The sequence below is a fragment of the Strix uralensis genome, chromosome 18 (assembly GCF_047716275.1).
Source record: "Strix uralensis isolate ZFMK-TIS-50842 chromosome 18, bStrUra1, whole genome shotgun sequence".
Lineage (NCBI taxonomy): Eukaryota > Metazoa > Chordata > Aves > Strigiformes > Strigidae > Strix > Strix uralensis.
This window is the reverse complement of record NC_133989.1, coordinates 11,111,193-11,347,369: the sequence shown is the minus strand read 5'-3', so window position 1 is coordinate 11,347,369 and position 236,177 is coordinate 11,111,193. Positions and strand designations below refer to the sequence as shown.

The 236,177-nt window shown below is 49.4% G+C and overlaps 8 protein-coding genes and 1 long non-coding RNA gene across 14 annotated transcripts; 4 read left to right on the top strand and 5 right to left on the bottom strand.

Moving 5' to 3' along the window:
• Positions 1-42,552: 42,552 nt before the first annotated feature.
• On the top strand, positions 42,553-102,680 carry RIMS4 (regulating synaptic membrane exocytosis 4). The gene is made up of 6 exons (XM_074888102.1): positions 42,553-42,849; positions 78,398-78,539; positions 91,197-91,309; positions 91,963-92,064; positions 92,323-92,462; positions 94,384-102,680. Exons 1-6 carry the CDS (start codon positions 42,753-42,755, stop codon positions 94,600-94,602), a joined length of 813 nt encoding a protein of 270 aa, XP_074744203.1. The 5' UTR covers positions 42,553-42,752; the 3' UTR covers positions 94,603-102,680.
• A 2,760-nt stretch (positions 102,681-105,440) lies between these two features.
• Positions 105,441-111,389, bottom strand: KCNK15 (potassium two pore domain channel subfamily K member 15). The gene is made up of 2 exons (XM_074888203.1): positions 111,075-111,389; positions 105,441-107,778 (listed from the first exon to the last, which is right to left on the bottom strand). Exons 1-2 carry the CDS (start codon positions 111,355-111,357, stop codon positions 106,865-106,867), a joined length of 1,197 nt encoding a protein of 398 aa, XP_074744304.1. The 5' UTR covers positions 111,358-111,389; the 3' UTR covers positions 105,441-106,864.
• Positions 111,390-123,504: 12,115 nt separating this feature from the next.
• LOC141951662 (P2Y purinoceptor 1-like) lies at positions 123,505-126,196 on the bottom strand. Of its 2 annotated transcripts, none has more exons than XR_012631422.1 (2): positions 124,603-126,196; positions 123,505-123,776 (listed from the first exon to the last, which is right to left on the bottom strand). XR_012631422.1 is itself a non-coding variant. In XM_074888202.1 (2 exons), the coding sequence occupies exon 1, from the start codon at positions 125,872-125,874 to the stop codon at positions 124,834-124,836; it is 1,041 nt and encodes a 346-aa protein (XP_074744303.1). In that variant the 5' UTR covers positions 125,875-126,196; the 3' UTR covers positions 123,505-124,741; position 124,833. The 2 variants fall into 2 exon arrangements, 1 of the variants encoding a protein (XP_074744303.1); XM_074888202.1 differs by having other exon boundaries at positions 123,505-124,741; positions 124,833-126,196.
• A 4,050-nt stretch (positions 126,197-130,246) lies between these two features.
• Positions 130,247-136,061, bottom strand: CCN5 (cellular communication network factor 5). Of its 2 annotated transcripts, XM_074888245.1 has the most exons (5): positions 135,778-136,061; positions 133,165-133,381; positions 132,292-132,543; positions 131,891-132,084; positions 130,247-131,349 (listed from the first exon to the last, which is right to left on the bottom strand). In XM_074888245.1, the coding sequence occupies exons 1-5, from the start codon at positions 135,835-135,837 to the stop codon at positions 131,326-131,328; spliced, it is 747 nt and encodes a 248-aa protein (XP_074744346.1). In that variant the 5' UTR covers positions 135,838-136,061; the 3' UTR covers positions 130,247-131,325. The 2 variants fall into 2 exon arrangements, with proteins under 2 accessions (XP_074744346.1, XP_074744345.1); XM_074888244.1 differs by lacking the exon at positions 130,247-131,349 and having other exon boundaries at positions 131,827-132,084.
• Positions 136,062-157,604: 21,543 nt separating this feature from the next.
• Positions 157,605-180,039, top strand: ADA (adenosine deaminase). 2 transcript variants are annotated; one of them, XM_074888471.1, is made up of 11 exons: positions 157,605-157,659; positions 165,478-165,539; positions 168,802-168,924; positions 169,074-169,217; positions 170,066-170,181; positions 172,505-172,629; positions 175,067-175,138; positions 175,418-175,519; positions 176,287-176,354; positions 176,837-176,966; positions 178,233-180,039. In XM_074888471.1, exons 1-11 carry the CDS (start codon positions 157,618-157,620, stop codon positions 178,332-178,334), a joined length of 1,086 nt encoding a protein of 361 aa, XP_074744572.1. In that variant the 5' UTR covers positions 157,605-157,617; the 3' UTR covers positions 178,335-180,039. The 2 variants fall into 2 exon arrangements, with proteins under 2 accessions (XP_074744572.1, XP_074744574.1); XM_074888473.1 differs by lacking the exon at positions 157,605-157,659 and adding an exon at positions 158,047-158,113.
• Positions 180,040-181,850: 1,811 nt separating this feature from the next.
• Positions 181,851-199,397, bottom strand: PKIG (cAMP-dependent protein kinase inhibitor gamma). 2 transcript variants are annotated; one of them, XM_074888501.1, is made up of 4 exons: positions 199,242-199,397; positions 193,774-193,841; positions 183,935-184,110; positions 181,851-182,783 (listed from the first exon to the last, which is right to left on the bottom strand). In XM_074888501.1, exons 3-4 carry the CDS (start codon positions 184,083-184,085, stop codon positions 182,704-182,706), a joined length of 231 nt encoding a protein of 76 aa, XP_074744602.1. In that variant the 5' UTR covers positions 184,086-184,110; positions 193,774-193,841; positions 199,242-199,397; the 3' UTR covers positions 181,851-182,703. The 2 variants fall into 2 exon arrangements, with proteins under 2 accessions (XP_074744602.1, XP_074744601.1); XM_074888500.1 differs by lacking the exons at positions 193,774-193,841; positions 199,242-199,397 and adding an exon at positions 188,212-188,324.
• LOC141951807 (uncharacterized) lies at positions 189,265-196,940 on the top strand. The gene is made up of 3 exons (XR_012631454.1): positions 189,265-189,582; positions 193,761-193,865; positions 196,042-196,940. It is a non-coding gene; the product is annotated as an uncharacterized LOC141951807 (long non-coding RNA).
• A 16,039-nt stretch (positions 199,398-215,436) lies between the features above and the next one.
• SERINC3 (serine incorporator 3) lies at positions 215,437-224,717 on the top strand. The gene is made up of 10 exons (XM_074888734.1): positions 215,437-215,546; positions 216,074-216,235; positions 216,707-216,900; positions 218,460-218,539; positions 219,952-220,089; positions 220,877-221,046; positions 221,771-221,861; positions 222,239-222,416; positions 222,841-223,068; positions 223,797-224,717. Exons 1-10 carry the CDS (start codon positions 215,508-215,510, stop codon positions 223,933-223,935), a joined length of 1,419 nt encoding a protein of 472 aa, XP_074744835.1. The 5' UTR covers positions 215,437-215,507; the 3' UTR covers positions 223,936-224,717.
• Positions 224,718-225,095: 378 nt separating this feature from the next.
• Positions 225,096-234,304, bottom strand: TTPAL (alpha tocopherol transfer protein like). 2 transcript variants are annotated; one of them, XM_074888735.1, is made up of 5 exons: positions 234,237-234,304; positions 232,404-232,856; positions 231,494-231,687; positions 229,637-229,747; positions 225,096-228,899 (listed from the first exon to the last, which is right to left on the bottom strand). In XM_074888735.1, exons 2-5 carry the CDS (start codon positions 232,840-232,842, stop codon positions 228,624-228,626), a joined length of 1,020 nt encoding a protein of 339 aa, XP_074744836.1. In that variant the 5' UTR covers positions 232,843-232,856; positions 234,237-234,304; the 3' UTR covers positions 225,096-228,623. The 2 variants fall into 2 exon arrangements, with proteins under 2 accessions (XP_074744836.1, XP_074744837.1); XM_074888736.1 differs by having other exon boundaries at positions 234,207-234,288.
• Positions 234,305-236,177: the final 1,873 nt, after the last annotated feature.

The window sequence follows — 236,177 nt, the reverse complement described above, 5'->3', positions numbered from 1 at the left end:
ACAGCTGTGATGAAGTTAAAACTAGAATTAGGTTAGTTAGAATTAAACTTACAACCAAACTGGGATCAGGGATAAACATCTTGCATAGGCTAGAATTAATATTGGCATTATTATTAGCTTTAATTAAAGCGACATTTAAAGCAAAGAGCAGCAGGTTTTCCTGATGGTCCCTGCCAGCTAAATGCTAGACTAAATAATACTTTGTTTGGGCATCTTTCAGTTCTTCCTTCTGTCCAAGGAATGCAAGTGGTTTAGTACAGCTTTTCTATTAAATGCAGTTTGGACTGAAGTCAAATGGCTATTTTAATTTGAAGGTGTTTAAAGGTCTGAAGGTGACTTTAGGGAACACAGTTGAGAGCATAATGGCAAAGCAGCAAAGCAACTTTTAAGAAGTAACTGCGGCAGCATGAAAATATAAATGACCTAAATAGTATAAAATAGTATGATGGGAAATATGGGCAGAACAAATGTCTTGGATGGGATAGGAATTCAGCTCCAGGAATGCAATTTTGGCAGTAGTGTCCCAAACAGTGAATGCTATTTCTGGGGAAATGCACTGAACTCTGGGTCATGAATTAAACTCAGGTAATTTATGTTCAGCTCGTAAATAGTGTCAGTGCAAAAAACAAGCATAAATGGAACAGAATATATTGCTGTAAATTTTGTAGCTTTTGAGACCTGTAGAGTTGTCGTATACATCTGATGCCAGGTAATGCCTAAGGAAAGTTCAAGCCAAGGAACACATAGCAAGCCCTTCAAAGCTGCCAACTCAACGACCTTAAGGAAATCCAGTTTCAAAGCAGCATGTTAAGAGAGGTTTGAAGAGGTAACTTCCCAAACCCTGATCTTCATTTATTAGCTGTTTCTGACAAGCACTAAAGAAAGGCAAATGTCTTGGTATTTTGAAATTACATGGCAAGCATTCATTTCATAGGAAACTCTGATCTTTAGGAAATACCAATACTATTCCATTTCCTGATTTCTCATTCTTTTTCTCTCATGGTATTTATTACCAGTCTGCTGTACAGATCTTCCAAGCCAGTGTCAGCTCCAAGGCTTGGCTGCCTGGGGCTCGCAGAGCTCCAGCTTCTTCACAACCAGCTATTTCCAGGTGCCTTTGAAGTGTGATTTCTGCTAGAAAAGTACCTATGGAAGAAATACACCTCTGTGTTGTAATCAGAGTTAGGTCTGTTAAGATTTTGGTAATGTTTCCACCCTCAGTGGGAGCAGGTTCTTCATGGGGAGATGCAGCCAAAGGAGAAACCTCCATTTGGCAGAAGGATGGATCCTTTTGGGGTTTGGTGAGTTCAACTTAGACAAATCTGGGCCCCTTATGACAAATACGGGCAAAACCTCTCCCTAATACACGGAGTGGTAGAGCTCCTTCTTTGGTATAAAGCCTAGGGGAGCTGAGCATGATGTTTTCTCTGAGTGTCTCTGGGGAAAGGCAGCTTCTCTCACAGCAATATGTATCTGTTTCAGGCCACACTTCAAAGTCCAGCCTGGGTTTTTGGTGTTTGCTTTGCTCTTTTTAAATAGGAACTATCTGAAGGCTTAAAAATCTGCAGTTTAAAGAACTATACAAGATGTCTAGAGCTCTGAAGAGTTTCTTTATAATTAGAATAAATACATGAAATATTTAGCCTTCATCCTGTGCAAACCCTGACTTTCAAAAAAGAATTTACAGCATAGGATGGAGTTTTACCTGCTCCTAAATAGGACAACAATTTCTCTCCTTCCATTTCTGCCCTAAATCTCAAATTCTGGTGTGCTATGAATCAGTTGCAGAAGAGGAGATGACCGTTCCTACGCCTCCCTGCACAAATGACTCTCAAAAACTTCACTTTTCTCAGGGAAGTCAGGGTGAGAGCTCTGAAGTAGCACATCTCCAACTGGATTTCTGTTCTTTATTCTGGTTTGTTGTTCAAGGTGTCTTTTTCTTAATAAGCACCTACCACTAGACCATTAATAGTTTAACAGTCCACAGCTTCCAAGGAAATGTCTACCAGCAGTCAGAGCTGAAAAATAATTTAGAGGATGGCATAAGCCTGATAAAAGGATTAATAAGTCACAGCACTGAGAGCTGTAAGTTCAGTTTTGCCTGACACAGGCACTAAGGATTATTTCATATATTCAGTGCTCCTAATTGCTTTTTCTCCCCAGAAGTTTCACGTGCAGCTCTGGGACAGGCTTTCTAGAGCTTTCCCAAACAAACTGAACTAGATTTCTTCCTAATTTATATTTAAACTCTGGTCCTTACATCAGACTCTTGTATTTGAGGTATACTGATTGGGCTGATAAACACAGAGTGTATGGGGGTGACACCTTCTCTCACTTCTGTCATGGCAAAAGTAGAATATTTTTGCCGAATAAAACTGTGCACAGTTCCAACCTAGCTCTGCTATTCCACTTTTCTTGGAATTGTTCCATTTGTTTTTCTGAAAATGAAAGTCTGTTTTTACTCCTGCCACCTGCTATTTCCATATGAAAAAGCTGTTTTGTTATAATGAAGGTACCATTTCTCCCAAGGGCGAACTAAGGACATTTCATCACACTGATCTTCCTGAAATTTCAGTAATGAAATTCAGTATGTTACTAGATTTGGTCTACTTTTTCACAAAGCTGTAAAGCCTTTCAAGGAAATCTCAAGTTCTGTCTGTGGGTATTTACAAAACAAAATGTCATCTCTCTGCCGAACTGTAAGACAGTCTGATCTGGCAAAACAAAAAAGAGAATCCAAAACCAAGAATCACTTCAGCTTTGAGGCTTATCTAGTGACAAGCATTGGGGAACCAGGGTATGATCTCCAAGCACAGCCCATATTTTTGTCCCAGGCACAAGTGAAGAACACTGTGACAAAAAAGTTTCCTCATGGTGACCTCTTGATGGTGGACAGTTGAGGTGACTTGAGGTTTGTCTTCTGTGCAAGTCAGCTCTTTGCAGATTCACTTGTGCTTTTTAATAAACAATTTAAACTGCCCTTTGACTCCAGGAGAAACTCTCCAAATGAGTCATCTTTGACATTCACCTTTTAATGAACCCTTTAACATCACGAGCACTGTCCTCCCAACAGTGTGGGTTAATCCCACTTTCCAGGAGGATAGCAAGAAAAATGTCAGTGGGCTGATCATGGTCCACCTGAGTTTCCTCAGCAGGATTCCTAGGCAAGAATCAGGGAAAATTGATCTTCTTCTTAGCATTTGTATGGATGGAAAAAAAAAAATCCATCAGACAGCGGACGCTGGAGAACACAGGACATCCAGGAGTTTCATACGCCGTTAGTTTGACATTGCAGGCCTGGATGCACTGCAGGAGGTACCCAGCTGGCTGCCCAAAGGCTTCGGCACAGGTAAGGGCACGTGGGTCTGCTTTGGGTCACCTGCTGGACTTTTGGCTGTGCCTCAGGTCACCTTTTCAGAGCAGTGCAGACACAAACATGAAATCAGAAAAGATTGCCACAGTTACATAGCTCCTTTCAGCGCTGTATCATTTCTCCTGGTAGCCTGGCATTCCCCTGGGCTGAGATATATGCTTTCCTTTGCCCAGGGTTAATAGGTATCATTAGGGATGAAAATGAATAGTCTGCATTGAAGGCTGAAGAGAAGACACAGCTGAATTTTTGCTTAAATTCCCAGAAAGTTGCCAACTGTCACCCGATCTCTGGCCAGGATGCTACAGCTGATCTGAGACTATCCAGGTTCAGAAAAACACAGCTAGGAGTCTTGCTTTTTTTTTTTGACTCCTTTAGGTTCTTGCCTAAGGTAAATCCTTCAGGAATAAGGATTGGGGCCCATAACAGCCTGAGGCTTTCTTGAAAATCCCACCTGAGACTTCCCTATTCATATTAAAGATCTGCCTGATTCTGCAAAACATGTTTATTTCAGGCCTGATTCATTTATTGAATACTCACAGATCAGCCAAAGGCCAGGACAGCATGTGTCCTGGGAATGTGTTAATGCATTTACCCTTGGATTGCCACAACATTATCTAATTATCTATGTTAATGCAAGCTGCTTAGGAACACAAAACCCCTTAATAAAGAAAACTGTGGTAAAGAAACACTGAAATGAAAATAGCAGAAGATGGCTCCCCAAGCTGGGTGAGTTTGAGATGCAAAGGGATAACAAAACCATCCTAAACACATACCTAAATGGTTTTCAAACATAAATGTATCGAGGAGTGAAGTCATCTGTAGTTGTAGCCCCAGGAACTGAGACAGAGTGTGTCTTTTTGTTTTAAATCAGGTTTTTGCTAGATTTCTTGCAGGAAGCCTTGCAAAACTGCTGTGAGCCCTCAAACTGCAAGTGTTACCAGCCACTCCACGTCCCAGAGCTGTGCTCAAACCTGCAACTCATCCACTGCAGACAGAGGAGAGGCAAACTCAGTGGGGCAGGAGAGAGAATAGCTTTTAGCAGAATAACTGGTTTGGCTGGAAAACACAGATGAGCTTCTGAGCACATATGCCCTTCTTTAGGCCTTGTGGTATTGTAGCTGTGATGGTGTGAGGAAATAAGGAATCTGGACAGATGGATCTGAAGAAGAGCTTCTACATCTCAAAGCTGGTCTTGCTTCATTTATTATTAATATACCTTAAACCAGAATACAGCAACAGTACTCTACAACAGGAAAACAAAGTGATACAGGAAAGCCAAATTTCATCATTAATAAGCACCTCAGAATAACATTATGGAAGAGTAGGAAGACAAGTATTTCTGCTCTTGCCAGGCTGGTGTAACCACGTGATCTGCGTGTGGTGGGTCATACAAAGGTTCAATGTCAAGTTGCTTTTCTTCTCCTGTTCCTCATTTGTGGTTTAGTGGCTTTGCTCAGCAAGTTGCAATGATGCAAGTTTCTGTACACACATACACTGTTCTGTGCCCACTGTTTCTCCCTTCATTTAATTGCTTTGCCATAATGTTCAGAAGGTTTTGTGATCCTGCAGGCAACTCAGGAGAAAGTTGTGAACAGCTCACTAAGGGGAAAGAAACAGAAAATGGCTCAAGCATGGCTTGTGATCCTTCCACACAAAAATGTTTTTGAAACCTCCTCTACATCTCCCATTCTTGGCTAGCTCTTCTCGTCTGAAAAATCTTTATGATGATCGACCATATCTCTGCTTGTATGAAGCTCTCTCCTATGCTGGAGTATTGTATTAGGGCTCCCATATTTCTCGTCTCCATTTTTTTCCTGCACATGGGCTATGCCATTGCATGATACATCTGACACAACCCAAGCAAAATGGCTTTGATCGACATGCACCGTGCGTCAGTACTGAGCGAGCACAGCACCTCCTTCCTTTTCGGGGTTCTGCCAGACAGGCTGCACGTGTACCCTGGGGCTGCTCTGATTGCACCTCTAACACATGATTGGGATTTTGGGATGCTCAGAAACACTGGGAAAAAAGCCTCAAAAGCCCACTGCTCCATTTCCTGCTCTGAGTACACTCCTACACATAAACACTGATTTTTTTTCCGATTATTAGGGAAACCAAGAAGGCTGTGGTTCTGTGACATACCCAAACCTGCCTCATTCCTGGATCTTCTGGACTCAGTTGCCACTCAGTTGTTATTTCTTCTCTGTCAGAGCAGTAATTCAATAACACATACCAGGAACCAGCCAACATGTCCAATAAGGGAACAGAAGCAATCTAATGTGATTCATGATCAGTCACAACTAAGCAACAAAGCTAATTTTTTGGCATTCATTCCTGGGATTAAGGATTCAAGAAAAAATTATATTCTTGATTAGATTCGAAGAAAGTAGAGGAGTCTGAAACCTACTCACAGGCAGAAAGGAAGGCAAATGAATCCAGGACATCATTTTCTATAAGTGGCCCACTGCACTGCCGGACAAGGAAGGAAAAAAGGTTGTGTCCTAGCACCGTGGCCGTCCCAGTAGCCTGGGATCCTGAGACCCTCTGGGCCCTGCTCACCCCCGGGGGAGGTGGGAGGAGGAGCAGAGCCGAAACTGCAGCCTCCAGCCCCTAACATTTAAGGCACACACTCTGTCTCTGTTTTGTGGTTAAACATTGCTGGGTGAAAAAGCCTTCCCTGGCTTGGCAGAGTGCTGCTCACAGTCATGTCAGTACCACGAGCAGGGGACGCTGGCGGGGAAGCACATCGAAACAGTGATGTGGGACAGGCTGCCAGACCGGGGGGAAGCGTGGCTGGCAGCGAGCACCCCAGCAAGGTCCTATAGCCCCAGCTTGAAGGCGCCAAGATGTGTCCAGAGCCGTGCTGAGGACAAGACAGGGCTGTGAGAGATACCCGGGGCCAGAAGCACCTCCGAGGATCAGAGAAGGTGCTGACCCACCCTGCAAAGCTGGGACAACCACTCGCTTCTGCCACCCTGCTGCTTGCCAGCCTGCGAGCCCTGCCCCAGGGCCAGCTGGGTTTTCCTCCCCACCAAGAGCAGCAGGAAGGTGCTGCCGCTGGGAGTATCTTTCGCTCCCCTTCCACAGGGACCCCGGGGCTGAGATCAGCTGGCAGTGCTCCCCCCTCCACCTCTGCAGTGAACGCACTCGCTGGACTTTACTCCCCCCACCCCAAGAACCGTCAACCGGTGTGAGTCACTGTGGCCACATCCCAGGGCGAGAGATGCTGGGGGAGCTGGGGCAAGCGGGGAGGGAGGGGGAGCTTCCAGTAGCAAAATGACAGCGGAGATGGAGGACTGCAGCACAAGGGGGTGACCCACACCAGAGCACCTCGAGAGGAATGTATCCCGTGGGGAGGACTCACAGCACAGAGAGTTCCTGGAGGACTGTCTCCCGTGAGAGGGACGCCTCGAGGAGCAGGGCAGTGCTTCCCGCCCCGGGAGGAGAGAGCGGCGGACTGACTGAAAATGCCCATTGCCTTCCCCCTGCCGTGCCACTGGGACGAGGACACAGAGATATCAGGAACAAAACTGAGCCTGGGAAGAAGGGAGGGCAGGGGGGAGGTGTTTTCAAGCTGTGGTAATGCTTCTCACTGCCCCACTCTGTCTGTCACGTGTTGGTTTTGTTAGTGTTTGAATTAAAGTGATGGTGTTTTCTTTTCTTCCTCTAACGGGTCCGTCTTTTGCCCATGACCATAACGGGCGAGCCACCCCTCTCTGTCCTTCTCTCGATTCTTGAGCCTTTTGACTGATTTTCTCCTTCCCAGCGCTGCAGGGAAGAGGCGAGCGAAGGGCTGCGTGGCGCTCAGTTGCTGCGTGGCGCTCAGTTGCCCTCTGGGCTCAAAGCACGAGAGCTGGCTGGCAGCAGGGTGGCAGAAAGAGCAGGACTGCCTGCGAGGGAGTGGGGTTTCCCTTGGGGATGAGAAGCAGAAACAGCCCCAGCTTAGTCCTGCAGCCATCCTGGGCTGGGAGCGCTCAGGGACCACCTTCGGGCAGCAGAGCTGGGCTGGGGGATGGACCCACGGCCGGGCTGAGGCCCCGCCATGCAACCGCTCAGGGACGGGTGCTGGGGCAAGTGGGTACAAGGGATCTGCTCGTGACGCAGCTCTGCAGACTCCTTGAAGGACCACTGATGGCGGCAGGACTGCGCCCAACGCACTGTTCAGTCAGTTCTGTGTTTCGGCCATTCACTTCTATATTTCAGCACAGAAGTGTGTCTAATTCATCTCGAGGGCTAACGTAAAAATTCCCCCATGTACCCCGTGAAGTTGCAGCCCCTTAAGGTGTTCTCACCCCCCCTGCACAGCTGGCACTGCAGCTCTGATGTGATTAGAACCGTGGGATGTCACGGCCCGTGTACCAGCTGTGGGTTCCGGTGCCTGGCAACGGGCACAGACCAAGCAACCCTCTGCCCTGCCAGCAGCCCCTCTGCCCTGCTCCCAGCCCAGACCTTGACCCCTGATACCCACTCCTCACAGGCACAACCCCAGCCCTTATCCCCTGCTCCCAGCGCCTCATCCCCGCCCGGGTGCTGCCATCTCGGTGGCACCTGAAGAAAAAGAAAACACCTGTGCTGCCAGAGCTGCGGGCGTGCTCCAGAGAGGTGGGCACCCTGCCACTGCCCGGGCAGGCTGGAGCAGGCAGTGCGGGGATGGTGCGGGGTGGGGACCCCCCTCTGGGGAGCTCGGGGGGGCTGGGAGCTTGGCTCATGCTCTGCAGCCAACACTGCAAGGCCCCGGGCTGGGAGAAGCCCTTCTGGGCTGCTCATTCCCTGCTGAAATCGAGCATCCCTGCCTGGGGGGACACATCCTCGGGGGAGTCCAGAGCTTGTGCCGGAGGGATGCTCACCAGGCCCAGCTGGACTCTGCCCGGAGCCTGAGCCGGTGCCTCCTCTGCCCCTTTCCAGGTTACACCATGAGAGCTGAGCCCTGCCCGCAGAGCAGCACAGACGCGAAGAGCTGCCTGCACAGGGTAAGGAGCTTCTGGGCGCCGAGAGAGGCGTGGGGACAAGGTCTGCACATTGTGGGGCCTGGGTCTGTGCCCGGCACCCCACGGGGCAGGGAGCAGGGCTGCTCATCCCTGTCCTCTCTTCTGCTCCCGCAGATTGTCAAGCCCTCGCCGCTTCCCAAGCTGCTGAAGCAGCAGAAGCACAAGGTCCACCGGCTGCAGGTCCTGATCCATCTGGACCGGTGGGTGCCAGTGGCCAAGGAGCCACCCAGCCTCCAGCCAGCTCCTGCTGGGGACCTGCCCAGCGCCCCAGCGCCCCACGGCTCTCCCTGGGCAGTGAGAGGGGGCAGGGGTGCCGAGCCCCCTGTCCCACAGCTGCGCTTGGCTGGCCGGGGCACCACCAATGGACTTTTCTGCTTGGCTTTTGACTTAGGGTGTGGAACCTTGTGCTTGAGGCTGCGGGAACACCAGCCAGCAGCAGGGAAGCGGCGGAGGAGATGGAAGTGGAAGAGCAGGGGGAGGAAGCGATGGAGGTGGAAGAGGAGATGGATAGAGAGGTGGAAATGGAGATCGACCCTCCAGTGGCAGCACAGGCACGTGCTCCCCATTCCCTGTCCGCAGTGAGGGTGGGCTGCCTGCTGCCGGGCTGGGGCTGGGGCTGGGGCTGTGGCTGGGGCTGGGGCTGCAACTGCTGTGGGTGGGCCCCGCTGCAGGGACATGGTGCTCGGTCCCCTCCTCCTGGTGGCACAACTGCCACCGCCACGCTGCCCTGAGCACCCGTCTGCTTTGGGAAGTGAGGGATTCCTTAGGGCCAGGCAGCCCAAGTCTAACCCTAAGCCCAGCCGGGGCTTAGCGCTGGTGGCAGAGTCCTGCTCTCCCCAGCGTGTCCCAGGGCTGTGGCAAATACCATGACCATCAGCAGTCTACCTGAATTGACCGTGCCGCTTCCTTTTCTTGCAGGGCACATGGACACGCTGGCGGGGCTGAAAGAAATCTGTATATAAGTTATGTCGTTTGTTTTGTTCGCTGTTGTTTTGTAAATAGATTTCGTTATGTTTTTCACGCTGTTGGGACTGAAGGAAAGATGTATATATGTTATGTAGTTTATTTTGTTAGCTGTTGTTTTGTAAATAGATTTCTTTATATTTTTCAGCCCCAGGCTCTCTTTGCGTTTGCTTTGGGTACAGGCGGCGTTGGCAGGGTTGTGCTTTCCACTTGCTCTGCGTTCCCGGGGCTGGAGGCGGCTGGGGGTGCTGGCACGGCCGCCCCGGGGGCAGGGGGTACCTGTGCACAGAGCGGGTCCCACTGACGGTGCTCACGGCACTGGGCACCAGCGGGGTTCATGGGCTGCCACTTGCCTCCTCCAAAGCATTCCTGCCAGGAGGTACAAAAATGGCAGGAGCCAAGTCTGGGTGGGATAGGAGAAGGTTACTGAAGTCCTGCGATCTCTTGCTTGCTTCCCCTTGACTAGCTCGGCTACGAAGCGGGCTGAGATAGAAAGGGGTGTCTAAAGGGCTTTTGGAGGCAGGAGGGTTGCACAGGGGCATCTGCTCTCTGTGCTGGTGTCAATTTTTGTCAGCAGTTCCTGAGGATGAATGGGAGAGGATTAATCAGAAGAATAAGAGAGAACATCATGAAGAAACCATTAGTCCGCTCCCATTCAATGCTTCCCTTGGTAGGAAAATTCATACTGTCCTTCTCCTTTTCCTTCTACCTTAGTTACAACTCAGTGACTCTGGGTTACATTTTTCAGGTTAGTCATTTAATCAAGCCCGTGAGATAAATCACTGCCCAGTGAGGGAAATGAACTCAGCAACATTTATAACAGTGTGGGGTCTCATGAAATCTTAATTTAATGACCTTTGAGTCTTTGAGTAAGAATCAAGGCAAATCTACAGTACTGTCAGGGGCCCAGATCCTGTCCCACCTGGGAAATGGACTCAATCAAATCCTGTCGTTTGCATCTCTGTTCTGAGCCTGTACTGCAAATGGGCCCACGTCTCAAACGGTCCTCTCCTTTAGTCTAATGAAAGTGCACAGAGAGCTCATTTTTGCAGCCAAAGCTACAGGCAGAGGGATAAACTCTTTTTCCCAGGGTGCAGGCATTGCTGGTGAAAGAGCTGTCAGTAGTCAGGACTGCCAGGCATGGCTTTTAGCTGGATGCTGTATTAACATCTAAAAGCAGGCAGGGAGAGGAGCAGGACAGGCTGCAGTCTTGCTCTTCTGCAGCTTGTCTGTGACCGTAGGAGCCACAAAACAGGACCTGCTGTGGGATTAGGAACCACATTCATCTGACAAATCTGTCATTTTGCACCTTGGTCCTGGGGAGGACTCATGGCAGGCAGGAAGGCAGCCGAGCCTCTATCTATGCATGACATGACAGCCCCCTCACAGTGCCTGGGAACCTTCTGTGGACATGTATAGCCCTGTGGTTAACAGCATTAACACAAGCAGTAATTGTAATAGATCAGGATAGTGCCCTGCAAAGCACACCCCAAAAGCCCAGCAATGACAAGTTGACACTGCAGCTGCACACATTTTATAACCAGAAGGTAGTGAGACAAAGCACAGTGTGGGTTCTTGAGCAGGTAGGCTCAGCCTGGCCAGGCTGTTGCACTCTTCTAGTCTTCAGAGGACTGGTGTAATTATCCTAATACATTCCTTTGATGCTTCTTTATATGGCCATACCTCTGTGATCTTCTCTGCACGTATATCTAAACAATGGAATAAATCAGAAGATACACTGAAGAAACTGTGATGCCACCATTCCCATGATCATCATTATTTGTCATATCCATCATCAGTTATGGCTTGATTGTGCTGGGCTTTATCCAAAAACATGGGAATAAGGTATTCCTTGCCAGAGGGAACACACAGTGCAGTTCAGGGTGTGATGCAGCAGATGGGAGTGGTCCAGACTGGCAGGGGACCATCGCTCCCTGTTTGGTTGTGTGGCTTTTGCTGTGGTGGCAGCTTTCTCTAGTCCTGGACAGAAGGCAGCCCCACCGACCAACGAGCCTCTTGCTTGCGAGGAAGCAAAGATAAAGTGTTTGATGCCAGCTCTGCCCAGTGACAGGGAGAGAAGCGCTCCTCAGAAGTGGAGAGCTGGCTTTGTCAGAAAGCTGAACTCCTGGGTGGTGGGACACGGCTGTCAGGAAGCCTGGCCAAATGTCTCAGAGAGCTTGTGATGTGTCACTGCCTCGCCATCACACGCACACCATCTGCCACCAGCCGTCCCCAAGTACAGCCTGAACATGGAGCTGCTCTGCAAAGCAAGGCTGCAAATTAGCTCAATGAGAAGGAGGCCAGTAACAAACGCCACCCCACGCAGGGGTACTGAGTGCGGTCTGTGAAATGTGGCAGGCAAACTGCACAGCATCCTGCAAGTGCTGGGCCCTGAGCATCACCCATAGTTGAAGCCAAAGGCTGCTCTGTCTGCCTGGCACGCTGCACGCAGCGTTCACACAACTGTCGTATCTGTGGGGCAAAATGGCTTCATCTTCTGTGGCTTTCTCACTGCCAAAGGTTTGAAGAAACCTCCAAAAAGAGAGGAGACAGGCAGGCCTGTGCTCTGTCTCACGGTAACATGATTAACTCCATGCTGCATTGATGCAGTGGAGTATGTGCATGTGTAACCCCTCACACCTTGGTTAGGTTGACCAGGTTTGGAGCACAACCCTCCCGCTAGCAAGGGGTCTATCAAACTGCCGATTCCTCTGCTGACCTCGCTCATCTTCTGCAGCCCAGACACTGGCCGCCCCATGAGACTGAGTCTGCCTTCCATCCACAACATGGCCAGGAAATACACGCTGGTTCCTCCCACGGGTGCACAAGAAAACTTGGAATTGCTGTTTGTTTTCTATAGGGCCAGTCTCCCACACATGGTCTATTGCCTTCTTTACTGCCCAGTACAACTCTGTTTTAAGAGGAAATAGTTACTGATGAACACTAAGGGTGTCACAGATTTTACTCTCCCCACCCTCTCCCAATTTTCTTGCTGTTGGAGACAGCCATCTGCTCTGCATGCCCCGGGGCTCAGCCCTTGGGATAATAATATCTCCAAGCAGTCCTGAGCAGAGGGAAGCTGTGAGCCAGCAGAGTCTGCAAGCACCAGGATGAGGAAGCCTCATGGGAACCAAGTGAGAAAAAAGCAGGCCCAGCCTAACCATCCTCTTGGAGCACTCCCATCACTTGGGAAGCTGAGACCAGCAGCAGAGAGAAGCTGCTCTAGGTTATCACTGCTGCACGTGGAGCAGACCTGCGCCAGGCGTCCTTCTTGATTCCCAGGCTGCTTGGCACCTGTCTACCACCCACCTCAAGATCAGAGACTTCACAAAAAATAGAATGCCAATCTTATGAAATGCTTACTAGTGACTTCCTTCCCAGGAAGGAAAATGTGGACTTACAATGCAGCTCTTATTCTCTAGAGTTTTACAGTAATCAGCTGCAGCCTGACAGCAACTGTGACAACTTCAGCAAAGCCCAGAGCCATGCTGCAGTCAGCAGAAACTGGACAGAGGAGCTGGCAGCTGTAGGATTGCTCTTTGCCTGACCCTCTGCAAACTGGGACTCAAGTGCACCTACATGAGGCTGATAACATACTGCATTGCTTTGTGTGCACACTGCAGAGCAGAAGGCATTGAGCCCCAGGACTTCTTATCAAGAGGCTGGAATGTCCAGTCCAGTCTGGCCAGCAAAATCGATTCCTTCCTGTCTGAGGGCAGGGTGAGCTTAACAGGGTCTACAACTGTCAGGCAGCACAGGTAAAGGTGGTTTCTTGCAGCTCAGGGTTGAGTTCCACCATCCAAAGCTTTTCCTCCTCCACCCTCAGGAAACAGGACTGTGCTCCATTTTTTCTCTAAGAACTTCTTTCTCCCTGCAGTGCTGCAAGCCTTTACCTAATGAGACATCCCCGCTCTAGAAACTCCGAAGAAGAAAGCAAATTGTTGCCAACTTTCTGCAAGGTTCCTTTACAGGGAGTCCAATAAAGCACAAGAATAGATCTGATCTGCTTGAAAGTAGGACTTTTTCCTCCCCAGAGCTGGTTCTTATTGCTGTGGAGCCAGCTGCACCATGGTGATCCACCCGCGCCCCTGGTGGAAACAAGCCCAGAGGCAGGTGGAGGATCCCCAGCTCTGGCTCAGCAGTGGCCTGCTACAGCAGAGCTCCTGGAGTGCAGGCAAAGAGCTCAAGTGTTACTGTCCTGTTCTTGATGTCCTGATGGGTTTTAAAGCAGGGCAAACATATATTAACTCTGTTTCTCTTACCCTCCTGCCAGCTATGTGCTGTAAGTGTTGGAGATTGCTTCTGTAAACAGTTAACCTAAACAGAAAGGAAAGTCTATAGCAAACAAGAAGAGGTAACACGGTGTGAGCCACAAACAACCTTTTAAAGAGGGACCTGGGAGGCTGGTAGCTTTCTCAGCAAATAATCCAGGCTGCATGGGGTCCTACTGAGGTGGGGCTGGGGATAGTGCTGCAGCTCCACACCTGTACAGGGCACTGTGTCTGGCCCAGGCAGTCCTACAGCCCACCTGGGCTCCCTGGGGCAGGCATCTACTTAATCCCATGTTTACAAAATGCTCACTTAGTGCTGGAGCTGGACACACTGGGGTGACTGCCTTTGCCAGGGAAATATGCTCGCTCAGGGTGACAGGCTGCCCGCAGCACTGCACAGGCGTGTAGGACAGGAAATCAAGGAGAACAAATATCCTGTTCAAATACCAGAGGACAGCATGTAATTACCTGAGCTGGGAGCCAGCCAGGACTCCAGGAGTAATAATGTTGCAAGAGCAAAAGAGCTGAAAAGCAGGAGGGAGGGAGGGAAGGATGGGGGAGGTGGGTACCGAAGAATCAGGTGCAGAATTTGACTCTTTTTTAGGAATGAGATAACACAGCATCTCTGCGCTGTGCCCCTCGCTAGGGCTTTGATCCAGCATGGATGGAGAGATGTGGTTCCCAGAATGCCTTCTGCACCCTGTCTTCCCCAGCCACTCTCCTGCCCTGAGGAGCTGGGCATCTGTCCAAGCGATGCTGCAGCCCCAGTGCTCCTTGTACCATCCCTCGCAGCCCCTCCTGCTGGAGTCCACAGCAGCTCTGCTGGCCTCTTTGCACTGGGCCATTTTATACCCTGTGCCAGTCCCAAGGTAAGTTTTTGCAGCCACACCTGGCTGCTGCTGGAATGGCATGTAAGGACTTGAGACCAAAGCAGCCCCAGAACCTGGTGAGGAAGGTGTAGATGGCTTGGAGCACTGGACCACAAAATACATCAGGGACAGAGCAGGGAGTTGTAGCCTTCAGCTGGTGGTAAGACCACACTGTCACAGCAGCAGCGTCAGGAAAACAGTGCCAAGGGCAGAGACTAACCCAAAGGAGTTTCAGCCTCACATCTCTAGCCTTCCTCAGAGCTGGATGAAACCTGCTGAATTCAGACTTCTGACACTTCAGGGCTGTCAGGAACCAGGCCAGGCTGTGCTCTTTAACTCAATAGCTGGCAGCTGTGGGCTTGATGCTGGGCTGATGTGTGCATCAGGAAAATGGCACTGCATGTCTCTAAACCAGGATGAAAACCTTCATGCTTTGTGAGGGAGGCAGAGCTGGAGTCGCTCACTCTGCAGAGACTGTTCCCACCACCCATAGATGCTTTTCCAAAGAGTTCTCTCTGCTTGGTGCTGCCAGACATGATCTACAACCCCCTTGGCCCAGTGAAGCCGACAGCTCTGGTTGAGACACGGGAGCAGAACCGCAGCCAGGGGAGGAACCAGTGCCTGGGGCGGTGTTCTGGTTTGAATGAGTGGTGGAGTTTTTTGGCAGCAGGGGAGGGGGCTACAGTGGTGGCCCCCTGTGAGAAGCTTCTTGAAAGTTCCCTGGGCTCCAAGTGGGACCCACCTCTGGCCGAGGCCAAGGCAATGAGCGATGGTGGCTGTGCCTCTGCGATAACCTCTTTCAGAAGGGCAACCTGAGAGGGGGTGGGGATTTGTGAGGCGGGGTTAGGAGAAGAACACCTCTGCCAACAGGCAGGTCAGTGGAGGGAAGGAAGAGGAAGGGGGGGGTGCACCAGAGCAGAGAGCCCCCCTGGATCCCGTGGTGAGAGGACAGGGCCGCCCCGCTGCCACCCAGGGGGGTCCCTGCAGCAGCAGAGATCCGTCTGCGGCCTGTGGAGGAGCCCCGGGACCCTGTGGGAAGAAGCAGCCCCGCCCCCGCGGTTCAGCACTGGCAGGACTGCAGCACCAGGGGTGACCCACGTCCCTGCATCTCCAGAAGAATGTATCCCGTGGGGAGGACTCACGGCGCAGAGAGTTCCTGGAGGACTGTCTCCCGTGAGAGGGACGCCTCGGGGAGCAGGGCAGTGCTTCCCGCCCCAGGAGGAGAGAGCGGCGCCCCGGCTGAGAACCCCCCGTTCCCTGCCCCCCCGCAGGCCGCTGGGCAGAGGAGTGTTGCAGAGGCTCTCCAATACACAAACAACAGCCAAAAGTTAAAAATGTGTTATCAGCACAATTAACTAGCACCCCGCAAACATTCAACAGCTTGTTGATTCCAGCGTCCGTGAGAGGAGAACAAAACCATCACCACTGCCTCGGGTTTGACGACAGCCCAAACCGCTCTGTCACTCCCCTAACAAATGAGGGCTCCCAACCTCGAGGAACTTCTCAGGGCAGCGTCCCGACCCACAGGAACCCCAAGGAGTTTCCCTGGGCGGCGTCCCGGCCCAAGGGGAGAGTCCTTGACGGCAGCGTGCTGCTCCGGGGGGGACTAGCTCAAAATGGCTGCCCCGGGGACTCCATTTACGCCCAGGCCGGATCTGATCTCTGGTCCATACCGGCTCCTGTGGGCCCAGGGCCCCAGGTACCATCAAGCCCTGAGAACAAGGGTGCAGGGAAAGGAAATCAATAGCCGCTACATTTCAGCAGCCAAGAAGCCCGATTTTCATCAGGCGGGTGCACCTGCCACGAGGAGGTAGAGACATCAGGAACAAAACTGGGCCCGGGAAGAAGGGAGGGCAGGGGGGAGGTGTTTTCGAGCTGTGGTAACGCTTCTCACTGTCCCACTCTGTCTGTCACGTGTTGGTTTTGTTAGTGTTTGAATTAAAGTGATGGTTTTGTCTTTTCTTCCCCTAAGGGATCTGTCTTTTGCCCATGACCGTAACAGGCGAGCCACCACTCTCTGTCCTTCTCTCGATTCTTGAGCCTTTTGATTGATTTTTTCCTTCCCAGCGCTGCAGGGAAGAGGCGAGCGAAGGGCTGCGTGGCGCTCAGTTGCTGCGTGGCGCTCAGTTGCCCTCTGGGCTCAAAGCACGAGAGCTGGCTGGCAGCAGGGTGGCAGAAAGAGCAGGACTGCCTGCGAGGGAGTGGGGTTTCCCTTGGGGATGAGAAGCAGAAACAGCCCCAGCTTAGTCCTGCAGCCATCCTGGGCTGGGAGCGCTCAGGGGCCACCTTCGGGCAGCAGAGCTGGGCTGGGGGATGGACCCACGGCCGGGCTGAGGCCCCGCCATGCAACCGCTCAGGGACGGGTGCTGGGGCAAGTGGGTACAAGGGATCTGCTCGTGACGCAGCTCTGCAGACTCCTTGAAGAACCACTGATGGCGGCAGGACTGCGCCCAACGCACTGTTCAGTCAGTTCTGTGTTTCGGCCATTCACTTCTATATTTCAGCACAGAAGTGTGTCTAATTCATCTCGAGGGCTAACGTAAAAATTCCCCCGTGTTCCCTGTGAAGTTGCAGCCCCTTAAGGTGTTGTCACCCCCCTGCACAGCTGGCACTGCAGCTCTGATGTGATTAGAACCGTGGGATGTCACGGCCCGTGTACCAGCTGTGGGTTCCGGTGCCTGGCAACGGGCACAGACCAAGCAACCCTCTGCCCTGCCAGCAGCCCCTCTGCCCTGCTCCCAGCCCAGACCTTGACCCCTGATACCCACTCCTCACAGGCACAACCCCAGCCCTTATCCCCTGCTCCCAGCGCCTCATCCCCGCCCGGGTGCTGCCATCTCGGTGGCACCTGAAGAAAAAGAAAACACCTGTGCTGCCAGAGCTGCGGGCGTGCTCCAGAGAGGTGGGCACCCTGCCACTGCCCGGGCAGGCTGGAGCAGGCAGTGCGGGGATGGTGCGGGGTGGGGACCCCCCTCTGGGGAGCTCGGGGGGCTGGGAGCTTGGCTCGCACTCTGCAGCCAACCCTGCAAGGCCCCGGGCTGGGAGAAGCCCTTCTGGGCCGCTCATGCCCTGCTGAAATCGAGCATCCCTGCCTGGGGGGACACATCCTCGGGGGAGTCCAGAGCTTGTGCCGGAGGGATGCTCACCAGGCCCAGCTGGGCTCTGCCCGGAGCCTGAGCCGGTGCCTCCTCTGCCCCTTTCCAGGCTACATCATGAGAGCTGAGCCCTGCCCGCAGAGCAGCACAGACGCGAAGAGCTGCCTGCACAGGGTAAGGAGCTTCTGGGCGCCGAGAGAGGCGTGGGGACGGGGTCTGTGCGTGGTGGGGCCGGGGTCTGTGCCCAGCACCCCACGGGGCAGGGAGCAGGGCCACTCACCCCTGTCCTCTTTCCTCCCACAGATCGTCAAGCCCTTGCCGCTTCCCAAGCTGCTGAAGCAGCAGAAGCACAAGGTCCACCACCTGCAGGTCCTGATCCATCTGGACCGGTGGGTGCCAGTGGCCAAGGAGCCACCCAGCCTCCAGCCAGCTCCTGCTGGGGACCTGCCCAGTGCCCCATCGCCCCACGGCTCTCCCTGGGCAGTGAGAGGGGGCAGGGGTGCCGAGCCCCCTGTCCCACAGCTGCGCTTGGCTGGCCGGGGCACCACCAATGGACTTTTCTGCTTGGCTTTTGACTTAGGGTGTGGAACCTTGTGCTGGATGCTGCAGGAACACCAGACAGCAGCAGGGAAGCGGCAGAGGAGATGGAAGTGGAAGAGCAGGGGGAGGAAGCAATGGAGGTGGAAGAGGAGATGGATAGAGAGGTGGAAATGGAGATTGACCCTCCAGTGGCAGCACAGGCACGTGCTCCCCATTCCCTGTCCGCAGTGAGGGTGGGCTGCCTGCTGCCAGGCTGGGGCTGTGGCTGTGGCTGGGGCTGGGGCTGCAACTGCTGTGGGTGGACCCTGCTGCAGGGACATGGTGCTCGGTCCCCTCCTCCTGGTGGCAGAACTGCCACCGCCACGCTGCCCTGAGCACCCGTCTGCTTTGGGAAGTGAGGGATTCCTTAGGGCCATCAACCCAAGTCTAACCTTAAGCCCAGCCAGGGCTTAGCGCTGGTGGCAGAGTCCTGCTCTCCCCAGCGTGTCCCAGGGCTGTGGCAAATACCATGACCATCAGCAGTCTACCTGAATTGACCGTGCCGCTTCCTTTTCTTGCAGGGCACATGGACACGCTGGCGGGGCTGAAAGAAATCTGTATATAAGTTATGTAGTTTGTTTTGTTAGCTGTTGTTTTGTAAATAGATTTCGTTATGTTTTTCACGCTGTTGGGACTGAAGGAAAGATGTATATATGTTATGTAGTTTATTTTGTTAGCTGTTGTTTTGTAAATAGATTTCTTTACATTTTTCAGTCCCAGGCTCTCTTTGCGTTTGCTTTGGGTACAGGCGGCGTTGGCAGGGTTGTGCTTTCCACTTGCTCTGGGTTCCCGGGGCTGGAGGCGGCTGGGGGTGCTGGCACGGCCGCCCCGGGGGCAGGGGGTACCTGTGCACAGAGCGGGTCCCACTGACGGCGCTCACGGCACTGGGCACCAGCGGGGTTCATGGGCTGCCACTTGCCTCCTCCAAAGCATTCCTGCCAGGAGGTACAAAAAATGGCAGGAGCCAAGTCTGGGTGGGATAGGAGAAGGTTACTGAAGTCCTGCGATCTCTTGCTTGCTTCCCCTTGACTAGCTCGGCTACGAAGCGGGCTGAGATAGAAAGGGGTGTCTAAAGGGCTTTTGGAGGCAGGAGGGTTGCACGGGGGCATCTGCTCTCTGTTCTGGTGCAGAGTGGGTGGTGTCCAGTAGGAAAATGCCATCAGGGAGGGAGGGACGCTGCTGCGTGCAGCAAGTGCGCCCGCACACGCACAGGGGGTGTCTGAGTTCAACCCCCCCGAGCTTCTTTAGCTCACGCTTCACCCAGGCCGTGCTCGCCGCGTGCTGACGGCAGCACACCGTGTCCTTCCCTCGGCAGCCGTCGGTGCGCGCTGGGCGCGGGGTCTCGCAGGGGCTCACCCCGTGGCGTGACGTGCCCAGCTGGAGCACGTGGCAGCGCAGCCATGTCCGACCGCCTTCCTGCATCCAGAGGCCAGACAGGGCTGAATTCCGCCCCCATGGCCGCATCCATGCTGGAGGACACGGGCAGTGCTCGGGTCGGCTCGCCGGCTGCTCGTGGGCCAACGCCAGAACAAAGGAGATGGTCCTCGACCCCCGGAGCTGGCCCTGTGCCCTGGCCCCTGTGCAGCTGGGAGCCACTCGGTGCATCCGCACGGCCGTCAAGATGAGGCGGTGGGGAGTGGGGGGCGGGCTGGCAGGTCCCCTCTGCCCACCCTGGTGTCCTGGGCTGTCCCCTGCCCCCTTCCCTGGGCCCGGCCAGGCACAGGGGGGTGCCCGAAGCTGCCCCCTCGGGACTGCAGGGCTGGGTGCTGGGCTCACGAGGGGGAAGCCCACTCCCAGCTGAGCCTGGGGCTGTTTCACCCTCCCAGGCTGATCCCTGAAGGGGAAATGCAGATGGGAACTGCTCAGCAGTGGGAACCTGTGACCAAGCAGTGACCAGGCACGGAAGGCAAGAGGGCAGGGCCGCCCCGCTGCCACCCAGGGGGGTCCCTGCAGCAGCAGAGATCCGTCTGCGGCCTGTGGGCGTACCACACCAGGATGGGTGACTGTGCCCAAAGAAGGACACGACCCCGTGGGAAGAAGACCCCGCTGCTGTAATTAGGCATTGGGAGGGTTGCAACACGCCGGGCTGACACCCACACCCGTGGGAGTGACTCATGTTGGAGCTGGTTTGTGGAGGTCTGTCTGGAACAGGGGAGGAATGCCAGAAATTCCCACCACCCCGAGGTGGAAGAAGCAGCAGGAGTGACTGCACCCCCATTCCCTTCCCCGTGTGCAACCTCTGGAGAGGAGGTAGAGATATCGGGAGCAACGCTGAGCCCGGGAAGAAGGGAAGGGTGGGGGAAGGTGTTTTCAAGATGTAGTAATCCTTCTCATGGTCCTACTCTCTTTGTTATGTGTTGTTCTTAGTGTCTGTATTCAATTTTATGTTCTTTTTTTCTTCCCCTAATGAGTCTGCCTTTTCCCTGTGCCTGAAAGGATTAGATCATCCCTCCTTGTCCTTATCTCAAGTTCCCAGGTTTTTTGCTTCCCTTCTTGTCAGCTCTTGGGGGGGAAGCGGGGAGTGAGGGGCTCAGTTTCCGTCTAAGCTCAAGCCACAAGAGGTGGGCAGGTGCCCAGCTGGCATCAGGGGATGTGTGTTAGGATCCAGGCACCGACCCTCAGCCCTGAACTTCTGTTTCTCCCTTGGGATCTCACAGCTGGTGTTGAACTGATTCAAAGACCAACCTGGTCTTGGGACCCGCGTTTCGGTGTCCCCTGGGATGCTGGGATTTGCGGTTCCCTCTGCAGAGAAGAGAGCAGCCGTCACTGTCTCCTCCTTCCCATCCGTATCTCTGTGTATCCCATCACACTTTTCAAGAACAATTTTTCTCCTTAACCACCAGCCCCAAGTTTCAAAGTTAATTGGGGCTGGTGAGGTATAAATAGATGCTGGACCAGATGGAAACTCTGTCGTGATTTATAGCTAGCTGAGCCATCACATGTTCCACTTGTACTCTGAGCAAAGGCACTATTAATTATGACACTGCCCAGGCAGATCACATGGGAGGTTACAACAATGATATTCAAGCTGAGGACTTAAATATCACTGGACTGTGACATTTTGCTGAGTGAGCGAGGTGCAGAGAAGACCTGCCTGTTGCAGCAGCACAGTTTTCAGGGTGTTTCTCCAACAAGCCCCGGGGAAGCAGGTGTTCTGGAGAGCTTTGGATGGACAAAACCAACAGCTGGTCCTTTGCAGTGACTGGTCCTTTGCAGCATCCTGATTTTATCCAGGCAAAGTGCAATAAAGTCAAGGGATTTTTCCTCCGTGCTGAGGCTGTGTTTTCTCACTGTTCCCCAGCAGCTGCTTTGAGAAGAGCCCACGTTACAGACACCCTCTTGCTGATGCAGACAAAACCTCCTGCTCCAAACAGGGAATTAGGATTTAGCTTCACCCACAAGGCTTCTCTTACAGTAATTTCCCATCCCTGTGCCTCTGCCTGGGGCCCCAGCAATGCGCTTCTGGATCCTGAAACAGTCCTCAGAGGAAGGAAAATGCTCCTGTATGAGACCCCAGGAAAGGTAGGACTGGGATAAAGTAGCAGGAGATGAAGGAGACTGAGCCCTGATTGCGGCCGGCCTCTCCTGCCAGCTACCCTCGCTGCCCAAGGCAAACTAAGCCCTGGGAACGGAGCACTGCGTGTTCCTGTCCTGAGGAAGCCCATAAAAACAAGGTGGTGTGAGCATCCCACCCCACAAGCCCTTTACCCTTCACTCCACAGCTCCAGCTGGACATGGACCATCATCCTGCCAGCCTGGAGCACGTGTCACCCCAAGGGGCTGCAGTCCAGGCTGACGAGAGCAGGGGAGAGGGACGGCTGCTTCCAGGGGGGGATATAAGGATCAAAGGACTTGCTGGAGGTCATCTGGGAGAGCCTGGCACTGCACCAGGTCTCCTGAGTTTCAGGCCTCTTTTCATCACTGCCTGTTTCTCCTTGTAGCCCACACTTATCAGTTATCCATTGTGAATTGGGATTTTGCTAATTACTGGAAGAAAATGAAGCCCAGGGCGAGGAGGGTGACTATTCCTACCTTTCCCCAAGCCCTTTCTGCCTGAAGAACAGATTCCCCATCGTTTATGAAGCAGTCAGTTCAAGAACAGTTTGCAGACGTCCTGATTTTTCTGGGACCTGCTGCTCAGTGGTAAAATGAGAACACGAGCCACAGCCTCCTCTCTCTTTTTGAAAGCATTGACCTCTCGCAGTCCCCACACTGTGTAGCTTTCAAAATACATACAAGTGTCACACAGTACTGTCAGGTACGAAGAAATCTTTACAAAAGCTTCCCCAGGAACCCTTCGCATCACAAACTGAATAAGATGTGCAATTACAGAGCCATGATTTAAGAACTTAAAACCCAGCTAAGCTCGATAGAAGGTATCAGACTTACAAACAATATGTAGGGAGAATTTAATCTTGCAGGGACTGCAGTTATTTGAGGGGAGAGATTGTGTTTGGGATTAAGAGCCAAATTACTGCACAAGTTTTTATTAAATATTTATATTTTCAGTCATACCTTATTATGACTGTTTTGGGACAGGAGCTCGGTTTATGATGGGCATAAATCCCGAAAAATAGTTTGGATTCTCTGAAACAGGCAAAACATGAATAAAATGGATTTGGACTTTATTTGGTCTGCTGACTACTTAAAGCTCACACATGAGCATTTCATTAAGGCATGCAATTTTCCAGAAAGCACCAAAAGGAGACAAAAAGTATCTATTTCCCTAGTATTCCTAAAAACCTAAAGAAGCCCTGAGCACATACACACACCTCTCACTGGGAACCCTCCCTTTCTGCCTGCACTCACGCTGGGAAGCGCATGCCTGAGCATCTCTGTTTTGAACTGATCTCAGTATTAACGCACTGCAGAAACATTCACTTGGGGAAGCCACCTCCTCGTTATCTCGGAGCTCAAGGGACCAAAGCCCAGCTCCTGCTGTAGGATGGTGGCTGGGCATTAATGTGCTTTGCAGGGCTCTGCCTGTGCCCAGATGGCTGCAGCCCTGGCTGGACACGTGCGGTGGCTTTGTGGCAGCGGGAGAGGTGGGGAGCAGGGGGCTGGGGGGCTGCCGGGGCTCACGCCTGTGGCTGGGTCCGCAGGTATCTGTCTTCCACCTGACAAATTAATCCAAACACACCGACGCCATGTCGTGGTGTACAATGGACATATCTGTGCAAGACAAATGTTTGATTTAGAGTTAGCGTCATTGCTGTAGCAGAGAGGGCAGGAGCTGGGACAAACACTTTTCTCCATTGATATCTCAGATGTAGGTGACTTTATGCAGCTGGCAGCCAACTCTGGGACCAGGAGCTGAGCTCAGAGCGGAATGGAGCTGGTTGTCCCCAGCAATAGTGTGGCATCCCTCTCCTGCTGTGTGACAGGTCATGTCATGTTACCAGTGTCCCTGGCTTGATGCAGGCAGTGCTGGCCCCTGTGTCCCTGTGCAACAGCTCCCTGCAGCTTGTCGTTAGTGCCAGTCACCCGGGTGTGAGTGCTCACCTTGCTGGATGATGTTTAATAAACCTGTTCATGTCTCTGCACCTCTGTACGTGGGGTGACAAATGCAAAGTACTTTGAGATCTTCTGTGGGAAATAACTCACTCCTGTCACCAGACGTGAGCATGTGAGCATCATTTTATCTACCAAGAATGAAGGTCTATGCCGGGTGAACATGGATATAGATCGCACGTCATTGAACAAGCCACAGAGGCCAGGAGTTGGGAGAACGAAGAAGCAGTCTGGGACAGGGAGCAAAATACTAAGCCCACTCTAGGGTGTTTGCAGGTCAGATCCATGGCATCAGAAACACTTCAGCCTCAGCTGCAAAGAAACGCATTTGCTGCCGTTCAGGCTCCCTGCCAGTCTAGTTGCCGGCCGAGGAGCAAAGCTGCTCCAGAGCTCGGGTGGTGGCTGGTGCCTGGAGCAGTGGGGGGACAGAGCTGTGTCTGTGCCTGAGCCATGTCACCTCCCCATGAGCACGGCTCCTGTGCAGGCTGCTGAGACTCTGCTGGGGCTGGCCACTGTCACGGCTGACACGGTGGCAGGAGAAATGATCTGTTCCCTGTCACCTCTTGCTGCTGTGCTGCTGGCTCACCCACTGCTCTTTAAGAGGTCATTCTCCCCAGCTCTGTTCACTGCTTTGACCTTTCCAGCCCAGCACAATTGCTTTATTTCTGCTGGAATTCACATGGTTTCCTAAATTGGGTCAATCTGAGCAATTCCAGCTTGTGCCAGGTCCCAAAAACCTTTTCGTCTTTTCACTTCCCATCGGGAAAGGCCGAGGGAAAGCCGGGGAAGCCTGACGTGACATGGGTACCAGGGAGCTGCACCTGCTAAGAGCATCACGGGCACCGTGGACACACCGTTATTCAAGGAGTGCTGTGATAACATATTGCTGTGAAAGTGCCCTCCTCGTCCTGCTTGTCACTGTGCCTGTGGTCACCTGTCGCTGCAGACTGATCCAGGCAAAGTCCCATTTCTGTCAAACAGCTTCGCCAATGCTGGCTGCTACTCCCGGGCCAGCTGGGCTCGCCTGCAGCGTCCTCCCAGGGCCAGCACCATCCTCCCTGCCCACCACCCCCTGCTCTGCCCAGGCAGCAGGAAGGCAATGGGCAGGGAAATATTCAGCTAATTCAGGGCTGGCTTCTTATTAGAGAGAAGCCTGATTCTCTCGGCAGCACAAGCACTTCTAATTTATGATGAGAGGGAAGTAATTTGATGTTTTCTGGTGGCCACACTCTTCTGTCAGTCTTAACTTAACCCCCGTTGTGTGGAGCACTGTCTCTGCATGGAGGGAGCTGCCGGATGAGGCTCCCCATCGGGAAATGGCCCCGCCGAGGCTGCAGCCAGGCTCTCCACCAGGACACGGCAGGCTCGGTGCTAGCTCCCACTTTCCCAGTGCTGTTTTCCCAGCACTGCAATACGACCTCTGCAGGGATGCAGCACCAGACCACCCTGTGCACCTCTCTAACACCCCCTGCTCCCCATGTCTTCCTGGGAGGGAGAACTGGCTGTGCACCCTGCTGTGCCCTCTGGGCTTTGCACCCAACTCCTGCTACAGGACACGTCTTGCACAAGCCCCAGTCACCAGCAGACAAGGAAGAGTGAGGGCCCTTCCCTCCAGCACCTTTTCCAGGCAGCACCATCCCCGCCGCAGGGCTGCTTCCCCCTCCCTGAGCCACTAGCTCCTTCCCCAGTGACCCTGGTTCACTCCCACTGCGGTTGCTGCCGTTCTGGGTGATTAATTCAGTGTGAGTAATTTTGGAGCAGATGATCTCATTCACGTGGTTCCTGCTATTTCTCTGGCAGAGCGGAGGGAAGGGGGAGAGAGGGAAGGAGAGGAGAGGAGGGGAGAGGAGAGGAACATGATGTCCATGAGAGCCGTCCCTCTGTGCATGCTCACGAAGCTCAGCACCAGCCTGCAGACCACTTAGTGCTACAGGCAGAACAGAAGGAAATTTGCTGGCAAATTGGTTTCTCTCAATAGAGGGCAATTTAATCATTTAGGCTGATAAGGGCTCAATTATGGCTTTGCAGCAAGGCCAGCATTTGGGGCAGCAAGCGGCTGCCGTGGCCAAGGAGCAGCCTTGCTTGCTGGGCTCCTGGGGGGCTGGGAAAGGCCCCCGATGTGGGATGAGGCACTGGATGACTGGGCCATTGAGGATGGACACACTCTGCCCCTGACAGGGATCAGGGAGGCTTTGTGAGGGGCTGCAGGGACCCACTGCTGCCCCTCCTCCCCCTTTGCCAGTGGGAAACCCCAGTGGATTCAGCACCCTCCAACTGCCTGCTAAGAGAGTCGGAGACATTAAAAAAAAACTGTGGGCCTGTGTTTGGAGGGATGGGACCTGCACGGAGGTGACTGCCCCATTGTGGGTCCCTGGGTGATGGGACAGCCATCAGCCAGCAGAGTGAGGGAAGCAGTGCTGCCCTGTCCCAGGCTGCACCGCAAGGAAACTAGAGCGAACCCTATGAAATGGGATGAGATTAACAAAGCAGCTGAATTATTCTAAGCTAATAAAGTACCCAGTCCAGATGGCTCTCACTATGAATACTATTAAAGAGAAAAACTCAGGGTAAATTAGGAGATTTGAGGCTAACACTTTTATTCATGTGGAGAACATGCTCTGTGGGGCGGGGAGCAGTCCCCTGCTCCCTGGCTGCCTCCAGGGCAGAGATTTAGTGCTTCCTTGCAGCCCTGGAGAGAGGAGTATGTACTCCTTCTCACCCAATTTCTGCTGTCTTTCCCTCGGAAACCCATGCTGGCCACTCTTGTTGCCTCCTGACAGCACCAGGTTTGGAGCCATGGAGGTACTTTCCTGCCACATGCGTGGCCCATGCAAACCCCAGCTGCTTGGAATCCATTTGCAGAATTGTTTCCCATCCCCAAGAGTGGTCTGAGCCCCCAGACACCCCCGTGCTCTCTGAGGGGAGCCCACACTAAGACACTTTACTAAGGGAGCAGGCAACATGAGTTTGCTGCTGAATTTTGGTGCCTGAAAAAAGCCATAAGCAGCAATGAGACCTGCTCTGTGTTTGCCTTGCAAAGGGCTGAGCTGAAGCCCCAGACACGGAGGGGCTCAGCGGGAGGCTGTATTTCAGGGCTAGCTGCAAACAGCAGTGTGCCAAGTACTATTTATCCCTCCCTTGTCCTGGGAAATGGATGCCAGAGGCAATAAGTGAGATATTGCTGCAGAGCTGGGGTAGATGCAGCCCCGAGCTGTGCTGGAGAGAGTGCGGCAGTTCAAAGTGCCTGGGACATCCGTGCCGTGCAGAGAACAGTGACAGCTCATGACATGGGTTTGACACCAGCCAGAGCAGTTCAGGGCAGGGAAGCAAAGCAGACAGGACCCAGTGGGTGCTTAGAGGCACAGAAGTTCCTGCCCACTGTGATGTTTGGCTGAGGACGGACTTTTAAAACACATCGTTATTCCAACAGGGAGAGGGAGAAACTATGGCAGGGAGAAAAGAGCTGATTTTGCTCTGTCCGCAGTGACTGGGGCAATAGATGGCTGGTGTGTTTAGTTTCTGAATTACCCTGATGAAATGTATAAGCTTGTTATTTGTTTTATTTAATGCAAGGAAGCTGTCAGAATACCAGAAAGTGGAGGGGGAGGGAGCAAAGAGGGGAGATGGAGACACTTGGAATTGAAGCATCCTATTAATATCTCCATTGTCGTATGAAAGGTCATTATTGAAACAAAATAAAATGAGCAAGGAGGGAAACAGGAGAACCAAATCCCTCTCTGCCTCCTGTCACCCGCGCTGCCACCAGGACACCTTCCAAGCAGTGCTGAAGCCCTGCTGCCCCTTGTCCCATGCCTTTTTCTGCTGTCTTTGACCTGCCCGGGGGAGCCATGCTCCCATCGGTGCTAGACAGAGTGGGAGGGTTTCAGGGAAGATGAGAGCTGGCGTCTCACCACACTGACACGAGGCTGCTCAAAACTGCACCCATGTGCTGACATCCAGAGTAGCATCTCCTGCCTTTGCCCCAGAAGCTCACCTGAACACAGACTTGCACCTCCAGTGCTGTGGTGAGCAGCAAGGCTTAGCATCTGCTGCAGATCTGCTGGAGGCATTGAAACCCCAGCCCTGCAGTGATGGGGCTGCAACAGGCAGTAAAACCTCACTTGGTTTACTTATCTAATTTTTTCTGCTCTTTTGGAGGTTAACATGACCAGTGTGTGTTCCCAGCCCTGCGCTGAAGCTGTGCTTGCCCAGGAATTGATTTGCCACGCTTGAGATGGAAGAAAACAAAGATTAAATTTAAGCTATTTGTTCAGCATCTCAGTTACGCAATTGGACATTGTAGATTAGGGAAGGTGACCTCCTGTAGCACAGGGGGGATTTACTGACATGTTCAAGCAAATATTACACTTCCTGGGATCCAGGATGGAGGAGAAAAGGGTACCAGCCTGGCTGCGCTCCCTGTGCAGATGCCTAAACCCTGGTGATCTCTGTCTTCCCCCAGAGCCTCACACTGCAGGATCCAGGATCTCCAAAGCAGGGGCCAGACTTGATTCCTCCAGTGAAGAGGAAAGGGAGAAAAGGAAAGAAGTATGAATGGTAGGGGAAGGGGGAATGAGCCTTTGCAGGACCTTGGCTAAGCATGACCAGCCCCAGGAGGTGGAGGGTTTTGTTCTGGTCACCATCTCCCACACTCCTGGCTCCTGAGAACTTTGTGGTGTTGGCAGAGCCAAGGCTTTGGGCTCTTGCTTGAGGCAGGGAGGCTCGCCAGGGCCAGGGCTAGTCCCGAGGGCTGTGGCAATGGGCAGGGGGCAGGCAGAGGAAGGACACAACACTAGAGACCATGGGAAGGTTCATTCGCTCAGGAGGTCATTAATGGACCAGCAATTTAAAATTTAAATCTATGTGCCTAAAACAGAATAGAAGGGAAAGAAGTCAGTCAAGGACTGGTGCTTACATTGCAAACTGTCACTGTCTCTGTTTGTGAAAAAGCTTTTGACTGACAGCAAAGTTTGTCAGAGGCATCTGACGTCAGATCTCTGCGCATCGAGGTGTCAGAATGACAGCTTGCCAATGGCAACAGCAGCATCAGCCGCCTCTGGGTAGCTCCAAGCTCTCCTCCTCCTCCTTGCCAGGGTTTCAGAGCAGATGAGAACAGACGAGCAGGCTTCCCCAGCACCGACCTGCCCACTGCCCAAGAACCCCTGGGTGGAGGAGGAAAGGACAGGTGCTTTCATGTTTACTGGATGCCACATGGCTATGGAGCTGTTGTACCCTCGTGATGGAGACATCCTGACACAGGCAGGGCAATGTGCCCAGAGCCACCTCCCTCTCCCAGCACCTTCCAGGCACAATGCAAACCCCTTGCACTCCTTCAAACTGGGGATTTTTCCCAACAAAGTGCTCCACAGTCCCTTCTCTGGCTTCAGAAAATTCATGAATGTGCTAAGTGCCAGACTCAACGCTAATCACCTCCTGGGCCTTCCCTCTCTCCTTGCCAGCTTCTGTATCACTGACATGACCTGGATGAAGCAAGGGCTCTGCCTGAGGCAAACCAGGCAAATCAGCAGGAGACTAAACCAGGTATTGCATGCTTTGCCACTGAAACAATATAGTAGCTCTGGCAGTGGCAAGGCCAGGGCAGAGTTGAAGACAGAGGAGGAGGCTGGGGCAAAGGCAGCACGAATGGCTCATGTTTGCTCTCTTGATGTGAGATCTTGCAAATGGTAATGATTCGCCAGGAGAGCATCTGTTCCTCAGGCAGGGGCTGTACCACTGCAGGCATCCTCCAGAGGCATCGCTGGGCCTTTATGCAAATAAATAAATCAATAAAAGCTGTGGCTACAGTGAGGGATTTGGCTGTCTGTGCTTGGAAACACCTGAGCCGTCCAGGATAATCGCCCTGTGGCCATGGATGGATGGGTTTTCTGAGCCCCGAGACACCTGCTTGCCTCTGAAGTGGTTTAGTCCATCTGTTTAATGCTGTGTTATCTGGGAAATTGTTTCTCTGCTTTGGCTTTAAATGATGAATTTTTGCCTGAAAGATTATCCTTTGTTTATCTCTCTTTGTTCCAGTGACCCCCTTTGCTGCCTCTCCTCTCACCTCCGCTTGGGTGCTGCAGGAGCGAGGGCAGAGGGAGCAGGAGCTGTAATCATTCCCAGCCCTGACTATCAGATCGTTGATCTTTCCTCCAAGCCATCCAGTCCCCAGCTGAAACCCTGCCTCAGTCCAGCTCACAGCTTCTCCAGAACACAGAGCAGGGTCTGGCACTCCAGAGACTAGAAAGGAGCATGAGAAATACATACTAGCTGAAATGAGAAAGGTGGGGAGGAGAAGGACCACCCTCCACGTCTCATCCCCTCCCTCACTTCACCTTCTGCCTCTAATCTCCACTTCCATGGAGAGAGCTTGGGGCTGCTCCCTGTGCTTGCACAGGAAGGCCTGTGTGTGCTTGGGGAAAGGGATGTGGAGGCACCACCCTCCTGCTGAGGGCCAGAGGGACATCCTGGGATAGACAGACAGACGGATGCTCCACCTCGGCTTGGCTTGGGCTGACTCCAGTGGGACTGAGCCAGGCTTTCGGCACGCTTGGCTGCTGCTGGCTGGGTGCTGGGTGAGAAGAGCTGGGCTTGGGACTGGCTGCCAGACACTACGTGGATGGTCCCCAATTCATTCCAGCACCCCGAGCCCCAGCACTACAGGCACCTGAATGCCCCCAGGGTGACGCCACCTCTGTGGCCCTGCTCAGATGATTCCCTCTGTTTTCTGTGTCCAACAGAATGGTCTCTAGAGGAGGAATTTGCTAGCTTGATTTGCAGTTTAGATAATTTCCCTTAGAAAAAAATCTTGGGCCATAACTCTCTTAGGAGGGCCAAATATCTTCTCTCTGAAATTTGGCATGGCTTGCTGCTGTGTCAATGCAGGTGTGAAACTGTTAAACATCCTAAGTCAGCTGGGTCTCTGACCCTAAATCAATAGCAGCAGCAACCTCAAGTCCCGAAACCACCTGTGAGAAGCTCCGATTTCATTTGGGTGTTTCTGAGAACTGGAGCCCAAATTTCTCTCCATTCCCTGATGACATGGACCAACCACTTGGGAACCTGGTTTTCATGCAAATGAATTTGCAGACGAAACAGAGCTTTTACAAAAACGAGTTGAATCTCACTGAGGAAGCTTTGTAGTATGAGCCCAGCTCAGCACAAGAGCCAGAATAAAGCAACGAGGTGACAGGAAGGATTAATCTGTAATTTGGTTAGAGCTGGGGTGGGAAATCTGCAGAAGGTCACAGTGACACTAAACAAGTGTCTTATATTAAACCCAGCTCAAGTTTTCATGTCTCAGTAAAAGAGCTGGAGCATCTATAACTAGTAGCAGGTTATTTTTGGCATCCCAACCTATTTTGTAGCTCCCAGGAGGACAAAACCGCTTCTCTTTGACTTTGCAAAGCCTGGATTTCTTTTTGTGTCTACAGGATGCTGGGATCTGCATTTAAATTCTTCTGCCACTGCTTGTCTTAACAAAAACTCACAGGTCCAGGCAATTACTGTTCTTGCTTGCTTTGCACAGAGGAAAGAGCCTGCAACCTATATGAGGGCTGAGTTGTTCAAGCTGCTGTTCAAAATAACAACGCAAAAGGGTGTCACAGCCCTAAAAAGCCTAAATTCTCAGCAGACAGGGCGGTCTGAGGGGTCTCTCTAATTGCCTTCTTACAGGTCACTGGGCCACATTTGCTTGAGGTCACTTGGAAAGCCAGTAGCAGAGGCTGGTACTGGAGCCAGGCCATCAGTGGTTTGCATTGAGCCATCATAAGACAGGTTTCCATGACTCTCCCTCTTCCTTAGCATGTCCCTTCCCGAGCTCCGGATGCACCCACACCGTGTTCCCACACTTCCTAAGGCTGTTTGTCAGATGGGTGCCAGATCTCCAGTTCTGCAACGCACTGTGTGACATCTGGTCTGCCTTCCCTCCTGCTTCTCCCAAATGAAGATAGCCAGAAAAATATTTAAGCCAGCATACACGGATCCACCAAAATCAAAGTACTTCACAAAATTGACGGCATTTCACTGGAATTTTGTTTTGAAATGAAACAAACAAACAAAAAGTTCTGGCAGCATCAAAACATCTTGTTTCAGCGTTTTCAGGAGAAAGAAAACCTTCCTGTTCTATTCTGAAAAGGCTTTTCACTGCTGAGATTGTTTCAGAAAATAGCTAAATCAAGCAGAAAGCAAATTAAAAAATCAAAGTCTTTTGGAGATGGATCCAATTTCCAGATTTTTCTCTGACTGGCAGCCAAGGGGGGCAGTGCCACTCTGGGCATCCCAGCCAGTACAGCGCTGGTACAGCACTGCTCTCCTCTGGGTCCCTGTGTGTGCATGGCGGGGACAGCAGAGAGCAGGGAGGTAGCCCAGGGCTAGCTAAAACCTGGGGAAAACAGGCAAAATCAGGGAAAGGAGCGACCTCCAGAATAAAGTTGTGCACCAAAGAAGGACAAAGAGGACTCAAGATGTGACAAGAGCAGATGTCTTAGAGGTGTTCAGACAACCCCTGCCTCTGTCTCCTGCATGAGGCCATCGCATCAATGCTCATAACACCCACGGCACGTACCCGGGGACAGGAGTGCTCCCGCACTGCCCATGCCAGGGCCCCATCCCAGCAAGGTGGGGACAACAGAGCTGAGTCCTGTAACACCCTGCAGCTCCCCCAGCAGCCGAGCAATGGGAGCAAACCCCAGGGGGCTGGAGTACAGCTCACAGGGTGCACAGGTTTCTGCTGCAAAGTCATTGCAGGAGAGTTTTCAGGGAATTCAGGGCTCTGTGCTTAAGCCCGGTCTTCAATTACCCAAACATCTGATCTCTTCATATGTCAGTATTTCACATTTCCTTCAAACACTTGGATGTATAAGGCCACTCTGACTCTCGCTGGTGTTATGGAGAGTGGCCTTGTTAGGGAGTAGAGCCCCTGGCACAGAGAAGCTGGGCAGGTGCCCGCAGAGCCATCAGCTGGGGACTGAGGGAAGTGTGTACGGGGGGAGCACCTCCTCCAGAGTCTGTCCAGGGCTCCAGCATTGAGTGATTTTGCCTTGAAAAGCAAAAATAAGCAACTACTCCAATAAGTGAGCTGCCCCAGAGCAGCAATGCATCTGCTGGAGAAAGCTCTTCTGTGCTCAAGCTAAAACTGGAGCAGTCAGGGGTGCAGGGGTGTTGCATGAGAACCAGCGCGCAGTCAATGCACCCGCCCTGGGAAACATGAGATTTCCTGGGGTCGAGTGGCATGGTACAACTCTGTCAGAGCTGACACATACGATCAGGACACATGCAAGTTTAATTAGGTACTTTGTTAATGAAAAAATGAAAGTAGATTCAAGCCACTGGATCCCCACAGTGAGCTGGTACAAATGCTGAGAAGCATGTCACCAGTCCACTAAGATCGTGGGCAGATGCTGCTGGATAAACAGAATTCCTGCCTCCTTTAGTGATGTGAAGTTTAGACAGGCAGGAGGGAGAGAAACAGACACGGTGTTTACAAAACTAAAAAAACCCCCTAAACCCGAACCTCCAGGATGGGGATTGTACTGTCCACCCAGTCCACAAGGGATCCAAAGGACAGCCGGTACAATACGTGCTGATGCATAATCAGCGGTGAATACCTCCTTCCACTATTTCTACGTCCCCCACAGTTTTATTGAAATAAACTAAAAGCAATTCTTGGACCTTGTAAGACAAGGTAGTTATCTCTACAGCCAGCCAGCAGCAGATTTATTGGTCTCTAAGATGCATTCAAACTATATTTTCTTTCATATGACAAGTGGCCTATTTTATTAAAGCAGTTTTTCAGCAGTCCTGAATCACTCCTGCAACTCCATTTTGTCAAAAGCGAACTGAAGATGTTTTCCACTTGTCATGGTTTAACCCCAGCCAGCACCCAAGCACCACAAAGCCACTTGCTCACTCCTCCCTCCTCCCAGTGGGATGGGGAGCAGAATTGAAAAAAATGTAAAATTTGTGGGTTGAGATAAGAATGGTTAGTCAAGAGTCAAGAAAATTGAAGACAGTACCTTTGTGAATTGGGGAACATCAAGCCTTTAATGGTAAGTATTGAAGTAAAAGAAGGGCAGGTTTTCAGGCAATAATGATAAACACTTTAATAGTTGAACTTGAAAGTGAGGGAGTCTTTTTGGCAGCAAAAGAAAAAAAATATGGTAAACTGTTTTTACAGTACTTTCACTGAGTATTTGAATGAGTGGGCCTAATATTTTGAAGATTGGAAGCAATTTGGATGAACTTGAAGAATTCTTGGCAAAAAATGTGAAACCCAGACTGAATTGCATAGGAATGTTGACAACGATGCCCTCAAAAAGACTGACAAAGGTGATTGATTTGATGAGTTTGCAAATGCAAAAAAAAAAAAAAAGCTGAAATTAAATGTGAAAAGGGGAATAAAAATAAGACTGGAGAGATAAGAAATGGAGTGATATATTCAAGTACTTGGTGTGAAATACAGTCTCCATAAAAACATGGAAACATTATCTGGGTTTTTACTGGTACTACCAGAACCAATGTATCTTTACAGACAGATGATAAGAAATATAATAGCTCTGAGACTACTACAGCAATCAATGTCAAAATATATTTCCAAGATATGCTCATAGTGAATTTTACCATATGCTTCCTTAATTTTAAACTTTCAGAAGATACACATTCTTCCCAGTACAAAATCCCTTACATTTCCTCCTAAAGTCTTCTATACTTAGAGAATTAAGGGAGGAGTTACAACACTTGAAAGAGCAGACTGTTGATGGCATAGATAGGTAAGGTATTTTGAAAGGTAGAGCACATTATTTTTGGTTTTAGGGCCAGTTATGTCAGAAGACAGAAGAGAGTTGTGAAGCTGAATGTGAGCTTGCTGGTGAAGACTACAGCAGGTTATTGAGCTCTCTGTTTATTTTCAAGTTGACGCAATGTTTTAGGGTATTATGATAAAACTTCTGTTATCACTTGGTTGATCATAACTGGTCTTGCCTTCAGTTTGTAGTTACACAGTTTGAGTCACAGCTTCAAATTATTTGTCTCGTATAGTCTTCTACAAACAATCTGTTAGGGGTTTCTTATGTAACATTATTCCTCTCGAGTTCAGCAAAAAATGCTGCATCGTGAAAAATGTGCATAATGTATAACAAATTCAGCCCCTTTGGTAACTGCAGACAAGTGAATCTTTCTTTCATTTTGGAACATGGTTAGAGCAGCCTGAAGGAAGGAGGGAGAGAAATAGCAAGTCAAAACAAGAAAAAGGGTAAAAGCAGCCTTTGTGACAGTACCATAAAAATACAAACGCATTTTACCAAACTGTTGCTGGCTTTAGAGATGAAAAAAAAAGCATTTTTCCTTTTCCCCATTGGCTTCTAGGGTCTTGCCCCACACTGTGGGACACAAAAGCCATTTTTGGCTGAGACTAGCCTCAGCACAGGCGCAGGCACAAGATGGCAACACATCTGCCTCAAGTGCTTGCAGTGATTTCTCCGTCCAAGATGCAGCTTTGCTGTAGCCGCTATGTTGCATCACCCCTCATTCTATAAACCTGTCAATGTCTACCCAAGTCCAGAGCAAACCCATTTGCTACAAGTTTTACAAGTCCTAAAGCCCATCTGTAGGAAGCCACTCAAAGAATTTTTTCTGTCCTTTTCTTATTACAGACTCAGAAGACTCATTTTAAAAAGATATTTCACAAGCCTGTTGCCTCCCAGGCTGACAGCATGTGTGCAAAGCGGACGCTAGTCTGAAAGCCACCGACTTCGGCAGCATCGATGACCCCGATGCGCCACTCCTGCAGAGGGAGGAGAGATGCTGAGATGAGGCATGCTGCAGTGAGGAACATTTTGTCCATATGATTGTATGTTCTGGCAACTACAGGACCCAAATCCTAACATTAAATCTGAATTAAATTACCATTCACTGAGCTGCTGAGAGGTATCTGTTCTACGGGAGGGTTTATGCCACAGACTGCAGGAAAACCCAAACAAAATCAGCTCCCAGTTAGCTCGAGCGCCAGCAGCACGCCAGTTGCTGCAAGTACAGTGCTCACATGCTGTTATTTGCTGGGTTTCTTGCCCTCCTGATGAGGGGCTGAGCTAGCCAAGCCCTGCAAAGCTGGCTTGGTGCCTTGGGGCTGCCCAGGGCATGGGGTGGTCCCCGTGACGGGACGCTTCCCGGGGGTGGCTGGGAGGTGTTCTGCACTGCGGGCTGCTGAACTCCCACATGTGGAGCAGCTCACGAACACAACACTAATCTAGCTAAAAAGCTAGATTCACATTTTCAAACTCAGAAGCTAATACCGGAAAGATGTCTATTTTCTGTATTCCTTCCAGGAAATGGTCTAGTTGCACAGGTTGCAGAACTTCCCAGTCTTGGCACTGAATATTGATGTTACAACAGTATTAAACATTTACTCTCCTTTCACACACACAAACATATGCCTGTGTGTGTGCACAGGGGAATCGGGTGGAGGCACAGTCCTTTTAATGTCACTGAGAGAAGTAAGCCTGAATCTTTCTAAGCATGACCTGGGATGAGTGCCATACTATTGCTATGTAATTTGGCTGGATAGTTCTGAGCCATCTCAATTCTCCAGCCATCATCACTTTGCCTGGTTATCATTCATACATTTCTATATGCTAGTTTGCTTGGAAGAAAGAGGTTGGAAATTTACAGCCAGAGTGGATGAGTCTATATTTTTGGAATTGGAGCTAAATTACCCACCAGTTGAAGCATTATTGTGTTTTACAATAATTGCTGATTAAAATTCAAATGCACTAAATTCCACCTGTCATTCCCAGCATCGCCTCCGCTTGTGACAATGCCAACGCCATGAGCGGGTATGAATGAAAGGACTGAAGGAAGTAGTTTGTTTGCACGATTCCATGCTTTCATTCTGCTACAACCTGCTAACCCCCCTCTCCCAAACCCTCAAGATATTTTCCATAAAATGTCTGCTCTACAGGATGCTTTGTAGACTGAAGATGCTGTGGTTCAGGTTTTCAAAAGCAGACTCTTCATTTGCACACCCATGCAGGACAGACACCCACCTGCCCGACCTGCAGCCCTCCATTATTTGTGGCTAGTCAACCTGCTGCTTTAATACACAGATGCTTCTGACTATTGATCGAGTTTCCAGGTGGGCTTTTCTCTTATGAAGTTTTTTAGAGGAGCTCCTACTTAATGTCTCACTTTTGCTCCTGGCCATAGGTTGTGCCCCAAGTCCATTTCTCTAGCTCTCTTGAACTTGCCTGTGGCTGCAAAACTTCTTTTGACTGGTTAAACCCCCCAGTCCTTTCCTTCTCCTCTTGTGCCTTCTCCAGTTCAGCATTTTTGGCCTCCTTCTTGCTTTTGCTCTTCCATTCTCTTTCCCAGGTCTCTCAAGCTTTTCCTCACTGTGCCTAGCACTTCCCAGCCTAGAGAGCTGGGGAATACCACAGTCCCTGGGGAGGTGGTATGTTTATGATAAATCCAGGAAATGGATAAGCAAGTACCTGTTCTTAACAGCATTTTCTACATTCAGGTGTTTCCTCTTCCCTTTTTATTGTGGCTGAATATTGCAACAGACAACATGTGTCTGCAAATCACCACTACCCTGCACTTCATCAGTCTGGGTCCACATTTTAGTCATCAGAGAAGAATCAGCCTGATTAAACATCCATTTACCCATTCTGGCTATCTGAACCAAAAAACCCCAACCAAAACCCCAACATTTGGGAAGGCACAGTGGAGCAGAAGATGGTCTGCTGAGTTATACCCCATGGCAGTGCCCAACCCATTCCCAAACTCCTGTTTCCAGGGGTTGGAATCCACTGAATGGGCTGCACCTGTCCAGATTTAGCAGACAACAGCAGTAAAAACAGAGCATGGCATGTGCTGTGTGACCTCGAGTTCTCTTAACCCTCGGGAAAAAGCTGGCTAGACAAATGTGAGAAGAAGCAAGGCTAGCAAGGGACCCAAGGCTGACAGCTCAGCATCTCATTACTCATCCTCTCAGCCCTGTCTCACTTGTGGTTTAGCACCTTTGTGGGCTTGTTTTTGATAGCTAAAGAGGGAGAGAGATGTGACTCTAAAACAACAGGATTATTAGGAGAGAAGGGTGGAAGAACAGCAAGACTGAAAACAAATCTGCTTCTAGATGGGGTCTCAGGTTTAAATAAGTGCAGTATATTTTGAACTACACTAGGCACACAGCGTAGCGTCCTGGCTAGCTCTTTAGGTCAGTACTTGCCATGCCAGAGCAGGGCATACATGTGGATGGGCTACGAACAAACCAGAGAACTCCTGGCTTGCCTGGATCCCAGCCAGCAAAGGATGCTGTAAAAGCCTGCCTGGCTTACAACGCTATCTTGCTAAGGTTAGAATATTGCTTGTATTAGTGAAAAGCAGAAGCTAGTCTTGAGATTAAGGTGGGAAATCTGCATTCATCTCCTGGCTCCAACAGAGACTTTCTTTATGTGGTCTTGGGCAAGCCAAGTAGAACTCCCATGTTTCGTACCCTGAACTTGTATAAGAAAAATGATACTGCTTTCTGTTCTTCGTCTTGACTACTTAGACAGTGAGCACCTGGGGAAGAGAAAGGTTTTCACTCTGTGTTTATACTGTGCCTGGTTCTTAAGGGCATCAGTCTGCAACATTCCCTCAACACAAATAACAAGAAATAAGTTAAAATACATATTGTTACACAAGTGTACAACAACTAAGCCCAGTGAGACTGCGGTACTTGGTGTAGCTGGGCACATGAGTCAGTGTCTCTCAGCATCATTCCATATTGATCCAATGCCCCAAGACCAGAGGTGGCCACGCCAGGCCATTCTGCGGCATCTGTTCACTGGTTATGTGTACCCATGCTCAGCACCTCCTGCCCTCCAGCCTGCCCAGAAAGACCAAGAGGAACTCAAATCAGGTCAGGGAATCAATTAGAGCCCTGGAGAGCAGGGATGATCAGGTTTGCATTTGCTTTGAGAAGCTGGAGGACATTGCGTACTACCAACTATGAACTGCCTGGCCCCAGCATCAGCTTTACCCTGGGGAAGGAAGGGGTAGTATGAGACAGGGAGGAGCTCAACTCTCCTTACCCTTAGGGATGCTGTATTTACTCTCACTAGCAGGGTTTGTTTTCCTGCTGCATTTGAGCTCGCAGCATGTGGACTCTTTTTTGAGCAAGCAGTGGGCAGACAGGGCAAAGACAGTAACATACACAAACCAGGGAGTTTGGTTTTATTTCCAAACAGGCATACACAGAACCGTAGGGGAGTATGAGAGGGAGAGGGCAGCATGTCCTCTCACTGCAGTACCTAAAAACTAACCAGACACCTAAGACTCAAGGCAAAAATTTAAGCTACGTGACTAGTGGGAAGAGAAAGAGCCAGCAGGAAAAATCTATCAAAGCTTTCCATGGTTCAATCAGTCAGAGCCTGCTTCACTGGGGAAACAATCAATTAACCACTTCCACTAGAGCAGCCGCAGACGTGCTATTCTGGAGGTAGTAAATCTTCGAGTTTATTTGTTCTCGGTTGCAATCTCAGCTTTATTTGCAACATCACAACAATCTTCCTCCTTGCTTATCCTCACTTCTCTAAGTTTCTCCCAAGGATCTTTCTGTCCATGATGATCAGTGAAGAAGAACACTTATGTGCTAACAGTTTCCAGCCTCACTGCAAATCCTTATTTCCCTTAAACAGGCAGCCAAAACAAACCGTTTCCTCCAGGAATCTGGAGGGCATTACACCTTTAACCGTCCATCTGATTTCCAGCTGTCAATGCATTTTGTCTCACTTTAAGGCAAATGGTTTTGGTTTAGGATGTTCTTACCTAACCAGTAATCAAAAAGCCCTGCAGTACATGAATTAGGCAGGTCCCTGCCCCAAAGAGCAAAATGTAGCAGGCAGATGAGAGGCAGATGACACCAAAGCTAAGGGATGATGCTGAGAGCGCTCAGCCCAAGCCCCTCTGTAGCAGAAGGGTGCAGGAAAGGACTCTAGCATGGCCGGTCCCATAAGTACAGTAAAGAGGGAGGTGTGAGACAGCTTGGAAAAAAATGCATTAAAGGAGCATTGAGAAGATGTGACCAAGTGGTGCTGAGAAGCTGTGCAGACGCAAGGGGTTTGAACTGCACCTGCAGAGGGAGAGGAAGCCAGCAGATGGATGGAGCGTGGAGAAAGGTGATGTGGGTGACAGTGATGGTCTTTCTCAGCACCTCAAAGGTAGATCTCAAAGCACTTAAAGTAGAAGGATCTTCAGTCCTGGTGCACTGGTGAAGAAAGCAAAGGACTGGGAAGACCGTTGTGGATAGAGATCAGCTATCCAAACCACAGGCCTGTGTTGTCTATTAGGCACTGGTACCTCTGCCATCATTACGCTTTCAAGATGTAGTGAAACAAGAGACATTTAGATGACCACAGCATAAAGTTGAGATTAAATTTCTATTCCCCATGTAAATTTTTCGTTTCATGCTTTAAATGAATAGAAAGCACCTCTCAGCACTTCTAGGTAGCTCCTCTGCCTGGAAACCTGGAAGCAGATTTTGATTCACAGATGCCTCTTGCTCCTCCGATCAAACGTGCTGCGAGGACAGGAGCTATCTTAACAGCTTTAATGCACTTGGATTTGTCCCTGTAGCTGCTGCTAATGCCTTGATCGGTGCTACTGAAATCTCTTCTTAAACATATGGTAATACATTCCTCACTGATGACCTTGCCTTTCGAAACTTAGACCTGGAGTCGTCATTGTCTCTAATAAGTTCATTCTATTCCTTGTGCTTTACTGCCTGTCCAGCCTAGCTTTGATGAAGGAATTCATGTAACTTGCTAAGTCCAGAGCAAGTTTTAATTAGTTTTTGAATTAGAAACTGTATTTTCTATTGGGAAGCCCTGCAAACTGATCCTGGTATCTGATATTCAAATGATGTCGGCCATTCTGGATGCATCACCAGTAATGAAGACTCTGGATGTCAGGGCTGGGAGTGCACTAATAGGCCTTAATTGCCCCGATGAGTCTCTTCTGGGGCTCACATTGACCCTCTCTGCCAGGAGCTCCATTTAACCTCCAACTCCAGGAATCTTCAGTTCTTACCTGGGCCATGTTGTGGGTGAGCCTGTTTCATGTCTGTTCCTCAACTGTTCTTTGGCTTTCCTTGGTTGACTTTGGAGCTGCTGTGTTGATAGGACCCATTGCCATCACTGCCCTGCTCCACCTCCTGTGGCACGGGACTGGGTCTGATCAGAGGGGTTGTTCCTGCCCTGTGCTGGGGCTGCTCCGGGCTCCCCTTTCCTGCGAGCAGCCCTGCTCCTGCTTCTTCCTGACAGTGGCAGCCACAAGCACACTACAGCTCTGGGAGGATTTTCAGTAGATGGAAGACTCTTAATGGATTGATTTATTAACTGTTTGAGAGAAGAGTACAGGTAATACTATGGGCTATAATTCTTATCTTGTTTACTGTGCATGGAAATAAAAACAAAAGCAGTATTTGTAAGTATGAGGTCTCTAGCTCTATTATAACTCTGAAGCTCAAGTGGGGCTGAGCCAAGTGCTGACCCCAGGACGCCCAGCCTAGTCATCTTCTGGTTGTCTGCAACTGGGCTCCAGCACTGGAGGAGGAAAACACTTTTTCCCTTCAGGCAGCATTTGGTGCACTGTAGTTTTAGCCACACTTTTCCTTATGGAGATGTTGGGCTCTAATCTGCTTTTTTGGAATAGCACAAACAGGCCTGTTGCTTCCTGTGTTCAGTGGGATGGCATTTGGTTATCATGACGGGTGGACAGAGCAAGTGCACGAGGAACATCTTTGTGCTCTGAGGGGACAGCATCCTTGCTGGGGAGATCAAGCTGCTGTCAGAAAACATGCTCTGTCTCATCCCATCATAGGCTTTGTTGCACTGAATAAATGATGATATGCTGGGTTTCCTTTCCCAAAGTGGAATGAGTGATACTGGGATGTCTGTCATAGACAGCACCTGTGGACAGCTGGTACTTTTGAGCCAGTAATTGTCCGTAGGGCTTGTCAGAAAAGAATACAAGATCCTTTGGGAAGGATCAAAAATTTCCTCTCTACACAGAGTACTGAAGTTCCCACCAGCACCTACCCAATGCTGTGCTGCAGAACTGGTTTAAATGCAGAGCCAGAACAGTCTTCCAATTTAATTTAACCCTCCAATCACCCACCAAGAAAAACCTCTTGTTTTAGATGCTTTCTATCTGGGAGCTGGTATACTTCAAACAGTGGCTTTTGTTTTTTGGGGGTTTTTTTTGGTGCCTGAAGAGTTACCTGGGGAAAGACGACTGTTCTTCTGGTGGGTGCTGCTGACAACGACCCCTGGGATGGGGGTGGAGGAAAGGGGAGAAAGTTTAATGCATGGAATTAAATGTTATCGGGGCCTGGCTGGGAACAGCCTTCTCTGGGGAGACAGAGGGTCCTCTGAGCGGGGCAATGGCTCCAGGAGGGGCAGGGATGGATCTCCCCGCGGCTGCCGAGGGCCCCCTCACCCCCTGTCCGCCTCAGGGAAGCGGCTGCCCCCCCAGGATGGCCGTTTGTGCGCGGGGGAGCCCGACGGCTCCTTAAATTACACCAGTGTCGTTTATCTCCCCCCCCCCGCCTTTTGGAAGAAACCTCCTGAAAGTCTCAAGCTTATTTTGGGGGGCACGCACGGGGCCGGGGAGGCGGGGGTGTGAGGAGCCGCCGGGTCCGGGGCAGGGCGGGTGTGAGGAGCCGCCGGGTCCGGGGCAGGGCGGGGGAAGGCCCGTCCCGCTTCCGTGCCCCCGCCACGAAGATGGCCGCGGGGGCGAGGACCCCCCGGCCGCCCCTCCGTCCTCTCCCGCCGCCAGGCCCCGCCGCGGCCCGTCCCGCCCCTCCGGGCGCCGATTGGCGGCGGCGCTGGCGGCCGTGAGGCGGGGCGGCGGGGCGGGGCGGCGCCCACAGCGCCGGGCGGCAGCAGGTGGCTCCGCTCCGCTCCGCGCCGCGCTCCCGCCTCGCCTCGCCCCGCCGCCTCGCCGCGGCCCCCGCCGCAGCCAAGACGCCGCGGGCCGTGCTCCGAGTGAAGAATGGGGCGGCGAAGCTGGCCAAGCCGCCGGCGGCGGCGGGAGAGGCCCCCGGCGGCGCCCCCGGACCCGGGCTCTTCATGGAGCGGTCGCAGAGCCGCCTCAGCCTCTCCGCCTCCTTCGAGGCCCTGGCCATCTACTTCCCCTGCATGAACAGCTTCGACGAGGAGGACGCGGGTACGGGGGGGCTGCAGCCAGCCGGGGGGGCTCGGTCACGAGTGGGGCTGGGGCCCGTGGGGTGGGGAGGGCGCCCAAGGGACGGGGGGGGTGTCGGGGGGGCCGGGGGCAGGGCGGGGGGCCGGTTTCCAGCGTGTGTGTGTGTGTGTCCACCCACGGGTGCCGTGGGAGCAGGGGGGCGGCGTGGCGGGGGTGGGTGTGGGGTGTGGGGGGTCCCTCTCCGCTGCCCAGCGGGGGGAGTGGGTGCGGCTGCGCGCCAAGGGCTGGGTGCTGAGGGGTTTGTGCAGGGGAGCGTGTGCCTGCGGAGCTTAGAGGAGAGATTTATCCATGAGGGTGAGTCGCGGTCCCTCTTGTCATCGACAGCAAACCCAGGGTGCTGCAAATGGAGCGGCTCGTGCTCCGAGTCCTCCGCTTGTGCCGAGCTGCGTGAAGTGGCGAAGGGCAGCGCTCGGGGGGAAGGCGTCCATTCTGCTGGACGCTGTGTCCAGTCTGCCGCCGATTTACACACGAGGAACTCTCGGCCCGATTGTTCTGAGGGGTGGTTAGCACAATACACCATGCTGCTTTCAGAGAGGGGAATAAAAGGGATTCCGTTTTAGTGAGAGCAAAGTAGATCGCAAAACACGTACAAAAACCTTCCAGAATGGATGCAGCGATTTTTGCCTGCTTCATAAAGACCTTTGTGGCCTCAAAGAGTTGGCGGTGGTCATTAAATAAGACCAAGCTTCAAAAAGAGGGCCATTGGTAAGGAAAAGTAGGAAAGAATTGGATTGAACGGGAGAGGAAGGACGCTGGGTGCTGGAGAAGGTGCTGGGAGTAGAGGGCAGCACAGCAGCTGCGTGGGTAGAGCGGACATGCGAGGGAGTGGATGGAGAGCGGTGTATAACCACTTTGCCTCTTCTCAGCGGCTCACTTATAAATGAGGGATGTTTTTCACAGTCCACACTATACCAGAGAATGAACCTGTAAGTAAATCTTCCGAGCAACAAATAATGAAAGTTGATAACTAAGGCGTATTTTAACACTGGCTGTCATGGTTGCATCCCTCAAAATGCCGGCATGCTCCTTTGTCTAGCGGCTCATCCCAAGATGTGCAGATGCCAGCAGGAATACATGGATGGGCAAATCAGCCTGCTAGCTGCTACACCTGTAACATTGTTTTTAAAGGAATTGACGTAAGAATAAATTCATCATCTGTGTGATTAACCCAGGATTGTCATCAGCATCATGCAGGGGTGTCAGGCAGAAGATTGCATCTTCCAACAGATGTATTTTTAAAAATTTTGTTCTCAAAATTATGCTGATGATTTATTTGCACTTCATATTTGATTTGAATGCTGGGGAGAGTACAAGGCAATAACAGGAGCTTTGGGAAGTCTCGGTGCTGTTGCTTCAGAAATGACTGATAGTGAGACATATATGAGAACCTGACACAATGCCTTGAACAGTGTTTCATTCCCTGGTGTCCGACCCCTCTTGCTCTGAGCACGGTGACAGTTTAAGTGAATGCTTCCTCTTCCAGTGCTTAGAAAAATGGTTTTGCACTAGATTGTATTTATTCACACTTACTGGATGCTCATGCATGAATGTTAATAGGCTGCTCTTAATACAGCACAAGTACTTGTCTCTGAATTAAACAAATCTACAATTAAGACCTCATTCTCCAGCAGCTTATTAGTGGATCTTGCCTGTCTGAGTTAGTCTCGTTAGTAAAGCTGCTTGGGGTAATACTCGGTACAGTGGGGACATTGCAGTATTGCTCCTGTGTTTTGTGCTTGTGAGTCTGTATTCAGACACATATGAGCAAACAGCAAGAAAGAACGTGTTCTGCTTTCTATTTTTTGCATTAAAACTACAGGCGTATAATTTTCTCAAGAAAATAAATGTCATGAAAGAGAAATGATAAAAGAAATGCCAAAATTGTGCCAGACAAGATTCTGTATTAATCATACCCATGCGTGCTTCTGAAATTGAGAGAGATTCTGACCAGTTTTGGTTGCAGTGTGATTTCTGTCAAAAAAATAGATCATGATAGCTCATTCAGGGAGACGAATACTGCACTTGGCAAGATGTTCTCCACAGGAGATGGCAGAAAAAAAAAATTGATCCCACGAGCATTGACAAAGTAAACAATCCTATTTCAAACAGACACATCATCCATTTTGTCTGAAGCGAAGAACCACATCTTTAAGAGAATAGTCATCCTATGGAAAAAGGAGAGAAGCAGATAAATTGCCAAGTTTAAAGGAAACTTGATGTTTTCCTCTGAAAAGGGGAAACAGCCTAATGAGAGCTCAAATCTACAAACAAGAAAAATTCTTGAGGTGTTTTAAGTTACTAGGGGTGGGTCATATTAAAGGAGTGTACAAGGAGATTGCAGGAGTGCCTACGCTGAGAGCATGGCGATGTGGAAACATAGCTAGTCACATGTGGCCAATTGTGAGAATACCTCTGGGTTCTAGCATCTCCCTCTTTTAGTCTTGAAAAATGGCTCTGCTTTTGAAAAATGCTTTTACTTATAGAATATATCCTTTTCTGTCATGGCCCTTTTGTTGTTCTTTGCTGTCCACCTTCTGTACATTAGGTGAGAAGGCTCTTCTCATCTTCCACAGCTCTTCTGCCTGCCACACCACCCGTGTGTCTGGACTGAGTTCTCAGCAATGAAGTGGATGCAGATAATACCCACTTATCTCTTAGTGCTCAGAAGCAGGCAGCCAGTGTAGGCAGGGTAGCGACAGGACTTGGATGCAAGATACTGGTTCACTTCTGAATGCTTCCAGAGCATGAGGGTGATTGAGTTTCAGATGTGACCTGTGGCAAAGAAGGCCATGTGCCTGTCTCTCCAAAGAGGTGGACGTGGACTTGCACTCCTGTGTGGTCACACCCTTTTTCATTCCTCAGCTGCAAAGAGGATGCGCTGAGCTCTGTTCACCAGTAAGCTGCAGTGGGGCTTTGAAATAAAAGAAATTACTGTCTACGCTCAATAGCGTAAGGACTGTAGGTTAATAACTCTTTTGATCTCAGCACGGTAATGTTGCTGTCCTTCCCACTGCCTGAGTGCCACTATCTTCACTCCACTGAGGTCCCCAGTAATGGCAGTGAAGTTGAGGATTTTTAAACTGCGGTTATTATCATCATAATTGTCGGTTTAATTTATGCAAATATCTATCCTGAGCTCTGATAATTTTTCAGTTATGGAGTAGTAGACTAAAAAGAGGTAAAAGTCAATCATGCACTCTTTGTGGGCACATTTCTAGAAATGTGAGCCTTAAATCGGTGCCTATTTCTAACAGTGTGAACACAAATCTTGGCTTTCCTGAGGATCTGCCATACGCTTGGTCTCGGCTGGAATCAGCTGTTCAGTGTGCTGGTATTCGTGTGGCAACATGTTGGAAGGGACCAAACTGCCAAGGACCGAGCTGCCAAGTGGCAAGTGCGTGTAGGTTAATAATAGGGTGTTGAGGATCCATGATGAGTGTGGGGACCTGTCTTGTAGGCAGCTTGTGAGTCCTGGGTGCAGTTTGCAATTAAAACTGCAGATCGTGGAATGGGGTGTATGCAATCCACCTTTGACTGACAGCGACCTTAGCACAGCCCTGCCCAGTCCAGGATGAGGGATGTCCTTAAGGTTAAAGGAGATGTGCTTGCTGGCATGGAGGAGAACCAGCTTGCTCCATGTGCAGAGCATGAATTGTGGAAAGCTGGCTAACGCAGAACAGAAGGTGAGGTTTTGGTAGAGAACAGCAGCAACTGGCTTGGAGCTGTACTCCAGCATAAAACATGTAAAACCCAGCGAGCTTTGGGCAGGAAAGAGGAGGTGGTTTTAGTAGCAGGGACAGTCAGTGTAGACCTGCTGGGAGTCAGGAAGCCAAGAGGCAGTCCTCAGCTCTGAAGAGGTAAGAGCTTCCAGATGAGCACCCTGTGTACCACAGAGGACAAGGACTACACCTAGAGAAACAACAGTAGGAAAGTGCCAAAAATCACCAGAGGGTTTCCTTAAGCCCCTGTGCCTAAACTGCAGGATCCAGGAGCACTTCTTGGGCCTGGGTGTGTGCTCCAGCTCTGCTGTGGCTTAAGTGGGTGAACTGCAGTAATGCACCAGCTCCTTTCCCTTTTGTTGTACGTCCTGGTTTCCTCAGGAGGGACACGCACTGGCAGAAGGCATCTGAGGCAGGGACACAGTTTAGATGGTTGGGAGACTATAGCCATGGGTCATATTGCAAATGCAGCTACCCTGAAGTCCAGATACAACTTGAGCATCTGCACAAGGGGAAACTTGTGTTTGTTACAAGGATCTTGTAAAGTGTGAAGAGCAGAGAGGCTTTGGTCAGGAAACCGGGGAAGGTACAGAATAGCTGCAAGGGTCATGTAAGGGTCCCAACGGGTCAGGACCCCGGCACAAGGACTGTCCAGCTTGGCAAACCTCTGCCCTGGCTACGAGATGGCAGAATCAAATTGTGTCGACTCAGCCAGCTGGAACCAAGTGTCTGGCAGAGAGAAAATGGTTTCCAAAGTCAAAATGTCTCCTAGATACTGACGGTAAGCCTTCCTCGTGTCAGCTGCTTGTTCAGAAAAGAGTTGAGTTAGAGATAAAATTCAGCCTAGGCTGCTGCATTTACACGCTATCAAGTACTGGCAGATGTACTGTGTTACGATCAATTGCTTTGAAGAGAAGCTATGTGAAATATTAATTTATTGGATTGATAAAAACATTTAAAATGTTGGGGTGGAAGAACATGCTGTGGATGTGTAGTTTAGTTTAGAATACTCTTTTGTCCAGGTTTTATCTATCGAACTTCTCTATAATTTTAAACATTGAACTTCTCTAATTTTAAACATTAAAGCATCACAAAGTTATTTTATAGAGCCCCTATGTGTGTTTTCATGTTGCCATGGATATTTCTCAATTGCAGCACCGTATTGGATTGGGGTACATATGATTTTTAAATAAAATGATGGTTCAAGTCTTTTAACTAGTCCATTTGTATATTTTTTAAATGCATATGTATCAAGCATGTTAAGTCCTTTTGGTCTTTAGTTTGTTTTTGCTTCATCCAGAGTTACCTTTGAAGTTTTGTAAGCCTCTCACCAGTTTTGTTAGGTAGGTAACCGTGTTCACATGGCAAACATATAGGGGACAAGGGAAATTATTTGCACATCTGGAATGTTAACTCTTTTCTTACTAATCTTTTCCAAGTGAAATAATAATTCATCTCTGTAACACTGCAAAGTCGCAGACCAGGGCTCATCTGGCAACGTATACCCTAGGGATGCTGTGGGACACATCTGAATCAGTCTTGGAATATACAGGTACATAGAGAGTTTGCCTGCAGCCTGATCCCTGCTGTGCACCTAGCCAGCTCTCTTGGCTGGTGCAGGAGGCAGCAAAGCCATGGCTTTTCCCCCTTCTTGCACAGTAAGGGCTGTATCCTTGGGCGCAGGTTATCGTAGTGGTTGTAAGAAATGCCTCTCTCCCTGCTGGGCACGTTCTGACTCTAGGTAAGCAGATGTTTGTTTCAAAGATGGATTAAAATGAAATAAAAAAATAGAACAATTTTTAGAAGGGCTGCTGTCAAATCAGTCTTTCCTCAGGGGAAAAGCTATGAAATGGATTAGTAGCCTAGAAGAAGTTGCTGCAGATAATACCTGCAGAGGTTGGTGATCTCACACCCGGTTATGAGTTAATCCAGATCACAGATGCAACGACTGACTCTTACACAGCAGATGTGCCTAGCTGGTGCAGAGCTGAACAAGCTGTGCTGTTCCTTACATCCCCTGTGCACTAAAGACAGCTTTCTGCTCTCTGGATCTGTTGCCCACATGTATGATCTGTAGACTGCAATTACAGAGGATGGGTTTTGTCTTCTGTGGCCATGTGAGAGCAGGTGCCCTGTGAGTGAGTCAGCACTGGGAACAAGAGATTTGAAACCTTGTCCTCATTTGTGTTGCTCTTGGTGTTGCAGCCACACGTGAGAGCCGTAGTCCTCGGCCAAGTTCACTCTGTGCCTGTAGAAATGCAAAGCAAAATGGCAGTCTCCATCCCAAAGAGCTTACCGAGCAAAACCCAACAGATGGGTACGGTTAGACAGATGGGAGAGCGCAGGGGAAGGGTGACGTGGTGTCGGTCAGCTCTCAGTGTGGCGGGCAGCCTTCCTGGGGCACCAGCTGCCGCCCGCTCCTGTCTCCCATGGGACGCCCTGGCAGAGTCCAGCCCACCCCAGCCTGGAGCATCCACCCGTGCCTCATGCTGGTGCTGGCTGTAGGCAGAGGAATTGCTTTAAATGGTGCAGGATGGGGGAAAAGAGAGGTAGTGGCCAGCCCTGGGATCTCAAGCAGTGTGCCACAATGTGCTGCGCAGACGTTTCCTTGGTGGTCATCTGGGTGTGGGTTGTGGGCCTCTTCGTGGTGGCACTGGGCACGTTTCTAGAAATGTGAGCCTTAAATCAGTGCCTATTTCTAACAGTGTGAACACAAATCTTGGCTTTCCTGAGGATCTGCCATACGCTTGGTCTCGGCTGGAATCAGCTGTTCAATGTGCTGGTATTCGTGTGGCAACATGTTGGAAGGGACCAAACTGCCAAGGACCGAGCTGCCAAGTGGCAAGTGCGTGTAGGTTAATAATAGGGTGTTGAGGATCCATGATGAGTGGAGCACTGGGCTGTCCCCTTAGCGCTGCTGACTGCAGCACACCCTTGCAGTCATGGGAAGGCACAATATTGTCTCCTTCCCTCGAAGGTGACTGTGTCTGGCCTGACGTACGTTACAGCTGTTCACAGGATGTTCCAGCCATGTGTGCAGGAGTTGTAGAGGGCTGGTTATATGTGACCCCTGCCAGCCCCAGGGAAGGATATCTCCTCTTATTTTGCTGTCAATTGACTTAAAATAGAAGACTGTCCCTGGAAAGCTTTCTATCTAGGAGAGACTGTTTCCTTACTGCTTCTATTTCATGTGAAGTTAATTCTAATGCAACATTTATTAATTCAAAAGCACTCAGTTCTCCAGGCTAAAAAAATTATCTTTACTCTGTCACATTCCTACATCAGGACAAGTTGTGAAATGCTGTAACTACTTTGCCTCAACATTTCTGTTTGACAGAATGTATGTATCTGCTTTGTGTAGGGAAGAATTAAGTTTGATTGGAGTAGTTGTTTTGAGGAATAATTTATCTGTGCAATTATTTTCTGAAGCACTATCCGCTCATATTTGAGTACCCTCAGTTAGATTAGAAATGTGAACATTTTAATTTAGGAAGCGGTCTGCAAATTGCTAATGCGTTTTAATGGGGCAGTGAGACCTGGCTCACACAGGCTTCTCAGCCCTGCCTCCTCTTCCCCACAGACATCTGTCATCAAGCACCGTTAGCATATTTGAATAAGGATTTCTGGTCTTCTGCAGAGCTGCTCAATGCAACTTGAATATCCATCTATCCAAATGATGTTCCTCTGAGGTCTGGTTTTATTTTCTGGGAGAGGGTGTGAAAACCATGCTATACTGTATAGGAGCATGTGTCATGATCGGGAACCTGCAACACAAATGATGTTGCTTAAATCATCTGCCAATGACATGCACAAATTAGACATACTCTGCTTTTGCTATCAAACTATGCTTGCCTTGGGATCCGCGTTTAAAGTATATCTTTGGCTTTGCTTTTGCAAAACAGCACGCATGTAAAGGAAGTCCTGGTGTAGCCTATCCTCATGTAGGAATACAGCAAAGCTTAGCAGCCCTATCTTTTAACCAAATCCAGCCACAGGTAAATCACTGTGATGGATAATGTTTCAGCTTTGTGCCATTAGAGTGTTAGATCACCTTTGTCCAATACACAAAGAATTTATACAGCCTTGCAGAACCCAGTCTGAAATGTTTGAGTGCTCAACAATTTGGGGAGTACAGCGTGTACAGAGGTAAATGTCACATTTTTCTCAAAACGTTTTTGTGACTAAGGAACTTGTGCTTGTGTCTGTGTGTCTTTATTCTTGCGAATGTAGAGGTAGAAGGAGGGGGAGTCCTGAGGTCCTGAGGAGTCACTTGTGTCTGCTCCCCAAGTAACTAACCTATTCCTAATTAGAAGGACAGTTTACTCTAAAATTCAGTTTAAATATCCATGGAAATTTAAGCAGATTACTATTGTCTTGTTCCCAGCAACACAGGAAACAATTGATCGCTGCTGTCTTCAGAGCAACTCTTCACATTGCAAAACTGTTCTTCCCTGTGCTGATAATCCCAAACCAGGAAATTACTGTAATCGCAACCATCACTGCCTGGCATCCCCCTCCCTCCTTTTGCTTTTTGGACCAAAGAACCCTGATTGAATTTTTTGCAGTTTTCCAGGCGTCATGTTGGCCTTGTTGCTGGACTCAGGATCTTGCAGAAGGAGCAGTATGGACAATGCTCTGGCTGTTGTCTGGCTTCTATCAGGGAGGAATAGCTGTCTCCCCACAGTTTGGTGCAGTATACCTGTAAATACACACAGTGCTTTGCAAGAGTCCCCACTCCTGACTCACAGCTGGGGTATGATCCCTGCCACCTTCCAGATCATTCTCTGCAGGACTGCTGCCTGGCTGCTTATTCCCTTTCTGGCATTTGTGCATTTAATTTTTTCAGTGTTCTGAAGTGACTACTGCTTACATGGGCCTTTCTTGAATTTCCTTGTGTTGATTTGGGGAGCTGAGCTATCTTGTCCCATAGGTGTCGGTCTGCATTCTGTATCTGTTGTTTAGCAAGACCCATGCTACCGGGATGTTTGTGGGATTGGGAGGTGGGGTAAGTGGCTGTGATAAGGTGCCTTGTCCTCCAGGAATACTGCACCATTTTGTGGATGATTTGGCAGTTGGAGGAGATCCTTTGTAACTGAGGATCCATGGGTGAAGTGCAACATCCTTGAAAACCTTTGCTTTCAGTGCATCCTGAGTGGCCTGTTTTTTCAGGCACCTTCTCATTGCCTCATTTTGCAGTGGTCGATTCAAGGGACTGTTGAGGTGTCATTCACAGTTAGTAGCTAGAATAAAGATAATTGTGGTTAATGGTACCTTGCATTGGTGACAGATCTGATTTAAGAGGTTATAGTCTCCCTCCTCAAGGAACATGTGATTTTGTCCCTCTCTGGAGCTAACCATCCTCTTAGGTGCAACAGCTCAGCTGTTGGTGGGGTCAGACCTGCAGAATGACCCACCCTGGCAAGGAGACAGCAGCGTCACCAGTAGACAGGAGTGTATGGGCACAGCCTGCCCCTTGCTCGGCTCCATGGGCAGTATGGATGAGGCTGACGTTTCCCAGTGGTGACAGTTTCCCAGTGGTGACAGTTTCCCAGTGGTGACAGTTTCCCAGTGGTGACAGTTTCCCAGTGGTGTGGGACTTTTGCCAGCTGCCCACCAGCAGTATGCATATTTACAGTTAGCGGGGAGTGTATCCTGCCACGTGGATGCAAAACATGTTAATTGTGTTGCAGCCAAGATGTCTAAGAAGATTAAGATTTTTTTTGTTGGAAATCCAGCTCCCTGTTTAGCACTTCTCAGCATCCTGGAAGGATTGTGTGGGTGTTTTTTTCTTTTATTTTTACTATTTACCTTTCCTTTCATGAATTTGATGCATGACATCACAGCACTAGTGAAAAGTTAGGAAAATTTGATTCAAGATTTTAAGGTTGCTGCTTTATATCCATATTTGGGTTTTAATCAGATTGTCAGGAAAATAAATGAGAAGGCTTTTCCTCTTTCTAACGCCTGTTAGACTTCCAGCTACTGTAGTTGGTTCGTTTCTGGATGGCAGTATCATGACAAATCTGATCCAGAAGCTTTCTTTGTCTCTTATGTTCAGTTCGTGCTGGACTCAGCTCTTAGTTGCCATGAAATCTCACCAGTGGGCTGTGGGATTAGAGCAGTTGCTCTACAGCAGTTCTGCAGAGCCCTTTCACCTTTAATTAAACTTAGGATAAAGGTGAATAGTGGTCCAGACTAACTTTTGAGGTTTGACCGTATTCTGCTTCCCATCAGTTCCCCCCAAACCAGAATGAATTGCAGGAATTGCTATCACAGCCCAGTGTTATATTTCAATGGTGATTTTGGTACATTTGTCAAAAAAACACACATTTTTGTGAGTTGATCACCATACGTCTGCCTTTGTGAGTCACACAGTCCACTGTTGCATCCTCTCCAGATTTGGGATTTTTGTTTCAATGTAAGTAAACAGGGAAAGGTTAGGTAGTATTACCTGCTGTGCCTTGACATAAAAACAAGCTTTCTGCAGTGAGCATAGTTTTGACAAGAAGCGTCTGTGCTTGTTTTAAATACTAAATATGCGAAGTTGGGCGTTTTTAAAAATGCCTGTCAGTTTTGGTCTGTAGCATTTGTTGAAAGTGAATGGGATTTGGGCCATACCTGTCTTTAGCAGTTCAGAAAATCACCTGCAGCCCTGCAAGCGTGGGGCTGAGACTGCAGGTTTCATCGTGCAAAGCCAGCTCGAGCAGAGGAGCAGACTCTCCATTGGGTTCTGCAATTCAAATAACTTGATGAAGGAACATTGAAAACACTGGTCTGGAAAGCAGGGCAAGCAGTGCTGAAAGTGGGCGTGCAGGCTAGTGCTCAGCCTGGCAGACAGTGCATATTAAATTAGGGTGATTTATGGAACTGTTTCTGTTAAAAGCTTCCTCGTGCACTTTAGAAAACGGGGCTGCCAGATTGGTCAAGATCCAATACCCAGACAGTTTGAATTGGCTGCTGGCTGCAGTAATAACCATGGCGAAACTCTAACAGCCGTTTCGTGCAGGCTTTGCAGGCTGCCACATCGTTGCTGCTTCTCAGAAAACAGACAGTGTCAAAATGTTACGCGGTATGAGGACATTTCCATGGTAACGTTAGCATCCCATGACACCCGTTCTTGTACTGCGGTGTCAGTGCATGCTGTCATCGTTGTACTTTCTTCCTCCATCTGGGCCTTCAGGAATGCCGTGGTACCGATCATACAGATTTCTTAAGTGACTGCTCGTAGTTATGGGGCTGAGGGTGGAAGAGGTGCTCTCTCCGTGCTTTTGGGTGTCTGAAATAAGGCAAGTATTCCTTCTTTTAGCATAGCAGCTCTCGCATAATTCAGCTTAAAAGCACCTGGTCTTGCTTTCTGCTGCACTAAAAAGCAGCTTTCCCTCTGTGATCAGACAGCTCGCTGCAATAGCTGGTTCGTACCTGGCATCGGAGGCACCCGCGCTCCTATCGCGCAGCTCTTTGTCAGGCGGCTCCGAGATCGCTCAGTTCGTGAAGATACTCCAGTCTTGTTTTGGGTCTGATCCTTTCAGCCCAGAGGAAGCTTATTGCTGATGTCCATCTGCAGCCCGACAGTGGTCTGCTCCCTCCTCCCCTTCTTCTGCAGGAGACCTCAGCTGCTGCAGACACTGCTGACCATAGGGCTGGTTTGGGCCAGCAGCCTGAGGTCTTTGGGTAGAGATTCATCCATGGCTAGCTCCTGGTTTCATTCACGTCTTGGTCAGTGGTTTTGCCTGCCTATAAATATTACAATTCCTGCTGCTATCTCTGCAGTAACAATGTCCCGCTAGGATTTTCAGTATTTCCCCTGTGTTTTTTTCCCTTTTCTTTCTGTATTTCTGTATTTCCACAAGGTGTATTCCAAAATTAGCATCATGTGGTTTTTTCACTGTGCAGGCAACACATGTTTACTGGCTCTTTTCCCTTGAAATAGAGAAAACTGTTCTCAGTATTCTATTGATAAGCTAGAGATTTAACAAGAAATAATAAAGGTAAAGATGTTTTCTGTGTGGCAGTCCATGGCCCTTTCGCAGCACACATTTTTCACTTCTGCTTGGTACTTTGTAAGAGCAGTAGAGAGATCTTGGTTTAGTTATTGTGTATGCATAGGTTCTGAAAACTGCATGAGTAAAGAGACAGTCATTTAACTAACGATCTGCCTACCCAATATGCATAAGCTAGGAATGTGCAGTCTAGGTATGTGGATGCACAGCAAGGCTATTTCTCACGCAATGGTGCCGTAGTGTAAATGGATCATGTATGATAAAACCCAGTGCTTGTGACTTTAACATCTGGTCTAAAGTATTTCACTTGAAGGGACTGAGAGGATAAATGCGAGACTTGAGAAAGTACAGGTTGCGACTAGGGGAAGCAGTAGAACTTGACTTTCGATCATATCTGTTCCTCAGGACCCACTTCTGGACTGTTTCTCAACAATAATTCTCAGCTCTTCCTTTTTGCCCAGGGCTCTGCGTTGAGTCATGCCAGAGTCCCAAGTTACCTTCCTATAAACTTGCTTTTCATCCATTTCCACTGCATTCCTAGCTTCTGCCTGGTAACAAGAGTAGGTCTGTTCCTGTGACCTGTCTGCTCTGTCTCTGCAGAAACACTCTCACTGCTCCTGGACGAAAGGCAGCTACTCTGTCCTAAACTCAGTTTTTCCCAAGACCCAACCCAAGCCAAGTGCCTCTAAACCTGGCATCGCATCAGCCCTATTTCGATATTTTTCTATTTCTGTCTCAGTACTGCCTGGCTTACCTACTAGAGAGCTCTGTGAAATATTGCATGGTCGGTTGAGGTGAAATTTGGCTTGCTACTCTAGGAATAATACCAGGCAAATTATCCACAGTCCATTTTAGCTGGTGAATTTGACTCTGTTTTCAGAGTCTGTTCACTGCAGCCATCTGCTGCAGAGAGACAGCAAGCTTGTAGGACAGATTGACTGTGAAAATCAGGAAATCTTATTTCAGGTCATAATTTTGTTTAATTTCCTGAAATCTAGAAAACTGTTTATTTCCTAAAACACCTTTCCTCTAGAGCCTGAAGACTGGGTTTCCAAAGATCACCTGTACAGGATATTAACTGCATGAAAAATGTTGGGGGTGAGGGGAAGCGAATCCTGAAATGGTGACAACACGATGACCTGAAAATGTTTCACTGATCAAAATATTCATTAATAATTTCCCAGGCTTCTGTCAGTTTTATTAAGAATGTACCTTTATGTACAAGTTGACCAATACAGAAGTGTTCTGCAAGTGTCAGTAATGCAGATTAAAGCAGAATTTGGCCTCTGATATTCAGTAAATGGTTTGGAAACTGGATTTTGCCTGCTCTAATGCTAAACTACTATGTCAGGAAAGATTCTCAGCCTTTTATTTCAGTTTGTAAGGGAGGGGAAAAAAAGCTTAACATCTTGATATGAGTACGTCGTACAAGGTTTAGACATTGTAAAAGATTTGGTGACCTGCTCTCTTAAGCTCTTACAGTGGTCAGATTTGAGATGAAATTGCAGTCAAAGGCAAACACTTTAAAATTTGCTGATGTAAGTGGTCTAATAGTTGACCTGTTTTTCCCCTTGATATTCCAGGGCTTATCTCTTCAGACCTGCAGGTGTTCAGTCCACTAAGGCTGCAGTGCAGAAAGGGGAAAAGAGCCGCAAAACTAGGACAGACTTGGATTATATTTAACAGTGTTCTATTTCAACTTGACAACCAGCTATCGAACACCTACAAGTTTGCAACTGTGATTCACTCGGAAGCTGACATAACTGATGTCACGTTGTATTAATAGCTACAGAATTGTAACTGCTTTTAGCAATGAGATTCATTAACAGCCTCTACAAACACACTGACAATCGGTTGAAAACCTGAAAATATTAGGTGTATATAAAAATGGATTATGCCATAAAGGAACCTCCCTGTGCTGCCAAATGTGTTTACAGCAAGTTCTTGAGGGTGTTATGCATAATGATTCCTCTTCATCACTTTCAGTAGGTCTTACTGATAGCCAAAGGTGTTTGAGGACTGATCCACACTCTAAATGAATTAGGAGCTGTTGATCTAATGGGGTTGCACGACTTGAGTGTATCTGGGAGTTACTGTGTCCACAGCGTTTTTCTTGGTAAGTGGAAGCTATCCAACCAATTCCTGCATAGTGCTGATGTTGTTTTGAGAGGTGTTTGGTCCTTCATTTATTTTAGCTGAAAGTTTTGGCTTCAAGGAGAAGTGTTGTTGTGACAAACCATGTCTAGACGGCACTCTTCAAGCTATACTGAGTTCAGCTCTCCTTTGAGCTTTGCACGCTTTCCTTGGTGTGGGCTGCTAGCCACCTCTGAGGAGATTGGCATGGAGGAGGTGGAAGTGTTCATTGCTTCCTACCGTCTTTGAAGCTGCTGAATTAGTAGCTAATGATAGTGGCATATAACTGGCCCTCACTAGCCTCTGTTAACTGTCCTCTGGGGTGACTGAGTCAGTTACTTTTCCAGGCTCTTAGTAAAGTCATCTCTGCATTATGTATGCGTGGCGTTAAGGTTTGCATCACTGGCACGATAGGTCAGGATGTTGTAGAAGTGAAATGAAAACTGCAATTCAAGAGAGGAAGTGTTCAGGATGGTTTTAGCTCAATGTCACGTTGTGTAGTCAGACTTGTCACTGGGAGTAAATCTGTGGATGTGTACATTTGGGCTGAGAATTCTGATGCTCTGGGTACCTCTGAGAGCTAGCCCATTGCTTCTTACTACTGTCAGCCATCTACTTCCCTCGCTTCCTTCTTTCTCTCATACACATCACAGTGCCTCTTCCCTTCCTTTTGGCCATGAATAATTCAATTGTGTTTAAGTTTTCAGGTGATGCCTGCTTTGTCTCATTCATCTATCACCCGTTTTTGGCATCTGTCATTTGGATGTGACTTTGCTTTTGTTGATCTGCAACTCTTAGGCTGGCATTGTGTGTGGACTTCTGGAGACAGAGACTCTCCTGAGACTGACAGGAATGGCTGGGTCAGGACACAGTAAAATTGCAGATAACAGTCCTTCCAAAACAGTACCGTCCAGCAAGGGAGCAAAATTCCTTATTTTGAGAAGATGGAAATCCTGGGCTTTTTTTCCCCTTCTCATTGTTCTTTTTTACATTGTTCTTGTTTTCAAGCACACCACCAAATGATCATTTCATCCTTCCTCCCCTAGAGTTATAAGCAGCTTTCCAGATACTTAAGTACAGTTGCTCATCTTCCAGTAACACTGTTCATATTGTAAATGTCACAATAGCAAACAATTCATTGGGCTTATAAAACACAGCAAGTGATCAAACCACCTTTGGCTCAACATGTCTGTGTTGAAACAGCCTATGACAGTGAAGGAGTGTAATTAGTAAGACACATAGAATGGGATTGAAAAAAGATGTGAAAATAAGCAGAAGGATTTGAAAAGGTTTAGGAGAGTAAATGACAAACCACTAGTTAAATGGTGCATGATTAATGACTGTAGAAGTAAGGTTGACTAAATATTGTGACTCTCTAATGGCTGCCCCAAAGTAATAGAAAATAGTTTGTTCGGAAGACTCCAGAACTGGATTTATATTGATACGTATGCTGACTCAGGGTTTAGACCTGTTTCTTAGACTTGGCTTAGGGCAGGGTGAGCACCCCTTGAGATGCTTTTCTGGTTGACGTGATGACCTGAGATTCATCTTCCATCTTTAGTATTCATGATCAGCATCAAAACGTCAGGTACCCAACTGAAATGCTGTGAGAGAATTTGTTCCTTTTCTGAACCTTGGTACAGGTGGGAGTATCAAAACTGTCTGGAGTCACATAGGCAATTGGTGGCTTTTTGTCTGGTATTAATGGAAATATATCTGTACTGGAACTGGGTTTTTTAGTGTTACAAAACTGGTTTGTGTACGCAAAAAAAATCTGCAGAGGGTGCAACTTCCACAGTGCTTAGAGGAGTAAGTAGGAGTTGCTGTCGATAACATGGAGTTGCTGGGTGTCAACTCTTTGTCTTAATACCGACTTTGTCATGTCTTTTATATAACGCCTAATGTGGGACTGGATTTTATCTCTCGTTTCTTATCGCTGCATCTTAAATTCTAATTTTCAAGGAGGTACTGAACTATGTGTTTAGTAAATATACTATTGAGGACTTTGAGCAAACTCTGAATTTTCTCTTTTCTGTAGTATCTGTGTCTCTGCTGGTTTAGCATCAGTGTTTGCATTGTTCCTAGCCATGTTTTGCTTTCAGTCTGGGCCTACAGCCATTCTCAGATCTGCTCTCCTGTGCCTTAGACGAAACAAAGTTGTATATTAATGTGTTTTAAAGTTCAAAATTTTGTCTCAAACTGATAAAAGCCAACAGAAGTGAAAGTGCCATCCTAATATTGAGATACTTTGACCAAAAATTTGTGGTTGACATAATTTTTCCTCTGTGAGCATTGAAGCAGAGCTGCAGGATAGGGAAATTTTGAATGCAGCTGAGTGCATGGTTTTGGCTATCGTGAACATTTGCTGTTAATATTGCAGTATGGAACCCCAGTGAAATTATTCTGTAACCTTTGATTTGTGGTGTGTGTGCTTCCCTGAGGGTAGGGAGCTATGGACGGCATCTGCTGTCTGTTCCTTGTGGCAAAGGATGCAGCCAACATTGGAGGAAGCAGTTTCTTTTTTTGTTGGGTTTCTTTGGGTTTTTGTTTTTTTAAAACAAAATCTCATTACTGTCAAATGTAACGTTTTTCCTGTTACTGCTTGTTTTTGACAACAGAGTTGGACATAAGTAATGGTATATAATTCTTAAAAATTTCTTTAGCAGGAGCAAACACCACTTCTGTTTCCCTGCAGAAAATTTGCAGGTGAGAAACTCCCCCCACTTTCTTTGGGGTTTTGTGCTGTGTTGAGAGAAAAGACCAAAACTTTTTCAAATAGGTAAATCTGACTCTGAAATCACAGAAACTGGAATAATGTGAGAGTGGGAAGGGAACATATTTAGGACTCCAAACTGCTTTTGACTCATTTCTGGAAGTTTACATTTCAATTGGCGCTCCTCCCCACCTTTTAAGAACTGTTGCAGGCGTAGCGGAACTAATTACACCTCTCCTTCCCAGACATCATCCACGGCCTATTTGGACGTGCAGGTTGCAGTTTGGGCATAGCTGGTGCATTTGTCCTTACGGGTCACCTGGCTCTTGCTTCTTGTGGCAGACAAGAGGCTGAACTGTAATGGGCGTTTCCTTTGGTGGGGACATTAATTCAGATCTCTTTCTGTCCATGGATACTAGTTTCCATGAATCTTTGGGAACATGCTACCTCTGAAACAGTGTAGCTGAAAGGTTCAGAAGTCATGAAGGATGGAAGAGGAGAGGCAAGTCTTGTTTCCAGAGGCAGCTCTGTTGAAAAGGTTATCTTTGCTCTGCAGAGTGGGAAGCTACTGCTCCTGGGTTGTGTGCTTAGAGCAAGGGTTGGATTTGCAAAGGTCTTTTGACACCTAAAGAGCCCCCAGAGCTTTAGAGTGCTTCACAAGCCAGTTCCCACCGATCCACTATCTATGTTGTCAAGAGGCTAAACATCCTTAAGAATCTGGCCTTCGACTGTGAGTGATGAGAGGCTGGGGGATGTGGTTTTGTGCGCAGGCAGCTTGTGCACCCTCCCTGCAAGGCACAAGGGGCTGTAGGCAGGCTGAGCCCTCGCCTGCCACGGTGGGAATCTGGCAAAGTCTCCTGGAGGCTGTGGACCTCAGAGAGCTCCAGACCTTTCTCAGAGTCAGAGGCCTGGGGTGCAAAGTGCAAATAATCTAAAGCTGCAGAAAATAATTAGCTCTCAATAAAATATCTGGGGTGACTTCCATCTTGTCAGTGAACTTGTTATTAGAGGTGTGTGTTAGGAATCTGTTAACATTCAAAGATAAAACCATCTGTATAAAATGTATCAGTATGAAACATATTCTGTTACTGTGGGACAAAGGATGATGTGAGAAATGGATTTATATTATACACTGCTTTATAATTGGGATCTTTGAATGTAGTTCTGTGTTGGTTGGGCAGAAATGTGGAAGAAAAAATATTTAATGCAATGCTGTTTTATTTATAATGCTTTCAATAGGAAAATCTTGCCATTGTAGTGTAACAGTCTGTGCAAGGTGCTTTTGATTTTAGCAGGTAGGATTCAGAAGAGTTCAGTTCTCTCCTGGATATATGTGCATGTGCTGCATTGCAATGGGAGTTAATGGGAATAGCCAGCTGTCAAAGGAGAAGAATAGATCCCAAGGACTAGATCGTATATAGGAAATTTCAGCAGGACTAGTCATATAAATTGAGTTGGGATGGAAAAGAGAGATCAGTAAATGGGTTACTGTCATCTGCCCATCATCTGCTGGGCAACAGGGGTTAATCAGCTAGTGATGTCCAGAAGACTAGTGAGAGTCCTCCAGTGAGACTTGTGATTTATTACTAGTTTTATCTTCCCATGTCCTGTCTTACCCACAGAGGAGGTCACACAGTGTTACAGGTGGGCTTTTGCTCCCCATTTTGAGAATATTTCCCGCTGATCTGGGATGTTCTAGGAAGTGGACAGCGTAAAGTAAAAATGAGCTGATAGGAGCACAGATCTGCCATATCAGAAGGAGGAGGTCCAACCTCCTGAGCTTGAAACCAGGTTGTTAAGGCTGCACTTGGAAAGTGGAGATATGCCACAAATGCCCTGCTGTGACTGGGTGCCAGGGCAGCAACGCCACCACCTCTGCAAGAACAGGGTGATACAGCTCCACAGGCACGTCATGTTAGTCCCACATGGCTCGCTGCTTAGGGGGATGGATCCCCCTCTCGGCTCCAGTGGAGTGAAGATGGGGAAGCAGTTGTATAAAAGTATCCAAAGTCATTGTGAAGAGATAGTACTTCATTGAGAAGATTGCTGCCGTTGCTTGCTGTGTTTTGATGAGAGGTGAGATGGTGTTTCTTCTTTGAGGTTTCCATTGGACTCACAGTCTACAGCATGTCAGTAAAACAGTTTCAAGGGAATTCAGGCTCAGTGTTCAGTAGCTCCCAGCTTATAGAGTTTAGTTTTTTTCTCTGAGTACTAAATGGCTTTGAGTTCAATAATTCATCTCCCTCCAACTGGTTTATTGTCATTTGATTTATTAATGAATTGGCTTGGACAGCTGTCCTAATGCTTTATCACAGCAAAGTGAAACTAAGGGTTGCACTAAGCACTGACTGCAGACGCTTGCACATACTGTGTGAACAATACACCATTTCCCTGTGGCTGGCCCCAGAGGGACAGTGTGGTTAGTAGGTCAGGCTGCAAGAACTGGAGCTCCTAAACTCTAACCTTGGTTTCTCCATCGGTATCCCTTCCCAGCACTCATCTGTGCTCTGTCTCTCTCTTGCTGTAGAAGAACTTCAGATCATGCTTTCTTGTTTTGAGAAGTGGATTGTGATGGTTAATTAGATAATGTTTGTAGAGCACTGTACAAAACCTGCCAAGGGTTATTGTCCTCGCTGGTATTTTTAGAGCTGGAGGAAGACTGCCAGAAGATATTGATTACTTGGTAAAAATAAACCCTTCAAACTTCTTTGGTCTTTATTCGTTATTGCTTTTTATCTCTGCATCCTGCAAACATTTCAGAGGGTGGATTTGTTTGCCAAAAGATCAAAACAAAATGTTGACAACTACTGGTGCCAATTTGTAGCCTCCTGCGTGGGTGACATCAGAGGAATTTGTGCAGTGCTCTGCAAAGTCTTTCTACACTTTAAATCCACTTGGATCCTGGAACTGGTTTTTGAGTGAAGCATCGAAGTGGCCTGGTAGGGGTAGCACATTGAGTATCAAAAATAAGCAGAGAATCTCTTTGCTGCTTGTGAAACAGTATTGTGTATAGAAGCTTGTATATACTTCCTAAAGTTGACATTTTGATTTGTTTAGTGAAGTTTGTTGATTAGTTGAGTACAAGTTGAGCCTTGCAGTGTGTAGTGGGTGCTGTTGAGAGAACTGCGACTGACTGGTGGGAAGGGCTTGCTGCCTTCTGTGTTTTCTAGTTCATCTCACAGTGATGGTTTACAGCTTCTCTTATACTTCACTGTGGAAAACAAAATGTCACACTTTGAATTCATTAAGCAGCTGTGCAAAGGAGGGGAGACTGTTGAAAGGGAAACCTGTTTTATACAACAGTAAACCTGCTTTATACAACAGGGGGAAAAGTCACATATCTCTAGCAGAAAATGCATGAAAAAGACAAATACTGTGTAACATTCAGAAGGGCCAAGTCATGCTTGGTAAAGTGACATTTCTAAGGAGAAGGGATACAACAGAACACTTTGAGGAGTATGGCTTAAAGGATACCAGAAAGATGTACTAGTCATTCATGGATCCAGAGGACTAAAATTTAGTAGTGACTTCAAAATCAAGTGTGGCCTTATGGTTTAGCCTGATTGAAATGTGCAGTCAGAGCAGAATCAAAACGTGTCTTTCTCCAAATTAGGCCAAGGACAAAGCACAGACCTCCAAACATCTGCACATGTTATGACCTAGAATTTGCTTCAGCAGGGAGGCTAAAGCCAGGCTTTGGTGGAGACTGCAAAGTGCTTTCTGTGCATGTGTCAGACTCGCAAATGGATTCACTTTGGTTATCACAAGTCCCCTTCATCTTCATTTCCAACCATTAAGCTTCTTTGAATGACTGCTCGGGTAAATGAGAAGTTCTTAAGCAAATACGGATGACTACACTTAAGAGTCAGATCCGACCTGTCATGGAGTGAGGGACACATCTCATCAAAGCCGTGCATTAGTGCTTGAAGGTCCTGTGCTGGCCTGGCATGCCAGCCTGCTTGCTCAGAAACAGGGCACCTTCTGGCTGTGCTGACCAGTGTTACTCTTTGGTAATCTTGGGACAATTCATGGGCAAAGAAGGGGCGAGAACCATCAGCAGATGCTACAAACTCACTTCCCAGTGCTAGTTGCTTAGATTTCTTCTAGAAATAACTGAGATGTGAGCAGGTCTTCTACCTGCCTGCTGCATAAGTATGGGTGAAACATGTTTAAAATTTTAAAAAAAGGCAAATGGTGGAATTAATGTGCAGCTGCGTAAGTATGTTACTGGTGAAAGGGAGGAATGGTGCCAGTGCTAAGAAGTGGCAAAGAGGTTTCTTTTATTATTGAAATGTGTCATAACCCATCAGTAACTTCAAGACAGAAGAGCTGTGTGACACGGGACAGTAAAGACCTGACAGTGCAATTTTAATGTTCTTTCAGTGGAGCCATTTATAAGTAGTTACTTGTTTGATGAAACCACTGAATATTGGTTTTAATGCTGGTGCTACTAGGGAAATTCTGATGTGGGCATTGCAGCATCATCCCTGATGGTCCAGGGACATGTGGAGTTACATGTGAGCGTGTTGAGTGAAAAGGGAGGAGTGGATGCTCTGTGGGTAGGAAAGGGCACAGATGGAGCGGGGGGGGACCATGTGGGACAGCCATTAAACCGATGGCACAAGCTTCAGAGGAGGGAAGCAGCTTAGGAAGTGAATGAGAGGCTACTGCAGTCTGAGGACTGTGATCTCACTGCTCTGTGTTGTGGCAAAATGGAAGGAGTAAGGGGTTTCTGTGTCTGAAGAAAGTCAGGGAGATGGCAAGAGAGTCCGACACCATGGAGGAAACCCGTGAGGGGGATGAGTGCTGGGACAAGGCATCAGCCTGACCTCCTGACAACCGTGTCCCTGTGTAATGCACAGCTAAATGAGGGATGGTGAAACCTGAAAGTGGAAGCGTGGCTTCTTCCCAGACAGCCCCGCTTCTGCCAGCCATGAGTTTGACTTCTTTTATGAGTGCCCGCCTTGTAACCCTGCGAGTAGTAGCTGCCCGGATTTATTGGGATTCTTCTTCAGGATGCTGGCCCAGCCTCCACTGACTCGTGGCTTAGGGACTTCCTCTGCTCCTGACTCTTTTTCCTCATTAATTTTGTCCAATTGCTTTTTGAGCCCTTGTTAATGACCAGCAGCACCACAAAGTCCTGCAGCGAGGACATGTCCGCTCCTTGGCAGGGAGCAGTGTCCGTTGCTCCTCTTGCCTCATTAGGATGTATTCTCAGTTGTTGGCATGATGAGTTCTTGGCTGTCGGTTGCCACAGAGCTGTGGTGGGGCAAACCCTAATTTTAGCACATTATGCTGGTTTAATGACAGTAATAGAAAGTCAATTTCTAGGCAAGAACAAATTGCCATTTTATATGGGGAGGAGGATAATTCCTCCCATGTGTTACATTATTAAATTTGTAATCTTCATTTCTAATGCTTTTCAAAAGTGAATATTAACAGAATCTAAAATACAGATCTTAAATTTATGAGCTGCATTTTTTTTCCCCAAACTCCTCAAGTTCTATAATTTGTCTTTAAAGGTGAACTTCAGCAAGGTTTTTTTTTTTTAACTTAATAAATTAAAATCACTTACTTGCTACCTATCTCTGGACAGGCTTAAAGACTCTAAAGATACTTAAATTTTTAAATAGCAATAATGGGTATCTATTTCAATCTTTGCTGAGTGGTGAGTTCTGAGTTCAGGCTTACTCCCTAGTGATAAAAGATACTGGAGAGAAAAAAATGACACATTTTTGTATGCCATTTGCTAACGAGGAGGCTGTTGTGATGCTCTTTTTTTGTTGCCAAGGAGACGGAGCCCTGAACTCGTGGCTTCGCAGGCAGGAGGAGGAAAGGACTTTATTTCACTCCAGAGCTTGCTTTGTAATTTTGACTGGTGATCATTGACCATGAATGGGCTGGGACTGAGGGTCTCTCTCTGAAGTTCACTCTAAAAATTGTGTGTCCTACCTCCTGATGTTTGTTTCCATGTTAGCCGAAATAAATGTGAGGGCTGGGGCCTGATGGCACAGCTCCACCCTGGTACCCGTACCGTGGGGTAGGGGGGCTGTACGCACGCAGGTCACTAGTGCAGTTTTTGTACGTAGCGGAGTGAAGCGAAGCGCTCGGAGTGCAGTCGGTGATGGAAGGGAATTGTGCTGCGTCTGAAATGAACTTCTCTGACCTTGCCAGTACCACCTCAAGAAATCCTGAAGCCTCCTTGCATCAGCCCAGTCTTTAAGTATGAGAACAGAAATGTAAAAGTTAACTGCAGGCATAAGAAGGAAGCGAGTTATGCAGATGCAGGTGTGTTATAAGCAAGGTTAATGCACAGTGTCCTCTTCTGACCTTGTTTTATTACTGTTGGTCAGTCATTGCTGGCACATCTTATAAAGAGGTTCCCATCAAACTTTTTTTTTGTTAGTTAAAACTTACTTTTTCACTCCTAAATAAATACCTACTGCTCTGTAATGCATGATCTTCCTGAACTGGCAGAGTTGTCTGCAAGACTGATACTGGCTGTGTCACAAGCCTGTACTTCTCATTTATTTCTTCTTCATCTGTTCTCTTTTCTGCTCTCATAGTAGAGAGAGAGAGAGAAATTGCCAAGGTCTCTAAAGCCTTTTGTTCATTCTTGCTCCTTCTACAAAATGTATTTAGAAATACTTTGCAGAAATCATGGGATTTTGGTGAACTTGCTGCCGTGTACGTGTCATGGGGTAACCATGCTACAAACAGCCATCTACCTGTCATGAAGCTGTGCTGGTGTGTGGCTGTTTTACACTATGAGTGATTAACACAAATTCCATTCAATAGAATATTGAACACCATAGTGTGTCTCTTCTTGACAAAGGACCGACTCTTCCTGCATCTAATGGTTGGTAATTGAGAAAACTAGATCTTGGTAATGTTCCTAAAACGTATTAATCTGCTGCATTGATGGCTTTTTTCTTTAATCCTCAGTAATCTTCAGACAGGCATGATAATTTTGGTTGGTTTCCCATGTTCTCCAGTATCTTTCAGCAGAGATGAAGATGTCACATCTATTTTCCAGCTCTGGCTAAAGGGCTTTTTTTCCTCTATTGGAAACTCAATACTCTGCTTAGATAAACAGTGAACTGAATTTCCCAATGGACTTCAAATAATTTGGGGTGATTTTGTATCTGAGCACTGCTTTTGTGCATGCAGAAAACAGATGTAGGAGACGGTTATGTGTCTGCCATGTTTGTCTGTGGGAGAGTTTATCACTAAGATGAGAGTCTGCAGGCATCTCTTCAGGGTTTGGGCTGTGAAAATGTTGCTTGCATTTTTTTTTTTCTTAGGAGGCTGCTAGTTAAATTTCAGCGTCTCTGTTTTTGGTATCGGATGGTGTGTTCCATGTTTAACGGCTCAGCTTGTCACCAGTTGAAGATGTTTCTGATGTATGATTGGCAGGGCTGTTTCCTATGAGATGAAATGCAGTGTTTTGACCACTTTGATTTCTTAGTCACCATGAATCACTTTACATCGTAAGGTGCTGCTGGTCCTGTCCTGCTTCTGGGCACTGAAGCCTGACCCTCTCTTCCAGCTGTCCAGAGATGCCTGCAGCCAAATGATCATAGTCATGAAGGGCAGGATGCTCTCCTTTCACTCCACCAAGCAGAACCAGGCACTTGGGCTGTATTAAAGTGATCCTGGATCCTGAAAAGGAATCTGTGCGAGAGAACCAGTATGAGTGCAGTGGATCCATTTGCAAGAGCAGAGCTCTTGTTCGTGGGTTGGAAGAACCAGTGAGCAAGTTGGGCTGCTGCTGTGCTAGATCCTCTCTCTGCCTGCCAGAAAGCGTTGGGCTCTTCCCCGGGCTTTTGGGAAACACAGCCACCCTCTGTGCTCGCCACTTCAGCATCACAGGCATGCTGCAAGCGGAGGTCTTTGAACTGTTCTTTGTACCACTTGGGAAGAAAATGGTTCCCTTTAGTGCATCTGTGATGGGATGTGGTAGTTGCCTGACACTACGAGCACTGCACAACTGTGAACCTGTCAAAGGATGTCTCTGTGTGAGTCAAAGCAATGTGGAGAATTAGAGGGGAAAAATGTGCCGGCTTGCTTGCTTCCTTTAGCATTTGCTACAGGTATTATGCAAAAGCACCTTTGGTGAAGCCTGACACAGATAGTTGTATCATCTGGTGAAATTGCTTGGAATTGTTTGGCTTCTCTGGAAACCAGACCATCATCTCCCCCTCTCTGCTTCCACAGTGGATCAAATAATTGCTTCCAAATGGACGCAAGTTATTTAGCAGTGTGTATAATTAAAGTCAACTCCTTGTGAATTTGATCATTCATTTCCTTAAGGAAAATATGATGAAGTAATTACAACCCAAGCTAAACACAAATCAAATGCTATTCTAAGCACGATTCTGCACCATGATTCTAGTTTATGAATGACTCCAGGGTTCTGTGGCTTCATGCCTGTTGAAGAAATGTGACTGGTTTTTTAATTGTATTTATAACAAATGAACAAAAGGTTGCATGACTCATTCACTGTGCCAAGACCGATGCTTGCTCTTTGTGTTCACACGCACATAGTCTTGACAAAGCCGCTCGCTCCTAAAAGAGCATCAGTGGGACAGAAAAAATAGGAAATATCTTAATAAATCTGGCCTTGTCAGCTCTTTCCCTCTGAATTTTGTCTGTACCAAAACTAAACTTTACCTGCTTAGCTGTGAATTTGAGGGGTGCAATTATTTCTTCAATACTTAAGCCAGAGCCTGGTCCTCACCCTCTATCTTGTCATTCTTATGTAGCACATGCTTTGCAGTTGCAGCCAGATCTGGTAGAGAGGTGAAAGATATTCAGACTCTATGAATGCTGTGAAAAGATGGCTCTGGGTAGAGAGAAAGACCCAAACTAGTGCCCCCCAGAAGAAAAGATCTGATATATAGTCTCAGCTTAAAAGTAACATTCTGAGTGAAAGCAAAACGCTAGAGTTGAGCATTATAAATCCCTTGGATGGAGTGTGTCAGCATCTCTGAGAAGTTTTGGTGGCTTCAGGAGGTTCGTGACCTGAATCCTCTTCTGCAACAGGAAAACACAGCTTGCAAACAGGCTGCTTGAGTTATTTTGCCCACTGCTTTCTTCCCAAGACTTACTGAGTGAAAAGCAGGACGCTGGGCCCGTCCAGGAGGTATAGTTAGCAAGCAGGCAGGTCCAGTGGGCTCCGGAAGGGCACTACAGCTTTGTGCAAAGCTTCCTGGCTTAGTGAAGCGTGGGCAGGGCACTCTTTCATCTCATGCCATCCTTCTCTTATAATGACGCTTTCTAGCTGCTTTATTTTTGTGAAGTCACCTCATTTTTGTGATCCTCTTCTAAATTGAGAGGTTTTCTGCAGCTCAGGATCATTCATATTTCAGATCCTGGACGTAAGCAACATCCTCCGAGTTATTAATAGTGTGAGATGGACGGCAGAATTAGGACAGAGCGCTCTGCTTCAACTCACTTGTAATTAAGTAGAGATCCTGACATGGCCTTCATAACTTATGTTGGTCAGCTGGAGGACTTCCAGCCACAAGGACACAAATCAGCTCCCCCTCTGGTCCACATTGTGAAATAACAAGAAGGAAGCCCTGGAATGGCCCTGGCAGACAAACTAGCCACCCACCTTTTGGCTTTTCATGTTTTCCTGGTGCCCAGCTCTTCATAGTTGGCAAAGTTTTAAGAGTTCTGAGTTAAGAACATTTTGTCTTAAAGCACTGCTGGTTGTTGGTACTATGTCTGACATTTCTCCCAGCTTTCTAGGGAATAAATGCAGTAGTTTAAATAAAATCAGTTATTTAGTGTTATTAATTGCCTGCAGCTGTGCCAAATGTACCTGTTCTCTGAGCCCATCAGCTAAACTTTCCTTGGCTTGGCATAGACTCAGAGAGCAGACCCCCAGAGCCTCCCCGGTGGGCAAATGTCAAAGAAGGAGAAGTTAAACTCTTAGTGAGGCTTAAACCACAAAATCCAGGAAGTGGAAAGATTGGATCCCCTCATTGCTGTGCAATCAGAATGTATGTGTGTATATATATGTGTGGTTTATTGCATTATAAATATCATAGTAAGATTTTCTTTTTAAGTCATCAGCCCTTGCCCAAGCACAAAAAGAGCAGAAGGTGGAGAAAGACCCGGGATGTGTCTGTCCCAGGCGTGCAGCTCTTCCAGGGACGACTGGTGCAGCATCAGCTTGTCTGTCCCCAGAGAACCTGGGCCTGCCTATGAGGCAGTGTTCAGGTTTCATTGCTAGGCTGCTGAAGAAATCTTACAGCAGTGAATTTTCTGTATGCATATGGATATTTCATTTAATCAGACTCTCCTGCAAAGCATGGCAGATTGGGGAAAGAGAAGGGGGCAGTGTGTTCCATTTTCTTACAAAAATAAAAATGCAGAAGCAGCCATCAGATGAAGCTATTTGGATCCTGCTGCTACAAACAAAATAGAGACATGGAAAGAATTCTGAAGAGTTGAATCTAGCTGCAAAGTAGTTCCCATGAAATACTCTGAAAGAAACATGTTTTTGTTAGTGTTATGGTACTGTAACTTTTTTATGGTGAAAAGCTAAACAATTTTCTATGATAGTCAAAAAATCTGTTTAAGAGTCATTGACAGTGGATTATACATGTTTACCTTTTGGTTTGTTAGCTTTCTCTTTTGTCAGTGAAGGAATAAATCTCAAAGTAATTTTCCTGGCTGCATGTTAGTTGCAGAACTTTCCCTTTAGACATTTTTAAATGAAAATTTTGACCATTTAAATTTTTTATATAGATGAATTACCAAAAAGGTCAAAATTAAAAATAGTATCATGGGAACTAGTTGTTTTTAACCGCAAAAGGAGCAGAAAGAAATATATCACACTTTCCTAGTTTAAAATATGAAAATGGATCTTGTGAAGATAGGAAGCAAAATCAATGCTTTACCCGTGCTCCACCCAACCTACAAGAGGTGATAACATCTTACTGGGGTGGAGACCTGCTTAAATACAGACACAGCTGTATTTAAAACAAACTGCAGCTTCAGGCCAGCTTGGAGGAGAAAACACTTGCTGCTTGAAAGTGGCTGAGGAGTTGGGGATCTGGGCTGGGTTGCAGGGTTGTTAGGAACTATAGGCAAGCCTAAAATCTGATGGTGGGGGCTTGGTCCTTCCCCTGCCCACACCACTGGGCTGGGAGAGGCATAGAGGGTGAAATGCTCTTCTCCCAGGGTGGTCGCTGGGGTGGTGGGAGGGAGGGACAGGCTGTGCAGGGGAGCATCAGATCTGTGTTCCATTCTTTGCGTTTATAGGAAGGAAGAGGAAGAAGAAGGTTAGATTTGTCCTACCTAAATTAAACTACTGTTGGGCTTTAAAAATAGGGCTGTTGTTTTATGAAGACTCGCAGAGCTCCCGTGCCATGCACAGCTACGGAATGAGTCGCCCTTCTGCAGGCCAGAGGAAGTTTTCTGTTGTGCGTCTCAAGTTCAGTGGGTAAAGAAGGGAAGGCAGCCTCTTGAGACTGCTGCCAGGTGCCTACTTCACAAAAATAACTCTGTGAATGACTTTTGGTCTTCTTTTAAAGGTCAGGAGGAAGAAGAAAAAAAATTACGGGTTGAGGGGGGAGTTGGTTTGATGTGTGTGCATCTGGGCACAGGTGTGACCGCTGCCTATCAGTGTGGGTGAGGAAAGGCAGGGTTGAATGTTAGGACGAGAGAAAGCTCTTTTGTGCTAAAATACCCTAGTGGTCCAGGAGCAGTGGGACGTGTTGGTGACTACGCTACGGGTGGGAGTTTGGAGGAGGTGTCTTGCTGGCATCTCCCTAGGCTGCCTGCGGAGGTGGGTGTCCTGGCCCTGCTCTGCCTTCAGCTGGGGTCTGTAGCTGTCACAGCAATACAAATAGTTGCTAATTTTACTGTTTTCTGGCTCTCACAAGAAGAGTTTCATGACCTTTCCTAGCCCTGTGGATGTACTTAATCTGCACAGATTAAGAATTAACATGCTGAAATATTTTTTTTTCCCATCCCACAGAAGATTTTCTGCTTAATTTGGAAAGAAAGGGTGTGATTTTATTAGTGTCTGAAACTAGGACAAGGGGAACGAAGCAAACAGCCTGATTAGTGCCCCTGCTTATCCCCAGCCATTTTCTGTCATTTCTGGTGGATTATTCAGGCTGTGATGATAGCCTGGCATGTTCTGGAGCACAGTACAAACTGCCTCACTTTAGGTGCTCATAATTCACACTCCATTAGGATGTCGATGTAGGGAATACTTGGCAGGATGTCAGAGCTTGCCAGGCATGATGAGATTGAGTTCATCTTGTTAAACTGCATTCTGAAGTGACAATCCAGTATTTATATATTTATTTTTTTCCCCTCAACAGTAGCATCCCCTTAGGAGGGCAGCATGGCTTCCTCTGAACACAGATACTGATATAAAAGGGCCTGCGATGCCCACCCTGACAGCCGCTCTGCTCAGCATGTGCCAGGCTGTCGCAGGTGTTGGATATTCATGCAAGGCTGTGGGAAGACTTTTATTTTTTCCCTTTGAAGCTGAACAATGGGTTTCTTTTATTCATCTCAGAATTGATTCATGGCACACAAATCTTAGCACATGTCTGTAGGGATTCAGCATCTGACTAAACAGAAAACAATCTTTTATTTTTAAACCCATTAGGAACAACAACGCAGTGACAAAGTTTGAAGCGGAGAAGCTAACGCATTGGCTCTTTTCTTAGAGTATTCGAAAATAAGAAGTAGGTAAAATGGTCAGTGCTTCAGCAGTCTCACAGGGTGCTGAGCTGAGACTCCCACTGCTGCTTTTTGCCCACAGACATGCCGAAGACCAGTTCTTGGGCTTGGGGACCTTCTTCCTCATCTCAGCAGGTGATAATATCCAGATGGGTGCTTGGTGTTTTCCCTTCTTCATTTTCAGCCCCAAATTGACATACGTCATCTTTTCTCTGGGGCAGATCTTCATGGAGAAGAGCAAGAATCAACTCTTTGTTTTTGACTTTAAGAGTGAAGTTCATGGCTGTGAGAATTGAAAGGGCTTGTGAGACCACATTTGAGCCAAGAATAGAGCAGGCAGATTTGGTGTAAACAGCTGCATAGCTCGGGGCATATCTCCTTTGCAGGCAGTCAGATCCTGTCCCACCTGGCCACATGCCCCTGGTAGCCCTGGATGCTGACTGCAGATGTGTGATACTGTCACAGACGTTCATCCCCCTCATCTCAGCTCATCTCTGCTTCTGCATGATCTGCCACATGCTCCGAAGGGTGTGTTGACTCTGTCAAATGAGTTTTTCTCTGTTTCCCTGCTGGGGTTGTCAATTCTCCATGCTTCATAAGTGCTAGTTTGTACCTGGGCCTCATTTTGGAGGAAAGCAGATAATTCACTTGCTGAGGAACCCAGGTGTGAAGCCAGAGAGCAGAGTGTGCTCGGGTCGATACCCTGCAGCATGTGTGGATGCAAATCGATGCATGCTGCTTGACTTGGGTAAGAAAAGCAATAGAAATGCAGTCTCTTTGCTTAGGCTTGGACTAGTTCTTCCTGAAAATTATAAAATGTTATTTTATCCAGAGCTTTGCAGTGGGAACAAATGCAACCTGAAAGCAAGCATCCAAATGATTTCCCTTCCTTTCCACCTTGCAACCCAAGGTGAAGTTCGGGAAGGAAAAAAGGTGACCAGGCTGTTTTTTGCCAGACCCTTAGTATGTATTGGGTGGCCTCTGTTGGTGCTGCCTGGCCGTGTGCTTTGAGTACCAACGAGTTCTGTGCAGTTGGTTAATTTAGGAGCAAAGCTGATCGAGTTGAAATTCAGTCAATTCCTAATCTCAGGGTTAAATCAATATCAATTAATTCTAAAGTATGGGAGGGTCCATAGCACGTGCATCATGCTGGTTTCCTTTTGTGGTGGTAGCATCCAGCAGACTGAGCAAACGTGGAGGAGAAAATTGAAAACAAAAAGAGAAGGAAGCTACCAAGTACCTGAGTGGGGGAAAAGGAAGTGACAAGAGAGGAGGTAGTGTAAGAATAACAGTGAAAGGGGCACACTCTGTCCCTCAGAAACATCAACTCAATAAACAACTATCGTAGAGTAATTCTGTGTAGGAGTAATAATTATATAATCATGACCTTGTGATGAGCTACTGCAGAACTGGCATAGATTTTTCAAGACTTGATAGCTTCTGAGCATGGAGAGACCTGTCAATAGCAGAGAGGAAGGGCTTTGAAGAGTTGTGCATTAGATTGACATAGAAGTGGAGTTGGGAAACAGTGACTCTTTCCTTGGGGGAGAGAAGGGGACAATGCCACTCTTATTTATTTACTTCCCACCCCCAAGATTAAGGTAAATACAATTCTTGGTGGCAGTCAGTTCTGCCATCTGAGAAGAGCTGCCTCTCGATGCAGTTGACAGCTGAAAATAGGTTTAAGGCAGGCAACTCTCCAAAGGATGCTCTACTCTGCACAGGGTACCTGCATGGTCACCGTACTCCTCCTCGTTCATTACTGGGTTTCTGGAGGGAACTTTTGGTTAGTTGGTCTGATGTCGCTCACAGACAGAATTAGGGGAAACATGATAATGAGATCCAATTAATAAAGAACAAAAATTATAGGAATATAATTAATACCAGTCAAGAAGGATTTAGGGAAAATGGGTCTTCTTAGACATTTTTTTTTCTCTGAGTTTTAGTAGAAGCAGCTATCTGGGTAAATGTGATAAATATGTAAGGGTTTTGTCCTAGAACAACATGACCCTAAAAAATGTGATAGTGGTAAATCGATTAAAAACTTACTTCAGATCTCAAAAAGCAGTTGTCAAGGAAAAACCTCAAAAGCAGGAGGCTCTTTTGAAGGCCTGGTGTTATCATTTTCATTTGATTTGAAGCAAGCATGAGTTTAAACCTCAGTAAATTCACAGGTGATATGCACCTTAGCAGGATAATAAATAGTATTGAGGGTGGGAGAGTTGTATAGAGCCATCTGGACTTTTTGCTGTCTCCTTTCAAATAAAATGTGTTTTCTTACATATTTCTTAATATAATGTTCTACAAGGTCGTACCAGCAGGACAGGCAGGACTGCAGAGCGTCCAAGTGAGGTGTGATGCTATACCAAGAGGTTACTGTGGTCTTGGGAGATGGAAGCAGAAGCGGTAAAGATGAGAGTACAAGATGATTTTTACCACTCTGTGTGTTTTTGCACTAAAATGCAGTCTCCAGTTCTGCTGTGCGTGTTCTCAAAAGGGTGTTTGAAACCTGGGGAGGTCATTAAAGAGATTCAAGGGCAGGAGAAAAAAAATGGCAGAGTGTGAGAAATATAAAGAGCTCAGTCTGTTTAACTTGTCAAAGAAGATTGAGAGATGACTTGATTACACTGCAGAAGAGTCTTTATAGCGAGAACACAAAGCAGCCCTCGCAGTGGAGAAGGGCATTAAAAAAACTGATGGGTGAAAGCTGAAACCAGACAAACTTAAGTCGCATCTCTAAATGTCAGGTAGTAAAATAAACTGCACAGGCAAATGGCAGATTCTTCATCTCTCGGTATCTTCAAATCCAGAGTGGTTAGCTTTTTAGAAGATATTCTTTAGCCAAACATAATTTTTTTTGGCTGAACAGAGCAAAATCTAAGTGCCTGTCAACACAGAGAACTTGGCAAAGTGTCTGCTGGTCCCTTCTGGTTCCTGGCGTCTGCGAGGCGCTGTGTATCTTCATCCTGGATATTTGAGCAAAAAATTTCTTCTTCCCAAGGTCATTCTGAAGCAGGATCTGCTCTTCAGTTGCATGTTGCACTGCAGGCTTCACTGGCTGCTTAACCTTTGTCATTTACTGCTTAATTGGAAAAGGTGCAGGGAATAAATCTGGTGACACTGCAGAAGACACTGATACTACTCTTACTTGTTCCAGATACTGCTAACAATTAAATTAAGACAAGTGTTTTTGCCAGGCAACACCCACATAGACACGTGTCATTTACTACCTTCTTGATTTGCAAAGGTGTTGAAGCACAAGATTTTCAGGTAAGGGAGGAGACACAGCCCCTATGTGATGCTCCACACTGACTAGAGAAGGTTGCTAGTAGGTGACTGTTGCTTGTGAAGTATTTTTGGTCCGCAGACGAGCAGTGCAGCTTTGTCTATATTTATTCCCTTTCTATGCTGACCCTTTCCAGGTCTGCTGCTCCTGATCCCTCTCAAGTGAGGGGCTTAAAACACTGTGCATTTGTTACATGCTGCATACAGGTAAAGTTTGACTAAAGGGCTTATGTGGGTAGTTTAGGAACCTATATCCCATTTAAGATGCCATCTCTGGTGCTTTGCTGATCTCTTACCCTGTTTCAGTCTTGACTCCAGCTGCAGTGGTTTGGGAGCTTTTGGCAAAACAGGTTATTCCCCTTCTGTTCAAGGGAAACTTGTGGCAAAAAGAGACTGGAGGGGAAAAAGGCTGGAGGAGCCTTTCTCCAGAATGATAGGAGATGGTCTGTGAGATGCTGGAGTCACTGTGCATCTCTGGAAGAGGAGGGAGGAACGAAGGAGTCTTGCAATCTTCCTGTCGTCTTGTTTTCCAAAGTTTCTCCATTATATCTTTTTACTTTTTTTTTTTTAAATATCCATGTGTCATAGCTGTAAAAGCAATCAGGAATACTAGAAAATCACCCACTCATAGAAAGCCAGCAGCGTAAAGTTGTGCATGTGGTCCTACAGCTGAACTTGCCCCGTGCCAGCTGAATCGTCTCTGGTACTGCCTGTCTTCCACAGTGCTGCCTTTTCTTGTCTTGGGGCCCTTCTGCTTTATGCCATTAGCTTTGAATCGAGAGGTGGCTAATAGAAAGCACCTTGTGTTGCTCTAAAGCCTTGCTCTGTCCCAAGCCTCTTGTTTGTTGCCAGATATGGATGCAGTCTTCTAAGTATGCATGTCTCCAGGCGTGTCTCATTAGATTGGGGAAAGAAGAGATTTTTTAAAACAGATGTTTCATAGTTGGGCAATGGGGCATTTTTAATTTGTTTCCTACATTTATGTCATTTGCTCCTTTGACTGCAGTTGCCTGCCAAGGCTCTCGAAAGGACTAGCCTAAAAGCGCGGAACGATGAGTGTTCTGAGAGTGTGCATGTGAAGGAGGGATGGGCATTGATGGATGTAGATGATTAAAAGATTGTTTGTGGAGGTGAATGTGAGACAAATTAAATGGACCATCAAGTCTGCCCGCAAGGCTGTGGGATGCTCTCTGAAAGGAACCCACAAACCCCATCAGAGGATCCAGCGAGTTGTACGAGGCTGGTAGGAGGTGGGTGCATCAAAGGGAACTGTTCTGCAGTGGTTGGGGAAGTAGGTAAGGTCGTTTCATGAGGCTTTGCTTTTATTAATGCCTGTATTGTTATTCTTGCCTGAAGGTTTGGATTTTGAAAGCACATTAAAAATATGTTTTACGTTTGTGTAACTTCCTGATTTATACAATGTGCTTCATACATTGCTTTAGGCACACAAACAATACAAACTGTAGTTAATGTTAACCCAGAACATGCATATTCTATCCTCTTAGCCCATAGGGACATGCATACACATGCTGCACCATATGTGGGGACAGCAGCTGGTGCAGAGCCCTGGGGCCAACACGATTACCCAGTTGGAAACCTCATGATACCAGAGGAAAAGGGACTTTAGAGCTGTATTTATAGGAGGATTTTTGTCTTTACATTTCAGTATAGGTATAAGTTGAGAAGTAGGATAGGAAGCATTTCTGATATCTTACTGTTCTTTTTTTTTTTTTTTTTAAAGTGCCTGTTCACACCAAGATCTAAAGAAAAGTATTTTAGGTCAAGCAGCTTTCTACACAAATAACAATGTTCTTTGTATTTTAGACAGGTTCTTACAGATATCCTCATATTTTCAAAGTAGTTGGGAAAGACTTGTTTTCTTTACTATTTGGGGATCCTGAGGTCTCTAGACTCAGTAGCTGGGTCATTTCTTCTCCAGGGGTGGTACTCAAAAAGCTGGTGGGTTTGAGAGCACCGTGGGTCAGAGGTTTGTTGCCTGAATTCGGGTTAACAGACAGGCATCTTCAGAGGATTTAGATAATTCTGCTTTGTTCAGAAAACTTGTAGCAGATGTGTTTCAGGATGAATGCTGTATGTGGGATGAAATCTGGAGCTTCCTAACACCAGCTAAAGCAATTAATAGTAATGGTATTCATTACATATTCATTACATAACATGGTTTGTTCTGAGAAACAGACTGTTAGAGATGGAGGATGAAAATAGCAGCTGTTAATTTCAGAGGGCTGAACCTCTAAAGATTGCACCCAGGAGGAACCAGAACCTACTTAATTCCCCTTGCGCTGTGGCCGAGGGTGTGTATGAAGGGGAATAGTCCTCTCCAGGGTTTTCCACTGCTGGTGCCTTTCCATGTGCCACCAGGGAACATTTTGGCCATGCCCAGCTATTCCTCTGTGGCCTCTCTGGGAGGGCTTGTGCCTTCACAGCACTTCTGGTGCTGCCTGGTCTTTTCCTCCTGACTTCTCCCTTGGCGCTCACCAGGAGCTGTGGCTCTTTGCTGCTCTGGACAATCTGAGGCAGCAACATGGGATTTAAGAAACGTTTTGAGGCATGGTCACGCTGTACACCTCAGCTCTGCCCATGGTTACTGCTGCTGTGTTCCCAAATTGGGTAGCTCCGCATATAGCCAGCTTGTGTGCCTGCGTGCATCTGCACTCGATGCATAATTAATTGATACAAATGGTTGGAGTAGGTAGGGTGGTATGTATGTTTTGAGTTTCTGCTGAGCCCTGGCTTGCTGGAGCACTGGGTTTGTTCCAAAGATGACTGGGAGCTGCTGATGAAGCAGGGCTGAGTAACAAAAGTGCTGCCTGGCTGCCAGATGCCAGGCTGGTCTTCTGAAAGACCTTCTCTGCTTCTCCTTGACTGTCGTTGCAAAAGGCTGTGTTAGCAATAGCCAACTGTCTTTTGTCGACTTTTGTTCCTAGATGGGGATGGTCGGAGACTGAAAGGAGCCATCCAAAGGAGCACAGAAACTGGGCTGGCTGTTGAAATGCCCAGCCGGACCGTCCGTCAAGCCAGCCATGAGTCCATTGAGGACAGCATGAACAGCTATGGATCAGAGGGAAAGTAAGTCGTTGAAAGGGAGCTGGGTAATCACTTGTGCGATGCACTGTTCTTCTGATACATATTAATTTTCCTCCAGCATGATAGATGAGGTGTTTTTCTGACTTGCCTACGCTGCAGGTGTACTGCCCATTCAATTAGAGCAGATCTCTCTGCCTGCATAGCTGGCACATACTTCAGCTGTTTATATACTTTTTTTTAGTGTCTTCATTATTCTGAGCTGAAGCAGATACCCATTACTTTTAACCACTTTGCCTTTAGAAGAATAATTCAGGGTGAATAGCTGAGGCTCATTACTGGTAGTAAATTATAAGCCAGTAGTTTTTAATGTTGCACAATAGTTGTCCATCTCCCCTGTTTCAAAATGGCCTTGCGGTTTGGGCAAGGAGGGAGGTGCCAAGGTGATGAAAAGGATGTAAGTAGCAAAATAATCATTCTGATATCAAAATACATATTTAGAAGCCTGTGTGTGCTTTTGGTAACAAACTTTCTTTTGCTTCATCTGAGTTAGGATGTCCTAAAAGAATGTATTTTAGAAACACTTTTTGACTTCAGAAAAAGTTACAACACACTTTGTTGCATTTAGGCTTTATACTAGAATGCAAAGCAGGGGATCCTTAGGCCAGAACTTTAGGGGCTGACTTGTTTTCCATTCTGTTTTTTTTATTTCCATTATTTGAAGCCATATATGGAGATTATAATAATTTTGTTAAGATGACCATTCGTGGGAATCTTTGGAGGTGAAAAAAAAACAGTATTTAAAAAAGGAGGCAATATGTACCATCAGATTCCATGCTTCTAGGTATGAGGCCAAATATCTAAAACGTGCTCTGTTTAAGCCAAGTACCACACTTGGCATTGCTCTGTACGCTCTCTCCAGTCCTACGTGATAGTCCAACTACACTGTACCTCTAAAATGCTGGGATAGTCCAAAGGCGCTCTCAATTAATGTGATTCTGGTGTTAAATAAGAAACAGGCTGTAAATTAAGAGAGACTTTCTTTAGCTTTAGAAGTAGGCTAATCCTGGAAAGGCATCATAGATCTGTGCTGAAGGTTGGAAATAGTAATGAGGCACAGGCTGCGATAGCAATCTTGTCACTCCAAAGCTGTGATGTACCTTATCTCTTCTGTGAGCTGCTGTCTCCAGGGAAATATTCCTGCTACACCAGCACAGTCCTGTGGCTTGGAGTTCTGCCTCCACTACGAGATGCAGAGGATTAGTGATTAAGTTCAGTCCCTTGGCAATGCAGGGCAAGAATCTGTTTTCATGCAGAGTAGAATTATTTCCTTTTTATATTTACATAGCTTACCCTCCTGGGAAGGGGTATAATTCTTTGAAGGGTCTGTGTCCTATCATTGCATACCCTGGCTGCTTTGATTGGGCTTTCCTGGAGAGAGAATATTTCTGCCAACAAAATACTGCACCCATACAAGTGCTGTTTTACCCTGAAGACAGACAGCATGTAGCTATCAGCTAAACAAAGAAAGAAAAATCCTGTCTTGCAATCTAAATGTCTTTATTAGAACAAGTCTAACATTTGGTATTCCAACCTCGAATGCTGCCAGAACATCCTCGCCAGCCCCTCTGCCAGGGATGGGATGGTTTCTCCTCTTACTTCTCTGAAAAGTGCGATAAGTGGTTCCTGGATGCTTTGTTCCTAGGTGGGATAATTGATCTCTGGAAAGCCAGTGGGAATTGCTGCTATCTGTGAGCTGCAAGTGATAAGCAAACAGGGCTAAGAGTACAAAGAGCTAAGAGGGCTCTATTCTCTTGAAACATGGTGGGAGGGGAGTTTCTCTGCATTCTTTTCCTGCGGCAAAGAAAGGAATTGTTTGGGGAATAGCTTTGAGGAACTGAGAGATGTATTCTCCTAAATCAGATTTCTCTTGACCTCTCTTGTTTGCTGTAGCTGTGTTCCCAGGGAGGCAAAATGAAGATTCATATGACTGCATTAGCTGTGGCAAGTTTATTTTCTTTTTTTAATGTTGGGGATAGCTTGAGCTATCTGTATCTGAGTGATGCAGATACTCCTAGGTCAGAGACAGTTTTCACCACTGACTGTCAAAAACTCAGTTTTCAGCAAGACGAGGTTACCCTAGATCTTCCTACCCACGCATCTCTTCGGTATGTTCACACAGGCAAGAAAACAGATTCAAAACCATCTTCCAAGAGCTTGGGCTTGTTTCCTAAGTTCACTATGTTTTCATAATCCTTTTCAGTTTAAGGACAAAAAGGACGACTTCCAAAGGTGGCACACTGAAATGATCAAAGATTTGGTGAAACTTTGCTGCAGAAGGCCTTAAATGCCTGCTCTCAGTCATACAACTGCGCTTTTAAAAAGTGATGCTGATTGACTGCTTTTATGTTTGTTGCGATGAGCTGGCTGCAACTAGCTACACTGCTCTGTGCCAGTGCAAAGTATCGCAGTCGAAGAATTTTCTGTAGTGCATGATTTTGAGCAATGCTCCTTTTTGTGTGAATACTAGACTGCATGAAATCCAGATGTTTTTATGGAGAAGCTTATTATGTAGGGATATACTTCTCCTCAGATATGCTAGACCCTTCTTCAAGAAAATACTCCCTTTAGGGTTTTATCTGTAGATGAAGTATAGTGAAGCTGCTCTAAAGGATGTGTCTCCTGGAATTTAAGCTCATACAGCATGCCAGTAAGTGCTGACAATGTCAACACACTGCTCCATTTAATTTTTTGCCATACAGAAAGTCCCCCAGCCATATTACCCAGCTTTTATAGTGCACAGTAGTTGTGCACTAGTGTAGGAAATTAATATAATAAAACCCAATGTGAGACCTTACAGAAGGGGAAGGTGATATTTATTCTAAACAAAAGTGTTTTCAGTCATTCACACCTCTAGGCTTCACTCACGCTCTCATCGCCCCGTGCAGGCGCCAAGCCTTGCGCATCCAGGTGCTGTAGCCGGGCTTGGTTGTGAGCTGCAGGGAGGAGCAGGGACACCATCTGTCAAGCTCTCGCTACGTCTTCCGAGTTGTTCTTCACAACAGACTGGCTCTTGGACTGTTTTTTTTACACTTCCTAGGACTTCCCTGTTATGGGGTGTTCTTTCACCTCAAGGCCTTGCTTTCTTTGACCTCCATAGATCTTAAGCAGTGCTGCTATGTTTTTTCCTTGTTTCTTCATTTGGGGGGATCTTTATGGCTACAGTCTGCCTTCAGACAGGCTATGGACATAATGTGCTCTCCCACCTTGTTGTCCTCCTCCTGTCGTCAGTGGACAGGTCTTCTGCTGACAGGTTGATTCTGCTTTTGCCCCCATAGATGTTTCCATTTGTAATTCATCCAGACCAATCTTAGCACTGGTTATAAATCTCTACGGGACTATTTTCTTCTATGTATGGACTTAAAAATCTGTATGAGAGGTCAGTTACCTGCTGTAGCAAGTGCCTACCAGGTAGTCTCAGGGCACCAAGATTACTGCAAGCATAAAATTCTGCATATAGGAATAACTCACAAACAAACCCCTGAGATTTAGCAGAGATCTCCAGCTCCATCCTGGCTCTTGCACAGCCTACATCTTGTTTTGGTTGGGTTTTGCTGCAGCTGCACAAGACCATGTACAACATTCAGAAAGCAATAGATTCTGGACTTGTGTGTAACTTATTACTGCCAACCACTTTTCTTTCTGAAAATGGAGCAGAAAGACAAAAATGGACCTGGAACAAAAGACTGCTAGCTGCTGTAGTCCCTAATAAATGGTGTTCATGGCTTTTTTGTTCTTGTTGGCTACTGCTGAGATGATTAAGTTATGGAGAGCTAAGGTGATTTTTACCTTAGAAAAGCACAGCAGGTGATGACTAGCAGAAACTTAGGGGAGTGTTCTTGTATTATCTGAGATGAGTCTGCCTGTCCAGCAAGGAAGGATCTTGTTAGCCATGTTATCTCTTTTTCCCATCACTAGGGCAGCACCAGCCTGGGTCCCACGTGAAGCCACCATCATGACAAGGGCTGGAGGCAGAATGCAGCCTGGCGGGCATGCCACTGGCACAGGCATCTTACGCCTCTTGGCTTTGCAAGCTATGGCTTGCCCTGGTTTTCCCATCTGTGCATACAGGGCTGATGTGAACCAGTGCTGGGACTTAGGCAAGGAGAGCTACCTGCCCTTCTCGGTTTCGCTATGGAGCAGTAACTAAAAGGAAGCTGGAGAAAATACTGGCCTGGCTTGTGATCATATGACTATGTGAAAATTCACTTTCCTTCACCAAAAATTATCCATCTTCACTCAAGAATTACCAGAAAACTTGATTCCTAAATGCACCATCCAGGAGATTCCTGTCATATCTATTCACTGAATGCTTCTTTTTTGGTACCCAAAGCCAGGGGACTTTTAGACTCTTTTATGGCAAATTATCTTTAGTGCTCTCCTTTTATCTAAGTCATTTTAAAAAATATAATGATATGTGTTGTTAATACAGATCAGACTGTAAGAAATCAAGGCTTTGGAAGACTGGAAACGCGTGGAGAATATTTCTGTAATATGCCAAAAAATTAGTCAGCCTGTTCAGCAACAGCACATTTTTTTGTGCTGTTAAGCTTGACCAGCACAGCTCAGAGAGGATGCGACCTTGAGAGCTGTAGTTACAGCAGTAAATAGAGTGAATCCCACCTTCAGCAACCTCTGGGGAACAGGCAGAATTGCTCTCTGAAAACAGGTAGCTATCTTTTATTCAGTGCGTCTGAGATGACTTGCAATTGCTAAAAATGGAGCTAGCCTGATAAGGTGGGGAAGGGAATGGGGGAGGTCTTCGTACATAATTCACTGCATAGTTTTTATAGCACCGTTTAGGTGGCAGAATTCATACAGCAGAAGGAATTGGATACACGAGCGGAGTACAGCGTGTTACAGCACATAAGACAGCATGTCACAGTGCTAAAAACGTTACAGAAAGTGGAGTGGCCAGAAGAGAAGCAGGGCTTGTTGAGAGGCAGAGACGGGGATATTGCCTGGCAGAGGAGAGGTGTGGGGTCAGGCTGGGTTTGGGTCCTGCAGGGATAGATGCTCACAGAAAGCCTTTCCAGCCGAAGTGAAGGCTCCTGCAGCATTCACATCGACTTTGGCGCAGGGTAAGGGCCTGTGTGCCCAATCCCCTGACAATGTAGTCAGATGCGTATTGCATTAATAATTCCTTATATGCACCATAAATATTTTAAAGATGAGGCAGCGGACATTAAATTAACCAGTTCTGCCTTCCTCCTTAGCTGATAGATACCTACTTGGCTTCTGTGCGTAAGATGCAATTTAAAAGACCTTAACATGCAATATGGATGAGTGTGATTGTTATACAGTACATTACTGCTCCCTGAAATTGGAGTTCTGATGGGTTTTTTTATGCTCAAATAAAATAACTGTCAAATATGTTATCAGTCTCAGAGGAGAATTTCCCCTCCCCCTTTCTTCTGGATGAAGGAAGTATGTGTTGCTGTCCCTGGTTTTTAAAGACAGAGCTGGAGAACTTCAGCTGTGCATTAGATGTAGATGTTAGTTAATCCAGTCAAACCATTCAGTTGCATGGCTGTGTTTAGGCAAGTTGCTTATTAATTGCAACTTTATGCCTGAAGAGGACAAACAAAGTTATTTTAGAAAATATTTACAAGAACAGAACAGTAATTTCTGAACCCTGGGCCCAAACACATCCCATGTACGTGCTAGACACAGTGGAGCAGCTCTTTAAGAGTATATTGTTTCTAAAGGTTTGAGTTGATGGCAAATAGGCGGTTGTGTGGATAGTATGAATAAATCCATGAAAAGCACAAGGCAAAATATTACCTTCTGAAAACAGCTGTTCTCTGGGTGTGCCGGGGAGGTGGTTGTGTTGAAGCTGTCTGGCTACCCCACCTGGCTGAACCCACAGCAGTGGAGCAGTGCAGCTCTGCAAAAATCAACATGTGCAAGTGTAATAGAGAGGCAGTAATGGGGATTTGGTCCAAGCGTGGGAACACACAAAGTCTTCTCAGAATACCCCTCCTCTTGACAGAGCTCCTTGACAAAAGGGTGTTACACCCAGCCTGTGAAGGGAGCAGACGAATACCTCGTTCTGCACAGACGTAGCAGCCAGTGTGTGGCCGTTGCAAGGTGGTACAATCAAGACCAGTCCCAAAATCTTGTAAGACAGAATTGAAAAGTACTGTATCGAGGGCAAAAGAAAGGAAATATACTGGTCTGTGCTTCAAAGTGGTAACTCATGAATAGTGTTGAGGACTGATGTGCAAAGAGAAAGGACTGGAAAAAGATTTGGAAGAAAAAAGTAAAGCAAAGCACAGGAATAAATTCTCTAGGGAGGATTTCAAGAACATGTTGAACAGGTAGCTGTCATGAATGATGTATATAAAGCTGCTCTGGCCTTGAGACCTGGGTGTGGACGGGGTGACCTGCAGAGATGCCTTCTTACCATATTTCCTGCGAGTTTTGCAAGGTTTTGACAAGCTGATTGTGCAGGCGCTTGCAGCAGCATAATGGTATACCTGGCATACAGAGTCCCAGAAGCAATTTAAAAATAGATTTAGAAAAGAGGTCAGACAAACTCTGCATGGACAGGAAAAGAAATTAATGATACATTTTCCCTAAATGTGTCTGTGCTGTTACGCACTCTGCATGCTGATGCGCAGCAAACGACGGGTGGGGGTGCGGAAGAGGCTGAGCAGAGCCACATATGCGGTACGGGAGGGATCAGCACAGGTGCTCTGAATTTTCTTTAGACCATTTTGTATTGAAATCAGCATTGTCCATCTAGGCATTCAAATCCTGATCAGTTTACAAGCAAACTTTGAAAAGCTAGTTGTCCATCTGAATATATATGAAGAGCAGCAGCCTTGCTGTGAGGGAATCAACTGCATGATGCTTTGCATGTGGAGAGGAAGGGCACAGATCTTTGCAACGGGTAGGTCAGGAAATGCTGCTGCTGGCAAAGAGCTTTTAAGCCACTCTTAAATTACACTACAGAGGACAGATTTCATATGCCCTGACCTACAACGTGCAACACAGGAGCACAGTCTTCAGAGCCTGCTGCACAGATTTCCTAAATAATCAGGATTATGAATGTTGTGTTTAAAGAACATCTAGGCAATCACAGCCCCAGTTTGAGCACATGGTTCCTAAGGTTGAGTGAACACACAGTTCTATTCCGCATATAAACGTGTCACAAAAGAAACAAATAGTTTATGCAGTCACCTTTTTCGTAAAGTCGGGAAGGGTAATTGGGTGCACGTTCCGCATGGGGATTGCATGCGGGGCTGGCTCAGGGCTCTGCCTGCCGGCTCCAGCCTTGCTGGCCGGTGTCTGCGTGGTCTTGTCTCCCTCTCGTGGGTGTCCACACGACTGCAAGAAGAGCGGTTGTCCGCTGCGGTCCCGAGGTGTGTCCCTGCTGCGATACCCTCAGCGTGGCATGGAGGCATCTCTGCTAGCTGGCTGCTGTGCCAGCGGCGGCTTGGGTTTAGAAATGGTTATTTTATCCATGGGTCTGAAATGGGGTTTGCAGCCGGGGCTGAGCCTTTTGCTGGTACCTGTGCAAACAAAATTAATGTTTGCGCAGGTTTCTGCGGGTGCTAGTCCGTGTTGGTGGGTTCAGAGACCCCGGGATTGATAGTATCCCCAGTGTTACCCTGCTGCTGCCCCTGCTCTGCCTCCTTACCTGCAGCCTAGGGCCGTGTTCGTGGGTTCTCCGGCAAAATGTCCTTCATTTGTCCTTGACACCCTGGAGGTGGCACTGACCTCCCTGTGCTCTCCCTGTGCCTTCAGGTCAATAACAGTGTCACATTTGATTTACAACCAATTCCACAGCAAACCCCATAATCTTTAACTTCATTAAAATCGTTCTCATTCAGCTGTGGCAAAGCAGAGCCCATGAATCATGATTACTGAAAGCAGAGGGCCAGAGAAGAGATAATTAATTTTTCTTTCTTGTTCAAAATGCTGCACTGCCCTCACTCAGTGGAGGGTTTGTGCCCTTTAGACAAAAGGCTGACAAGTGTCACCTGTAATCTTCTCTGTGTGCTGCTCTTTGTCAGCACGAGATGGTCCTGCTGCAGCCCCAGGCCCCAGGGCCCTGCTGGTTATGACAGTTGCTATTTGCAAGTCAGCTGCAAAATGCTCCTTCTTTATTCCTCTAGCTATTTTTAGCATTTCTTTTTAGATTGCAATAAAAACCCCCATCTTGTATTGGTGATAACCAGGTTGTAGCAATTTCTCCCCTTAAGGGAAAGGCATGTTTGGCGATGGGAGGGGAAGGGCTTTCCAGGGTTGCTCCAGCATGTGTGAAACCCATCTGCTGGCTGTCACCCAAGGTGGAGCCACCACTGTCACCTCTGGCGGATCCCTTTGGGAGCACATCTTCCTGCCAGCACATCCAGTATGTGGTGGTTCAGCTGGAGAGCAGGTTGCTGGATCAAGGGCAGGTGAGAAACAGCTTGGTTTCTTCAGAGGTCAAGCAGGAAAGGTCTGCTGAGCGTGCAGCATGCGGCAGAGTGGCAAGGGAGGGCTCTTGGGTGCACCAGGGTTGTGTTTAATGAAGTCATGGTGGTCCCTGGAGCTCTTTTTCTCCCTGCTTCAGCTGCAGGAAAAGCAAGTGAGTGGGGAAGGTCTGTCCCACCGATCTCAGAATCACACCGTACGGCCCCCTCACCTTGGCATCACAGCTTCTCTCTGAGCACTTGACAGACAGAACTCCCTGAGCTGGATTTGAGCATCCTAAATTTAGCCGATGCAGCTAAGTGGTTCCTGCTGTTTTTAATTCACATTCATACTAAATTTCTGCAGTTTTATTTTCCCTTTCCCTCTCCTCTCAAGGGAGAAGCAATGACTTTCTTGGAGGTAGCTTATGATTTTTCCAGACAGAAATTGTTTCCATTCCAGGGTTATTGGCAATACTCAAATATATGTCCAGGAATTGGTCAAAGCCAAGGAGCCTGATTTAGAGCTGCTGCTTATAATGTCTAAGAAAGCAGCACTGCAAAAGGTCAGTGTCTGTGCAACGTAGCAGCCAGTGCCACCAGCTAATGGCATAATCTATTAAAGAATTAATTCCCTACATCTTCCCTTCCCACCCCAATATAACGACAGTGGTGAACATTAACTGTCTAACCTGAGTTTCATACAGTGCTAGTAAACCTATTAACTGAGGCTGTTACCCAAACTGCCGGAGCATTGACCTTGGCCTGTGTTTTTAAGTGGGCTTTTGGTGTTCCTCTCAAGATCAGCCTCGGTGTTACAAAGCAGCAGCAGCTTCCTGCGAGCAGCATCTCGACTGCCCTCCTTGCGAGGGTCCACGCTTGTGGCACAGCCCTGGTGTCCCTGCAGCAACGTCCTGCCCTCTCGCTGTTATTTGCACTGAAGAGCGTTCATCGTTTCAAGGTCGTCCTGAGCCTTCTGACTTCCGCATCTGTGTGGGGATAACAGCAATGTTTGCTTTGCTGTAAACACTTCCAATTGCTGTTGGTTCACCTTCTGCCCAACAGCTCTTGTTCTTGTGCTTTTTAACACCGTTCTTCATGCTTTCTTGCTATTTTGCTTTATGTCAGAATATCATTGATGTAGTCTGCAGCATCCGCTTCTCCATTAGCAGGTGCTTTTATTTGTCCTGAGCTGCCCCAGCTGCTGGGCAGAGCCTTTGGGAGCAGCACTGCCCAAAGGAGGGGTGAGCTGGTGTGAGAGGCATGGGTGATTTCTCTCCACCCATGCATCAAGTACAGACAAGTATTTGGCATCAGCCTTCAATGTGGTTCTCTCCCTAGCTAGTAAGGGGAAGTGGTCTTCTGTGGCACATTTCATGAATCATTTTGAGTATTCAGGGGCCAGAAGGGTCTCTCTTTGCTGTCCTGCAGCATGTGGAGTTTCTGGGGGTGGCCTTCTCCCAGTTTTGTGTCCTTACTTCAGTAACATGGCTAGACTTCACCTCGGAGAGGGTTTGCTCTAAGACCTGGTTCTGGGTGTGCTTTGCTCAGTCTTGGGCTTCCCCTCCGCTATCTTGGTCCTTGGCATCTTGCTAATGAGCCCAAGCATCTGTTTTGAGCACGGCAGTGAACATCTCCCTGAACAGTTGTGAGTTGTCTTGCCAGCTTGTTATTTACGTGCTCGTTCAGGTCACATACTCCCCAGGGTAGAAATGAGACCCGAGCTCGGCCCATTTATCTTCCATGAGTTGAGAATAAAGAAAACATTTACCTTCTGGCTGATGGTCCATTCATCTCCTGCTGACTCTTATGTCTTCCTCTGTCAGGTCTCCTTTTTCTTGAACTATTTTGGGTTCTCTAAGCACTAGTTTTCATCCTTTTTTGACTCTCTGTGGGCAGCTCAGAATGCCTGAGCCAGCAGCCTCAAGGAGTCTCTCTGGTCCTCGTGTACACCAGGACTCACGTCTTCCCTCCTTGTATGGGCAGATCATGAGCCTGATAAAGCCTGTCTGGCTCTGGGCTCCCCCTTCCCCTGCTTTTCCCATCACATGTCCCTGTCCCTGCAGATTTACCAGCCTTGGGATGGCTCACTCTGTGCACAGTCTGTCCTCAGGAGCCTGGCTACAAATCCAGCATCACTGCGTGGTCCTGTGCTCGGGGCGCTGATCCCCGGAGAGGGCTGTCCCGCTGGGGCAGGAGTTGTGTACCCACAGGGAGCCGAGTGCGGCCCCAGGATGGATGGTGGCACTGGGGATGAGCCTCTGAGGAATCAGTGACACTGAAAACCGAGAAAAATCTTAAGCCTTCTCTGCAATTAATGTCAATTATAAATCCTGCTGTTTCTGTTGTATTTCAAAATAACACCCGGAGTGTTTGTGCAAACAGTGGATGCAGGGTGAAAAAGCACCAAACTGGGGAAAATCCACCCTGTGCACAGCCCCTCCCAAGCCTGTCTTCTAGGATGCCAAGACACCCTCCTCCCTCATGCCTTTTCACAAAGGTGACATTTGTAAAGAACTCAAGGGCAGTTTTCTTCATCCTGATGGCTCAGCAGCTCCCTGTGTAGCAGCAATAACCAGGTTTCTCAAAGAGCCAGGTCAGCGTAGAGGGGAGGTGCAGTGCTCTGGAAAAGTCTGGCCATTTGATTCAGTGCCCCTGTCACAGTGAGCTGAGCCACCCCGTGAACTTGTCATGAGGACACGTGCTAGTGACATGTCCTTTTCAGTCCCATGCGTGGTGAGATGCTGAGGTGTGTGTGCTGGCTTCCTCATTCCTCATCTGAATAAATAAATATGCTCATGGGCCTGAGACCGGGTCTGCAAATAGCTAATGAAAGCTGAAATCCCAACCTGAAATTAACACTCTTCTGGCTGAATAGGATTTAAAAATTATTTTTTTTTTAATGTCTTTTAAATGTAGCTGGCTTGCAGGGGGGAAGCATGAATCTTTGTGGCTGACTCAGGCTGTGTGCGAGCCTGCAGTCCCCAGCCCGCCCCACAGGCAGGGTTCCTCTCTGGCTTCGCTTGTACCGAACACGCAGCCTCCTTGCGGCATCCTTTCTAAGAAATGAATTTGGGGCAGCAGGGAGCTGTGTCATTACGTGGGTAATTGTCCCCCTCCAAGGATATTAGGAAAAGTGCAGGAGGTTTGTAATTGTGCCTGACTCCGGTGTGCAGCAGCTTCCCCGGAGGCAGAGTGCGAAGTCCAGCACGGTAGCGTGGGTACCCCGGCACAAAGCTCCTGACGTGTGTTTCAGCAGCTGTGTCATGGTTTGGCAGATGCCTGCAGGACAAATGTAGGTGTCAGATGGTGGCTTCAAGCCTCCTCCTTAGCATTTCTCAGCAAGTTTTCCAACAACCTTTGAAACAGCTGCATAAATCAGGGTACAACTGGGTAAATCTTGGTTTGTATCAGCGTACCACAGGGTTTGGCCTTTCTGTGTTGCTCCACCCATGTGCAGTGCAGTGACCAGCACCCATAGCCATCCACAGACCAGCCTCAGGTGCCTGGTGAGTAGATCTGGGGGTTGTGTCCCCCTGACAGCTTTTGTTTTGCTGCACTAACTGTGGCAGAGGCATTGCTGGTGTTTGAGGGTGTTGTCCCTTTAGCCTTGTGTCACTGTTCAGGTCCTCTTCATGATTGCTTCAGGCCTGATCATGGAAGCAGGTATGAAAACCACACAGTGGATGTGATGGATGCTTCTGGTGCTGAGCGGTAGGAAATGGAGCCCTCTGGTCAAGGAGATGCATTGCTCTCTGTGTGTTTGATAAATAAATAGGGAATTGAATCCCAAAGGGATTGATGCCAGCACCCCTCATCTCACTTTAACTACTGCTCTAGATGAATTATTTCCTCTCCAGAAATGAGGATTACGAAGGGACAGCTACCAAGAGAGATCCTATAAACTATGCTAGGAAGCTGCTTAGGTTATAATGCTACCTGGAAGAGGTGACAGGCTGCAAATGAGCCTGAGATGGAAGAGATTCTCCTTACAGGCAGTTATAGTTAAACAAGTATTAACCAATTGGTGACTGTAACCATCACTGGTTTTTTTGTACAAGGAAAGGGATTTTAAATGTATTCCATGTCACTAAACTGCCTGAAAATCAGTGGGTTTTGCAAGGGAAGAAGTCTTCTGTAGATGTCATTCATTTCAGAGATATATTAAATCTGGTTCTTTAGTTACTGGATTGCTTTAAAGTGCAAATTAACTACTTGCTAAAATCAGTTTCTTTTGCAGCTTGAATTTCAGTGGAGTCCATCTGGCGTCTGCTGGGCAGTTTAGTGACTTCCTGGGGAGTATGGGCCCTGCACAATTTGTTGGGCGTCAGACCTTGGCCACCACCTCGATGGGTAAGGAACACAAAGATGTTAGGTGGCTTTAATTTAATCTTGAACAGACCGCTCCTACAAGCCACCTAATAATGCATTCATCATCTGCTGATCTACCATTCTCCTGCTCCATTTCTCTGTTAAATCAAGTAAGCTTGGCTGAAAGGTTTTGCTGATTGCTGCAAACGTGCGTTAGTAAGAGAGCACCAGCTCTGTGCTTCCCTCCATCAGATCTGAAGGGCACGGACTAAGTAAAACGCAGCTAAAATCCTGAAAATGCATCCTGTGCATCTGCATCATTTTTCTTGCTCTCTAAAGGCCACAGGGCTCTAAAGATTTTCTTATGGGCCACCATAATTGCATTTTCCAAAGCAGCCTGCAGCTCTAGGTATTCCAGTTTGGGAGAAATGAGAGGCTAGCTGCCCCGAAGAGTATGAGGCTGAGTCACCAAGGCCATGTTAGAGGGCTGACAGTAGAGATTGCTTTTGAAAATGTGGGCTTGAATCACTGCAGAGCTGCTCCAGAGTAACGCAGGAGGAGTTCAGGTACTCAGGGCCTACAGTTTGTTACAGTTCATAGCAGGCACGACATGAAGATTTTTTTTTTTAATGTTTTAGTAGCCCACAGATGTATTACTTTTAAAGTCTTCTGTCTGTTTTGACGTTTTGGTTTAGGGGATGTGGAAATCGGCTTGCAAGAACGAAATGGGCAGCTAGAAGTGGATATCATTCAGGCTCGAGGACTGACACCAAAACCCGGCTCCAAAACACTGCCAGGTAGTATGTTTTGACCTCCTAAAGTAATTCACTGAGCCCCAGCCTCCTGCGATGCTTGTGAATAGGAAAAAATCTAATTCTGCTTGGCTTCTGCAGGAATAAGCAATGTGTATGTGGTATTGAAAGTAAGGCTGGTTGAGCAAATCTTTTCACTGCCGTAAATGCCTTCTTTAGAAATACCTGAGACATGGCACTCTTGTCTTTTCTAAAGTGAGCATGAAGATTTTTTTCATATTTGACCATATTTATTTTTTCCAGCTGCTTACATCAAAGCTTACCTGCTAGAGAATGGCGTGTGCATTGCGAAAAAGAAGACAAAAGTGGCTCGCAAATCATTAGACCCTTTGTACAATCAGGTGTTACTGTTTGCTGAGAGCCCCCAGGGCAAAGTATTACAGGTAAGATGAGCAAGCCTCAGGTCTGCCTATCTCTCTCTTCCACCTCTGCTGGAAGATACTAAGTCTGGCAAGGGATCTGGATAATTAACATAGATGAGAAAAAGCCAGTGTTTTCATTGAGCCAAATGCACTGGATCTGAATGTGACAAATGGAAAGGAAAACCTTTTTTTCCTACTCAAACTGATTATTATTTGACACCCTGCCAGGTAACACAAGTGTCTACCAGGAAAAGGTTGATTTTTATTTTTTTAATTCTTTCTTTTCTGCCCAGTTAGGAGATAGGTAGTACCTATAGATGCTAACCAATCTTGCAGCAGAGGTTGTCTTCTGTGTTTGTACGTATTCAGAGCACTCTGTTTTGGTCATCACCCAATCACATATCCTACCTTTTTCTACCTCTTTTCTTTTACTGCCATACATTTCTGCCATACTCCTGTTTTCAGTTCTGCACCTGTGTTTCCAGAGCAAAGAGTGATTTGCATTATTAATTCATACCTAAGTCATTTCCATCCAATAAAGCCTGGCTAAAATCTACTGGTAATACTGATGTAATTAATCCGTGACTTTCTAGTGCTTACTTCCACTGGCATATGAATTGCCAGCTAACCTGCTGGATCCTTCTCATTGGTGAACTCTTCCTCATTTACCTTGTATTTCCCCCTGTTGCAATGTGACTGCACATTTTTGACTGAAATGGAGTGAGACCTGGCTTGGTCTGCTCTTGCCTTGCACAGGTTTCCTTGCCTGCTGCCTTGCTGCCAGGAAAGGCACTTATTCCAAGAGAATAAAATGAGGAGCTTGGCTCTCTGCCAACAGCCATGCCACCAAACCAACTTTCTACAGCAGCTTGCTCCATCTCATGTTGACCTAGAGTGTTAATTTTTGTCTTTTAATTAACATTCATTGTCTCTCCTGCCTCATTTTACAGAAAATTGTAATATTCTGCTTATTCAGAGCCTAGGGAAAGAAGCTATCAGGATTAGCCAGAGATCACTAGTCACCGTCATAACCCACCGTGCTCATCCTCTCTTCAGAACACGGACTCGCTCTGGAGTCAGTCGTCACCTTTGTCTTGAGCCACGTAGGGCCGCTTGGTCACGTGCAGACCTCCAGCATGCCTAAGCCCATGACCCTCACTACATCTGTTGTTCCACCCACTGGTCTCCATCGTGTCGTAAGTGTGATTCAGCTTTCCCTGCTCGTCTGCCAGCTCTCTCTCATTAGACCTTCCTCTGCGTCTGCAAGCCTTTCTCGACACCCTGTTCTGCTTCCCCTGCATGCCACTCCATGTGTGTCCCTTGCGTCACCGGTCCCTCTTGCCAGCACTTGGCTCCTGCCCTTTCTCCAGGTGAGTAGGTGTGCCTGGTCTCCATCTGCCCTGCGTCACCAGCCTCGAGTGCAGAAGTCAAGACACGCTCTTTTCCTCAGACTGTTGGATTTTGACCCAAGCTGTTGCCCACCTTTTTTTTGTTGGTTTATTTTTCAGATCAGGAGTCCTTCCTGCCCTTTTCCCCCAGGCCATCTTTTGTTGTGTCCAAGGCCCATTACCGTGCCAGGACCAGGTTTTACCTGCTGGTGTTGGCGCTGCAGCTCCGGGGATACTTTGTGCACATGCTGCCCCTGCCCAGCAGGTTGAACAGCAGAACAGTGTCTCATCCACATGTGCATTCACCTCTTTCCTGTGGGGGGAAAAAAAAGTCTAATAACATTAGGATTTGTAAAACTGTGCTTAAAAAAAAAAGTAAAATCATCATCAGGAACCTCACTCACTTGTTGGTAGTGTAAAGCTTTCTGCTCTTCTCGGACTGTGGTAAAGCCCCAGAAAGTTGAATGAGTGAAAAAAAGAGTTGATCAGACTTGGGCTTCCTAAGCAAGTGTGCAAATTGGAGGATTAACTGTGCTCCCCCTCTTGTTCCTAAGGTGATAGTCTGGGGAAACTATGGACGCATGGAGCGCAAGCACTTCATGGGAGTCGCCAGGGTCCTCCTGGAAGAACTGGATTTGTCAACTTTAGCAATCGGCTGGTACAAGCTCTTCCCAACCTCCTCGATGGTAGATCCCACTACAGGCCCGCTCCTGCGTCAGTCCTCACAGCTTTCCCTGGAGAGCACAGTGGGACCCTGCTGTGACAGGTCTTAGTGAGTAAGGAAGGGGGAACTGCTTTTGTTTTTTAAACATGCTGTCAAGGTTTTGTTTGCTGGAACTCTGACCTCAAGCGCAATGCATGTTCAATCAGTTCTTGTGGAGCTGGAAGAGGAGGATAAACCAGTGACCTTAGACAGAAGATGAGGGGGAGGGCGCTGTGCCCTCCCCGTCGGAGGAGGAGGTGCCGTGGGGCATGAGTCCTAGTTGTCAAATTAGACATACACCTCTTGTTTCACTTCTCTCGCTGTCATTCTTAGACCCTTGTTTCAGATCAGTATTAACCCTGGAAAGTTGCAGCATTTGAAAGAATTTTGGGGGAGTAAGTAAAGAAATTTTCTTAGCTGCGTGTCTTAGAAATTTCTAATACGGATTCTTTCACAAGAAAGTACTTGAAAAATTCAGAGGCCAATATCTGACCTAAAAAGAGCAGGAGCAGAAAGTTTAAGAGGAAGCATTAGGTTTTTTTATAAGGTCTTTTTTCTTGAAAGGAAGAAAAAGAAAGAAGCCTGCAACTCTTTCTTTAGAATCAGTTCCTATCACTGAGTCATGTTAGCTGTAACACTGTCATTGCTGTGTTTTCAAACTGTGCCAAATTACCAGCAAGTGTCTTTACTGCATTACTTGTCTAACACTGCTGATGAAGCATACTTGGTGGGAGAATAAGTAGCGCCTACTTAGACCAGGCAGTTTGAACAGTTTGAGTTTAGCAGGCTAATTAACTGCAATTTTGCTCAGAAAAAAAAACCACTAGAAGTGGGAGCTGAACATCAGACTTGCAGCTTGAGATATGTTTTGTATTGTCAGATACGATGTTCTGCAATTTACTGACTCCCTTACTTGTTGCTGTGCATCCTTCAGTCACAATGTCTTCTATCTCCTGCTTTTCTTCCATCTCGTTTGTACTGGTACATATCTGCTGGAGATGCTGCCCTTCCCATTGTGCTATGGACTGACCTGAAACAGGACTGTTTATTCTTCCACGGGAGAGGAGATTGAGGTTTCTGGGGGTGCAGAAGAAAGAAACCTCAGTTTGTCATTTGACAAGAAGGTGCTGGAGAACATGTAACCTTCCTCGTGGAGAGAAGGGTGCTTTAGGCAGTCTCGGTAGTACACAAACATTGTCAAGTGTCCTGAAAGAGGAGATGCAATCCCCAAAGTATGGAGAGGTAGTGGGTGAGGAATCTGAAGATGCAGTGGTCACAGCATGTATATTTTGTTAATTAAAGCGCAACACTAACTGTAAACAAGTCTTGTAGATTAAGCCAGTAAAGCACATTCTCTGAGCTGCCGAGCTACAGCGGCTGCTGTCAGCAGAGTCACGTGCGGGAGTAAGGTGCGCTGGATCCTTCAGGCAATTAAAAACTTACTATCCAGAGTCACAGAGAATCTCCAAAGATTTTCTGTTGATTGGCCTGTTTTGGCTAGGTTTTGTAGTAATTCTTAATGAGGATTTGATGACTGCTGTCTCAGAAATAAGCTTTTGGAGATGTTTTACTTTGTGATTTAAAAGTGAAGGTCCCATGTCACGTTTAGGAGTAAGCAGATTCTTGACCTGTCGTAGAGGCACACTGAACATTTATTTCTGCATGTGGACCTCAGCTTTGTTAGAATAAAAGCATGAGTGTTGAGTGGATGGTAAAAGCAGTTGCTTTTGGTCCTAGCTTGTCTGTGGCATTTTAAATTATTTTGAGATAAATTACAGGATAGATGCAAAAATAATAGGCCTTACAATAATCTGTGTAAAAAAAAAATATATAATATAAAGGAGAGGGGAGGAGGAGAAGGGACATAAAATGAATAGTTTTTTGAGTCTTCAGTGGCAAAAGCCTCAACATTTCAGATAAATCTCTTAATTTCCTTGATCAAAGACGTCTCTGGCCTCTCACTAATTATTTTTTCTAATCGTATTAGACAATTTCTATATATTAGCTGAAGAAAGTTTGTTGCATGCTGGTCAAACTATGTTGTGGCTCTCTCTTTTATTTTTATTTTTGAAAAAAAGCACATTTACTGTAATTCAAGTCAGCATCTTTTCCTCTTGGTATGTAGTGAGTACTAGGCAATATTGTACAATATGTGTATGAACTAGAATAGATTAGGTAGATTTAGTGGTTTGTAGCACTGGATCTTTTAATAACTATGTCTTTAAAAGGACCATGGGGAGCTCCAGGTACGTGCCAGACCTGGCAGCTGAGTAACAGGGCTTCTGTCTTAAGTTATGCCGAAAACTTTATATTGGTACTTAGTTTGGACATTATCTACCAGTAATAGCTAGTTAATCATGGTTTTCCTGTGTCCAGTAAGATGAATGCAACATTTTTGCAGTCTTTAGTGGGGAGTAGGACACTATATATGCCAAAAATATTCCCCTGGAAAACTTTGTTTAATGACTGTCTGTTGAAAACCTCCGTTCCTGTATGCCTGGCAAATGTGATGTGTCTCTGTATCCTACTCCTCCAAAAGCTCTGCAAGCTCAGTGGTGATCAGTTTAGTTACAATAGGACTACTTAACACTGAAGACTATCTTCCGTCTGTTTTTAATCATGCTAAAAGGTCACTGTCAGGGTAAAAAAAAAAGTTAAAGTTCTAGTTATGTTATTTTTGTTAGCGTCTCAGATTCTGAGATTTGGAGGCAGTTTTAACAGTCTGCTCTGTCCTGTTTTCTTCTGCATTTTTTACGTGGTTGATTGTAGTCCAGTGGTTCTCGCTTTTGTTCCTACTCACTTCCAAGTCCTGTTTCTCCCCAGTAAGCAAACGTTGCAACCCCTGGCTGCCACGCACAGCGAAGTCACATGAACTGGCAGGTGCAGATGATTTTCCTTGGTAAAGCAGACTCACCAGAGCCCTTCTGGGAGTGCCCGTGGGGCGCAGAGTGAGGCCAGGAGAGCTGCACAGTACCCTACAGTCTAAATTCTTGCTTCACTCGTGCCCGTGATTCCTGCACTGACCGTGGTGTATTATAGTTAAAAAAGAAGTCTTCTAGTTATCCATCAATTGAAAGACTCCCAGTATAGCATCCAAAGCAGGTCTCAGGCCTGGAATAGCTTATTTTTATAAAGCCTAACCTTTTTTCCCCTCAAATTTGACTTGCCAGTTTCTGTCTAAGGTGATGTGATATGACAGTTGGGATTACCAGTGCGGTCGTGTAAAAAGTAGTAGTTTGCTAGAGTGATGAGCAGCTGAAAACTAAACTTTGGTCCCCTTTGCAAGTCCTGACTGAGTTTTCACCTGTGTCTGAGTCTAGTTGTTAGTTATAGTCAGGGATGGGGAGAGAGAGGAAGAGCGAGAGGCTTAAAAAAAACAAAAGGCCTCATAGTATTTTTGGTCTGTGAGTGATGATGAGGGATGAGACTGAGGAGAGAGAAATACCTGCCCAGCTCAGGGTTGATTCCCTGTTCCTTGTGCATGAAATACTGGATTTTAATAGAAATGGGAGGATTGCTTGCCAAAAAAAAGTGGAGAGCCAGTCCCTCAATGTTACTGGCATTACTATTAGCATGGAAAACAAAGAAATCCTGATGCTGAAAGCATCCCTGAGAGCAGAATGATCTCTCCCCAGTGGGAATCCCCAGCACACAGTGGGGAGCAGAGCACCAAAACCATGCCTCACACGTGGCTTTGTCCTCTCTGTGGTCTGAGCAAAAAGCAGCCATGACCATGGTTAGTCCTGGTTTGTCCGGGCAAAAAATGCTGATATTTTCCCAGTCTCCTGGTGTTGCTTTCCCTTTGCCCCAACACAGCTGGGATGCCACAGAGCTGAGGTCCTCACTCTGCAGTTCAATCCATGGTCCTCATCGTGCAGCCGAAGCCGCGTGGGCAGGCTGGAGCATCCCTTCTGGGGACACGAGCACACGGGCGTTTGTGCCCACGGGCAGGGTAAGGGCCAGGTGACTTTATTGTTTAGCCAAGTGCGTCCCCACTTCTTGGCCATGGGTTGTTTCAAAGGACATTTCAGAATTATTTGCTTTGAATGAAAATATATATTTATTGTTTCTAGCTACCAGATCCTTTATCAATGTACTGTTCTAAATTTGCAGGTCTTCTGGAGTATGAATATCACAAGTTCCTGTAAAGGAGCTATTTTTAAGATGTTGAGGCAGTTAACAGAATCTCAACCTAAGCATGTTTAGTAATGTTTAGACAGCAAGACAACTTTTTTATGAAACTCATTTTAAGTTAGTTTATTACATGCTGTTGGTAATATTTTAAAACAGGAAAAATATTTTTCTTTAAGGACAAAATGATGTATGTTTTTTAACAGATAATTTAGTGTTTTCAGAAATGGTTAATGTTCTTGGTATGAAGTTTACTCATTCTTTTGACTTCTATGTTCCTTGTCATATTTTATCAACTTTTTTCCAAAAGAAAAGAGGCATATGTAAATAAACACCAGAAGAGTCCTATAAGAAATTCTGTTCAAACTGGCCATAAAATTATTAGTAAATATTTGTTATCGTTCATTAACTCTCAGCTACTATTCAAGCCTTTGTTGAAAGAATTGATGTTGTATTTTCAAGATGAGAACTACTTAGCTAGTTTTGTCATAATCCTGTACTCTGTATAAAAATCTTTTTATAAAGAAAGTCTAATAGGCTAACAAGCAATAATATATTCCATTTGGTGTGCACAGATTGTGACTTGCAGGCTGTAGTACATATTGTTGATACAGTTTATAATTGTCTTCAATCTCAATGACATCACTTTTGAAAAAGATCCATATTAACTTTGATTGTAAAAAACGAAGACTGGGCTGTTGCCTTGTGAGATATATTCATCCTATAGACTTCTCTGTGAGTATATGTGCCCATCGACATGAAATCTCTCTTAGGTGAAGAATGAAACAGCTGTATGTAACTTCATACTACAGAGGTAGAAAATAGGTTCAATATAAACTTCATGACTGTTTCAATCTCCCCGTTTTTCTTAGACTATCTAGTATTTGTAACTCAACGAGAATGGTTCCCACTGCCACTGTAGCCCTGATAAAGCAAAAAAGCCTTTGCACTCTGGGGCTGCATGAGTTCTGCCTGACAGCTGCCTATTTTCCTCAAGATACCAGGAGCAAGCTAAAGGGAGGGTTTTTTTCAGAGCGGCAGATTGAGCTGCTCTTCTTTAAAGGCTTTGTGGGTTATTTTGTCCATTTCATAGATGGTATTTGTCCATTTTGTTAGAAAATTCCACCCAAGGCAGAGAGATTGCACCTTCGCAGAGGATCACGGGGGACTAACATGTAAAACAGGAACAGGCTGTTCTGTGCCGTTCTTCAGAAGTTAGCTAATGCTGGGCTCACCGAAAGATTTTTCCAAAGTGGCAGATGAGGGTATTGGATTTTAAGTCAGCTCTATCACTGATGCAGTGCATAAAATAAACCAGCTTCAAAACAGCATCCCAGTTCATTGCCTGTGGATTTCTCGCAGCATTTCCCATGGGAAAAATCTTCATGTTGTTCTCAAGATTGCCAGTCCTCTGGCCATGCAGGCAGCAGGTCACTGGCCCAGTGATGCTGGGAGCCCCAATGGATGATGAAATAATTCATGGGTTTTTGTGATATGCTTTGAGAAGAGAGAGATGTGTAAATGCAAAGTGCCATCAGTAGGGAAGTCCAGAGCATGTTGAGACCTGGAGCAAGCATCTAAAAAGAAATTGCAGCTACCAAATTTGAGCCAAACATTTGGAGAAGAGGATGATCAGTGAAAGCCTTTTCATGTTTACCCCAGCGCACACCTGCCAAGGTGTGTATGTTTGTGGATGTCCACATGTGTGTGTCTCTATGAATGTACGCAGGCACACAGCGCACAGTAACTCTTTGGAAAATGCCGGGTTCCCTTAAGGAGGAGAAATCCCTCCGAAGGGGCTGGCTGGTTGTGCAGTCAGTGTCTCGTTCCCTTTTACGAGCCCTTTGCCCACGCAAGACCCAGCAGCCAAGTCTGTGGGACACTTGTGAGACCCGGCATGGCAGAGCCCTGGAGCTGCTCTCCTGCTGTGCCCTGTGTGTATCTGAGGGTCTGCTGGCTTTCCAGCAGGCGTCTGTGAACGTGGTAATTCCCCGGGGAATTTGAGAGTGATCAGGTATTCTCAAAATGCGGCTAACTAACGAGTCTTAAACTCACACTGCCAGACTCCTCTGCTCGGTGACCGACGTCCCAGTGACCAAGCAGCTGCACGTCCATCCCTAGCCCCAGCCGCTCACCCACAACAGCAGCATCAGACTCGTTCCTGGGGAACCTCAAGCTCTTCTCATGGTGTAGACACCCTTCTGCCCTCCCTTCCCTGCAGTAGAGGAGAGGAGCTGGGGAGAGTTTCTTGTAGCATTTGGTTCTTTGCACTTTAGCAGCTGAAACTGAGAAGGAGCCAGCACCAGCCCTTTACAGAGCACCAGCAAACAGAGGCTACGACCTAACGATTTTCCCTTCATGACTTTCCAGTAGCTAAAATGGCAACCAAAGCTATATGGTTAAACCCCACTCTGCCAGGTCAGTAGACAGCCTTTGCATTTACACTGCACGCTGGGCACCTCGTGTGGGCTTGAGACCCCTGTGCATGGGAAGGAGAGGGCTTTGTCTTGCAGAGAGGCCGTGTGGGCAGCAGCGAGCTCTGCTCACTGGGAAGGGATGGGGGCAGAAGCAGCCCAAGGAAAGAATCGAGGCACACACCTTCTGCTGAAGCCATGCCCACAAGCTTCACAGGAGCTAGGTTTTTGTAATTGCTTGGGCACTACAGGTTGGGATAGCTGCCCACCGGGGCTCCAGATCCCCCTAAACACCAGCTTGGAACTTTAAATCCTGCAGCAGTTTTTTCTTTGGGGCTGTTGCTCCTTACCCAGTGCTGCTCACTGGTCTCTGCTTTGGTGATTCCATCTCCTTGACCTGGAGCTGGTTTTGGCTTTGTTTGGAGCAAGGAAGAGCAAGGTTTGGAGAGTGAATCCAAGGCACGTTCCCTCAGCCTCACGGCGCTGGGCTTGCCTTCCTGCAGCGAGCTGCAGGCTGCTCCCTGTGCCAGGTGGAAAGGGCAGCCGGGGGATGCAGTGCCTCACCCGAGACCCCCTCGCGCAGCACTGCCATGGCCTGCCACCCACCTGGGATACCGGGGTCCTGCCCATGTTTTGTGGCAGTCCTGAATTTGGACCACAGGGGGTCCTTCCTTCCCTGTCCTTGGTAGGAGCTGGGGGTCTTCTGCAGGGGCTCGGCAGCCCTCGCGGGGTGATGTGCCATACAGATGGCCGGGAAAAGGCAGGGACAGGGAGGCAGCTGCCTCTGTGCAGGCCAGGGAGAAGGGGAGCTCCCAGCGAGCTTCCCTCCAGGTTCCCTTTGCTTTCCCCTGTGCCTGCTGCTCCCTACATGGGTTCTCCCTTCCCTCTCGGTACGAGGCCTTATTCCATCCCGAGGGGACTGAGGCTGCCCGCAGCATCTCTTTGCACTGAAGCCTCCATCCCGCGCTGCCCGTGGGGAGCCCCGGGGCAGTGCTGCAGAGCTGGTCTCTGCTCGGGGATGGAGCCACCCCCCAGCCCATCCACGCTTTCGCCTCCCCAGTGCCAGCGTGCCGGCGCTCTGCCTTGTACCCCCACTGCCCAGGGGCCTGACCACCGTAGGGAAAGCTGCTTTCATGGGGTTAAACCTTTTTACTTCGTTAATTGCTCCCCGATAGCTTTGCAGGAGCATTACAGGTTGCTACCTCTCCTCTTGCCTTTCTGTAGGAGTGGGGGCAGCTGATCTGCTCTTTTTGGCCTCTGTAACCCCCTCCAAAACTTTTTGGAGGTTTTTAACATCATCCAGTGAGATGTAATCTCTGCAGAGCCAGAGGGACCACAGGCAATGGAGCCGGGCAGCCTGCTTGCCACCGTGGCGAGTCACTTGTGAGGTGCGTGGGCTGCCTTGGGTGGAAGGTGGGACGCTGTCCCGGCAGTGCCGGTGGGACACCGGCCGCTTGTCTCTAGTCAGGAGAGGATTCTGCTATACTTTTTTCCTGTCTGTAGGTTTTATTCAGACAATATGTAATGATTGAGTGATTTACAATTCAGTGTTAAGCTAATGAAAACGTTGATAATGGTGATAATAAAACCTTTTTTTTTCCTATGGTGTGTTGGAGGATTTTTGTGGAGTGTCTCTGCCCTCTCTGTTGCCACCACCATTATCTTCAAACTAAGATTTCAGCTGGCCCCTCCCTTCTCCTTGTGCCTATAGGGAATGGGAGCAGCTGAGCCTGTGTGTCGCAGCACTGTCCCAGGCTCCTTCCCAGTGCTCTCTGTGGAAGGGTTCTCTCTGAATCAACCCCACCTTCAAACCTGCATTCCCTGTGCCATTTCCAGGTGTGACTTGGCTGTGGGCATCTCTGAGCACAGAGCTAAGCTTGTTCCCAGCCTGTACTCTGCTCACTGCCCCACTGCCTTCTGCTCCTACTCTTTTCTTTCCAAGACCCTTCATGGTCACCACTGGCCTTTCAAGGTTGATTTGGAAACCTTGGATGTGAAGACGCTGCTGGCAGAAGCAGCTACCCCTGGCCCAGGCTGTTGGGAATACCAAGTCTGTGGGTGCAGGGAGAGCCGGGGGACCCTGGGGAAGGAGGCCCGTGGGTGTTACTGGGTGTGCAGCTGCTGTCTGGCCTGGATGGCCTTGAGCTGCGAGCCCTCGGGTGGGGAGCGTTTGGGGGCTCTGGTGTGACTCCTGCTGTGGGGGTCTGCAGGAGAGGTGGCGATCGCAGGCAGCATTCCCTGGGGAGCCCTTTTCCTGTGGGAATGACAAGGGATTGCAAAGTCCCAGTTCACTGAGAATTTCTTGCAGGTTTTTCTCATGCCTCCAAATCCCTCTGCGGGTCATCAGGGCAGGACTGAGGGGCAGGGCAGCTCCTCACCCACCCACCCCAGCTACAGCCCCCCAGGGAGCAGTGGTGGAGGGAGGAGGACGAGGAGGATGATTTCTGCAGCGGCGTGAGTGCCTGGGAGGTCGGGGCAGCCCAGCCCAGCACCTGGGGATGAACAGCACCTCCCACCCTCAGACCATCCCCAGCTCCCAAAAGCAGGATGGGGCTCAGGCAGTCACTAAGCAACTCTGCTCCCCAGCAGCGCTGCTTAGCAGCTCGGGCTGCACAAAAGCAGCAATAAACCCAAGCAGGTGCCCCGCTTCTGCGCCGTCAGCTCATCACCAGCTCCATCCTCTACCCGAGAAAGGCTCCACGGTGCCGACATCACACCGCCAGCCCCAGCGCCTCTGCCGGGCTTCGCCTTTGCACCGTTGCATTGCAGGCTCCGCGGCACGAGCATGTACCACTGAGCACTGGCAGCGCTACACTGAATCCAGGGGGAGAGCGCAAGGCTGGCTCAGCCTCCAGGTTGTGGTTGTTCTGCTTCCAGCTCCAGAAGAGGTGGATTTCACCGGGGCGATGCCACGTGCGCTCTGACTTGTACAGGAATTGAAGAGCTGCTTTCTTTCACGAGGGTGGATGGAGGGTGAGAGGTGCCAGCTCCAGCCTGGCCACTCGGAGGGTGTCCCAGGTTCAACATGGAAAGGGCGAGAGATCTCCATCTGCTGCCCAGCTCTGATGGCAAGGGCAGCACAGCACAGCCAAGCCTTGGGCTGACAGCCTTGGGGAGGGTGGGGAGGGACAGGACACGACAACAAAGGGGCTGAGCTGGTGGGATCAGCATGAAATGACACCACTGAGGAGCTGAGAAGCCAATGAAAGCCTCCTTTTTAGGCCTGTTTCGTATGCTCACAGCTTGCCTTCTCCCCCCCCTCCCCCTTTCTATTTAAACCAAGGCTTACACAGCTGGTCCAGATTTGGGGCCACTGGTGCAAAGCGATGCAGCTGCTGAGCACGGGTGGGGGGGATAGTCAGGGCATTTTGGTGGTGGGAGGCTCCCACCCCCTGCCCCACTGCTCACGAGATGCCACACACCCCGAAGGGCCCTAGGGTACATCCCGGTGAAGGTCTCACAAACCCCTCATGCCAGCCCAGCAGTGCCTGCACCATCCTCCCAGGCTTCGCGGCCCAGGGCTGTGCTCGTGACTCTGTCGCTGTCCCTTCCCTGCCCACACGTGGGACGAGGGGACGGGCTGAGGCCAGGAAGGGCCAAGCATCTTGTGTGAGAGTCCTGCCGCCTGGGGACAGGCAGGATGGATCTATTGTGGCCACATCACACCCCAAGAGTAGGTGTAAAGTCCCACCTCTGCCTCCAGTGGGCTGGAGAACCTGGCAGGGAGCAGGCAGCCGTGCCAGAGAGCATCCCCCAAATAAAGGCACCAGGCAAGGAACCCCCCCTCACCTACCCAGGCAGCGCAGCAGCCCCACTGCGGACCTGCCCTGCCAGCGCTGCTCTGCTCTTCTGCCAGCCGGCCTTGCCATCAGAGCTCCTGCCCATCCCTGCACTTGCCTGCTTGGGCGGGACCTGTCTGGAAGCCCAAATCCCTGCCGTTTTAGAGACTGGAACAAGAAAGTCCTAGTTGCAATAAGCCTGCATAGATTTGGGGTGACATCAAAGCCCAAAGCTGCTTCCAGGGAAGCCCAAGAAAGGTTGGAAATATGAAGGTCACTGGCCAGGGAGGGTAGAAGAGCCCTGGGCATCCCCGTGCAGGGGGCAAAGACACCATCCCACGACGGGCAACAAGACCCAGCTGCTTCCCAGCTCTGGACAGCCACTCTGCCCCCCTCCTCCCTCCGATGCCCAAATATCCCAGCAAACATCTACAGGGATAATATCCCTGGATATAAAAACTGCCCACACCCCCATGGCAGGGGAGCCAGCCCTGGCATACCCCTGCAGTGGGGCAAGGCCAGGGTTTGAGGCTCAGACACATCTCTCTGCTCCCCCTCGTGACAAATAACCGACTGCCACCAGCTGGATTCACCTTTTATTAAACTGCCCAGAACAAAAAAGAGGAGAGAGCAAAGCCTGCCCTGAGGCTTTCCCAACCCTGATGCTCTGCATGCCTCCCCCACCAGGAAAAGGGGACTTGCCTCTGTGAAAACCCCCTCAGAGGGTATTCTATGTAGAACTAAGAGTGGAAATGTCCCTTTATTGGGGGAAAAAAGTGAAACAGAGCTGCTGTCACTGTCAGAGCCCAGTCCTGTTTTCTTGGAGATGAGGCAGGATAGATGTGGGCCACATCGGGGGGCACCAGCTGGAAACAGCCTCCCAGGCGGGGCTGTGTGGGTACCACATCCCACCCAGGGACACACAGCGAGATGGGCTCACCCCACCTCTGATAACCCCAGCAGCAATCAGCACAAACCCATGGGCTCATGGGGACCAGGAGGAGGCAAGGAGCAGACATGCTTGCTGGGCTGTCAGCTGAAGGAAAGGTTGTGAGGGAAAGGGTGAATTTAGCTAATAATCTCATCAGGGCCAAACCCTTTGCAGGTAGCTCTGTGTGATTCAGGGAGGTTCTCCCCAGGGCTGTGCCCTGGGCTCAGATTGGGTTCATCACAGAGGAGGGCTGGGGCAGGGGCGGGGCTGGGCTGGGTGAGTTCAGCTTCCCTTGCAGATGGGACACAGCATCCCACCAGCCACCTCAGCCTGGAGGACCTATGAGTAGCGAGGTAAGGTGTGCTGGTGGGTATGTGGGTGAGTGTATGGACCCCCAGCTCCCAAAAGGACTGAGCCAGCCACAAGCCTGAGCTGGGACCTGGAGGGCTGGCCATGGGAGATGCAGTGCCATGAAGCTGTCCCCGTGTGCTGAGCACCAGGACTGCAGCCTGTCCCCTCCTGCCCACCTCTCCCTGCCCACCCACCAGCTGCAAACTGGGTGGCTGGCACCGACTTACCTGCACCCAGTGTCAGGGGACAACTTAAAGATCCCCAGCCCTGCAGGGCTCCCTAGCATGGACTTTGCTTTTGATATGCTCTCAGCAAGTGCAATCTAGCCCATGTAGCAAGAGGCATGGGCTGGCAGCAGCCACAGCCAAGGTCAGGCAGGGTGGGAGGGCAGAAATGCCTCTCTTGGGGGAGCAGGGAGGTGGGAGAACAAACCTACAGCTTGCTGGACTTCACATCGGGGAGTCTCTTGCCAGACCCAAATGCTTGAACCTACTTGGGAGGAAAAAAGCAAAGAAAAACTAACAATGTCATTCAGTGCCTGCAAAAAGGAATGATTATTTCTTAACAGGGTTTAAAGGCTCCTGCTGGACCCTGCGTGGGGCTGGCTGCCAGCTGAAAGGGGAGGGGAATGGAAGAAATGAGAGCAGTAAGAAGGACCTGACATCTCTGTTCTTAATTTATCATCATAGTAAGACTCGAGCACTGAGTACAGCTCAGCACGCACTCTTAGATGGATTTCCTCCGCAGCCGGGGGTGTTGCCGGCAGCGAGGGCTGTTGGATGATAAAGTGCTCCCCGGGGAAGAGCCGGTCTGACCCCGCGTGCTCAGGGAGACCTCGTCGATTTTGTAGGAAATGGAGTTGTAATAGACAGGGTTGGTGTGGCAGCTCAGGGTCTCGGGGTGGGAGGGCACCGGGCTGCTGCACAGCTGAGGTCTGTAGCACAGACACGTGCAGAAGGAGGGGACCGCAGCTGCCGAGTTGGCCGACTGGCGCCGCTGCCTCTCCGCGTCCTCCTGGATCAGCGGGATGAGGTTCATCTGGCTCGTCCTGTCCTCCACGGGGAGAAAAATGGCATTGCTGCACCGGCTGTCCTCTTTCGGCTTGAGGTGGATGTTGTTCCGGGCTCTCCTCAGCGAGGCTCGCTCTTCGGCGTCCCGCCGCTCGTCCTCAGAGTTCATTGTCAGGAACCGCAGCACCACCAGGTTGAGGAAGGCGCCGATGACGGTCAGGCCCACCAGGATGTACATGAAGCTGAAAGCCACATACGGGGGCTTCTTTTGCAAAGCCTCATTCTTCTGCAGAGCCACAAAGTCTCCAAAGCCAATAGTGGTCAAGGTTATGAAGCAGTAGTAATAGGCATGAAAGAAAGTCCAGCCCTCGAAATAAGAGAAGGCTGCTGCGCCGATGCACAGGGTCCCCATGCAGGACAGAAAGCCGACTAGGACCATGTTCTCCATGGAGACATTGGTTGTCCTCATGCCCAGACACTTCTTGATCTTCTTGAGCAGTAGCCGCACAACGGTGTTCATGCGCTCCCCCAGACTCTGGAACATGACCAGCGTCAGGGGGATGCCCAGGATGGCATAGAACATGCAGAAGACTTTGCCGGCATCCGTGCCTGGGGCAGCGTGCCCATAGCCTGCGAAGGAAAGAGGAAAGGCAGGCATCAAGTCCTCGCTGGGGTTTCCAGCAAGGCTGCCCTGGGACCAAGAGGAGCAGTAGGAGAATGGGGGGGGGGAATGAATCAGTAACAGATCTGCAGGCAATGCTAATGGGGCCACGGGATGCCACATCCTTTGGGGTGATGGCACATCACAGTATCATGTGGGCAGAACCTCATTTGGCCTCTAAAGATAGAAGGTACTTCCTGATAGCCCCTGAGCTCGTATGCGGTTATGGAGGCTAAGAGGGGCCCCAGAGCTGGGCTGGGGTCTGCAAGCCTTCTGCAGCTCACAACCAATTTAGAGGCAATGATGCCGTGCCAGCGCCAGGTCAGCAGCATAACCTGAACCCCCACAGCGAGGGAGGACAGAGGCTCTGCAGGATGCTGAGATCAATATCACCAGGGCACCCTGCGGGAAGGTACGTACCCAGCCAGTCCCTGGCAGGGCCATCGCCACTTCCTCCTGTCCCCCGCTCCTGTCCCCTGAGCCCTCCAGTGTCACGTGAGTCTTTGATTCTAGGCTACATGGTCATTTGCTGCGTGGCCTGTTGGATAGGAGCTATAGGGTCAGCCCCTGCAGGAGCAGTTAAGTCTAGGAGGACTTCTGCAGAGTGACTTTGGATTTACTCCAGTGCCACTAAGACTCAGACCTAAAGCGCTGCTGGAGGGGTTGTGCTGTTTTAAATGCAGGGAAGTATTTATGCCACTGCAGCCGTGTCAGCCCTTGTCCCAGGGACAAGGAGCTCAAGGAGGACAAGGTTCTCCTTGAACGCCTTCCGAGATTTAATTTCCCCACCTTGCTCCAAGTTTCAGAGCTGTGACTCAAGGACACACACAATTATACTGTGAGTCGTAATGAGGTACTCAGCGCAATCTTCCGGAGTTCAGTGATTCTGCGCCCACCTCAATTATATAACCTTAACAGAAATCGGTGGCCTCTGACCTAAGCGGATGAGTAACTCACTTAGTGCAAGGGAGTCATGCAGTGTGGGGAGTAACGGCATCCAAAGGCATCCAAGCCTTTCTTTTGAGTTTCTGTGAGAAACTATCAGGGCTGGAAACTTCCCTTTCTGAAGGCACCTGCAGAACAATGCCAGCTCTTTCCCGCGCTGCTGCATGGCTGTTTGCAAACAGCTATTTATATTTTCATTTTTTCCAGGTAACCATGTGACTTTTGCATGAAGATACAGGGTGAAAAAAAACCCCTTCTTATTTCCCAGTCTTGTTCAAAGCTGTGACTTGGCTTCACCTCTGACTCTGCTGCCAGTGGATTTCCAGGACTCTTAGGGGAGCTGTTAGGACGCAGTGATGGGAAGACCAGAGGATGATAACCACGTTGTCCCAGGCTTCTGAGCACAGCTCCTGCTCCAGGAAACTCCTGCAATGGGACAGGGCTGGGAGGCTGAGGACAGTGTTATCTTTGACTGTGCTGTGCTCCAAACTGCAAGCAGGCAGGAAGGGACCGGTTTCTAATTGCTCTGTCTGTTCATAAACCCACCCAATCAAAAATGATAAACTTAATGTCTGCATGCCACATTTCACAGAATACAGAACAGACATGAGACTGCAGTGGCAAAAAACCTCCAGTCAGATCCAAGCTTAATAACTGAGTGCAATTACCAGGTCCTAGGCTACAAGATAATATAGTGACAGCAATGAGGAGGTAAATATAATGATCCAGAAGAGCAGTAAGTGGAAAAACAGTTGTTGTACCCTGAGAGACTGCCGAAAGAGCATTTGACTGATGCTTTCAAAATGACAAAGGGAATTAGAAAGAGTAAACACAGCTACATTAACATTAAAACAGATTTGGAGCACAGCCCCATATAAAGAGATGTCATGTGCCAGTGTTTTAGAAATACGGCACCTGGGCTGAAATTATTTATTGCATGGAGTGTGTGATAAGCGTAGCAATTGGTTGTCACAGTCAACAGAAAAATCATGTAAATGAAGCTATAACCTGTCACGAGATGAGGCAGATTATAACTGAAGCCATTCATCCTACCCTCCTGCTGGGGCCTGACGCTAACCGTGCCCTGAACCCGCCGCTGTTTGCTGGCCACGTGTGCTGCCAACTGCACACACCACCCCCCCCCACCCCCCCCCCCGATCTGTGGGGGTACACAGAGCCCCCCGGGGCAGGGCCTGCACGGTACCTGCCCCTCTGCCACCTCTTGTCCCCTGGTAACGCAGCGCAGTTGATCCCACCAGCCCTCGTCCTGAGGGATGATGCTCTCAGCTACCAGATGCATTTAGCCCCCCTCAAGCCCCTCGGTAAGGCCGAGCCCTGTCCCACAGACGAGGAGGTGGCTGCTGGCTGTGGGAGGGCAGGATTTGGCCTCAGGGTTCCTGCCTCCAGAACACGCCTGCGGACTGAAATCCCAGCATGGGCAATGACATAAGCACAGGATCCCATGCCTACCTACCCCCATGGGATGCTCAGGGTGCACAGGTTAATAAAAGTGGATTAATTAAACAATGCTCAACTCTCATGTGACTAATCTCACCTAGAATTAAGACAACCCTTGTTCAATTTAGTCTCATTCTCTTGCAAAATTGAAGTGGACAAACCAAGGCATTGGGCTCCAGTTTGGGTAAGTGTGTCTACATGGAGGTTTAATGCGATTCAATCGCTCCCCTCCAAGCTAATTGACACCCATCTCTCTGCAGGTTCCGGTGCAGGCAGAGCGAGGTTCAGTGTCTGGTGGCTGTCTTGGCTCCCTGAATATCACACAGCCAAACATCCAGAGTTTTGAGCTGGCAAAGAAGCCAACAGTTCTTGCCCAGCTCTTCAGTCTGGCTACAACGCTGCACAGAGGACGGACGCGGCTCCCACCTCTGTCCTCCTACACCCCCGCCAACTTCTGCAGCTGCCTGCCCCAAAGGAGCCTGCAGAAGCTCCGCGTGCTGCTGCCTCCCTGGGACAACGTGCACGTCACGTTTTGTGGCCCCAGCCATAGCAGCACCCTCGGCACTCCCCGGAACCAGGTGGCCCCCAGCCTGCCCGTGGGTTACCTCTCCCACAGCTGGGCACTGGGGGTCCCACAGGGTCAGCTCAGAGGGTGCCCTGAAGTGATGTCCCAGCTTTGCAAGGGTGACCCCCCGCCGTCGAGACTGTCCTGGGGCACCCAGCGGTGGTGGGGGTGTGGGAGGTTGTGGCGGTGCCGAGGTGTGGGGGTAGAGGGATGCGGGGCTGCAGGGATGCGGGATGATGATGGGGTGCGGGGATGATGGGGCGCCGGGATCCGGGGACGGAGGGGTCCGGCACTCACCGATGGTGGTGATGACCGTGATGGCGAAGTAGAAGGAGCCGGCGAACTTCCACTGCCGCCCGGCGCGGTGCGGCTCGGCCTGCAGCACCAGCCGCTCCAGCTCCCGGTAGTCGTCGGCGGAGAAGCGGTACTTCCTCCGCAGCTCCCCGCGCTTCTGCTCCAGCAGCCGCTTGCGGCCGCTCTCCGCCTCCGACTCCAGCGCATCGAAGACGGCGGCTCCCACCAGCAGGTAGGAGAAGATGCAGAGGATGAGCGCGGCCGTGCGCAGGTTCTGCCGCTTCATGGCGAGGGGCGGCCGCGGCGCCTCAGCCCGGGCTCCGCATGGCCCCGCGCCCGCCGCCGCCCCCCGCGGGCCCCGCCGCGCATCCCCCGCGCCCGCCGCGCCGCCCCCTGCGCGCCCGCGCACCGCCTGCTCCGCGCTCCCGGTCCCGGTGCGGTGCGCACCGCCCCCTCCGCGCCCCGGCACCGCGCCCCGCTCCCTGCGCGCCCCGCGCACCGCCTGCTCCGCGCACCGGCTCCTGCGGGCACCGGCTCCCTGGGCACTGGCTGCTCCGGGCACCGGGCACCAACTCCTCCAGGCACCGTCTCCCGGGGCACCAGCTCCTACGGGCACCGGTACCGGTTCCCGTTCGCACCCGGCTGGCTCCTTCACGCCCTAAGCCCGCCCAGCCCGGCAGCTGCCGGCGAGCCCAAGCGAGGCCGCGCTTCATCCCGCGCCCGTGACTTTAACAACGGCCCCGTTCCCCAAAGTCGCCCCTGGCCGCGGGTCCCTCCCCGGCTGCAGGAGGTCCCTGTGCCCGCGGCCTGTCCGACAGCGGGGCCTCTGGGCTCGGGTGGGCTGGCCCCGCTCCCGCAGCCCTGCGGTGCCACCCCGCTGCTCCGGCCGGCTCTGGGCCCCTGCCCTGGCCCTCCTGGGTGCTGCTTCCCACCCGTGGCAGCGAGGAACACGCTGTGGTTATCTGTGTTATCATCCACGTTATCTGTGTTACCCGTGTTACCCGTGTTACCCGTGCTATCTGTGCTATCTGTGTTATCTCTATTTCCAGCCAGTCACCAGAGCGGATGGTCTGGCCTGTTGCATCCAGTGCTCTTTTAAGAGAGCTGAAAGGAACAAATTAACCAGGTTCAATGTTTCTGTGGATTCCTCTGGCACATTCATCAGCTGCTGCCGGCGCAGGGGGGTGCGGGGCCCACCAGCCCTGTGCTGGCGTGAGGGGCAGCGAGTGGCGCCTGTGGGCAGCCCAGGTCAGCTCTGAGGTGCAGGGAGACGAGCTGTGGTAGGAGGCAGAGCCCTCAAAGTGAAGACCCTGTTTCTCATTGCTGGTTTTCTGAGCTTTTATGTAACCCTTATGTTTCACTTTTAAAAATAGAAAGATATTTCTCTGAGTTGTATGTTGCAGAAGATAGCATCTCCTTCAAGAAATAAACTCTCCTTTTGACTGGGAATAAAACAAACAAGGAAAACAAACCAACAAGCAGGTTCACATCCCTCTTCATCCATCTCACTTCTCTCTCTGGAGAGGACAAGGTGTTTAGGGCTTTAATTAGGGCAAAGGAAGTTTGAATTGGACATAAAAAAAACTTTTTAACCATGAAGACAGTGAAACACCGGAACAGATTGCTTGGGGAGATTGTGGCAGCCCTGTCACTGAAGGAGTTTAAAAATAAGATAAACAGATGTCTGGATGTCTGCTGAAAGTGCTTGGGATACAGCTGATGCTCTCTGGGAGCAAGGGATGACTTGGTGCCCTCCTGGAGCCCCTTCCAGCCCTGTCCTCTGCATTTCCATGGCCAGCACGAGGGACACAGTACCCTTTCCCACTGTAATCGTGAACTCTTTTTCACCCTGGACACTTGCCACTTCCCTCCTCCTTGCCAAGCCTCCGTGCCAGCACCATTAGTGAAAGTTGTTATTGAAGAAAAAATACAGGCTCCAGCATCCATCACCAGCAGCACAAGCTGTCGGTGGATTGCTGTTTGACATCGTAGCACTTGCAGGCTCCTAAATCACACGGTAAAGCCTCCACTGGAGGAATGTGTCTGGTTTATGTTCTCCGTGGTGTCATTTCAGCCCTTCTAATGGGGGCTGGGATGCTGTCAAACCTCTGGGCCCAGAGCAATGTGGGGGCTGCCTGCTAGAGAAGATACTCTTCACCTGTTGCCATCCAGCTGCTGGTTATTTTTTCCACTGGTCAGCAGTGATATCCCACCTTGAAGACAGGACACAGTGCTGCTAACTGAGCTCCTGTTGGTTCTATTACAGAGGAAGATCTTACTGTCATCACATCACTGGGTGCCTGTCACACATCTTTTGGGAGGGGTTCTGGGGCCTCCAGTGCTTTGCAGGTCAAATTCTGGGGTCCCCAGGTAATATTTGAAGCATTAAGCTGATGCTGAGCATGTTATCCAAAGCCAGCTGTGCTGGGCAGACATTGGGCCACCATGCCAGTGCAGGTTCAAGCATGCGAAACACTGGGAGATGCTTTCCAGCCACAGGAGAAGATAAGCACAAGCTACTTGCACAGTTTCCTTTAGCAGCAGCATCAGAGATGGACTGCCTAAATCCTCCATAGTTTGTTTCCAAACAGCCAGCCATGCTTGGGCAGAGATGGTAGAGCATGGCCTTCTCAAAGCTCTACCTACACAGGGAGGGGGTCTGGATGGGATCTCAACCTCCCTGTGGCTGGGGCCGTTTGGGGCAGGGGCAGCCATCTCCACCCCTGCAGTATGAACAGCTCTCAGTGCTTCCTCGGGGTGGTTTCTGCTAGCCCTGTCCTCTTTGGGTCTTGGGGTGGGTTGACCTTGGTTGGCTCCAAGGTCTTCTGCTGACCCCAGAAGAATCCTCACTGTGTCTTGTGGCACAGGTCTTACCTCGGCATGGACTTTCCTTGCTACGTTGGGAGTTACAGAGATTCCGGCACATCCTTTTTCTGGAAACAGGGATGCCATCAGTGGAGCAAAGTTGGAAGAGGCTCTCGTTCAGCAATGGGCACAATTAAATGGCTGCTGATCACTCCCACGGGGGATTGGGACATCACTGGTTTCTCATTTTGGGGCTTGCTTTGACCTCATGCAGGTCACAGGCTCCTGTGGAATAAATGCTTCTCTGAAGTAATGAGGGTAGCAGGATCCACCTCCTAACAAGAAACCCCCCAGTAGCAAATCCAGTGGTGATGAAACCAGGACTGTGCAGCAGTAATGAACACAGCCCTGCGCCCTGAATGGGGTCGCAGGCTTCATAATTAAGGCGGTGCTGAAATCAGCCTGCTCTGTGGTCTTACTGCTCACTCATATTTTTTTCCTGCATGCAGTGAGCACTGGGACATGAGCAAGACCGAACTGTGTCACATCACTGTTGTGCAGGGAAGTCCCTCCTGCAGAGGAAGAAAGTTTCATGCTTTCCCACTGGGAAGCTCCCTCCGTTCAACCTTTGTCTTTTCCCCGACTTCACTGCGCTTGAGAAAGGTCAGGCTGGAGCCGCAGGATCAGGCCAGGCAAGATAATGTACTTTATCATTGATTTCCAGTGAGAAGTTGCGTTATGAGATTAAATGTCTCATTTTTATTGCATGGGGAGGCAGAGAGAAAGCAAGAGCTCTGAAAATAAAATAGAAGTCGAAGTGATGTGTTTCTGTTGTAACGTGCTTGTGACCGGGAACGAATGTACCTTGTTTGTTCAGTCCTTTGGAGGTGAACTTTGAGAAGCTGCTGCCTTCCAAGGTTGGTAAACAAAGCCAAAGCTCATCTGTATTTAAACTAGTGCCTAATTAATGTGTGTAATTGGACCACATCTACTAACTCCAGGCTGGTGGGGAATTTATTAAAAAGCTTTTCTAGTTTTAATGGATTGAAATAAGCAAAGCTGATTAACAGTCTCAGATAAAAGATGCTAAATAGGGACGAGCAGTGTGGGTCAGTCCCGCAGCCCGACGTATGTGGGGAGAGGTGGGAGCATCCCCTCAGCTTTGCTTAAGCCGCTTCAGACATCGACGCTGCCTCTGTCTGCGCAGACACCTCCTGGTCCCCAAGCAAAGGGGTCAACGTTAGCGGGATGTGCGGTACCAGCTGCTGCTGCCCACCTACCCATGGCTGGCAGCCAGGGCCGAGGACGGGCGCTGGCAGGCGTCAGCACCCTCCCTGGGTTTCAGCCGTGAGGTGCTCCAGCTCTCCAGGGCCTTGGGGACCATCCTGGCGTGCTCTGCTTCTTTTGGTTATTTTTAAAGACCAAATAGATGTTTTATTTTGCCTTAGTAAAAGCATCAGCTATTCTGGCTTTAGTGCCATTTAATACCAAGATTATAGCCTTGCAGTGCCACAGGATATTTTTAAAGCAATGGATTAGTTAATTTCTAGAAAGGATTGGATACTGAGATATGAATAACAATCAGCTGCAGCTGCCCAGATGAGAGTGGGACTCCAAGGACTGCTCGGCTGTCCCAGGCCAGGCGGCACCGTGAGCCGGACACAGGGAATGATCCCTCCTCTCCGTGTGACGGGCCACAGCCATCGCCTCTTCTGCGGACACTGAGTCCCTGACCGGATACAGGCTGGACATAGCAGCATTTTCTTCTGCCCCAGGACTCCGTAAATCTTCCTGTAAAATACCCTCCTGCTAGCCAGAGCTAACTTGTGTCTGTCCTACAGGGTTACTGGAGGCTCAGGAACCTCATGGCTTTCTCTTGGCTCTGGGATTTCCCCGCTGCCTCCCTCCCTGACTCTTTGTAGCTTGGATGGCTGCAGGTGCTTTGCTCTGCATTGTATCTGGAAGCTCAGCAAGGGAATTAATGAAGAAGTGGATATAAACTGGTTGCAAATGCAGATTGCCTCCACGTGGTCACCGTGGCTGTGGCTTGCAGGTTTCAAACCCCAGGGCAGGTGGTCACAGCTCCATGTATGACTGTCTTCAACCACCTTGCCTAGTACTGGCCATGCTAAACCTCGGCCATGCCTCCTCCTGATACCCCACAGCCCATTAGTGAGCCTTCCCCAATCACCCTTCCTACCCAAAATGGGTCCTGCGGGGAGCCGCACAGTCCCATCCTCCCCACCCCTGCTCCCCCCGGCAGCCTGATCTGCCAGTGGCTGTACACGAGGCAGACCTGGGCTGGAAATGCTGACAGTGCTCTTGACAGTTTATGGTCACAAACTCTATTTTCAGCCTAATAAGTTTTTTATACGCTTGGAAAGCTGTCAGTTGAACACCAGCCAGGCACAAAGTACCTGCCATAAAGTGCCTGGACTGCAACCAAACGGGAAAGGTGCTGCTCTGCTTTAGCAAGTTCTTGATCTCAGCTGCTTTAGTTGGTTCATTTACTTGGTTTGAGGATCTTATCTTTAATAATAATAAAATAAGATAAAATAATAATGCCCCTGCTTAATAATTTGTGGAAATATTTGCTGAGAGCCTGTTAAATCAGAGCTGGCAACCAGTTGGGATTGGGGCTCGGGAGTGGGAGGCTCCATGGTGCTGCTGCTGGTGCCGGGGGTGGGCTGGTCCCTGCGAGGAGCCACTGGACCCCAGTGACGAAGGACAGAGGCTTTGGGAATGTGTCTGAAGAAGGGTCCTGCTCCCTGGGAAGGTTAATCTGGACATGAGCTGCCATGGCCATGACCGCAGACTCACCATAGAAACACGGCCGCGTCAAACCCTTGGGCAAGTGGAGAGCAGGGCCTGATCCTGAGCGCGCCTCTGCTCCACCACAGCAGCGTCGTGATGCTATAAATTCCTTTTCTGCATCACAGCCCATGGGGTTGCCAGGAAGGTCAAGGGCAGGGGGCCAAAGGGTCTGGGAATGAATTGCAAATATGCGAGGCAATTTCAGAGGGTGCCGCGGTGACAGCTTCACCCCTGTCCTGCAAGGCAGCCCCTGCCATGGCAGCACTGCACCGCGGGGACAGGAAAGGTCCTGGACTGCTGTAGGGTTCCTGTGGGACATCCCATGGCGAGTGACGGGCTCTGGCACGCTGTGCAGCACATCATAACCTGCATGGCACCCGCTGAGTGCCAGAGCCCCTGCCAGGAGCCCCGTGGGTGGCTTCAGTGCCAAAGGTGTCTGCCCGCATGGTCAGTCCATTACCCACGTCCTCGGGTCCCCTGGCACCCTCCTTCCCACGGGGCAGCCGCGGGGCGGCGGGTGCCACCACAGGGCACCACAGGCTGTCAGGGGCAGAAGGCAGCGTGTGTGTGTGCCTGCCTGGGTGAGCTTGAGGGAGGAACGGTGGGGGCTCCCGTCCCACCGGCCCGCTGCGCCGTGCTCCCGGTGAGATTTGGCCGTGCCGACAGCCAGGGCAGTGACCTCGTGGCGTGGAAGCTGCAGCAGCCCTGTCTGCCGCCCCCGGGCTTCGCTTCCCAGGCAGACAGTTTACAGCAAATGGCTTGTTTCGATGCTAAAAATAACCTGGTAGGAAACAAATTGGCCCCAGCACTTCAATGGGGGAAAAGGGCATTTATCAGTAAAACTCAAGATGTCCTTTCCTGTTCTGCCTCTGAAGCTCAGGAAACTGGCACTGAGATGCTGAGTGAGCTTCCCAGCCAGGCACCAACTTATTTCAATGCAGTGTTTGATTCCACCAAGATGCATTTTTCTTTCCCTGCTGGCGATGCTCCACAGGCTGGTCCCAGCCGCCAGACTCCACTGGCCAGGAGCGGCTCCGGCTTTGGGGCCACAAGCGATTTCCCAGCCGAGGGAGCTGTGAAATGCCCTGTGAAAACGCTCCCAGCTGTGCCATGCCTGAGAGCACGGCAGATTCCCGGTGGGGTATGATTATAACAAAATTAAAATATTTGTTTTCTCTTGTGGTGAAAGCACCATGTTGAGGACATATTTCTTCCTCCACCTCAAAATTGCAGATTTTACTAAGTCTTGTTTATATGCAGAGATTTTCCAGCTGCTTCTCTCCAGGCTTTTCTCTGGAAGGATTAATTGGGGAGATGAGACACATCCTCTCTGAATTGCAAATGCAAAGATGTTCCTGTGTGCGCCTGGCCCAGCTGTTTGTCCCCTGCTCCAGCCCTGGCCCTCTCTTTCCAGCCACGCTTGGGGGCTGTGTGGTGTCCCTGGGGCAGAGCAAATGGCAGCACAGGAGTCACAGCTGTTCCGGGCATCAGGACGCCAGATCTGCCATGAATCAGTTCTAGGGAATCAAATTAACATTAGGCTTTTCTGGAGGCAGGCAAGCCACCTGAGCTAAATGGGAAAATAAACCAGAGGCTCCTCTGGGTTCTGAAATATTTAGTTAACTTTTAGGTCCCTTGTTTGAGTGTCTTGGGGTGGGAGCTGAGGTGCTGAGGTGATGCTCATCTGGGTATCCCCCCAGGGCACCTCACGCAGGGCCAGGTTGCAGACTCAGGACATGGCCATTTTTGGGTTTCTGGCTTGGGAACCGCGTGTGACAGGTCCCCTTTCTGCGATGATTGAGGGCTGCGCACTGGCCCCCAGCCTGGGATCTGCAGGTGCTGGTGCCACTGCAGGTCCATCGCTCATCCCTGTGCTGTGCCTCTGGGAGAGGATGCTGCCCCGTACTCCCAGGCTGAGTCTGCTACTCAGGTTCATCCCTGAACCACCCTCTGCTCCTCACCCATGCGGCACTGGAAAGGAAAATAAACCCTCGTCTTGCCTTCTGTGCTGCTGGGTTTGCTCCCATTGGAGCTAACTAGAGCTACTGGCAGTAAATCTGGGGACGAGGAGTTATGAAATGAGACCTGGCAAGGAGGGGGAAGAGGCACTGACCCACCACCAGCTGTGGCCACAAAATCCAGCCATGGAGAGATGGCTCATGCTCATCCTTATGGACAGGTGGGTTAAAACAGACTTCTCCCTAACATTCCAGCTCACAGGGCCCCTCTCCTTCACTGTGCACCTTGTGCTGCTGGTCTCTCTCTTCTGCAGCTGGCCCTGGAGCAAACCTGCCAGAGCTCTTCCCTACCTTACAGCTCAGTGCAGTGGGGAGGTGGCTGTAGTGATGGGACTGTTGGTTCTGCTTTGAAAGGTGCACACAGAAAGGTGCTTTCCCCCAGCAGCCCTGGGGAGGCTGCAGCATCTCCTGCTGGGTACTGCAGACCCTCTGGGGTCTTGGACAGCCCCAGGCACCCGGATGAGCTGCATCCTAAGGGCTCTCTGCATCCCCAGCTCCTCTGGGCTCTCAGCACAGCACTGCGTTGCCATCCCAGCATTGCACACTCTGTTTTAGGGGGATTTTTGCCTCCACAACCAAGTAACACTTCATTCAGTGAGAGTGCTTGGCTCTTGGTATCACCACTAACAAACCTACCCCTGAGCTCTCCTCTGCCCCAGCAGCTTCCCATTGCCATGGGACCTTCTCACCCTAAATGGCCTGGACCGGAGGCACAGTGGTGTTGCAGGATGGTCTGGGCTGACTGGGAGCTGTGGTGCACGTTTCTCCCCCACCTCTGCTGAGCAGCACCTCCACATCAGAGCAAAGGCAGCCAGGATGGAGTCAATCTGTCTCCTGTCTTGGAGGTACTCTGCACAGCATGGAAGCAGCCTCTCCAAGGAGGAGCTGTGGTGCCTCTAAGAAGCCTGGGAGATTCCTGATGCTCCTTAGGGTAAACATTTTGCCCATGAACCCAAACAAGCAGAAGAATTTCCCACTGGCTGGGCTGTGCTCTGGCACAAAGGGCTCTTCAGGGAGCCCGATCTGACCTGAGCATCTCCTGGTCAGGGCAGAGTGGATGTGTTGGGCAAAATTCAAACTATAGTCTCCTCCCAGGTTGCTGAGAAGGCAGTGCAGGTCATGGTGCACAGAGCAGCTCCCGGGGGTCTCTCGATGCCCTGCCCTCTGTGCTGACCCCTGCCTCAAGCAACGAGCAGAACTGATGGCAAGGTGCGCGGAGGGCTGGCTGCTGGGGGATATTTAGAGGGATGGTCTGAAACGTGGCACACCTCTAGTAAGCCTGGGCTCACCAAGTCCTCCAGGACAAATCCCTGCCTGCAGGGTGCAGCCGCAGTCGCTCTGTAACGCACATACAAATGCGTGTCACAGCTGCAAGCTGCACAGTGCTGCTGCCGCCAAGCTGCAAGTGCATTCCTTAGCTCTGGCTCTCCCCAGGTCCCATGCTACACGGCATCACCTATTTATAACTGCGTGCACTGCAGGAATAATATTAGACTGATGGCCTCACACAGTCATGCTAACTGTTATTCTATTTATGTGATTTGCTCTTCTTCACAAGCTGTTGGTCTCCCAGATGCCAAAACACTATGCATAGCATAGACAAAGACTCAGACTTTTCTCTTTTATTAAAATCTTCACCAGTGGCACCCAGTCCCTGGTATATTTACCATTTTTTCTCAAGTCACCTGGAGTAATTTTATCTACTATTCCTTCCCCAGTCTGATCGATATCCTTGGTAAATAAGATAACCTGTCAGGTCTGTTGTCCCTGTAGCCAAAGGTACTTTAGCAATGAAATTGTTTTGCTGAAGAAATAAATGCTTCTCGCTGAATCTGAGGATACTGTGACCTTTCATTAGTGACCTGAGTGACTCATCCCTTTTTGTGTGCGCACTGCAGCCTCCCACCACGCCGTAAAAGATGCACTACAAAGTCCTGCTGCCTGGTGCCCAGCGTAACAGGAGGCGAGACCTGCAGGAGCCTCCTGCTCACGCTGCTTCTCCTCCGGCTTCACATGTGCCACCTCGGCCTGGGCCTGGGGGCTCCCACGTGATGGAGATGCCCTGTTTGCATGGCGGATCCCTGTGCACCATCTCAGTCCCACAGTGATGTCCCCAGCACCCCCAGGCCTTGTCCGAGCAGCAGCTCCCACTCCCCCAGGCTGTGGAAATCTCTGACATAAATGTGTAAGCCCATGTTTTCAGCACAGGGCAGCCAACCCACACTTGTTCAGCAAACAGGGCTCTAATAGCCATACCAACCCCCCTGAAGTGAGGTGGGCAGCTTGGGCAGTGCCTGATTTCAGGCAGAGGCCATGTATCACACACCGTGAACTCTCTGTTCACCGTGGGGGCAAATCCTCCTACTCCAGCGGGCTTACACCTTGTAGCTCTGCAGCCGACAGCTGTTAAACAAGGCCTGGCCATCATTTTGCTGAACTGAAGCAGTCTTTGCAGGTCCTGCAGCACTCACTGTTCACTCCACCGCTTGCCTACAGGAGCCTCTCACCCCCTTGCTTTGCTGGATGCCTCTTGGAAACACAAAGACCCTGGAAACATGACTGTTTTTAGAAACCTGTGCGAAGTGAAATAAAGAATTGAACAGATTGAGTCCTATGCACTTAGCTGCTGCAGATAGCGATATTTTCTCCTTGTAGAGTGTTTTGCATGCCAAGAAAAACAGTTTTGCATTTTAAGGAAAGAAAGTGCTGTACATCTGTGCATCTGCATGTGTGCCTGTTAATTCTGCCTGAATGGCTTTCCTGGGCTGTCAGCTCAAAAGTTCTCTTTAACATAACAAATCTTGACTGTGTGTGCAACAAATCCTCAGCCAAGAGGGGTTTATTCAATGAAGCAAGAAATGCTGCCAAATTTACAATTTTGATCCCAATCCGATTAATGTCAGCAGGAAAGTTCCCACCATGTTTGGTTTGTTGGTTGGGTCTAATCTGGGTAAGGGAGTTAAAAATCTGCGTTTGGGTTGGATTTGCAGACAAGTTCATTGCTCTGCTTCGCTGTGCCAGAGAGTCTGTGGGAAAAGCACAGTACAGGTGGGATTCCTCTCACCTGATTTTAGGCATCTTCAAGCCCAACAACAGCTAGCCAAGGGACGGAAAGAGGAACATTCCAAACATCTTAAGCCAGGAGCCCAAAAGAGGTGAAATTAATTTATTTCTTCCTGCAGAGCCATCTCACCCTGTGACGTGAGGTGAGGAACCTGACCGTGCTGGGAGGTCTCTGCAGCGGAGGGAAAGGACCTCATGCAAAGCCAGCCCTCAAGCGGGTGGGTGCTGACCCAGGCACTGCCACAGCCCGCTCAGGTCTTCTCCCTGTGCTCCTGCCAGCCAGGAACTGAGGCTGACGCCCGGTTCAGGGTGCAACCACAGCGCACCAACTCTGGTGGGCACTGACCCCCTCCTGCCAGCAGCAAATGCTTGTGCATGGCCCTGCCAATGGCTGGCAGAGCTTCTGGGAGAAGGAGAAGAAGGAATATGGCAGCTCCCCACCTTCTCTGTCCCCTCACCCACTCCCAAACATGCCCTGTGTCCTCCCCTCTCTGTGCCACCAGTGGGGACTGGCACAGAGAAACAGCTGCCCGTGCTGGTTGCTCCAGGGACAATCCCACCCCTCTGGTCCCAGGGGATAAAGAGCACTGGGGAGATTTTGAGAGGTCAGTGATGCCCACACACTTTGGGCAGGTCCCCAGCAGTGACCATGCACCTGCAGTATCCTGCAGAGAGCAGCCGAAAGGAGCCTCTCTTGACAGCGAGGACTGGAGGGAGGAGGCAGCTTTCCTGCAAAAGCCAACCAAGCAGGCTCACATGCCAGTAATTGGCCCTTAATTACACATACAGCTAATAAAGGGAAGGAGCTCATCCCTTTAATGCATAGGGGGAAAGCACTATTGTTTGAGGATCAAGGGGACTGCAAAACAAGAGATACAAAAAAAATCCCAGTATCTCAGGGGCATCAGCCCAACACACAGATCCTTAATGGCTTTTGCTGATTTGACAGATGCAGAACACAGAAAAATGAGCAGATTTATGGCTGCAACTGTACCCGGGGCTCAGAGATGCTTCTCAGGATACAGATCTTTAAATCATCATTATCTATGACATGAGGTGGCACTGGAGAAGACAGAGTTGGGCACAGCGATGCAGGGGGTGAGAGCAGAGTTTGCTGGCACTTCCTACACAGCACTCCCTCCCAGGGGTGCAGTGATGCTTTATTTCAAACCATCTCCCATGGGCTGTGGGGAGCCAAAGGTGGTTCTGTGGAAAGCTGTAGCACCTTGGATGGGATCCATGTATGAACACAGCTGGGCAGCTTTTGGAGGTATGGGTATTTTTTCAGGAAAGGAGAAGAGTTCAGAGCACTGGAGAAGCCCTGATCTGGGGAGTGTGTGCAAGCAGCAGAGGCCAGACCTGCTTCTAATGTCTCAAAGATCTTCCCTACTACAGAGACAGAATGTCTCATTTGGGAATTTAAGCTTTGTCTTTGGGTTTCCTCTGGACAAGGTGGGAACTGAAAGTTTCAGGGCTTTGCTGGACCCCTGCCAGGTGCTGAGCAGACTCTGGGGACCCACCGTAGTGCACGCCTGGCCCAGCGATGCCCTGTACCAGCTGCCTGCAGTCTCGCCACGCAGGCAGGCAGGCAGCGCTCCCGGCAGCTCCCTGTCTGCAGAGCCCTGGGAAACTTGTCACCGCTCCCTGGAGCAGGCGGGCCCCTGCTTCAGCCCGCAGGCCAGCTGGCTCCCGTGTTCCTATAAAGCTTTAAAAGAAGCCAGACGACTCACAAGTGAAAGCATTAGGTGTTTATTTGCACTTTAGATACATTAACTCAGTCTGAAAGCCAGCCGCGGCTCCCTCCGGCAGCAGCAAAGGTGGGTCCATGCGAGGAGCAGCTGAATGTGATAAACATCAGGCTTTGGTCCAAAGAGCACAGCGTCCGTGGGTCAGCACTTTCCCAGAACGGGCTGATTTTAACTCACGATCCACTTCCTTCAGCGGAGCTGCAAGATCTGCTGTTGCAAATCACATTGCTCCTTTCACAAGAACCGAAACGTTCAAGCTGTTCATGGTGGGAAACATGAAAAGCAAAACCCAAAATGCCACTCAGGAGTCTCTGCTTCCTCCGAAGCAGAGATCCCCACGGTCCCCCCCTGGCGACAACAGATGGACTGCCCTCACCATTGAATCTTGCCTTCAAAACAGCATTGCTTCTCTTTTTTTGCATGTCTTATTTTTAATAGACATGTCTAATGCCTTCACAAGGCTGGATGCAAGAGTAAGATGCAGCCACCCACCTGAAGATATCAAAACTCTCCTGGGATTTACCTGCTGAAAGCAGCGGTTCAGGCTACTGCAGTCATTTGCCTGGCAAAAAAACCCCCAACCAACAGCCTTCAGAAACTTTAAAATGCCAATTTGTTGTTGTCTGCTATATGCTCTTCCAAAAGAGAGTGAGTAATGCTGAAATTCTTTTTTCTTCTGTGAAGGAGGTGGGCAGTAGAGGATAACACAGAGCCTGAAGCAGCTCAGTCACCCAGGAACAACTAACTCAGGAACTGGCAGAGCTTAGTCATATATTCATAAAAATATCAGGTTTTAAATATTTCCATTTCCAAACCACTTCCCCCCCCTGCAAAAATTCACCCTCTCAGCTGTCCTGCTATGCAGGTAGTTAATTACGGGTGCCCTCTCCTTAGGTGAAGGAGGGAATCCTGTCTCAAACCCATGTCCAGTGGGGGAGAGGGGATGCAGCAGGGGGGAACAAGGCATCATTCACCCCCATCCCTCACTCATTGAGGAGCTCAATGAGCAGCCAGGGAGCCAGCGGGATGTTAACCCGCTCAGACCACTGCAGGACTGGAGTTAACGCAATGTTCTTCTCTTACCATCTCCAGGCATACTGTAGGCAAAATGGCTGGGTTGAGTAGCTTTGCTCTAAAACCTGGTCCCAGTTGCTCTCTGATTCAGGCAGTCCTGTCTGTCTTGTGTGAGATTGGAGCCAGTGATGCTGCAGTCACTATCTCTCTGCAAACCAGGCATCAAAGTGGGGGGGCTGCTCCCAAGAAGGGACCAAGCGCAAACTGAAGTGGTGCATTTGGAGGGGGGTGCTGGGTACCTCAGAGCTCATCAGAAGCTTCCTCCTCACAAAGAATGATGCTCACCTTCTTCTCATCCGCCTTACTAGAGGTGGACTGCAGGGACTGGCTGACTCTTTGGCGGATGGTCCTCATACGTGACATGCAGTCTTCGCTGGTCATCACATAGAGCAGGGGGTTGAGGGCGCTGTTGAAGCTGGCCAGGCCCCGGGTCACCTGGTAGGAAACATAGATGTTCTTTAAAGCCTGTGTGCAGGACCCTTGCAGCTGCCAGCCTCGAGATAACAAGTTGAGGTTTCTGAAGATGTGGTAGGGAAGGAAGCAGATGGAGAAGAGGACCATCACGAGAATCACCAGTCTGATGCTTCTTCTCCTGAGACTGAGGTCCACGGTGTCATTCCTGCAGAGCACCACCACGACGTGGCAGTAGCATCCGATGATGATGAGGAACGGGATGATGAACCCAGTCATGGTGATGGCTGCAGTGTATGGCAAGTAAGCACCCAGGTTCTCGTGCCCCGTCGTGTCGTGGCACCGTGTCCCCATATCATCCATCTTGCTGAAAGCAAAATCGGGAGCTACCTGCGCAATGACCCACACCCAGACCATCACGCTGAGCCACACCGAAGAGGTTGCCCCCTGGTACCTGCCCCATGCCTTCAGCGGGTGCACGATGCCCAGGTAGCGGAGGACGCTGATGCAGGTGAGGAAGCCGATGCTGGCGTAGAGGTTGAGGTGGAAGAGGCCCCGGGTGATCCGGCACCAGCTGTGCCCGAAGAGCCAGACTCTGCCCCGCAGGTAGTAGCTGACGAGGAAGGGCAGCGTGCTGACGTACAGCAGGTCGGCCAGGCTCAGGTTGCCCACCAGCAAGCCAAGGGGATGGCGGGCACCCCGCCGGGGTCCGGTGCAGAGGTGCCACAGCCCCAGCCCGTTCCCCGCCAGCCCCAGGGGGATCACCGCCAGGTAGACAGCGGGCAAGAAGCGCTGGGCGAAGGCGTCATCCACAGGGCACAGCGCCCTGCTGCTGTTGCTGCGCCATGGGCCAAGAGTCTCCATGGCCATGGGGTGCTGCGGCAGCCCTGCCCACGGTGGGGTGGCTGCTCCCGGGGCGGTGCTGGTTGTGGCTGTGCTCGGAGGTGCCGCTGCCCGGCAAAGTGGTGGCTGTCACCCGTGGCAGGGGCGGGGCGGCACCCGCAGCGCCCTGCCCAGAGCCAGCCCTGGCAGCCACCACGTACCCTGGCACAGGCTGGGGCTGCCCTCACCTCCCTGCTCTGGCCGGGCCCCAGCCGGGGGGTTTGGGGTGCAGGGCTCTCCCCTGGAGTGGGGGGAGGATGTGGCGAGGGTCGCCTCAGCGGAGAGCCTTGGTGTCCGGCGGCTTCTGCTGCTCCCTCGGCGCCTGCTGCCAGCCCACTTGAGATATTTTGAGCCAGGCGCCGGGGACACGCAGGGCCCCGGCTATTTCAGACGCTGTGCGTGCCTGGAGGCAGCGGGAGGAAGGGAGCAGGGAGGCGAAAGAGGAGCACTGCCTCGGAGTGGGTGGAAGATGTCTGATGACGGCGGCCAAAGCTTTCAGCCTGCTTCTGCTCTGTCCCACTTGGAGTGAGGAGAAGCCCCCCATCCCTCCAGAGCAGGGGCTGGAAGCCTGCACCCCATGCCCCTCACTTCCACTCCTGACGGCCTTTCTCCTGGCCGCACTGCTCACACTGGGCTGTCCACCCAGAAGGATGGGGAGCAGAGTAAGGCAGAGCCCGGCAGCTTTCCAGGGGCTGGTGCTGCCAGCCCTGCTGCAGCAGGCAGCGGTGCCGCAGGCAGTGCCAGTGGGCCCAGGCCTGCCAGGCTGTCTGCCCCCAGTGCAGGCAGCAGGGAGCCCCGCTCCCCGCCGAATGGCTGCACCTTCCCTACAGCACACAGCAACGACCTCTCTCCCTGCCTCCTCCTATGTCCCTCCCCAAACAGAAAAATCCTCTTTCCTCCTCCTCCTCCTTTGAGAGGCTTTGACCCATGCCAGGAGGAAATGTGAGACAGGCTGTGACCCTCCTCTCCTACCTTCCCTGTCCCAGGGAATGTCACGCAGAAGACACCCAGATACTGTGAGGTTGGGGCAAGAGCTAGAACTGCGATCCCAAAGAGGACCCCCAAGGAAAGCCAGCCCCTGTTTGCATTGCTGAGCAGCTGCTGCTACATATACGAGGCCAGAAATAACTTTATCTCCAGGCGCAGGAGTAAACAGGCCAGCAATCAGAAGGGAGAAGGTTTACCCTGGCAAGCCATAAGAAAATGACCTTGGCAAAACAACTTCAGGTGAAGGGTTGGGTCCAGGAAGGGCAATGGCCAACTGCTTTCCTGGAACTTGATCTAGGGCAAGGAGTGGGAAGAGAATAGTATCTCATCTGCCAGCAGGGAATGGGGGGGTGAGTCCTGCTGAGCCATCCCGACTGCCCTTTCTTCCTTGGGAGCAATCAAACATCTCTGCTGGACTATGCTCGGGCACCACAGGTCAGGCACACGGGGTGGTGGTAGCTGCTTGTTGTGAATATCAGTGTGTTGACTCCAAAAAGTGATTGCTGGAGCAGATAAACGATGGGAAAGGCTTGATGTTATTTCCCCCCTAGGTGATAAAATCCAGCCACCACAGGTGTGCCCTGAGAATTGAATTTAAAAGCTGTTTCCATGGGGTGAGGATGTGGCTTTTTTGAGGTTTGCAGAGTCTCTGGTGGGTTTGTGCTCCTGGAGTAGCAGCAGCAGAGGAGGGGGTCCATGGGGGTTCACCCCTCAAGAAAGCAGTACTCCATCCTGCTCTGCTCCATGCATTTCAGCTGCTCCTGCAGCCTGGGGTTGGGGTGGCACTTGCAGAGCAACTTTATGGAGGGGCAGGCTTGCAGTGAAATGAGAGGAACAAACTGGGAGCAGTCCCCTTTGTCCCAGACCATCAACCATTGGGGAAACTGAGGCAGAGACAGCAGCTGGCTGGGAGGACTGCTGTAATCATGGGAAGGGTCACAAGCTGCTCTCAGCAGTGTGGGCAAAACTTTCTTTGTCCCCAGAATGAAGGCTTGGGGCTGGGTGCCTCCTGCCACAGGAAGACAGGAGCAGGGGAGGGCACGGGGAGCAGTGTCCGTGCCTGCCTGCAGCCCCATGCCCTCCATATCTCCTGCTCCCTGGACTTGCTGGAGGCACACACACAGCATCATGGCTCCTCTTCCGTTCCTGCCTCGTGTGTGTTTAAGGTGTTCACTTGATCCATGATTTCACTCGCAATAGAGATGCTACCACCCAGCTCTGCCCAAGAATCCCATGTCAGGATGCTCCTCTCCGGTGCCCGGCTCCAGCACCCGGCAGCGTTGCTGCTGCCAGCGCGTCCAGGGCAGTGCAAGAGCACAGGGCTGGGATCGCTCCTGCGGGTCGCAAACACGTAACCTGAGAGATGGGCTTTCAGGAAACCAGTTCAAGTCTCTTCACCAACAGCAAAAAGAGGCCTTGGTCTACTTTTTTTTTTTAACTGAGCACTGCGCTCCTGTGCTCAGGGAGGTATCTGAAAATGTATAGCTTTTAATGAGGGACTCATTCAGCCCTTTCTCAGCCCACTCCACGCATTTAAAAATCATCAGTCATGAGAATGGCTTGGAAAAAAATTCTGATGAGTGTTGTTTACTCATGCAGTAGTGCACAGGTTCTCCTTCAGCTGCTGCGTGCGATTGCGCTGAAATGAGCTGTGATCTGTTGCTCACCACTGGTTCAGGAATATGGTTGTCAAATCCCATGCCATTTATGTGTGCAGATGTGGCAGTATGCCTTGAGGACAGGGGTGAGTTGTCTTCTGGTTTGTAAAGATTTTTTTAATCTTTACAGATAATCTGTGCATGGCACACACACTACTGCCTGACAAGAGCAGGCAAAGCCCAGGACCCGCTGCATCAGAGGCTACAATAAACGTGATCCTCGAACAACCACATGTTTCCAGGGTAGCGGGGCTTTAGCGGGAACAGCAAATATCATGAGACTGGCAATCAAATTGCAAGAGTTGATTTCCCTGTATTCTTAGGGAAAAATAACTCTGATTTATTTGGATTCATTAATTCATTATTTAGATGTTTTCTGCTCGGTGAATCAGGGAGAAATGACATTTTGCAGGGAAAAAAAAGAAAAATTATAGCAGAGGTGCATTGAGTCATTTCTGTTTGAGATGAAAATTGCAGGTTGATGCTTAAAAAGTGACCTTTTGATTTTTACCATCACTCAGAGGTGGCTGGGCAGGATTTGGGAGGGGGTGAGAGCCGTGGCAGCACTCCCTGCCGGCAGCTCACCCGGCCTTGGTGGCCATGTCCCAGCACGCTCAAACAAGAATTGGCTTTAAAGCAGGATTTTCAGTACACAGAACTTGTCTAATCCATGTCAGTTGAGGAACATTGTGGTTTTAAAGTCTACATGAGCCTCGTGTCACTGCTCTTTTGGCATGGCCATCGCAGAGGTGAAAAAAGTCAACTAAAGTTGCAGCCCAGGCCATGTTCATTCTGCAATTTGCCACCTCCCAGAGGTTCACCACGGCCCCTGTATCAAACTGAATTAATGATTTGTATTTGGGCAGAGCGCCAGATGATGACAGTAAATAATTCTCTTTGTAAGCAATGTTTTACTGCGTGAGCAGTGAGTTCTTTTTTATTTACTTTTTTCCCCCCAAGAGGTGACTGAAAAACATCTTTGACTTTAATTTTATTTTCAGCACTTGCAGGGGCCAGGGTGCAGGTGAGCAACTGCCTTGGCCCTGCTGCCTTTCCTGCTGCTTGTGGGGAGGCTTTCCCCCGGACAGGAGCAGGGATCTCCCTCTGCCATTCAGCCTTTTGCCCCTGCAACCTCAAATCTGCCCCGGTACCACATTACCCTGGGTCAGGAGGTCAATCAGCTGGTGATGATGGTGACATGATGCCAGGGAAATCCTGGTCCAGGGTGAGTGGAGGAGGTGTGGGGCTGGCGGGAGGAGAGATGCGTTACAGGGGGAAGAGTTTGGGCTTTGTTTTTTGGGAGGCTGAGAAGAGGCATGGCCTGGTCTGTGCCTGGGGCTGTAGACCAGCAGTAACACAGCCAGCACCGTGCTGTGCTCTGCCGCGCACCCCGGCAGCGCATGGGGACCCTGGCACCGCCATGGCCAGGGTTGGTCCCATCAGCAGAGCTGATGGAGCTTACAGCTGGGTAAAAGCAAAGGGGGAGAATTTAACCCAGGCTATAATACACTATAATAATGTTTTCAGTGCTTTGATTCACTTTTTTTTTTTCTATTTTCTTATTCTAAGCAGCCTGAACTGAGCTGCCTCCAAGCTGCCCTGTCCTGGGTCAGCCTTTCCTGCAGCAGCCGAGCTGGCCCTGAGCAGCAGGACTCCCGGGGGCTCACCGGAGCGGGGCTCACCCCACACAGACAGGCCCAGACAAGCTCCACACCTAGATGAGCACATCTTTATTTTCAGTTCCACAAATACACATCTAAACTGTCCATATCTCACCTGGACACGTCACCTAAACCTCTGCTCCTTTCCAGTTGCCCTTCTCGCCCCGCTGTGGAATGCACATTCCCTCTGCACACTTGTGTGAGGCCATTAGAGGGCATTTGGGTTTCATTTTTCAGTCACCCAGAAGGATTATCGCTGTGAGAAAGTAAAGGCAGAGCTGCTGAGAAGCTCTCCTGTGCCAACTCTTGCATAGCTGGAGCAGTTCCAGCCCGTGGGGAGACGGCCCCGGCTCATCTTTGCAATTTGTTTTCTCTTTTTTCTGCTTTTCTTTTGGCCTTGGGTCATGGGGTATGTGCTTGGATGGCAGGGATTATGTCTGGTGCTGCAGAACGGTGTCTCCTGCGTCTGAGCTCCTCGCTCGCCGAAGCCCTGCCAAACCGCCAGTGCTTTGGAGAGGAGGAGGCCAGGCGGAGCAGGAAGGTTCGTGTTTATTCTGGAGAGATGCGGGGAAGGTGAATTAGAGCTGCCATCAGGAGGACGTCTCTGCCCATGCCCAGGAAGGCGGCTGCTGGATTGTGGGGTGGATATCGTGGCATGGCTGAGCTCATGCATGATGTACCTGCTCCTTCCCCGGGGGCCAGGGCGTGAGAGTTCCCCCTAGCCATTTGGGCTTCCAGGTGCTGGAGATGGTCTCTCTCGCAGTCCCCGCAGAGCAAAGCTGCGTGCGTGACGTGGTGGAAGAGCAGCATCACCTCTCCAAAAGCCCCACTGATCCAGGAAAGGACCAATTCCTGGTTTCTTGGGGGGGTTCACACTTGAGGCAGGGCTTCCCCATTTCGTTCGGCCTAAGAAACTCAGGGATGCTGCCCAGTAACCCTGGGGCAGGTGCTGGGTGACACGGGGATCGTGTTCTCTATTTCAACCCTCCTTTGCAGCCAAAGTCCATCAGTTCTTCCCCAGTTTTCCAGGGACACATCCTCCATCTCCACCAAAACCACAGTGCTGTGGGCTTGTGCCAGACTCTTTGCCGGGATGAGGTGTTGTCTCCGGGATGCAACCAGGGTGGGCACAGCTACAAGCGACCTCCTTTTCCCCTCTGGAAAGGCAGAGTAGAGAGTGATGGGGAGATGGAGCGGGGTGGTGGCATGTCCCCCATGTCTAGGGAGCAGGGGCATGTGGCAGTGCAGGTGCCTGGCCCCAGAATGCGCTGGCTGCATGCAAGCAAGGCAGTTTCGCACTGTGCCTGCACTGGTGCTGTGCCAGGGTAATGAAAGGGGTGACAGAGCCACCTCTCAGTGTACCCAGGGAGCCAGGAGGAGCTGCAAATGTATCTCTGGCCATAGGGGCAGGTTGAGCTCACCTGTGTGGCTCAGGGTTATGTGGGATCCACAATGCTCTTGGATTCAGACATCCAGAGACCCCAAAATTCAGGTCTGTACCTGCCATCAGCTGTTTTCCAAGTGAAGTTTCAGGAGATGAACTATCTGTCCCTGAGACACGGTCAGCTCATGGCTGAGGAGGGCTGATGGGGTGCCCACCCGTAATCGGGGGTCCCATGGCTCACCTTGGCTGGTGTTTCCCTTTCTTGGTCAAACTTGTTGCCCAGAGGCACCAGCTTCACTGAGGCCCTCACTTACCGCCAGGGATGCCACTGGCAGAGCCGGGCAGGGCCTGGCCATGCAGAGCCGCCTCTGAGTCTCCAGCCTGCAGTAGCGGTTCTGGTTGGAGACGCGGGCAGAAAAGCCCACGCCACAGGTGACCGAGCAGGCACTCCACTCCGTGCTCCACTCCTGGCAGGGGTACGGCAGTGGTGGGGACGCTGCCCTGGGGGCTGGATGAAAAGAGATGAGGGGAAAAAATGTGGTTGGAGCCAGGCGTTGTACAGCGTGCCCTGTGGGTGCTGCGGGCATAGCCCTGCACAGCTCAGAAATGTGCAGTGAGGTGTCTCCTGCTGATGTTCACGGTCTGGGATGAAGGGACCATCCCTAGATGGATGCCCTGTGTGGGCATCCCCTCACTGGCATGTCCTGCATCTTACCTGCCCCAGCATCCCGGAGGAGGTGTTGGTCCCGGGCTTCGCAGATCCACTCAGGGCAGCACTTCCCTGGGACCTCCACGCGCCGTGGGTAGGGACAGTCCGGAGTGGGCAACCGGACATCCTCCTGGCAGAGCGGGATGCAGGTGAAGCCCCCATCCAGGCAGCGGCACTGGAGTTTGCAGCTGGGCTGGAAAACCTCCCCGTCTCGATAGACCCGTCCGTTCACCTCGCAGCCCTCCTCGTTGTCTTCAACTGCAAGTGACGGGGGAGCCCGTTAGGGACAAAGTGACTGAGAGATGCGGATGGAAGAGGCGACTGCTGGGGGAAAGTGAGGGGCTGGCACGAAGGGACTGAACGGGGGGGGCAACAGCAGTGACTAAGAGTTGTGTGGGGCAGAGATGGGTTTGCAGCAGCGCGTGCATTGCCCAACCTCCTGCCTTTCCTTACCTCCTCTCTTCATCTCTCTGTTTTTTCAAAACAACAGCTCATCAGTTGGTGAGAAACTCACTGCCCTTCAGCTCTGACCCTGTCTTTCAGGGCTTTCAGGCTAGATAAAGTTCCTCTGAGATTTCTCTGCAAGACCCTCTGACTGCAGCCCCGGCAAGGTGACTGCAGCATCCCCAGGACCCCCATGTCCATTCCTGTTCAAACCACCCTGAATCCTCGGTCGGTAAATAGCATGGGAGCTGGCTGGAGCTGCAGCACAGCCCCGCGGCCAAGCTGCATGCATCAGCCTCAATAAAGCTGCTCTTGGAGCCTTAACCACTTCCCTGAAAGTTCTGTGGGATGTCTGGTGCTGGCCGGGGCCCTGACTGGAGCTGGGGTGTGGGCACGGGGGCATCCCCGGGGGGGAGCAGGCACCCCTGTGCTCACAGTTGCAGGTGGCTCCTGTCCCCGCGGGTGCCATGCTGTAGTCACAGACGAGGCCCTGGCTCTGGTCGCAGACATGGAGGAAGTCACAGGGCTCTCCCAGGCGCCGGGCGCAGATCTTACAGCAGCCGCAGCCATCCAGGACCAGGGGAGACCCGCGGGGACAGCGGGGTGGCACCCAGGGGCAGTAGCATGGTCTCCGGCACAGCTGGGCACACACCTGTGGAGGCAAAGCCATCACTGATTTCATTCAGGTTGTGTTTTGGCTAATGTCTGCTATTTCACTGGGACAGCCACAGGGGTCCCAATCATGGGGGCAGCTTCTCGGTGGAGGAAGGCTCTGTGAATCCATGGGAATATGGTGAAGCAGCCTGGAAAGCTACTGTCCCCTTAGGGCACAGTGTGATGTATGCCTATGGAAAACCAGGGAGAATCAGGGATGCTCAGCATTCTGCAGGATGGGGACTTAAATGCACCACTGCTCTTAACACACAGGAGGAAGATGGAGCTGCAAGGCAAACATCGCAGGTAGCGGTGGTTATTTAATGGGGCTGGCAGCTCTGGAGGCAGCCACACGCTGCCTGGAGCAGCCCAGCGGGAGGGAGGGAAAGCAGCCTGCCCCCATGCCTGCTTCCCAGGCAGCGGGTTGTGCCCAGCTGGAGCTGTGGCTCTGCAGGGGCTGAAAGCACATGGTGAGGACAGAGCACCTCACTCTGAACAGTCTTAACAGCTCTTGTTCATGCCAAGAAACAGGGCATCACATTGGCAGCAGGGGAACTGAAGCCAAGCAAACCTCACTGCTTTCCTTCCCGGTCCAGCTGCCTCCTCTGCCTGCCCCTGCCTGCAGCATCCTCTGTCTGGCCGGGCCCGCTGGGTGAGGAGCCCTGAGATAGGCATGTTTTCGAGGACTGGGAGCTACATTTCCCCTCCTAGCTAGATGGAGTAATCACTTCAGCAGGGCTGTGCACCACAGTGGTTTGCCTGCTCAGCCAATTGTTTGCCAGGGATGCGCCTGCAGGAGTTCACCCGGGCAGGTAAGTGTTTATATCCACGGCTCATTCTGCTTGCACAATTACCCTGCCACGAACAGCTTTTGCAGGCAGCCCTTGTGCTCCCATCATGCTGTACCTGACAGGGCTGTTGCATATAGAGCCTGAAGACAAGTGAGTTGGCTCTGCAGTTTGGAAGTGAATTCTTTGCCAGTACTGGCCTGACAACACATGTGAGCCCCACGTAGCAGCTCTGAGCCACCCTCCAGCACCCTGCTGCTCAGCACCACACATGCTCTGCTTGCTGCATGGCCAGCACGTGCAGCGCAGGCAGCGGTTCAGCAAACCTGCAACCAAAAAACTCATCCCTGTGCTGGTCCAGATACAGGTGTGTCTGCTGAGACAGTGGGTTCAGCTGGACCATGTGGATTTTAGGTATCATTTTTCTTTCTCTTTCAGTTTCTCCCAGTAGAATCAGGTCTGGCATGACCAGTTAAACAGAGAAGGTGGGTACTGGTGTGCTATCTATTCCCCATTTGCAGCAGTTCAGATGGTTTTTATGGGCCTGTAGAAATCTCAGTGCCAGGAGATAAAATATATCCAAAATGGGCTGAGCAGTCTGGGTCTTGTTCTAGTTTTATCCGTGAGCAGCACTATCAGTGTGGCAGAAACCAGAGAGAGACTCGCAGCAGGGACCGAAGGACTGGCTGAGGTGGACAGGTTTGGGCTGGACACACGAGGGCCCTTGGTGATTCTCCAGGCACTCATGAGAGCCTGGGGCAGGAGTCATTTCTCCATCACAGCTTACCCAGGCAGCCAAGGGCATTTTTCATCTTTCAGAGGTTGCTATTACAAATCAATGCTTTAGAAAGATTAGCCAAGTCAACTCCATTAATCCATTTCCCTCTGCTCCTTGTAATTAACTTGTCTTTAGATGACAATGTGGCTCCTATCAGAGATCTTAACTGCCTGGGAAAGGAGTCAAATAGGCACGATGCTGCCACGATGTCCCTGCTCGCAGAATGTCTGCCTTGGGATTCAAGTAGCAATTAGAAAAACTTGGAGTTGAGATACCCCAAACTTTTCAACTTTCCCGTTCTTTGCGCAGGCAACTATTTTCACACAAGAGTCCAAGAGGAAAAAAAAAATCCCTACAACAACTCAAATCCTGTCAGAGGCATTGGCTTTGCATGAGCATCCCGGGGAGGGGGGGAGAGCTGAGTAATGCTCGCTGCTTGGCCCCCTGCCCCAGGAGCCTGGGCAAGGACCAAGGAGTCTGCAGGAGCCGCTACCACGGAGCTGCTGCTCGCTCCCTCGCTCGCAGGGACACATACCACAGCCCCGGCAGCGCTGCAGGGACGGGGCAAGCAAACAGAGTGCATTGCTGTCATTCCTGTGCACTCCCTGGACTTGCACACCAGACGTCTTTGGCCCATGAACGTTAAGACCTTGCTGTTTAATTGCAAATGTCTCTCCCAAGCATAGCTCTGCCCCTGTGGCTTGTCTGCCAGCTGGTGTTAGCCACAGGGCTCGTTGTAACACCCCAGTCCTCCCTGTATCTCACATTCAAGGACTGGGTGCTTCCCCCAGTAAGGCTAAAGCTGCCCCAGGGCCCCGTCTCCCTTACCTTTGAGAGGATGCAGAGGAAGGAGAGGAAGAGGAGCTGCTTCTCCAGCTGGAGCCTCATGCTGCTCTCCCCTCTGCTACTTCAGCACATCACCCCCCAGGCAGTTTGGAGGCAGCGGAGTGTTCGCAGGTTTTAAAGCCCCAAGTAGGTCCTGCTGGTGTTTATACTCTCCCTGCTCTGATGTCACTCACAGGCTCCAATATAAACACGAGTAGGTTTGGACAAGCCTCAAGATTTTCTTTTTTTTTTTTTACTTTTCTTTTCCAGCCCACATTCCAGCTGCCATTTCCACTCCCCTCAAGGTGAGAATGTGCTGTCCACTGAGACAGCGAGTGAAGGGAAGGGACGGGAGAGGGGCTGGGGTGCCAGGCTGGTGGGGTGAACTGGCTCCTTGCTGCTAGTCGTGACCAGGAGGGGAGGTCCATTCCTCTTCCTAACGATCAAGATCAGCCCAGACAGAGCTGGTGTCTTCCTCCTGGGTTTTGAAGGGTTTGGCGGGGCTGTCCCTGCCACCATCTGCTCTGGGACATTGCCATGACTGAGCAGGAGCGGGGGACCCACCCCTATATTTTAAGCTGAGCACAGTGCATGGCAGGCTGTGGGAGAGGGGTGAGTTGCCTGCACTGTACAGAGCCCTGAAGTCAAAGTCAGGATCCTGTCCCTCCATCGCTGCGGACAGTGTCTGACTTGCCAGCAACTGAGGTTGCAGCAGTTCGCCAGGCAAGCTCTCCAGGCAGTAGAGGTGTGCTTCCCTCTCCGTTTCTTTTGGCACAACAAGAAGAGGAAAGGGATTTGCTGTGGTGGTGGTGCTGCCGCAGCATCCCCTGTCCTGTGTGGGCCTGCGGCTGCTGGGGCGCTGGGGTTGGATACACATCATTGCCCCGGGTATGTGGTGCAGAGAGGGCTGCAGTCTGGCCCTTGCAGAAGCACGGCTGATTTCAAGCCTTGTAAACCCCAATTCAGCTCCTGAAAAATTATGACCTGCTTAACTGATCACAAGAATTTAAAATCCAATTTCAGGGAAGAGGAGCAGGCGCTCAGATTTGCCTCCCAATGCTTTACTGCTTTTTGGTTTGCCCTTGCAAGTTTTCCTTGCAGCCACTGTGTCTGGGCAGTCAAGCCTGACTCTTTGGAAAGAAAAAAACAAACATCTCAAGACCTACAGGAAACTGAGCCCCTTCTCCACATTCCCATCCCCCAGATCTTATCACAAGGTGTAAGAAGGGGAATTTGGGCATGCAGAGCTTGAAGGAAAGGCCTGAGCTCACAGAAGGATGAGGGATGCCCCGCGGCTCTCCCTGGCTCCTCTCTGCACCCCCCTTGCCTGCAGGACATGGTCTGGGGGCCAGGAGCACTGCCTCTGCCCTGGCCTGAGGGATGGATCCTGGCTGCACACAGACTCTCTGTGCTTTGCAGGTAGGACAAGAACTGCTGCTGTGTATCATATATTATATGTTGGCAAACATGCAGGAGGGGCTGGGTGCTGTATAAACAGAGCACTGAAACTATGCAACTAGGAGTAATGCCTCATCCCTCCCTCCACCCTTTTCTCCCTTCCTTTTGCTTTTGTTCTTGCAAAACAGGTCCTCAGTCACCTGAGCAGCAATCCTGACCTCAGCACCGCCACTTGCCATAGCCTGGAAGCCAGAGCATGGAGCAGGGAGGGCAGAACCCGGCAGGGAGGAGCGTGCAGTCAGAGCTCTCCTGTTACCACCCTGATTCTCCGCTTTGGTTTTGCTTCATTAGCTGCAATCAGCCTGTTAACGAGGTCATGGCAGCTTGTGGAAATACCAGGCCACCTTCCAAAGGCTGCTGTCACTAATCGGAGCGCTGGAGTCTCTGCTCCTCGTGGAGGAGCCCCAGATCCCTGCATCACCCAAACCCTGCCCAGGAGCAACACTGCCCATCGCAGGGGAGGTGTGAGGACCACACATTGCTCCGTCCTTGCTAGCAGAGGGGTTCAGGCCCTACCGACCCGTGCTCACAAGCCAGGAAGTTCAATACCGAAGGCTGGAGCCACATCTCATGCTGCTGCTTTCTCCTCTGCTCCCCGTAGCCGGTGCCCTTGCACCGGCCGCCGTGTTTCAGATGCTGCAGCTCAGCCAGGCGTCCCGGAGGCGGCTGCGGTGCTTCTGTCAGCAACAGCTCGAGAGCAGCCAAAGCACTGAGCCAGCCTTGCCACAGGGGGACAGCAAGATCAATTAATTATTCCAGGCTTGTGTTTGTTAGGGGCTCCTGATTAATGGGCATGACTTCATTTCCCAGTTAGAAATCAGGTGACAGTGATGGTAAGGGAAATAAAAATCTCTCATCACCCTCAGTAAGCAGCTCTGGGAGCAGCCAACAGCCCCGTTCATGGGGCCTCGGGGGGCAGTGGGGCACCCTCCAGGGAGGCTGGGGCTCAGGGCTGCCCAGGGGACCCCACTGGTGATTAACCCCTCCCTCCCTGCCTGCCCTCTCCTGGGTACAGGTTTGGCTCTTTGGGGTGGGGACCCCTTCTTTACCCTCTCCCTCAGCCTGGGACAAGAGGGGACATTGCTTCCTGCTCCCCCCAGCTGATATCACAGTGATGTCACTGCAGTAAGGTGACATGCTGTGTTGGTTTGACATCACCAGGAAGCCAACAGAGCTCAGGTGGTGATAGAGAGCTGCAGCACGGAGTCAAGCAGCCAAACAGGGGCCAAACCCACCATCCCATGCCTGGCCAGCTGCCCACGCTTCAGATAGCATTGGCAGTCCCTGGTGGTACCTTGCTGAAGTAGGCTGGAGGCCACCTACAAAGTCCACCATGATCCTGCCTTCCTGAGGAGGCTTTTCCGTGGGTGACCGGGGCTAGAGTTTCCTTGTCCTGGCTCTCCAGGTCCCATGTGCCCACCCAGGCCACCATGCCAGGGGGGCCAGGACTGCGGGCAGAGCCCAGCAAAGAGATACAGCCCTTGTGCAGGTTTTGATTTGCAAAGCCCCAGGAGAGCAGCACATTAGCAGTTCATTTTATAAATACTCAGCTATTACCCTTCCCCTCTGGAGCACGTACCCCGTACGTGTTCTGTACCATACGTGTGATTTCAGAGATAGTAATTAAGTCCATATGTTGTGCCTTGCAGTTTCCATGGTATTATTGTCAGGAGTTTTTGGGGTTGTAGGTTTGTTGGGGGGTTTTTTTGTGGTCTGTTGTGCAAGAAAATAGTTGATACAGGAATCTGAATACATCTCCTTTGAGTTAGCCGCTGGCAAGCTCTGCTGTTTCTATAGAAATGAAGGAACTGACCCAATGAATTTACATTTTAGACAGCTGGTTTTTTCATATCTGTGCCATTTAATGTGCCATCGTGAATAACACTGCACTCATTTGCGCACCCTGCTCAGCTGAAATTACATCCACCTGTGATGGATATAGACCATATATCTCCCTCCATCCCTTTCCTTTGCCTGAGACTCCCCTTCTTTTTTGCCCTGTGTTGAACACCCTTCCTAGAGCTGGCTGAAGTCAGACCAGGTCTGGACATCCATCTCTGCGGGGGAGCACCTAGGCTGTCCTGGGTCCTTGCTGGGTCTGTTCCTCTTCATATCAACAGTGAAATCATGGGTCTAGAGTGAGCCCAGCTCCCTACCTTGGTGGGGAGGATGTTCCCTTTGCTTTTGGGCACTCCTGGCTCAAATTCTCGCTGCAGGGGAGCAGGGCTGTCCATGGAGTGTGGACAGCACTGGTGGGAAAGCTGGACAGACAACCAGCTTGGAGAAGCCAAGAGCCCTGAGCTGAAAAGGAGACGTCTCAGGTCTCCCTCAGCTGTTGGACACTTTGGGGTGGCTGCCGGCTGTTTTTCATGAGACTCCTGGAAACACCCCGGCTTTGGGAAACTTTGAAATACCTTTGTTTTTGGCAGGATGGGAAAGTTGTTTCCTACCCAGAATGAATCCAGCTCCAGTTTCAAATAGCAAGAGCAGAGAGAGGTGGTGATGGCCATTTCCATCAATGTCTGGCCATTTTTATTCCCTCTGGTTCTCACACCTTAACTGGAGAGTGGAGCCCGGCTGGGAGGACTGGTCACCCCGAGGGACAAGGGACGGGCCAGGCAATCTTTTACCTTGAGGTCACTGCTTCCACCCCAGACCCAGGCTAGGAGAGACTGAAAGTATTTACCATCTGGTGCCTGTCCAAGTGACTTGTGAGAAAAGAATTCAGGGCTGCCATCCAATTTCTGATGGTCAGGCAACTACATCAGAAAACCTCGGCTTCATCTGGGACCAGCTGACCCCTCCAAACTCCCAGCTGCCACAGCAAGGCCAGCGAGGGAGCGAGCAACAGCCGCACATTGCCCTCTCCAAAGGAGAAAGGGTCTTTTGGGTGGGGAGCTGTGCGTGGTGGTGGAGACACTTGATGCTTCACCATTTTCCAGGCATTTTTAAGTAGGTTTCATTAGAAAGAAGCATTGATAAATGGGACTCAGTGCTGGTTCTGGTCTCAGAGTCTGACGTTGCCAAGAGGAAGATGAGCGATTACATGGGGAGCAAACGGACTATCACAACCAAGAAAGGGCTTGCTTAGCCAAAACAATAGCGAGATCTCATCATTCAGACTGAGGGGCGTCTGATTAGTACAGCCCAGCCTTGTATCAGCTGTTGAAAAAGGACGTTTTTTCTTAATAGACATATCAAATCCTGGGCAGTAATTCTGTGTGATTATTATTTTTTTTTTTTCTGCAGTCCAGACAAGAGCAATTCATAATTGTCCCCCTAAGTTAAACATTCAGATAACTGAAAGAACAAGACTTTTGTAAAACAAAGCCTGGAAACTTCAGCCAGATGAGTCTTTCCATTATTATTTGGAAAACAGTGTCAGAAATCAACACGTATCAAATATTACGATCCTCTGAGAGTCTATTTTTGGTATCAAACATCATCAAACATAAACTTATTTTAAAAAATCTCACTAAACATTTTGTCTTTCAGACAAGATATAAACCCCAGATCCTGACCTTCTGTGGTTACTGACAGGCCCTTGGTTTTTTCCATGGAGCTGCATGGCTAAGTCATGTTTCCTGATCAAATTGCTTGTTCTTTTTGACTATCTCTGTTTTTCTTGTGGTTTCAGACTAAAATAGAGTGTTTTTCCTTCAGTTCTTGTCTTGCTCAAGTATGCTATGTGGTCACAAGCAGCTGCCATGTCCCTTGCACCATCAAATAAGCTGTAAATTGAGGCATGCACTAAGGTACAGCCAGTGATGCTTTTAGGTCTTGCCAAACTCACCTTGTATTTGCAGCTGTCAGGGAGAGCTTAGGTGATGTCTGTGTTTCCTTCCAGCCCTGTTTTCTGTGACTCTGGGAGGACCTTTGGGAATGCAAGTGCTGCACTGGCACAGAGCTAGTGCTGTGCCTGGGGAGCAGGTGGTGCTGGGAGAGGTTTGGGTGACACAGGTTGTGTCTGTTCCCAAATGTCACAGCCCTTCACATCCCCAGGGCTGGCCTTGGCTTGCCATCAGCAGGAGCACTGCGAGCCGGAGCAGCTCAGGGCACTGGTGGATCCAGGATGCTGGGACTATGTGCAGGGAAGGGAGGGTGACGGTGTTGGGACAGGATGGTGCTGGGGAGGGGACAGTGACCTGGGGCAAAGATAACCCTCCTCAGCTGGTATATCTCCAGTGGATGCTCTGCACAGCCTCCTTGCAAACTCCTGGTTGTTGCTGGGACCTTCCCAAAGCCCTTGTGCAGCATCCTTGTTAATTGGCAGGAGTCTGGCTTGTGCAGGGAAAGGGCTTTCATCTTAGATGTTGGGCACATTAGCAGGGCTCAGCGCAGTCAGCTGGTCTGGGGGCAACTGAAGAGCTGCCAGTTCACCTGTCTTGCACCAGTGATTCGTTCACACTCAGCACTTAAAAAACCCAAATGACTGGTCATCACACAAAAGCAGTTGGCAAGGGGACTTGCTGCTACTCCCCAGGGCTTGCAGCAAATACTTTGGGGGTGAGTCCCTCTTCTTACCTCTACCCTAGGGAATAAAGCAAGGGCTGGGCTTGCTCTCCATCTCCTGAGCAAGACTAGAAAGGCTGAGGCCAGTGATGTGCAGACAGGTCCCAGGCCCCCAGCCTCTGCCCCTTCCTGATGCCAGAGACATCTAGAGACATCTCCCAAGCATGCACTTCATATAAACCACCTCCTCTTGTCCACATCCCCAGCCAAGTCAATAAAGACACGACTGAAACCTTCAGTGTGTGTGTGTGTGGGATCCAGTTGAGAAAAACAAAGCTCTTGGTCTCACTATGGTTATGAAAGCAACGATGTCGCCTGGAAAGTATGTACCAGCAAGCAAAGAGAGCTGCCTATGTCAAGGGGCGAGCGGAGGAGGTGGGCACCAACTCAAATATGACTCAAAATCAGAGGAAATTATTTCTGATGAACGTAATTACTTCGGCTCCAGCCCTGATCAATATGAGGAGCTAAAACGCTCATAAACCGTCCGAGAATGCGAACTATGCAGAATGATTTGTAAAAGGTGTTTGGCTAAGCGTGCTCTTGCCTGGCTGTCAGGCTGCCCACGGGGCAGGGTGACCTGCTGCCGTGGGAGGTGGGAGAGTGGTGACTTGCTAATTGCAAACTGATGGCCCCTAAGGAGAATCCCCCACGAAGGAACAGGGAGGCAGTTGCCTCATGCAGGCCGGAGTCTAATTAAAAGCAACCAGCCTGCTTGGCTGGGCTTCTTTTCTGCTCTGACCACAAAGCAAGAGCCAAGACTGGCCCTTTACAGCCACGGTGGGGGGGCATTTTGGTGGGCTGGCACCCAGTGCAGCCACGACAGGGGCTCTGTGTGGGCACTGTGGGGCTGGGAGGGGCTGGAGACCTGCAGGACCACAGGGATAGAGCTAGAGGGGAGAGTGTCCTCAGACCTCATGCTGGCTGAGCCCGATCCGTGTCAAGTATGGTGCCAATCTGCACAGGAGAGATGCTTCCTCCTTGAGGGCAGGGCTGTGTCTTGGGGAACTGTGCCCATAAAAGCAGATCAGAAGGAGGAAGCAGTCTGGGAGATCCCCTGAAGCAAGTCCCCATGTAGCTGGTGCCTGCAGTCACCTGGAGGTGGCAGGAATTTCCTCCTGAGAAAGCAAGCGAAGGCTGGGGGACAGTGTCCTGGGGCACGGGGGATTCCCATGAACTAGTGGTTTCCTGGATGTGGTGGGGAAAGAGAAGGAGAAGGGCTGTGACAGTCTCATTTTTGTCCCGCTGTTCCCCAAGGAGACTGGAAAACCCCACCATGAAAGTCTACCACCACCCAGGCTTCTTCTCAGGAGAGCATCCCCAGACACCACAATAGCAGAGAGGCAGAAATAGGAAGAGAAGATGAATGGAGCCCCTGGGCTGGGAGCTACCTGTGCCCAGGCACCCCGGGGCATGGGGAGATGGGGTAGTCAGTGCTTCACCTTCCCACCTGAGCTGCTCTACAGGCTCCAAGCTGCTGCTGCCCATCAGACAAAGTGATGTCTCCACCTTCTGTGGTGACAGCTCCATCTTTACCTGCCAGAGTGAGGCTGCAAGTTACAGCCACCACCTGATGCTGCTGCTCTGCAGCCACCTCACCTTTCTCCCATGAGATGCTTAATTAGCTGTTGCAGGAAAACTTCCTGATTCTTGTTTAATGGGATTGTTGGTTTTCAGCTGTGCAAGCCCTGCCTTTGTAGGGTCCCTGCACCCACAGACCTCCTGGCCCTGGGAAGGGAGACTGTTCTAGAAGTTTTTCCTTTTCTGACTAAAGTTTTTTGATGATTTTCTTAGGAAAGGGGAAAAAAAAGAAAAGCCAGTCCGTGACTTGTGACTCACTGGGATGTGTCAGGTTCTGGATTAGCATCTGCTCATTCTGGGCCGGTTCCCTTTGCCACGAATCGCCTTTTCTGCTTGCATAACTGGTCCAGTTCTGTTTCTGGCATGGAGATTGACACCTCCCTGGCTCCAACCGCACCACCAGGAACGGCTCCTCCAAGGAGGCTGCTGGTGAGCTCCCTCTGAGAGCTTGGACAACGTGGGGCGAGAGGAGCCCGCCCAGCATCACAGAGCATCGCTGCCCCGCTGAGCTGGCCACAGACCTCCCGGACCATCTGCAGAGACATCTCGGTGAGGTGGGCAGGGCTGTGTTGTGAAACCATGTGTGCCTTGACAGCAGCCCAGATCCCTGCAGCCCCAGGCGAAAAATAACAGGAGCCCCTGCCGGGGGGTCACCAGAGCAAGGCTCCCGCCCGCGGCCATCGCCGCCACCCTGGGAAAAAGCCCAGCGGCTTGTGGTGGAGCTGCAGCAGGACTGCCTCCTGCCCTCAGCCATGCTGGGAACTGGGATGAGTTGGGCTCTACTGGGCATTGCAGGGCATCCTTTATTCCTTTATGTAGTCCTCAAATCAAGACATTTTTGGGCTGGGTTTCCACCTGCTGCAGGGCTTTGTGGAGGGAAATACAGAAAAGGAGTGTTTGGCTGATGGGACGGACTGTCTGCACTGGGTTGCCCAGCAGCCTGACTGCATCTCAGCTTGTCCCCAGAGCTGCTCCCAGCCAGGGTCTCCTCTCTGGTTTGGAGTCAGCCAGAGCCCCAGAGAAGCAGCTCACAAGGCTGCTCCTCTCATGGACCAAACTCCAGGAAGGGAAACGCAGCCCAGAAGCCCTGGCACTGTGGGCCAGGACAGATGTCTGCTCTGACTGAGCCCAATAAAGGACGACATCTCTTACAGGTACTGCCAAGGCATCAACTTAGAGCGTGGAGAGTGGGGGGGGGGGGGGGGGGGCGGGCAGCCAGACTTCAGCCCTTGCTAATGGCCCAGGCTGGAGGGGATGTTTTGAGGTGCTTTTAGCTGCTGTGCAGGCTATCCATGCCGCATTTCCAATGTTTCTGGGGCAGGGAGCTCCCCAGGCCACATGGAGAAATCCTGGTCTCCCCATGCTGTGATTTTGCTGGAAACCACATCTAGCACAGCATGGTTGGGGTTAGAAGAGCCATTTCCCCAGCGGTTGGCTTCACTCTCCACCACCAGAAGCTGACTGCATTCAAACCCCAGTTCTCTTTACATTCCCTGGTCCTGCTGAGATGCGGTCTGATGCCTGTGCAGGCAAAGCCACTCCACTGGCCTACCATGCAGAAAACATGCTCTGGATTGCCTGTATGAGAATTTAACACAAACGCTTTGCAAAATGCAGTCCTTGAGTGCAAGGCAATGAGCCGAGAGCTGTCAAAGCAAAGGGGAAGATCCTCTGAGCTGTGCAGACAAAGCCGAGCCAGCCTGGTATGCGCAAGCAGAGAAGTGACAAGTGGAGAGGCTCTGGCTCCAGGGGACATCAGCCATCCTCTACGTCCATCCTCTACTGGCTTTGAGATCTCACTTTGCTGCTGCTGCTCTTCACCCACGTGCGATCCCCATCACAGAGGTGGTGCTGGGCGTGAGGGGAGGCTGGTCTCTACTGCAGACCAGCATCCTTGTCCAGCAGCTTGGCCCAGGGCTGCTCTCCTCAGCCCAGGGTCCCTGCAGCAGGGCAGAGCTGTGCCTCCAGCCTCGGTTGCCACAGCCTTTCTCCCTAAGCCTGTGCCGTGACAGCGCTGCTGTGCCTCCCCCTGTGTTGCACTGACCCTTATGCCACCTTTGATGTCACCAAAAGTGCTGCAACGCACAGAGAGGAAGCTTGAAGGCTCTGCAGTGGCACACAGCTTCTGCTTGGACCTGGCCACGTCCTCCGCAGTCTGGTTGTCTTCCCTGTTGCCACACAGGACCACGGGCACCTGCTCCGAGCTGGCTTTCCTCTTCCAGGAACTTCCCCTCCATGGGCTGGTCTGCGGGTAAGAGCCCAGCCTCTCTCCTCCTGCCTCGGAGCCCTGGCCCCTGGAAGCATCTGCAAGGAAATAGCTGAAGGTATTGAAAGGGGAGGCAGGAAACGCTCCGAAGTATTTTTTTTCTAAATATAAGGACACTAATGTTGTTTGCAGTGTTAAAAATAGAAATCAAGGGAACCTGCCTTTTTCCTGTTTGCTTTCAGCTCTCGCTTTCCTGCCTGTCTCCGTGTTCTGGGGATCTGTGTGAAAATAAACCCAACAAAAAAGATCTCAGCAGCATGCAAAGCAAAGCCAGATGGGTTTGGCCTCAGATCCATCTTTCTGAAGCAGGGCCATGCCCCCCTGTACAGTGTGGGGAGCTTGAAGCTGTGAGCTCCCACCCCGGGCAGCTGTCCCCACAGGCTCCATGCTGCGGTGGGACCATGCACTGACCCAGCTGCTGGGGACCTGGCCGCTCTCGATGGGTGTCTCTGGGAGTGTGGCCACCCTTCTGCACCCCACCTCCTGGCTCTGGTCACTTTCCTGACTTTTCCAAGTGTCTCAGTGCAGCGAGTTGGCTCTGATAGCGCTTCTGCTTGTTGAAAAACTCTTCCTCCTGTGGCTGACAGAGCCGTGCTCACGTCGGGGCTGGATCTGCTGGTGCGCTACTGCAGGAACCCTGAGCAAAATCCCTTGTGCCCACCTCTCCCACTGAAGATGTTTCTCCAGACACCTGTGGCTGGGCAGGAACACATCCCTCCGCCATGCTCTGCATACGCTGGTTCCCAGGGCTCTCTGCAGCCTCCCTCGCTGCACTGGGAGGATTTTGCTGCCAGTCTCTCACCAGCTCATTAGAGAGCAACAGCAACACTCAGCACATGCATCACTGAACTTAGAGGCTGGCAGATTCAAACTCACTTTGGCAGCACTGAGCCAGACCAGGGCACCCAAAGCTTGAGGGATGAGGGTGCAGGAGTCAGCTCCCTGCCCTGTATGGGGAAAATAAAAACACCAGCGTGCAGCAAACCGGCCAGGGAGACCGTGTCTGAACAGCAGCGTGCCTTTCATTCGAGAGACGATACCGCACCCCAGGTCAGCGCGGCTGCCTGCCTGCTGCAGGTGTTCAGATGAAAAGCTAGGCACTCATTTTTCAGCAGAGCAAACCGGGGTGTGCGTGTCTTGGATGGAGGTTGCTGCCTGATTTATTACAGACTCAGCTCTAGGTGCCTCGGGAGAGTAAGCCCTGGCAGGGGATGAGAGGCGGGTGTGTGTACGGGTGGATTGCAGCGCACAAAATGCTGCATTGTAGTAAGACTGCCTGGAATGCGCTGAAGCCGGGCGCGGGGAGGATGAATGAGTCCTCCGGCCTGATTTGCATTCCTCTGCCCTTCCCATTCCTTTCTTGAGTCGGTGAATGGGGTGGGCGAGCTGCCCTGGGCTCTCGCTCTGTCCTGGAAAGCCACGAGGCAGACAAGCGCCAGGCGGGAGTGGTGCTGGCACTTGCCTGGCAGACTCTGGGGGACCCGCTCTGCTGTGCCGCAGAGGCTGCCCGCTGTGCAGCATCCCCCCAAATGGCTGGTATTTGCAAGGAGTGGTTTTCCATAGGGTGACAACTTACTGGGTTGACCTCAGGTTATTCTTTCAAAAGTCTTCAGTTAGCTGGAAATTAGGTGTTTAAAAAGTCACTGGACTATCATAAGTCTGGGCCACCTTGTATCACAGAGACAGTTCTCCTGCATGTCACTGGGAGGTCCACATTTGAACCTGACATGATGTGATTTTAAAAACACCTCCACAAGGAGTTTCCTGGAGTTTCCTCCCCACCTCTTGCTGCTCTCCTGGCCCTGGCAATGCCCCGGCCCCTGGTAGCCAGCACACCTCTGCTGCAGCTTTTTGGCTGCCTCTTCCCTGCCAGACATGTTTGGTTCCATTAGCGCCCGATCTCTTTGCTGTCAGCAAATGTCCAGGTCTTTCAGCAGCGGTGTGTCAGCAGTGTCCAGAGGGGCCATGGATTTGCAGAGCATGACAATGTCCTGGGCCGGCGGATCATGGCTAGCTGCTAACAGGACACCCCTCTGCTGATGGTGTTTCAATGGGGGCTTACAGATTCTGCTTTTGGGGTGCATTTGGACACTAAACCTGTGGTGGGAGTGGGATCCTGACCCCACCTGGTGCTGATCAGCAACCTGTCGTGGTGTCAGCTAGGGCTGAACCAGAACCATTGGCAGAGGATGGACATACAGCCACGGGGACTGACAGCCCATCCCTGTGAGCTCCTCCCCAGCTTAACGCACTGCACCTCCCTCTGTACAGCACAGCGGGGTGGCTCTCCCTGATTTACAGATGGGAGCTGAACCGCAGGGATCTCCCAGGCTTTCCCCTCTGCCTGGCCCTGCTGCTGACCTGCAAGATATCCCATCCACAATGGGTGTCTTTGGTGTGAGCAGGGAATGGGACACAGCCTTGGCATGTGGGCTGACACCGGAGGACAAAATAGCCCTTTGAAAGGACTTTAGCCATAACCTCTGTATTCAAACGCTCATCCTCTTCTCCCCAGCCAGGCCTCCCAGACGAAGCGAAGGTCCCCGGGGCAGTGGGCAGCGATCTCGCTTGGGGACCACGGGAGGTGGCTGTGACCTTCCCACCGTGCATGTGCTCCCCTGCTGAATCGGGGCCCTATCGCCCCGGCCCCGGGGGGCTGGAGCCGTGTCTGGGGCGGGGTGGGCGGTGGCGCGGTCACGGCCCCACAGCCCCCGGTCACCCAGCAGCCCCGGTCCCCCCGCATCCCCGGCCCCCCCGCATTCCCGGCGCCGCATCCCCGGCCCCTCCGCAGCCCCGGCCCCCCAAGGCATCCCCGGACCCCCGCAGCCCCGGCCACCCCCGCAGCCCCGGCCCCCCCCGCAGCCCCGGCCCCGCACCCCCCGCAGCACACGGGCTCTGCCTCCCTCTCGTGGCCGCTCTGCTCGGGCTCCGCCGGGCGCAGGTGAGGGGCTGCACTCCCGGCCCGCACCTCCCTCCCGCACCCCTGCCCCGGGCTCCCCGACTGCCCCGGCCCCCCCCGCCCCCCGGCGTGCCCCCCGGTGCCTCTTCGCTGGTGCCCAGGCGGGTTTACGGTGGGTGCGGGAGGTCTGAGCAAGGCCAGCAGGCTCGCAGGCAGAGCCTGGTCTTTCTTTGCTCAGCACCGTTCCGGGATATTTACCTTTTGCTTTTAAGCAAAGCTTTTCTACTGCCACTGGGGAAAAACTTTTTATAGCCAGACTTGCATCACGCCTGGGGAATGATTGGAAATGAAGCCAACTTCACTAGAGACAGCTGTCTAAAAATTGAAGCTGTTTTCTTCCCAATAATCTGTTTTCAATTTCTTCTGGAGCCCTTAAAGCCAAGAACTGAACAAAACAAGAGCTCCAGGAGATCCTATAGAATATTAATTGGGTCAGAGCCCTGGATTAGATAAAATGTCTCCAGAAACTTCCAGCTCGACACAGTGAGGATCGGTTTCTCCTCAAATATTTTTTTGCTCGAGCAGTAGGCTGTTCCCAGTCTGCCCTGGGACTTGCAGACGCCCTACACCGGGGCAGCAGCCAGGAAGCCCCCCCATATGAGCCAGCACTGGGGAGATGGGTGGGAGCACCTGGCTGCTCCCCTTCTCCCTCTACTTCTCCCTTTCACCTGCCTTTCTCTTCCTGCTATTTCTCCTTTTAGTTAGATATCACTGAAATGAGATGTTTTAATCACTGGAACAGGTTGCCCAGAGAGGTTGTGGCTGCCCCCTCCCTGGAAGTGTTCAAGGCCAGGTTGGATGGGGCTGTGAGCAACCTGGGCTAGTGGAAGGTGTCCCCGCCCATGGCAGGGGGTTTGGAACTAGATGGTCTTTAAGGTTCCTTCCAACCCAAACCATTCTCTGATTCTGTCCGTGACTAAGGACACCGAATGCAATAGCCCCTAGAGTTGATATTTCTGCTGGTGGTCTGCAAGCCCTGTTTGAGGAATGAACATCTGGGACCAGGACCCCACGTGTGAGTGCTGTGACCCTCAGTTTGGGATCAGCCAGACCCTAGCTGGCACTGCAAGGTGGGCGATCTGGGCATCCTGGGATGGTAACCTCGAGCTGGGACCAGGGAGGACAATTTAAATTACTGCTCTGCTCTCCAGATCCTAAATCTGGGCATGGAAATAGCCCCTGCATCACTCAAAGCCACCTGCAGGCAGGGTGGAGCAGCAGCAGGGATGGACCAATGCCAGGACCAAAACCTGCTGTCTGCCAGGCTTCAGGGCTTCACAGGGTCTCTCTGTGCCCAGGGTCAGGGTGGCAGAGGAGCAGCAGCAATTCCCCACTTTGCTGGATGTGACACTGCAAGTGTCAGAGACCTGAGAACACTAATAGACCTTAAAGGCCCTGACAAACCTCACCTGGCCCCAAAGCCATGGGCCCAGGAGCTCTATTTAAGCTCAGCCCAGCACCTCAGGCTCTTCTTGAGCTGTGCTGGGTTATAGTACAGCTCCAGTGATGCTTGGCCCTGACCTCAACCTGCTGAGTATCTTCCTGGCTTGGTGTCAGCCCTGCCCCATCACTATGGGCTTGCCTGGTGCTCCTGGACCTGATCCTAGCCCTGATGGGCAGACTGACTTCCTGACTTGACCTAGGACCTGCCTCATCACTGTGATACTGCCTTATGATCTGCGGTCTTGGTTGGACCTGACTGGCCACCTCTGGGTCTGCGCTGCTCCCTTGCTAGGCACAGATCCAAGTGCCTGGCCTGGGGTGGAGATGAAAGTATTGAACAATGATAGACTCTTTAATCCTGGTCCACAAGTGCTGTCGGGAAGACCAGGGACCTCCTTCAGCTCTGGCATTACTGTGCTACAGCCTGAGCAGGATGGCTTGCTCAGAGCCTGTGAAAGTGGAATAACCCAGCATGTGGTGGGGTTTTGGAGGGATGAGATGCCCTCTCCCTCCTGGGGCTGAGGGGCCCTGCAGGCAGCACTTCCCCACATCTGACCTGTTCCATGCAGCGGCTCCTGCATCCCTGCAGCAGCTGACCAGCCCTGCTCCCATCCCTCTTTCCCCAGTCCCACCCAAAATGCCTGTGTGAGGAAGGGCTGAGAGCACAGTTAAAACCCCTGAACTCCTGTGGATCCCTGGGGGAAAATAACCCAAAAAAAAACAGGCTCCAGAAGGCGTTGCCTGGGCACCCTGTGGAGAGGTGAGATGTGGCATTGGGTTCAGCAAGAGCTGGAAGCTCCCAAATCCCCCTGATCCTGCCTGGCCTGGGCAGGGGAGCTGTGCTGTGGGCTGGGGAGGTTGGGGTTTTCCTCCTGTGACAGCATCCTGCTCACGAGCTGAGGCTGTGATATTAGAAAGAGTCTGAAGAGGGCAATATTATGCTGCTGTTTGCTGCTGCTCAGTCCCAACCGAAGTATCTCTAAGAAGGTCGGGTTTGGCAAAAGCATTCTCCCTTTTTTTTTTTTCTTTCTGCCATTGTAGTGAAGATGGGGTGCGTGGTGCTGACCTGCAGCATCACAGCCCTTCTGAGAAATGCTATCCTCAGTTTCTCTCTGTCCTTTAGTGGCCCGGGTGCAGTGTCTGGCCGAGCACTTTTAATCTAATTACCTGCTTATGCTGGGGGCTGGAGGGCAGCTCAGCCCCCTCAGTGCAACACGTGCAGCTAAAGCCCGGGCACTCAGTCTCCTCCGGGGCTGGAGAAGCTTGTTCGGGCTGGTCACAGCTGCCAGGTGTGCATACAACACCCTGACCAGAGGTTTCATCTGGGATCCTTGTTACTCTACCCCAATGCAGTGACACTGCAACTTTTAGACAGTACTTGGCCATGGGACAGGGTGTGAAACTTCATCTAGCTCCTTCACAGCTGGAGTGGCCTGTGAGGATGGAAATCTGCTCCCAACACAGCCCTAGATAATGGGAGGAAGAGCTGGGGAAGCACAGTGGGTTTGGGGCTGGAGAACTTTGCACACGTGTAAAACTGCCCAAGCCTTGGCTCCCTGAGCCCTGCCTTGCAGAGATAAAATCAGAGGTTTCAGCCTATGTCTCTCCTGGTCCTCGTTCAAAAAGTGGATTTGAATAGAGACATGTGTTAACTGGCCACAGCTGGGCTTACACTTAGCCTTGGGAGCTGTATCTGCATTGCTCTGCTCAATGACCCTCTCGCTAGAGCAGGGCAGCCTGCTCCATGTGGAATTTCCTTGAGAGAAGTGCTGCAGGAAGGGGTGTGTGAGGCACTCATTCCAGATGGGGCTTGGCACACTTCCCTCTGCTCCTCTCCAGCAGGTCCCAGTGTGACAGACTGCACTGCAAGCTCAGGGTGCTCTAAGCCAGGCCCAGAAGGGCTAGTCCAGCTCTGCAGGAGAGCTCAGGTAGGTCTGAGTGGAGCATCAGGATCATGTTTGAGCCCCAGCCTGGACACCACGCTGCTGCTCCTGCAGAGGTTTTGATCTGCAGGTGAACTGTGCCTTTTGAGATGGTGCTAAAAACCCTTAGGAGAAGAACATTGTGCCAGGCTGGGCTGAATCTGGGTACAAGTCTTGGTCTCTGTTGGTGCACGGTGTCTACAAGGAGGGCAGCGACCTCAGTGGAGCGAGAAGGGCTTTATTCCCTCTGTCCTCACAGGATGGTTCCTCCTCCTGCCTCCCTCCTTGGCTCCCTAGAGTGCTCCTGAGGGGCTTTGCTTAGGGTGGCAGAGCTGGGGTGCAGTGCCTTGAATAGGAGATGTGTTTATTTAAGGAACAACTGAAGAGGTGTATGTGCCCACCTCCTCATTGGGGATTGGACCGAGCTGCACTGGGACCTGCCCCCAGTGTGGGACCTGCTGGAGCATGCCTGGCTCACACCCCACGCTTGTCTCTGTGTTTCCCTTTGTGAAAACTGGGGCCAGGGCAGGGACAGACTGGGGTGCACCTGGGCTGGGCTCCCTCGGGGTGCAGGCACCAGGAGGGTCTCCTGTCCAACATGGTGGAGGCCTCTGGGCACTCACCTGGGCAGGGGGGCAGGAAGGGCAACCTCTCATCACCCCAACCAGCTACTGGTTCAGTAATTGCCTGGCAGCAAAACATTCCTCCAGTGCCTGAGGCATCATCCATTGTGGTGAAGGTGGTGGGTTTCTTCCAGTGTGCTTGGCCAGGAAAGCCGTGTACCCACCCACACCCTTATCTCCTGGCCTCCTCACGTTGATCTTGGCTGATAACTATGTTGGCCTTAACCTGGGAAGAGGTCACATCCCAGTGAGGTTTCTGTCCTTGCTGCTGTGGCTGGTTCAGATTTCTCTCAGCTCCTCTTGACAGCGCTGGCACAAGAGGGACAGGGCCACATCTTTCCATAGGATGCAGCCATCTCCTTCTCTTTACCCACAGGAGAAATCAAAGGGCAGCCAGACCCCAAGGGCCCAGGAGGAGAGGAGCTGTCTGCACCTCACCTCGGTGGCATGGCAAGGTGAGCCCTGCTTCCCTTGGTGGTGATACTACCCTTGGTCTTGAACTTGAATGCTGAATTTTAATACTGTGAAACAGGCCAAAAAAGTGGGTAGGGCAGAGGAAAGGGGGGTGCTCCTGCCAAGGGGAAGCTGGCCTATACTGTGGGGACTGTGTGCTCCTCTTGCCCACGGGTGCCAGGTCCATCTGCACCCTGTGATCTGAAGAGCTGAGTGAGAGTGGAGCTGCCTTTATCCTTAGATAACCCACAGCTTCCAGGGTGGACTTTGGAGATGTGTCCAGGTCTGAAACACTGCCAGACCCAGACCACTACTCTTTTCCACAGCCCAAAGCACTGACACTGTGTTTCTCTGCCTTTTCTCTGCTGTATCACTTCTAAAGCTGTGCTATACCAATGTCCTGTGGGTCTGGAGCAGCTCAATTTCCCCATAGCTCCATTTGGGCAGCCTTTCTGGTCCAGGAGATGTTCAGAATAGGTTGAAATTCATTAGTGGGCCTGATGCTCGGTGTGAATTGGCCTCTGTTGCAGCCCTAATCCTGTTAGGGGATCAGTGCAGCAGGCTTGCAGCTGCCCACGTGGCTTGGCCGGCAGCTGCATCCCAGGATGTGTCTGGGCCTCTGTGCTGGACATGTCATCACCTGGGCGTGCGTTTCTGTGCTGCTCAAAAATGTCCCGAAATGGGAACCCCCAGTGAGGTCTGCCCAGTGGCAGCTCTCGGGTGTACCCAGGTAGCCATCAGCCCTCTGAGGAGTTGCTCAGGGGCACCCAGTGGTTGCTCTAATGCTTTTGGGGTTGCAGTTGCTTGAATATCCTTAGGAAAAACCTGTTGCCCACTCCCTGCTGATGCAGAGCTGCGGGAAAGCCTGCCTGGGGCTGTGGTGCAAAGCAGGACCTGCTTCTGCTTTTGGAGGCCAGCGTCAGGCCTGCTTCCAGCTCCTCTGAGAGCAGAGGGGAAATGAAATCCCTTTGGGGAGCAGGGTTGTTCCTCAGCTGGGTTTTTGCCTTTCCCATTGACCGCAGGGTCCCATGATCCCCAGCAGGAACCAAGCAGGTCACAGCTGAGTTCCCACCAGTGACTCCAGCACATGGACTGGCAATGGCTTGCCCTGGGGCAAAGGTTTTCCCTGCCCTGCGGGGAAGCTGTAGAAGTTAAATGGGAAATGCTGAGATAAGTTAGGGCTTTGTCTCAAAAACAAAAATTCTGCAGAAGCAATGGATGTTTGGGCTGAGAGCGTCTACTCTTGCAAAAACGACCAGTAGAGCAGTATGTCATGTTTATACATGACAGCAGCATTTATAATATCTTACTGGTAGAATTAATTTATCTAAACACTTTTTCCTCCCTCAGCCACTTAGAATGAGCTGTAGGGTGACACTCTTTGGTATTTGGTGAAAAAACAAACAAAAAACCCCAAACCAAAGCAGAAAAGTGTGGGGGTTTGGGGGTTTCTGTTTGGTTTTGGGTTGGTTTTTTTTCTTTTTAAAGCTAAGCCCAGCATAAGCACACTTTTTTTTTTTTTTGAAAGCTGTTTGCAGGTGTTGGCAACCCTGATGCACAGCTGGTATTAACCTGTGAGGGCAAGAGAAAGGAGCATGTTTAAATATAGCTCCTTGGAAATAAGCATTGGAATAGCTTCTAAGAACAGTTTTACCCCTACTTTGCTGCCTGGGATCTTCCTAAAAATACAAAAGATAAACAATCAACAGCAGCGAGCAGAGCCATGGGCAGCTGTGCAGATGAGCAGTCACTTCCCCCAGGGATGGCCCCAGAGCATCCTCATGTGGTGCCTTGTACTTGGCCAGACTGCCCCAAGCATGAGATGTGTCCCTGTCCCTCTTCCTGTCCCTGCTAGCCTGTGGTGGCTTCCACACATAGTAATGCAGCCTGGGGTGCCTCTTGCATCCCCCAGCCCTGTTAGTGTGTACACTGATCCCTCACCTTCCCTCCAGCAGCCCTGGGGAAGGAGCAGAGCTGGTGCTCCTGCAGCTGCCCAGATGTGCACCCTCCTGCCTACATGCCTGGGACTGCCTCTCCTCCTGCTTGCAGGGCTTAGGAGAGGCTCCCAACTGAGGGCAGTGGCGTGAACCGAGTGAGCAAAATCACACTGGGGCCCTTCATAACTGTGTTTTCCTCCTCAGTTGTTGTTTGCTTCGTATTCCTAACAGCGAGGCTCTGGGGAGCATCTGTCATGCTGAAGGGACAGAGGGGTTTGGTCTCTTCACTTCAAAAGCATCGTTCCTTGAAGCTGAACCAAGCACAGGGCTGTCTGTCTCAAAGTGACTCAAGGGTATGTCCAAAATGAAAGGGAAAGCAAATGAGGTCTGATGAGTTGGGCTGACACAAATATCCAGGCAAGGGTTTGGGTGGAACAGATGTCCCTGTCTGTGCCCCTCTGGCTTCCCAGGAGGGAAGTCACCATCAACCATTCAATAACAGACTTGTTCTTCTTGAGCCTTCTGGCTTCAGGGAGATGTGGTGCTCTCCGAAGGAAAACATCCATTTAAAATCAACAGCACAGCAGCTATCACAACCATCCGATTAAGCCAGTGGTAAAGATGGATAAAGTGGATCAGGGTCAGGTCACTTAAAATCAGCCCAAGCCTTATTTCTAAGGCTCTGCAACACAGTTGCATGCAATGAATGTGCTATGCCGTCCTGGTGTTGACACTCCTGGAAAGAGCTGAGTCTGCAGTGCACATGCATTTGCTAAGCAGAAAAAAACCATCAAAAAACCCTTACTGCACCATTCCCAGTCGATTGGGCCAGTTCAGCTCCATTTGCCTCTTTATGACCTTTGCTAACAACTCTTATCCTGGCAGAAAATTACCCACATGCTATTTTATACCTTGTAAATTCCTTTAATCTCAAATAAAGGCTCAAAGTGACATCTGTCCTCCCAGTATAGATGACACATCGCACAAGGCTGTGCCCACAAAAGACCATTAGAAAGCACCATGTATTCACAGTGGGACCATTTATGCTACAGGTGCTTTGAACCAGAAGTCAGACCTCAAATATGCGATGCTGTGGGACATTCTCCAGGCAAAAGAGGTATTTTTCAAGTGGCTGCTAAAAAAGCCTGTGATGTGGAGGTGAAATGGTCCACGTGAGCCAGAGCTCACCTTGCCCAGGGACGGTTTCACACCCAGTTGCTAATTTGCACACTCAAGCATTTTATTTCTGCCCAGACCCTCTGTGCACACCCAGGGGAGGTTTACCCAAATTCAGCACTTGCAAAGCTTTGGGAGCCTGGAATAATGTCATCCTTTGGTCACTCTAGAAATCACAAGTTCTAGTGCAGAAAATACCTGCTGCTTACTCCTGCTGGTTTCCCATAAGTCTGGTCTAGTGCTGCTCCATCACACAGGCTCCTGACAGCGCTGAGCGGTGCTGGCATCGTGCTTGGCAGCTAACTGTTACTTTTCCCTGTCAGTCACTATTTTGTAAAGAATATTTTTGCAAGTTAACTGTGGCTAATGTGCTTTCATCTCTACAGTAGGGATGCAGTTGGGGCATCTTTGAAAGGTGGTACTTAGTAAAAGAGAACATGATGAACTTTCCTCCCCAGCCAAGCCCTGCGCTTTTCCCACGGGCTCAGCTGCAGTGCACATACCCGAATGACCTTGGGATGTGAGCTGAAAAACTGCTGTTTTCTCAGTGCCTACTTGGCTTTGGGGCAGAAATTCCATCACTGCTCTCATGGCAAAGCTGGGGAGGAGTGACAAGGGACTCTGGTGGCATTTCTCTGTGGAGCAATGAGTCTGTAGCGTGTCCTGCATTCACTAAGCAGTGCCTAGCACCAGTTTGCCGCCCCCACTTTCGAGGGCTGCTCGCTCCCCTGGTTTCATGTCACCTTGCCGGGGTGGCAGCGTGGCTGGGGCAGCGCAGGGCTGGAGGAGCGCCCAGCCCTCCCCATGCCCTCAGGCAGGGCTCCCGCGTAGCTAATCCCCTGCTGCCAGCTTCCACAAACAGTGTCCCTCTGGTGTAAACACAGCTGGGAAGAAGAGGAAACTTCATTTTCCAACCATTTGTGGTAGCGTTCACGCCTACAGCCTCAAGTGGTTTCTCTGCTTACACGCCAGCGCAAGCGATGACAGTATTTTAAGTTGATATAGTGATTTTCATCTCCAAGGCTCCCTGCGGAAAGGGCCTGGGATCTGGGACTGCCTCACCTGGGCAGGTGAACTCCAGTCATGCAGATCGAAGCTGTGACTCCCCTCTCTGCAGTGATTTTGGAAACATCACCTGCCTGCTCAGTCCCCTCCAGGCAGCTCAGATCTCATCTCACCCAGGGCTGTGCCAGGACCCAAGGGATGTTCCTCAAAGCTCACGCTGGGGAGTGGTTCCACCTTGCAGACTGGCCTTTAGCTGAATGGGTGTGACTTTGTGGGTGCTTCAAGACTGGAGTGGCTGCGAGCTCTTTCTCCAGTAGCGGAGAAGCCACGCTCGGCGGGGAGGAGCAGGACTTTCTGCCCCACGGTCCCTCAACGATGTGGGCTGCCATGTGCATCGCTCCTGGGAGAGGACTGCGGGAGGCAGAGGAGCAATGTAAAACATGGGCAGGTCACTAAAAATAAGAAATGAAACGCTGAGCATGGGTTTGCGGGAGCTGAAAGCAGGTGTATGATGGACCAAACGAGTCCAAAAAGCCATCGGACAAAACAAGTGAGTCACCGAGCAGCAGCTTTGCGAGCAGGAAAGGGGGTGAGGGATGATCATTCCTAAGCTGAACAGTTAAGTCCCTTTTAGGTTTAAAAAAACAATTGTTGCATTGGCTTAAGCCTGCAGCGGAACCGGCGGTCCCGGTGCCGCTCTGCGAGCTGAGCTGGTGTCCCACCGTGTTCGGTGTGTTTCACCCCGTCCTCGCAGGAGACGCGGCTCCGCCCGGGCTCTCGGCTCCGAGGGAAACGCGGGCGGGGGGGCATTACCGGGCGGGATGGCGGGGCGGCGGGGGAGCGGCGGGCTCGGTGGGGAGCGGCGGGCTCGGTGGGGAGCGGCGGGGCGGGGCCGGCGGGGGGCGGGACGAGGCGGGCGGGGCGGGGCGGCGGGCGCGGAGCGGGCGCGGAGCGGCGGCGGCGGCAGCATGGAGCGGGGGCTGCGCGTCTTCGGGGACCCCAAGGTGAGGCGCCGGGCTGCGGAACGGGGCGCGCCCCGCGGCTGAGCTGCTGCGCCCCGGGGCTGGCAGCCGGGACGTGCCCCGGCGCTGAGGCGGCGGGCGGCGACGGGGAAGCTGGGACGTGCCCCGGGGCCCGGCGGCTGAGCCGGGAGGGGTGTCCTGGGGTCTCGCTCGGCGGCACCAGCCGGGGGCTGCTCTGCCCCGGCCCGGTGCTCCTCGCAGGAGCTGCCCCGGGCATCCCGCACGCCCCGGCTCCCCGGTGCCGGAGCGGCGCTGGCCCCGGTTCCCCGGCCCCGTTTCCCCGCCGCGGGACATCCCAGCGCCCAGGCAGGGTCACCCCGCTGCTCCGGGCTGGAGATGCGCTGGTGGCCTGACTGGGGAAGAGGCAAGCCCTGGAGGGTCCAGCACTCCAACCGTTGCCTTGGTCTGCTAAAACAAACGTTTTCTCTTGTTTTTTTTTTTTTTTTTTTTTTTTGTTTTGGGATTTGATTTTGTTGCTTTGTGGGTGTGTTTCTGGTTTTGGGTGGGGGTTTTTTTGGTGGGTATTTTTTTTGCTCTTAAACATTTAGTTCAATTATTCCTCAGACACCCAAGATACCACCTTGGTGACTGCTCTCAGAGGGGTGCTCCAGTCTTTTGCTCTCACCATGTGCTGTATAAATACATCTCAAGTATCATACAGTAACATGTTCATTAATCAGATTATTAAAAAGTTGAAAAGGAGGAAGATGAAACAGATGTGGTTAGCGATAACCCTGTATCTGATGGCAGAGTGCTGCCTGCGCTGCAGGACAGCTCAGCTCCCGGGTTGTGATCTGGGTAAGCTGGTGGGTGGGGAGCAGGTTTTCTCTGCCTGGCTGCCTTCGGGCTCTGGCACTGACTGCCAGGAGGGGTTGGAGTAGAGGAGACCAAAAAAAGTGATGTGATGGTCGTGGTGGTCCTACTCTGGGAGACCCTGAGTGGTGGCAACTGCATGCAGCTTTCCCAGGGAAGAAGATTGCCTCCAAAACCCCAAAAGGTCGGGGGGGTTTTGGCACTGTTTGCATCCCCTACCACTCCCAAACCATTTATCTCTCAATTTGAGCTCGCACCAGGAAAGTCTAGCGAACGTGGAAAAGGCTGTGTGCATGGGTCTGATTCATGTTTCGTTCCATCACTACGTGAGGCTTCCTTCTGAGGAAAGGTGACTCGTGCAATAGTGGGCAAACCTTGATACCAAAATCAGGGAGCGTTGACATCTACTAGTGATTAAAGCCTTTTTAGGGCTACTTCAGTTTTGGGAGATGCTGGCATTTCATCACCTCCACTAAGAACAAAAGCTGTTGATTCACACCGGTGATTTCAAACTTTTGACTGAGAGAAGCAAGTTAAGTTCTTCTTTCACTTGTGCTTCTTCCTACTTTTCCAGTGCATGGGAGAGTGGGATGCCAAAGAGAGAGACCTAGGAAAAACCATGCAGGGTTTGGCTGCTAAGATCAGGCTTCTGTTGTCTGGTTGCCGGCAGTTATGAGACTGGTTTTCCTGAGTCAGGCAGTCCCTTTCAGTCCTGTGAACCTGCTAAGTCAGGCTTGGGAAAAAAAATGGGTCTGAAGTCAGTTAATGAACCCTATTCATTCCCCTGGACCTTCTGCCATTGGGAACGATCCGTTTTGTGTTTTAGAGATGTTTCTGGTAACTGGAGCAGCTTCGAGCCTCAGCTGAACGTGGGGCCGGGGCTGCCTCCGCGTTTTTTGGGAACTTGCTGACTCCCAATGACTGCAGCAGATGAATAGGGAGCTGCTGGGGCTGCTGGTGGGTGACTTTGAACCCTGCTTATTGTAGGCCATAAAAGACCGAATAGACTGCCATTCCTTGAACACCAACCATCAGCCTCTTCCCTCTTTGCTCCACAACCGGAGCAGAGACCGTGTCCTTGCTTGCTACTGGCTCTTCTCCCCTCAGGCCGGCCCCAGGTTGGGGGCTCTGGGACACATGGCTCTCCTTTCCTGTGGCTCCCGTGTGCCTTGAGCCACGCTGCAGGGAGCAGGATGGGAATGGGGGCTTCTAGGGTTGGGCCCACACCCTCCCAGCAGCTGGTGTAGCTCTGCTGCTGGATGCTTGTTTCCAAAATAAGCATCAGGTCACGTTGGGCAGGTGTTCCTGCAAGCCCTCCTGGGACACACTGTGTGTATCACGGTGTTTCGGGGCCTGTCCCCATCCAAAGGGAGACAGTTATCACCGACGTGCCTGTCATACCCAGGAATTGGGAGAGATGGGCCAGAACTGGCTGTAGCTGCGTGTGTCCTGTCAATGGTGAGGAGAGCGCCTGGTGACCAAACCCGGATGGCAGCAAAGGTGCTCTCCCTGCTGCAGAGCACTGGCTGTACCCAGGGGGTTTGGGGGGGCGTCCTGCCCTGCTCCCTGTAGCACTGCAGCCTCCCCCGGCTCGAGACAGACCTGCCCATCTGTGCCAAGCCTGTAGCACGGTATTTGCACTGGGTGCAAAACTTAAAAACAAACAAATTTAAAAAATAATTTAAAAATGTGTCCTTATTGTGGCAGTGCAAGTGCACAAGGGTGTGCCAAGGATATTTTCTTTGGCTCATCCACTTCTTGCACACAACCTGACCCTTGACCAGCTTGGCACGGGTCAAAGCCTGGTGCCGACGAGGCTGCACCGACCTCAGCTGTACCTTATGCAGTGATGTGTGCACTCCTTCCCTCGGTAATGCTCTGCAGGCACCTTCTCAGATAACCTTCCCAGATCCGCTTGTCAAATGCGATGGCAGTAAGAGACTGGCTTGGTGCTGCACGAAGTGCAAGGGCTCTTTATTGCTCCGAAGTGTTGCCTCATTCCAGCCAGGAAGATGCAGGAGGGTGACACACAGCCGCTGTCGCCTGTTAATGGCACCAGGAGCCTCGTACTGATGGTGGTGGAGGTCGAGTAGTGGGTGCCAGGAGGGATGGTACTAAAGGCTGCTCAGCACGGGAGCATCCTCCTCCGCCTCAGTCACCAAACCCACACATCATGCAAATGCTTCTCTAGAAAGCACAAATATTTCTTGCAATGGAGCAGTATGTCGCGTGGGTCTTGTAGTCTCCCATGTTTCTCTTACAGAGGCTCAAGCCTTAAAGCATATGGCAGATTCGTCTCCAAAACGCATTTGTGGGTGTCGTCAGGTTTGAGGATAATACTGTGCCTCTTCCACTTCACAACCCTCTTGGTCCACTCTCACCTCTTGCTTCTAAATGAGCATTTGTGGTGAGTTTATGATGAGCGTAACTTTGCTCCTGATAGTGCACTTTCATAAAACTGGTATTTGGGGAACACAGTTCATTCTTCTTGCAGTGATTGGCATTCCTCTTATCTCTTGTTGAATTTTGCTCTCTATTAATGTTTTCCTGCCATGTGTATCTAACGACTGACAAACGACAGTGTAATTACTATGTTTTTCAGTTATTGAGATCAATAGAGTGAACTTTAAATTATCACCTTTTAATGTGCTAATAAATAATCCTGGGCAAAGTCACTGCTAAGGGTTTTAAAATGATGCAACTTTAGTGGCTGCCTGGATTATCTATTAACATCTGCTGGGAAACCATCAAAATAAAAGGTGAGGTTGGTGTTACTTTTACCATGGTGTTCGGGCTGAGTTCATTGTATGTATTTAAAAAAAGACCCTAAAACCACCTAATACAGAAATTCCCTCAAGTGCCTTAGTTTGGATGGTACTTTTTATGCCACATAATAGGTGAACTGAGCAGTTAACTGCTCTGCCATGGTCTGCTGAGCAAACTGTGGAGTAATAGAGAAATTCTGTTGGGTTGACTGTAGCTGAAAATACTTTGAATGTTTGGTTAACTTTTTCCTCTTAATTTCACTAAATTGAAAATAATCAGACTTGATCTTTGAATGGAACACACTTGTTTGCAGTACCTCATTTTGTGTTTGAAGTTATTTTTGAAGCTTATTAAGCTCTAGAGAAAACATTACAATATTTTCAGAAGAGAAAAATCATGCCAGAGCCCTTAAAACTTCTTCTTTTTTAAAATCTGAACAAACTTCCTGATATCTGCACTAACAAGTCATGTGCCGTGGCTGAGCTAAAACTTTTTTTGCATAAAAATGGAAAGCACTCGGTTTGCTCTGACAGCCTTGGCTGGGGGTTGTCTGTGTTGAGGACACACAATTTATGGCCAGTTACATCTTTTGAACTCATTCCTCTGACTTTCGACAACTCTTTAGTGAAACTCAGAGATTTAACTGAATTGCACTGTGGGTTTTTGATGCACTGGCCAGCGGTCAGTGAACGTGCTCTCAGCTGTGGAGGAACAGAGGAAGGGTTGAGGGGTGGCTACACAGAGGTGGTTCTGGGGGTCCTTGCTGCAGCTGGGGGAAGAGCAGAGCTCCTGCCCCGGGAGAGCATTAGAGAGCTCTGCTGCTTTCTCGTTCTTTATCAGAATAAATGTTACCACATCCAGGTTTGCTGTGAGAAAGGAAGGCATCGCTGGTACCGCATGGCTGACGGCTCCTCTCCAGTGCTGGTGTAGCCCGTGGTGCCGTTGGGCTCCTGGACCAAGTATTGAGATCCCTATTTAATCTGTGTGCACGGGCTTCCTCTCCAAATAAACTGGAGGGCTTGGGGTGGGAGACCACACGTGCATGGACCTCTGTGTGCCAAGGAGCAGAGCCCTGGAAGAGGCACTGGGCTCCTGCGTTCACCTTATTTCTGCTTGCTCAGGCATCATCTCCTGGTACCGCAGTTCAGAGAAAACTCTTTCATCTTTATCTGGGTACTTTCCTTGACTTAAAGCAAGGTCACGTTACCCACTTGTATCTAGAAAAGTCTTGTGCTTTGTTTACCCAAAACAAACACACAGGAAGAGAGCCGCAGCGTAATCTGCAGCGAGCAGCCTCCCACGGACCTGGAAGCGTACGGGGTTTGCGGGCAAGGCGCCTGGGGGAGCTGAGCTGCTCCGTTGTGCCTCTGCTGATTGCAGCTTTATCTAGGGCCAGCTCTTAGTGGAGACCCTTGTAGATATACCTTTACTTCTTCACCTGAATGTCCCTTGGTAATCTAAATAGCCTAGATTAGGTCCTAGCTGCAGAAAGCAACCCCCCAGACTCTGATCTTGAGGAACCCCCACAAAGTTTTGGGTTGAGTAGCATGGCACAAGAGCTTCTTAGCACTTAGTTTAGGTCCTGCCAGACCCAAAGAAGTGCATGGCACTGGAGAAAGAGTCTGTTGCTGGTGTTGGAGAGGTACCTTGCTGCTTTACAAGCATCTCACCTGCAGCAGTGGCAGAAGGAAGTGACTTTTGAGTAAGCACACCACTGAATTTGCTTTCTCATTGATGGAAGTGTCATGTTGGGATGTTCTTGCAGGAATGCTTGAGAAATGTTTGGGGTGAGAAGACTCCGGTAGGTTTTGTTTGCTTGGTTTTTATATGCAGCATGAGTGAGTTTCAAGCCCGTAACTCCATCAGAAGGTCACAAGGGCTGTTGAAAACCTCAAGAAATGGAGCATGCATGGTTTTGAAATAGGAATCAGAGCTCAAGAGTGGAAAGCATGCCAGGCGTCCACATCTGGCAATGCAGACCATGTCCATGGTCTGTTATTTTATCTGCTGCTTCTCAGGACATTTAGTCCTCGTAAGTCGGATTGTGTAACTCGAGGTGGGAGGAAAGATCAGGTTTTGCCCTTTTAAAATCTTCATCCCTGTAGATTCAGATCATGTCTTAAGGGTAGGAGAAGTCACAGGGATATCTTTTTACAACCTCCTAGCAGGGGTGTCAGTGGGGATATTCATGACCCCTGGGCCAGCTGATTCTAATGGTGCAGGGTCAGTAGCTCGAGCTGCCCTGAGCCTGGCACCTGCATTTTGCATCTCACCAGTGCACATTTCAGCGGTAGCTTCATGTCCATCCTGTGCAGGTGGCCTGAACCTGAGCACTGTCCCACCCCAGCAATGATGGCCTTTTGCAGCAGAAGCCATCCATGAAAACCCTGGCCATGGGCCAGAAGGTGGGTGTCTCTGCCTGCATGGCAGGCGCCTAGGGCTGCAGGAGGAGGTGGGGATGGGAGCGAGCTCGTGGGCATCAGTGCTGGTCCCAGAGATGGGCATTGCCAGCTCCGTGCCGGGAGCTGGGCCAGCGGCATTGAGCTCACTCACATCAGCTGCTCGCGGGTGCTTCAGAGGAGTGAAAGGTTCTTGAGGTGGACAATTACACATTGACCTGCTTGTAGAGACTGCTTACTCATTTTTCTTCCAGCTCCTTGTAGTTATTGTTTGATACGTACCCTGACGCCAGAAGGTTTGTGGGTTTTAATTAGTAACCCTGGGTGGTTTAGTTATCCATGCAAATATCCAGTCCTCTTCTGAATCCTACTCAGTTCTTACTCAGTGTCCTGCAGCAACCATCTACACAGGAAAATTTGCACAATGTTATAACTAACAAGAACTTTGTATTAAGTTGCTTCTCTACAGTTTCATTAAAAAATAAAATAAAATTAAATACCTATTTTGTACACTATTCCATTGCTTAAAAGAAAATAGTTCTGGAAATACGAAGATCTAGCTGAAACATTTTACAGCTAATATTTTCCTTCCGAGTTCAACTTCCAAATTACATCTGTCATGTTCCTCCAAAAGGCCCAGCTGTCTAATGGAAAAAGCTTGCTTTTGCTTTTCTGGGGCTCTTTCTCCAAAAGCCGTTGTTTCAGCAATAATCAGGAAACAGGGTTTCAGAGTGAAGGGATCTGTGTTACTGTCCCATTTTTAATGAGTCGAAATTTAAGTGTTTTATTTTGAAACCAGCTTGTTAGCTCTACAGGGCAGCTCTTGTTATTTTTTACAGCACCTTGCACTGTGGGACTGACTCCATGTGTAGGATTAGAAAGCCTCTAAGCTCTGATAATACCAAGTAATTACCAATATATCAGGAGTTATTTCTTGGAAATGAGTCAAACTTTCTGTGTAATGACTCTTAGCAAATTAATTGATGCTTGGGTGTCTGTGAATTCAGGAAGGAGCAAGCTGGAAAGCGAAGGTGTTTGGGGTCTGCTTTTTTCACTTTTCCCAAACTCTAAACCATGCAAGCTAAATAAGGATAGGGCAATTCCTGAAAATTACTGGAAACAGAATAAATTTCTAAAGATCCATTGAATGTGTGAGCTGTAGCAGCAATAAGAAAATATTGAGATAATACTCAGGTATTGAAAAATAAACTTTAGCATGATGGTATTTTAAAAATGTTTTTGTGCTTCCTTGTCATGACTTTGTCCCCATAGTGGCTGCATTTATACCTGTGTTAGCACCGGCTGCTTACCTCCAGACTTTTGCTGCAGCTCTAAGAGTACCTCACTGATTTCTCTCTCTTATTGCAGGTAGAGCTTCATGTCCACCTGGATGGAGCCATTAGACCAGAAACAATCTTGCACTTTGGCAGGTGAGTTGCGGGGGGAAGAAAGCTCTGGGAGCTGCAGTTCAAAAGCATCATCCCTTCTGCTTGGCCAGTTCTCCAGCAGAAGAGCTTGTGCTGGCAGGCTGGGAAAGCTCTCTCGCTTGCTGTGCCCGCAGCAAGCCTGCTGGTGCTGGTCTCGCCTCCGCACAGACGGGTCTTCTGGCTGCACTTCCCAACGCACAGTGCTGCAGCGGGGCTGCGCTGGTAGCAGGAGCGTGCGTGAGGTGGTCATCGGTCCTGCGAGCTGGGCAAGCAAAGAGGAGCCAGTGTGAGAAAAGTGCAGAAGGTGTCTCATAAACAGAGCTGGCTGCCTTTGAAGTGTACTCGGGAAGTGGCAGAGTCAGTGTATTCTCATGTCTTTTTCCACATTCCTACTTGCAAAAGCAAGTAAAGTGAAAGCAGGCTGGGAGTGTCTGCTTGGTGGTGGTGCCATACCACAGTCTTGGGAGGAAAAACCAGCTTGGGTGCTCCTCCCTGCCCTGCTGCTCTTTGCCTTTGAACCCCAGGCTGGCTGCCTGGTGCCAGCAGTCAAGGAGTCCTGCTCATGTGAGGGTGACCCAGGAAAGCGCTTGGCAGCGACCTAGAGAGGTTGTTTCCTTGACAGAGCCCATGTGCATCTTCTTGCTTCAGTGTAGCTTGTGAGGGAAGCACCAGGATGAATGATTAACTGGTGCGAGGACCTGGCTCCACAGTTGTAAGCAAAATAAACTTAAGACTTCTTCCAGCTGTCACTATTCAAAAAGCTAATAGAGACTAGCAGATATCCTTGGATCAGAAAGTGGCAAGCTTAAAGATTTCAGGAAACAGCTCTTACATACAACTCTGGTACTTTGGGGACAAAATCAGCTCTGGGAGGTTGGGGAGTAGTTCTGGCATTCTATGAGCCCAGCAGACTCCAAGGCAGGGCAATTCAAAGGAGAAATTCTCTAAAGCAGCTTTTTCTGCAGGGAGCGGCCGTACATTTTGCAGTGTGGTCAGAGTAAAGAAGGTGGATCAGAGATGTCCATCTCATTCATGGCAGGACATTGGCACGGTGAGCTGAGTCAGGCTTCCTGCTGGCTCTGCTCGTGCTGCTGGTGGGCTGCAGGGCTGGAACAAGTCCTGATGGACAGAAAAGTCAGTGCTGACTCTCTGGGGCTCTGCTGGGTCCCTCTGCCACCAAAGGACAAATGCTGGTGTAGTGCCCCAGGAGGGCTGTAGGAGCCCTGAGGCCCAGGAGGCACCAGCCATCTGAGGATCCTGTGCACCTCTCTTGCTTAGGACAGAAACCATTGCCCAAGTGTGTGCCCAGTTCCCTCTTATTTTTAAACAGCCCTGGCATCTTCTGGGACTGCCAGCCCTTGGGTGCTGTGCTTGGCTGGGGTGGAGCAAAGCTGTGCTATTCATGGGCTCTAAAACTAGTGCTCACACAAATGTAAAAGCAGTGGGAGACCGTAGGGGACTGCCTTAATAACCTCACCCTGGACACAGAAAGCTGCTTGTGGTCTATTTTTAAAGGTAAAGAGCTGGAAATAAATTTGCTGACCACATATAAATAACCCAAAGCTGCCAGGATGCACAAGCCCCCTTGGGCAGTGGCTGAACTTGTCCATTTTTAGAAACTTTGGCTCCAATTCTGTTAGGTCTGGGCCAGGCTTTGCATCCCCCCTGCCCAGCCAAAGGGTTTAGAGCTGTGGCGGACCCCTCATAGGACTGGGTGTCCCCAGGGGAGGTGCCCTCTCCACAGTGGGAGGTGGTGCTGCCTGTGGCTGGAGGTAGCTCTGGGCACAAGCACGTTCTCCTGGGGCAGCTTTGCTGCGGGAAGGCTCCCAGATACCAGCCGGGTTGGATGGGGCAGCAGCAGCTCCCAGAGCCACGCTGGCAAGATCCACCAGACCCCCTCAGCGAGAGACCTGACCCCAGTGTCACTGCTCTGCGGATCACCCCAAAGCACTGTCGCTGCTGGCTGCGTGGAGGCAATCCTTCGGAAAGCACATGAAAGAGGTCAGGGAAATGGCTTTGCTGTAGGAAACTTTTCCTGGGCAGGTGGAGGAAGATGCGGGCCAGTTCCTGGAGCAGAGACCAATGTGTCAGTGCCATGGAAAGAGCAAGGCAGGGGCGAAAACCGATGCTTTGGCAGTGGTGAACATTCCCTGCCGAGTGCCAGCAGCTTAATCTGTGCAGATTGCCTGTGAAGGCTGAGAGTGGGGCTGGTTTCTTTCCTGCCTGAGCAGGGAATGAGCAATGTTTACTGGGTCCAGGAGTGGGGTCTTTGGGCTGCTTCCCTGTGGATTGTTCATCCACAGGGAGATGGTTGCTGGCATCGGGACGCTAAAGCTGTCTGTGATGTTTTGTCTCTATTGGCAGAGAGATCCATCAGTTGGCTGTAGTTCATCATGGCAGGAAAGAGGATTAAAAACAAATGTCTAGTTATTAGTCCTAATTTAGGTTGGCATGTGCAGGGTACCAGGGTGTAGGGTGGGGATGGAAAAGCCTGCCTGGGAAGGGTGCAGCATCCTTGGCTGGCAGTCCCCTCGAGCCTGACTGTCACCCCACCAGGGACACCTCCACCCACCTGGGACTCCAGGCTCTCCAGGGAAAAATGGCCTCTTCCCTCTGGGAAACATTTAGGTGGGCTTTACCATCTCCATCCCTTTGGTGAGAGCAGTTGTTGGGACTGCCATTTTCTCCTGCGTGAGAAGTGTCCCCATCAGAGAAGATGCTACCATGATGTTGGGTTTGGGAACCAGCTCACTGGCAGGAGCTGCCAGCGTTAAACCCATGAGCCATGACACTTCTGCGTGCATGATCCTGCGCCTGGGAGCGTCTCTGCAAATTTTCAAGCCTCTGAGCCTGCATAAGTGGAAATTAACTTTTCTAAAGAATGTTGGCAATTCTGCCACGAGAACTAGGAGATGTCGCGCCTAGGATAGTAGGAGGTATCCACACCCCCTTTAGGTGAACTCCTTCTTAAGCTTAAAATATGTTCTGGCTCTGTTCCTGCCAGGTCAGTCTTTTGATTTGTTTGTGCTTTGTTGTGCTTGATTTGGATTTGTTTGGGCTTTGCTTGTATTTTGGATTGCCTTCCTCCCCGCTGAGATTCAGGGCTGCATCTGTGAGGAGATTTTGGAAGGACAACATGTGCCGTATCTTTTCTGTGAAGAAATGGATGTTACTGCTGCCAGCTTGGGATGCGATTGCTGTATGAAATGGACTGATTAAATATGTGATACCCTTTGCTGTCAATAACACGTTGCTTCATTTCCAGGAAAAGAGGGATTCCTCTCCCCGGCAGCACTGTTGATGACCTCCTGAAGCATGTCAGCTACAAAACACCACTGACACTTACTCAGTTTTTAGAGAAGTTTAATCACTACATGCCTGCCATTGCGTAAGTACTGCACTTTTTGCTTCTTCCCCCTCAACATTTGGCAGGACCTCTTGGCTAACATTGCTCAGCCTTGGAGGTCATCTCACCTGCCCCCAGTGTACCCTGAGGGTGATGAGTCCCAGTGATGGGTCCCACTACCGTCCCTGCAGGGGTGACCGTGAGGCAGTGAGGAGGATCGCCTACGAGCTTGTGGAAACGAAAGCCAAAGAAGGCATCATCTACGTGGAGGTCCGGTACAGCCCTCACCTCCTGGCCAACTGCTGCGTGGATCCCATCCCCTGGGGCCAAACCGAGTGAGTGATCCCGCCATGCCAGGAGCTGGTGGGTGGCTGGTCAGGTGTGGAGAAGGCATGGCCCACACCAGTCAGCCAGCGTGTGTTCAAAGTCTGGTTTAATCAAACCTTCTCTCTCCTCCAATGCAGCAAGTGCCAGCATGCTTCCACCTCTCTTCCCCATCAATAGGATTTTCATTTTATAATCTGTGTGCTGCTGTGTTTTAACATCGCTTGCTCTGGGCACCTAAGTCTGCATCTGTGGAGCAGCTGTGCTTGAACTTCTGGCTGAAGCCGTTCTCTGTGTGAGGAAAAGCAGCATTCAGATATGGATTGCCTGCCTGCAAAATGTGAATTTGAGCTGGCAGACGGTGGCAATGTTGGAGGGGGCTGGCAATCTGATCCCTTCTTTACATGTCATCCCTTCTGTGATGTGTGCCTCTGATTAAATCAGTGCTGGGCTCTGTAGCCCCTTGCAAAATGTGTTGTGATGAGCACCGAGCCCCATGCTTGCCCCTGCCTGGCTGCAGGCAGTTATGTGCCCTAATGAGCTTCTCTGGCAAAGAGTGGGTTCCTCTGCTCAGGCAGGATTGGCATCCAGTTCCCTGAGGCTTTTCTAAATCTTACTATCATCTTTGCATGCTTTTGTGCCCGACATCTGGTAAATCTGGGCATGGCATGAGTGTAAAAGGTGCTCTTCAGCTCTGGGCCGTCTCGTCGGGCTCCTCTGGATGTTAAGGCGAGTGGGACCCCGGGCAGCCTGGGTTTTGCATGGGGTGTCCCGTGGGGGTGCCGGGCTGGGCCTGCGGCTCCTGCCTGTGTCCCTGGCAGGTGTCCGGCCTCTTGCTGATGGCTTTTCTTCCCTGCAGGGGAGACCTCACTCCAGATGAAGTCGTTAACCTCGTAAATCAAGGACTACAGGATGGAGAAAGGGATTTCCGCATCAAAGCCAGGTCTATTCTATGCTGCATGCGCCATATGCCAAGTAATGTATTGCAGCTCCCCTGCTGCTCTGCTCCCCTTCCCTGACGCGTGGCGGGGGGTGACGTCCCCTGGGTTCAGGTCCCCGCAGAAATCTCCTGTCCCATGGCCCTGGGTCCAGTGCAGGACCAGACGGTGCTGAGGAGTAGTTTTTTCTTGCTGGGGATCCTCTGTTCCCTTCACTATGGAGTAAGGGTCTGCTGGATGTGAAAATGGGGGTCTGTGGGTACATCCAGTGTCTGAAGGGTTTTGCTAGAGAGGCCAAATGGGCTCTTCTGTCCTGTCTCACGGAGGTGTGATTTCTGCTCATACCTGGCTCCCTGCCCAAAGGCTGGAGCTCTCCTTGGGCCAGTTGAAGCTGTTGCCATAGTGTGCGGTTTCATCTGCCGCGACTGTCTGGTGGGCCTGAGAGAGAACAGTGACAGGAGGAGGACCGGGCGTGAGATCTCACACTTTCCCTGCTCGTGGTCGTGCTGCTACAGCAGCACACGCCTTCATTAGTCTGGACCATGCGTCAGCCAGAGAATCCACTGGCTGCAGTCTCTGCTGGTTTAAGCTGAAAACACAAGTAAAATATACCTAAGTCACACATATAATAAAAAGTTTTTTTATAAAATCAGCAGCTCTGAACTTTGTCAGCAACAGGTGCTATGACCCAGAATAGGAAGAAAACCCAATTTCCAGTGTTTTGTTGGGCTGCTGAGTTCTGTGAGCATCTTCCTTCAGGGAAACATGCAGCCAGAGCGAGGTTGTATGACAGTAGCTGTTCTGTGTGAAGACTTTGTTACGAATATCTTCATCTCTCTCAACAGTATTATGTAGGCTTAGTAGGGTAGGTGGTGGAAAGATTTTTGCTAATGAGTACACAGTTAATTTGTGTCTAGAAATGTGAAAAATTATATTATTGGAAACTGGGAGATTTGAGAGTGGGTTTTTTTCCTGCCTGCACAATCAACCCCAAACAATACTTTGAAAACATGACCCTTAAATTTCTGGTTTCTAGCAAAAAACTTTTTTCTTAGGAGAAACTGGAAAGCTGTGAGGCAGAGTCACGCTTCTCTGCAGTTACGGTCCCTGCCAACACACAAGTGGCGAAGACAGAAGGTGGTGGGAGCACGCGAGGGCACGTGCAGTGTGTGCTTGCACAGCAGGAGGGATTGCTTGTGCAAACAACCGAGCTGGCATTCGCAGTGTCCCAGAGCACCAACTCTTACCCAGAGCCAGTGATGCACTCAATGCAAGAGTCGTTAGCACTGCATTCGGGATGTGCTGCACAGTGAGAAGCCACCCTGTAATTTATGAACTGTTGAGAGAAAGGCAGAGATGCCAGCCAGAACTGGCTCATATTAAACTTGTTAATAAAATAATGGCTCTAACCCAGTGAGTTGGAAACTGATGAAAAAAGAAAATGAAATTGCCCACGTTTTCTTAGGTGTTCATATGATTTTGAGATTATATATCACAGCAGGTGGCTGTTAATTATTAACACTACCATTTATCTCTGTTTCTTGGCCTTTTTTCTAAGGATAAGTGCTGTATGAGCTGGTAGATGCATGTCCTTTCTCAGAGGTTATCCTCTATCCTGATCAGAGATAGCTCTGAAGTAGTTGCTGGCCACTTGTTACTCTTTTTCTCACGGATGCCAATAAGATAAAATTCTGTGAGTGTTAAAGGTCAGCCTTCCAGGAGGCAGACCAGCTCCTTCCCACCGGGAGCAGCATCCACCATCTTGTCTGGGGGAGTCGAGGATGATCTGTAGCAGGGGAGGGCTGTCTGTCATACAGGGGCCCTGCAGAGACCCCCCCCCCAGCCCAAACCCCTTTGTGACACAGCACGGCCAATGGGACGGTTCTTCCTTTCCCCCTTGCCCAGCCTGGGATGGGGTGAAATCTCAGGAGCAGGCTGAGGGATTTCTCCTGCACACCATGTTACAGCACCAGGGCTGTGCAGTTCAGCTTACCTTGGGCCAACTGCAGCAAGCACTACCATGTTTGATTATTTTTTTTCTCTTTTATTTTTTCTTTCTCTTTTTTTCCCCTGCTGAAAGTGAGCAGAAAAATATGATGAGAGCAGCTTTATAGCTGGTTAAATGCATTTGATTTCCCTCTGATTGGTGATGGACTAATCAGTTGGCAGTTTTTATTTGCCTGAAGATGGCAGACCTTTCTAGGAGTTTGTCAGCTTTCTTTTTGAGCGTCAAATTTTAGGAAAGACCAAAGAAAATAGCTCTAGCCTTCTAGTTATGTGACCAGGATTTGTTTAGAAAAATGCTGAAGGTGCGACTCTTACCAATGCTTTCTCCTGAACCCTGGTGCTGTCTCTTCCAGGCTGGTCTCCAGAGGTGGTGGAGCTCTGCAAGAAGTATCGAAACAACTCTGTGGTGGCCATCGACCTGGCTGGGGATGAGTCCCTGAAGGTGGAGAATTCCTCCGAGCATAAGAAGGCTTATGAGGTTTGTTTAATAAGCTTCTTAAAAGAAATTACAAGAAAAACATATATTGAGGGGACATGGGGTATGTTATTCAGACTGCAAACAGCTGGGACAGCTTAAAAATTCGTTGCAGCCATTAAAAACATTCTGTTAAATAGCAAAAGAATTTGTTTATATTTCCTAAATGATTAATGGCAGGCATCATTGCTTAAACATGGCCTTGGAGCTGGAGCTCGGCATGCTGCCCCATAGCACTGAGTACAACACGAGTGACGGGCAGCCTGTGTCCCCCCCGGCAGCACCCCACTGCTGTAGGCTGGGGTCTGCTCCTGGGGGTTGGTGAAACTGCAGCCAAGGGTGGAAGAGACTGGCCTTTCCAGTCTGGCAGAAATCACCGGAGGAGCAGAGAAGCAGCTGCAAGGTTTGAAGTGCTTTTATCTGATCGTCTCAAATGCAAACACTGGAATGTCTTCAGGAGCCTGGTCCAAGACTAGCACTAGACCTCAGCACTTTGCAGCGGCTCAGAGGGAAAGCTTCGCGCCTCGCTCCTCTTTGCTGGTGGGATTTTGGGGTTGTTGGTCCCCTGCATCAGTGCGAGAGGAGGCTGGGCACCATCACTGCCAAAAAGGACGGTGCTTTGCAAGCAGCACTCAGGGCTGAAACGACACCAGACTTTCTTGGGGTCTTTGCCCCCATCAGCAAGAGCCGACGCAAGGTCTGCCTGCGCTGCTGAGCAGGAGGAACTGAGTGGTTATAAACTGAGACGTGAGCACAGGGTTTTATTAATCAACGAGCAGGCGTGTCTCATCCTGCCCTGGTGTGCCAGCAGTACCCAGGTCCAGACTCCCCCACCTGAAGGATGCATCTTATCTCTGTGCCAGGGACTCGCTCAGGCTCTGAGATGCTGAAGCAAACCCCGCTCCTGATATTGGCCCCTCTTGGTCTGCGTGGCAGGGAAGTGCGTCCCCATAAATACTGCTGCTGTGCTCCGTGGGTATGTAATGCATCCAGGGAAATCGAAGAGACTTGTGGTGTCACTTGGGCAGGCATGTTCTGCCTGGGAGCTTTTGGGGCTGCTGGAGGGGAGAGAACAGATAATGGCAAGAGCTCGACTGTGGCTGCTGGCTGTGGAGGAGCACCAGGGCAGAAACGTACAGTCAAGGATCCTGGGACCACTGTGTCCAAGGAGGCAGCGATTCTTGGAGGAGAAGCCAAGGGAAGCACCATGTGTCCTTGGACAAATGGGTTGAAAAAGAGATTAAGCCACTCCAGGGAAGATATGCCCATGGATGGATGTTAGACACAAGCTCCCTCCTGGATGCAGTGGACAGGGGGGTCAGGCTTCAGTGGCCAGGAGGGTTAGTGAAGAAGTCTTGGTGCATGTGGTGTTCCTGACCCCTCTGCTTGCATCCTCCTGTTGGGATAGTTAGGGATGCCTGTCTTGGGAGTGCAGGAACAAGAGTTTCTGGTTTGTCTTCATCCCATGTAGAAACAAGTGGAAAATTTCAGTGCTGGTATGAGTCTGTCTTTCTTCTTGGTCTGGTACTTGGGCCAGAGGGATTTTGTTATTTAAAAAAGTGTAAATAAATTAGCTGTTCGGGAAAAATCAACACTCAGACACAGGGAGCACAGAGTGCCTTTCAGATCGATGCACACAGGGCTCTTCTGTAGATGTTCCAGGCAGGGCCTGGGATTGCAGCACATGAGAAGCTGAGAATTAAGTCACTGAAAAAAAATCATGAGTGAAAAGCCCTGAAGGAGTGCCCGGGAAGAGTGTCTGCTGCACGATGGGGCTTGCAGCCTGTCTGCTGCCACCAGCTGGGTGGCCCTTCTCCACCAAGGCAGGAGCCAGGCTTCCCTCAAGGCTGTGCAGCTTCCCAAAGCCCAGGGTGGTCACCCTGGCAAGGGGTTTTTCAGGATGGCTGTGAAGAGAATCTCAAAATGCCCCCAAAGCTGAACCCACAGGGTCCTCGAAGCTCCTTACAGGAGGGAGGCACTTGGTGTCTGAGCATTGATTCATCTTTGCCCTGAGGGCTTTTAAACTTTCCCACTTGGCTGCAGCCAGCCAAAAAGGTAGAAGTTTCAAAGACAGGAACTGCTGCAAGGTTCATGCAGAAGGGCAAGTGGGTGGAGGAAGGAGAGCTTCGAGCTTGCTGCTGTCTGGAGAGGAGACAGCGGTGAGCTCACGCAGTATTAAAAGATCCTGAGGAGTCTGGCTGGGCTCCAGGGGAAGGTAACCAGGCTTTCTAAGTTCCTCTGTGTCTGGCATTACTGAGCCCTTCTCTCGCAGCCTGTGCTACAGCAGAGCGTGTCCCTCTTGGGGTGCAGGGCTTATGATCTGGGGGCTTCTTGCACAGACCCCTGTTGCTTGCTGTGCCCCAAGAGCAGTGCCAGCCCAGGGGTTTGCTGAACTTGCTGCAGGTGATGGGACAGAAGCATGTCCTCCCTTGCTTTGCAGGAAGCTGAAAGATGCGGGATTCATCGTACTGTCCATGCTGGGGAGGCCGGCCCACCAGCCATGATCAAGGAGGTATGAGGAGCTCCTGGCTTGGGGCAAAGAGAGGGGCAGGGGTGGGAAGTGCCCCTCATCCCCTGCACTGGGGAGAGAGGAGCCTAAGTCCTCTCTGTTTTCATAACAGAGCAAACATCAGCGACCCAGGCAGAGATCTGGCCCCAACGGCTCAGAGAAGGACCTCCCCAGAGCTAGCTCAGTGGTGCAAGCTGCACCCACGGTCGGGCAGGGATCTCTGGGCAGGTAGGAACTGAGCTGGTGCTCAGAGGCTGTATGTGGTTTTCCTGTTCTCTCTAGGCAGTTTATCTCCTGAAGGCCGAGCGCATTGGCCATGGCTATCATGTCCTGGATGACCCTGAGCTCTACAAGGAGCTGTTGAGAGCAAAGATGCATTTTGAGGTAAGGGTGTGTGGTGGGAGGGTGACCGCGAGGCAGCTGGTGTCTGAGTGGAAAATCAGCTCTCGCTCGGGCTGTGCTACAGCCAGGGACATGACCTGACAGCCAGGGACATGACCTGACACCCGAGTGCTCACCACGTGTTTGGGAACATTGCCGTTGAACCTGGACGCCCAAACTCCCACAGCAAAAACAGTGGAGAGACTTGGCTGTTTGCTGGGATCTTTGTTGCAAGGGGCACACAGCTGCTTGCTTGGTGTGTAGCAGAGAGAAATGGATTCTGGTCTGTCTGAGGATAAATTTCGAAGGGCTTATTCACTAATTTACATACCTTAAGCCTGCAGGCTTCTCCTGCCACAAAGCAGGCTGCTGTACCAGAGCCTGGCTGGGTGGAGGGTGGAAGTGCCTGGGAGTTACTGTGCATGCGCAAATTTTCTTGGCTTTTCCCCAAGTAATCCAACTAATATATGGAATATATATGTATATACTTAATGCCAGTGGTTTCTTAGCTGTAGTTGACACATGGAGGTTGGCTGACTGCCCATGGGAAATACCCCACTGGCTCCTGCTGCTGCCATACAGGCTGTGAGCTCTTCACATCCATCTCCTGGGACACGCACCGGTCCGTTGGAGTAGCGCTGAGGGGTGGCTGTGAACAAAGCCCTAAACCTGTATCTGGCTTTACCAGCGTGCTTAGCTATCTGCGTACGCAGCTGGTGTTCAGATCTGCGTGGCTGATTCTGGTTTTCGTGTTTAACTCCCTCAAACAGGTCTGCCCTTGGTCCAGTTATCTCACTGGAGCATGTCTTCCGGACTTTGGGAAACACCCAGTAGCACAGTAAGACTTCTCAATTATCTGCAATCCTAAATAACCAAGATTTGGGTTGAATATTGCTGCTTTATTGCTTTAGAAAGGTAACGCACCTCTTGGGAAGATGTGATACCTCCTCACCCTTTGACACAGAGGGGCCTGGTGCGGCTGGAGGGGTGCAGGGGTCCCTTGGGGGGGCTGCCCTGTCCCTCCTGCCCCAGCTCTGAGCTGCGGGGCATGAGATGCTGTGCTCCGGTCACTAACCCTGGTTTGTGGCTGAGAGCTGATGTTGCTGAGCCTCTACGAGATGCCCTGCTCCTCTCTCCGCTGGAGAAGCATCTCGGTGGTGAGCAGTGGTGAGAGAAGCCAAGTCCTGTGTTTGAGTCCAGCAACACAAGCTGCAGGGACAGCTGCAAGGTCTTTGCTTTTACTGCATTTTACCCTGAGAAGTGCATGACCAGTGCAGCATCCAGTGTTTTACCTACTGGTTCAACCTGATTTCCTTACAGATTTAGGAAGGATCGAGCTAACTATTCTATAAACACGGATGACCCCCTCATCTTTAACTCCAATATTGACAAGGATTACAGCATAGTGAAGGACTACATGGGCTTCACTGAAGAGGAGTTCAAGAGAGTGGTAAGTCAGCATCGGCTGGATGCTCTGCTCATGTGCTGGGTGCAGCTCAGAACAACCCGCTGTTTTTCTTTATAAGCTGAAGAGTTGTCAATGGAAATCAGAAAATCTTGCCCTGGCCTTGTAAGCACGAGGCTGAGGGTGGCTGCTGAGCCGGCTGGGGGGGATGTGGGGAGCAGGGGGGTGTGAGTGCAGGGTGGGCTCTGCAGGGGCTGCATCACTTGGGCTGACTGCTTGGGCTTTATGGGGAACAGGTCAGAGTGGAAATTGTCCACTGACATCCTCACAGCAGGTCTTAGCAGGAAGGAAGGTCCCTGTTGCTTTTATTTCTGAATTTAGAGTTGTAGATAGGTTGTTTCAAGGCCTGGCCCAGAAATTAGCAACAGGTATGAAAGTGCTTGCAGTTTTTGCAGGTATAACGTGAGTATGGGACAACTGAGCTGGAAACAAAGTGACTGGTGGCTTTGGTTTTGGCACACACAGTCATTTATGTGTCTTGATTACATCCTTGATTTTCTAATTATTTACCCAGGACAGAAAGACAGGATAACTCTTGGGATTTGACACCTGGTTACCAAGCGAACCTTTTCTGGTTTGCATTTAGAGTCATGCTCAGCACTTTAACCTGCATGTCTCCCAAGATACTTGCTTGGTTGGGAAGTGCAGGATACACTTTACAAGAGAGCATCAGTCCTGCTCTCAGCTCTGGCTGGAGGAACAAGTCCCTTTCTCCTACAGACATCACCTGCTGGGTCTGGAAGGCGGAGGAAGGACAGCTCTGAGCTCTGGGATCCTGAATCCACAGCTGCTCTGCTGCCAGCTGTCCTCTCCTGCTCTTGCAAAAGCCTGGTTGTTCCTGTGTAATAAAAGAAAGGTCCCTGCACAAGACAGACGAGCAGGGTACATTGCACAGCCAGGCTGTGTCCCAGCAGTGGCGCGTCAGGCTGCCACCACCACTGTGCTGGGAGAGGCCCCTGTCCAAAGGGGAGCCAGGAGTGTAGGGACAGGTCTGAAGTACCTATCCTAGAGAGTCCAAAGTCTTTAAAGACCTTTGCTTTGTGCCTGCCTCATTCCTCTTGGGACTGTTGCTAGTGGCGGGTAGAGCAGTTGCCCTGTAAAATGAGGCTGTGGAAATGAATCTCAGAGTGGAAACTTTACATTCTCCCTCGCCTGCTGCTGCTCAGAGCCAGATGTTGGGATGTGCACAACCACATGTTCATGTCTGATGTGTCTTAATGTCTCCCTTGTGTTCCCCCTCTGTCTCCCCAGAACATCAACGCAGCTCAGTCCAGCTTCTTACCTGAGAAGGAGAAGCAGGAGCTGCTCAACACGCTGTATGAAGCCTATGGGATGGTCCCCAATGCATCGTGACCCATCCCAGCGAGCCAGCGTGGAGTGGTGGCCCTTCTTCATGTGTGCTTGACTCTCCTCTGGGCTAGTGGGAGCACTGGAGAAGGTGCTCAGAGTTGGTCTCTATTACTGGCAGCCCTGTGTTAACCCTTACAGTGCTAAGCAGAATCAGGCTATCACATACACCTACTCTATCACTCCCACAAACTTTCTCCCAAATGGATATCCAACTTCCTATCAAGCTGTCGTGCAAGTAGACAAACTGCCTCCTGGCCTGACTCCCTTCTCCACCTGCCAGTCTTTCTGTACCACAGATACGAACAGAAGAACCTCCCCTGCCTTTTTTTTTCCCCCCTTCTTCCTCTGCTTTATCTGTCCTGCCCCACTGACCTGCCGAGCCCTTAGCTGCAGTGCAGAAATAACCACCTTTAACTGTGACTGTAGCCTGGGTTGGTCTTCACCTTTCTAGGAAGAAGGTATGTTAGTGCTGACAGAGTGAGCAGGCGCTTCAGAAACAGAGGCCTTATTCCCATCCACGTGGGTAAGAGGGTTTGGCCACAGCTGTATTTACCCAGGGTTAGTCTTGTGCTAACAAGACAGGAACAAGAACCAGCTGGAAGCTGGTGCTCTTGCCCATACACAAGTCTGAAGGGCATTTTTAAAAAAAAAAAAAAATCATTTTTTTGGCATCGTTTCTTGGACAAGGACTCCTGTGTATCAGCCTCCCAATGTCACTGCCACAGAAGTGCAGACCTTGGGCTCAGGCTCCAGCTGTGCTCACAGCTGGCCACAACCATGCTCACACATGCATGGAAAGTTGGAATATATTTTTACCATTCTGGGCCAAAATCTGCCTTCTGGGACTTTTCCTGGTTTTATACTCATCCTGGAGAATTCCTGTAAACTGCAGTTTGCTCTTCCTCTATCTTTGTATAGGACTTGGAAAAAACATGATTGATTGCCTGTTTTAACCATTCTGCCCTCTTCCTGACTTGACATAATCTTTAGGTACCATTAAAAACTGAGTAAGTAAACTAATAAGCTAGGGCCCAGTGTCACATATTGACTCGGGTCCCATCTGAATTGCTTCTCTCACTCAACCACAACACTGGCTAGAAGTCAGATCTTCAATTTGATGGAGAATTTATACAGAAATATTCACCAAAATTCCTCAGTGATTTTGGTGTATTATAGTCTTTTTACTTAATATGCAATAGAGCCGTGCATCCAGAGGAGAGACCGTTATTTTCTTACGTGAGTGTGTGGTGTGCTTTAGCATCCCAAGTGTCTGCCAAGATGCTTACTCCAAAGCTACTGTACCAAAAAGTTGCCTTTGACAAGGGGCCGTGGTTACCGTTACCACGAACTGTGTGAGACTGGTCCAGTCTCAGCCAGCAGTGACCACGTGCTGGGAGCATTTCCATTCTTTTGGGGCTTCCATATTTGTTTTCTGAGTAAAATACTCATCTCTGAAGTACATGGTGCATATATATACACACATACATGTGTATAGCTAGATAGATGGATATGAGAGAGTTCATTTCTTACTTTTATAAAGCAAATGATAAAACATCACTTTTAAGTACATGATTGTGGTAGGAACCAGGCTTTTTTTGGGTAATTTTTCTGCAAAAATTGTTTTTGAAGAAGAGTTGCTTGTTTGGATTCTGGACAGTTGATTGTTAATCCTGTTTAATAAAATAACAAATTTATATTAAAAGATAAATCCTCTTGCCTTTCTGTTCAAGGGTGACTGTTAGGAACCACGGTCCGGGGTCCACAACGTGAGCCATCGTACCCCTGCTAGAGCCTCCGGGTTAATTGGTAGGTGTGGTGGGGGCTTTGGCAGCCTCGTTCCTGCCTTCTCATGCTGCCAGGTTGGAGCGCTTTGACAGCCAGAGGGAAGGTACCCCTGCTCCCTTGCTAGGCAGGCAAGTTGGATGTATGGATGCAGGTTGATCCAACCTCACGTGTCCTTTTCCCCTCGGTAATCAAAGGGATGTGTATCACTGCTAGAAGCAGCAGCGCTATCACTGTGTACTCTCGCTTTTTCTGGCATGTATAAGAAATAGCTTACACCTTTTTTTCCCATGTCCTGAGTTTTGCACAGTCGGTTGATGCTAAGAGCCAGCAGTGGTGCAGCCTGGGCTGCCTGGCTTTTGGACAGCTGTCAGCTTGGGCAGGGGAGTGTTTGCTGAAAGACTTTCCAATCATTTAGTGCTCAGTTAGAGTTTCGGGAGGTCTGGCATGCCACTGTGTTCAACTGAAATGAAGGGCTCAGAGCATCCATGCGCTCAGCAACTTTGCAAGTCAGGATGTGGGTGGATTAAGCCAACGCCCTTGGTGTTTCAGCACAATCGGCAACCACAGCTGAGCTGGGTCCTTCACTTGCAGGGGGAACCCGATGCCTCTCGCTTGTCCTCTGAGGGGAGCTGGCCAACAGGTCCCTAATCATCTGCCTAAATATAAATCTGTAACAGATATTTTCTGACCAGGGAGACCTAAGATTAGCCTGCATTTGACTGCTGGAGGTCTTGCGTCGTGCACAGTCCCTCTGCACCGCCTTTCAGCTTTCTCTGTGTGTCAGCATGAGCCAAAAATACTGTTCAGTGGCAGAGGGGGTTAAAGACCCAACTGCGCAGTCAGCCAAGACCAGGACCTACCTGCTGTTTTGCCCCAGAGCATGGGGAAACGGGAGCAGGCTCTTGGCCGTTGTCCGGGCAGCTCCGGGAGCCGAGCTGGCTTGCAGCTGCCAAAGCAGCAGATGCAGCCACTACCTGGCTGCCAAATCCTCATTTCCTGTAGGGGCTGGAGCCATGGACATCTCTGTGCTGGCCCTGCGGCCATCGCTTCTCGGAGACCCACAGACAATTCTCCCTCTGTCTGGCAGCCGCTTCTCTGCTTATTTATGGCCTTGTTTTCTCTGATAAATCTCAAACTCGTAACATTCAGTTCTTCTCTGGGCTGTTAGGGTGATGTTTGTCCTTGTGTAACCAGTGGAGAGTATTTCTTGGGCCAGCTCTGCTGTGTCCCTGCACTGGCCATCGATCCCAGCCAGGCTGTAGCTGCCTCCCACAGCTCCGGTGGGATTGGCTCTGCCTGGGCTGGGTGAAACACCAGCGATGTCCTTGTAGCTCTGTGCTGCAGAGGGAAAACACCTCTTCTCACTGGCACCTCTTCTGCTGCTCTGGGCCACTCCACCAAGTCCCAAGCCAGCCTTGTGCTTGACTTCTGGGGTACTAACGTGGAGGGGAGCAGTGCTCCCACGGGTGGTTGAAACACCTGTGAGAAAAGTGCTGCCTGACAGCAAACATGGGAAAGTGGGGGCAGACTTCTAGCATTTTCTGTGCCCAACTACATCTGCTTCCAGCTGGGTGCTGCCAACCCATGGGGTTTCACAGACCCAAACAGAAGGGACTCTCTTGTAACACAGCTCCATATCTCCCTATTGGGGAAAGCTGATGTAACCACCCTGCAGCTCAAGCAGCTGCAAGGCAAAACAGAGGAAGAAGAAACACCCAGGCAGAAAAAAGCACCTTCAGTACTTGAAGGCTCTATTATTTATTCCAACAGCTTATATAGTTTTATCAAACCATCTTTAACACAAAACGTATCTCCTAAAAGAGAGAATGGTGTGAGATCCTACCAGAGATCATCTCAGCTAACAGCTTGCAAAGTAAAGCCTGAAATTCAACAGTCAAACTAGCAAAATGTTTCTCCCCTCCCCTTAACAATATCTTAAAATGCTAAAACCCAAAGAAAAAGATGCCTGTGGCTGGTGTTGCTGGGTCTGTAGGTGGAGCTCATCCACACAGAGCTGTGCTTTGGTCCTTTCCTGATGCTAAGCAGCAGCAGCACAGGTGAGTGGTGCTTGACATGAACGACTGGCCGGGTCCCTTCCCCACTGCCCACCCTGACGAGGGGCTGCATGGACAGTCCAGAGGCCAGGTCAGGTCTAAGATGCAGATGAGGGTGACGCTTAGAAAAAACAATAATCTAAATTTCTAATCTATGGAAACAGAATAAATAATAATCTAAATTTGCAAAGGAGGAAGGTACCTTGGACAGGAAAGTCTGATGTGTCTATTATTACTGAAATCGTTTTTTCCCCGAGGGGAAAGTTGCAGCTAAGGCATCTTGAGAATGGCTCATATCACTACAACCACGGCAGCGTTGCTCTAAATTGTTAGGGATGGAAGCAGAAGTCTTTTGGAGGTGCCAGTCCTTGCATACCATCTTGTGGTGCTCTAAACAAAACTGGTTGCAGCAGAGGCATTTGACAGACAACTTGCTGTTCCAGGTTGGCTTTTGTCCACAGATTCAACAGCAAATTCTTGTTTAATGTTCACAGCAAGGCCCTCCTCCTCCCCATCCCACCCCCTGTGCACTGTCATGGGGAGGGGCTGTTTTCTTGCCCCTTTGGTCTTGCTCCAGGGTCGTTCTCAGAAGAAGTGGCATCTCTTTGGCTTTCTGCAGAAGGGAGGATTGGGAAGAAAGCACAGTTAAACTCTGCTGAGAACACAAGCGATCAGTAATTGCTATAGCTGATTTTACTCAGATTGCCACCTGAAGACCTATCACTACCCTCCTGTGGCCAGATATTTGGTTTAAAAGCACTGGGTTCTCCCTTCATGTTCCTGGATTACAAACGCTTCTCCACACATCTGGTGATGCTGGGAGGGAGCCCCGGGGCAGGGATGTGCTCACCTTGTCTAACCTGTAACGGCAACTTGCAAGCACTCCAGGAACGTCTGCCCGACAGCCTGGCAGCTGCCCGAGTTGCTCTCTGCAGAAGAGCTCTAATTTGTGCTTGTTATGGACGGGTGGATGGACACGTGCTAGTATGGACATGTTGGAAGAGGTACAGCTGGGGTAATGTGTTTTAAAGTGTTTTTATAGTTACAGATTGTAGACTGGAGGAGTAAAAGAGTAAAAAACTGAGTTTGCCCTCTGCAGTGGTGCTGTATGTTTTGTTGCTTATTAGTGAAATAAGAGTGGCTGGTTTGCTTGTGCTCTGAGCAGAGGATTCATGCTTCCTGTAGTCAGCCGGCTGGCATATATTGAGCAGAGTGATACTGCTGCCATGTTTGGGCTACAGGGGAAGATTTGGAGATGTCTGGTGGTGTTTAAAATTATTTCTGTTGTTATTTAAATTACTGTTGAACTATTTGAAGGCTGATTTAAAAAAAAAAGAAAAAACAACCAACAAAGAAAAAGCAAACCACAACCTGCCCCACACTTGATTTTTATAAAGCCTAAGGCACACCTGATGTGTAATTTGCCCTGGGAAGGCTCTTCATCAGTCCATGTCTTGTTTAAGCACTAGAGCCTCTACCAACCAGCCGAGCAAAGGGCCTTGGCTGGAGTGTGCAGTGCTCGTGTGCCAGCAGCCCCGGGACCATCCCGTTCACTGCAAGAGCCCCTCGGCCTGGGGAGTTGCCCACTAGCTGAGTGCCCAGCAAACATGAAGGCACTGACTGCAGCAAGGAATGAGATGTTCCTCCTGAGCATCTGTGTGATGGTCCCAGAGACAGCACTGGTCAGCTGGGCTGCCATTTCGTGCCTTGCCCTTCCAGCCTGGGTGCCAGGTGCTGGACTTACTGGTGCCTGCGGCAGCTCACCTGCTCCTTCAACAGCGAGGTCACCTAGGTCCTCGGTCAGCTTGCGCATGCTGATGGTGGTTGCATCTCGTTGGATGTCGTGGACAGCGTTCCTCCGACCAGCCCGATCGCAGGAAATAAAGTCAGTGTACGTGCTGGACTCTACCTCCATTGCATCGCTCTGCACCTGCAAAACACTGCAGAGAAAACACAGCTGTGAGGTCAAGGATGCTCGGCAAGCCTCGAGTCATGGCTCCCTACAGGTTAGGTTACTCTGTGGAGTTAAATTACAGCATGAAAAAATAGTCCCTGTAACTCTGCTCCAGTTCCTCTAGCAGCAGCTACTGAAATCTCAGATATCAACCCTGTCACGTGGGGCAGCATGTGGGGTGACCCCTCGTGCCGGGTGACCCACCGTGCCGGTGACCCACTCTGTTGGGTGAGGGCAGGAGGGAGGGAAGGATCCATCCCAGGTGCCTTACTGGCCCTTGTTCTATCTTCCCACTGCAAAGCAAGGCAGACAAGACATTTTCCTCTCCTGATTTTCTGGCCTTCTCCTTTAGGAGCTGCAAGGTCACTTGCAACAGCTTTTTTCTACAGAAAAAGCATTACAGAAAAAGCCCTCTTTCCTCCTCAAAATGCCACGGGAGCTTTGAACAGAGGCCAAATTTGGCTCGCTGCATGGGATGGGGATGGGGTGCTGATCCAACCTGAATTTGTAATGGGAAATGATCAGGACCCTGATGGATACCCGCTGGAAAGCTCAGGGAGCAGGGGAGTATTTTATAGGTACGGGGCTTTGGATCAGTACTGGCCTCCACTGGTTGTCGGATGTCACTGAAAAAGTGTTGGGCTGGATTGCTTTGAGATAAGCACTTTAACATGTGAAAATCAGCCCTTCTGTAAGATATTTGGATCCCTTCACTCCAGGCTTGTGTCTGTGCCAAGTGCAGAGCATGAAGAAAGGCTCGGAGCAGCCACTCGCCACCCGCAAACACCGCTGTGAGCCAGCTCTTAGTTCAGCCTGATGAGTCCTTAAGTTGTTGGGTTTTCATTTCAGCCGCTGGTTTAACTTGCCAGCATTTGTACAGCACACAGAGTCCAGGGACCTCAGCAGCTCGGGGAATGTATCACAGGCGTCTTGGCTCCCGGACATGGAGCTAGCGAGGGCACACTGCCTCTGCACTGGAAACCTGGTATTCTTGGTTCCTGCTCCTGTTCAGTCAGTTTGGCACTTAATTTGTTTTTCTGCATGGAAGTTAGAGATTAATTGTTGTCTTGTCTGTGATTCTGCTCACTGTAAATAAATGCCTTTAGCCCTGCTGATATTGTCAATATTTGAAGGAGGTCCCGATTAGAAATGTGTGTGTGTAATGAAAAACAATTCAACTTCTTGTCATTCACTTGCTTTTGTGTCTTGTGTTAATGACCCACTAAGAAATTTGCTTAGCCTCCTGTACAAATCCTGCTTAATATTGATCTTCCCACCAGGGAAATCTGCTGGCAGACCACCAGCCTGGGCAGGAATCGCACTCCTCACTCTGTAATCCCCAATGTCATGGCAGTAGAAAGAAGATGCTGGCAAAGATGCAATAGCCATGATAAAAGAGGTTAAATTCTCCTCGTTCCTGAGACTGAGCAGAGTGCAGTAACCTAAAACCTGCATAAACCCAGTAGCCCCAGGGGCTCCTCTCTTGGTTCTGATGCCAGCTGAGGGACTGCTGGCACCGGCTCACTGGTGGGACGTTGGGCTTGGCCCACCCAGAGCTCCCAGGAAAACCTGCTTCTCCAAATCCAGCAAATCCTCGCCAACACCTGCCTCCTCGCAGGGCATCCATCTAGCCCCTGTTAAATGAGCCCTTGGAAAAGCTGCATCCTTTGCCCCAGGAAGAGATCCCAGCTGTTGTTTTTCCTCATCTTCCCTCCTTCCTTTCCAGCCCTGCCAATCCCGGGATGAGGCACCGGCTCTGGATGCATCAGGCTGGCTGATCTCAGTGAGCAAAGCGCCTTCTCCCCGGGACAGGACGAGCATCCATCATTCCCAGACCAGTCCTCCTCGCAGCTTGCCTGAGCCCAGAGGCTGCTGACCTTCTGTAGCTGCCGGAGAAATGTCACGTGGACCTGGGAGGCTTCCCTAAGAGCAGTCCACACAAGCCTAGGTCCATCTCCACATCAGCGAGGCCAATCCAGAGCTGATATGCTCAGGAGTCCTCCTACCCTTGAACCAGGGGCTGGACCATCTGGTTTGCAGGATGGACTCCACAAACTGGGCAGCAGGAGCTGGCCAGCCCCCGGGGTGCAGCACTTTCCCCGTGTCCCTTGATGCAGCTGCCCAAGGGAGATGTGCTCAGCTGCGGCAGCACGGTGCCAACTGACTCCCATCGCATGGGAAAAGGATGGGATCTTGATATAAAATAGGGGAAGGAACAAAGTATGCAGAAGCAAGTCCTGCTCAGGGCAGGTTTGGGTCCCAGCTCTGTGGCCGGGAGATGGCGCGTGTGATTTATTTATTTTCCATGGCTGGGAAAGTTCCTGCCTTTGGCTCTCCATGCAAAGAGCTGGAGCCGGGCGGATTTATGAGCAAAGCTTTCAATTTTGTGCAGTTTTTTTAGGATTTACATGGTGGGCGGCTCTCAAAAGCCTTGCAGGCAGAGATCCCTCCCCGCTGGCAGAGACACTCCAGCCTCTCTGCCTCCGGGAAGCTGTTGGACCAAGGAGGTGATGGGAGCAGTCATCTCAATTTTTGATAGAAAAACCTGATTTTTCAAAGACCACTTCCACATTTGCAGGCAGGTGCAAAACCGTTCAGTGGGTTTTTAGTCAGTGGAAACATCTTTTAATATCTGCCAGGGACAAGAAAGGAACCACCTTCCCTCTTGCCCACGTAGTTCAACCTGAAACTGCGTCACTGTGGACAGTCATTTAGCAGTGGCAGGGCGGTGCAAAGGGGGGGTGCATCATCCATCGGCTCCCCACCTTCGGCTTTTCATACTCCCGTGGGTCGGTGGGAGGGAATGATGTGCCAGCTCTTGCCAGGCGTTGCAGGAATAAGCCCACAACACACAAATGCACTACACAAGGGTTTCCAGGGCACTTCAAAGAGATGATTCAACTTGTCCCCAGAGGGTCATTTCCTGCTCCCTTCCCTCCTTGCTGTTGACGGTAACAGAAACGGTCCCTGTGCCCTCGGTGCAGCGTGCCAGCCTGCAGGGACGGGGCAGGGGATGTGTGGCACAGTGACAAAGGGCGCTGGCAGGGGGCTGGGACCTGCTGCCCATTGCACATTCCTCAAAAGCTTTTCTGTGCTGCTTGGAGAGAGGCTGTGTCCCCTCCACCGTGGGGACACAGCGCTGCCTGTCCCAGGGCAGCTGACCACAAGTGAAGAAGCCCCTCGCAAGCTGCCACAGACACCAGAGCCACCTCTGTTCCTGTGCCCCCCTGAAATAACCTGGCTTTGCCAAACCTGCTGTTTGGTCTGGACTTATTTTTCTATAGTGTCTTGTGAGGAGTAAAAAATCTGGAGCTGTAATAATCTTGTCTTTGCTGGCATGGACTCAGCTTCTGGAGCAGTTTTGCTGTCAGACTGCAGCTGGGCTCACCGGCATTTTCCAGGGAAGCCACCCAGCAGCTGACGGAGCAGCTGGCTCTGCTCTGGGGGCTGCTGCTAAACCAGCCCTACTCATACTGGGGGTGAATTGTACCCAGTTAGAAGGTAGATGCTAAGAAATTAAAGGGTTAAATATTTCTTCTGCCTTTTGGTAGAAGAAACCAGGGCATTTTTTTTGGGTTAGTTCAATGCCCCTCTCAGTTCCACTCACAAGCCAGCATTTAATTCCCATTTTCCCCCTTTGCCTGCTTCTTCACAGCACGGAACCCAAGGACTACGAGCAAACAGTTACTGCAAGTAATAGAAGAGTGGCAGACAAATGACCTGGAAACACTATGGGCAGGTTAAACTCAACACAGGACCATGCGTCTGCAGAGCAAACACAAGTCCTGCGACCCAAGCCAGCGTCCTGGATCTAATTCTGAGGGATCAGATGGATGTTACAGTCACACCCAGCCCCGGCCTCCAGTTTCAAGGAAACCCTTCACACAATATTGCATCTGTCCCTTGTCTAGGTTAAACTATAAGCTTTTTATGGCTAGGAAGGGCTATTTTTGGACTCTGCACTGATGCTGGCTATCAGCAGGCTGCACTGAATTCAGCCAGCTTCCCCTCCACTGCCTGCTTTGCTCCTCCTTTCTGCTCTGCCTCTTACCTCTTGCCTTCCTCAGTATTTTCCTCTCCACCTAACCCGCCTTTTCTGAGGGCACAAAGGGCCTCTAGGTCAGAGAAAGTCCTGTTTGTCTCTGCATGGCATCCGTGACACTTTTGGGCATAAGGCAGCTTAGTCCCCTGCTTAGACATCCTTGCCCTTAGGGTGGCCAGCACAGCACACCTGGGCTGCTGCAAGGAAGGACATTCAAAGGTTAAACACAGCAATGGATTTAGCTGCTTAACTAAACCTGCTCCCACCCTGCTTTCCTTTAGAGACCAACCTGTTCCTTGTGGGGGAGCAGGGGCAGCTGCCCTGCCCGTGCTGTCCCCTGAGACACCCAAGGAGGGGACCTCTGCACCTCGGCCACCCCTGCGGCCGCAGCAGGCAGCCCCAAAGGCAGGGACTGGGACACTGCGGTCCCCGGGCACAGGAGTCCCAGCAGACTCATGTCCCAGGATGCTGCTGCCTGGCTGTGGCCCCATGCCAGCCCATTGCCAGTGGCAGCTGGAACCAGCTGCGGGTTCTGGTTGGAGATGGCTCCCTCGTCCCACAGCCCAACCAGACACTTGCCCTCCCAGCTGCTTGGTGTCACACCAGAGGATCTAACGCTCTCTTTTGGCCTCCAAACTTCTGAAGCCATAAAGCCACGAAGCCAAGCTAAACCTTGCTGTGTTTCTGGGGTAAAATTTCAAAGTTCTGCTGGCAAACAGGGATGTGACTCCTTCTTGTGCCCATACATTGCATCTCATTTCTCTCTCCTTCATTGCCAGCTACAGGGACCAAGGCCTGAAGCCATACAGTCGCCTTCGAGCTCTCCACATTGTGCAGTGCCCCTTGCCCTTTCATTCCAGGGTACAGTGACTATTATTAGACGTCTCCTGCTGGGGCCGGATCCATAACAACAGCAAAACATACTCAGGAGTGCTGCTGGGCTTTTAAAATATTTACAGTGTAAGATGGTTTACTGCAGAGGGGGGCCTGGTAGAGCACAGACACGGGAGCACCGGGATTTCTGTGCTCCCTGTGGGGCTGCTGTGAGGTTTCCTGCTGGGAGAGTCACATCCAGCGAGGAAGAAAAAAAATCTTGTAGGGCTGAAGCCAGCACTTGAGGTCAGGGGGTTTCCACCAACTGTCTGACAACTTCCATCTGGAATTTTCAGCAAATTTTCCACTGGCTCTTGTCTGGGAACATGCATGAGGGGTTGCACATCAAAGAAGGAGGGCTGTGTAACAGTGTTATCAGGGTTAGAGAGTATTTTTAGACCTGTGCTCATGCCTTAAAAGCCTCACTATGGCTCATAACCCCCATGCACCAGAGCTTAGATCCATGTCCAGCAGCCGAGCTGAAGATGCAGATGTCCTGTTGGGAGCCGGCTCTGGTAGTGGCTACATATGCAACAAGCGTCGGTAAGGCTGGTGATAGGGTCTGCGCCAGGCACAGAGCTCCCCTGCTTTCCTGCTGGGTCTGTGTTCTCCAAAACGTGGTGGTGGTGGGTCTTATTGGCCAGAATTGATGTGCTCCAAACTGCTGAGCCCTGAGTTTCCTGGCTAGGTGAGAAAACAGGCAGGACCAGGGCAGCAGCCTGCTCTCCTACCAGCGCACGTGTGTCCATCTCATGTGCTGAGAAGCTTCTTTCCAGGTAAGAATAGCATGGAAAAGCCTCACTACACTTCAGCAGTGAAGAGATGTCAAGGTTGGGCATGGCACATTGCTATTTTTGGAAGGCTTTTGTTGTGGGATTCCTCGTAGTAACTCTGCACCCTCTGGCTCTTACACTAAATACAATGAATTCAGCCAGCGCAGACATCACAGCTTCTCCAGGCACTGCAGGGGTTTTGCAGGAGCAGAGCTTCTAGGGTTCTCTAGAAATTAGTGGGAAATTACAATTCATATAGGAGGAGGGTAGATACAGCAGGGGAGACTGGAGCTTGGTGTCCATAAACAGATCCATTATTTTGCTTTGGCCTCGTTTTGCAGGATGAAGATCACTTAATGCCTGTAGAACTGGTAACTAATAGCTTAGCCCCAGGTTTAAGAGTAGGCTTGGACTGACTCCTCTACAACTTCACAAATCTTGCATGGAGTGCTACCAAGCTCCCCTAGGCCCTCCCCTCCCTCCTGGCCTTCAGCATATCCCCAGGGACCCCCACTGCAGTGTCCCTGCTGTCCCCAGGCACCTCCTGCCGCCCCACATCCTCCTGACCACTGCCTGGCTCCCAGCTGATGTAAGAGTTGCTCCAGCCAGATTTCAAAATCACAGCCGACCCTTGGCATCGGGGTAGGGTGAGTCCTTATGCGTGCTGCTGTGGGCCCCAGGGGAAGGACTGGGGAGGAGTGGGGGCGGCAGGAGGGGATTGCTCAGCCTCACCAGCATCTCATTAGCGTCAGGACGTGTGGGCGATGGGAGGAGGGAGCCACCCGTCCATCTGGCTGTCCATCTGTCAGGAGGGCAGCCCGGTGCCAGCCTGCATCCCTGTGCAAGGAGCGGGCAGCACCCCTCTGCCAGTCCCTGCTGGGCATGGGTGCTGAGCGTCTGCTCCAAAAATCCTCTGCCACGGGAGGAATCGTGGTTTGCCTTGGCAACAGGGTTTGATGGAGCTCTCTGCTCCTCCCTCCCCTCAGCACCGAGCCTCCACTGCAGCTTAAGCCTCTTCTGCAGCTTCTCACTAAGTTGATTAATGGAAATAATTGGTCTCTTCATGCATCTGGAGACAGTTGCCGTGACAGCAGTTGTATTTTTGTTTTGTTCCCAGGTCGAGCTTGTTTTTCACATCCCACAGCTTCGAGGTGCTAAATAAATCAGGGCACTCTGGTTCCCCCTCCCTCCTCTGAAAGACGCCCATCCCTCCGAGGGATGGGGTGGCAGATCTGGATGAGGCACGCTTGACCCCGCCGGCCCTAGTTTGTGGCAGGCTGGCACCTTTCTTCCCCCCATTTCTCATCCCCTCAAGCCAGGCTCGCAGCAGGTGGACACAGCTCTCTGACTTCTGCACAGCAAAGAGCAGCGAGCCAAAGCCCACGTGTTCACCCAGCGCAGCCATGAGCACCCATCGCCTGGTGAGCCAGCACCCACGGGTCTCTCTGTCCCCTGCAGAGACCCTTTCAATGCTGTAAGGGGTATGAGGGTACAAGTCCCTTCTCCATTATTTTTAATTTCTCCCAACTTCTTATTGAGCTTTATATGTCAACATATTTTTACATGAACAAAACCAGTGACTGTGTGGCAGATCTGCTAATGCCTGAACTTGCAAAGCAGATGAGCCGCAGACCGGTCACTTTAAACCCTCCAGCTGAAAAAGGTCCACAGCTGCTATTACAGGCATGTTCCAGGAAGACTCATGTATTCTTCCTGCTTGTGATGTGCAGAGGTCATGGGGTGGATTCCTTTGCAGTGTGGATCTCCTTCAGACTTGGGTTTTCTGCCTTCCCCCAAATCATTCAGGGAAAAAAATCCCTGCTGAATTTCACCGCAAAGGCTGAAAACTCCCCAGTGGTCCCACAGCTCTTCTGAACACAGCAAGGCACTGACCTCTGAGTGAACATCACCTACTCAGACCCCATATAAATTCCTGGCCCAGGGATGCTCAGCCCCAGCACAACCTCCCCAACACTTTGCAGGCTTCCCTGGGCAAGGAGAAGTCAAATAAGTGCAGAGGAAATGCAGCTGGGGATATTTTCTAGCACAGCTGCCCTTGTCATGTATAAAAGGAAGGTGAAGCCACAGTAGGTCTTGATGGGATAGCTCTGGTTTTGGGTGGAGGAAGATCTTCGTGCAAGAACAGAGGTAAGCAAGGATGGGTCTTTTATGCCTAGCAGGAAAAAGAGCAATCTTGTCCAGCTTTTGTTAGTGATCTGAGGAGTTGAGCTCTGCTGCTGTGTGAAGGTAGTGCTTGCATGGCTGGGAAGGAGAGCTTAGCCTGGAGGAGCTGCTGTGCAGGCTGTAACTATGCAGTTTTGAGTGCTGGTAGTTGAGGAGCCTCTGCTTAGCACAGGGTGCATGAAGCTGAGAGCCACCTGCCTTGGCTTTTCCTCATTCAGGCTTGCACAATCCCATAGGAGCTCACATCCAGCATCCAAAGAGTCCTTCTGACTTGGTGTGCTGTAAGGGACTGATCGAGAAGCTGTGAAACCTCCTGAGGTGCAAGAGCCCTGGCAGCTCCCAGCAGTGCCTAAAAATAACCAGGGCAACTCTTAAGAGTGTCAGTGTGGAATGAGGCTGATTAGCAAAGCCAGGCTTAGCTGTGCTCCCTGGAGCTGGCTGCCTTGTCCATCCACCCCACAGCACAGCAGAAAGCCACCAGCGGGACTCCCAGCCCAGGGCAGGGGGCAGATCTGTCTCCGGGAGTGTGAGAAGGACTGGGGGGCTGGGATGGCACTATTGGTGCTTTGCATACAATAGAAAAGAGAAGTGTGGGAGTTAAAAACAGGCTGGCAGTGAGAGGTGGCTGAGCTAAGCCCTTTCAGGTGGCTCCATGGCTTCTCTTACCCATTGAAATCAGTAGTCCCTTTGGCTGTGCTACCCTGCTGGGCCCCCTACCTGGGCAGAGAAAGCTCTGCTGGCCTGCACAACCCTTTCTCTGAGTATTTCTGTGACAGATGGAGAATTTTTGTACATCTGTGTCGGGTGATAGCAGCTTCTGATCCTTTCTGCAGGCAGGGTAAATCTGTCTGCGTACGTCACCAGGGATATGACATCTAGACATGAGTTGAAGCAGTGCTTGAGACATGCCTGTAACGTTACACCGGGGATGCTCAGCAATCATTGCAAGTTATAGTCTCAGAAAAGGGAACACTTCTAACAAAATGAATTGCCAACTATTTAATGGTCCACTAAAATGCAGCTTGCATGTAGAAGGACTTGGGGTGTCTCTAGCTTACATGGGAAAGATGCTGGATACAAGAGATGAACTGCTCTGAGACACCTGCATATCTACACGCACCAGAGAATCCTGAGATCCTGTATTGCCAAATCTGCAAACAATATGGCCATGGCAGCTCTGTGTAAGGGAAAGCTCAGCACAGGAACAAGAGAAGGCAGCAAGATGATCTGAGGACTGAGGAGATGCTCTGAGGGCAGGAGGCATGGGAGTGAAACCACAGAAAGGGCTGTCTGAGCTGGTGGATCTGCCATTTACGCAAGTGCCACAAAAGGTTAAACTTTGGGTGTTCCCTGGATCTTGCTGGGCTGACTCTATGTGCAGAGGAAAACTCGTTTACATGGTTATGTATGGACAAACAATATTCCCATGTAAAGCATGCGGACAGCCTGTGAGCAGGATTTGCACACAATGTCCCCGCTGCGGGCAGGGGAGAGGCTGTGCAGCACGGCTTGCACTAGGGGCTGCCCTGAGAGTCAGCACTGGAATGTGGCTTGGTAAAATACATGGCTGTGAAGTATGGAAAATAGAGCAGGAAAGTCATTATGGCAAGAAAGTCAAATTATTGACTTTTTTTTTTCCTCTTAGCTTCCTAGCATCTAGTAATTCAGAATACAGGTCAAATGACTCTATGAAACAGCAAGGAAAAAACACATTCCTGTTTATGTAACATCTCCCTGTGAATAAAAAATTATATCTGTCCATAGTGTGAATCCCTACCTGATTCAGTTGACTTTCCTTCTGGACATGACTTCAAACAAGCTTCATACGCAGCAGGACAGCAGCTTCTGGGGAAGGATAAGAAAACAAACGTAAGAAAACATTATCTGTGCTTTCGTTGGGTAGCATAAAGCTCAGCTGTTTTTTCCACTGTCAGCAACTAGGATGGCAAGGGGGATGCAGGGTCTGACAGGGCTCTGCCCAGCAGGCTCAGCCAAAACCCAGCCTGGCGAGCACAGAGACACCGACTGAAGGGCTGCAGGATGGTGGTGTTCGTATGGCACCTCCTCAGGAGGGTTTGTGCTAACAGAGATTTGGCCTGTGGTGTCTAAGAGCAAGGGAACTCCAGTCATGGGCCTGGCCTCACAGAGTTCTCTGGTTTTGCTTCTCCTTTTGTTAACTTCATGTGGGTGTGCTGGGGAGAACTGAGGCAACTCGTGTCTCCTGACCTGCGCCACGGGGGACCCGGTGGTTGCCTCGAGAGTATAAATGAATACTGGTTTGCAGCTCCGCTGCCCTTTAAAGAAGTGGAACTCCCATGTCAGCCTCTCACAGGCAAAAGGGGAAATTTGGTCTGGTAGTTTTAGTTGCCTTGCTTGGTCTGTTTTCTGCTTCTTGGGTTTCTTTGCTGTTTGTGCACAGATGTGCCTTCTCCTGCTGTCCCCAAGCCCCACTAAAAGACATTTCCTCTGTGGCCTTAACATCTGTGGGTGCATTGCAATCTCCTGACCTGCAGAGCCCAGCCAACAAGACACTTGCTTATTTTAGCAGCTGTTTCAGCTTTCAGACTTTCTGGAACATCATGGACTGTTTTTTTCACTTCATCCCAGGGACAAATACTAGAACAGAAAGCAAGAGATGAACCATTTAACCATATAAGCAGTAGTTCATCCAGCAATTCATCTGTCTGGCCCATCTGGGTTGAGTACCACTCTGACTGGAACTATTCCCCATTGTTTTCCAAGCTGGGACAGATCTACAGCCTTTCTTTTTTTTTTTTTTTTTTTTGACCCACTTTTAAAACTCCCTAGTTGTTGGAGCTGACAACTTGCTAGCTCTGGCCCTGCTTCAAGGACAGGGCACTTGTTGCTTCTGTGTGTCAGTTTGCCCATCTGTTAAATGGAGCTATTAATACTCGCTCCCCTTGCTAGATGCTTCAAATATTTGTAAAGCACCTTCAGATCTGCAGATGACAGGCTTACAGTGGAAAATACTAATTATGATCATGACAGTAGCCAAACAAAGATACAGGGATTTAACAATACACTTTTGTTAGTGTTTACCCCATTTACAGTGAAGTGCTTACTGGAAACACTGGACCGGAAAAGAAACGGTATTTCCACAACTCTGGGAATATGCATTGCCCTTTTAGGGCACCAAGGAGGCAAACAAAAGCAGGAAGGAAGCAAGCCAGCTTTGGAAATCCACGAGTCTTTATTTTCCTCCTTTGCCTTCCTGCCTCACTCTGGCTCTTGTGTTACGCAGCCCAAACTGTTAAACCTCCAGCACTTCAGATGTGTTGCAAAATATCTCAAAATACATGGCCCTTTGCCAAGAGAGGCTTAAAGCAAATTGGAGCGATGATGCTCTGAAGTAGAAGTTATCACTGAGCAGCCCTGTTCCTGATGGGATATGGGGGGGAAGCACCCATTTTCTCTCAAAAAAGCTGATTTTGGAGACAGAAACTCTTTAGCAACTGGTATTGGCTTTCCAACCCTGCAGATCTGGCTCTGGCTAGATGTTTCTCCCCACAGCCCTTGCTTCGGAATCTGCAAACCTGAAGATGGGCCCCTTGCTCCATCCCCAAAGGCTCACCCCCTTCTGGCTCATCCAGTCCTGCAGCTCCCAGCACGATGGGAAGAGCTCTGAAAGCCCCTCTGTGCACAGGCCAGGCAATATCCCACACAGGGAGTTTGCGGATTTAAGGGTGGTGAGGTGGATTAGTCGATGCAGTGTGACTAAGGATGGGCTGAAGTAACTTGCTAAAGAACGCTTCACATTTGCTGATCTAGTCCTATAAGCCATCAAGGCACCACAGATTATTTTGGGACCCCTGTGGAAATGTTCATTGGATAGCTAAAGATCCATACCCCAACAGGAATGAATTACAAGGGCATCAGCGTGATGCATGTGTTTGGGGTTCAGATTCCCTCTATGTACATCAGCTGTTACCCAAAAGGAACAAACACACAAAACAAACTTGGTGCTCTCAGCATTGCTTCAAAATGAATATATGTTCCAGACAAACCCAGAATGCTTTTTTTTCAGAATTCAGCTTTATTCTACACAACAGCTGTTATGGTGCTGCTTTTGATCCAGAGAGGAAATCCTTTCTGGTTTCAAGCAAGGTGATGGCAGCAGAGAGAAGGTTGTTCTTCTGTCTCTGGACTCCAGAGTAAACAACAGGCTGTACGCATCGCTGCTCAGAACAGGAACCCACTCCTCCTGGCACAGACTGAGATGCCTCATTTCGTGCCCTGTCCCCAGTAGCAGCTGGCATCCTTGGCCTCAGAGGTGCAAGAAAACTTGTAATTGTAGTGGAATATTTTTCATAAGTCACTAATTACTCTGAACCAGGTTTTATAATCCTTAAAATGCAATATCCTCTTAATCATACCTAGAATTGTTTTGTTACTGGGATAACTACCTGATACCCATAAAACGCCTTCTGAGCTCTTTGTTCCAGTGATATCTCGTGGCAATGAGCACCACAGATTAATTACACTTTGTGGAAACAGTAATTCCAGTAAACTTGATGACGCTCCAGTGGGGATATGTTTGGCTTATTACATCATGGCAAATATCAACAGAAGTTGGCATTTCGGCACTCGCCGGGGAGTTCCCGAGGCAGCAGCTTGTGACCAACAACGTGCCGGCATGGAGGAGCTGTGCAAAGAGCACTGAGCCTCTCCAGGGCTGTACGGGGAAGGAAGCATTTGGGAACTCACCATGCAAACCAGAAACGTGTGGTGTGAAGTACAGATTCCCGTAGGCTCAAAGGGAGTGAGAGTTTTGAAACGGGGGAATAGGTGGTTCATAGTTCAACCACTGCTCTTGGTGCTCGTGCTATAGGTGCCAGCTGAGTCCTGGAGTGGTGTCTCGACCTCTCTAACTGCCGTCATGAGGAGCTGGGGACAAAGTCCACGCAACAGCTGAACCTTCCCTTCTTGCTGGCTGGTGCTAGCAAGCCTTGGGAGCCGCTCCCTTTATGACTTGGCTTTTTCTAGTCATGGACGAGAGATAACTAGAAGCATGCGGGTTTTTCCCTCTCATCCTCTCTAAAACGAGTACTGTGATGGAAAATTTGTTTTCTGATCAGTCCATATATACAGCTTTGGTGATGTTAAGAAAACCCTTAAGCATATGGAGAAATAATTGGAATGTGCAAATGGGAGAGACCAGAACAGGGTGGCATAGAAAGGCAAACAAAAAGCTGGGTTGAGGCTTCTGCTGTTCCTTATGGACTTATAGATTCATCCCTGATTCTGCCACAGACCTGTATGAGCCCAGGAAAATCATCTGCTTTCTGTGTAACCCATGTAAAATAGGAATAATGCTGGTGTTTGGTTACCCAGACAGGCTGGAGGGATTGATGCACAGCAGTATGCTGCAGGAACTGCCTCTGAAATGTGGGAGATTAAGAAATGTTAGCAACTTGGAAAACATTTTCCATAGCTATCTGGGGGGGGAAAGGGTTGTATGCTTGTGGGTATTCCTCTCGGTGGGCTCAAAAGGAGATGTACCTTTATTTGGAATAAGAGGATAAGGGGGGAAAAAAGCAAAACTCCACATTCTAGCCCATTGTGTGCCTGTACACCTCCTCAGAATCAGCCACTGAGTACAGAAGTACCAGGTGGTTGAAAGATGCATGGCTATGAACATTCTTGGGTTTCCATCATGACCAAGCCTACTCTGGGAGCCTATGTATCATATTTAATGGTCTCCAGCTCTTTGAGGCATCTGACCCTGCACTGGAAAGTGTCCCTGAAAATGATGGTATGGGGGACTCCTACGTCTGCTGTGTGGAGCTCAGTCTGAAGGACTCAATGCCTTGTTCTGTGTTAGAGGTATGTTAAGTGCTATTGGTGCCTCCGTGTTTGTAAATGGTCATTTAACCTACATCTGCACTATGAATGAACCCAGGCATTGAGGATCTCTTCATGCATCCTTCTTTCCCAAATGCTATCCCTCATGAGAGCAGAAACATGACAATTTCTCAGTTGAGTGGCCATGCGTTAGCACCGTGGCCCTTTCCAGCCAAGGTGTGCCCCACAGCTACCCAAGCCAGGCATGCCAACCTCGCTGTGAGCAAACAGCCCAGAGCTGGAGGGGCTGCAACCAACTGATGGGCTCTGCCACTCAGTCAAGTCACCTCCACACCACGTCTCCTCTCATCCTTGCACTGCTGCAGTACCCCCTCTGCAGCTGCCTCTTGCTCATTTGACCCCAGTGTGTCCTCCTCTTAGTTTATGCCACCAGCCCAGCCACCCAGGCATTGCTTCTGGGTTTGCGGCTAAACGTGGCTCTCGTTCTGTCGACCAATTTACCCCTTCCAAGCAAAGGGAAACATTTCCCAAACACCCCTCTGGGGCCAAGGCATTACATGCATGTGAAAGCTCACCACCGAGGCTCGCTACCAGCTGCTTAGGGGAATCCAGAGAGAGGAGAGAAAGACACACAGCTCTGAGGTGGAGGAATTTGCAAAGCCTCCTGAGAATACCACCACACAGCAGTTCTTTTTTTATCCCAAGTCTTTGCCTTTTAAAACGTTTACTTGGAAAGCTGGATGCCAGCAAGTCTCTGAGCCCACTTCCACCACCATGCTTCGCAAAGCCCTCGCTTGAGGTTCAGAGGGGACCCTTGGGCAGCCCTGCAGCTCCTGACAGCCCTAAGGATGGATTCACACCGTGGCCCTGCGCAGACGGTGCACCGGGAGCCTGTCCTGCAGGCTGGCATCCATTCCTGTGGTGCATGGAGCCACCCCGATGTGGTAAGTGATTCCCTTCAGTGGATCGCTCAGAATAAATGGACACATGTCAGAAATGAGGCCAGAAATCTCCATGGGGTCACTGATCCATGGTCCTTTGTGATTTTGAACTGCCAAGTCTGCTCTCCCTGCTACCCCTTCACAGCAAGTACTGAACTGCATTATCTTCCAAGTGAAACGGCAGCCACATCCCTGCCATCAGCCTACAAGCAGTTTCTCCCAACAGCAGAAAAACCAGGATGCAGCTTAGTTTTACAGCCCACAGTCTGTGGGCAGCAAAATCTCGCTGTTCAGTCAGTTAGACAAAAGTTAACTGTATCTCTAAACAAATCCCCCCTTCGCAGCGTGGCTCCGGCTCCCACGCCAGGGACCACTGGAGCGCAGCCCCTCGCTGTGCTGCCAGGCAGGTCTCCTGGCCACTGACCATCACAGCCCATCGCCAGCCCCACGCGCCCGCAGCAGCGTGCACAGCCCTACTTACGGCCGCCCCGGCTCCCGCTGCTTCTTGAATCCCAAATTCCGTGGTCCCGCCGCCGAGGAAGAAATCAAGGCTGGATTACACCCTCCTGGCGTCTCTGCCCGGTGTGACCAGCAGCCAAGCCGGCCGGGGAAGTCACAGCCAGTTTCAGACTTGCAGTTTCCTTGTACTGGGAGCTGCTAAATGAAGTTGCACTTCTGGGGCCGAGGGGCGTGTTCTCCTCCGCTCCCGAGTCAGTCCCTGCTTGCTGTAATCCAATGCTCATCCCGATGATGTCAAGCAGCTACCGCTCGGCTCCTACCTTACAGTCGGCAGGAGGGATCCGTTTCCTTTTCACAGCGATCTTTGTTTAGCTTCGCCTTGTAACCCCATCTCCTGGCAGCTGCATGTGCCCGAACATCCTTCCTTCGACGCTCGGCGCTTGGCTTTTACTGCAGGGCGCTTCCTCCTGCCCGCCGCTGCCCCAGGTTTCTCCGGTGCATCACTCAGGTGCACGCCCCAGCTGCATCCCGCTGTTCATCCTCTGCATCAGGGCCTGGCCAAAGGCACCATCGCACCCCACACTGACTGAGCTGTTTCACCAGGTGTAGCACCAGGGAAGTGCTTCCCAAGAAAAAAATATAGCTTTGTGTCTTTTAAGAGTGCCTTTTGCTCTGCTGACTCCCACAGCGTAAAATCCAAGTGTACTTCAGCTCATCTGCCCCTGGGTGCCAGCCTTATTTGGGGGTGAAATGCAGAGCTGGTGACAGCGCCCAGATTTAAAGGGGGAAGGTGTTTAGGGCAAGGCAATACCACCTATCAAGCACATACCTTTGTATCCACCCTGCTGTGAAGCACAGCCTGGGAGCTCTCGGTGAGCTCAGGGTGACTCCAGGAGAAGAGGAAGTTTTGGCTGTTCTTGGCACTGCAGGTGTCCAGGAACGTCCCTCTGGGTGGTATCACCTCCCTGTGTGACATCTGCCTTGGAGACCCCACTGGGAGGCTGAAGCCAAATGAACAAGCTGGTTGCAGTGCCAGGTGTCCAGTCATCCTCCTGGCCCATGCTCCTGCCCAGACCTACCAGCGTGGTGGGAAGATGTGTGAGTACACAAAGGTGTACATATTGCTGCCTGCTCCTGCCTGAACACCTGGACTGGAACAGTGCTCATTAGTGCTAATTGCTTTGCTGAGAGAGTGAAAGACTCACTCAGTCCCTGCTGTAAGGACACTCCAGTCCTCAGCCTTGTAAGGGGGAGAAGAAGTGGCACAACTCAACTGGAGAGCACAAAGGGTGGTTGCCAAGGACCGGATCCCGTCCCCACTCAAGCTAGACAAGATCTTATTTCAAGTTGTGTGCAAAGTGAGCAGTGTGAGCCAGGAGGACTTGGCTCTCCCAACCTGCCATCTCGCTGAGCACCAGACAGATGCAGAAGCAGCAGCTCTCCCATGACAGATGGGCCCCAGAGCTGTTCGGTGCCGGCGAGGAGCACCAGCCTCTCCTCTTGCCCCGGCACCAGCTGCGCAGCTGGACCTGCTCCACATCCACTGGCCTCACCGCCTCCAGCCAGAATCTGTTTGTGTGTGCCCAAAAACATGCTGTTTGCTGTGGTAGATACCCACACCCCTGCCATCGCACGCAGGAAGAGATAAAAACACCAACAAAAGCAACAGGCAGTGCAGGAAACACCCTGATGACAATACCAAGGCACGGAGGAAGGGGAACAGACCTCAACAGAGCAAAACATACCCATGCTCAGTGCATCCCCAAACTGACCTCGTGTTGCTCTGCCTCCTGATTCAATTTGGTTTTATTTAAAAAACAGCCCCAGGAAGCCAGCTTGATTGCTTGAGATGTATCACTTGGCAGAAAGTCATCTCTCTCCAGTGCTTTTGAGTCACGCGTTACTACTTACCCGAAAGTAACGGTAAGAGATTCACAATGCCCTGCCTGTCTTCATGAGATGCAGCGGATGGAGGAGGGCTCTGCTGCGCTGTGCCGAGGGACCAGCACAGCCTCGGGAGGTTGCTATGCTCACCCAGCCAAGGCTGCAGTTTTCTCTTTACTTCAGCTCATATTTGAATGAGATCCAGAAGGCTACAGCTTTACACTAATGCTTGGACTGCGGGGTTTGAAGGCCAAATCTGGTAAGGATGCAAATGCTACACCACCAACCCAGGCATTTTCTTGGCAGCCTGTAGCCAGCACCATTACAATGCAAGCAATATATAGCAATGGCAACAACAAACTTTGGAAAGCCAGGAGCACAGTGTACGTACTTTTAAAATTAAATGTGTCTTGCCTTACTCAGACCTCCCAATCCTGTGTGTCTGGTCCTGGGAACAAGTCCCCCAAAGCATCCATCAAAGAGTTTGTCCTTTTCTGCACACACTCACATGTCCCTACAGTGACCTCCTCATCCCCTGTCCACTAATACTATCCCCTACAAGGACTGGTCAAACATTTCCCATCAAAACTCTTTTTAAGCAGAAAAAAGCAGTTTGCGATTTTCTACAGAATGTATCTTTTCTTCATAAGGGAAAAAATAAAAATATATATAATATATAAAAAGGTGCCAAAAAGTTTGCCTGAAATCTTAACACATTAGGATAAAAATGCATGGCTTTCAACGTGTTCAGTCTTCCTGTTTTTAAATGAAAGTTGACATTTGTCCCTGGAAATCCACCTGAACATCTAGCTAATTCTCAGGTTCACCATCTCTTGCCCTGTTGCTTCATGCACTGTAAGATGTTCACCCAGAGGTGTGAGCTATGAATAAATGCAGCTCCTATCTCACCATAAGGAGAAGACATTATAGCTGCCTGGCCTGGCACGCTCCGCCTGATGGATGGTGTTACAGTCTTGAGCCGACTGCCTCAGCTGCAGCCACAATCAGCCTTCAATGACTTCTACTTTACTACACGCTTGTCTTTGGCGAGGTTTTTGCTGCCTGTTGCATCCATCTGCGTTACGCTGTGCTATCCTGCATGGTCTAGGACCTGTGGTAATGACATTGCCGCTCCGGGCAGCGGGAGGTTTGGCTCTGCTCTGTTGGCTGCTGCTGCTGTTTACCGTGCAGTTGGTCTGCAGAGAATTGCAGCAATTTTTTTTAGCTCTGCATCATGGGGTGGGACACAGAGAGCAACACCCCAGGGAAGGGATGGTCCTGCGACACCCCGCAGCCCCCACTGCGGATGCCACCTTCACTGCTCTAGTGCAGCACAGGACAAGAAAGCACTGCTCGGGGAAGAAGCTGTCCCACTGTCAACCTTTAACTGGAGGAGAAACAAAGCCAGAGCAATCTTGTAGAGTAAGTGTCAAAATGAGGTGAGAGTATCCCTGAGGGTGCTAATGTAAAGAAACCCAGAGCAGCCCTGCGGTGCTGGATTGCACACTGCCTGCTCCAGCAAGAAAAACCACCAGCACAAAGGATCCTCCAGGAAGCTCCAAAGCCCAAGGAGACAAGCTGTCACTTCAGAAGGACCTGACCTGCCTCTGACCTGAATGTTTTCACAGCCTGAGCCTCGCTTCCCTCAGAAGCTCTTGCTGCCGGGGTTAGAGCAGCGCTGCGATAGCCCGCTGATGTAGCATGAAGCCTCCTCACGTAAGAGCCGCTTCCCGCTGCATTTCCCAGGCACTGATCTCTCCGTGTCACTTGATGTCATCAAGATTACAAGGAAATGTGGAGTGGCACAAGATATGCACGGAAAAAATGTGACAACCCGATTTTTTTCCAGACTTCCTTCCCCAAAATAAATACTTTAAATAAACTTTTGATCAAAAAAACCACAGAACATATTTCAACTGTCTGCTGGACTCACTAAGGAAAGTGTGGATGTCTTAAGCCATCAAATAACAGTGCAAGGCTCTCGGAGATTCACAAAAAGAAGAGAAACCGACAGGTAAAAGCAGCTTTAGTGACAAGCCACTCTTTTTGCTGTCCAAGGAAAGACATGTTTTACTGTTGATTAGGGAAGAGAGAGTGGGTGTCAGCGCGTCCGAATGAACTACTTTGCGTTCAGACCCATTTTGTTTTCATAGAAGTTGTTCATCCAGAAACGTTCATCAACAAGTGAAACACAAAAAAAAGCTTGTAATGAGGCTAAACTCATTAGCGAACCCCCTCCAGGGTCGCCTCTATTAGCGGGCAGGGTCGGAGAGCCGAGCCTGGCGGCGGGGAGCCCCTCTTGGTGCTGGGACTGCGGGGATGTGCATCGTGGCTGCTGGCACGGCGCTCGCTGCGGGGCTGACGTGCCAGCAGGGCAGAGCACGCTCAAAAAACTGTTTACTTTGAGCTGGAGATATTTTTAGCTCCAGTAATCTGTGCAAAGATGATAAAGCTTTTCATCGCGAAGTGAGTGGCTGTGCTTTGCTTCTGGGCAATTTCACTCCACGAGCTCGTCCCTTCCCCCTTCCCTGCCACTACTCCCCAGGGACCTTATCTCCTCTGTCTGCTGAGCCAAACACCCCGGAAAGGTTTGTCCTGGCTAGATAGGTTGGAGTCTCAGCCCAAACTTACTTTTCTTCTTTTTTCCCTAGGGAAAGTATTCAGTTTGGAAAAGAAATGAACTTTTTTTAATAGTCTCCAAAGTCTGGTTCAAAGTCTTTGCTGAAAGTCCATTGTGGACATGCACCCTTCTAATCCTTCATTTCTGCAAAATTCTTTCTGTCCAAAGGCTCTTGCAAAATCAGTCACTTGACAGTTACCTCTTTGCAGCTGCACTGATACAAGCAGGTCTCCAGCTCAGATCTCATGGCAAGCCAGAGTTGTCAGTCAGTGACAGCACTGCCCTGTGCCATGTTTTACCCGAAGGGTCCCAAAGCCCATTACAAACTCCCTTACACACTCTATAAGAAGCATTTTACCTGCTGCTGATAGGAGAAAGCACGGCAGCTGGCTAGCGGCACAAAGACTACAAAACAAGCATAAATCCTGCTTGGTAAGGGATTTGTTTGTCTAAAGGAATCCAGAAGCTTCTTCAGTGTAAACCCACAAAGGTCACGCATCTAGCACATGCTTCACCAGAAAATCATCCCACTGGTAAAAGCTTTCTTGTTTGGGATGCAGGGTGAATAGCAACATCTCCGTCAGCTCAGGGACGTATTTGGGGGGGGGGAGGTGGGGGGGTGGAAATATGCAAGTATTAATTAAATAGGTTCTTTCTGCTTGCTAAAAAGGGGCAGATATACAGAAAGAGCTAAAAATTATTGTCAGGATAAGAAGGTGCAACCAGAGAGGTATTGCTTAAGTTGATGGTGACTGACTGCGCAGGTCTTTCTGGCAGGGAAGCGGGAGGTCCTCTGAGGTCCACACACAGGTACTCCTTCCCTTTGTCCCACTGCTCTGCTAGAGGGGGTAGTTACAAGAAAACAAGTAGCAGGCTGGGTTGGCATTTGTGCTTCTCCCTGTTGGAGAGCAAAGGGGTGTGCTGATAAATGAGAATAATCTTCTCTATCAGCTTTATAATACACGCCAGAGCCACCCAGCCAACGGTTATGATTTTTCCCCAGTGTCTGGCAACCAGACAAGGATTCCTGTTGCAGATGTGCAGAAGCCATGTAAATATTTTGATCCTGGCTTGTGCTCTCAGCTAATGGGCTTTCATGTGATTTTATTCTACAGACTCTGAACAGGGTACTCCTGCTTTGGAATGGTGAGGGATCAAACTCAGCTTATTAATCCTGAGTCAAAGAACCGCAATCTTCAGGCTTCACCATATACACTCACTTTCTACCTAAGGTGGTGAAAAAATTCAGCCTAACCTCCTGGAATGATTTCCTGCTTTCCGTGTTGATTCATTAAGGGAGTACATGTAAGTAGATGCCTTCTCATGAAGCAGCTGGCCACTGCGACAGCCAGGATAAGCTTGACAAGGCTTTTCCTGCGTCCTAAGCTCGACAAGGCTGTTCCTGCGTCCTGTGCCATCCTGTGCCCTTAGACACGGTGTCATTTATCTATTCAAGCTGTTCCCAAGGCCATAAAGACTGAGACTGGGGAGGTGCAGCATCCTTGCGATTTGGTCTGAGAACAGCAGGAGTTCAGGGCGCTCCATGGGAAGAGCTCCATGTTCTGGTCAGGGAACAAAATATTCTGTTTGTGCTGAGAGTGTACATGAAATAAAACCAGGGTTTGCCTAGTGACCTGGGAGCATTTCACTCAAGCATTGCATACAGACCTCTGCTCCCAGCACGGTACTGGGAGCCTGCCCTGGGTTCCAGGTGTTGCCCAGGGGGGCAGTGGCTGATGCAGGGAGGTGTAAGCAAAGGTGACGGGGCCACCCTCTGCCCCAGAAGGGCTCTGCCACCCCGGGGGGGACGCAGGGGCTGACAGACCCCTGTTGTTCCTTACTGACTGCGTGGGCAGAGTACGGTGCTGGCTCCTGGGAGGAATGTGGGATGCTGCAGGGCAGGGGCTTTGCCAGGAGTCAGAGCCATCAATTCTCAAGTGATCCTGGTGGTGCTACACCAGTGTCTCAGACTGAGATCCCACGCTCCACTCCTACTCTGGTAGTAGAAATCAAGGCATAGTCCCAGCCTCAGAAAGCCTAATCCTTTAAATAGCCAATCAGACAAAAATAAAGGAAAAGAGGTATTCTCATCTCCTTTTGGCAGTTGGCTGGTGGAAGGACAGAAGGCTAAAGGACCTCTACAGAGACAGATTATCACCCAGCCCAGAACATTAACCTTGTCCACACTGTTACTGGCAGCTCCTCCATGTCCGTCGCAGATGGAGAGTCTGATGCTCCTGTGGGTCCATGCCAGCAGACCTTCCTCACCTAATAATGGCGAATCTCACTCCCCACTGCTCTTGAGATGTATTTTATTTACTGCTTTTTGTGTTGTGACTATTCCCTGATGGTTATTCTAGCATTTCCAGTTTTTAAAGGGTTCTACCTACTCCCTTAATTCACTCTATCTGTTTCAGATTCTTGCTTTCTCCCAAAGCTGGGCTGGGGTTTTTTGGACAGGTGTAAAATTTTCACTTTTATGCAGGATTACAGCTTTTTGGACACAGAGTTTAATGTTTTCATACAAACCCCACTTGCCACTCACTTCTGTGGATTAGATTTCCTTTTATAACATCTGTCAAGTAGTTGTTTTCAGCTTTGTAAAACTTGGCCTGATAAAGCATCAAGTATCTTTATTCAGATTATCCAGTTCAAGAATAATCTAGCAATGGCGTTTAAATAGACAGCAGCTTCCTCAAGTCATACGTTAAAACCTTAGCTCCATACAATCCCGAGTTAGATGTCTTATAAGAAGGTCTTGCAGAAGACCTTTTAATAAAAGCTCACTGTCCAGGCTGTCCTGGGTCAGAAAGTTTCAGTCATATTTGATCTAAAAGTCTGGGTTTGGGTCTGGGTTCCTTGCCTTCTGGTACTAAGTGAGGTGTAAATGCCATTCACCATCCAAAATACCCTTTGCCCAAATTGCTGTGCTGCCTGATAGCTCCTCCCTGCATGCAAAGGTGGCTGCAATATTTGTGACCTGCTGTGTGTGCTGCAAGCCATCGGGGCGACAGTTATGCTGTTATTTCTATACAGACAGGTATCTTTCCATATTTCAACATATTTCTCTATGTTGGCCACCCTGCAAAGGCATGTTCAAGGGAGCAACCCCTACAACAAGCTAAATATCTGTAAACCCGCCCACTCTGTAGACGGACACTTTGCAAGCTGCCCTTCTCAAGCTGGCCGCGATTGCTGGCACCTGGGCGACTGACTGAGCTGCTAAGCAAGGGGATGCTGTACCCAATGGGCGCTTGCTTTGCAAAATTGCTACCCCAAACGGCCTCCTCTCTCCATCGCTATGGCAACTGGCAGGAGATCTCACTGTTCGGACAAGAGGTGTGTGCTCCACAGCAGTGCTGTCTGCTTTCCTGCACAAATGAGGGCTCAAACTGAGCAACCAGGAGGGAAAATCCTCATTATTTTGACTAAGAGGCCTTCTAGTTATTATTTATCTAAGTTTCCAGGCACTGTAACATATTATTAATAATAGAATTAAATCTCAGCAGTCTTCAAGGATGAGTTGAACAAGAACGTAGCCAGTTGGGCACCTAGAAGCATTCTTTTCTGCCTCTTCATTGTGATGGGAAGTTCATCCTCATCTCACCAACAGCTCCACCAAACACACCACTTCTGTGCTGAAGGCAGAAAATCACCAGCTTTTCAGTATCTAAACCAGTTTAGGAAGTAAGTCTGCTAGCTGTTGCTTTGCTGGTTAACAGGAAGCTGTGTGAAACTAAGAACTAGAATTAATGGAATAACAGACCCCCCTTTTCCCATCTTTATTTGGGCAAAGGGAAAGAAAAAAAGACACATTGAACCTACTGGTTTATTAAATAAACTTAAGATGCAAAATTAGAGAAACTGCATAGATTTGATACTGAAATGTTGGATGTTGGAGGAAGGAGTGTGTGATCCCACCTGCATATTAATTACTAATTTGGAGTAAACCACTACATGGTAGCGTTCTTTACCCCAAGAATTAATATGGAGGGGCTTGTGTGCTATGAACTTCATCCTGATCTGCTGCATGCTGACTTCCTCACATAAATAGGTCATTTTGACAAGGCTTAGGGTATATTTACCACTATTTGTTCAACAGTTCTTCAAACTGGGACACCACCACAGTCCAAACAATTGATCTGTGCCTGCTGGCTGTGGATGCAGCCCAGTGAGACCCAGGAGCTGACACTGGCACTGTCAGTGATGGTATCCAAACAAGCTAAGTTTGGGAAACTGTTAGGAGTCACCTTTCATCATTCAGCATTTTCAGTTGGGTTCATTTAGTTCCAGGCTGGGTAATTACAGTCTCATTATTTTTCCTTTTACAACAAAGACAAGACTGCAAGCCAGGCAGAATAATTCCTCCTGCCACCGTTGCCAAGATATGATAGCACATCTACGCCATAAGGAATGTGTCATGGTATCAGTTTTATTAACGGTAAACAATGGCTTTTCGTTAAGCAACATCTTAACACCAGCTGGTGCCTAACCATAAAACGCTAACTAAATTTCAACCCCTACAGACAGATAATTGAGTTGAGATCACCACTGCCTAGCACGTTGCTCGTTGACCAGCATGTGTCAGGTTTTGCATGTTATTTTTTTCAATGAAATTAGTATCCAGCTACAATCAGACTTTCATTCTAAAAACTCATCTAAAAAGACATCAAGGTTCCCGTGACAGTAAGTAGAGGCCAGGACTAAGGGAGCGGTAGTAGATCAGATATCAGAGAGCAATTCATCCCATCTGTCCATCTTCACTGGCCAGAGGGAGAGCTTGGTAACTACCGAGGATTAGATACCTACCTTGCAGGCAGCTTCAAGGCAGTGAGACGAAACCCATGCAAGCAGGAAAGGAAAAGAGTCACCTTGTTTATACTGTTGTATCTCACCAAAAGCTCTGTGTTCTTGCAGGAACTATTTCACAGCCCAGAAACCGCTGCTAGCACAGTGAAATTTTTTGACATACACATGGGCACCAGTGTCCGTTTCTGCTTCGCTTTGAATGGCTCTTGCATGAAATTGTTTGAGGACTGTAATGATACTAAATATATGTTTGGAAAAAACAGCGTTGAAAAGAAAATATCCAGAAGAACTGCATTGTGGGTCTGTCAAGGCATTGGGTTCTGCACGAGCCCCTAAAAACACAGCAACAAATACAGTTACGCTAACACACATTTTAATTAAAAATTGTAAGCCATCCTTTAGAGTTTGAAAAAAACCTGCCATTATCTCATAAAGACAGCAAATTCAGAACTGAACTATTACTTATAATAGTATAAAATCACTCTGCTTCTGCCACTGAAACGCCTGTGGAGGTCAAGCTTAGCAAGGTGCCCTGCTTTTGTTTCCTATGGACATTCCCAGTTTTGTAATAACATGACACCCTCAGTGTACATTTTAAAAATGAGCATGGGTGAATTTGTAGTGAAGGCTCAGTGTCCTCAAGTGTGTTCTGCAGCAGGAAGTTGGTTTGTAAGATCCCCAGATAAACCAACACTCAGCCCTCAGTTCTACCCCTTCCTTCCCTTCCAGAATTAAGCCTGTGGCTGTTTCTGCCCTCAGTGCACATGGACGCAGTGACTGCTGAGCCTTGTCAGCTCTTGCCCTGCACTGCTTTCAGCAAACCACTTGATTTAGACTCTTCTGGGCAACAACCCTACTGAACTCAATGATGTGACAGGAGATGGTATTGTATCATTAGTCTTCCCTACGGTACTTCTTTTTCTAAATCATCTAGGATGGGAAAAACATCTATATAAAGAAGAATGCCATGACTCACTCCCCAATGCCATGGAGGTTCAGAGCAACCAGAAGAGAGTTAACAGCACAGTCACCTCCCAGTAGTATTTCAGCGTTTCTAAATACAGAGTTCCTTTCTGATCTGGATGCCCATTTTTGTTATCTTAAAAGTATTTCTGGAACTCTTGGCCAGCTTTAAACAAACAAACAGGGAGAAATATTTGTGAAGATAACGTGGTCGAGAGTGTTTGGTTAATGAGTCTTTCTATGTTGAAGGATTTCATTTTTAGACTTCATTTCTTTAAAGCTTGTGAACAGAAGAAAAAAATTGCTCCGGAGACATTAAATCACACAACCATCCCAGCTATTGGCTTTGGAATAACAATCATTCAACTTAGCAAATATCAAACGTGGGAAGGGATTTATCTGACGCATCTATATGATCATGTGAACTCCTTCCTCAAGGAGAAACAGTCTCTCTGCTGGAGACACAAAAGGAAGGAACTGTTTTCTCTTCTTTAAAAAAATACAACAATATAAGCAACTGTAACATGCTAAATGCTTCCTGGCACAAGTGCAAAAATGCAACATCTAAAATGTCAGCTGGTACGCTGGGAGGATTTACATGATTTAAAAGATTTATGAGAAAACCTATTTTGCTAGCTTCAGAGCATCTTGGAAAGCACCAGCACCAGTGTGGGGGACAATGGAAAAAGAGGGGAAAAGAAATCTCCAGCTGAAAGAAATGACCATGGCCAGTATGATCCTGTATTGCTCTTTTTAGTATGAGAAAAAATTGGGTCAGACACTCATCTGATTTTAAGCTGTGTGGAAAGATGAACACATGGAGCCTGCCATGACTCTGGGATATGCTTGTTTTCTCACATTACATCTTGACTCACATAGTCCTGTGGCTCACCTAAAGCCACACAACTCGTCACTGCTTGAGGCAGAATTAAATCCAGAAATTCCTGACTTTTCCTCCCACTGTTGTTTCACTAGAAGCTGTTCTGCTGCAGTGCTTGCCGATATGAGAAGGCTGGCCAGCTGGATTTCAGTGCAGGCTCTCATGGGAGAGATGGGGTCAGAGAGACAGGGGAAATAAATCCTGAGTTAATAAAAAAAATATATCGGGTAACTAAAAATCATGAAAACATTTGAAACAATAAACTCAGCAACATTTGTTAGTGTGTTTGGACAATGCTCAGGTAGAAGACTGGCTTGCTTTGTGGCTACCCACTCGTGAAGTGGCAACTTAAAAGCAGGAACCTTGATGCCCTGTACAGCCTGAGGTGCTCTAGCGTCAAACCCAAGCCTAGATCAGCACTGCCAGGCGGAGCAGGGGTGATGCCTGGCTCTGCGCTAACACTGTCTCGCCTACAGGGATGGGGGAAGGTGCCAAGCTCCAGCAGTGCCTCTGGCTGCAAGGCTCCTCCTGGGACAGTTACTACCAGCTCACATCGGCAGGGCTAAGGCTGCTCCACCAGTGCCAGCCCCTCCTGGGTCAGATCCTGCTCCCCAAAGGGCCCTGTCTGAGCATCCCATGCTGTTTGCAGGATACCATGTTCACCTATCACAAAAGGCCGCCTTTCATTCCCTCCTCCTTTTCACCAGCCATCTGTTGCTAGGCCCCTTCCATGGTTCATTCACAGATGTCACTGCAGATCTTCTGTACAAAATACTCCCTCCAGTGTATCTCTGTGCTTTGTTGGTTTTGTTTTTTTTTTTTTTTTAATAAGCTTTTATTTAATGTAATTTAAATACTTTTCAATATGTTTAGGTTTCACTAATGTTTCCATAAATAATGAGATGAAACAGCTCAGTAATATCATTCCAGAGTATTGGATAAAAGTGAACATTTCTCCATCTGTTTTACCAATAACCTAAACTAACAGAGTTTCCAGACCAGAGCACATGATCTAAAGTGAGCTGAAGTCAGTGAAAAGGTCTCTGGTGACATATAAGGACCTAGAGGAGATTGAACAAAGGTGTCCTATAAAATAAATTTCTGGCCAAACAAAACTGGAAAGGCACAAAGATTACAATTCCTCTATCATAACAGCAGTGACTCATCCAGTTGCATAGTCACTTGGGGTGAAAAAGAAAACAGTTACTCAATCTCTCAGGGATTTAGACACAGAAGAATATATTATGCAAGTTTTAGCAGCGTTACTAATGGCCTTGAAGCGCACAACTCTACTATGACTCTCACTCAGCTTGGCAGATCGCAAATAAGATGACTCACGTATCCATGACATGATAGGAAAATAGAGAGTCTAAGAAGTGCAGAGGCAGGTGCTAATGCAGTCACAGAGCACGCAGTCAAGGGAAGATGAGAATTATAAAATCGTGAGCAAAGGACTGCGAAGAAAAGAAGTTTGGATATTTGGAGGCTCAAGAGTTTGGACTAGGTTGATTTCTCTTGATTTCAAATTGCAGGGGCTTGTGAGTGTAAAACCAGACTGTATGCAGAGAGGTGCCACGCTGCTGGCACCGGTGACCTGCGCTTCCCTGGGGAATCCCAGCAGACAGCACACGTTGGCCTTTGCATGTTAGGGGTGAGTCCCTGTATCTACAGCACGCGATCAGGTTAGACCCCAGCCAAAGTCATCTGGCAGCTCCATAAACTTAACAATATTTATACTTGGGAGGACTTTCTGCTCTGCCGGAACATCATGATTTTGTAGAAGCTATTAACTCTGACCATTTAAAGACTAATTAAACCCACTGATGGTTTCAGCTGTAGCAGTACTTTGCCCATTATCTAATGACTAACTTCCTCACGGATGGAGGACTTTGACAGCTGTTCTCAAAACACCGTTTAAAAGCTGAATGGTGGAGTAGAGCTCAACCCGAAGTCTGAACTGAACAGCTGGAAAAGCAGTTGTTGCTAAAGAAAACTCTGTTTTTCTTTATGCTCTGGAGATCCAATCAAAGCACAGTTATAAATACTGTTTAAAGCCAAACACTTTACAGAACTCTAATAACCAGGAGGGTTATATTAGAAAGCTGATGTTGATACCTCAAAATTTGGAAGTTTATGCAGGCCAGAGCATAGTAAGATCTTTAGATCTGTATATGGGTCAAGGCATCACTACTGTGGAAACACAGACTACACATGATTTTTTAATTTTTACAGTTGGTTTGACAGAGCCATTCCAATTTGTAGTTTCCTTCACCTGACTGAAAGATTATGGATGGTCAAAGGATTACTTGATTATAACCTGTCTAGGGGATCTGTTAGCTGCAAAAATACCCATGCAGAGCAGGGACCCTCAAATACTGTGGGGAACATGAGGAAAAGTTCTGCATTTTTGTTATCACTGAAGGGACACCCTTGAGATTAACAAGAATAGCACTAATGTACAAACTTGAGTGACATTTTTTTATGAGCTCAGTCGCACAAAGAACTGCAGAGAACTAATTTCAAATGACTGTATTTGACACATTTCCTTTAAATATTACCTAATTTCAAGGGTTTTATTCTAGGCACTTCAACTAACATATAGATATGTATGGGATGTAACGTATAGATACATAAGGGATGCACCGTTTCATTCTGCTGTCAGAACTGATTAACATACCAGAGCAGAGTATTTTTGTACAGACTAGGATAACCTCCTGCCATATCCTGTCTTGTTCCCATAGCTGGTGGTCACTAGGCTGACTTCATCCTTATCTCCTGTTAAACACGTGTGGTTTGAGGTGATGTTATGCAGAATCAGGGGAGTAAAATGAGCACTTGGAAATCTGTTGTTACGTGGACAGTGGAAGGAAAAAGCTTTTTATCTGTATCCTTTGTCTTTCCCTAGCATAATCCAGTGGAGGATCCCACAGTACTTAACAAAACTATTAGTCTCATAAATTTTCTGTGAAGAAAACATTCTAAGACTCAGGATTTAGCTGAGTTTCATCATTGTATTAGTAATATAACTATGAAATTATTTACCCAGGATTACTGGGAAGGGAACGCAGAATTTTGGATTCTGCCTTTATTCTGCATGCATTCATGTGAACAGTGAAGTAGCAGGGATGTGGCAAAAGCCTTCTTACAGATCCAGCTGGTGCATCCAAAAGGGTAATAAAAATATGTTCATAATAAAGGCTCATATATTATCTCAAGGAAGCACAGTTTCAATGATTTATGGTGTGATCTTTTTCTGAAAGAAGCCTGTATGTCTTCATGAATGAGGCTGATTACAAGAGATGATACTGTTAACATAATGTTCATATATTCTGAGCGTTAATGCCGCTATGGAAAATAAATGGCTGGTTTACTGGATGCTTTTTGTCATTTCTTGGCAATTTTAGGTGGCAATAAAGCTGTCATTCTGATTATTTGTCCCTTTCTGTGATGGAGGCAGGTTTTTTGGAATGGGACTGTGTGAAGTAAAGAAGGGTCTGACGCAGTGGGAAGTGATGTGCAATAGCTGGAATTGCTATAGCCAGAATAAATCCTCTAACTGGAACTGGTCAGTTCTGACCCTGCCTTCTGATATTTTGCAACACTAATACCAATGAAATAGCTCTAAACTGCTTTCCTAAACTTCTGTGTAAACTTTTGTCACCTTCTCAGTGTTGTTGTATCCTCACAGCCACCTCTCATTCACTTCATTTGCTCCCAGACTTTAGCAATGAGGAGCATAGTCACTCAGCTGTTTAACCCCTCCAAAGTGCAAGTCGTGCAGTATGCTGGTAATCCAAAACCAGAGAGGCCCCGGCACTCTGGGCAGCAGCAGAACAATGTCTCTTTTCACATGGTTCCTTTCCCTCTTCTTCCATTTTAAAGGAGCACATCTCTAGCTTTTACAGCCATGCACCTTCTGAATGCAAACTGAGCCTAGTGTGAAGTGATGCAGAAGTGTCTCGTGAAACCCCACCTCTGAAAGACTTGTGAGCTTTTCCACTTCCACCCAGAGCCCCATTACACCACTATACAGGCCAAAACTCACGGACGCCGTTCAGTGCTCAGCAAAGCACGCAGAAAAAAAGGGGCAGCAACATGACGTGAGTTCTGTGGCACAAGTGCCTGTGTCCGTACCATGATGGGACAAGTGTGGGAGTGAGTTACAGATTCCCCCCAGTCAAACAGCTCCGAGAGGCTGAGCGGGCCCCTGGGCCTCGGGCAGGGCAGGTGACAGCTGTGTCCCCAGCCCCTGAGCAGCACGGCCATTACTCGCCCCCGTGACCCATCCCGGGCTGTACATGAAGCGGCAGGAGGACACCCGCCCGCCTCCTCAGGCATCCCGGTTGTCGCGGTCCCTCCGGTGAGGTCAGTGTCTCAGCGGTGACGCAGCTGTAACTCATACGGCTTCAACGCCACCTCTGCGCGGCCGTGACGCCTGTCGCCGCGCCCGGTCACGCCTTGTCCCCTCTGGAACCCGAGGGGGTCTGTTCTACCCGCGCAGACGGGGCTGAGGGCGCAGCAGGCTGCCTCGCAGGCTGTTGGTGCTCAAGGGCAGGGAACCGCAGCGTGTTCGGCCCCAAGCCCCGCGCGTGGTGGCGGCGGCCCGATGACAGCCCCGGCAGCAGGCCCGCCCCGCCGCCATGCCGCCTGCCCGCCCGGCGCCCGCGCTGCTGCCATGGCAACCGCCGAGGGCCAAGACACCGCCGAGTGCCCCCAGCGGCCTCAGGGAGCGGGAGGCAGCGAGTGGCTGCCGGGCCTGCCGGTCAGCCTCATTCATTGGCTGTCCTGCTGGGGAACCGCCCACTCGCGGACGCTTTCGACCAATCAGCGTCCCTTCTCCTTACGACTGCCTCGCGGCGGAGAAGGCGGAAGAACCGTTCATCAACAACAACCCCTCCAGCGCCCTCCGCCGGCCCGGCCCGGCCTCCTGCTCGCGCGCGGCTCCATCCTGCCTTCTCATTGGCGGGCAGCCGCCCACGAGCGCGCCAGCGTGGCGGGGGCAGCCAATGAGCGGCGGCGGCGCTGGGCGGTGCCCGCCTGACCCCGCCCGCCTAACCCCGCCCGCCTGAGGCCGCGGTGTGGGGGCGGAAGCAGAGGCAGGAAGTGGCCGGAGGGGGCTCGGCGGCGGCGCCATGGGGGCGGCTTTGGGGGTTTGCTCGCTGGCCAGCTGGGTGAGTGGTGGCGGGGGCTGCCACGCTAAGCCTCCCCCTTCCTTCCCGCGGAGCGGGCCCGGCCCGGAGCGGTGCTTCTGCCGGGGGCCCGGCGACCCCGCTGGCTCCCGTCCCGCGGCCTGTGGGGGAGAGCGTGGTCCCGCCAGCGCTGGGAGCCGAGGGCGGCTTCGGCCCCTGGGAGCAGAGCGGGCGCCAGGCGGTAACTCTCCTGCCCCTTCCCCGGGGCGCGGGGCTCGCCTGGCAGGGAGGCAGGTCGCTAAGAGACGGGGCCTGCGCTTGCGAGGCGGTGTCGGTGGCTGCGGAGCCGCGGCACGGTGCTGGCCTCGGCCGGGCGCTGGGCCCCCAGGAACAGATAGGGCACGTTATTTACGGGCATTTTCAAACGCGGTGTCAGTCAGCAATGTCGATTAAGCAGTTTATCTGTGTGGTCCAGCAGGGCGTGGAGTGTTTTTGAATGGAGTTTGGGTTTTCCTCTCGGTGTCAGATGTGAGGGGAATGCCCTTATAATTTCTGTCTTTGTCCTTCAGATTCCCTGTCTGTGCAGCGGTGCCTCGTGTTTACTGTGCCGATGTTGTCCCAACAGCAAGAATTCAACAGTGACGCGTCTTATCTATGCCTTCCTTCTTCTCCTCAGTACTGTTCTTGCCTGCATTATGCTGGCACCGGGAATGGAAGAGCAGCTGAAAAAGGTATGGAGAGAAAAACCTCTTTCTAACTGGTTGCAAAACCATTACTTGTGCCAGTGACTATTGATTGTCTTTGTTTGGAATGGATTACATGAGAGACACAAACACGCAAATGCGCCTCGTCTCTTAAGTTAAGAGACTGTGTGTATTGAACGGCTTCTAGCTGAAATAGCAAATTCAGTCAATGTACATTTTTAAGTACATGCCTGGTCTCTGAAACCTGACCAGACATGGAGATTGCTAGTCGTTATCAGAGGCCTACTGCTTTGGTATCTTAACCTTCCTGGATGCCTTTAGTGATGACATGGGGAAAGACATATGATAATAAGGTCTGTGCAGGCCAGCTGAGCAGAAGGTTTTTTGTTATCAGATGTCCCAGAGGACAGCTGACAGAAAGCCTTAGCTGTTAGAGTGCTTAAAGAATGTAATTGCAAACACAGACATAAATTCACAACTGAATGTGTCTTTACTCAGATCCCTGGATTTTGTGATGAGGGGCTTCATACTCGGATACCGCATATGGATGGCTTTGTCAGCTGTGAAGTGTTTGTTGGATACAGAGCTGTCTATCGAATCAGCTTTGCCATGGCGGTGTTCTTCTTTCTCCTTTCTCTGCTCATGATAGAAGTGAAAACAAGCAATGATCCAAGAGCCTCAGTACACAATGGGTATGTGTGTGAGCCTGCTGTCTGGTCTTGCAACTTGCTTCCTCTGTCAAGCTTCTTTGCTGAACACGGTGGCAAATTGTTTATGCGTACACTGACAGCCTTGTTTCTTTTGAACTGAACGCACAGTAACACTTTAGTGTCCTAAAAAGCTTCCTATTTATGTAATGTGTTCAATTTACTGATAATGTTCAGAGGTTGGGTAACCAAAAGGGCGGTGCTCTGGGCACCTCTCTGTGTTTCCACAGGGATGCCAGATATCAGCTAGCTTATATCACCATCCTTGCACTGACTCTAGCACTCATTGGGTCATTCACTAGGCCAGCCTGACTCAGTAAGCCAACAGAAACTCGTTTGTGATTTCCGATTCACTGAATTAACTGGGTTAGTTTTGGGCTAGATGCCTGAATTATCATAGAGTCATTTAATTTGACCTTTGGAGATGTCATGGTTTAGGCCTAGCTGGCAACTAAGCACCACGCGGCTGCTCACTCACTCTTCCCTGGTGGGATAGCACCACTCGCTCTTCACTGGTGGGATAGGGGGGAGTATCGGAAGAAAAAGGTAACATCTTGTGGGTTGAGATAAGAACAGCTTGATAGGACAACACAAGGAGAGAAGAAATAATAATAACAATACTAATAAAAGAATATACAAAATGAGTCATGCACAATGCAGTTGCTCACCACCTGGAACCTGATGCCCAGCCCATTTCACAAGCCATGATCCCAGCTCCCCCAGTTTATATACTGAGCATGACACAATATGGTATTGAATACCCCCATGGCTAGTGGGTCAGCTATCCTGGCTGTGTCCCCGCCCACCTTCTTGTGAAAATTAACCCTATCCCAGCTGAACCCAGGACAGCGAGATCATTTGATCCAGCCCCCTGGTTAGGACCAACGTGGAGCAGGTTATTTGGGGTCTTGTCTAGTTGAGTTTCGAATGTCTCAAAGGATGGGGATGCTTTGACCTCTCTGGGCAACCTGTGCAATTTTTTGCAATATCCAAGTTTAGTTTCTCTTTTTGCAACTTGCATATGTTGCCTCTTGTCCTTCCACTGTGCACCTGCAAGAAGAGTCTGGTTTTGTCATCTTTACACCTTTCTTTTAGGCAGTTGAAAACAGCAATTAGATCTCCCTTTTCCCTTCTCCAAGCTGAACAGCACAGAGTTAGCCTTCCTCCCTGCAAGGATGAGCTGCTGACTCACATTCTGTTGCTGGATCAGGAGCTCCTCTTTCAGCAAATCTTTATAGCCAGTCGGCCCCCAGTCTGTCCCGTTGCTTGGGGTTTTTCTGTCCCAGGTGCAATGCTTTGTATTTGCCTTTGTTGAACTTCGAGGTTTCTGTCAGTCCATGTCTGCAATCCCTTGACCATTGCTTCACCCTCTCCCCCTGATTTGGTGAACATCTTTATCTGTAATTCCACTGAACACAACTTTTTTTCTTTAAATTTCTGTTAAACACTCATCTGTGTACAGCGAGCTGTTTGCAGATCATGTAGAACACGACTATTGTGTGCAGAGTAAGACCAATATTTTCAACTTGAATCTTCTTTTAAAGGTTCTGGTTCTTCAAAATAGCTGCCATTGTGGCTATCATGGTTGGAGCGTTTTACATTCCTGAAGGGCCTTTCACAACAGGTACAGTTAATACATTGTCATGGAATTTTGTTTAATAAACTCAAACCTTTTCACAGACCTACCAGGCTATAGTTGTGACAGTGTAAGTTACTTTGTAGAAGATGCAGATTCTGTCTTACTTCATTAGTGTCAGCTTGGTTCATCCGGTATTTTGGTGACCAACTGAATGGCAATGAGAATCTCTTTTCAAGTGCAGAAGTGTTGTGTATTAATAATTCAGTACTTCATGACATGATCGCTACTGGGCTGAGTCTTCTGATGCTTTAGGTTAGAGGCAGCTCAGAACACTGACAGGTGCTGAATACTTCCCTAGAGTCTCTGAAGAAATCTGTGCAAGAAACTTTTACTGTCTGGACATACTGTCCTGTCATCACAGGAACTTGTAAGGGTTGTTGATCCTCAGAGAAACATGGCCTGATGGTACTTATGTACTGAAAGGGCTCAAACAAATGAATTTCTAACAATTAAGACAAAACTGTGATGTGATATATGAAAGCTTTGCTTGTGCATTGCTTCATTTGTTTCAAAGCTTTGCTTGTGTTTTGCTTCATTTGTTTCTCAAGGATTCCTGACTTCTCCACTGTTTCCTTAGGTCTCTTTGTTTAGGTAAGATTGAAACACTCATTAGGCTCCCTGTGTAAATCACTGATAGCAGACTCAAGGCCTTCAGTGGACACTTGGGTAACTCCTAGAATGAGATAAGGGAGGCTCTAACAGAGAGTCACAGAGACACTATTATAGGGAAACTGATTTTGCTGACTTAGGAGGGAGACACCTGGGCTTTGCTTCACAGCGCATGCTCTGGAAAGGTCAACTAGCGAACACTGTGAAAAAGACTGCTTACTTCCTCCTTTGACCGCCGAAGACCCTCCACCCTATTTTCACTACGCATGCCCGGACTATGTAAATGAATTCTGGGAGCTCATTATCATAAGACACCCCCTTTCCAGAAAATGTAATGAATAGGTATGATTTGTGTGTATGTAAACTGATGTCCCTTGCTAATTCTTGGGAGTCCTTGTGGTGGAGAATCCCCAGGGCGACCCCAGCACTGCCAACAAAAGAATACCTGCTTAACAGTTATATTGGATTCTGACTGTTAAGTTAATTTCTTTGTTTCAGTATGCAGAGATGTCTCATGTTGAATCTTGCATTCAATCTGCAAACGTGTTGGGCTAAACATTCTCATGCTCAGCTTAACTAGCATAAGCTGCACCCTCGAATAGCTGGGACTCTGCATGCTTCTGCAGGATGGAGGCCAAGGAGATTAACAGCATCTGCATTTCTAAGTATAGTTTCAGATTTTTTTGCAGTATAATTAGGAGCATTTATTTATTTATTTATTTATTTTTAAACTGGGGTAGCATGCAAATAATGAAAGCTAACCCTGTTTTTCTTGCTCCCTTTTCTAGCTTGGTTTGTTATTGGTATTTGTGGAGCCTTCTGCTTCATTCTTATCCAGTTGGTGCTTCTCGTGGACTTTGCTCACTCCTGGAATGAGAGCTGGGTTGATAGAATGGAGGAGGGAAATTCTAAATGTTGGTATGCAGGTAGGAATTGTAACCTGTAAAGGATTTGTTTCTGTTGGCCAGTACTCTGCAGAATATTAATTACTAGTTTGCAAACATACCTACAATTACACTCCACAGTCTCCTTGAGTCACTGCTGTAAACATTTGGAATTAATAGCTGCAGTGTTGCCTTTTTCCCATTAAAAAAATGCAAAATATTCTAGGTTTGTGACTAGCAGATCTGATAGTCATAATAAACAACACTTGGCTAGTTTGCAGTGCCTGGATCTCTTCAATTATCTTTGCTTGGCCACCTCCCCTGCTGAGGTCCTCAGGAGGTCAGTTATGTCTGTGACTGGCTGCAGTACAACACAAAGCAGCCTCAGTGCATGCCCCAGAGCTGACCGCTAAATTAAGAAGTGCTAATTGTTGTGGTTCTTTGCTCATAGCTAGTAGAATGGAAATGAAAATGGGTGGCCTCTAGCATAGAAGGGGGAATTGCTTGTAAATAGCCCATTAGAGGTGTGCAAAAACCACTCTCCTTTTGACACTGTGGCTTGACCTCAGTTAAACCAATTAAACTGCCGCTGAAAGGCAGGGCTATTCCCCCTTATTCCTCTGAGTTACACTACTTAGTGAGTCAAGGCAGAAATTCAGCCATATCTAACAAAAATGCACTCTGCTAGTCTAGTTTTCTGAACCAGACTTCCAAGAGAGGAAGAGGGACTGTCTCTTTACAGTGGTAGCTGGTCATTACATCACCTCAGATGTACTGTTAAACTACATGCGTTATGTAACAGTTGATATTTTTTTTTTTTCCCCTCCAGCTCTGTTCTCCTGTACAAGCTTGTTCTATGCCTTGTCGCTGGTCTTTGTTGTTCTCTTCTGTGTTTTCTACACAAAGCCTGATGACTGCACTGAGAACAAGTTCTTCATAAGCATTAATATAATCCTGTGCATTGCTGTTTCCGTTGTTTCTGTCCTTCCCAAAGTTCAGGTATTATTTTTCTCTGCTATTTTCTTCTGACGTACAAAGCAGAGAAGTAAGAAGGATGTAGTACCAATTCAGTCAGACATAAGAACTTCAAAATCTGACTATCATAGCTATGCTAGCTAGGAACATTTGAAAAAAAACTCTTGCTCTGAAACCAATGTACTATGTGGTGACGTATTTCCTGAAGACAGGCTTTTTTTGCTAACACTGTTTTGGACTTTGTTTCCATGTGGGGGACTGCTGTTGTGGTTTTACTGGTGAAGGCTCTGGCAGAACAGAGAAACCCGTTAGGGAAAGCAAAATCATCTGGGAATTTATTGGCTTAATATTGTGGCTTTGAAATTATGGATAAGCGTGTTTAATATGAGAGGAAGCTTGCATGTTACTTGATTCTGAACTAGTATTGCTCAAATAAATCACATGCTAGATTCGTATCTACAAAACTGTTAAGCAGGTTGGGATTAACTCGATAAGACCCCAGAGTCCTGGGCATAGAAAAACTGGATTTGGTTTGCTTATTCCTTCCATGTTTGCTCACGGCATAAATTGTGTTACTCTAAGGAGCTTCTTACGGTCTTTTAAACATAGAACAAAGCCCAGTGCATTTCTAAAAAATAAACTTTTTCATGCTAATAATTGTTGAATCTGTGGCAGTAGGGTAAAACTATCTCAACTATAGGTACAACTTGCCCTTTTGACCTTGGTTTGCTATTCTGTCTCTGAACAGGAACATCAGTCTCGCTCCGGCCTCCTCCAGTCCTCTCTTATCACGCTCTACACCATGTATCTCACTTGGTCAGCCATGTCCAATGAGCCTGGTAAGCCACAGGCTATCTTGAGTAACATATTTTGGTGTGAAAGCATCAGCTGTTGATGGGACTCATAGTTATTACAGATCACTGTGTGGGGATCGCTGATCTGTCTAGATAAAATCTAGTGAGGCAGTAGAGCTGACTTTACTGAAACCATGGGCAAAAAACCCAGTGTCAAGGCATTCTGATTTTATTTATTTATTGATTACACCCTTGCCTAGCTCACAGGAAGGAAGAATATTCTATGCCATTGTTGTTCCTGGGGAATTGAAGAAATCGGCAGTTAAAGGGAATGAAAAATTGCAAGCTTACCTGTCATCTTTTCTTAGCTAAATGCTGGCAAAGCTCATCTCTCTTTTAATCTGCCTTGAAATCCCTTTCAGAACGAAACTGTAACCCAAGTTTGCTGAACATCATTACCCAGATAGCTTCACCCACAGTTGTTCCGGCAAATACCACAGTCGTACCTGCCACTCCAGCTCCGCCCAAGTCCCTGCAGTGGTGGGATGCCCAGAGTGTTGTTGGATTGGTTATCTTTGTCCTTTGCCTCTTGTATTCCAGGTAGGATCTGCACTGCTATCAAATAATAAACAGTTGGGATTTTTCTGCCTTCTTTATTTGAATCTGGGTCTAGGGAAAAATGTACCTGCATTTATTCATATCCAGCTGCTGTCTCAGGCCCAAGTCCAAATACGGCTAATAAAACCGTGTTGTTTTGTGGGTGAGGATAGGCTTTACTAGCCCAATTCCAGTAACAGAACAAAATGTGTCACAAGACCTGGACTAGGAAAGCTGTTTAATTAGGTTGACAAAAGCTCAGATAAAGACAGGTCTCTTTGAGGAGCTTCCTTGTTTCCAGATGGATTTAAAAAATGTTATTTTCTAGTCCCAGACGTTCATTGTGATCTGTTGCTTGCTTTATTAGCAAACATAGCTAACTGAAAAAGGAGTCTTTAACCACGTCTATCTTTGGGTTACACTGCAGCATTCGCTCTTCAAGTAACAGCCAGGTGAATAAGCTGATACTCTCTGGGAGTGACAGTGCCATGCTGGAGGAGACTCTGGGAACAGGCAGTGGGGCTGCAGAGGAGGGAGAGGTGCGCCGTGTCATGGATAATGAGAAGGATGGTGTTCAGTACAGCTACACCTTCTTTCACTTCATGCTCTTCCTTGCCTCTCTCTACATCATGATGACACTCACAAACTGGTACAGGTAAGAGCAAGACAGAAAGTGATGGGTTGTATGTGCCAACCAGTGCTTCTAGGTGGATGGGAGATGCCTGCCCAGCTGCCTACGGTGCTGTCCCTATGCCAGTCACATTATTGTGCCTTCTCAATTTTGTGTTGCTGAATTGAGAAGTAAAAAGGCAAAATCAGCAGCTGCAAGGGCAGAAAATATGGTTACCATCCTTCATATAGGCAAGTAGGAGGAAGGATATGAAATCTGTTTAAGGTGGCCTCCTGAGAAGCTTGTCAGAGGCCAGCCTAACGTTAGTGACTCTTTATCCTGGGAAAGATGTGCAGGGACAGCCATACATGCCACTTAAACAGAGACATGACATCCTAGATCTGTTGGGAGCACTTGGACATATCTTCTGCTGCTGCAGCTTACAACTACCTTCCCCAGGACTGGCATACTGTATTTAATTAGCAAATACACTTACAGAGCAGCAGCCAGCAGGAGTCTGTTGCATAGCTCACTCAAATAGTTCCTTTAAGAGTACCACATCAAGCAGGTGGATTTTGAAAACTGGCTACCAAGAACAGGCCTGTGAAGGAGCCACAGGAAACTGCTGGTTTAGTTGTCTCACTGTGCTCCTGCAAAGGCTTTTGCATCAGAGTGTCCCCAGTGACTGTCCTAACATTAGAGTCATAGGAAAGGTAGCAAGGAATAGTCAAAAGTGCCTTCTATATCTATTAATTGACTTCTTTACTTTTTAGCCCTGATGCAGATTTCAAAACAATGACAAGTAAGTGGCCAGCCGTGTGGGTGAAGATAACCTCCAGCTGGGTTTGTCTCCTTCTCTATCTTTGGACCCTTGTGGCTCCTCTTGTCCTTACTAATAGGGACTTCAGTTAAATTGCTGCACCTGTCTGAGCCTAAAAAAGTGGGGAACTTTTTTTCTCAAAGCCAAAATGTTCATGTATTGCTTTAGTTACACCATGTTACTGTTTCTTAAGTTGATATTAACGTGCGGGTGGATAGAAAGTTACATATTGCATATGCTTGATGCAGGATCAAAATTTAGTTATCTTCCTATTTTAACTTTCAGTCACGATTGATTATCTTATTAGTGCATTTTTAAAATTCACTGCAGTGCTGTCAAAGCACAAAATATCTGTTCAGTCCTATAGCCACAACCTTTCTATTGAATAGAAGTAACATTTAGCTAAATATGAAGTAATATATTTTAAAGAACAGTTATATTCAGCATAATGCACTAGTATGCTAATGCTTCAGTTCCTGGAAGTGTAAGCCATGCTGCTTGATTTCTACATTCCACTGCAAAAGTTTATTTAATACTTACCTTCCTGTGTTGTGGCAAAACCCCCTGTATCCCTCACCAAAAGAACAGAACTTTGAGATTGAAAAGCTGGTTAATGCTAATTCCTTTTAAGAACTAATTTGCCCTTTCTGAGAGGCAACTTCTATTGTAACTTTGGTTTTAGTATGTTTGCCAAATATTGAGTGGTAAGTGTATGACTAGCTTAAACAACTTTGATTATGGTGGAAAAATAGAGCTTCTAATTGATTTCACTTGTCTAATATGCTTATAAAATAATGTACATGAAATGATTGTTATTGGCACTAAGGCATTTGCACTGTAAACTCATTTAAATAAAGTGGACTAACTACTGAAACTGGCCCAGCTGTGTTGAAGTGTTACAAAGCAGCAGTTATTCCCCAATGCAAAATACTACAGACAGTGATTTACATGCTAATTAGCTGTTGCTGTGTCCAGTTGCATGTGACTTGATGTTTTCTCCATGCAGCAAATACTAAGTCAAATACATTTACTTTGAAACAAACAGCATCTTCCATCTGCTTCTCAATGTCAAATCCTATTCCTTGAAATTGTTCAGGTAAAATTTAACCTGCAGTAGAAAGCAACACCTTTTTCTAATGTAGTGCTGTGGCAATTATACTTAGTGGCAACTGTGTGTTTAGTGTGAAACTAAGTATATGTTGCTACTGCCTTTTTATAGTAAAATACCCCAACATGACACAAGGCAAACATATTTAAAAATATCAAATTAGCAGCTGTTACAGTGTGTTTAATCACCCAGTCATGCATCATAAAATTACACATTTTGACCACTCCAGTTTATAAAATGCAATATAAAAATAAATTTTGTCAAAATAAGATGTACACTTAACCACCCAACACCTCTAGGCCCACATACAACAGAAGGCAAAATTATTAGTTTGATTAACACTATGATTAACTCATGCCAAAATGAGATTTAACAAAAACAATACTTCACCCAGTTCTGAAAATACCTCAGGCTTTGTAACACCCATTTGCAAGAGTATAAATTCAAGTACTTTTATGTACAGTATGCAGCTACCTTTTGTCCCACTTAATGCCAAAAGCCATGGCTGCCCAATGCAGTTCAAGTATCTTTCCTTATTATGTGTTGGAGTTGGGGGGGATGGCTTATGTACTGGGCAAGGCATAAAACCTCTGGAAACAAAGTTATTTCAAGTGGAAAAAGGAACAGATCAGTTTTAGTGCTATAAAAAAACCAAACCACCCCTAACCTCTAAGCTTTTCCTATATATTCTCTTAACTTGCAGATAAGGAGACTATACTTAAAACAAGTGTTTATTTTTCAAATGCTGATATGAGAAATTCTGGGAACAAACTGCTTTCTTTGCTAGTAAGTGCTAAAGCTCAAAGAGTAGCTCAGTAGTCAGGCACATGTAAGACAGAGCTATGCTTTCTGTCAGACAAGCCAAGCCCTGGTTACGAACCTAAAAGGGTTAGAGATGCAGCTTAATAAAGCTGAAATTTGGTCTGTCTGAGTTTTAAAGCCAAGAAAGAGCAAATTAGAAGTAGCAGTTAGATGCTTGATAAAGGTAAGCCTGGCTGACCTCAAACATCCTGACATCAACTGCCCAGCAGCCAGCTTCAAGAAGAAAGTTCTGGGGGCATAACATGGGCTATTTTCAGCATTGATAATGTAGCCTTATCTATTATGTTTAAATTATATGCTTTATTCTTAGTTTATGAGCAGAGGAGAAAAGGGGAGGGAGAGATGGATCTTGTTTGCCTACTATTTAAGCAGTGTAAGAATATAAACGCTTGAAAACAGGTTTGATTTCTGCAGAGGTTCCTCAGTCTTCTGCTGAACACTAGATTTTTTTTGTTTTGAAGGACACTAAATTTTGAATATGCAGTCTCCCTGTCTTGTAGTTACATAAGGGGATCAAAGTAGCTGTTCTTACAGGTTAACTGTCAAAATACTACCACTTCAAACCCTGCAGCACAATTAAGGAAAGGATATCAAATTCCAGTCATACCTTCACCTCTAGGAAAAATGGTCCATCCTGGTTTTTTAATTACACATTGTGGCTAGGATTAAGAGGCACTAAAACAACATAAACACCACTCTCTATGCTCTGGCACTTAAACAGCATGGGCAGCCACTTACCTTTCTAAGTCCTGGTGCTGTGTGCTACTATCTTGCTAGGTGGCACAAAGAACTGAATTAATCTCTGCAAAACACACAGCCGTTCTGGTCAGAAATGAGGAAGCAGCTAGCTTATTTTAAGTAGATGAAAATGATAGGGTTTTTTTTTTCCCCACACTAAAGCTGTCAAAAAGGAGTAAGAATTGACTTATAAAGGTAGGAAAAATCAGATCCTTTCAGTGAGGAAGATTAATCTCTTCCCACCTTTAATCTAAAACAGTTCAAGTGACAAGTTCCCTACTCCCACAGATTCTGAACTGCCACCCAGAAAAAAACTTCACGGTTTACCCCTTTTCAAAACCCAGTCTCATTTTATGCTTGATGACAGGTATGGCATTTGCTACCCCGTAGTTCCAGGATGAGGTCTGCTGCCATATCGGGAAGTCATTAGAGTAGTAGAGGAGTCTCTTTTTGGCAGTGCAAATCATGCTGTAGGGGGGCTGAGAGGAAGACAGACATTCAAAACAGAGCTTGGCACTTTGAAAAATGAATGTCTGAAATCCTCAAAATGCTTTCGTTTTATCTTTACAGAAACATAACTGGTACCTATAATGCCACTTGGCACTAAATAAAGATTTCATCCAGAGAAAGTGCTCTAGAGATAAGTTTCCAATCCAAAGGGATGTTCTTTTTCACCAAATAGTGAAATATTTCACCTTGAAGTAACAGGGTGTGCTCTCCTGGTCCTACTGAGGTTTCCCATTTCCACACTATTATAGTGCAGAAAAACATGTGCAAAGAGTGTGCTGAGAGTTAAGTTCTAATTCAAGACCATTAAACAGATTGAATTTGGGGAGCGGGAACAGCTTATTTAGACATAGGTATCTTACCCTGATTTGACATCAGAGTCTTAGTTCTGTCTCTAGACAAAGACCTAGAAGCACAGGCATATAAGCTACAGGTAAATATTACAGATGATTAAAGTCTCACTTCATACAGGAACATGACAACCAAAGACAAAAGAAGTCAACAAAGTTGAAAACAAAGTTGTAACATTTCACAAAAGAGCCGACAAGCACAGTGAACAAAATGCTACAATACCAGGAAATTTAAGAATGTGCTTTCAAATAGCTTGTCTGCATTTGGTTTCACAGACTTAAACTCAAATTCTGCCCAAAGTAACAAGCTAAAGAAGCACCTTGCTGCCTTACATGGAGTATTGCCTTCTATACATCATACGCCAACTGCTACAAAGCCTCCTTACAAATTCTATGTGTGAGTTACTTACCCAATTCCTCATCACAACCAGCTGAAGAACAGAACAACTGACAACGTGGGAAGGTGGGTGGCTGACATAGCTTTTTCTTATTTGGTCCTGAACCTCATTATTTAAAGCTGTTATCTAATCAAAAGCCTTAGTACTCAATCTGGAAAACTTCCTGTTTTCTGAAAATGAAGATTGCATCTGTTTATAATAAGCCTTGGCATAGATATTGTAGGAGTTAATCCACCATTATAATTCTTCCCACGGTGAGGAAGTTTCAGAGATGATCTCTGTACTGATATTCATGGGTAAGAAAGTTTCACTCTGTATTGAGACAAATAGTCATGGAGTTATTTCAGAAATGCCAAGTCACAATCTGAACCAAGTGATAGAGGACTTATGTTTTTAAGCAATCTTCACTGACAGAACTACATTTCGCAAGGTTCAACAGCAATTTTCTCATCTTGGATTACTGGTGCTTGCAGAAGGGGAAGGGAACAGATGGTCACAAAGCTAGTAAATCATCGTTGCCACTTTTCACCTGTGTGGGGAGCAGATAAGAAACTATCAAGCTTACCATCCTGCAATATTTTTTTTTCTTTATCATTGGAAAGAAAAGTCCAGTTTGCATCATTCACACAGAGGTTGATGAGCCTCAAGTATTCTTCATAACTTGTGCTCTTTGCCTTTATCCTCCCCGAACTCTGCCCTGCCCCTATTGTGCCCTCTTCAGCTTCCTTTGGTTCTACAGTGTAAAGTGCCTCAGCAGTCTGTTCCTAAACTGCAGGTTTAGGAGTAAGGCAGAGTTCACAACATCACCTATCAGAACAGATCTTAACTGCGCTGGAAAACTTCCCTTCACTGGTTTGTTAATAACAGTAATAGAGCTGCGGTTTCATGCCTCGCAGAGAATCATCACACTGCTTTTCCTCAGCATCCCCACTCACTAGCATGTCGTGGGGAGAGCTGTCACATGGGAGAACCAGCTGTGAGAAGTCATGCAGAAAGTCCTCTTCAGAGGCTAGCAGCAGCTCATTCCAGGCAGAGATGTCCAGCTTCCCTGAAGTACCACCATACTCTTCAGGAAGGATCACTGGCGGAATGTTTTGATGAAGGGAATTCAGATCACAGCCATGAAGAAAAAACTGAAGATGAAAGCAAAAAGATAACTTTAATAGTGCATATCAAACACTTTACAGCAAATTACCGAAACAGTCAACTAACAAGCTTATTTTGAGTCAAATAGCAAATTTTAGAAGCAATGTCTTTATGGGCAAGTGGCAGCATACAACACTGGGTAGGTGCAGTTAGACATAGAAGTGAGAGAAGCCTTGAGATAATCCAAGTCTAGTGCAGCTTAAATCCAGCATGAGAGACTTGACACCTGCTAGTCTGTGCAGAGGTTCTAAATTCAAATCATCCCCAAGTTTGTTCATGGGATTGGAATTACTTATCCTTGTGGAAAAAAGCATCATCCTTTGCAACTACATCCAGTCCTGTGGCAAGAACACTCGTGCCATGCAGGACGCTTGCATGAGGGAGAAGAGCAAGGAAGGGGCAACACATTTCCTATGACACCACCTCATAAACTGTTACTTGCCAAAATAATCCAACCCCAGGGATGGAATTAGTGTCCTGAACACATAGCATATGTACTAAAGATCCATATTAATGTTATGCCAATATTAAATTCCTCAAAGCTTCTCTCTCACGAAGAATTTTCCCAACAGTCATATCGTTAAAAATTAAAGCAGAAAGGACCAGTTACATCAAGTAAATGGCACCAACATTTTTCTAGCTGTGAGGTTTTCAATGGTTTTTACTTGCAGTGGCCAAACAAGGAACTTACAAACATTAACATTAAAATTACATAAATCCTTACCCGGTTTGCGATCTTCTCCTTCAGAAAAGGCTTGATGATTGCAAAAATGCCTTTGAATATACGAGGCTCATTTATTATGTTAACAGCCTTTATTCGAATGGGGAATCCATCCTGAAGAGTAAAGAAGATTTTTGTAATGCTGTTTAAAACATTTGCCATCTTCCTCTCTTTAAAATCTCCTGAGACTGACTGCCAGCACAACCCACTGGCTCCCAAACTTCCACCTGAGGTACCAACATAAACCAGTTCAGCAACAGAAATGCACCTTGTAATAGGGAATAGTCTTAGGATGAGATCCATGGGCATAAAAGTCAAGAGACACGTAAACCTTGCATCAAAAAATATACTGGTGTCAGTAAATCTTCATATCTTATGTTGTTCTTCATCTCCCCTGACAAAGACACTCAGGTAATCACTGTCCTTCAGGTATTCCCAACCCTGATAGGGATTCAGTTACAAACTGATGACTTCTGAGGAGTGCACCACGCTCAGAGCCAGAGCAGGCTGGTTCTAACTACAGGATTCACTATCCAAGACAGTTTAAAACAACAGTTAGGGGATTTCTGCAGGAGAAGTTTATTTGCAGAAACATTTTTCCAAGGCAGAGCTCACGACCAACAATTAAGGTCTCATGTACCACAGTGAAGTTTCTTTCCCTTATAGCCAGCTCTACATATACAAAGCAAGCAGTCAACACTTGGGAGTGAAAAGCAGGTAACATGCACTGAAGGAGTACTTCTCTCCTTTTGAGGGTCAGTGAATTAGCTCACCTTTACAAGAGATGCAGCTTGGGAAGTTTGAAGCAACACATTTACACCCACCCACACCTTTATGTCCTTCACCAAGTTCAGCTTTTGTTTTGTGAATTGTTTCCACTAATAGCAGCAGGACACCCATTGCTTTATTTGTGCAAATTAAATATGGGCTCAAAAGTTAAATGACACGTGTTTAGATCATAATATAAAGGAGCAAGTTCTTATACAAGCATTCATAAGCTCACTAGTCTCATTTCCATAGGCACCTCCAATTCCCCCTATATCTCCTTAACCCCCTGCAGATACAACAGAGAACATAACCAGCTCAGGCCAGAATAGAAGTAACAAAGGAATAAACCCATTTAGGGGAAGTTTTCCTCATCTCACTCCTCCAGATAGTATGGTAGAACATCAGCTAAAGTCATCAGCTCTTCCTGCCACTTTGGCCAGGTTACTCCTCACTCCTTTCACCCTCCCATTTTGTACAACTCCACTTGTGCTTAGACACTTGCTCCATCTTGCTCTCCATCATTTCCCTTCTGAATACCTAGTCGGAGCGTGGTCCCCTATGCTGAAGAAGCCTCTCTTCCTTCAGGGAGTGGATGGAAATCCTCCTCGAATCACACCCAGTCAAAAGTCCTCTCTGCTAAATTTTTGCAGCAGTACTTGAACTTGCACTTGCCCAGTGGCCAGCTCCATCTCCGCAACAGGAACAATTTAAATAAGGAGCCATTCCTCAGCATTCATAGTATCTTCTCTCTCTAACTGCAATTCACGGCTCGCTCTCTTCCTTATCACTAGCTAACAGAAATATTTTTTTCTGTTCCAACTCAAAGTTTGCATTTAGTTTTAATTTTTTTTAACTTTTTTTTTTTTAAATTTTAGGGTTTTTTAAATGCAAATTTAGTTTTAGGGATGGAAGAGTCAAAAAAAGGGCAAGTGAGGTAAATTGGCAAGGGTGTGAGAAACTGGTTGGGCATGTTTTAACTCTGCTAGTAAAAGCCAAGATGCTTAAGTTTCTGGTGACACAGTCAAGAACTCTAGACACAGAAGCAGTCATTTACAATGCACAAGCTTATTTTGCCACCCGTTCAGGTCTTACCTGAAGAATTCCAATCACTTTTTTGGCTACAAAAGGACCAAAATGAGACGCCTTAGATAAGCTGACTCCTTTGTAGTCTGCCAGGATTACAATTCCATTCACCTGGGTCTCTTCGGACTGAATGAGTTTTTCTAACGTTAAGTATATGGCACGAATGTTCTCAGTAATCGGATAATTACTGGGTGTCCATCTGTCTGAGGTTACAAGACATGGATGGTAAGTCGGAGAGTAAATATAAGCTAACAATACACATTCCAAAAACTGATTTTCTATTTTCCTGGATTCTTAAAAGTTAGTCTTTAATAGGCACAGTCCTAATTCAGAGCAGCCTTTCTTAAGCAAGAGATAAATGGCAACTCATGTTTACTTCAGGGAGCAAAGGCAATGGTTTTAAAAATCCCGTTGTCCACCCAGCACAGCTTATTAGAAGCAGTTTCAGCTCAGAAAGAAAGCAGGTAAATGGAAAAGAGGAGAATGAATGAAGACAAATTTACAGAAAGCCTGGCAGCACCAAAAGCACATGGAATGCTCTGATGGTTTACACGGGAGTCAAAGCCATAGGCTCCTCTCTCCACTTACTGTCAAAGCAAATTACAAGCTTCTAACCATAGGCCAGCAGCCCTGTTTCAATTTGAGTTACTACATATTAATTTTTCTTGAATCATCTAACATTTCATCACCCACCTCACCGCATTTTCATTTTGACATAACTGCAGTTATTGATGACACAGGAAAAGGAACTGGTATAATGTTGGCTAACAACAAACGTGTCCTTTCACAAGCTTTTCAAATTTCAAAGAGAACGCCCGTACTCTGTGTAAGTAACCACTGTTCACAGGAGAGCGGGAAACAGATTTTTGGCTCAGACACACCTCAAAGAGATAACAGAGACATTCATGCATTTCAGTACCTGGACGGATGCAGACAACGTGGCGTCCCTCTGGGTCCAGACGAGGCAACACAGTGACAAAACCAGACTCTAGGACAGGCTTTATTGCAGACGGCTTCAAGTTATTGAAGACCTCAGGCCAGCTCCTCCTGCAGGTGTAGTAGTTCACCAGAAGCTGAAGCGCTCGATCATAATCAAATTTCCTGGCTCTGAGGAATCTTAGCAAAAAAGCATCGTCCAGGCTGGTCCCCAGGGAGGGATAGTCTTTGCACACCATATCTCGCAGTGCCTGAACATCACGGAGCCTCCATTCAGGCTTCTCTTGGAGCTCTTCCCGGGCTTTGGTAATGAGATCAGGAGACAGCGAGCAAACATACTTTGGCCGATCTGGCAAGAACTCGTTGTCTGATGGAGACCCTGCGGATGGACTTGTCCTGGTGCAGTCACTGTCTCCTGACATAATGTAGCAGGAATCTGTCAAAAAACAAGCACTACGTGTGACAAAAAATCCCAGGGACTAACAAGCATATTTATTATTCATATATTTATTATGCCCTCTATCCCTCTGTTTCCTGGCTGAGGAGACTGCCCTTCCAAGAACCAGCACTACAGCCAGAAGCACAGTTCAGACATTTTAATTCACTTCCTAGGATTAGAAAGCACAGGTTTCTCTAATCTCTTTATCCTGTATAGCAGGTAGAAAACTACCTTGGATGAAACCTAACCAAATAAAAAACAAATTACAGAGCTTCATTGCAAAATACAGAATTTAATTTGTCTTAACATTTATTTCCTGTGCAATTGGAAACTACAGCAAAGGAAACACATCCCAGTTAGGCAGGATTCTCACATTTGATCAAATTACACCCTCTTCTGAGAAACTCTCCTAGCCGAGCCCAGACAGCCAGGAGTTTTCATTAACTTCTCTAGCAAATATGTGCATCGATCAGCATGTCTGCCCACGTGAACATTTTGAGCAATTCAGGAGGAGTGGCAGTCAGGAATACAAGAAATGGCTACAGTTCACAGACTGGATTAGCAGGTGAGAAAATTACAGGCTCTTATGCCAGCACTACACGGGTATTAAGATAGGCTTAATCGAGTTTTCAGTGTGCTGCCAATAGTTCTGAACTGGGAGCTGCATTTTCAAATCCAGTAGCAAGTGGATAGAGATGAGTGAAAAATTATAAAATTACGAGGCTGGCGTACTTCCTGTAGTTTGACCTGGGATTGGAAAGGGAAAATATGCCTTTTTTGCCTGCGCTACTCCTATCCAGAGTCATTCACAGCACATTATACCACTGTTGGGTGTCACACAGGAATTGCCTGTCAGAATAATACCTGTCCCACATAATCAGCTTCATCCTGCAGTGACAGACACCTGGACTGCTTACTTCTACCACACCTTCCCCAGGCTCCTTGGGGAAGGTCCCAGGATGCCTGGATGACTTACAGGGACACGCTTCCTTTTGTTACAGCCTGGGCTGTGCAGGACCCAAATCCTTGGCCCCTGCCCTGATGGCCTGAGTCCTGGCACTGAGGGGGGCATAGGGGCGAGGAGGCCCTTACAGCCCCTCAGCTCCAGCATTACCCCCCACAGCCCCACCATTATCCGCCCCCCTCCCACTCCACAGCCCCACCATTACCCCTCTACACACCCCACAGCCCCACCATTACCCCGCCCACGCACACCCCCCAGCTCCACCATTACCCTCCGCACAGCCCCTCACCTCCACCATTACACCCCCGCCCCCCCAGCTTCACCATTACCCTCAGCCCCAGCACCCTCCAACCCCACGGCCCTCAACGCCCTCGGCCCCGCACCTCCGCCCCGGCCGGGCCCCGCCGCCGTACCGGAGCGCTCCCGCGCAGCAGCGCCGTCTCCAGGCAGCGGCGCCCCGGAACGACAGCGGCGGCCGGAAGTGACGCCCCCGCCGCGCCTGCGCCATGGCGGCCGGCCGGGCCGAGCCGAGCCGCGGCGGGCCCCGTGGGGTCGGGCAGTAGCTCGTTCTGGGGGCAGCGGCTGCCGCCGGGTCCCCATCCCCGTAAGCACCGCGCCCCCTCACCGGGCAGCGCCGGTGTGGTTCGGCCTTGAGCCGAAAATACGGGTTTTCCTCCCGTGTCTGGTACCTGCGCAGTACAGCGTGAGGGAACCCCGGGGGCGCTTCGTGGAGGGCGCTTCTACCCCTTAATTCCACCTCATCCTCTTTCATATCATTTCATTGCCTGTGGCGGGAGCCACCAAGGCAGTTATATATATTCTGTATGTATATATGTATTAACCCCCCTGGAGCTGACCTTGGAGAGCAGGAGTGCTCAGGTGGTGACCTGACATCTCGGGGCCTCTCCCTGCCAGAGCTGGGCCTTCCTCCCCCATCTGTGGCCAAACCGGTACCTCTGAGACAGCAGCGACCTCCGAGACTGAAAACAGAGGAGGAAGGCGGCCAGGAACGGGGCCAGAGCACCATCTGCGGGCCCCGGAGCCTCTCCCTGCCAGCCAGAGCTCCTCAGCGAGCTGGAAGCCAGAGCAGTTGCAGAATTACCTGGTCAGAGCGAGGGGAGTCTCAAAGCAGGGTCCAGGCAAGCGCAGCTGGCTGCTGCGGTGGGATGGGAGCAGGGCCCAGGAGATGTGCTGGCTGTAGCCTGAATTTAAATGCCAACAGAGGAGATAAATGCTAATAAAGGGAGAATATTTTTTCTGTTTGGCTTGGTTTTTGAGAGGACAGAAAGCCATATCCCACAAGAATTCAGATAGTGATGCCTAACCTCTCTGCATGGAATTTGTAATAAAAAAAAAAAAAAAGATGGGTCACTCCCAGTCTTACTGCATTAAAAAGGGTTCAACAGGGAGTGCTGGGGAGAAAAATGGCACGTTTAACCCTACTGATTGACAGATGCAGAGTTAGATTGCAAAATGGGCTCAGCATCTGCTGGGGACTGTCCCCAGGCTGGAGGGTCCGTGTTAGCTCGGTGGACTCCGCTCTTTTCTCTCAGGTGTAACCCGTGTTTTCAGCCAGGAGAGGGAGTCAAAGATAGTTGCACAAAGAGCGGGAATTCCAGGAGCTGGCAGCGGGAAACAAGGCCCTACTGCAACATCTGAGATCCAGCTCTGATTTATTTCTCTTCCAAGGTTTCATCCTTCCAAAGTGGAAAATGTTTCAGTGACACTGTGCCTGGCAAGAGATATGCCAGCATGGAAACAAATGGAGTGTGCCACAGGCATTTACCTGCAGAGAGACATTTCGGAGAAGGGGAGTACGTTGAGTCATGCTGATGTTCCAGTCCAGCCCTGCTTTGGGCCCAGCCAGCCCCAGCTGGGACCAGTTTGGATCTGTGTGAATTAGACCTGTTTGTGATGTTGCATCATGCCCTTTCCAGTAGATTGTGGGATAAATGAGTTTGGAAGAGACCTCAGGAGGACAAGAGACCTTACGTTGCTCCCATTTCCATTCGTACAGTTGCTGGGCACAGAGACCTGCAGCACAAGTGTGAGAGAAGCTGCCAGGCAGGACCTGGAGTCCCAGGGCAGAGGTAAGAGCCTGAAGCTGGCAGCTGCAGATACAGTTTGAAGGGAAGGAAAAGGTGTGTGTAGGGGAGAGGGTCTGTGGCCTCACAGCTGATGGGATGAAGGAGGTGCACTTGATCCAGCTAATTGCTGAAATTAGCAGGGAGGCAGGGCTGATCTGAGAAAAGGCTTCAAAGCACCAAACAGATGGGAAATACTGGAGCTGCAAAGAGGAATTTATGCTATGGATTGCAAAATCTGGTTGGAATTTGCACCCCTCAAACAAGGGA

What these genes read in the sequence shown, in the direction of transcription:
- RIMS4 (XM_074888102.1), top strand. Translation starts at nt 42,753, where the DNA reads ATGGAGCGGTCGCAGAGCCGCCTCAGCCTCTCCGCCTCCTTCGAGGCC. An exon ending in CTTCGACGAGGAGGACGCGG is followed by an intron (nt 42,850 to 78,397) that starts GTACGGGGGGGC and finishes TTTTGTTCCTAG; the next exon opens with ATGGGGATGGTCGGAGACTG. An exon ending in CTTGGCCACCACCTCGATGG is followed by an intron (nt 91,310 to 91,962) that starts GTAAGGAACACA and finishes GTTTTGGTTTAG; the next exon opens with GGGATGTGGAAATCGGCTTG.
- KCNK15 (XM_074888203.1), bottom strand. Translation starts at nt 111,357, where the DNA reads ATGAAGCGGCAGAACCTGCGCACGGCCGCGCTCATCCTCTGCATCTTC. An exon ending in CACGGTCATCACCACCATCG is followed by an intron (nt 107,779 to 111,074) that starts GTGAGTGCCGGA and finishes TTTCCTTCGCAG; the next exon opens with GCTATGGGCACGCTGCCCCA.
- LOC141951662 (XM_074888202.1), bottom strand. Translation starts at nt 125,874, where the DNA reads ATGGCCATGGAGACTCTTGGCCCATGGCGCAGCAACAGCAGCAGGGCG.
- CCN5 (XM_074888244.1), bottom strand. Translation starts at nt 135,837, where the DNA reads ATGAGGCTCCAGCTGGAGAAGCAGCTCCTCTTCCTCTCCTTCCTCTGC. An exon ending in TCCTCTGCATCCTCTCAAAG is followed by an intron (nt 133,382 to 135,777) that starts GTAAGGGAGACG and finishes TTGCCTCCACAG; the next exon opens with GTGTGTGCCCAGCTGTGCCG. An exon ending in GACAGGAGCCACCTGCAACT is followed by an intron (nt 132,544 to 133,164) that starts GTGAGCACAGGG and finishes CGTCACTTGCAG; the next exon opens with TTGAAGACAACGAGGAGGGC.
- ADA (XM_074888471.1), top strand. Translation starts at nt 157,618, where the DNA reads ATGATGGACCAAACGAGTCCAAAAAGCCATCGGACAAAACAA. An exon ending in CACTACATGCCTGCCATTGC is followed by an intron (nt 168,925 to 169,073) that starts GTAAGTACTGCA and finishes CCGTCCCTGCAG; the next exon opens with GGGTGACCGTGAGGCAGTGA. An exon ending in AAGAGGAGTTCAAGAGAGTG is followed by an intron (nt 176,967 to 178,232) that starts GTAAGTCAGCAT and finishes CTGTCTCCCCAG; the next exon opens with AACATCAACGCAGCTCAGTC.
- PKIG (XM_074888500.1), bottom strand. Translation starts at nt 188,324, where the DNA reads ATGTCTAAGCAGGGGACTAAGCTGCCTTATGCCCAAAAGTGTCACGGA. An exon ending in TGTGCCCTCAGAAAAGGCGG is followed by an intron (nt 184,111 to 188,211) that starts GTTAGGTGGAGA and finishes TTTTCTCTGCAG; the next exon opens with TGTTTTGCAGGTGCAGAGCG. An exon ending in CCTCGCTGTTGAAGGAGCAG is followed by an intron (nt 182,784 to 183,934) that starts GTGAGCTGCCGC and finishes TCCCTTCTGCAG; the next exon opens with AAAGCCAAAGAGATGCCACT.
- SERINC3 (XM_074888734.1), top strand. Translation starts at nt 215,508, where the DNA reads ATGGGGGCGGCTTTGGGGGTTTGCTCGCTGGCCAGCTGG. An exon ending in TTTGCTCGCTGGCCAGCTGG is followed by an intron (nt 215,547 to 216,073) that starts GTGAGTGGTGGC and finishes TTTGTCCTTCAG; the next exon opens with ATTCCCTGTCTGTGCAGCGG. An exon ending in TGGAAGAGCAGCTGAAAAAG is followed by an intron (nt 216,236 to 216,706) that starts GTATGGAGAGAA and finishes GTCTTTACTCAG; the next exon opens with ATCCCTGGATTTTGTGATGA.
- TTPAL (XM_074888735.1), bottom strand. Translation starts at nt 232,842, where the DNA reads ATGTCAGGAGACAGTGACTGCACCAGGACAAGTCCATCCGCAGGGTCT. An exon ending in CGTTGTCTGCATCCGTCCAG is followed by an intron (nt 231,688 to 232,403) that starts GTACTGAAATGC and finishes TTGTAACCTCAG; the next exon opens with ACAGATGGACACCCAGTAAT. An exon ending in AGGAGAAGATCGCAAACCGG is followed by an intron (nt 228,900 to 229,636) that starts GTAAGGATTTAT and finishes TTTCATCTTCAG; the next exon opens with TTTTTTCTTCATGGCTGTGA.